At 29.6% G+C, this 288358-nt stretch overlaps 14 protein-coding genes and 1 pseudogene across 18 annotated transcripts; 7 read left to right on the top strand and 8 right to left on the bottom strand.

The window, feature by feature from the left end:
* Positions 1–58789: 58789 nt before the first annotated feature.
* On the top strand, positions 58790–60712 carry LOC135961814 (probable cytochrome P450 6a21). Its single transcript, XM_065513428.1, has 2 exons — positions 58790–59933; positions 59993–60712. Exons 1-2 carry the CDS (start codon positions 58853–58855, stop codon positions 60409–60411), a joined length of 1500 nt encoding a protein of 499 aa, XP_065369500.1. The 5' UTR covers positions 58790–58852; the 3' UTR covers positions 60412–60712.
* A 9680-nt stretch (positions 60713–70392) lies between these two features.
* On the top strand, positions 70393–78421 carry LOC135959840 (cytochrome P450 6A1-like). The gene is made up of 4 exons (XM_065510934.1): positions 70393–71508; positions 71572–71988; positions 76787–77887; positions 77956–78421. The coding sequence occupies exons 1-4, from the start codon at positions 70431–70433 to the stop codon at positions 78378–78380; spliced, it is 3021 nt and encodes a 1006-aa protein (XP_065367006.1). The 5' UTR covers positions 70393–70430; the 3' UTR covers positions 78381–78421.
* A 3347-nt stretch (positions 78422–81768) lies between these two features.
* Positions 81769–88940, bottom strand: LOC135959839 (uncharacterized). Its single transcript, XM_065510933.1, has 6 exons — positions 87799–88940; positions 87309–87734; positions 87163–87169; positions 84627–84858; positions 82368–83481; positions 81769–82301 (listed from the first exon to the last, which is right to left on the bottom strand). The coding sequence occupies exons 1-6, from the start codon at positions 88907–88909 to the stop codon at positions 81886–81888; spliced, it is 3306 nt and encodes a 1101-aa protein (XP_065367005.1). The 5' UTR covers positions 88910–88940; the 3' UTR covers positions 81769–81885.
* A 5105-nt stretch (positions 88941–94045) lies between these two features.
* Positions 94046–95799, top strand: LOC135959561 (cytochrome P450 6a9-like). The gene is made up of 2 exons (XM_065510500.1): positions 94046–95165; positions 95230–95799. The coding sequence occupies exons 1-2, from the start codon at positions 94067–94069 to the stop codon at positions 95646–95648; spliced, it is 1518 nt and encodes a 505-aa protein (XP_065366572.1). The 5' UTR covers positions 94046–94066; the 3' UTR covers positions 95649–95799.
* Positions 95800–100567: 4768 nt separating this feature from the next.
* On the top strand, positions 100568–102321 carry LOC135959560 (cytochrome P450 6a9-like). The gene is made up of 2 exons (XM_065510499.1): positions 100568–101733; positions 101842–102321. The coding sequence occupies exons 1-2, from the start codon at positions 100632–100634 to the stop codon at positions 102258–102260; spliced, it is 1521 nt and encodes a 506-aa protein (XP_065366571.1). The 5' UTR covers positions 100568–100631; the 3' UTR covers positions 102261–102321.
* A 3628-nt stretch (positions 102322–105949) lies between these two features.
* LOC135959558 (cytochrome P450 6a9-like) lies at positions 105950–107888 on the bottom strand. Its single transcript, XM_065510497.1, has 2 exons — positions 106618–107888; positions 105950–106553 (listed from the first exon to the last, which is right to left on the bottom strand). The coding sequence occupies exons 1-2, from the start codon at positions 107720–107722 to the stop codon at positions 106135–106137; spliced, it is 1524 nt and encodes a 507-aa protein (XP_065366569.1). The 5' UTR covers positions 107723–107888; the 3' UTR covers positions 105950–106134.
* A 3078-nt stretch (positions 107889–110966) lies between these two features.
* Positions 110967–113187, bottom strand: LOC135959559 (cytochrome P450 6a9-like). The gene is made up of 2 exons (XM_065510498.1): positions 111987–113187; positions 110967–111456 (listed from the first exon to the last, which is right to left on the bottom strand). Exons 1-2 carry the CDS (start codon positions 113086–113088, stop codon positions 111038–111040), a joined length of 1521 nt encoding a protein of 506 aa, XP_065366570.1. The 5' UTR covers positions 113089–113187; the 3' UTR covers positions 110967–111037.
* A 5151-nt stretch (positions 113188–118338) lies between these two features.
* Positions 118339–120066, bottom strand: LOC135959562 (probable cytochrome P450 6a21). The gene is made up of 2 exons (XM_065510501.1): positions 118947–120066; positions 118339–118874 (listed from the first exon to the last, which is right to left on the bottom strand). Exons 1-2 carry the CDS (start codon positions 120043–120045, stop codon positions 118456–118458), a joined length of 1518 nt encoding a protein of 505 aa, XP_065366573.1. The 5' UTR covers positions 120046–120066; the 3' UTR covers positions 118339–118455.
* A 4001-nt stretch (positions 120067–124067) lies between these two features.
* LOC135959837 (uncharacterized) lies at positions 124068–133882 on the bottom strand. Its single transcript, XM_065510932.1, has 4 exons — positions 132781–133882; positions 132311–132723; positions 124734–125829; positions 124068–124670 (listed from the first exon to the last, which is right to left on the bottom strand). Exons 1-4 carry the CDS (start codon positions 133880–133882, stop codon positions 124252–124254), a joined length of 3030 nt encoding a protein of 1009 aa, XP_065367004.1. The 3' UTR covers positions 124068–124251.
* A 3422-nt stretch (positions 133883–137304) lies between these two features.
* Positions 137305–138928, bottom strand: LOC135962223 (cytochrome P450 6a8-like). The gene is made up of 2 exons (XM_065514038.1): positions 137848–138928; positions 137305–137784 (listed from the first exon to the last, which is right to left on the bottom strand). The coding sequence occupies exons 1-2, from the start codon at positions 138890–138892 to the stop codon at positions 137363–137365; spliced, it is 1467 nt and encodes a 488-aa protein (XP_065370110.1). The 5' UTR covers positions 138893–138928; the 3' UTR covers positions 137305–137362.
* Positions 138929–144075: 5147 nt separating this feature from the next.
* On the top strand, positions 144076–146538 carry LOC135962221 (probable cytochrome P450 317a1). Its single transcript, XM_065514036.1, has 2 exons — positions 144076–145550; positions 146028–146538. Exons 1-2 carry the CDS (start codon positions 144389–144391, stop codon positions 146468–146470), a joined length of 1605 nt encoding a protein of 534 aa, XP_065370108.1. The 5' UTR covers positions 144076–144388; the 3' UTR covers positions 146471–146538.
* A 5734-nt stretch (positions 146539–152272) lies between these two features.
* Positions 152273–280181, bottom strand: Kank (kank). 5 transcript variants are annotated; one of them, XM_065514032.1, is made up of 12 exons: positions 279582–280181; positions 271357–272191; positions 204748–204791; positions 189378–189610; positions 187922–188450; positions 162251–162687; positions 159391–160853; positions 157809–158369; positions 157493–157739; positions 153820–154032; positions 153551–153751; positions 152273–153490 (listed from the first exon to the last, which is right to left on the bottom strand). In XM_065514032.1, coding segments are annotated over exons 2-12 (4113 nt in total). In that variant the 5' UTR covers positions 271359–272191; positions 279582–280181; the 3' UTR covers positions 152273–153307. The 5 variants fall into 5 exon arrangements, with proteins under 5 accessions (XP_065370104.1, XP_065370102.1, XP_065370103.1 ...); XM_065514030.1 differs by lacking the exons at positions 271357–272191; positions 279582–280181 and adding an exon at positions 225401–225550; XM_065514031.1 differs by lacking the exons at positions 204748–204791; positions 271357–272191; positions 279582–280181 and adding an exon at positions 193126–193282.
* LOC135962222 (cytochrome P450 6a9-like) lies at positions 181735–183450 on the bottom strand. The gene is made up of 2 exons (XM_065514037.1): positions 182329–183450; positions 181735–182271 (listed from the first exon to the last, which is right to left on the bottom strand). The coding sequence occupies exons 1-2, from the start codon at positions 183398–183400 to the stop codon at positions 181850–181852; spliced, it is 1494 nt and encodes a 497-aa protein (XP_065370109.1). The 5' UTR covers positions 183401–183450; the 3' UTR covers positions 181735–181849.
* Positions 184053–185895, top strand: LOC135962224 (probable cytochrome P450 6a21; annotated as a pseudogene).
* LOC135959687 (uncharacterized) lies at positions 243394–243975 on the top strand. The gene is made up of 2 exons (XM_065510695.1): positions 243394–243672; positions 243735–243975. The coding sequence occupies exons 1-2, from the start codon at positions 243394–243396 to the stop codon at positions 243912–243914; spliced, it is 459 nt and encodes a 152-aa protein (XP_065366767.1). The 3' UTR covers positions 243915–243975.
* Positions 280182–288358: the final 8177 nt, after the last annotated feature.

The raw sequence follows: 288358 nt of genomic DNA, 5'->3' as shown, positions 1-288358 counted from the left end.
CGAGTTTTACCCGGAATTTTTTAATTTTTTTTCTTTACAAACCATCTTCTGAAAATTTCGAATCGAATAAAAAAAAATCAGCCAAATCGCTCCAGCCGTTCTCACGTCATGACATTACATACATGGACCATTTAATTTTTATATATATAGATATGGCTATGCATGTTAAGATTCTTTCAATCTCAGTGTTTAGTTCAAATTTCACTTTAATCAAAGCTTTTAAATACTTCAATTTTAGTTTCAATTATAGGACTTTACCTAGTCAAATTTTAAACTAATCTTAGGTCACTATATAGACAAATTTTAGTTCGGTTTATATAGTTAAATTTTAGCTTCAATAATTGTGTTTTATATATTAAAATTTTACAGCTTCAATCATAGGTCTTTATGAAATTAAAATTTAACTTCAACCGTAGGTCTTTAAATAGTAAAATTTTAGGTTCAATCATAGATCTGTATATAGTTGAACTTTAGCTTCTTAGCAAATATGCTAATATGTATTTTACAATTCTTCAACTTTGTCATTTATATACAAATGTTTACATTACATACACTTTTGTTATTCACACTTCATCTCTGCAACTTCTATACTTTTTTGTGATCACAGAAACTGCCAATAATACGTGCACAAAAGGGCAATTTGCTCAGCATGACTGCACTTATTAGCAATGGCAAATAGTAGTGAATTGTTTTCAATTTTATGTGGTTTAATATATGAATGTTTACTTGGTGGTTAAAGTTTATCAAGGGCAAACGGATAATATTGTTATTCTTTATTGAAAACAGCGGAGGTATTCAAATGAAAGAAGCCAATAAACATTAATAAAATTACATATATAGGGTATTCACTAGGTAGTCATAAAGTCTTATGTCATAAAATAATAATATGACTGCTGTGAGCAGTCCTCATAATTTAGTATGCCACATCAAATTTGAGTTTTTTCATCAAAATTTTGTTTGAGTCCAGTCAACTGTAATACAAAAAAGCCCCCTAAAGTATGCAGTACAAATTAAGATATTTTATTTGCAAATAAATAAGAACAGGCAGGTGTATGTGGGTTGGAGAAACTTGAAGAACTAGCATTAGTAAATGCTACTGGGCGAAGCCGGGGCGGTCAACTAGTAATAATATAATGATAGCCACAAATAGCTAGTTTTTTTATCAGCTACTTGTTACATATATCAACAAAAAAGCCGGAATTGAAATTAAAATAAATTTATTTTATTTTGCAAGCAACCTCAAATATTTACAAAGTACATAATTTATGTTTTTGCAAATATCCGAAATTCCAAAACCCAAATTATTTAAGCCTCATTAAACATGAAAAAAAACTACCTTCATTAAAATGAAATCTATCTTCAACCGCTTTAATGTGATTGTGACATTGAACCTCATTAATGTTTGCCAGCCAGCTTTCGCTTTAACTTTCTTTTATTATTAATATTAAATATTGTAATTATCTGGCTTCCTTTGGTTAAACATTTTCCTTAATATTTCCTTTTTTTGTTGTCTGAATTTATGTGTTATAGAGAATTTCATCCAGAGAAAATTTATTTTTAATAGCCAAAGTTTTCATAAATAATGGGGCAAAAAAAAATTGAAAATGTTCATTTAATTTTAACTTTTTATTTTCCAATCGTCTTGTTATTGTTGCTTTTGTTGTTTATAATGTATATTTAATGCCTTCAAATCTCTTTATTTATTACTTTAAATCTGCTGGCATTTTTTGTTTGCGGGAGTCTTGTTATTAATTCGTTTTTATTTTCTGATGTTTGTAATTTTTGTTCTTTTTTACTATCTGTTTGTTTAAATTTCATAATAACAAATTGTAAATGTCTAAGGACTCATAAACTACCCTTGGTTTGTTAATAGTGTTTTGATATATTTTCCATTGATTGTAAAACCCTACGTCATGTAATCTATGACATGCAAACATCTAATTTTAGTGTTTTGCAATTTTCATAAAATTCATTTGAATCCAAACATGAGACTTGATATAGTTAAATTTTAGCTTCAACCATTAGTATTTACTATGTGATTTTTTGTAATTTAAATTCTAGCTCCAATTAGAGGTCATTATGTTGTTAAATTTTAGCTTCCAGCCAGCCAGCCGACCAGACGAACGGATGGACATCGTTTAGTCGACTCAGAAAGTGATTCTAAGTCGATCGGTATACTTTAAGGTGGGTGTTAGACTAATATTTTTGCAAACATCTGCACAAACGCATAATACCCTCCCCACTATGGTGGTGTAGGGTATAAAAACTGCCGCTGAAGCATACCGATTGCTCTTCAATGTTTATGGTGAGTGTGTTTTTTTTGACCAGGTTTAGTATCAACGAAAAAGTTCTCCCGATGCTGTTTAATAACATTAGGATCAGTTTGATGGCAGACCTTTCATTGTTTGCACAACTTTTTGTAGGACCAAGTTGGATTTTGTTGAACAGATTTCATAAATTTAGTACGCACTTTTTTCTTGGCACTAATTTTAATCAGATTGACAACAAATGATTGTCAAAGGCAACTTGAGAAAAAAATAAAATAATACTGGGGTTAAAAGTTTTAAGGAAAAACGTGTGTTAAGGTTTTTTCGATCTCACTCCTTAGTTCAATTTCAGTAGTAATTGTAAGACTTTAGGTAGCTAAATTTAATCTTCAATGCCAGTTTAATTTCAACACAAATCGTAGGTCTTCATATTGATCAATTTAAGTTGTCAACCTAGATCTTTGTATAGTTCAATTTTAGGTTTAATCGGAAATATTTTTATAGGTAAATTTTAGCATTCAATTTAGGTCTTCTTATAATTTAATTTTAGCTTCAAACCCAGGTCTTTATATGGTTTATTTTAAGTTTCAATATGGTTAAATTCTAGCTTCAAATTCCATACTTAAACTACAAAACACTTCAATTGTATTAAAATTTCATGAAATTCATTCTACTTGATAACTCTTTACTATTTCATAATCATTTAAAATTTATGTTTGGCCATCACTTTAATTTAGCAATCTGCTAAATTCTATAAATTGTTTTAAAAAACCAGCAACGTGACTTTTATTTTTAAACATTTACTATTTAATTGTTTTAGCCTCTTGAATTCTGAACGCTGTAGATAGTGTCAGCCATCACATTCATATTAATTTGCCATCAAAGCGTATGATTAAACTGGTGTGTTAAAAAAAATACTGTTTAAATATCAAACAATAAAAAAACTTACCACAAATTGCGTAATAAAAATATCCAGTTACTAGTTAAGCACTCTGTTAATCCTTTTTAAAGCGTTAATGGTTTATATATAATTTGATTATAATTCCGTTTAAAACAACTTTTTTACAATAACTAACCAAACTCCATGAACAATAATAAATTATGGTTTTACTTGTATTGCTTACTATTTCAATTAATAGCCATTTAAACTTAATACTTATTTTGTAATTAATTTATTGATTTTTATTTATTGTATTAATATAAATTTTACGAAATTTTCATGAGCATAAATTTAAGGTGTTAATAAGCGAATTAATATTTAAGTATTTATATGACTTTAACACACAAAGACACTTGATTATTTAAATACGCTATTACTATTAAAGAGATTTTAATAAAAGTTATGTAGTTGCTGATTTTGCTGTGGTTTTTTACACTTCACTTGTTAGAAATTTTATTTATTTGCCTTTATTTAAAGCATAGCTAACAATATTGTGACACTTATTTGTTATATTTTATTTATTTAATTGATTGTGATATTTATTTTGATTGTTTTTAATATTGACTTTGTAGTCAGATAATAATAATTATTTGGAAATATTTTTTCAAACTAAAGTTATTCAAAGAAATTATGAGTTAGAATTTGAAACTGAATTTTAAAAATTATCTTTTTTTAGAATTAAAATTAAAAAAAGTATTTCCAGCTAATATTCTAATTGATATTTATTGATTTAAATTTGTATTTGAACTAAATTTATATAAAGTTACTGAATTTTGAATGAAAAATTATTCAAAAAATTATACGTACAAATACTTACTGAGCTGAATTGTTTAAGAAAACAGTTTCCTAAATATACAAATTAGTTTGTCTTACATTTCATTCAATATAAAAGCACTATGAGTTAGTTTTTTGATTCCTAATATATACTGGTACTAAAAATTTTGTTATAGCTTCAAACCAAGCTAACTTTTTAACTGCTTTATTAATTTATATCAAATTTTTGCTTAGTTCCTTAGCTATATTCTTAATAATATAAAAACGATACCATAAATAATAAAGCAAAACGCTGCCCGTGAAGATTACAACTTTTTAAACTTTTAACTTATCTGTTTCTAATGGCTTTGTTTATTACATAAGGAAGCTTAATATACGTATGCTTAATATCATCATAAATTATAAATTTATTACTTATACGTTGTGTGTTATGTTTCTTTTATTACTTGTGAATCTTAAAAGTATTAATATTTACAATAAACAATGAATTATTATTAAATTTTTTAAAAAAGCGACATTAAAAAAAACTTAACAAATTTACTACGGAGTATAAAAGTGAACTAAGTCAAAAAGTAAACAAGAAAATAAGTGAAAAGAACAACAAGCCGATTCTTAAGCACTGTATACAAGAAATACACAAATTAAATTATACACATATATAATCAGATTATTTTAAATATCATAGGTCTTTATATAATTAAATTCTAACATCAGCCCTAGGTCTTGATATATGTAGTTTAATTTTAGCTTTATACAGTTCAATTGTATGTAGGTCTTTGTATAGTTCAAAAGAAGCTTCAATCGAAGGTCTTTTTCTTCACACAGTTTAAATTTCATTGTTGGTCTTTATATAGCTAAATTTTAACTAGGTCTTTCTATAGTTCTACTCTTGCTTCAATTGTGAGGCTTTATATAGCTAAAAGTTGGCTCCAATTGTGGGTCCTTATTATGGATAAATGTTTAATTGTAGATCTTTATTTAATTCAATTTTAGCTATAATTGTTATCTTTAAATGGAACAAATTTGTCTGCAATCGTTGTCCTCAATTTTTTTAATTCGTAGGTCTTTCTATGGATCAATTTTGTCCACAGTTGTAGGTCTTTATAAATATAAATTTTAGATTCAACTGTAGGTCTTAATGTAAATAATTTATAGCTTTACCCCCATATACATAAACAGTTTATAAATTTATCAAAGGTTTATCAAACAAAATTCCATACAAAATATGTTATATAAACCTTTGGTAAATTTATAAACTGTTTATGCATATGGGGGCTAATCTTTAGTCCTCATATAATTTAATTTTACCTTCAATCGAAGCTATTTATTTTGCTATTTATTATTTATTTTGAATCAATAATAGGTAGTTATACTGTTCAAGTTTAGATTCAATTTGAAGCTTTAATTAAAGACCTTTATATATAGTATAATTTAAGCTTTAATAATAAGCAGTATTATTGAATTCTAGCTTCAATTTAAGGTATGTATATAGCTCAATTTCAGCATCCATCGTAGGCCTTTATATGGTTCAATTTTAAATTGAATCGTAGGTATTTATATAGCCCAGTATTAGCCTCAGTCATAGGTCTTTATATAGGGTAAGCGTACTCCTTTATACAATTTAATTTTAACTTTAATCGTAGGTTTATATAGCTCAATCGTAGGTCTTTGCATGGTTCAGTTTTAACTCGAATCGTAGGTCTTTATATGGCTCAGACGTAGGCATTTATATGGTTCAGTTTTAGCCTGAATCGTAAGTCTTTATATAGCTCAGACGTAGGCCTTTATAAGGTTCAGTTTTAGCCTGAATCGTAAGTCTTTATATAGCTCAATTGTAAATTCATTCGTAGCTCTTTATATTGCTCAATCCTGGCTTCAATAGTAGGCCTTTATATGGTTTAATTTTGTAACTCAATCTAAGCTTCAAGTGTTCAGTGCTCATCGAAAGAGTTGTACGACTTCTTTTTCCTTACCAATATCTGTTAGACTTTTTTTTCCTTCTTTCAATGTTCAAGTCTTCCTTAAATGGCTTTTGAAGTAGTGTGACGATGCACCTTCAAATATTTTGGTTTTTTTAAATTATTTTTTCATGTACTTTTTTATCGGTGACCATTTTGATCAAAATAACAGTTGTAAATGAATGATTTAGAAAATAGAATATCTTACGTACTTTTAACCCTTTGACGACCACGGGGACACCGGTGTCCCAACACAAAAATATTGAATAACTAAATAACGAACAAAAGAATGGGTTCCATTTTAATTCTAATTAGTTCGTAAACGTGTCTTTTATTAATGTGTTTAGATTAAAATAAGTTCGGTTACAGCTTTTATTTTTTATAATCTTGGAAAATTAAGAGTTTTATTGGTACTGTGTTCAAGAATTGTTCAAAAATTAGTCTTATGGTCGTTAAAGGTTTAAAAGCTAACGTGTTTAAAAAAACAATAATTTTTTGGACCAAGGTTAAGTTTTGGCTGTCATAGTGTGTATAAGTTTTTTTTGACACACTCTTTATATAACAAACTAATTTTTCTAGAGTAGTCCTACCTTTATCTAACCATTTGCGTACCTTTTACTTGGCCTCACTACCCATGCGGCATTAAAGGGTTAAATTCAATATTAGTTTAAATTATAGGAAGTTTATACAATTCATTTTAGCTTCAATATATATATATATACAGTTCAATATCAAATCTAAGAATTATAGAACATTTGTATTGAATATTTCTATAATGACATTCCAACTATTCAATGTTTGTTGGTGAGTGTAATTTAATAATCAAATTTAAAAGCAAATACATAAACAAAATATTCCAATATATAAAAGAAACTTTACAAAATAAGGGCTTTTTGCGCAAAATTATAAGGCACTGTAATTATATATAATAAGAATACCAACCTATTTTTATTATATTTTTCTAAAAAAATTTAGTCTGTAATTTTTTTTTATTTTTTTATCTTAAATATTAATATGTTTAATATATTGAATTACTATCTATTTTTATTTCTTTACTATATTATTTTTCTTATCAATTATTTTTACACACAATATTACGCCAATCTAATTTTAAACGTTTCAAAATAACTTTCATTAAGCCAAGCCATCCATACGTATGCTTAATATTATTACACCATTATTTAAATATTTCTCATACGCAGTAAGTACATACGTACTTAATATATTAATTTTTGTATTCACGTAAATTGAATTTTATACACGTCAAGTTTTTCTATTAACGATTTAAATACATACAGGAGACTTAAAACCTGTACGGACGATTTAAACGCTTTAAAGTAACGCGAAACACTAAAGTTTCGCTATTATTAAAATTTCATGCTTAACAATGTTTTGGGATATTTTCAAATGTTTGGTATTTAGATAACAGCAGGCAACGGATGCTGTTTAATAATAAATATTAACAGAGTAATATACATTAACAGAGTAAGAGCTGTTGTTAAGATTAACATTATAAGAGTTATTTTAAATGGGAAATATGTAAGATTTGAAGTTTCATAAACTGTAACAACAGTTACTTTAAGAGTTATTTATTGGATTAAACATCAGCTATATAAAAATTGTAAGTCTATGTAGGCTAAAATATCAAGTTAATTCTTATAATATGTAGTTTTAATGTTAATAAATCTTTTGAACACTTTATAGTCTATTTTTTTATAAAATTTATTAAATTTCTAAAAGAACGACAACAGATGCATTTGTTCATATGTTTTTTATGTGAAAATTTAAAATATTCAAAGAAATTCGTTTGAATATTAATAACACGATGCTAGGATGGAAAAAAACTTGGAAAACAGCCTAGCGTGGGTTATAGGTCTTCTGAGTACACCACAAATTGTCTCTAAAAATTTCAGAAACATCCTCAAATTCAGAAGTTATTCTGAAAAAAGCATTTTCAGTGATGTTCGTCGACTTATCGACCTGTAGCTTAGTCAGTTTTTGTCCGACTTTAAATTTGTTAACGGGTTTGGAAAGAAAACTGATTACGCTTTAAAATGACGTGCATTTTTTGATACATTTTTAAGGTATAAGTATTGTTTTTGTTAAGAATATCTAAGAGAAAAACAAAATTTATCAACAAATTTAGTTCTTAACAAAACATGGTTTAAATTATTCAAATCGGATGAAAATTCTAAAAGTTATTCAACTTTTAATTAACACCATTTTTAGTATTTTCTCCCCCAGCGCATATAAATACATAAAAATAAACAAAAAACTGTAGAAAAAAAAATATTTGTAAAATTTTGAATTTACAAGGTAAATTTTTTCGAACTTTTTTCAAAAAAGTTTAATAACTTTTGCAAATATAAACCGATTTTAACAAGTAATATCTAAAATTAAATTAACTGTTGTTAAATATGAAAAATTCCGAAAAATATAAAAAATAAAGCGAAACTTTTTATAAAAACTTACGAAATTTTTTTTATATACATTTTGTGCATACATTTTATGAAAGCTTAATTCTTTGTCTGTGAATAATTGTTTAAAATTTTGAAATCGGTCTAAAAATGTGTGAGTTAGAGGTACTAAAGTACTACGACCTACCCTGAAACAGTTTTTTCAAAATATCTCAAAATTTTGAGGGTGTTTCAAAATCTTTAAAAACGGTTTTGTATGTCCTCACCTAGGCCTACAACCCCCATTAGCTCGCTTTTCAAGTTCTGACAAAAAGTGTCATTTTGTAGCAGAGTGTAATTATTTTACTGTGACGAATTAAAAAGTTTTATAAAACATGGAGTTAATTTTAAATATTTTAGGGAAAATTGTTGCTAATAAATAAATATTTTCTACTGTAATTGAATAATTTCAAAAATTGTTAATAAATTTTAAATATATCTTTACAGCTCTCATTTATATCCAAGATTGTGTAAATGTTATTTTCCTTATGTTCAGCCTTAAAGTATGCTTGCATTTAATTAATTATATTTCGAAAACAAAGCAAATCAAATAAATTAAATAACTGTTAACCAAATAAATGTTATTTTCAGCTTTGCTTTAAAATACACAATGTCTACCCACCAGTTGAAATATTTTCATTTACACACATTAGTTCTTATATATTCAGTTGTGTTGTTCTCTAACAAATTTCTAGGAATTGTTATTTTCCATTAATTGATTAATAATCGTACTGAGTATTTTACCAACATTAAACATAGATTGTTGTACCAAGATACATATATGTATATTTAGTTTTTGCATGTGGTTTACATTGTTATTCAGTTTTGTGTATTTCTATTTGTATTCTTGGATGTACTGAATTAATTTCGTAATAATTTTGTTGATTTTACATGCATCGTTTATGCAGACTAAATGGAAAAGTAGATTGCATGCAAAGATAAACCATAACATGAGTTTAAATTTGGAATTATTGGGTGTATGACTTATAAATGTAGGTCTTGCTAAAGATGACGTATCATTGGAATGAGATTTTTGTTTTTAATAACATATATGTCATTTAGAAGTATTCAGACCAAGAATTGGAGGCATTACTTGATGAAGATTGTTGTCAAACTCAGCAAGAGCCTTCAAAGTCATTCATATAAAAGCATGGAAATTGGGTATCATACGAATTGAAGCCGAGAGACCTTGACAAACGATTTTGCATGTCCGAAATAATGCTTGAAACTTTTGGCATTGAATCATTATTTGCGATGAAAAAGGGATCCATTACAACAATCCGAAGTGTAAAAGTTTTTATGTAAAGCCAGACTAACCAGCCGAATCAACACCAAAGCCAAATATCCATGGCGCTAAGGTAATTTCCTGTATTTGGTGGGAGCAAAAGGGTCCTAACTATTATGAGCTGCTTACATTTTACCACATCAACACAGGGGAACCTGTACCTAACGCAACTGATTCGTTTAAGGCGAGCATTGACCGAAAAATTACCAGAATACGAGACCAGACATGAAACAGTAATATTCCATTATAACAACGCTCGGCCAAATGTTGCAGTATCTATTAAAAAGTGTTTACAATGAAGTGCATGGAAAGATTTTCCTCGCCCGCTTTATAGTCGAGATCGTACCCCGACTACTATTTAACACGATCGATGCAGGATGCTCTCTTTGGGATACGCTTCACTTTGGAACAGACTATCCGATATTGTCTTGATTCGTTCTTAGCCTCAAAAGCTAAGCAGTTCTTATGGCTCGGAATCCGTGTGTTGCCCGTTCATAGCTAACAATGGCCAATACTTTGAATAAATTTATGTTGTACAAATACTTCAAAATAAAAGTTAAAAATTTCATTTTAAAAATCCCACATTTTTAAGTCATACACCCAATAGGTTAAGCAACGATGGAGTTGTTGTGCGTTGAGAAAATGTGTTCTATAGTTAGTTATATTTTAAAAATACACAACCACATTGTCTACTGGCAGCACACATTTTATTAGTTATAGAATTTTAGTTTATACTCAAACAACTTTAATTTTTCTTCGAAAATATGGCACAATATTAAAATACGTATTTCGTTTTTATTTCTAGAAATAAACCCTTCATTTTCTAGAAAATAATTTACTTATTAAAGGTTATTTATCCAATTGCATTTATAAAAACTTGTGTTATTTCTTATATACAGGGTGGCGCAGAAAGAGCTATATGGTTTCAGTTCTTTATAACTTTTTCAATTGATATTTTAGTGAAGAAGACTTGGCCAAAAGAGCTGCTCATCTTTTGTGGCCAAGAACGAATAAAGCGATACTCTGGTTAAAAGTGAAATGTATGCCAGGGAGAGCGTTCTGCATCAAACAAAATAAATAGTAGTGGGACGGTGCACGGTCTGGACTATAAAACGGGTGAGACAAAACTTCCCAACCACTTCTTTCTAAATAGTTTTTAACAGGTATTGCAACATGTAGAAGAGGGTTGTCATGATGGAATATTACAGTTTCATATATGGCCCCATATTCAGGAAAATTTTCGATCAGTGCTCGCCTCAAACGAAGTTGCATTTGATACAGGTTCCATGTGATGGTTTGTCCACCAAATACAGAGAATTATTTTAGTGCCATGGCTACTTGCTTTGATGTCGATTCAGCTGGCTGACTGGGCTTCACATACGATCTCTTACGCATCGGGTTATTGTAATGGATCCATCTTTCATTAAAAGTAATGATTTGGTGCAAAAATGTTCAGATTTCAACAGCTTATAATAGAATAGAACTCTCTTGTTCCCACCAAATCCAGAGAATTATTTTAGCGCCATGAATTATTTGGCTTTGGTGTCGATTTTCCGGGCTCTCACGTTTCGGTTTGTTGTAATGGATCCAATTTTCATCGCATGTAATGACTCGGAGCAAAATTGATTTTCTTTTTTAGTTCAAGCTCCATTTCCGACATGCAAAATCGTCTTTCAAGTTGTCTTAGATTCAGTTCGTATGTTGCCCAATTTCCCTGCATTTGGCTGAATCTAGCTTCTTTTAAACGTCTTTAAATTACTGCTTAATCAAAGATTTTGCAAGCTCTTGTTGTATTTTACAAAAATATTCATGCCTCCAATTATTGGTCTTCAATTTTTTGGGCTGGTCTTCCGTGTCAAAATCACTACTTCCGAACCATACGAGCCAACTCTTGCATGTTGAAACGAATGGAATACAATCACCATAAGCTATGGTGAGCAATCTGTGTTATGTTGGCTTTCATGGGCAGCAACTCCTCAAGCAGTTCACTGGGTCTATTTAAATCGGATCCCATTGTGATACCCACGCGCAGAGAAAAAATATAGTTGGGCATGGTTACTGTAACCACTTCAATATTGTTACAAGTTTTTTAACTATATTATAGTCACCGTAACCATTTACATGATTGTGGTAACCATAATATGGTTAACTTACGATTCACATATTATTATAACCATATTATGATTACCACAATCATGTAAATGGTTACTGTGACTATAATATAGTTAAAAATCGTGTAACACTATTTAAATGGTTACAGTAACCATGCCCAATTATATTTTTTCTCTGCGTGCAAGGGATAAACAGCAGGGTATTTATTATATGTCCATTTTCTCCGAGTTATACCAACCGGATTCTCTGATGAAAGAGTAGATTCGTTTAAGATTCATCTTTGATATCTCATCCAAACATAATAAGTGTGGGATTCTAAGGATGCGCTCCCTAAGGTTTGTCAGAGCCGGCCTTTGGATGATAGGTGAGACACAGTCTCATCCTCTTCTTCATTATGACAGCTCCTACAGTAGTCGTTGTACCGTAGGCCCAGTCTTCTAGCAAGTGTTCCAATTATACAGTGTCCTGTAATAAAGGAAACAATAAATATTTACAGCTGGCATCATCTAGAATGTCTCGCTATCTAATTTAGGGATACCCGGCATTCCTCGTTTAACATAGATGAAGCAGGTGGCAGTTTTTTTCATATTAAAGAAGTAAAGCAAAACTTCCCGCATATGACGCTTTGTTGGTACAAAATTCGAAATTTTTGAAGCAAAAAAAACTTTGCTATTTACACTATAATGTCTAATAACACGGTGCTACGATGGAAAAAAAAACTTGGAAAACGACCTAGCGTAGGTTATAGGGCTTGCTGAGTACACTACAAATTGCCTCTAAAAATTTCAGAAACACCCTCAAATTCAGAAGTTATTCTGAAAAAAAACAGTTTTCAGTGATGTTCGTCGACTTATCGACCTGTAGCTTAGTCAGTTTTTGTCCGACTTTAAATTTTTTAACGTGTTTGGAAAGAAAACTGATTACGCTTTAAAATGACGTGCATTTTTTGATATATTTTTATGTTATAAGTATTGTTTTTGTTAAGAATATATAAAAGAAAAACAAAATTTATCAACATTTTTGATTTCAGTCGTTTTTCATAGCTTATTTTGATTAGAAAGTTTATAAAAATTTATAAAAACATATTTAGAAAATTTAGTTCTTAACAAAACATGGTTTTAATTATTCAAATCGGATGAAAATTCTAAAAGTTATTCAACTTTTAATTAACACCATTTTTAGTATTTTCTCCACCAGCACATATAAATAAAAATAAACAAAAAACTGTAGAAAAAGAAAAATATTTGTAAAAATTTGAATTTACAAGGTAAATTTTTTCGAACTTTTTTCAAAAAAGTTTTATAACCTTTGCAAATATAAAACAATTTTAAGAAGTAATATCTCATTTTGTCTCATATAAAGTTGTCTTTAAAACACTGTGCAAAAAAGAATAGGTTTTCATAGAAAAAAATTAAATTAACTATTGTTGAATATGAAAAATTACGAAAAAAATAAAAAATAAAGCAAAACTTTTTACAAAAACTTACTCGATATACGTTTTGTACATACAGTTTGTGAAAGCTTAATTCTTTGTCTATTCATAATTGTTTAAAATTTTGAAATCGGTCTAAAAATGTGTGAGTTAGAGGTACTAAAGTACTACGACCTACCCTAAAACAGTTTTTTCAAAATATCTCAAAATTCTGAGGGTGTTCCAAAATCTTTGAAAACGGTTTTAGTATGTCCTCACCTAGTCCTACAACCCTTATTAGTTCGCTTTTCAAGTTCTGACAAAAAGTGTCATTTTGTAGCAGAGTGTAATTAAATGAGAATAAATGACAGATATATATCCTTCAAAATGACATAAAAAAAAACAAATTAAGAAAATTGTTCTATTTCAACATTTGACAACCCTATTCAGCATACATATATGTATTTATTTAGCAATATATTCACAAATATCTTAACTGATTCTGAAGTTACTAAATAGAAACAAGAGCAAATTTCAATGGCTGTTACATAAAAACTGAACAGGTTCTGCACTCCTGGAAAGTTTTTGGAAAACACAAAGGCCTTTTTGCAGATAATACAACATGGTTTAAGCAACATAAAAAGTCTTATTTGCTTCTCAATAAAATTATCTTCTTTTAAATCAAAAGCTTCCTTTAAAATACCACAGATGATGAAATGTTCATAATAAAATTCCTATGAAAAAAAGTACTACAATCTGCTTGATGCTTAAAAAATTCCAGCCTGTAATAATGCAAGAAAATTTCATAATAATTTTTTTAATCTGAAAATAAACTTAACAAGAAACCTAAAGGCAAACAATTTTTTCAAATAATGATTAACTGGAAATTCTTATATGAACTACAACTGCAACAGTCTTAAACAATTATTAAACATTATTAAGTATCACCTAAAATTTCATAAAAACTACTCCTTATCAACCAAACAGATTTCCTAAGTTTTATTTTACATAGAATGAATGTAAGTGTCAGTCTATATTTGGATTGACAAACACTTTGTCAATTTAATTACATATGGATTTCATTAAATTAACACATCATCAAAGCTGTAATCTGAATCTGTTGCCAAAACTACCAAAAATATACATCTACTAATTGTGATTTTTGTTTTATTTTTATGCCATTTCCTTTGAGTTTTTATCCTTTATCCTTTAGACAAATCTAATTAATTCTCCAACAACTACTAGCTGTTCGTTTGGCTCATATGGCCTGGCTGGGTTGCACAGTCAGCCGCACATTGTTGTGACGGTAGCATCATTATTGGCATTAAATGCTCAATGTCTAAATCAAACAATTCATTCATCAGGATTTTAGCAATTAGTTGATAAATAAAGATTATTATTACGCCAAATGATCACTTGGTGATTAAAAACAAACAACAAGAAAATTAGCAAAAATTTTAGTGCTTAAACGTTTAATATGCAAACAACAAGTGTTTGAAAATAAATAGAAAAACAGACGGTATAAATTAGGTAAATTAATTTTTAATAAATCTTCATTTTGGAGGCAGTGAAAATTAAGCAGATTAAAAATCAAATGGAAAATTTAGATAAAATTTACCCAAGTGTTTTAGATATTTGAAAAAAGAAATAAAATCCTCTTTCTATTTGCCATTTAACTTGCTATATTTAAAATTTTCCTTTACCTTTTATATTTGACCACTTCACCAAAGCTGCCAACCGCAACAGAAAATCATTTTGCTGACCACAAACGAACTTAAATAAAAACCGAGTTAAAAGAAAAACGCCAGTTAAATACACTTTAGATGTTCTTAAAGTGTTTTTTATTGCAAAATATACCTGAACTTTAAAAGCAAATAAATCGAAAAATTTTGTGAAAAGTTTTTGGCCACAAAGATGGAAAATATTTTCTTTTAGTTTTACAAATAAGATAACAAAAAATTTATAAACGAACAAAGTAGATATTTGTATTTTATTTGCCTTTAAGAAAGGGTAGGGGTTACAGTCAACTACCTACTGGTCCAATGCAATCAGACGCGACTGATTTTAAAGATATTTTCAATAGAATCTACTAGAGATCACCATAAAGAATGTAAAGGACGTGTATTGAGGACAAAGGTTGAATTTTAAAACACAAAGGCATCATTGGCTTCATTGGCATAACCAGTTCTTAAAAAATATCCTAATAAGTACTAATTAACATGAATTCTGTATGAAATTTACAAAGAATTGTATATGATGAGATAAAATGCTGTTCTCAGTGCAATATAAATATAAATTACATATGTGTGGAAAACCACACACACCAGGTTAAGCAAAGTAACTTTTTAAATTTTCAGCAAAATCGATGGGTCTTCAACGGACAATACTAAAAGCACGCGCATTAAGAAATCTGTGTGAAATTCACAAAGCATTAAATTTGATGACTGAAAATGCAGTTACCAGTGCAATATACATTTAAATTACATATGTGTGGAAAACCACACACACCAGAGTAAGCAATATAACCGGTTAAATACCTAGTTTACACAAATCAATTAATGCAGCAGAAATTTCATGAACATAAAAATATTAATATTTAAATATTAAAAAATTTATTTTAAATTTTTTAAATTTATTAGTGAACAAAAATTTTGGTTGAAAAAAAATTCGGGTTAAAAAATATTTTTACAGATTTTTTTACTTTTGCTTTAGATATTCATATTGACTATATTAATGACTTAGTAATTCAGATATAGATCAAAAATAGGTTGTCCTGGTTTTTTCTTTATATCTCAGCAATTTGTGATTTTAATAGAAGTGCATATATTGATGTATGGATCATGTAACTAAATTATTTGGGGGATATGGAAAGTTGATTTCAACATACAGACGGTCAGACGGACATGGCTAATTCGACTCCGCTATCTATAACGATCCAGAATATTATTACTTTGTGGGTTCGCAAATGAAAAATGTAGAAATTACAAACGGAATGATAAACTTATCTATATCCTTGCCAATCATGGTGAAGGGTATAAAATACTAAACAATTGGTCAATTCACAAGGTCTTTTATCATGTCATTTTGTCATAATGTCCTAATATTTCACAATGGTCAAATAAGAGTCAGTTAAGCCGAGCTGTCGAGTCGAGATATATTAGGACATTATGACAATATGACTGATAAGAGACCTTGTGAATTGAACAAATATTTTGTAAGTTCTTAACATATTGAGATGGAAACCAATTTTTTATGTAAAAAATCTATTTTCGAAACTAAGTTCGAATTTTCAACGTTCCTTAAAATAGTTCAAAATTGTTTCGCATTAAAACGTTTATATTTTTCTCATTTCATTGAGAAATTTTTTTTAAAAATCAGTGTTCACAAATTTTGGAAAAAAAAAATATTTCTTTATTAATTTAAAGATTTTTGGTATTTTATTATAAATTAAAAAAAATAATTTGAAATTTTCGAAATTTTTAAAAAACTAAGAAAATAAGTTAAACAAATTTTTTATTTTAAAATTATTTAAAAAATTAAGTTCGAATTTTCGAAATTTTGTTCACAAATTTTCGAAAAAAAAATATTTCTTTATTAATTTATTAAGTTAAGGAAACTAAGTTCGAATATTCGAAATTTGAATTTTATTGAAATCATGTTTGAATTTCATAAAAGATATTTTTATACCCTACACCACCATAGTGGAGAGGGTATTATGCGTTTGTGCGTTAAAGTATACCGATCGACTTAGAATCACTTTCTGAGTCGATTAAACGATGTCCGTCCGTCCGTCCGTTCTTCTGGTCGGCTAGCTGGCTGGCTGTCCATATAAACTTTGTGCGCAGAGTGCAGGTCACAATTTTGAAGATATTTCGATCAAATTTGGTACATATTATTTTTTCGGCCCAAGGACCAAGCCTATTGAAAGTGGCTGAAATCGGTCCATTATTTCACCTAGCCGCCATACAAATGTCCCTCGATATTGGACTTTATCGGTCATAAATCTTTAATTTATATATGTATCTACACAAGTTTCGCTCCAAATAAGTTTTATATATACAAAACTCATGTCACCTAATTTCATGATGATCGGTCCATAATTAGTCATAGCTCCCATATAGACCCGCTTCCGAAAATCACTCAAAAATATAAACTATTGAAATTTTAAAAGAAAAATGTTTTTGCTCTTTTACTTAGTGTAGGGTATTATATGGTCGGGCTTGACCGACCATACTTTCTTACTTGTTTATATTAAAATTGGGTTTTCAAAATTATTTTCGAAAATTCGAAAGTTTTTATAAAAAATAAATACACCTATACCTCGATTTACACGATACTTTTTTTATACGATTTCGGTTTATCACGATTTGTTTATTTGTCTTGTTATTCGAAGGATTTGAAAATTAACACAATTTACACGACTTTTTATTATTTGCAAAAAATGTCTTTTTGTACATATTAAAACATTTTTAGCTTGAATTATTTGTTTAGACCGAAAATTAGGAAATCACTGTAAAACACAGTGACTTTTTCAATGGAAACTTATTCCCATTTAAAAATATCGCGATTTTAAAATTGAAATTTTTTTTAAAATTGTCTAAAATTATATACACATAATTGCTCATAACTTTGAAACTACTCAAAGACCAGCATAATTTTGTGACTCCATTTTAAAGCCAAAGATATTGTCCTTAAAATTGTGTGATTAAAACAAGTAACTTAGAAATGGTTAAAGGTCAATTTTCTGTATATATATTTCAATGTAAAAAATATCAAAGATCGCGGTGTTAAAAAATAATAAAGAAAAACTTTATTAAAAGTACGTTTGGTTTGATATGAGGAACATATCTTATCTTCTATATATGTATATAAAAATGAAATGGTCCATGTATGTAATGTCATCACGTGAGAACGGCTGGAGCGATTTGGCTAATTTTTTTATTCGATTCGAAATTTTCAGGAGATTGTTTGTAAAGAAAAAAAATCAAAAATTCCGGGTAATACTAGAAACATTTTTTTGAGTTCAGTCAACAGACAGGTGTATGTGAGTTGGAGAAACTTGAAGAACTAACATTAGTAAATAGCTACCGGGCGAACGCCTGGGCGGTCAACTAGTTGGATATATTATGTATGTTGTAAATTTCATTAAAATCGGAGATGGTAAATGGATCCTCCCATTTTTCAAATTTCTGTTCACAAACATTCGAAAAAAATATATCTTTATATTAAAGATTTAATTCGGAATTTTCGAATTTTTTGAAATATTGCAAACTTGAGTTTAACTACTTTTGAAAATATATGAAACTAACTTTTTAAATAAAAAAATTAAAAATTAAGTTCGAATTTTCGAAACTTTTGTGTAAAAATCTTTGAAAATATATGAAACTAACATTTTATATAAAAATTATTTTAAAAATAAATATTCAAAAATTTTCGAAATTTTCTAAACTAGTTCCAGATACATTTTGTCCAATTTTATTATTATTTCCAATTTTAAAAAATTTTGTTTTTTATTTCATACGAATACCATACGAATTGTATTTTGTAATAAAGGAATATACATATTAGTAAAGGTATTTATAGACGGCAATACTGAGTATTAACACTTTTCGAATTTAAAATATTGAAATCTTTCGGTATGTCAAGAAATCGTTTCCAAAAATACATTTCTTGTTTACACGATAGTATTACAAATATTTTATTTCTTTGTTCATTGATATTTTTCTGCTACCTTTATTTTTATTTTATATTTTCTTTACATTTTTGTTTGCCGTATTTGTTTTTATAAATACATACCCGATACATATGAAAATAAAAAGTTTTTGAATTGTTTTAAACAAATTTTCAATACCGACCGTAAATCAAAAAAATCATTTGTATTTTTTGAAAATCTAATACAAATTTTGTTTAGGCGATGAAATTTTATTATGATACTTGAGTTTTTGACAAATATTAGTACTCAGTATTGCCGTCTATAAATACCTTAATTGAATGGGAGATTTACAAGGCTTTCAAATAGTTAAAAAAATGGAATATAAATGGATTGCATTTACTATCGAAAGTGAAAAAAATTATTTCTCAGTAGAAATTAATAAAAAAACAAAAATAATCTGATAATTGTAAATGGAAAAAATACTTGTTTCTTTTTTGTTTAAACTAATTACTTTCTTCAGTTTTTTTTTTAATTTCCATATTTTTAAATTTTTTTCCTTCAAACATGTTTCAGTAAATTTAATCTCTGGTTTTCTTGTATATATGTATATTATTTAGTTTATAGATTGCATTTACTTTTATTATTTGCTTTAATGGCCTTAAGCTGCAATTAACTAATTAGTTGAAAGCCACTGCCAGTTTAAAATAAACACAAAACCCCATAAAAGTTTTTTTTATAAAAGTTCTAAAGGCACTAGAGCAAATATTTTTAAAAACACGCAAAAAATTAACTAGCAAATTCAATTTCATAATTATATACCCTACTTTTAAATAGTTAAATGACGCCTAAAGGAATGACGCTAAAAGGATTTTTTTAAAAATAAAACAGAAAAAGTTATAATAAATTAAAGTCAACTACTTTAAGCTACTTATATTTAATTTAAAAGCTTTATTAAACAAAAACATTTTTTTAATGTTATTTAAAGTATACTAAGGTAAGGGTATAAAAGGTAAATATAATCATATTTAAAATAGTTTAAGATTTGTATTTATTTTGTTGAATTTGTAAAAACTCTCATTAGAAATCAATTTGCTACTAAATATTGTTTGGAAATTATATTTTATTTATGCCTAAATTTATGAGTGTGAGTATTTATTCATTTTAAATTTGCCAAACTATTGTTTGCTTAAATAAATCTGTACAAAATTCTCTCAATTTCATTTAAATATTTTATTTTTTTTAATAAATTCTTATTTTGTCATTTAAATTTGTCCAACAACAAACCATTTAGTCTAGAAATATTTTCTCATGTCCTTTCATTTTAAATATTTCAAAGTTTATTTTTTTAAATGCCATAAATAGTTTCTCTCATTTTCCTGTTCATAGTTATACTAAGTATTTGTGGCCAAATGCAACAAAGAATTAAAGTTAAAAACCAAAAAGTATTTTAATTAACATTCTTTAGAAACAAACTAACAATATACATCAAGTGTTTCATGTCTTCTTTAAATAGTAAATGTGCATTTCGTTTTTGGTTTCTAAATTTCCACAGAAATGTAATTTTGTAACATTTTCACTCTCAATTATATTTTAACGCACAACATTTAAGTATTTGCATTTTGTTGGCTAGTGAGGGAGTATGTGCAAAAAAAATTTATATGAAATTATCTTCTTTTTTTCCTCTGCACAAATGTTCCATTGTGGTTGGTTACTCAAACCCCACAAGAGCAGATGAACGCATCAACAGCAGTAATAAAGATATATTTTAAAGAGACCCTGGGGCTTGAAGTTGTCAGTTTTGTATGCCAGTGTTTACTTTTGATGGAACCCAGCAAACAAGGAAAAATAAAAATAATGCTTTAAATATGGAAAAAAAAAATTGAATATAAAATCAGGGTGGTTTTTAAGACCGATAGAACCATTTACTAATTACTTCCTGGGCTTTATCACTTTTTAATGTATTTCTTACGGACTTTTCTAAACTCATTCTTTACCAATGTTACTTCTAGATCTCTGTGGATGTTTTCATTTCTTATTGACCATGGTGCGCCCGTCATGACCCTAAGAACTTTTGATTATGAATTTTTGATATGTCCAAATTGTTTTTAAAATGGTTTTATACAGGATGAGCTTAGCTTTGATTGGTCACTCATTAAAGAAGTCTCTTGGTTTCTATATAACGATGCCAAGTAAGTTTTCTATCTAACTGAATACAAAGACTTATAACGTAATCGGACAGAGGAATATTAAAATTGTTGAGTGTGACCTATGGACAGCATCTACCTTAGTGTCACCTTGTAGCTATCATGTATAATAGGTGCTATATCATCAGGAAATGTAGAAATAGTAAATATATCGTTCGTAGGCAAGTCAGAGGGCTTTGTACTTAAAGAGGTCTACCAGTGGCATGATATTTTTCGTTGCTTTCCAAAGGAAAAAATGTGTGTATTTGGTATTTGTCAAACTTTGAATGTGATAGAACTTTAAATTGCACCATCCGACAAATAGAGAAAAAATTCGTTAGACACGAACCGGATGATATACCCCTGAAACTATAAATTTAATGGAGAAAAACTGTGTTTTCAGTTTTTCATTTCGTGATCCTGTGTCTTTTTTTAAGGACTTCAAAATTTCAAAGAAGTACATTTTTCAAAAAATATTTAAAAATAATCGTGCTATTCCAATAATGACAAATTGTATGACAAATGAACAAGAAGAGTTGTAGAATATTTTATATTATCTTTATTTTATCCTGTAAGGATCAAAGGATGTCAAAAATGTCCTTTAAAATGTTTATCCTTTAATATCCTTTAAGATTGCCAATAAATTCCTTTTAAAAAAATAGTGCGTTAAAGACCCAAATATTCTATACTAAATGTCAAAATTTCATTCAAATTAAAATATAAAAAAAAAGTTTTATTAAGAAAAGTGCATGTTTATAAACTACACCACCATACGGGGGGGTTTAATGGGTTAGGGCTTTTGTTTGCAACATACAAAAATATTGTCCCAACACCCACCTTAAAGTATACCAATCTGCTCAGGATCACTTTCTGAGTCGACTAAGCGATGTCCGTCCGTCTGTCCGTCCATCCATGTAAACCTTGTAATCAAATAACAGGTCGCAGCTTTAAAGATAATTCAACAAAATTTGTCGCAAACCTTTATATTGCCCCAAGGACAAAGGCTATTGAATTTGGTTAGAATCAGCCCATTATTTATCCTAGCCCCCATACAATTGGCCTATTTGAAAATAATTAAGCTCTCATAAATATCTTAATTATAAACATATTCAAACCAAATTCAACACAATTAAGTTTTATGTAACTCTCACGACAAAATTTCGTGACGATCGGTCAATAATATTCCATAGCTCCCATAAAGCAACATTCTCGAAAATATCATTAATATACATAAATCTCTGAAATATGTCAGTATCCAAACAAAATTCAACACAAATATGTTTTATATATTCGCAATTCATCCCACCAAATTTTGTTACGATTGGTCCATAATTATTCATAGCTGCCATATAAGACCCACTACCGAAAATGTGTATATTCAAATAAGATAAGAGAAACTCTTTATAATCATATACCCGGTGTAGGGTATCATAAGGTCGGGCTTGCCCGACTATACCATTTTACTTGTTTATTAAAATGTCTTCTTCGTTGCTTTTCACAGCGGATTTGTTATATTTTTTTCGAATGAAATAATCAATCAAATAATTCAAATTTAAAATATTTTTTAACACTTAAGTAGTTAAGATAGAAGGATAAAATTTTGACACGTGGTATTCAATATTTCGATCTTTAACTCACTATTTTTTTAAAAAAAATTATTGGAAATCTAAAAGGATATTCAAGGATAAAAATTTGAAAGGACATTTTTGACATATTTTAATCCTTACAGGATAAAATAAAAATAATACGAAATATTTTACAACTCTTCTTGATCATTTGACGCCAAATTTGACATGGTCGAATGATCAGAAGTATTTTAAAACATTTTTTTAAAAATGTACTCCTCTGAAAGGAAACAGGATCATGAAATGAAAAAACTGAAAACGCAGTTTTTCTCCATTTAATTGATTGTTTCAGACGTACATCATCCGGTTCGTGTATTGAGTGTCGTACGGTGTTATAAAAATTAACACAATGAAATTAACATTTGAAAATGATTTCGGGCATATGACTACAGCGGCTCTTCTTGACACTAACAATGTTTGCCTCCAAGGCTACAATTGTTGCTGGTTTCTCAGCATAAACCAGTGACTTCACACGGCCTTACGATATTGGAGACCAATTGACAGGTCAATTTCTCGAAACCAAGTTATCGTCAAATTTCGATTTCAATAAATCCATGCTTGTGGTCACCGTATGGCATGTAGCGCCATTTTGTTGAAACTACATATCGCCCGGATTGATGTCATTCATATTTTCCATCAAGCAATCATAGATCGTGGAGCGATCTCCAAGCTCAGGCTTTTTTATGAAATGTAGCCACCAGCGTGTAAACCTAAATGTTCATCTGTTGTGGATTGTAAAAAATAAAATTCGGTTTAGAAAATATTTTTTCCGATTTTATCCCATTGTAGGTCCAACTTACTATGGCCTTTTATACGTCGTTGCCAATGACTTTGAAATATCTATCATTAGATATCCATATTGTTTATATTAATGACTCATAGTGCAGATATAGATCAAAAATAGGCCAAAAATCGAGGATGTCCTGGATTTTCCTCCTGTATGTTTAATATCGAGGATGTCCTGGATTTTCCTCCTGTATGTGTAATTTTCATAGATGATTTGAAAATAATAGATTCTATGATTTCTCTAATACCTACCTAAGTAAACTTTTATCACATCGAATCTTTGTTATAATATTTTCTTACTTAGTAAAAATGTTTGCTGGGCCTTAAAATACAATTTTTTTTAATATGTACATAACAACTTTTTGCTGACAAACTTTCTGTGTCTGTGTTTGCATTCGCAATCAACCTGGTCCACTGACACTTCTACACCTCCCCTTAAGTATGTTTGTGTATTTTGATATGGGTGTAGGTGAGAATATAATGTGGCTGAAATAAGAACCATTTAAATAGCATTTCTCATAAATATTTTTTTATTTTTTTACGGTATATAATTTTCTCATATTTTTATAAAATATAGTTTGGAATGTTTACTTTTTTAAATAACTGAGCTTACTTTAAAAGTGCTATATATAAAAAAACTTTATGTTATATTAAATAAACTTAGCTAGAAAACAGAGAGACACTTTGCTATATAACTATTGAAACTGGGAAACCAGCCATAATCGGTTTTTAAATAGCTAAGATACATATAAGAAAAATCAAAAATTTTGGACAATTTGAGCAACATTTAAGTGATCATTACTTTAAGATGTAAAATATTAGTTTTTGGGTATGATCTACAGATATTTGTCACTGATTTTTTTTATTTCAAAATAATAGGAAATTACAGTTTCAACGATTCTTCAAAATTTTTAATTTTCCTCATATGTATATTCATTTTTTGAAATCACTTTTAATAAATTTAGATCTTAAACTATCAACAAAAATAATTCCTTTGTACATAAAGTAAGATATGTCATCTTAAATCTACATACATTTCTCACAAAAATTATAGCTAAACTTTTCAAATTTAAACTTTCAACAAAAAGTAAATTATATTTTCAACGTGTTTAAAATCTTGACATAAACCACCATACATTACCGCTGACACTTATAATAATAATTTTTTGGGTATATGCAATTCTTTTCAGTTCCTGTTGGTGCAAAAACTAACTTCTGGTAAGTGCAAAAGAGTTTCGCCTTAACGTATGCAACAATAATTTAAGAGAAGCCGGATTTTAAAGGTATCTTTTTAAGTTACAGGAAATAAACTGCAGTGAACTAAAACGTGAGGTGACAAAGTTTAAGCGGAATGAAATGTAATAACTGGAAAAAATGTGGCCTTAAAAAGAAAAGAATGAAAATTATATGAAATGAGGTAACAGTTCACATGTAGTATAACTAAATGGGAATAATTTTAAGTAATGACCTTTGAAATAAAGTAAAGTAAAATAAAGGAAACACAATCAAAAGTATGTGTTGAAATTAATAGTCAAAGTTAAATTATTGAAACTAAAATGGATTGAAAAAATCTCAAGAAAACACCTTAATTTCCAGCCATAAATATTTAGCTTTAGATTTTCTGCATTTTCTTTAGCTTGTAAATAAAATAGTCTATAAGAAAATTATTTAAAATTTAATTTACCAGATAAGCTATTACTAAGTACTTTTAAGCAAGAAACTTTAATTAAATTAAGTTCTTTTAAATTACCCTATTTAATACCATTCACTTCCTGTAATTTTCATTTATCTTTAATAACTTCTCACTTTTTTTCTCCTCAGTTTATTCTTCCAATTTATTTCATTTAATTTATTCAAATTTCTTTCTTATTTAAGTCACGTTTTTTTTGTACTTTTGACCGAATTATAATTGCTTTAGGAAACTTTCACACTCAATTTAATTTAAAAATAACTTGATATAGAGACATTTTTAGCAGCTTCTCCTGACATTTCTTTCATTTATCCAAAAATCGATTAATGAATGAAACTAGAATTTTAATTGGTTTTTAATCTCCAAAGACAGTAACAATAATCTGTTTTGTTTCCACACAATTTCAAAGTCAACTTCAAAGTCATCATTTCTAGAAATCCTTAAGAAAATTTATTACAATACCAGCCAGGGATTTATAGCTAGTAATTTAGCACAAGCCATAATAAAATAATTAAAATAACTTTTATAAGTTTCTCAGGATTGTGATTTTAACAAAAGTTGGTATAAATAATAGAAAATGCATAATTAATGAGTCTAAATGAGGCAAACTTGTGAAAACAGTTTGTGAAAATTGTTGAAAAATTAATTAAAAAAATAACAAATTAAAACAAGCAAAAAAAACAAGAACAAATTCACAAAAAACTTTAACATAAATCGATTTCTTTACTTTTTTCCCCCTGTTCAGGTCCATAGGTAGCAAACCATTCAAAATTCGAGGAAACAATCAACTACACAAATGTACCTAAGATCTCAGTAAACAACTTTCTGGAACACATGAACTTCCTAGCAATGATTCTTAACACCGTTTAGATAGGTCAATATAAGTTAGTAAGAGAAAAATAAAGGAATCAGGTGTTTAATTATTATAAACTAAAGCATACATTTAGGCAGCTGTAAAAAAATTTATTTCGATTTTTTAAAGTGTTTTGCGATGATTTTTATACCCCACACCACCATAGTGGGGAGGGTATAATGCGTTTGTGCAGATGTTTGTAACGCCTAAAAATAACACCCACCTTAAAGTATACCGATCGACTTAGAATCACTTTCTGAGTCGATTAAACGATGTCCGTCCATCCGTCTGGCTGTCAGTCCATGTAAACTTTGTGCGCAAAGTACAGGTCGCAATTTTGAAGTTATTTCGATCAAATTTGGTGCATGTAATTTTTTCAGGCCAAGGACGTAGCCTATTGAAACTGGATGAAATTGGTCCATTATTTCACCTAGCCCCCATACAAATGTCCTCCCGAAATTGGACTTTATCGGTCATAAATGTTTAATTTATATATGTATCTCCACAAATTTCGCTACAAATAAGTTTTATATATACGAAATTCATATCACCAAATTTTGTTAGGATCGGTCCATAATTAGTCATAGCTCCCATATAGACCCGCTTCCAAAAATCACTTTAACGTGCATAAATCTCTTAAAAATGTTGGCAAACACACAAAATTCCACATAAATAACTTACGTATAGACATAAATCACACGAAATATTTTCATGGTGATCGGTTCATAATTGGTCATAACTCCCATATAAGAAGACCCACTTCCGAAAATCACTCACGAATATAAATTATTGATATTTTAAAGGAAAAATAATTTTGCTCATTTAATCAGTGTAGGGTATTATATGGTCGGGCTTGAACGACCATACTTTCTTACTTTATGACAAGGGCTACAACTTTGCCTCAGACAGTAAATCAAAATTCCGAACTGTTTGCAAGATATTAGCCTGAGAAAATTATCACTTTTTTTTTGCAAAAATTACACCTAGGCCACAAATCTTTGGGGTCCCATAAAAAAAATGCATGACTTTGGGCAAAACTGGGAGTCATGGGTTTTTTTTCTTTTTGGTCTTTTATCACGTCGTGGTGTCCGTATATTGTTATATTTCCATGACTCATAAAATTACATACAGTGTTACTTAAGTTTTATTTTCTTCTACAAAAAACTTCACTCAAAAAAATTCATATAAAACATGTAAATATGCATATTTTCATAAAGTAATACCAACCAAGAAAAAACTGAAAAATATCCGTAATTAAGATTTCTTTGGGCATTTATTTGCTTGTTTTCTATTGCAATTTTGTTTATTTCTGACTTCAATTTACTTAGTTTTTTCATAATGAAAAAGATTTTTTTAGAAAGATCTAAGCCATTATTTCAAATTTTAATAGAAACTGAAAGTACATAGTTAATTAAAAACTGAATACAGGCGTATACTTTATATGAAATATTAATTTATATACATATTTATTAATCATACGCCCTGATATTTTATTGTTCAATTTCTACTAAACATAAAATTTATAAAACTAACCCCCGTTAACACGAAGTCTGGTTATGCCTTAACTAATAGTTATACTGTCGGTTAAAATTATTTTTGTATGAAAACTTTCAGTATAACTATTAGTTAAAACATAACCAGACTTCGTGTTACTGGGGGTAAAAAAAGAAATTATTACATATTAAAGCACTTAAACTAAAAAATAAAAAAATATATATATATATTTTCTATATTAAAATCTTTATCAGCGAAATAAAAATTGCAATTTTTGTTTCGCCACACAATTGCCATTAAGCTAAATTACAAAAACACAGAGTGCTGGTGACTGCAATTGTAACAATGGATGAATGCAGCAACAATCTCTTTCCTGTTGTCGTTGCTGATGCCGCTGTTGTTGCCCTTAACAATGACAACAATAACCCAAGTGAAAAAGGAAACCAAAAATGGAAACAAAAATATATATAAAATAATGATGTTGGCACTCGAGTGCTGCAGAGAAAGTAGACAAAATTGTAACAGGAATAAAAGTAAATTCCAGGGGATTTGTAGTTGACTTATATTTTCATATCGTAATGTTTTTTTGTTGCGTTCATTCTGGTTTGAATTATTAAATCAAGCGATTTTGTTGGTGCTTTGGGTAGCAGCAATCACTTAAACTATATTTTTGTTTGTTAAACAATTTTTTTTGGCATAAAACATTACAAATTTCTGTCCCCCCAGATAAACACAAGAAAGTGAACAGTAAGAACTTCCTGATGACAACAAAAAAAAGAACAATTTCCGGAAAATGCAAATAGTTTAATATTGAAATTAAACTAACTACAAAAAGTATATAACCAGCAGACACAGGGAAAAATGAAATTTAAGGAAATATTAACAGAAATGATTACAATTGACATTATAGGGTCAAAGAGTTTGTAATAAGAGATATTATTAAGTGCTTAACAAGGTATAATGAGAAATTAAACATTGAAAAAGGGAATAAAAATAATACAGCGATATTTATGCTTAGATTAGTCTCATTTAAAAGTAGTAAAATAACACAGTGCAACACGAAAAAATATAACCATATAGGGACACCAGTACGTGATAAAAGACCAAAAAAAAGACCTGTGTCTCCCGGTTTGGCCTTTTTTATGGGCCCCCAAAGATTTGGGGCCTCGGTGTAATTTGTGCGAACAAGTAATCATTTTCTCAGGCTCATATCTTGCAAACAGTTCGGAATTTTGGTTTTTTTCTCTGAGGCAATGTTGTAGTCCTTTTCATAAAGAACAAAAATTGCGAACATAAAAAATCAAAATTACTTCATCTTCAAGCTCAAAATCGCAGAAAAAAAACTTAAAAAAAATCGATTTTTTGTACATTTTTTTGTTCTGGTCCATAGGTAGCAAACCGTTCCAAATTCGAGTAAACAATCAACTACAAAAATGTACCCAAGATCTCAATAAACAACTTTCTAGAACATATGAACTTCCTAGGAATGATTTTTAACACCGTTTAGGTAGGTCAATATAAGTTAGTAAGAAAAATATAAAGGAATTAAGTGTTTTGTGCCATAAACTATTAAATTATTATAAACTAAAGCATACTTTTAGGCAGCTTAAAACAATTTATTTCTAAATTTATTTTTTTTCGAATTTTTTTGCGATTTTGATCATGAAAACTAAGTTTTTTTGATTTCACATATTCACAATTTTTGTTCTTTATGACGAGGGCTAAAACTTTGCCTCAGACAGTAAATCAAAATTCCGAACGGTTTGCAAGATATGAGCCTGGGAATATGATCACTTTTTTTCAAAAATTACACCGAGGCCCCTAAACTTTGGGAGACAATAAAAAAGTGCATGACTTTTGGAGGGTCTTTTTTTTTGGTCTTATATCACGTAGTGGTGTCCGTATATGGTTATATTTCCATGACTTAAACAATTACACACAGTGTAATTTGTCATTGTTTCTTACTGAAGAAAAAATTATCTTTCATTTTAGAGACCATTTCTAATAATTTTTATCTTTCTTTCTAAAAATTCCAAATTCCTTTTCTAAGGATTTTTTTCTCGATTCTTCACATATTTGTGCTAAAGGTGCCTAGAATATTTTGATATCTTATAAATGGTATTAGAAAAATTGGACTATGATTGCACTTCCTTTCATAGAATATCACACATCTTGCAAATTCCATTCATTTGATAACAAAATTTCATATGATTTCTTTGGTGTCAAGTATCAGAAACATAAAAAAAAACCTACAAAATATTTTGTAGGCAATTGTATAATTTTTATCATGAATTAAATTTTAAACACTTTTTTTTCATTTCTTATATAAATGCTTTAACGGCCTTGTAAATAAAAACAAAATCTTCTTATCAAAGCAGCCATTTTCCGTTCAAAAATTGTAGCTAAATTGTTTTTTTTTTATTTTCGTCCCACATTTAAATACAAAATCAGATTAAGTTGCTTTGAAATTGTTTCCCAGACACTTGATGTCTTTGTTAGTTACACTTCTTATTTAACATTAAACAAATAAAAATAAAACTTGAAATGTATGTATATCTTTTTTTGTCCTATAAAATAACCCTTTAAATTGTTCTTTTACTTACACAAGAAAAGGCTTAAGCCCTTAAGAGAAAAATAAATTGTATAAGAATTTTATAACGCAGAAAATGCTGGCTTAAAAAACTGACCCAAATCAAATATTTTAAATTTGTCAAAACAAAATGAACAAGGTTAATTATTTGAAATTATAAATATGACAAACTTAAATTACAAAATTTGATTTAAACAATCATGATTAATGTGTCTTTGCTGTTTTATCGCAATAAAATTGAACTGCAATATGAGGCGTATACTTGTTGAGTAACTTAAATAATTTAAAATCACTCATACCTTACATGGTTTTTGTACATCACGATTCATGATAGTAATTAAATATTTAACATACAGCCATTAATTTAGTTTATTGCATTGATAGTAGTTGCTATTTACATTATGCAAAACATGATTTTTGAATGTTACTCATAGTATTTGGAGTATTTAGATAAATGATCAGTAGGATGGCCCTTCTGTTGAACTTTTACGATTTTCGATTCTCTCTCGGTTCTGAGTCTTCTAAAAACCAAGAGCATTTAACAAAATCGGAAAACATTTAGAGGTTGTTCATCTTTGTTGAAATATAATGGACAATTTTAGTCTTTCAGAGCACCGAATGAAAAAAACAAAAGGACTACCATAATATGAATGATTTATTTACAGGCACAAACAGAGTAAATCCAGTATTAGAGTTATATTCGGTTGTGCCGAAAATTATATAAGCTTCACCAAAGTGCACTGTAAATAAAAAATATTTTTGATGAAAAAAAAATTGTCGAAAAGAAATTTTACAAAAAAACATTTTTTTTAAAAAAATTTATCAATATTTCTTTCCAAGATTGAAAGAAATTTTTCATAAATTTTTTTTTTGAAAAATATTTTTTCAAATTTTGTCCAAATTTTTTTAGCGTTATATACGTCGCACAGTGGCGCCCGTAGAACAAGTGAGGTTGCAAAAATCAAAATTTCATGTACCCTAAAAAATATTGAAACAGTAAATTGTCCACCGATTTCAAATATGCTACTCTTATTATAATCAGATTTTTGGTTCAGAAGATATAGCCCTTCAAAGTTGACTGATTTTCAGTTTTCAAAAAAACAGACAATTTCCGCTTTCAGATACAATATATCGAAAAGTATGTAACTGATCGTCCTTATTTTTGATTCCTTTGATAGATAGATATATTTATTAAGAAAGAATAAACAAAAATTATACCGTTTGCTTTGTATTTGTCCAGGTAAATCGATATTTATCAACTATCCATTTTTTCAATATTTCTCAACTTTGAAGGAAAATAAAAAAAAACTATCACTTTCTATATTTGCCATATTTTCAAAATAAGTTCTCTGATTACTCCTTTACCTAATGCAAACATTTTCAGCTGCCCGCAATTTTAAATCATAAAAGCCTTTAAAAAGATACATAAAAAATTTAAAAAATATTTTATTTTACTTCCCATAAAATTGAATTTTCCACAAATTTTAACTTTGCTAACCCATAAGTATGCACCTGAAAGGCGTAGAACCAAACATTCATTTCATAGGTTGATCAATTATCTATCATATGCCTTTTAAAATGTTTGATTATCTCATTTGGTTCAAAACTTATGATTTTTGCAACGAAAAACCTCAAATGGCGCCACTGTGCGTCATTGGAAATGTCATTTTGTGACTTAGTATGGTAAAAAATCGAGATAGTCGTTGGATCAAGGTAAATACATTTGTGGGCCGAATTTCCTGACTTTAAATAGCAACGTCAGCAGGATTATAGCGGTTATATTGATGTTTTAATCAAGATGGCTTCGCCCACAATAAACTATGCCTTCATATTGTTCGAGCAGAATGTCTAATGTCAACCTGTGTTGACTTAAAGCGCTCACCGTTGACGGTTGCCACCCCAAAATCCATGACAAACAATCACATTTTCGGAAAGCATTGAACGCTTTTGTATCTCATGTGGATTGGTAACGTCCCAAATTAGACAATTTTCTTTGCTTATATACATGGGCCTCATCTCTGAAGAAAAATTTTTCATGAAAATTTGGTTCAGAACAGAACATCCATCTTGCGGTAGTAGCTGTAAGGTTTTGGAAGTCCCTATTGGAAGACCCTTCATAAAAAATTTCCCAGTTATGTATATTTTACTTAACAGAAAATGACTAATTTCCTGCTTTTGGAAATCTGCTAAATTCGGACAGAATTCCTTTGTAGCCTAATTTTGAAAACTCAGTCAAAATTTCTTTCTTCAGATTTGGTAAAACTCTTGTCAAATTTTGTAGAAAATGTTTCCAATTCTGTCGGAAGACTAGCAAATTTATATCCAATCGTGCAAAATTTGTTTCTATAAAAAATCTGTCACCAAGAAAATATAATTAGTTATTGGATTTGGTGGTAAAAATAAGAGATTTTGAAACATTTGCATAATTCGTCCAAGAACGAATCAAGCCAATATCGGATACTCTGTTCCAAAGACCATTCTGCATCGATCAAAACAAATAGTGATCGGACGGGGCCAAAACTTCCAAATCACTTCATTATAAATAGTTTTTAACAGGTATTACAACATGTGGCCGAGCGTTGTTTTATTGAATTATTACGGTTTCATGTTTGGTCCTTTAAACAAATCAAATGCTTGCGGTACAGGTTCTATGAGATGATCTGGCCAGCTGCTCATAATAGATAGGACCTTTTTGCTTCCAACAAATACGGAGTATTACCTTAGTACCATGGATATTTGGCTTCAGTGTCGATACGGCCACTTGGCCGGGCTTCACATACGATATCTTACACTTCGAATTATTGTAAATAATAATTTTTCGTAGCAAGTAATGATTCGTTGCTAAACAATTTTCTTTTATAGCGTTCAAGCATCATGTAGGACATTCAAAATCGTCTTACAAGGTCTCACTGTCTATGGCCTCTAAATTTTTAGCAGAGTTCCTGTCAGGAACTTTTTGAGCATTGTATGTTTTTAAACCTGTGAAAAGTTTTAAGGAAAAACTTGTATTAAGGTGTAGAAAACAAATTTATATATTTTCAATTACCTGAAAAAAAATAAAAAATCATTAACTACTAACGCTACAATTGAGATAATCTGAAAATAAAAATCTATGTTAACATAAATTTTAAAGGGGAAGCAATTTTCACTTACCTTTATTGCTTACAAGCAGCCACTTTTATGGCAATTTTTCTCCCCTGGTGACAAATTAAGAGTTAAAATGAACATAAAACATGTTTAACAATGTCCAAGGAAACAATTAAAAGTCTGTAACCTTGTTTACACATGAACTACATATTCAAACATAGTGTGACATGCTGGAGAGTAGCCTTAAACTCAGAACAAATATATACAGGTGTTTAAAAGTAACCCAGTGAACACGAAGACAGTAACTTCAATTGGGCGCAGCTAAAATCTACAACTTTTGGTATAGAAATCTGCAAAAACTATAAGTTTTTTAGAAAAATCGTATCATTTCCAATTACTGAGTTGTAACCTGTTTGTTTGCTGGGCTTATGAGGACTTTAAGGTATGAAAGTAAACCTTGATACATTTGTACATTTTGTATTTGTTGTATGTAAAGTAGTAAAATAATAAATATAAAGGATGCGTATCAATTTACACATGTTTAACATCATGTCCTTTGCATCCAAATGAGTATCTCTGTATGTGAGAATACACAGAGAAATAATAAAAATAAATTGTGACAAATTTATGGGTCCTAAATAAACAAATATTGAACATTTATTCACCCATTCGCCTGGGTAACAACATGTCGAGAATAAAATTAACATTAAACATTATTTATGGTGTTTGATTTTATTTTTATTTTCACTCCTACTCTGAATTGTTATATTTCTTGCTCAAATACGCAAAAAGAACAAATGAAACTTATTGTTTAACGTTAACAAAACAATTCTTTAGAATAATTAATTGTGTTTTTTTATTATTAAAACTCCTTTGTTTGTTTTTAGTTTGAAATATAAATCAATCATGGTTTGCTTATAATCGGTTTTTGTTAGGCTTCAAATCAAGTTTATTTTTTGTGGAAATTTTTGGTAATTTTACATGATTTAGTAGAGTTTCCTGGATTTTGCAAATAAAAACTTTTAGCTACTAATTTTCCTGAATAAAGCAATTCAATTGAATTTATATATTTTTTGGGATTACGCTTAAATTTTGTTCAATTAATATGAGCAACAGTTTGTTTTTGCTTCGAAATTTCGATACAACGGAGGGACGGATGGATGGACATATTTAAATCGACCCAGAAAGTGATTCGGAGTAATGAAGATCCTTAAAGTTTAGAACTAGAACCAATATTTAATGACTATAATTTATGTAAATTTAGTTATAGTCAGATTTGTTTCAACTAATATGAACACCAATTTGTGTTTGCTTCAAAATTTCAATAAAACGGACGGATTTACGGACATCGTTAAAGCGATTTAGAAAGAGGTTCGCAGTAATTAAAATCCTAAGAGTACAAAATAAGAGATCTCCTACTTAATAACCCACATTCGACGACTATAGTTTATGTTAATTCAGTTAATATGAACAATTAGTGTTTGCTTCGAAATTTCGATAAAACGGACGGACGGATGGACGTCGTTAAATCGATGCAAAAAGTGATTCGGAGTAATACAAATGCTAATAATATAAAACTAGAGGCCTTTTATTTAACAACCAATATAATTTATGTAAATTTAGTTATAGTCGGATTTGTTTCAACTATTATGAGCAAAAATTTGTGTTTGCTTCGAAATTTCTATAAAACGGACGGACGGATGGACATGGTTAAATCGAATCAGAAAGAGATTCGGAGCACTGAAAATCCTAGGAGTACAAAATAAGAGATCTCCTACTTAATAACCAACATTAGACGACTGTAGTTTATATTAATTTAGTTATAGTCGGATTTCTTTCAATTAATATGAGCAATTAGTGTTTGCTTCGAAATTTCGATAAAACGGACGGACGAATGGACTTCGATAAATCGAATCAGAAAGTGCTTTGGAGTAAAAAAGATCCTAAGTGTATAAAACTAGGAGCCTTCTATTTAATAACCAACATCTGATGACTATAGTTTATGCAAATTTAGTTATAGTTGGATTTCTTTCAATTAATATGAGCAATTAGTGTTCGCTTCGAAATTTCGATAAAACGGACGGACGGATGGACATCGTCAAATCGATTCAGAAAGAGATTCGGTGTAATTAAAATCCCACAAGTGCAAAGTTAGAGTCCTACTATTTAATAACCAGATTGAAATGACTGTAATATGTGTAAATTTACTTATAAATGGAGGATATTTAAGATTCGATCCACACCGCCATCTTCAACATTCCAACTTGTTTTTCTTTTAATTTCTTATCCTTTCCTCACATCACTCTATTGTCAAATTCCTTGATGATTTGTTGATTTGTGTAACCAAAACAATATCCAAACTATTACTTACATGTAACATACTTTGCTCAGCAAAAAACAGATTATTGTACACTCGTTCACCTACCTTTTCCTTGTTTTGCTTTTGTTAGGGTTTTTCTTACAATTTATCGTATTTGTTTGAAAATTTTTCAACAATCAATCACAACTTCCAGTAAAAATCTTAAATGATTAATAAGATTAGGCTGAATTTTTTGTGAAAATAAAGCGAAGAGGAAATGAAATGAAATAAACAAAAAACAAAAAAGAATTGTTAACATGCCAAACAAAATCCTTTTTCAAATCGATGATAGCCCATCTAAAGGCTTTCTTTCACCTACAAGCCCCTGAAAATACATTCAGATTTATTTCCATTGCATTGTTGATGAGATTCCAATACGTCTAATGATTAAATTTATATTGGTTTACGCCAACACAGCAACAGGCACTTTCGACTAGTCGTCATCATCATCATCATGGTGTTTGTTACAAGTTGTTTTGATGTGTGGGGTTGGCAATCGGAAAAATAAACCAAAAAAACAAGTTAACAGAGAGTTAGAAATGTTTGCAAATTGGCTTAAAAGTTTATACTACACGACATAGACAAAAATAACAAATGACATAGGCATTTACATTAGACTGGCACCATGCTTATAGCCCCTTCGCAAGAAACTTGTTCCAGATACAGGTAGTGGTTTTTATATCACACGTTCTTCAGCAAAGGTTAATCCATTGGTTGTGGATTGGACAGTAGATCACAGAACACACTTCATGGTAAATTCGTTTTTAAGCATTCAATATAGGAAAATTCAAATCAAACATCCAAAAAACACTACCCCATATCCTGCCTCCCCACCAATACATAGTGACATCTTCTAGAAGTTTCATGAATTATCTAACGGACAAAACTAGAATGTTTCATTTCTAGAGCTTTCAGTTGCATTAGTGTTAGCACAGTTAATGTTGGCAGCATTGTGCTTCCAAGTATTGAAACAGTTAAATTCAAAGTGCAAATTCGTAACAATATTTTATATTCTTTACTTTGGATACCATCCTAATACACATTGTACATATCAATGTACTTTTCAACAACATTAGAATTCATCAAATATTAAGACGCATTTAATGGAAATTATTTACCAAAAATACAATATATAATAACAAAATTATAAGTAAAAGTTTTCCTTGCCAACAATCTGGCCAAGTTAGTCAAGCGAATGAAAAACAAATTAAAGGATTGTTAAAATCTGTAGGTTATAAATACAAATAATAGATTACTTTTCTTGTATTTACTTCTTAACAAAAATGCATTATTAGCAAATAGGAACTCTTCAGATTTCAAAAAGGCTATAGTGCCGTATCAAGACATAATTGAGCAGTGGTACAATTTAGACCAATTTAGCAGCAGTTTCAGCATTTCGTCCATTGCACTCGGAGCGACAATACTTTATATGAATTATGGGTTGCGAATACTAATCTAATCAATTGCACGAAAATTAGGCGAGCTGCAGATTGTCTGCGTTTAGAGCATTTACCCACCAAATGGGTGTCTGGATCGCCCTAACTATTTTATAATATATGAACGCCGAACATACATCTATTTGAAATGAATATCAATGGAAAGGAAAATATATTCTATATAAATTTAAGTCATATCGCAAAAACTGGAGTCTGATTAGCCTGATTAAATAACCTAAAAAATTCGAAATTCGAAAAATATGCCAGTTTAAGTTAAATAACACTGTACAACACCCAAAAAAATTACTTAACAAATGCGAAATTAACCCTAAGCTCTCTTTTGTTGTGTCTTATTTCTGACTTTCTGGTTGAATTTTCCGTTTTGATGTATTCAGGGACTTATAGTAAAATTTCACGGATAATATTTTTGCAGAACATTTTAACTCCTTAAATCCCTGTTTTAATTGTATTTTTTGCTCATTTTAAAAGAAGGACAAAAAAGACCCATTCCTTGAGGATTTAGAGGGTTAACATATCGTACAAAAATGTTCTCCATAATATTCTGCATAAATTTGCTGAATACATTTTATACCTAAAATGTTCTTTAAAATAAAATTCTTAATAAATGCGAAATTAACCCTAGGCTCTCTTTGGTTATGTCTTATTTCTGACTTTCTGGTTGAATTTTCCGTTTTGATGTATTCAGTGACTTATAGTAAAATTTCACGTATAATTTTTTTGCAGAACATTTTAACCCCTTAACTCCCTGTTTTAATGGAGTTTGTTGCTCTTTTTTAAAAGAAGGACAAAAAAGACCCATTCCTTGAGGATTTAGAGGGTTAACATATTCTACAAAAATGTTCTCCGTAACATTCTGCATAAAATTGCTGAATACATTTTATACCTAAAATGTAAGGATCAAATGGTTTCTTATGACGATCAACAATAAGAATATGCCAGAGTTGGGAAACTTCAACCCCCCCCCTCAAATAAAATTCAGATGTTAACTTTCAAAACGCGGATACACGTGTCTTTTTTTGTCTTCTCTAAAAATTTATTGGTCGGACCTTGTAATTTTGGAAAAAATTTGATTTTGTTGTATAGTGTAATTTTTGAAATTTAACAGGAAAGAGTATTATATTAGGTATACACATCATCAATATGTAATTTTGGCTTTCTATAGGGACTTGAATCAGTTATTGTCCGAACTGTAAAGAATTTGATGGAGTGATTAATGTTGTCCAATTTTCGTCATATTTTACAGTATAATTTCAGCGTACTTAGAACTAATTTGTGCAAAATTTTTATCAAATTTTAAATCAACATATTTATGACTGCGCAAACAGTATTCCGGGGGGACATTTTCAATGCTAAACAAACCTTATCCTTTTTATTTGAGAAAAATTTCAGCCAGCCATCTCCTTTCGTATGGGTTCTATCGTGTTTTTAACAGACAGACGGATGGATATAGCTAGATCATCTTAGAATCCTACGAGGACCCACAATATATATACTATTGTGTATTTTAACACAGATCCATATCAGTTGTCTTACAAACGGAATGACAATTGAGAAAGTTTAACAATTAAATGTCGCATCAATTATAATTTGTACTGAAATTTGGAAAACTTTGTATAAAACAAGTAAGAAAGTATGGTCGGTCAAGCCCTACCATATAATACTCTACACTAAGTAAAAGAGCAAAAAAACATTTTTCTTTTAAAATTTCTATTATTGAGTGATTTTCGGAAGTGGGCCTTATATAGGAGCTATGGCCAATTATGGACCAATCACCATGAAATTAGGTCGTGTGATTTATGTCTATATTAAAGTTAACTATGTTGAATTTTGTGTGTATACCAACATTTTTAAGCGATTTATGCACGTTAAAGTGGATATTGGAAGCGGGTCTGTATGGGAGCTATGACTAATTATGGACCGGTTGTAACAAAATTTGGTGACATGAATTTTGTATATATAGAACTTATTTAGAGTGGAATTTGTGGAGATACATGTACAAATTAAACATTTATGACCGATAAAATCCCATTTCAGAAGGACATTTGTATGGGGGGCTAGGTGAAATAATGGTCCCATTTAAGCCAGTTTCAACAGGCTTGGTCCTTGCACCAAATTTTATCGAAATATCTTCAAAATCGCGACCTGTACTCTGAGCACAAGGTTTACATGGACAGCCAGCCAGACGGACGGACATCGTTTAATCGACTCAGATAGTGATTCTAAGTTGTTTGGTATACTTTAAGGTATACGTTAGACTTATATTTTTGGGCGTTACAAACATCAGCACAAACGCATTATACCCTCCCTACTATTGCCTGAAGCAGAGTGCAAATATAAAAGTAAATTTTGTTTCGAATTAGCAAAGAAAATTAGTCCAGGAACCATTATATTGCAAAAAGCACCGCGCTATGCGTAATTGACCCGTGTTGGTACTTTTTTTTTTGCTTTGTAGAAAAAAAACATATTTCAAATATTTTTGTAAAGTACGAAAAAGAGGGCACAATTTGACCCGTTAATTTCAAAAAAGTACCAAAATCCATTTGAATTTTTTTCACAATTCCATTTAATTTCTATGATATGGGTTACATTCGCCCGTTTTATCCCCTTAAAGGTACAAAAATCAAAAGGTACCATACACTTGTTCACTTAGTTTTTTGCAGAAATCGAGATTAAGTTTTAGTGCTTTGTTAGTTCAGGAGATGTAGAGATACAGATTTTAACCATTTTTAACCATTAAAAAACGAATTTCCAAAAATCACTTCTTAGTGGATCTACACATCAGAGGTGTCTACACACAAAATTTCAAGACATACAAATTTTCAAAACTTCAAATGCACCGAATGCAGAGTTTTAGTCGTCTTAGGCCATCTTCACAAAATTGCCTTTCTAGTGAAACCGGTCGAGATAAAAAAGGAAAATTTCATAATTGAAACATGAAGTATAAAAAAGATGACGAAGAAAAAATAAACAGAATTTTCTATATTTTCACATTTCCATATAACAATGTAAAATATATTTAAAAAAATAATAACTATATTTTTACATGTTGCGAGCTCTACAAAGTTTTGCACACCAGATGTAATAACCTCGTCTACAATTTATTTGTACATTATTTTTTCGGATTAAAAGTTTTGAACAAACAACTGTACGACTTTGTATCCTTGTTGATGTTGAAATATCTTGACGAATTGGTTGTCGATAACATGACAAGAACCTGGTGGTGATTATACCTAACAATACGTATATAAAAACCTAATAAAGACTGAGAGAAAATCAATTCCTCTTTTCGTATTCTGCGAGTTCGCTTTGGTTTATTCATCAATTCACCATGCCACATATTAAATTAATACGTGTTACAACCGGTCCCAACCATAGAAGAACCTTGAATCTGGTGGAATTTTTTACCAAATCATTTAGTATTTCTGCAAAAAATATTACATATTCTAGCCTTCTATACTTTTAATCTAATTCAGTTTTTAATTTGTAAATTTTTACATATTTACAAACTACAATTTTATAAATTTTTAATGAAGATATTAAAATAAAATCCTTCTTAAATAGTTAGAAAATTGGAAAACCTGTATATTCTATTTTATATTCTTTCAAGAATTTCACTAAAACTAAACATTTTTTGTGTTATGAAAAACTATTATTCTATTTTCATTTCATTTCATTTTGGCCAACAATTCGTTCAATATATATTGCATCTCTCTAATTAAATTCTTAATAAAAGTTCATAAAAATACTTGCAGTTTTATATTGTAGTTATTTGTCCAATTTTTCTAAACAAGAAATTTAGTATATAACATTCTTCACGTTGCACTTGACTTGATGGTCATGCAACATTGTTATACCCTTCAACATGAGTGTTAAGTTTATCATTTTGTTTGAAATTTCTATAACAAAGTATATATATTATGGATCGTTATAGATAGCGTAATCAATATAGTCATGTCCGTCTGGCTGTCTGTCCGTTTGTATGTTGAAACCAGTTTTCCGAAGTTTCCAATCACCTTATAAACATGATTTTGACATCAATATATCAGCTATAGTCTAACTTAGGTTGGTTTTTTTAAGTCAAGAAAATCGATCCACAAATGGCTGAGATATATGCAAAAAACAACGACCACCTCGTTTTGTTAAAAAAACTTTTTTTTACCAAAATTTTTTCGTTTTTAGTAAAAAATATCTTAAAGTATAATTTGGTGAAGGGTCTATAAGATTCGGCACAGCTGAATATAGCATTTTTACTTGTTTTTTAGTAGTTTTAAGCTTGAAACAGATATACAGACTGCATATTTATTTCATTCATGTTGCAACCAGAACAGTTTCAAACAAAAAAAATCTGTTATTACAGTTCAAGTGTAAAAAAATATCATGTAGCAGTACGTGACAATGGCGTTGAACATGTCCTCGTTTTTCGTTTTTTTTTGTAATTTTGATTGTGCCACATAAACAAATAATATACATATGTATACTTTTTCTGTTATTAAGCATCTTCTATCTCCCTGACTCACTGTACCTTAAGGTCTTAGAAAAGTTATTATTATTATTATTGTTATAGCTTTGGTCGTGATTATTTCCTGGCAAAAATCCAAATATTTGTTTGCTTTCCATACCAAGCTGAAGCTATGAGTGCAATAAATTATAGTTTAAACAAAACTCTTTAGAATATGAAAGTAAAAGTTCTAGAAAAGATGTGAAATCTAAAAAAAATTACATAGATTTACATAGAGGAGGGCAATCAGTAAAGTAGTTTTAAGATATGTAAAAGAAATGAAGCTTGACTATCTTTAACAAGTATCATTTGTCAGTGGAGTGGTTAAAAAATGTTCATGCATTTATTTTAAAAGGGCTTTAGGTTATATGAAGCAAAGCGCTTTATTCATAAGAAAGAAAATTCTACATTGTTGAAGGATTTGTTAAAATCTAATTCATAAAACAATTTTTAGAGCTTACCCTCGTACTTGCTTTACTACAAATTTATTTTCCTAAAATACTTTTAAACTCAAAAGAATTTTAAAATCTATAAACCAGAAATGCACACACTTAATAGGGCATAAAAAATTGCAAATTATATTTTCTTAGTATGAAGGAATAAAGTAAAATGTCTAAAATTATGTGAAATTATTTAGAAAAATATTGAAATTACAAAAACCATAATTTAAATTATTATTTTCAAGAATTTTTTAGACACACATATTTCCTGAAATTTCAATAAACAGCTTAACAGAAATTTATTATAAAACTCTTTAGAAACTCTTCATTTCTACAGAATGTTTGCTCATTTATTTGTTTCATTATACTTTGCCCTCTCTCTTGAAACCTGTTTACACTACAATAACAACAGTAAGTTTGAGTGTTTATGAGTGCATGTAAGTATGTACGTGTTGTTTGCTACAAAATCATTCAGCTGAATATAATAAACACATGTTAAGTTTAAGTACGTGAGTGGGTAAAAGTACCATTTTCTCCCTTTCTATCACCCCTTCTCTCACTCTCTCTTGGTGTAAGTGGTGTTGTAAATATTGCGTCTTGCAAAGTCATACTTAGTGTCTGTTTGTTAACATCAACATAAACAGCTACACATACACACGTTTGTATACATTTAACAAATTACATAGTTATACAGACAGACAAATAAATAAATAAGAGGCCTTTAGTTAACATTATAAGAACACAAATATTAGGATGGATTCATTATTCAGTATAAAGGTATAAAATAATTGATATATTTGCCCATTCAAAACTAATATTTGATTTGGTTTTGTTGCATCCTTCGCAGTGTGGGTTCGAATACAAACGAATTATTTAGTTTCATTTATGTTGATCTAGGGTTAATGAATCAAAAAATTAGGGTCTTGTAAAATTCATTTAAGTTGAAAGTTTGATGTAAAATCTTTTTCGATAAAATTGATGGAAGAGAGGGTGAGATTTTTTCCGAAACTCATTCCCTATACGTTACTTTAACAGGTAATCATAGTCATTAGACATAATTCGACGATAGTTCAAATCTTTTTATTTGAGACCCATCTTTAAATCACTAAAACAGGACAGATGTGAGGACTAATAAGGTAAAATATACATTTAATCCGAAAGCGGATAGAAAACAGTACTTTTCGGATATTTCATCTCCGCTTTAAACGAAATTTACCACAGTTATGAACATATTTTGGTTCATAACTCCTAAATCAAAAGATGAAACAACTTAAAAATTTTAAAAAGTGGAAAGAAGGTGTGTTCCGATATGGAATAGGCGACATAAAATTGGCCATGGGATAAGCATGTACTTTCAAGGTTAATGCCGTAAATACGCAATGACTGGCCATGAGATTTAATAATTGTCATTGCGAATGCAAGCGTTGCGTGGTATCAAAATATTCAAAGGAGAATATTTTCTTTTAAGTATTGTTGCTTGGATAACGCTGTTCATTTGGTTTTTCACCACAATCCGAGTGCCATCACAAAGACGTGGTTGGTTTGTATTTCGCAACATTATATTACTCATCCGACTTTCAGTTGGAGATTCTGAGCGCGTAATCCGGGTAATTTCAGCAAGTTAGCTAGTTGACGACATCATCTTGGAAATTAACGACATACACCGATTTTTACGTCACCCAATTCGCGATCAATTTCACTTTGAATCTGAAAATTTAATTCGTCGACATCAATGTTTTTCGCAGCCTATATAGCACGATCACTCAACCAATCAAGATTTTTGTAATTATGTGTAATGTTTGGATGAGTTCGTCCCGCAGTAAGCGACGGGAAATTGAACACAGGCAGTGGAAGTGACAACGGCGATATTGTATCGTTTTGCCAAATGCCAAACGATCAGTTTCATTGTTCCGTGAAAAACTCTTAATGATTATTAAAAATATTTTTAAAGAAAATTAGCCAAATCGGTTCAGGCGTTCGTCGATTTTAGATATATCAAATAAGTGAGCAAAAATTAGGCGTAGTAAATTTTTCTTCCTTAAATTACTACAAACATTACAAAAAAACAAGTAAGAGAGCTATATTCGGCTGTGCCGAATCTTATATAACCTTCACCAAATTATACTTCAAAAAAAAAATTATAAATATTTTTAGGTAAACAAAATCTATTTTTTAATTTTAAAAAAAAAAATTTTCGAATTCTTTTTTTTTAAATATTTTTTTTTTTGATTTTTCTATTTTTTTTAAAAAAATTTAAGCGAAAAAAAATTTTGGTGAAAAAAAAATTCGGGTTAAAAAATATTTTTTTCCGATTTTGACCCATTGTAGGTCCAACTTACTATGGTCTTATATACGTCATTGCAAAGGTCTTTGAAATATTTATCATTAGATATCCATATTGTCTATTTTAATGACATAGTAATCCAGATATAGGTAAAAAAAAGGTCAAAAATCGAGGTTGTCCTGGTTTTTTCATATCTCAGCCATTTGTGGACCGATTTGCTCGATTTTAAATAGTAACTAGGGTATTCATTCGACTAATGATCGTTCGATTAATCGAATAATTTCTTACGAATAATTATTCGAACAATTTAAAAATGGCCATTTTCGAATAACGAATAATTCGAACAATTTTATGTAGAATATTCGAATAAAACGAATAAATGTTCATATATATTTAAATTTATTAAATTGCTTAAAATTTTTCATAATTCCAAATTTAAATAAGTAATAATGACTCACAAAAATTGTATTGTTTCTGAAATTCGACATATAACTAAAGACAAAAGGAATTTCGGTCACTTTAGATGAGTGTTCCGATAGCTCCTTCTATAAATATATAAATATTACTGCAAGAAGTTACAATTCTAAAAGAAAATCTTTCAAAATTTTTAACTTAGAACTTGAACCAATGAAAATAAAAGGTACGGAATAAAATATTTGTTATTTAGCTGGCGAAATATTAGAAGAATCGCAATTAATAATCAAAATATTAACTTAGATTAAAGTGGAGTTGAATGCGAATGTGGAGAATGTGATTTTGAAACGGTCGTCGAAAGTGATTTTAAGGATGACATTTATAATGATTACATTGAAATAGCTGAAGGACATGATCTTAAAATATGTATATGTAATTAAGTGATGTTATTAACCGCGTACGTAAGTGTTGCAAAATATTTAATAAATCGAATGATAAACACTAATATTGCAAACTAACTTTTTGTTGCAAGAAAAGCATTAAGTTCGTCTTATACATGATTTTGAACATCTTTGCTAAAATGGTAATAAAATTTTTGCGTATTTGTAAATGCGTCAATCATTAGCCACGTTCACTGATAATGATATCAAACTTTGCATAGGTTCCCTTTATTGTGTAATTCCCCAAGACCACTTTATTAAGCAAAGATTCGGCAACGTTGATAGAGCTTGATGTATAATACAATTTGTTATAAATAATTTAGAAATAGTGAATTAATTTACTAAAGAATTAGTTACTCAATTTAAAACCCGATTTAATGAACGACATAACAAAGTTCTTAATACGTTTATATTGTATTCGAATTCATGATCATATCCAACTAGCTCAAATATTTTAAAGCATAGCTCCAAAACGGAAACTCAAGGGTTTGCTAGTCAATTGTTTTGTAGATTGTTCGGGAGTTAATCTGATCAGTATATTTCTGATGAAAATTTAATGATGGACTTTATTTTCGAATGTTTTTTAACATTATCAATACTTGAATTGTTAACTTTAACTTTATTTTTTGTTTTTCTTTAACAATAAAATATTAAAAAACCTGTATCAAAACTTCATTCTTTACTTTTTTAAAAAAAATGTAATTATTCGAATAATTCGATTAATTTTAAACGTGTGATTGAATTATTCGAGTTAAAATCTCTTATTCGAATTATTCGTTTTATTCGAACAAGAGAAAAATCGAATAATTCGAATACCCTAATAGTAACCGAGTCGGAAGAATTCCGGAGATATTGATGTGTGAATCGTGTATGTAAGTTATTTGGGGGCTTCGGAAAGTTGATTTCAACAGACTGGCATGGCTTAGGTCGGAAATGAAAAATATAGAAATTACAAACGGAATGGCAAACTTATATATATCCTTCTCACGAAGGTGAAGGGTATAATTATGCAAATCAATTCTGCAAATTTATATAAATTAAATCAAAGTGGGAGTAAAAGTTTCATAAAATCCTAAGTTGGGTTATGAAGAAAATTTAAAAAAAAAATTAATTGGGTTTAGCCGTTCTCAAGTGATGTGATTACCAACAAACGACATTTAATTTTTAGATTACTTCTTTATTTGATCAAATCAAATCCTGTATAAAATCAGAAAAGTTGCTGCTATACAACAAATTAAACTTTTATAATGGTTCGATACAGTTTTTATGTTCTTTATAATTAGGAGCTAGCCTAATGTATACGACCACATTTTGCAAATATGAATTAGTGTATGCGTGATGCTTGCCGTACCATAATTGAATAGACTTATATAGTGGCAATGCATTTTATATTTGTATCTACACGATAGTAAACAGCAACCTTATTCACACATGGGGCCAATTTATAAAGTTTTAGTAACAATTTCTTATTACATTATAATTCTTCAATGCTTTTTGAATGTTTTCTAAAAAATTATCTGGAGAGAAAAAAAAACAATTTTTTAAGCTGGTACTTTCTTAAATTATGTCTGATTTCTTGCCGTATTCACCTTTTTTGTAATATTTCTAATAACTGTTGCTTGATACGACCTCCATATATTTCAACAACGAAAACTGTGTAAGTAATGCTTAAGTTTTTAGTTTCCAAAGTTTTTAAAACAGTTTTGTAAATTTTGACTCCTTGACGTATGATTGATATTAATTACATAATAACTTTAAATTTTTTTCAATAACTCGAACAATATTTAAGATATTTTAGAGTTTAATATAGACAATGAAAGCTACGAAAAGGAAACAAACTATTTACAATATTACACATCACTTCAAAATGGTTCGATAAACAATTTAAAAAATTCAAACTAGTTTTTTGGAAAAGTTAAGCGGTGTAATTATTTGTGTGTAAAATCAATTAAATTATCATCAATTTAAATTCAAATAAAGTACATGCTTTTCAAAAATTCATTGGTTTACTTACATGTGAGTTTATTACAATTTTTATACCCTTCACCTTCGTGAGAAGGGTATATATAAGTTTGTCATTCCGTTTGTAATTTCCACAATATAATTTTCCGACCGTATAAAGTGGATCCTTATAGATAGCGGAGTCGATTACATCATGTCCGTCTGTCTGTCTGTCTGTTGAAATCAATTTTCTGCAGACCTCATATATCTTCGGGATCCAAATCTTTAATAATTCTGTCAGACATGCTTTCGAGAAGTTTGCTGTTTAAAGTCAGCAAAATCGGTCCACAAATGGCTGAGATATAAGGAAAAAACCAGGACAACCTCGATTTTTTTACTTATTTTTGACCTATATCTGGATTACTAAGTCATTAATATAGACAATATGGATATCTAATGATAGATATTTCAAAGTCCTTTGCTACGACGTATATAAGCCCATAGTAAGTTGGACCTACAATGGGTCGAAATCGGAAAAAAATATTTTTTAACCCGAAATTTTTTTTTCACAAAAAAAAATTTAAAAACAAAAAATTTTTAAAATTTAAAAAAAAAATATTTAAATTTAAAAAATTAAAATAACACTTCGAAAAAAAAATTTTTCCAAAAAATTTAAAAAACAACTGGAAAAAAAATAAATTTTTTTAATCTAAAAATATTTAAAATTTGTATTTTGAAGTATAATTTGGTGAAGGGTATAAAGATAGATTCATCACAGCCGAAGATAGCTCTCTTATTTGTTTTTATATGCATTACTTTGCTGCTGTAGGAATTGCTCCACTTTCACTTAAACAATTATGCTTTGAAATCAGTCTGTAAATAGTTCAAGTATGTAGTTCGGATTTATAGGTTGTTATGTTAATAGTTATTGCAACTTTTTTTTTTGAAAAATGTTTAAATACATTTGAAACTTTAAACCTCATACTCAAAAACTGTTTTTATTTTTATCAACGATATATAAAACAAATTGAATGAAGTCTTTGTATAAGTACTTATTGTAAAATGTAATTAGTTAAATATTGCTCATACGCACAGTAGCGCCCGTAGAACAAGTGAGGTGACAAAAATCAATCAATTGCATGTGCCCCTAAAAATATTGAATAAACCTCTTTTACAGTAAATTGTCCAACGATTTCAAATATGCTACTTTTATTACAATCAGATTTTTGGTTCAGAAGATATAGCCCTTCAAAGTTGACTGATTTTCAGTTTTCAAAAAAACAGACAATTTCCGCTTTCAGATACAATATATCGAAAACTATGTAACTGATCGACATTACTTTTGATTCAATTGATAGCTATATTTATAAGGAATAGAATAAACAAAAATTGTACTGTTTGCTTTGTATTTGTCTTGGCAAATCGATATTTACCAACTATCCATTTTTTCAATATTTCTCAACTTTGAAGGAAAATAAAAAAAAACTATCAATTTCTATATTTGCCATATTTTCAAAATAAGTTCTTTGCCTATTCCTTTAACTAATGCAAAAATTTCCAGCCAGGTAAAATTTTCAAAAATGACCGTGAAAAAACCAACCAAAAAATTTTTTTCAAAAAAAAAAAAATTTATATTTTCTGGAATAATTTTAAATCATTAAAGCCTTTAAATAGAAACATAAAAAATTAAAAAAATTTAAAAAATATTTTATTTTACTTCCCATAAAAATGATTTTTCCACAAATTTCAAATTTGCTAACCCATAAGTAGGCACTTGAAAGATGTAGAACCACTTTCAAATACTCATTTCATTGGCTGATCAATTATCTATCAAATGCTTTTTATATCGAAAAAACTCAAGTTGCGCCACTGTGACACATTGCGGACTTTCAAATACTCATTTCATAGGCTGATCAATTATCTATCAAATGCTTTTTATATCTTTTAATTATCTCAATTGGTTCAAAAGTTATGATTTTTGCAACGAAAAAACTCAAATGACGCAACTGTGATACGTTGTGGATGAAAAATACAAAAACTATTTTTAATTGAATTTATTCGAGCATTGGAAATCCAAAAATTGCTAAATAAGGGCCTCCATACTAAACATAAATCTTGACATTATAAAGCCCATTGTCTAAAATTTTTTCTCTTTTCAAAATTAACTCAATACTCCAACAATTCCCCCTTAAACAAATAGCATATTCCGGGCCCCTAATTTATCTCCTGCCAGTTTCCATACTATTCCTGATCGCCTTCAAGCCAACAAACATGACATACGGAAATTATAACATGAATATTTTCTTTATATTTATTGCCAACGAAATTGCACGTATTATTGAAAATAATGAAAAGTCATTTTTATTTTCTTTTTTCCTCCTCGTTTTTATTTATGTATTTCCTCCCTACATTTTTTCATCTTAACTTTTAAATACGATTGAGTAATAACGACATCATCGCCATCACTCATCTACTGACAGTAATAAAAACTTAAGGTGCGCACGTGAGGCAGCTGGAACCAGAGGAGGTGGCAAGTGCTTCAGTTTGAACACGAAAAGAAAGTGATTTTTTCAAGTGTTTGTGCATGTGTGTGTTAATTGGCTCATATGTTGATGTGAATAATTGAGTAGATGTCAATCCATAAAGTCCAATTTGTTTAAATGCGAATATTCTACAGGTTGCTAAATTGTGAGTGATAGAGAAAATCTACAAAAGCTGTCAGCGAATGACAAAAGTTATTAGAAGCTAGAAAAACAAAAGAGCTGTTCTAAGATAAATGGAGAAATCATGAAAGGTTAAATTAATTAAGCAAAGAAAATTAGTTTAAAAACTAACGCTATATACAAATACGTTTATTAATTTCATAAAAGATTTCTTTTGTAAAACTTTAATAACTTTAATAATCGTTTTTGAATATAAGATTTAGTATAAGAGGAACATGTATGCCTAACTATAGTCTTAGTTTTATCTGTCTCAGCTCTTTTCCCTTTCCTTAGCTTTTTCAAACTTAACTTAATTTTCCACTTTCATAACCAACCATTTACCAACACGCTTTACAAATTCCTTTCCCCTTAACTATACAAAATTAAATCATTTCTAAACTTCAAAAACACCTATAGACAACTTTTCAGCAAAATTATTCTCAGAATGTTGATGAAGTTGAAAATGTTGTGTCTGTTAAATGTCTAAACAAGTTCATATTTCTATTTTTACTTTCTCATATTTTGCCGCCAAAACTTTTCAAAAAGTCTTTAGACAAGTGCCAAAGACACTGTTAACTAACTTAACGAGTAATTCATAGGAAAAGTTTAAAATAATACAAGACAACGCAAAACAAAACAGTAAACCATAAACCAAAAACTTTAAAGATAAATACAGGAATTTAAAAATTGCTGTTTGAGAAAATAGCAAATGATGAAAAGAAAATTTTACAGAAAATATAGTTTAGCTCATTTTCAAGCATTTTGCTAGAATGCATAATATTGAAATACAAGCAGAAATTTTGTTACAAAAAACCTAGGTATCAAAAAGAAAGGATATTTTATTATATTTTTCAAACTAACAGAAGTAGATAAATAAATTTTATATATAAAAAGCAATAAATATTGACAGTAAAGCCAATAAATCAGAAAATATTTATAGGTATATTAACATATTAAAATAAATAAGTGCAGATTAATAAATATAAAATTTATGCAGACACATAAATATAAATCCATTTATAAAAGTAAGTATATCAATGTTTTACACAGCCATGTTTTTCATATATAAAAAAAAACTGCAGTAAAAAAATTTACAAGAGTTGTGAAGTGTATAAAAGCACACAAAAGTGTAATTATGTTAATTAGTTACATTGAGTTCTACATTGAGAATTTTAAAATTTAATTAAACTTAAAAAATATTTAACTCACAACTTAATCTAACTTTACAGATTTTACAAAACAAGAAAGGTTTCTTTTTAACCAATATTTTATTGGCCACTTATCTTAGCTTTTATTTTCTATATTAAACATTTTAATCATTTAAATATTGGCCGAGTTATTAACAAATGTTTAAGGTTACTCATAAATTAATATTAATCATACGTACTGTTGTATACAATATACTAAAATTGACTTAAGTTTATCAAACTTTCTTTATTTTGGAATTTTCGTCCTAAAAATCAAGTTTTGGAGGGAAATAGGAGTGATCACAGATTTTCTTTATTTTCGCTCTAGGACCTTTAGTTTACGAATTATAAGCAATTTTAGATATTTTGGAATTTTCATCTTAAAAATCAAGTTTTGGTGGGAAATAAGAGTGATCACAGATTTTCTTTATTTTCGCTCTAGGACCTTTAGTTTACGAATTATAAGCAATTTTAAATATTTTGTAATTTTCGTTATAAAAATCAAGTTTTGGTGGGAAATAGGAGTGATCATAGATTTTCTTTATTTTCGCTCTAGGACCTTTAGTTTACGAATTATAAGCAATTTTAGATATTTTGGAAATTTCATCATAAAAATCAAGTTTTGGTGGGAAATAGGAGTGATCACAGATTTTCTTTATTTTCGCTCTAGGACTTTTAGTTCTAATAACTACAAATTTTAAGCAATTATTTTATAGAACAACACTAAACTAATACTAATCATACGTCAGTGTGTGTAAAAAACTCTAAAATGGTCAAATGTGTATCAAACTTGTATCAAAATTTTTAAAACTGAAAATTTTTTATAACAAAAATATTATCTACAGGAGAATATGGCCTCAATAAAATGTTTTAACACTTTTCCCCATCTCTTTCCACTGATATTTACATCGGCCTCATTCTGTTTTCTCCTTGTATGAGCTGGGCATCCCCTTCTTCTTTTTCCTTACAGGTTAGTCTGCCTTCTAAGGGTGTGGCCTATACAACGTCATTCTCGCCTCCTTATTTCAATCGATAGGATTTGTTGGTTTGTTCTTTCCCAAAGCATATGATTAAATATGGTTCTCGAACAGAATACACGTAGGTTTTTGCGAAGACAGCGGTTTACGAATATTTGCATTTTTTGTATATCACGAGTGGCAGAGTTCCAAGACTCGCAGCCGTATAAAAGAGTAGATTCTACATTGGCATTGAAGAATGCATTTTTCGTACAAAGAGGGTGATCTCCAAATGATTGACGTGCCTTTTGCAAGCGATCGATGCCCTCACCCGATCTTTCGTACATTGATATAATGTTCCAGAATCGTCTGAGAGCCTCTATTTCACTTTCACAAATTGCAAATAAATCTCGGGATGTTGCATAGGTAAAATTTTTGTCTTCATGACAGTTATTTTCTAACCTGATGATTCCGCTGCCAGAGTTACGGTTCAAATATCGTATGCATAACACAGTGTGAACATATATAATCAAAAAACTTCATCTTCAAGATAAAAATCGTGAAAATTCGATTTTTTACCTTTTGTCCCTGTTCAGGTCCATAGGTAGCAAACCGTTCAAAATTCAAGGAAACAATCAATTACAAAAATGTACCTAAGATCTCAGTAAACAACTTTCTGGAACAAATGAACTTTGTAGGAATGATTCTTAACACCGTTTAGGTAGGTCAATATAAGTTAGTCAGAAAAAACTAAGGAATTTAGTATTTTGGGCAATAAACTAGTAAATTATTATAAACTAAAGCATACTTTTAGGCACCTTAAAAACAATTATTTCGAATTTTTTAGTTTTTTGCGATTTTGATATTGAGATGAAGTATTTTTGTTTTATATAATAATTTTTGTTGTTATGACAGAGAGTAAATCAAAATTCCGAACTGTTTTCAAGATATGAGCCTAAGAAAATGATCACTTTTTTGCAAAAATGACAACGAGGCTCCAAATCTTTATGGGCCCATAAAAAAAATGTGCTTGACTTTGGGCAAAACTGGGAGAAACTGATCTTTTTGTTTGATCTTTTATCATGTAGTCGTGTGATATGGTTATTTTTCTTGCGTGTTGTACTGTGTAATTGGTTCAGTAGAAAAAAAGTTATGAACAAAATTGTAAGACAACCTCGAAACAAATTTTATATTTTTAAAATTTTACTACATTTTACATGCTTTTAGTTGTGATTGTTGTTGATTTTCTAACATTGTTGTTGTATTTCTAAACACTAGCTTAATATTGATAAGCTGTTGCATATATGTGAATTTTCAGCTATGTAGGAACAAGTGTAATTTCTGTAATTCTAGTCTTAAGTGGAGGGTAGTTTAGATTTGGTATATGCATTCAAATATGAAACATTAAAATTTCATAAAGAAGACTGGCATATAGAGAAATATAATATATAATACTCAAACAAAAAAATACTGAAATTAATCACACATACAAGTATTGTTATCACTCAGTTTTTAAAAAAAGTTAAAGTTTTTCATAAAAAAAATTGAAAATTGTTTTCTTTTCGTGTTTTTGAATCAGGCCATTTTTTTTTAATAATACATTCTCAACAGTTAGGTCTTTGACAAAAGAGTTTCCGATCTAAGTGTACATATTACATATCCATGACATGACCTGCCTTAGTCTCGCATTCTACTTTAATTTTCAATAAACAAAATAAATTTAAGCATTTTGTATACGTTTTTATTTTCTAATTAACCTATTTGTTGAAGCAAACTTTAAATATTAAACTTTAAATGTGAAACTTTAAATATTATATTATGCACTAAAATTTCTACATTTCTTAGCTTCACTTTGAGTCATAAAATAAAAAAATCGTTTAACGCTTTGTCAAGCTATTAACCAAAAACTAAACTAACTTCCAAATTAATATTAATCATACGTCTAGGTGTTAAAAAATAAAAGACTTGCTAAATACATATTAATGACCAAAATGTCCTCTAATTTTACACAAAAATATAATTCTGCATAATAATACACAAATTTTCCCCATAAAGAATCTATAATTCTGCATAATAATACACAAATTTTCCCCATAAAGAATCTATTATGTAAATATCTAGCCTCCAGGTTATTACACATAATATATTTTACAACTATTAAACATTAGTTTTTAGATTATGACATAGTTCTGTATTATCATTATGCAAATAAAGTAAACTTTTGTAATGTATCAAACAAAAGCCTTAAATGCTTGAGAAATATTCCAAAAAAAAAAATGTTTTTCCAAAAGTTCAGCAACAACTTGTGCCGCATAAGCCACAGCAGCAGCAATAAGAGACACAACATGGTGACCAGACACTTGTCAACCTAGAAATTTTCATAAACTTTTTCAAATGGTTTAGTTAACAAGCTCACACCTGCCAAGCTGAGGGTAATTTTGGGTAAACTATTATAGTTTTATGAAGTGCGAAAGGCAGGAGATAAAAACTGATCACAAAAAGATTGTTGCAACGGGATTAAATAGCAATATAGAAAGACAATAAGCTAGTTTTGAAGAAAGAATAAGCTCAATCTGTGACCACTAAGTTTTTATATCAAACAAGTAAGAGAGCTATATTCGGCTGTGCCGAATCTTATATACCCTTCACCAAATTATATTTCAAAATAAAAATTTTAAATATTTTTAGGTTAACAAAATTTTTTTTTACAAAGTTGTTTTTTAATTTTTTGGAAAATTGTTTTGAATTGAGTTTTAAATTTAAATTTTTTTTTTGTTTTTTAATATTTTTTTTAATATTTAGCGAAAAAAAATCGTGTTGTAGGTCCAACATACTACGTCATTATATACGTCATTGCAAAGGTCTTTGAAATATCTATCATGAGATATCCATATTGTCTATTTTAATGACTTAGTAATCCAGATATAGGTCAAAATATAGGTAAAAAATCGAGGTTGCCCTGGTATTTTTCTTATATCTCAGCCATCTGTGTATGTAAGTTATTTGGGGGCTTCGGGTATGTAAGTTATTTGGGGGATTCAACAGACAGACTGACAGACGGACGGACATGGCTTAATCGACTCCACTATCTCTAAGGATCCAGAATATATATCCCTTATAGGTTCGGAAATAAAAATTGTAGAAATTACAAACGGAATAACAAACTTATAGCCACTCATGGTGAAGGGTATAAAAATCGATTTTTAGTATAAAAAACTCAATCATGTTAAATTACACGGTGCTACGATGGAAAAAAACTTGGAAAACGGCCTAGTGTGGGTTATAGGTCTTGCTGAGTACACTACAAATAGTCTCTAAGAATTTCAGAAACACCCTCAAATTCAGAAGTTATTCTGAAAAAAACGTTTTCAGTGATGTTCGTCGACTTATCGACCTGTAGCTGAATCAGTTTTTATTCGACTTTAAATTTTTTAACGGGTTTGGAAAGAAAACTGATTACGCTTTAAAATGACGTGCATTGTTTGATACATTTTTAAATAATAAGTATTGTTTTTGCTAAGAATATCTAAAAGAAAAACAAAATTTATCAACTTTTTTGATTTTAGTCGCATTTCATTGCTTATTTTGATATGAAAGCTTATAAAAATTTATACCAACATATATAGAAAATTTAGTTCTTAACAAAACATGGTTTTAATTATTCAAATCGGATGAAAATTCTGAAAGTTATTCAACTTTTAATTAATACCATTTTTAGAATTTTCTCCCCCAACGCATATAAATAAAAATAAACAAAAAACTGTAGAAAAAAAAATATTTGTAAAATTTTGAATTTACAAGATAAATTTTTTCGAACTTTTTTCAAAAAAGTTTCATAACTTTTGCAAATATAAACCGATTTTAACAAGTAATATCTCATTTTTTTTTACATATAAAGTTGTCTTTAAAAGACTGTACAAAAAAGGATAGGTTTTCATAGAAAAAATTAAAAATAACTATTGTTGAATATGAAAAATTACGAAAAAAATAAAAAATAAAGCGAAACTTTTTATAAAAACTTACGCAATTTTTCTTTATATCCATTTTGTACCACTTTATGAAAGCTTAATTCTTTGTCTATCCATAATTGTTTTAAATTTTGAAATCGGTCTAAAAATGTGTGAGTACTAAAGTACTACGACCTACCCTAAAACAGTATTTTCAAACTATCTCAAAATTTTGAGGGTGTTTCAAAATCTTTGAAAACGGTTTTAGTATGTCCTCACTTAGGCCTACAGCCCCCATTAGGTCGCTTTTCAAGTTCTGACAAAAAGTGTCATTTTGTAGCAGAGTGTTATTAATAACTTTGTAAATACTGTGATTTTAAAGAAAATAAGCTCAATCTGTGATTACTTATATTTCAAACCAAAAATCGACTTTCAGTATAAAAAACTCAAATATCTTAAATTGTTAATAACTTGAAAAATACTGCGATTTAAAGGAAAATAAGCTCAATCTGTGATCACTCCAATTTTAAATCAAAATATCATAAAAACCTTAAATTTCTAAAAAAAAAATAAGATCAATCCGTGATTACGATTTTTAGTAGAAAAAATCTCAAAAACGTAAATAATGCGATTTGATTCAAATTAAGCTTAATGTGGGATCACTCAAATTTTATACCAAATATAGAAATATCTTCACACTAACTAAAATTGATTTTTCTCTTAAATCATACTAAATTTACGCATGATAATTATATCAATAATTATATTTAAAAGTTATTTATGTTTAATAAAATAAAAAATATTTTAGGTTTTATGTTATTAGACATATTTTACTTTATTAATTTTCAATATTTTTGCTATATTTTAGTTCACGATTTTGATTTTTTATTATTGTCTTATATATAAATAGGTCACACGGTTTTTTGTGGTACACTTTTAAGTATGTTATTGTCCACCAATATTGATGAAACATATCATAATACTAATAGGCAAGTCGATTTCTTTAGACCCCTTTTACGCTCACATTATACATTCAATTTGGACAAAAAATATACCATTTGAAAGGGATTTGTTCACAGATGTGCAGAATATTGAAATCGGTTCAGATTTTTAGGAGTTATAAGCGTTAAAAGATGTTACTAACACATATGCAAAAACGTGTACATGTGAACCTTAAGCTAAAATGTAAACAAAGCAATGCATGTTTGTCCAATTTGTTGTTGTAAATAAATAAGAGAAACAATTAAACAGTATGATTTCGCTCTGTTTTAAGTGAAAGTTGTGATAGAAAACAAAGAAGAAGACTTTAGTAATTCAAAGTCACTTAAAAAAATATATTTTGTAGGTGTTTTTTTATTTTCTAACTCCCATATGCATAAGCAATTTTTAAATTTATCAAAGGTTTATAAAACAAAATTTCCATTCAAAATTGTTCTTATAAACCTTTGACAAATTTAAAAACTGCATATGAGGGTAAATATGTAATTGTACATAAGCAAATAGTTATTTTATAATATTTGCAGAACTATTATTGTGACGGTTTTCAAACTTCATACGAATCAATTTCTTATCACTGCATGAAGTTTAATCAAAAATGGTACGGGTACAAATGGTGAGTCACCTCCCATACAAAGTAAATTGTTATTTCTAAATATTTTGTGAACTATAATTGCAAAATTTTTAAAATTTTTTCTAAATAGCTCTCTATCATTTTGCATAGTTTCACTGAAAATTTTCGGGATTGGAATAGTGGGCGTGGCACAACCAATATAAAATAAATATTTAATTTGGAATATCTGGAGAACTATAATTGTAAAAGTGTTTAAACTGTTTACGAATTAATTTCTTATTAATGTGCGGAGTTTAGCTAAATATGGACGGAATAAGATTAGAGGGCGTATCACCTCCTATACAGAGTAAATATTGATTTCGAATATCTGGGGAACCAAAATGGAAGGGGTCGGAAAAGGAGGAGTCAACTATCATACAAAGTAATAATTGCAAGGTTCTTCAAATTTTGTCTGCATATCTCTCTTACCATTTTACATAGATTGGCTGAAAATTGTCGGAATTGCATTAGTGGTCGTGGGGCAGAGTAAATAATTAATTTTGAATATCTGGAGAACTATAATTCTAAAAGTATTTAAACACTGTATCAATCAATTTATTACCATTCTACGGAGGTGAGCTAAAAATTAATGTTTAGCTAAGCATGATCGGCTTAGTAGGAATTACCCCTCCCTTATAAAGGAAAGTTAAAGAAAAGCTTCATATTTACATAAAAGGTTTAAAAATGGGTGGGATCAGAGCAGTGGAGGGGTATCTCCCATACCAAATTAGTTAGTTATTTTCGAATATCAAGTGAACTGTAACTGAGAGATTCACAATATTTTGTATATGTAGTTAGGTTTTATCAGAAATACATTCATATTTTTTTAATTTTACTAGGGTAGGGGTAGCGAAGTGCACCGGGTTATACTAGTATCGTTTTAAAGGTCTCTAGATTTGCTGAACATCATTTTTTTTTAAATTCTTTCCATAAAAGTGCTAAAAAGTTTTTAAAAGTGGTCGAATTTCGGCCACCGGGCGGTCCTAGTTATTATTATTATTTCAATTTTTGACTGCACACCACATTTTAATTTTTAATTAATTTTTTTATTTATTTTTCACTATTTGTTTTGAAATTTCATATAAAAAGTAAGTATTTTACATTCAAAACATAAGAAAACAATCATTGCTGACGTCTATCGACGGAATTGTCGATGTCGTATTCTTGTTTATTTCATTCATGAAATTTACGGTATTTGCGATTCGACCCAGCCAACTACAATACTCTAGCAAGTCTCTCCTAATACTGACTCATTGTTGTTCTCTTCTTAATGAGTGATTAAGCAACAAAGTTCTTATCTATCTCTCTTAATTCCTACGTACTACTTTCATTTGTATCTGTAATATAAAAATAACAAAAACTCTTAAAGTCCCTTAGTTTTGAAACAGCCTTTAAACAGAACACTACAGTGATAGATCGATAAACAAATAAATTATTAAAAATAAAACCTCAACATGGCTATAACTACAATCTTATTGTACATATTAATAGCTTTAGTCTCATTGACAGTGTATTTTATTAAAAAACGTTTAAATTACTGGCGAGAACAGGGTATTGCCCATAATAAACCCAGCTTAATTGCTGGAAATTTGAATGGCCTTCAAACCCAGCGCAGCATAGCCGATTGTATACGTCAGACATATGAACAGTTCAAGGGCACTGGGCCTTTCTGTGGTTTCTATTTCTTTCAAAGACCCGCCGTGGTAGTTCTGGATACGGCCTTAGTGAAAAATATATTGATTAAGGATTTTTCCAATTTTACCAATCGTGGTTTGTTTCACAATGAAAAAGATGATCCCCTAACAGGGCATTTATTTCTGTTGGATGGTGCAAAATGGAAAAATTTAAGACATAAATTATCGCCCACCTTTACCTCAGGTAAAATGAAATTTATGTATCCCACAGTTATACAAGTGGCCGAAAAGTTTGTTGAGGTTTTTAGCCATTTAAGCCAAGGCAATGCTGAGGTGGAGATTAAGGAATTGTTGGCGCGCTTTACTACAGATGTCATAGGCACCTGTGCCTTTGGCATTGACTGCAATAGTTTGCAGGATCCCAATGCTGAATTTCGTTTAATGGGCAAACGTTCTTTAAACAAACGTAGACATGGCAAACTGTTGATGGGTTTCATACAAGGTTTTCCGGAATTGGCCAAAAAATTGCACATGAAAATGATACCCGAAGATGTTACGCAATTCTTTATGCGCATTGTTAAGGAAACGGTGGCCTATCGTGAGGCTCATAATATAGAAAATCATGATTTTTTAAGTATTTTGATAGACTTGAAAAATGGCAAAGGGGGGGAAAAGGCGGTGAAATTGAGTATAGAAGAAATGGCAGCCCAGGCGTTTGTGTTCTTTTTGGGAGGCTTTGAAACCTCCTCTTCAACCATGGGCTTTGCTCTGTACGAACTGGCTCTAAATCAAGAGATGCAGCAAAAAATGCGCCAAGAAATAAATGAAGCCTTTGATGAAGAGGGTCAAATAAACTATGAGGCTTTACATAATTTACAGTATGTAGGCCAGGTGATATCAGGTAATTGAATATTATTTTTTATTATTGTAAATTAAAATTAACATTTTTTTGTTTTGTAGAAACCTTGCGCAAATACACCATTATACCCCATTTGAATCGCCAGGCTTTGGCCGATTATGTGGTACCTGGTCATCCCAAATATGTCATTAAAAAAGATATGCCAGTTATAATACCCGCCTATGGCATGCATCATGATCCCGACTTGTATCCCGATCCCGAAAAATTCGATCCAGAACGTTTTGATGCCTCACAAGTCAAACAACGTGATGCCATAGAATGGTTGGCTTTTGGCGATGGTCCCCGCAATTGTATTGGCATGCGTTTTGGTTTGATGCAGACTCGAGTTGGTCTGATTTATCTACTGCGTAATTTTAGGTTCTCTGTGTGTGATAAGACTGAAGTGCCGTTGGAGTGGAATAAGAAATCATTTATATTGTCTAGCAAAAATGGTATTATCCTCAAGGTGGAAAAGGTTTGAGGAGGAAATGTTTTAGATATAACCCCATATTTATAATCGGTTTTTAATTTGTTTTAATAAATTTAAAAAAATTGTTTATGAACAAGGCCTTTACTCTATAATTTAGATTTTGTTATTGTGTTATTTTAATTGTTAATATGAGGAAACTACTATTTAATTACATATTTGGTTAATTATTTATGTATAGAATACAAAATATTAATATTTCTTTCCATAAGATTTACAATAATTGTTATACGCTATTATACTCTTTTCAATAACTACCTTCTTATCTTAGTAAACAAATAAAATAATTGTTAAAACAATATAAACAATATAAAAAATAAATGTAAGCTTTTATTTCTCTTTAAAATAATTCCACATATTGCAATCAAACTAATTTATCAGAAAAAAACAACTCAGAAAAAAACTTCTTAATGACATTTATGACGGTCACTCCATCTGATATTATTACATGGATTTGGAAATACGTTTATCTAAATATTAAAAGTTTAACCCTCGAAGCATCGCATCACTTACAATAATGATTGGATATAGGCTTAAATCGCTTGTTATTGAAATCGATATAATAAGGCCACAAATTCCTGAGGTACGACTACCACGACATTTTAACCTATATCTCGATTATTAAGTCAATAACGTAGACAATGTGGATTTCAAATGAAAGGCATTTCAAAGCCCTGTCAAACGACGTATACAAAGATATAGAAGTTGAAAGCCACAATGGGCCAAACTCGGGGAAAATATTTTATCGGAATTTTTATACACTTCACCACGAGTTCGACATTTCGTTTGTAATTTCTACATCTTTCATTTGCGACCCCATAAAGTCCGTCTGCCTGTCTGTATGTTGAAATCAACTTTCTGTAGCCCCCAAATAACTTACAAACATGATTCATACATCAATATATCGCAAATTCTTCCGGCTCGGTTTCTATTTTAAATCGACAAAATCAGCCCACAAATGGCTGAGATAATAAGTTGAACAATGGGTCAAAATCGGAAAAAACAATATTAAATAAAAAATTTAAAAAACAAAACAAACATTTTTAAAATTTAAAAAAAAAAATTTGTTTACCTAAAAATATTTAAAATTTTTATTTTTAAGTATAATTTGGTGAAGGGTATATAAGATTCGGCACAGCAGAATATAGCTCTCTTAGGTACTTGTTTTTATTAATATTGTTACGAAATTGTACTTGAATTCAAACATAACGACTTTAACGGCTGATTTAATAGTAGCATAATGCTTTCAAAAATATTAACATTGAATAAAAGCTTTCAGTTGACCATTGTTCGTAAGTATGGCAACGCTGTTTTCTTCGACCGTATATTCGAATTTGAATATTCAGTTAAAGAACATTGTAGAAAGTACACCACAGATGGCGTATGTATTAGTAAGCTCTGGAATATACGAGCTTTGACAGTTAAAGAGCAATCTAGAGTGCAGATGGGAGTGTTATAAATAGTGGCAGAGGTTGCAGTCGTTAGTGAGTTTATCAGAGGCGCTTTTCGAATAAACATCAACTGAGTGCCTTAAAGTGTGCTGTGTTTTTCAAGTGAATTCGTGTACATTATAAAGTGTGTCTGTATTTCTGCGAATTTATAAACGTTTTTTATACACATTGAGTGACTATTTAATTCTGTTGTTGTACATTTTAAATAAATAAAGAGTTGTTTCAATTTTTAAACCACTAAACGGCTTTTATTTTGCAATCAAAAGTATCCGGTTTATTTAAAGGAAATAAACCAACGTTTTGAAAAGGTTAAAATGTAACAATATTTTGTATTTAGTTTGAAAAATATTTATGACAAACAACTTACAATGCTACAACTCCGATTGTGAATTTCTATAGAAAATCAAAAATATTCGTTAATTATTTCTATTTTTATAACAGCTCTTTTAAATTTCCATTATAAAATTTTTAAAAATTTTGTTCAATAAATTTAAAAACTGTAAGCTTATATCTTGCAGTTTTATTAAAAATATCTAAAGAAATAAAATTAAAAAAGAATTAGCTCAATCTCATCTATTATTTTGCCGTCTGAGGGGTTTAATATCAGCGAATTTGACAAAAAAATTAAGTTATTGATCATCATTTGTTTAATTGACCACTAATTGTTTATTTCAGTTAATTTTCCTAAAACAGTTACAGAATATTATAAACTGTAGTGAAGGAAATATATGCTAAGTATTTGAATATAAGCGAGCAAATTCTGCAGTTTTATGAAGCCAAATAAATATTATTGGTCAATTCACAAGGTCTCTTATCATGTCATATTGTCGTAATGTCCTAATATTTCACGACTCGGCCGCTCGGCTTAATCGACTCTTGGGTGTTCGGCGCAGGATACTACTGATTGGTTATGATAACAGAATAAACATAGCATATAGAGTACATTTTTTGCTTGAAATGCAATAATAACCTTTTTAAAACATTTTGAAATATTTGGGCATTATGACAATATGACATGATAGGAGAGAGACCTTGTGAATCTTGAAAAGTTTCAAAGAAACTTCTGGAAACTATTTGTTGAGATCTGTTAATTGAGATCACAAAACTGGGTCAAAATTAACCTAGTTTTGTTAAAACACTCTGTGAAAGGCAATTTTTTAAGTCATGGAAATATAACCATATAAGAACATCAGAACGTGAAAAAAAGACATGTGTCTCCCAGTTTTGCCCAAAGTCATGCAAAACTGCAAGATATGAGCCTGATCATTTTCTCAGGCTCATATCTTGCAAACAGTTTGGAATTTTGATTTACTCTCTGAGGCAAAGTTGTAGCCCTTTTCATAAAGAACAAAAATTATGAACATATAAAATCAAAAAAACTTGAAGATCAAAATCGAAAAAAAACTAATGGGTTAATTGCAATTAGTTCACTTCTAATAATAATTATATGACTACTTTATAAACTAAAGCTACTAAATAAAAAATATTTCGTTACTTTCGTAGGTAAAAAAGGTAAAAGGGAACTAGAAATTTTGAGTTGGGCTATCTGATAACAAATTAGAATTACACTTATTATAATAGTATTTTCTATATTGACACCCATTTACACACACAGGAAACAATACTATCACTTAGTGTAAATTAATAATGCAAAAAACTACAACAATATAAAAACTACAACAACATGTATATTTCTACATATTACACTGACTTACATTACAACAACATAATAAGTCCTAGTAACAAATTTGAAACTTATTTTCGTTTCGAGATAGTCTCATATTTAGCTTCATAACTTTTATTAAAATTAAACGATTTTGCTAATTTTTAATACCAAAATACCTAGGACAATAATAAAAATTTTAGCAGAATCTCATTAATTTTGCTGCTTTAGTTTAGATGATATAGAGTTTTACACACACAGTTAGAAGGACTTAACTAAATCGATTTAGAATTTCATTATATTCAAAATTATACAATACAACAACATGTATACTTCTACACATTAAACAACTGAACAAGTTAAGGTAAAGTAACAAAGTTGAAATTAATTTTCATGAAAAAAAAACTTAAACAATTTCAAAATTGTCTCATATTTAGCTTCATAACTTTTGTTAAAATTCAACAATATGGCTAATTTTTAATACCAAACTACCTAGGACAATAAAAAACATTTTAGCTGAATCTCATTAATTTTGCTATTTCAGTTTAGATGTTAAAGTGTTTTACACACACAGTCAGACGGACATATTTAATTAAATCGACTTAGAATTTCAGTTTGAAGGGGGGCAATTTATAAGAGAAATCAAAAATCTTTAATTTCGATATACTCTTATTTCAATATACATACATTAGGGAGACACTTTACAGTGGGGAAATTTTGGAAACAGAAAATATGGGGGAAAATTTTAATAGAAATGTTATTTCTAAATGGATTGTCTGATTTTAATAAAACTTTGCATGACCTCATGGCATATTTGGAATATTTTTTACCTAAAGTAAGGCACCTCGTGAATATGCAAAATTCATTGAATACATAACTGTTCTATATATCTGCGAAGTTTTATTAAAAACGGTCAATCCATTTAGAAATAACATTTCTATTAAAATTTTCCCCCAATTTTCTGTTTCCAAAATTTCCCCACTGTAAAGTGTCCCCCTAATGTATGTATATTGAAATAAGAGAAAAAAACTCTTGCTCTCTTTTGTAAACTATTTCAAGTCATTATAATTTGTAAATGCTGTCAATTAAAAATCATGTTTATAAACAAACTAAAGTAAACAAAATCCAACAAAGCTGCCTTTAAATGTGACGTCACTTTTCTTGATAATTAACACATTGATATGGCACGCGACTTAGTTGAAATATTAAAAAAAATGTAAAACAAAAGTCAGTACAACACAAATAAAAAATATCTTAATATGTTAACAATGATTTAGCAATAATGTTTTGTATAAACAAATTATTTTTAACAACAAAACAAATTAAACGCCAGCTGAATTTAAATGACTGTGCACAAAGGCAGTACAAAACAAGTAAGAAAGTATGGTCAAGCCCGACCATATAATACCCTACACTAAGTAAAAGAACAAAAACATTTTTCTTTTAAAATTTCAATAATTTATATTTTTGAGTGATTTTCGGAAGTGGGCCTTATATGGGGGCTATGACCAATTATGGACTGAACACAATGAAATTAGGTCGTGTGATTTATGTCTATATGAAAGTTTACTATGTTGCATTTTGTGAGTATACCAACATTTTTAAGCGATTTATGCACGTTAAAGTGATTTTCGGAAGCGGGTCTATATGGGAGCTATGACTAATTATGGACCGATTGTAACAAAATTTGGTGACATGAATTTTGTATATATAAAACTTATTTGGAGAGCAATTTGTGGAGATACCTTTATAAATCAAACATTTTTGACCCATAAAGTCCAATTTCGGAAGGACATTTGTATGGGAGCTAGGTGAAATAATAGACCGATTTCACCCAGTTTCAATATGCTTTGTCCTTGGGCCGAAAAAATAATACGTACCAAATTTGATTGGAATATCTTCAAAATTGCGACCTGTACTCTGCGCACAAGTTTTACATGGACAGCCAGCCAACCAGACGGACGGACGGACATCGTTTAATCGACTCAGAAAGTGATTCTAAGTCGATCGGTGTACTTTAAGGTACCCTACACCACTATGGTGGTGTAAGGTACATGTTAATAATGTGTTTCTTAAAAAGCTATATAAATTAGAATCCAATAGGTTTTTGAACATTTTGTCAGATTTTTTGATGTTAATTTTTGTAATGTGAAAAATATTTTAGGGGACTGTTGTTACAAACAGAATGTCAAAATCAAAGTGTAGGTTAAAAATTCAAAAAACATGTCTTCTGTGCATCTGTTACTTTCTTCAATTCATTTCGAAATATAAATATTCTTATCTGCCACAGACTAATAATAGAGTGCTGAAATTAATCCATTTAAAGATAATAATATAATGTTATAGACCTGCGTCAAGTATTTAAACAGTCTCCCCAGCGAACTTGCTTACTAGAACACAAACAATGATTTGACAGAAAATCGAATCAATTTAATGTTTAATATTGTATATAAACAAATGACTTGAACAAATTATGGTCAGCAAAAAATCAAGTATTTAATATTTAATAACTTATTAAAGAAAAAAACTGCACAATAATGTTGATAAATAAAACAAGGAACAAGTTACTAAGTAAAATTGAAAACAAAAAGCAAGAATATTTGAATAAGGAGAACTGAAAAAAATGACTTTTAAAATTTCATGACTGTGAAGTCTTTTAATTAATATTTTAAAGCACTTTAGAATTTGATTAAATTTTTCTAGGTTATCAGATAAGCGTTTTACTGCCACCACAAGTTCAAAACCCCTACAAAAGTTTAGATAAAAACACATGCAGATAACAGCAAAATTAGCTACTGTTCAAATTACTACAGTTATACAAGCTAATTTAACATGAAACTGCAAAAAAAAATAACAACAAATATTGGGTTAGGTTATTGACACGATCTTACTTATAACTGTATTAAAAAATTATCAACACACAAGTTGTTTGAAATGACAATCAACAATCCACATTTCTAGTTAAATACAATGAAGAAAATGTTTGATTAAAATTAATCTCTATTTTTATTGATAACTAAGAGAACAACTAAAAATAAATTTAAGCAAACAATATGGCAAGTAAACTAGATTTCATCAAGAAACCTAAAGCTGTTGACTGTTTTTGGCGTATATTGGTCAAATAAGAATTATTTCAATTAAACCAATTAGATTTTAAAGCAAAATATACTGCTTAAATTTGTCCCAATAAATACTTGTTATTGAAAGAGTCATAGTTGAGTTTAAGTGATCACTCATATTTCGACAAATACAGTTCCTAGAACTTATAAGGCGATCATCTGTGATCACCTTATACGAAAATCTATGCTCACTCATATTTTCCACCAAAAATCGACTTTTATATGAAAAATAGAGGTCCTTAATTTCCACAAAAAAATCGATTTGTAAAATCACTCATATTTCAATAAATAGAGGTCCTAGATCTTAACAGACGATAATCTGTGATTTCTCTTATTTTCCACCAAAAATCGCTCATATTTCGATTAATAGAGGTCCTAGAGCTTAAAAGGCGATTATCTGTGATCACTCTTATTTTCCACCAAAAAGCAACTTTTATATGAAAAACCTAAAATCACTCATATTTCAATAAATAAAGGTCCTAGAGCTTAACAGACGATCATCTGTGATCGCTCTTATTTTCCACCAAAAATCGCCTTTTATATTAAAAACCTAAAATCACTCATATTTCGTTAAATAGAGGTCCTAGAGCTTAAAAGACTGTGATCACTCTTATTTTCCACCAAAAATCGATTTTTATATGAAAAACCTAAAATCACTCATATTTCAATAAATAGAGGTCCTAGAGCTTAAAAGGCGATTATCTGTGATCACTCTTATTTTCCACCAAAAATCGACTTTTATATGAAAAACCTAAAATCACTCTTATTTCAATAAATAAAGGTCCTATAGCTTAACAGACGATCATCTGTGATCACTCTTATTTTCCACCAAATCGACTTTTAAAATCACTCATATTTCAATAAATAAAGGTTAACAGACGATCATCTGTAATCCCTCTTATTTTCCACAAAAATCGACTTTTATATGAAAAACCTAAAATCACTCATATTTCGTTAAATAGATGTCCTAGAGCTTAAAAGGCGATCACTGTGATCACTCTTATTTTCCACAAAAAATCGACTTTTATATGAAAAACCTAAAATCACTCATATTTCGATAAATAGAGGTCCTAGAGCTTAACAGACGATCATCTGTGATCATTCTTATTTTCCACCAAAAATCGACTTTTAAAATCACCCATATTTCAAAAAATAAAGGTCCTAGAGCTTAACAGACGATCATCTGTGATCATTCTTATTTTCCACAAAAAATCGACTTTTAAAATCACCCATATTTCAAAAAATAAAGGTCCTAGAGCTTAACAGACGATCATCTGTGATCATTCTTATTTTCCACAAAAAATCGACTTTTATATGAAAAACCTAAAATCACTCATATTTCAATAAATAGAGGTCCTAGAGCTTAACAGACGATAATCTGTGATCACTCTTATTTTCCACCAAAAATCGATTTTTATATGAAAAACCTAAAATCACTCATATTTCAATAAATAAAGGTCCTAGCGCTTAACAGACGATCATCTGTGATCATTCTTATTTTGCACCAAAAATCGACTTTTAAAATCACTCATATTTCAATAAATAAAGGTCCTAGAGCTTAACAGACGATCATCTGTGATCACTCTTATTTTCCACCAAAAATCGATTTTTATATGAAAAACTTAAAATCACTCATATTTCAATAAATAAAGGTCCTAGAGCTTAAAAGGCGATTATCTGTGATCACTCTTATTTTCCACCAAAACTCGATTTTTAAAATCACTCATATTTCAATAAATAAAGGTCCTAGCGCTTAACAGACGATCATCTGTGATCACTCTTATTTTCCACCAAAAATTTATTTTTATATGAAAAACCTAAAATCACTAATTTTTCGATAAATAGAGGTCTTAGAGTTTAAAAGGCGATAATCTGTGATCACTCTTATTTTCCACCAAAAATCGATTTTTATATGAAAAACCTAAAATCACTCATATTTCGATTAATAGAGGTCTTAGAGCTTATAAGACGATCATCTGGTATTATATGAAAAATCCAAAATCACTCAAATAAGAAAAATGTTTTATGGTCACATATTGATGGTGGATTCGGCACGAATATAACATTCTTACTTGTTATAAAAAAAGCGACTTTTATATGAAAAACCTAAAATCACTCATATTTCAATAAATAGAGGTCCTAGAGCTTAACAAACGATCATCTGTGATCACTCTTATTTTCCACCAAAAATCGATTTTTAAAATCACTCATATTTCAATAAATAAAGGTCCTAGAGCTTAACAGACGATAATCTGTGATCACTCTTATTTTCAAAAAAAAAAATCAATTTTTATATGAAAAACCTAAAATCACTCATATTTCAATAAATAAAGGTCCTAGAACTTAAAAGGCGATTATCTGTGATCACTCATATTTTCCACCAAAAATCGATTTTTATATGAAAAACCTAAAATCACTCATATTTCAATAAATAAAGGTCCTAGAGCTTAAAAGGCGACCATCTGTGATTATTCTTATTTTCCACCAAAAATTGAATTTTATATTAAAAACCTAAAATCACTCATATTTAGATTAATAGAGGTCCTAGAGCTTAAAAGGCGATTATCTGTGATCATTCTTATTTTCCACCAAAAATCGATTTTTATATGAAAAACCTAAAATCACTCATATTTCGATTAATAGAGGTCTTAGAGCTTATAAGACGATCATCTGGTATTATATGAAAAATCCAAAATCACTCAAATAAGAAAAATGTTTTATGGTCACATATTGATGGTGGGTACAAGAGATTCGGCACGAATATAACATTCTTACTTGTTATACCCTACACCACCATAGTGGGGAGGGTATTATGCGTTTGTGCAGATGTTTATAACGCCCAAAAATATTAGTCTAACACCCACCTTAAAGTATACCGATCGACTTAGAATCACTTTCTGAGTCGATTAAATGATGTCCGTCCGTCCGTCCGTCCGTCTGGCTGGCTGGCTGGCTGGCTGGCTGGCTGGCTGTCCATGTAAACCTTGATCCAATTTGGTACATTTTACTTTTTCGGCCCAAGGACCAAGCCTATTGAAACTGGCTGAAATCGGTCCATTATTTCACCTAGCCCCCATACAAATGTCCCCTCGAAATTGGACTTTATCGGTCATAAACGTTTAATTTATCTATCTATCTACACAAATTTCGCTCCAAATAAGTTTTATATATACAAAATTCATGTCACCAAATTTTGTTACGATCGGTCCATAATTAGTCATAGCTCCCATATAGACCCGCTTCCGAAAATCACTTTAACGTGCATAAATCGTTTAAAAATGTTGGTATACACACAAAATTCAACATAGTTAACTTTCATATAGACATAAATTACACGACGTAATTTCATGGTGATCGGTCCATAAATTGTCATAGCTCCCATATAAGGCCCTCTTCCGAAAATCACTCAAATATATAAATTATTGATATTTTAAAAGAAAATTTTGTTTACTCATTTACTTGGTGTAGGGTATTATATGGTCGGGCTTGACCGACCATACTTTCTTACTTGTTTTTGATTTTATTTGTGCATATTTAATTAATTTAAATTTTAAAAAATAATAATAAACATTTTTTTTGCTAATCATTTTGCTAATTGATTTTATCATTAAGTATACATATCAAGTATTTGTCTCACAGTTCTCTTAACTCTTCAAATATCATTATGATAACGTTTCTCTAGCCAGAACAAGCAACTATATAAGCAGTTGATTGAACAAAACACTGCTTATTTGTTTTTCAATCTTAGTTCAGTTAACAAGTTTTTTTTTTCCATTAAAAATGGCGGTGACTTCGGTGTTACTCTATGTGATTATAGCCATAGTATCGCTGGCATTGTATTTTATTAAACGCAATTTAAATTACTGGAAAGATCAGGGCATACCTCATGAAGAACCCCATTTGATAATGGGTAACTTTAGAGGTCTGCGCACCAAATATCAAGTGGGTGAAATTATTGCCAATTATTATAAAAAATTTAAAGGCACTGGCCCATTTGCTGGTATTCACATTGTGCAGCGACCTGGTGTGGTGCTGCTGGATAAGGAACTCATTAAAAATGTGTTGATAAAGGATTTCAATAATTTTGTTAATCGTGGCATGTACTACAATGAGAAAAATGATCCCTTAACGGGCAACTTGTTCTTTATGGATGGCCAGTTGTGGAGAATTTTGAGAAATAAATTATCACCCACCTTTACCTCGGGTAAAATGAAATACATGTACCCCACCATTCTGGCTGAGGCTGAGAAATTTATGCAAGTTTTAAAGGAGAAAGTAAATGAGGATCCTATTGTGGATGTGCGCGATATGTTGGGCCGTTTCACCACCGATGTCATAAGCAGTTGTGCTTTTGGCATTGAGGTCAATAGCTTGAGAAATCCACAGTCGGATTTTCCCAGATTGGGCAGAAAATTAACAGAGCAGCCGCGCCATAATGCCTTGATAATGGCCTTCATTGATGGTTTTCCCAATTTGTCGCGTAAGCTGGGCATGCGCATAGTACCCGAAGATGTGCATCAGTTTTTCATGAAAACCATAACGGAAACCATAGCCTATAGAGAGAAACATAAGATAGAAAGAAAAGATTTCCTAAATCTCTTACTTGATATTAAGAATAATGAAAATGAAAAATTATCCAGTCTAAGCATAGGGGAAATGTGTGCCCAGGTATTTGTGTTCTTTTTGGGAGGCTTTGAAACTTCCTCGTCCACCATGTCGTTTGCTTTATGCGAATTGGCTTTGAATACACATTTGCAAGAGCGTTTAAGGGAAGAGGTAAATGAGGCCTATGAAACTCATAAAGGATTTAACTATGAAAATCTTAAGAATATGACCTATTTGGATCAAGTGTTGTCAGGTAAGGTTTAACATTATTTCCCAAAGAAACTAATTTGCTGACCTTAAATTATTTGATTTACAGAAACCCTACGCAAATACCCCATAGTGGCTCAACTCAATCGCCAGGCTGCCGAGGACTATGTTGTACCCGGTCATCCTCAGTATGTGATTAAAAAGAACATGCCTGTGTTAATTCCCGTTTTGGGCATTCAACATGATCCCGAATTTTATCCCAATCCTCAAGAATTCGATCCTGAACGCTTCGCCCCCGAAGTAGCCAAACAACGTGATCCCATGGAGTATTTGCCTTTCGGTGATGGTCCTCGTAATTGTATCGGAGAACGCTTTGGCAAAATGCAATCTCGCTTAGGCTTGGCCAGCTTAATAAGAAATTTCCGCTTTTCAACCTGTTCTAAGACTGAAATACCAATTAAATTAGATCCTAAGGCGCCAACATATTCACCAAAAAATACCATTTATTTGAAAGTGGAGGCTATTTAAGTATATATTTAGTTAATAAAATAGTTGTATGTTGTGAGAAATTTACATAGATCTTTAAAGTTTAAAAATATAATTCGCGAATACTATTTGCATATCAATTATTCTTTATTCTTGAGAAAATCAACAAACCGTTTTATGAGAATTATATAATAACATGGAAAATTTTAAAATTTTTTTAATTAAAAATCACAATTTCGCAATTTCTATCAAGATGTCTGCAGACCCCACAAACTAACTAATTAACACTCTTATCAAATTTCCCACGTTTATTTCTAATCTCTAAGAACTGAAATGATAAAAAATTTGTTTAAAATAAAAAATATCAGAAAAAAAAACAATCTTATCAAATGTCTAGTTGACTACTTTAACAAATATTTTCTGAAACTAACTTATTTGTTTAACAAATGGGCAGGGATTTTTAATTAATGTATTTAATGTATATGTATGCCTTAATGTTTTTGCAAATTTGTATAAACAATTATTTGAAAAATAACACAGTGCAACAAAAAAAAATATATTGAAAACTTTTTGTATAAACAATTATTTGAAAAATAACACAGTGCAACAAAAAAAAATATATTGAAAACTTTTTAGTTTGGAATGAAAACTTATTCAATGGATAATTGTCGAATAATCGAGTACTTAAATAAATTTAGTTTCTAATATAAATAAAACAAGTAAGAAAGTATGGTCGGTCAAGCCCGACCATATAATACCTTACACTAAGTAAAAGAGCAAAAACATTTTTCTTTTAAAATTTCAATAATTTATATTTTTGAGTGATTTTTGGAAGTGGGCCTTATATGGGAGCTATGACCAATTATGGACCGATCACCATGAAATTAGGTCGTGTGATTTATGTCTATATGAAAGTTTACTATGTTGAATTTTGTGAGTATACCAACATTTTTAAGCGATTTATGCAAGTTAAAGTGATTTTCGGAAGCGGGTCTATATGGGAGCTATGCCTAGTTATGGACCGATCGTAACAAAATATGGTGACATGAATTTTGTATATATAAAACTTATTTGGAGCGAAATTTGTGTAGATACATATATAAATTAAACATTTATGACCGATAAAGTCCAATTTCGGAAGGACATTTGTATGGGGGCTAGGTGATATAATGCACCCATTTCAGCCAGTTTCAATAGGCTTGGTCCTTGGGCAGAAAAAATATATGTGCCAAATTTTATCGAAATATCTTCAAAATTGCGACCTGTACTCTGCGCACAAGGTTTACATGGACAGCCAGCCAACCAGCCAGACGGACGGACAGACGGACACCGTTTAATCGACTCAGAAAGTGATTCTAAGTCGATCGGTATACTTTAAGGTGGGTGTTAGACCAATATTTTTGGGCGTTACACACATCTGCACAATCGCATAATACCCTCCCCACTATCGTGGTTTCGATTAAAAAATTATTCGATTAATAATTGTCGAATAGTCGAATATGTATTTGCTTTAATGTAAAATTGTGAAAATAAAAATATTTAGAATTTGAACAGAATTTTTCTGTTTAGAATAACAAATTATTCGATAAATAATTTTGAAATAAACGAGTATTCGAATAAATTTATTTACAAGTCTATATGAATTCTTTTAATTACACAAGAATAATTAAAAAAAGTAAGTGCTTTTATTGGATCAAATTCATAAACCAATAATTGACAACCCTTATCACACAACATGTCACACATCATGTGAATCAATGAAACTACTGAAATATGAGTTCGATGAGCAAGTTATTCGAATAATCTATGGAATAAAAATTTCACAAAATAATTTATTTAATAACGAAAAAACTAATCAAAGAAACAATCACGTTATCGAATTGAAACGATCACTCGCATAATAAAAGAGTTAGGTACATCTATTCGATTAAACTCAAACTCGAATAATTCACAATCCAAACATAATTACAAATTAATCGAATTTGAATTTTGATAATATCGAGGGATTAAATATATTGTTACGAAATTGTACTTGAATTCAAATATAAATATAATAAAGTACCAAAATGCTTTCAAATAACAGTTCTGTAATAGCAAACTGTAACATATCTGTTGACATTATTAAATAAAAGCTTTCAGTTGATTTTATCGTAAGTTGGCAACGCTGTATTCGAATTCGAATATTCAGTTAAAGAACATTGTAGAAAGTACACCACAGATGGCGTATGTATTAGTAAGATCTAGAATATTCGAATTTTGACAGTTAAAGAACAATCTAGAGTGCAGATGGCAGTGTTATAAATAGTGGCAGAGGTTGCAGTCGTTAGTCAGTGTATCAGAGACGCTTTTCGAATAAACATCAAGTGCCTTAAAGTGTGTTGTGTTTTTCAAGTAAATTCGTGTACATTATAAATTGTGTCTGTATTTCTGCGAATTTACAAACGTGTATAAAAAACATTGAGTGACTATTTAATTCTGTTGTTGTACATTTTAAATAAATAAAGAGTTGTTACAATTTTTAAACCACTAAACGGCTTTTATTTATCCGGTTTATTTAAAGGAAATAAACCAACGTTTTGAAAAGGTTAAAACGTAACAATATTTTGTTTTTGTTTTGAAAAATTTTGTTTGAAAAATATTTATGACAAACAACTTACAATGCTACAACTCCGATTGTGAATTTCTATAGAAAAGCAAAAATATTCGTTAATTATTTCTATTTTTATAACAGCTCTTTTAAAATTCCGTTATACAATATTTAAAAATTTTTTTCAACAAATTTAAAAACTGTAAGCTTATATCTTGCAGTTTTATTAAAAATATCTAAAGAAATAAAATTAAAAAATAATTAGCTCAATCTCATCTATTATTTTGCCGTCTGAGGGGTTTAATATCAGCGAATTTGACAAAAAGCTTAAGTTATTGGTCATCATTTGTTCAATTGACCACTAATTGTTTACTTCAGTTAATTTTCCTAAAACAGTTACAGAATATTATAAACTGCAGTGAAAGAAATATATGCTGAGTACTTGAATATAAGCGAGCAAACGGTTAAAGCTCAAATTCTGCAGTTTTTATGAAGCCAAATAAATATTATTGGTCAATTCACAAGGTCTCTTATCATATCATATTGTCGTAATGACCTAATATTTCACGAATCGGCCGCTCGGCTTAATCGACTCTTAGGTGTTCGGCGCAGGTCTCTACTGATTGGTTATGATAACAGAATAAACATAGCATACAGAGTAGTACTATTTTAGGACATTTTTTTGCTTGAAATGCAATAATAACCTTTTTAAAACATTTTGAAATATTTGGGCATTATGACAATATGACATAGACCTTGTGATTCTTGAAAAGTTTCAAAGAATCTTCTGGAAACTATTTGTTGAGATCCGTTAATTGAGACCATTATGAACATATAAAAAAACTTGAAGATCAAAATTAACCCAGTTTTGTTAAGACACTCTGTGATTGAATGGTAATTTTTTAAGTCATGGAAATATAACCATATAAGATCATCAGAACGTGAAAAAAGACATGTGTCTCCCAGTTTTGCCCAAAGTCATGCTCATATCTTTAAACCCGTTTTTATGGTGAAATGTGAATCTCGATAAATTATGGACCGATTGGGTTGATTTAGTAACATATTCTACACAGTATTTCTGAAGATCAGTGTATTCATAATATAATATTTGTGTGATCAGAGTTCAGCCGTTTATTATCCGATTTTTCATAGCAATCTACCAAAGTTATTTAGGGACTTCGAAGAGATAATTTTTCTCAGGCAGATGCACAGACGAACCCAGAAGTTATATGAATAAACCCTCAGAGAAACAAAATCATATATAAGTTATTCATTGGTTAATATTTGTTTGCGGTAGCACAGTGTAATTAGATATGAACACGCGAGTAAAAAATTCACCAAAAACAAAGTGATAGGAATAATAATATAATTGTGAAATGCACTGTTTTTTTAGATGTAGATAAAATAAAACATTAATTAAATAAATAAATACTTATTTTATTATAATTAAAATTCTACACAGTAATAACACTTCTAAAGAGAATACTAATGCTATTGATCATTTCTATCTGAAAGTGGCCGATTTGGCGGACTTTTATTTATGATCAAATGGAATAGAGACAATCAATGTTTATTTTAAATTGAATAAAGCTCTCTTGCAAATCTAGTAGTTCTCACTTGCTGCGAAATTAGTTGATTACAAGTAATGATAAACAATAATTGCATCAACCAAAAAATTTAAATTCTATAATTTAAAATGACTCGACAAGTATAGCCAATAAAAGCTGCTTGTATTAAAAATAGCAACAAAATTTTGATATGTCACTAAACCTTAAAAATACTGATAAGAATAAAAAAAGCACCTTGCCGACTTTAAATTTCCTACAATATTGAGGAACATCAGCAGAAATTCATTTGATTCATCCAAATACATATGCAAAAATACAATTAAAACCAAATTTTAAGCAAAATAAATTGTTTAATTTCATAAGTCTAGTAATGAAAAAGCTTGACTTTCAAAGTTTTTAAAAAAAATTTTTGAACCTTTTTTAAGAAAATTATTTATAAAAATTTTTTAAATAAAAGTCAAACATTCATGACCAATTGTAGCGTAAAATTTGCTAAATCATTTAAGCTGTTTAAGACACACAAACAAATATTTTAGCTCTTACTCTTATCAAAGAGAAAAACACAACAATTTGCGATTGTTAGAACAACGTAAACAAACCCAGGCCACCAACCAAATACTATATAAACCCTGAACCTACTAGTTCCTCATTCATTAAATTAGCAAACTTTGATTTGAAATAAGCCACTTTCACGATGGAAATAACATCGTTATTACTTTATTTAATAATTGCCGTAGTTTCGGTGGCATTATATTTTATTAAACGTAACTTGAGTTATTGGAAAGATCAAGGAATACCTCATGAAGAACCCCACATTATAATGGGCAACTTTAAGGGGGTGCGCACCAAATATCATATTGGCCAAATAGCGGCGGATTATTACCATAAATTTAAAGGAACCGGACCCTTTGCAGGTCTTCATATAGTACAACGTCCGGCAGTGGTGTTGTTGGATAAAGCTCTTATCAAAAATGTTCTAATTAAGGATTTTAATAATTTCACCGATCGTGGCTTGTACTACAATGAGAAATCCGATCCTTTGACGGGTCATTTGTTTCTGTTAGATGGTCAGAAATGGAAAATTCTAAGAAATAAACTGTCACCCACTTTTACCTCGGGCAAAATGAAATACATGTATCCCACACTCTTAAAAGTAACAGATCAATTTATGCAGGTCTTAAGTGAAAAAATAAAACAAGATCCCATCGTGGATGTTCACTCCATGTTGGGACGCTTCACCACCGACATTATCAGCAGCTGTGCTTTTGGCATCGAATGCAATAGTTTGGGTAATCCCAATTCGGAGTTTCCTAGACTGGGTAAAAAGTCGATAATGGTACCCAGACACAATGCTTTCATCATGGCCTTAATAGACAGTTTTCCTAAATTATCCCGTAAGCTGGGCATGCGTATACTGCCGGAAGATGTTCATACATTCTTTATGAGAACTGTTACGGACACGATTGCTTACAGAGAGCAACATAAAATACAGAGAAATGATTTCCTAAATATTTTACTGGAATTGAAGAACAATGAAAACGATAAGTCTGGTCTGGGAGGTTTGACAATTGAAGAGATCTGTGCCCAAGTGTTTGTGTTCTTTTTGGGAGGCTTTGAAACTTCTTCGTCCACCGTGACTTATGCTTTGTATGAATTGGCCCAGCATCAGGATTTGCAGGAACGTTTGAGGCAAGAGGTTAATGAAGTATTTGAGAATAGCCAAGATGGTACTATAACCTATGATATGCTCAAGGATATGACATATTTAGTTCAAGTAATATCGGGTAAGTAATAAGTTTTTGGATTTTCTTATGCAAATTGTAAAATATTAATTAAATTTATTGCCTTTTAGAAACCCTGCGCAAGTATCCCGTTGTGGCCCAACTCAATCGCCAGGCTTTAAGTGATTACGTTGTTCCCGGTCATCCCAAATATGTGATTAAAAAAGGCATGCCGGTTTTAATACCCGTGCTGGGCCTACATCATGATCCCGAATTCTATGCCAATCCTCAAGAATTCGATCCGGAACGCTTTGCCCCCGAAGTGGCCAAACAACGTGACTCTGTGGAGTATCTGCCATTTGGTGATGGTCCCCGTAACTGCATTGGTGAACGTTTTGGCCAAATGCAATCACGCTTAGGTTTAGCTTATTTAATCAGACATTTCCGTTTCTCAACATGTTCCAAGACTGAAATACCCATAACCTATGATCCCAAATCCTTGGCATTTGTGCCAAAAAATATAATTTACTTAAAATTGGAGGAAATAAAGCTATAAAATAAAAATGAAATAAAAAAAAATTTATAATTAAAATTAAATCAAGTATTTTAATATAATTGTTTAAGTTCAGTGGTAGAATCTTATCTTATTTGTTAATAGTATTATTTGTAAATGATAACAATTGTCAGCTACATTAATTGGTTAGTTGCTAGTCCGTTTGTATATATAGGAAGCTCTGTTAGCTCTAATCTTGTTTATCTGTTAAGAATAATATTTAATTTATAATAAATACATGTAATTTGTTATCACTAATGAAATTTATATTGAAGGTTCTTCTAATCGTTCACTGCCAAACCAATGTTTGGTAAACCCTGATGAAACGATTTATGATAAACCCAATTTACTCTTGCCTCTATAATCACCTGCTTCAATATTCATGAGTTGCCTCGGTAAACGGTAATTACGGTATTGGTATTCCAAAATCTCTGCACTTCGTAGTAGTAAATGATAAGAAAATATTCATGTATTAATCTCAAAATTATGTTCAGAATGCCCAATACCGGTACTTCTAACAAATTTGACTAGAGCCATTAGCGACGCAACATTGACAGGGCCCAAATTATAAAAGTGGCCTGTACTAAGCCATTTTTTAAACAGAAATCTCATTATCATCATCCTCACAACTCCGAAAGTTTTTATACATAACCAGTTCCAGTGTTTCGGTATTACTTAATGTGATTTAATTGGGAATCCGGGAACGGAACGGTGGTAGCTTATAACTACCCGCAGACCCGCTTCCATGACTCCGTTTTGTTCTTCTGAAGTGCAAGTCCTAGTGCACACACGTCAAGTTTACTTGAGCTAGTCTTGAGTTTATAGAAGAGGGGGAAGAATGTGAGGAAAATCTTTCCAATCTAGTCTCCTCTCTCATCTAAAAACTCAAGACTTGAGAAAGTAAACTTGACATGTTTGAACCAGCACTAATAGCTGTGACGATAGTCGTCCCAGATTCACGAATTTTGGTCCTTTTTCGCTTTATGTTCCCTACATCATCATCAGACCATGATTCCACCATAATTATTTGAGATTCCCAGCTATTGCATACATGAAACATAATAAGCGTAACTGAATCATTCAGATTCCATCGTGTGCGCTTCCATGATTCCATTTTGTTCTTCTTAAGTGTTAGTTCTGGTTCACACACGTCAAGTTTACTTGAGCTAGACTTGAGTTTATAGAATAGAGGGAAGAAAGCGAGGATCTTTCCAATCTCGTCTCCTCGCTCATCTAAAAACTCAAGACTTGTGGAAGTAAACATGACGTATTTGAACCAGCACTAACAGCTTCGACGATACAGGTCTAAGAAGAACGAATTTTGGTCCTTTTCGCTTTATGTTCCCTAATATCAGTCCAGGATTCCCTCATTGTTATTAAAGTTTCCCTGCTATTCCATACATCACTGAATCGTCCAGTTACCATCGTGTGCTTAGTGTAAGCTTTATCGCAAAATTGTTGTACTATGATCAGAAAAATGGTATTCAAGGGATATTCTCCAATCAGGGATCATAGCTACATCAAAATTACCAACCAGTGTAATATCAATCAGCTGTTCCTGGAAGCTATTGTTAATAATGGTCTTTCCCGAATAACATAAACTAAGGTGTTAAAGGAAATACCCATCTCTGTCATTAATGTTGGACTCTCCGGCAGATTATGCTTAACATTCGCTTCACATTTTTCGATAAGAGCTAAGAGCTATTGTCCTCATAAAGACAGCCTTCGTGGGTTACAAAAAGGGGCGCATAGTGTCGTGACCGGGCGACTGGAAACCGGTTTTTTTACTTCAAGCCACATTTTGAGAGGGACGACTCTTTCCGTTCGTCTTGTCCAATGGACATCCTTGTATAGAGTTGTGGAGTTCAGGATTGTGTTCGTGATTTTCTGCATTCAACCTCCAGAAGACTACCATGAACTGGTCATCCTTACTGGTCTCAAAAATTTGTAAACCTTTAATACTGAAGATATTGTTGTCTAAGTCTAGTAGAAAGAAGGTGTTGTAGAAAATACTGATTCCTGTCATTAATGTTTGACTCTCCGACCGATTATGCTGAAGAGCTCTTGTCCTCATAAATACAGCTTTTTACGTTGCCTTCGTTGGTAAAGAAAGAGACATATAGTTTCGTAACAAGACGCCTGTAAATAATTTTTTTTTAATTAAAGCCCCATTCATAAGTTCATTATCCTGATAAAGCCCATATTTAATAACGTATTGAGAGGGACGAGTCTTTACGGTCGTCTTGTGCAATGATCTTCCTTCTACAGGATCATGGGCTTCCGGGCTCTGTCCGAGATTTTCTGTTAGGAGGCAACCACGAACAGGTCCTCCTTACTGGTCTTAAAAAGTGTTTACCCTTTTATACTAAAGAGGTTGTTGTCTGAGTTGGAGTCAGATTATGAGTTTTTTCTAACCTGTCTAGTCACAAATCTGTCCAATCGTTAACTGTGGTGTCGTCTGATCCGTCGAGTTCACTAAAGATACTCAGACCTGTGCCTCTGCCTGAATACTCACATTATCCATGGATATTTAAGCTCATGGACCAAGGTCAGATGGCCTCTAACATAGGTAGTTAGATGCAGATCAGGATGAGACTCAATATGAGACAGATCCTGGATTTGGAAAAGCAGAACAATAATTCAAAATTACTTAACCAGATTACACCAAACGGCCTCAAACCCTAAAACAGGGAACTCCCACTAGAAGTGCAGTCAGTGGTAGACACAAAGGTGCAGATGGAGTCTCAGTAACCGCCCTTAATCCAGGGAGCAGACGCTACTACATTGAGTTCGTGGATGCAACAAGGAAACCGAAGGGGTCATGTTCCTGCACAAAGGTGCAGACAGAGACTAAGTAACCGTCATTAATCTAGGGAGCATACGATATTGAGTTGAGGTTGTGGACGCAACAATGAATCCTATGAAGTGGACATGTTCCTAACAGGAACATTAAAGGGCGTGGAGAAGCCTCTACCCCATCTCTGTAGTTAAACACAGATCAAGATGAGAATCAGTATTAGTCAGACAGATCCTGGATTTGGAAAACCACAACAATAATTCGAAATTACAGATCAAGATTTCACCATCTAGCTGCAAAGCCTAACAGTCCCAGGTAGACACAAAGCTGCTAACAAAGATTCAGTAGCCACCCCTAATCTAGGAAACAGACACTTAAGATGATCCCCAAGTTCCGTTGACTCAACGCTGCATTTGATATCTTTTGCTATTATTTAAGAACCCAGAAGAGCATTCTATAGCTCTAAATTTCAATCATGTACTAGGACTCAATGTGACCACCAATCATCGATAATTTTCACAATGATATCATTTGGAAGCATTTCAAATTGTTTCACAACTTGGAAGAGCATTATCAAATAAAACTCAAAAACAATTTGCTTAAAATAAAAATGTATTTGATTAATAAAATATTCTTTATTAAAAAATAACACTGCAATTTATTCACATATAGTATATTTTATAGAAAATTTTATAAATTTATAATTTTAAATCACAATGGCACCACTCTCAAATAAATACCATTTTTCGAAGACACCAAAATATTCGTCTTATCAAATTCAATGGGAATTTCGGTCTGCGAACAACACTCCACCCGATATTGACTGAGAATTGAAATTAATCCCAATTTAGTTTGCATTTTACCGAAACGAGAACCAATACAACTGCGGGGACCATCTCCAAATGGTAGATAGGCAGAACTATGACGTTTTTCAATTTCGGAAGCTAAAAAACGATCAGGATCAAATTTCGTGGGCTCCTCATAGTACTGGACATCATAGTGTATGGCTGATACGGGTATAACAACGTCAATGCCTTTTTCAATTATATGCTCAGTATTAGGTACTTGGTAGTCATTTTTAGTTCTGCGCACCAAATTGGGAAGAACAGGATACATACGTAAAGTTTCTAAGAAAATACAAAAGAAATGTTTAGTATTTTTATATTAATGAAAAATAATTTTATAAATTTTACCCGCTATAACTTGCTTCAAATACACCATGTTATTGACCACTTCATAAGTGATTTCATTGTTACACTCTTTTATTTCTGCTAAGATTTCATGTCTTAATTTTTCTTGTATTTTCATATGTTTAGCCAACTCATAGAGACAAAACGATATGGTAATCGATGAAGTCTCAAAACCACCCAAGAAAAACACAAATGTTTGGGCAGCCATTTGTTCTATGGTTAAACCTTGCGAGAGATCAATGCCACTTGAGTTGTGTTCCGTGTCATCATTTTTATTTTTTAATTCTATTAACAAATCCATAAAATCATTACGTTTGATGTTATTAGCCAAACGATAGTCCACAGTTTGTTTGACAATATTTATAAAGAAATCACTAACACTATCGGTAAACAATTTCATATGTAACTTGCGGGCCAGATCCGGGAATATCATCATAAACATTTGCACTAAAATACCATGGCGTGTATCAGTGAATATGGCACGTCCTTTAACTCTAAATTCTGCATTGGGATCTTGGAGGCTATTGCACTCTATGCCAAAAGCACATGAACCTATGACATCGGTGGTAAAGCGAGCACAAAGATCTTTGATTTCCAATACATTATTAGGCGTTTTACTAAGCTCTTGTTTGAGAGTCTGAGAAAAATTCTTTCCCACTGCCACCATCGTGGGAAACATATACTTCATTTTGGCTGAAGTAAACACAGGTGTTAATTTTGTTCTCATAGCACGCCATTCTTCTCCCTCCAATAATACCAAATGGCCAGTTAAGGGATCATCTTCCACATTATGATAAGCATTACGATCGTGAAAGTTTGAAAAGTCCTTTATTAAAATATTCTTAATCAAATCCAGGTCAAATATTACAGCTACTTTGGATACAAACAAATAGGCACCACAAAAAGGAGCCTTGCCATTGAATTTTCTGTACAAGTGACCAATTACATTAATCATGTGTTTGGTTTTTCCTACACCCAGGAAATTTCCAAAGATAGGTAGGGGTGTCTCATATAAAACTCCCCGTCTCTTCCAGTAGCTGTAACAGTTGTACAGGTAGAATGCCAAAATATTTAGTAGACAAAATATTAAAGTACCGAATACTAAAAACATTTTGCGTTACTTTTTATTTAATTGAAGTGTTGTTTACTATGTAATCGATACTAATGAGATAAGTACTAAAAATCTCTTGAATTTATAGCAGAGACCGGCAAACACATACATGTAAAGTTGATTTTGTTTGTTGTTTACAAAGAGTGAGTGAATGTTATTGTGAGAAAAAAAGCACGAAACAATTTTGCAGGTCTCTGATTTATAGAGATCAACCAGTAAAAAGCTTTTGAGATAATAAATGAACTTTGTTTGATTAGTGAAATTTTAGGAGAAATTATGAAATAAATAAGTAGTACTCATTTCAAAACAAAGTGGAGATCATTCTCTCTCTCTCTTTCTAAACAATTGGAAAATGTAAACAATTTAATTTTTTATCAAGTTTTTTTACTTTATTGTATTTTGATCTATATTATATATTTAATGGAATTTTATATAAATTTAGTTTATTTTAACCGGAGTTAAACTTTATACTCTAGTCAAAAATCAGTGTTACTGAGGAAACAATGATAGTGAATTATATACTGACATGGACCCCCTCTAAATAAAGTGATAAAAGACATCAAAAGCTAATTGTCCGCTATAAATATTTATATTTTATTTTAAAACATTTGTACAATATAAATTTAATAATTTTTTTCCCATCTTTCTGGCAACATATGAGTTCAGAGCGAATCAAACTGTCCATCTTTTGAGACCAAGAATGAATCATGCCAATATCGGATACTCTGTTCCAAATTGAACCGTATCACAGAGAGAGCACTCTGCATTGATCGAAACACATCGTAGTCGGATAGGACACGGTCTGGACCATAAAGCGGGTGAGGCAAAACTTCACAACCACTTCATTCTACATACTTTTAAACAGGTATTGAAACAAGATTTAAGCAGCTCATAATAGATAGGACCCATTTGCTCCCACCAAATACATAGAATTTCCTTAGAGCCACGTATGTTTGGCTTTGTTGTCGATTCGGCTGGTTGGTCGGGCTTCAAATATGATCTCTTACGCTTCGGGTTATCGTAAAGGATCCATTTTTCATCGCAAGTAATGATTCGGTGCAAAATTTATTTTTTTTTATAGCGTTCAAGCATCATTTCCGACATGCAAACTTTCGTATTTCAAGGTCTCTCGGCTTCAATTCGTATCGTACCCAATTTCGCAGCTTTTGGATGAAACCTGCTGCTCGCAAACGTCTTGAAACTACTGCAAGATCTTGTTGAGTTTGATAACAATCATCAAGTAGTGATGCCTCCAATTCTTGGTCTTCAAGCTTTTTTGGCTGTCCTGGGCGATCTTTGTCTTCCATGTCAAAATTACCACAGCACAAAACATCTATCATTGAAACCAATGGAACACATTCACGATAAGCTTTGGTGAGCAATCTGTGTATTAAAGAAGTGTAAATTGAAGTGTAAATTAAAGATGTGAAATTGCTGCTCGAGTAGCTCTCAATGATTTTGCAAAGCTCTTGTTAAGTTTGTCAACAATTTTCATAAAGTAGTGCCTCCAATTCTTGAGGAGTAATTCTTGGTCTTCAAACTTTTTTGTTTTGGCTGGCCTGGGTGATCTTTGTCTTCCATGACAAAATTACACATCTGAACAGCACAAAACATCACGATAAGATTTGGAATAATCAGTGTGCTTCAGCGGCAATTTTTTTCAAATTAAAGAAGTGAAATTGCTGCTCCCAATAATTTGGCAAGCTCCTGTTGAATTTGTCAACAATTTTCATAAAGTAATGCCTCCAATTCTTGGTCTTCAAACTTTATTGGCTGGCCTGGGTGATATTTGTCTTCCGTGTCAAAATTACCACTTCTGAACAGCACAAAATATTTCTCACACATTGAAACCGATGGAACACATTCGCGATAAGCTTTGGTGAGTAATCATCGGTGTGCATCAGTTGTAGTTTGTTTTCAAATTAAAGAAGTAAAGCAAAACTTCCCGCATATGACACTTTGTTGGCACAAAATTCGACATTTTTGAATAGATAAATGAGATATGTACCCTTCAAAATAGTATTTATTAGAATAAAGAAGATATTTTTATACCCTGCACCACCATAGAGGCGAGGGTATTATGCGTTTGTGCAGATGTTTGTAACGCCCAAAAATATTAGTCTAACACCCACCTTAAAGTATACCGATCGACTTAGAATCACTTTCTGAGTCGATTAAACGATGTCCGTCCGTCCGTCTGGTCGGCTGGCTGGCTGTCCATGTAAACCTTGTGCGCAGAGTACAGGTCGCAATTTTGAAGATATTTCGATCAAATTTGGTACATATTATTTTTTCGGCCCAAGAACCAAGCCTATTGAAACTGGCTGAAATCGGTCCATTATTTCACCTAGCCCCCATACAAATGTCCTTCCGAAATTGGACTTTATCGGTCATAAATGTTTAATTTATAAATATATCTCCACAAATTAAGCTCCAAATAAGTTTTATACACACAGAAAACAGATTCGTAATAGCAACCGAATTTGTTGCCAATCGAATGATTCGGTTGTACACATAGAATTTTTCGGTTTTAGTAACAGAAAATCAGTGGACAGAGAAGAATTTCGATTGAAGCAACCAAACTTTTGTTGCCACTTCTAAAATTTTGTAGCCACAACTGTAAAATTCGGTCACTAAGGCAGAATCATTCGATTGGCACCAAATTCGGTTGTGAACACGAATCTGTTTTCTCTGTGTATATACAAAGTTCATGTCACCAAATTTTGTTACAATCGGTCCATAATTAGTCATAGCTCCCATATAGACCCGCTTCCGAAAATCACTTTAACGAACACTCAATTTCAAAAATCGAATTTGTAGAGAAATGTTTAAAGATGAAATCCACACTTATAGTTTTAAGAAAAATTATTATTTTTTTTTTAAAAAAATTGAAAAATTTACTTATATTTTCACGCAATTCAGTGGTTTATATATGTATAATTTTCCTAATAATACCATTTACCTTTAATATATTTGAAAAATATAACACTTCTCCATAAATAAAAAAAAAAATTGTGGGAATATCATAAACCGTTAAGAAGATATGCCCAAATCTATAAGTCTCTAAAAATTATTTTTGATTTTCCATGGAAAAAAAATGTAACGGTTTTTTTAATAAAATGAAAGTTGGGAGTGTCTTGTTTCGATTAAAAAAATTTTTTTTTGTCGAATAATAAACGAAATATCAAAAAAATCTTACCTATATATGGGTTTCATGGGCGGTGGGCGTGACCGATTTTATTGAAACTCGGCATACGTTCTTCTTTTGTTTAAAAAAATATATGTACCAAATTTCTAGACTTTTATTGGGATAGAAAAATTTTTTGCGAAAAAAATCTTTTTGGATTCTTAGTTTGGTCCATATAATTCTCGGTGCCAAATTTCAGCGCTCTACGATCACTCCTTATAATTTTTGGCAAAAAATGTATGAAGCCTCCCTCTGTGCACCGTGTAGAAAATATCTAATGATGAAGTTATATAGAGAAAAATGCTAACTGTCCGATGATATCATTAGTTTTAGTATTATAATAAAAAAAAATAATGTTTTAAATTAGAATAAATTTTTAATGTGAGAAACACTTGAAAACTTTTAAATTAATTAAGAATAACAAATAAAAAGCTGTGCAGATAACAAGAGAACAACATGAAAAGATCTCTCTTTCACTGCTCCCTCTCTCTCACACCCACATTAAAGCTTTTGCAAAACAATACAAAAAAAATGTAAACAAAATAATTATCAAAACAAACAATATCTTTATGCAAATTAATTTCTATAAGTATTAATATTAACCAGTCATTATATACCTGATAAATTCACAATTTAATTAGTATCTACTCATTACGTTCAAGCATTATAACTTTTAGATTAATGCCATTTTTGGGACTTATCAAAAAATTCTTCTTATCAATTTCCAATGGTATCTCCGTTTGGGAGCTACACTCAAAGCGATAACGTTGCAACAAAGAGATTAAACCAATTTTCGTTTGCATTTTACCAAAACGAGAGCCAATACAATTGCGGGGACCATCTCCAAATGGCAAATAACAGCAAGTATGACGTTTTTCTATTTGCTGAGGCTCAAAACGTGAAGGATCGAATTTGCAGGGATTTGGATAATAGTCGGCATCATAATGGATAGCTGCTACGGGTATAATAATGGTAGTGCCTTTTTCAATGACATGTGTAGAGCTGGGTACCTGGTAGTCAGTCATGGCCTTGCGTATCAGATTTGATATAATAGGATACAAACGCAGAGTTTCTAAGAAAGGAAATCAAATAAAATTTATAGCATTTTTTTCCATAATAATATAAGTATTACCCACCTGCTATTACTTGTTCCAAATATTTCATGGCATTCATGTTTTCATATGTTAACTCTCCTCCATTTTCTTTAATCGTTTGCAAAATTTCTTTTCTCAATTTTTCTTGTACATCTGGATTTCTGGCCAATTCATATAGACAAAACGACATGGTTGTAGATGAAGTTTCAAATCCCGCCAAAAAGAATACAAATGTTTGGGCAGCCATTTGTTCCACCATCAAACCCTGTGACAGATCAATGCCTTGGGATTCTCTCACCATATCTTCATTTTTGGCTTTTAGCTCAATTATCAAATCCATAAAATCATTACGTTTAATATTATTCTCCAAGCGGTAATTCACCGTTTGACGCACTATATTCAAAAAGAAATCCGTTATATTATCTTTAAAAAGTTTCATGTTAAATTTTCTGGCCAATTTAGGATTTGTTATCATAAATGTTTGCACTAGAGGACCATGTCGAGGGTCGCCGAATATTGATCTGCCTTTTTTTCTAAATTCTGCATTGGGATCTTGCAGACTGTTACAATCTATGCCAAAAGCACTAGTGCCTATAACATCGGTGGTGAAACGAGCACACAAATCTTTTATCTCCACTACATGATCCGCAGCTCCGTCCTCCGCTTCTTTTCTCATTGCTGCGGCAAAACTTTCTCCCACTTTCACCACCGTGGGAAACATATACTTCATTCTGGCCGATGTAAACACCGGCGTCAATTTCGTTCTCATAGCCCGCCACTGTTCTCCCTCCAAAGCCACTAAATGTCCGGTCAAAGGATCATCTTTGACATTATTAAATATGCCACGATCATGAAAACTCGAAAAATCTTTTATCAATATATGTTTTATTAAATCCAAGTCTAAAGTCAACACTGCTTTATTTAAAAACAAATAAAAACCGCAAAATGGTGCCTGGCCTTTAAATCTATTGTACAGACGCTGATTAATGTCCTTGAAGTGATGGGTTCTACCAATTCCCTTAAAATTGCCAATAAACGGTAGAGGTGTCTCATAGCAAACACCACGCCTCTTCCAGTAAGTGTAATTGTTGTACAAATACACAGCCAGCAATGTGATGACGCTGAGCAGTAATGTGCTCACCAGCGTTAACATTTTTGTTTACTTCATGTGAGTTGTATTAAATTCAAAGTTATACTGATCAAGAGCTCAATTCACAGAGACTTTTATTTGCGACAATAAAGCTTTTTGCGATCATTTAGAGCAGAGACCGGCACACAACTTTGTTTTGTGTATTTTTGGTTGTTTGTTAATGTGAGATAAAAAGCATGGTTTAGTAGTATAGGGTTGATAATAACTTTGTTTATTTGTAGTACACATATTATTTTGAAATGTTCCAAAATATAGAATACAAGCATTTAACCCGCTACTTTGATTGTGGTATTCTTTAACCCTTAAATGCATATTGTTGCAAATTGTCTACATTCCAGTTCCACTTAATTTTAGACGAATATAAGCTTGATACTAATTCAGATTCTCCTTCAGCAAAATCAAATGGATAAGTCTCAGCTAATGAAATTATAAATCAAATTGAAACTATAGAAAATATACTAAATATAAATCAAATATATATTTGAAAATTTATAGAAAAATAAAAGTAAAAATCATGCATTTATGGGTTAAATAAAAAATATATTGTTTTCTTAATTTGACCCATTGTCGGTTAGAATTTCTATGACGTTTATATGTTGTTAGAAAGGTCTTTGAAATTTCTACCATTATATATCCCTACCCTATCCCTATCATTCTAGAATCTAGAATCTAGATGAATGATATATAGATGAACAAGTAAGAGAGCTATATTCGGCTTTGCCAAATCTTATATTTTTTAAATATTTAGCTAAAAAAAATTTTGGTGAAAAAAAAATTCGCGTTAAAAAATATTTTTTCGATTTTTACCCATTGTAGGTCCAACTTACTATGGTCTTATATATGTCATTGCAAAGGTCTTTGATATATCTATCATTAGATATCCATATTGTCTATATTAATGACTTAGTAATCCAGATGTAGGTCAAAAATCGTGGTTGTCCTGGTTTTTCCTTATATCTCAGCGATTTGCGAACCGATATTCTCGATTTTAAATAGCAACCGAGCCGAAAGAATTCTGGAGATATTGATGTATGAATCTTGTATGTAAGTTATTTGGGGGCTTCGGAAAGTTGATTTCAACAGACAGACAGACGGACGGACGGACAGACATACGGACATGGCTTAATCGACTCTGCTATCTATAAGGATCCAGAATATATATCCTTTGTAGAGTCGGAAAATTATATTGTGGAAATTATAAACGGAATGGCAAACTTATTTATACTCTTCTCACGAATACAAATATACAAATATGGGCAAGTCCCAGAAACAGTCTACCAACAAAAATATGTATATTATATATATACATAATGTATTTCGATGGTCATTGATACAAAAATGATTACCAAATCCAACAGATATCTTAAAAAAAAAATTGTAATTTTTTAATGTGTTTTTATCATTACTTAAATGTTAACAAGATGGTTCGATTGGCAGCTATATTTTTGACCATTCAATTTAAATACAAATGAATTTTGAGTAATTTCACTTTGAATGGAATTTTTCGCAACTTCTCACGGAAAAGGCGATAATTTTCTAGCATCTTGATAATTTGTAACGAGCGTCACGTAACGTGCGTCACAAAATGTTCTCGGCTTTTTATGAAAACGGCAAGTGATTGTTCATGCAAATAAGTTATATTAGAATTCTCTTTCATTCCTCTTTATTTTAGGAATAAGATTTTGTGTGCTTTATTATGCCAAATTCGCTAAAATTACGAATAAAAACTTCAACTTTTAATGTTACTTCCACTTTAGTTCTTAACAAAACATGGTTTTAATTATTCAAATCGGATGAAAATTGTAAAAGTTATTCAACTTTTTATTAACACCTTTTTAGTATTTTCTCTCCCAGCGCATATATTTGGATATGCCGAATCTTAAATACCCTCCACTTAAATATGATTAAAATTATAGAAATTACATTGGTATAAACACTCTAATATCCCTATTCAGTGTTTGTTATTGGGACTTAGCTCCGATTATGAGGATTGGAAAAACTACTTTAAGCAGAAGATATTTCAGTAAAATAAAAAGTACATCAAACATATTTATTTGTTCTGACTGAATTTTGCATATGGAAACGAGATATATGACAAATATGTGATACATATTCGCGTTTAATTAATTTTCCGGATGTGAGCCTTATATGGGCCTATTATCATTAAATATTTTAACGCGATATCTATGTATTTGTGGCCTATTTTACTTGAATTTTATCTAAATAACATTATTTACAAGACATGGGTGCTATAGTCAAATATGGACCGATATTCACAAAACCCAGTATTATGATTTTTGGATACAATATATTGATCTATATACAATTTAAGTTCGATATCAGTATATTTAAAATATTTATAGATGTTAATGTGTTTTTCGGAAATGGTCCTTATATGGGAGCTATGAACAGTTATGGGCCGATCTTCATAAAATTCAACACAACGATTTTCGTATATATGGGAAATATTTATTTAAAATTTTTACCAGATAGAAACTTTTATTAGAGATTTATGAGTATATTATTGATTTTCGGCAATGGACCTTATATGGGAGCAAATGGACCTTATATGGAGTCAAATATGGACCGATCTACTAGTATTATTTGTGAATAAATACTACCGATATTTGTAAAATTTTAATTCGATAACGACATTTTTCAGTTATTTATGAAAATTAATGTGTTTTTTGGAGATGGGCCTTATATGGGAGCTATAACGTCATAAAATTCACTGCAGAGATTTTTATGTATATGGGGATTATGCATGTAGAATTTCAATCTGATAGCGATATATATAAGATATTTATGTGTATTAAAGTGATTTTCGGAAGTGATCTTTTTATGGGACTATATAGTGCCCGATCCAAAAAAATAATTTGTGTCGCGTTTTTCTTTGGCCGAAAGTTAGTTTTGATACATTTTGTATGAATACTGCAATTCTATGGGCATTTATATGCCACAGCACATATTTCGGGAAGAAATTTGTATGGGGGCTAGAAGAAATAATGGACCGATTCTTATCATATTCCTCAGAATTTGTCTTGTTATCATATCAATAGTGAGTGAAAAATTTCATGGTATTCTCTGCAATGAATTTACCCAAAGTCACAAAAAACAAGTAAGAGAGCTATATTCGGCTGTGCCGAATCTTATATATCCTTCACTAAATTATACTATAAAATAAAAATTTTAAATATTTTTTGATAAACAAAATTTTTTTTTTTTTCCAAAGTTTGGAAAAAAATTTTTCGAATTGTTCTTTTTAAATTTTTTTTTTTAAATTTAAAAAAAAAATTTTTTTTTTTATAAATTTTTTTTTAATATTTAACAAAAAAAAACTTTTGTTGAAAAAAAATTCGGGTTAAAAACTATTTTTCCGATTTTGACCCATTGTAGGTCCATTGTATGGTCATATATACGTCGTTGCAATGCTTTGAAATATCTATCTTTAGATATCCAGATATAGGTCAAAAATCGAGGTTGTCCTGGTTTTTTACTTATATCTCAGCCATTTGTGTACCGATTTTCTCGATTTTAAATAGCAACCGAGCCGGAAGAATTCCGGAGATATTGATGTATGAATCGTGTATATAAGTTATTTAGGGGCTTCGGAAAGTGTATTTCAAAAGGCGGACAGACAGATGGACATGGCTTCAAGATCCAGAATAGATATACTTTATAGGGTCGGAAAATTATATTGTGGAAATTACAAATGGAATGACAAATTTATATATACCCTTCTCACGAAGGTTAAGGTATAAAAATATCTGAAAATTATCAAAATTTTTGGAGGTTGTCTTACATTTTGATCCGTAACCCTGGATCTACCAATTCGATTTTGCTGATATTTAATACCAAACTGCCTAGAATTATAAATATTTTGGTATACATTTCATTAATTTCGCTTAAGTATTTTGGACGTGAGAGTGTTTTACACAGACAGATAGACGGACATAGCACAATCGATTTAGAATTTCATAAGGATCAATAACACTGTGCAACAAGAAAGTCTTTCCCGAATGAGACCAACCGGAAATGAAAGTAGATAATTAGTATACCAAAACCCCCAAAGGGTTTTTAAAAGTTAGCTCGTGTTTTAAAGTTATTGTCCTTTAAAGTTCAGCTTTTTTGAGCAAAAATTTTTCATATATATTTTATGAGGGTATAAAAAAAACCAAAAAACTATACAAAAAAAATATTTGTAAAATTTTTAATTTTTTCGAAAAATTTAATAACTTTTGCAACTATAAACCGATTTAAACAAGTAATATCTCAATTTTGTCTACATAAAATTATCTTTAAAAGGCTGTGCAAAAAAATAAAATAACTATTGTTGATTTTGAAAAATTACGAAAAAAATAAATAGAAACCTTTTGTAAAAACTTTACCAATCCTATGGAATATATATATTCTATGCAAACATTTTATGAAAGCTTAATTCATTGCCTATCCATAATTATTTACAATTTTGAAATCGGTCTAAAAATGTGTGAGTTAGAGGTACTAAAGTACTAAGCCTTAGGGTAGGGTGTTTTTTAAAAATAACTCAAAATTTTGAGGGTGTTTCAAAATCTTTGTCCTCATCTAGGCTGCAACTCCCTTTAGGTTATTTTATAGCAGAGTGTTATCGATGATGAATCAGTCACTTACGCTTTTATATATCAAGCACTTATATTCAATAACAGCTAACTGCACTATAGATATTTATTTGAAGTACAAACAAGTAAGGCTGTTCCGAATCTTAAATACCCTTCATCAAAAAATACTTAAACAAAAATTGGGTTACAAAATATTATAAACCGAACGACAATCTTATACATTAATAACTCATTATGAAGGGTTCTTAAATTCTTACATGTTTTTATTCTACATTATCATACCAATTTCAATTGCATTTGTCATATGAACTGGCAAGAAATGCATACAATTGTATAAAAAGCTAATTGCATTTAAACTTTCAAAAGCTTTTGCAAAAAAATAGTTAGACTAGCGTGTTATCACTACATTTCACTGATAACATAACATTTTATTCCCAACTTTTGTTAAAAGAGACTACCACGATGAGTTAACAAAAATAAATGTTTTATAAAAACTTTACTACTTTTAGAAATTACTTTAGTATAAACAAATTCGCGGGCGGATAAATAACAACGTTTCACAATGTCAGTTTTTACGGTTCTAGTAGGTTTAGTAGTAAGCCTAGTGCTCTATGTGGTGTACTCCTTTCGCAAACGTTTAAATTATTGGAAATCCCAGGGTATCATTAGTGAAGAACCCCATCCCTTGATGGGCAATATGGTGGGCTTGCAGAAGGAGAAAAGTTTTGGCGATATATGGCTGGATTATTACAAAAGATTTAAGGGCTCGGGACCATTTTTGGGTTTCTATTTCTTTAATAGACCCGCTGCCTTTTTACTGGATCCAGCATTAATAAAAAATATATTGATTAAGGATTTCAATAAATTCACAGATCGTGGTTTCTATCATAATGAAAAGGATGACCCTTTGTCGGGTCAATTGTTTTTGATTGATGGCCAAAAGTGGCGTAGAATGCGCAATAAATTATCACCCACCTTTACTTCGGGTAAAATGAAGCATATGTTTCCTATTGTCCGGGAAATTGGTGAACAGTTTGTAAAAGTTTTAGAGCAAATGGCAAAACATCAGCCAGACATTGAAATGAGAGAAATGTTGGCACGCTTTACCACCGATGTTATAGGCAGCTGTGCCTTTGGCATTGAGTGTGGCAGTTTAAAGAATCCTTATGCAGAATTTCGTGTTATGGGTAAACGTTCGGTGGAAGATCACAGACATGGACGTTTAGTTATGGCTTTTATTAGCAGTTTCCCGAAATTAGCAGCCAAATTACATTTTAAGTTATTTCCCGAGGATATAATCAATTTCTTTTTGCGCATTGTTAGAGAAAGTGTGGAGTACAGAGAGAAGAATAATGTGAGGCGTAATGATTTCATGGACATGTTGATTGATTTGAAAAATAAGAAATTAGTTAAAGCGGAACATGGTGAGGACTTGACCAATCTAACAATGGAGGAGATAACGGCTCAGGCCCATGTTTTCTTTAATGCGGGTTTTGAGACCTCATCCACCACCATGGGTTTTGCTTTGTATGAATTAGCTCAACATGAGGATATACAAGAAAGGGCCCGAACAGAAGTTTTAGAGGTGTTGAAGAGACATAATAATGAATTCACTTATGAGTCAATGAAGGAAATGTTATATTTAGAACAAATTATAGCGGGTAAGTTTCAATTGTAATCATTATTATGAAATGAAAATTAATTATCTGTTTTTTTTATTAATAGAAACTCTGCGTTTATATACCGTGGTGCCTGTCTTAAATCGCCAATGTTTGGAGGACTATGTAGTGCCGGGCCATCCTAAATATATCATCAAAAAGGGTATGCCTGTATTAATTCCAGCCATTGCTTTGCATCACGATGAACAGTATTATCCCAATCCTACCGAATTCAATCCGGAGCATTTCTCAGCTGATAAAGTGGCCTCCAGAGATTCTATACTTTACATACCTTTTGGTGATGGTCCACGCAACTGTATTGGCATGCGTTTTGGTAAAATGCAAACATGTGTGGGACTGGCTTTGTTGTTGCAAAATTTCAAATTCTCTGTGTGTTCAGAAACTCAAATACCCATGAGATATGATAAAAAGAGTTTTCTGATTAGTTCGGAAAAGGGAATTACGCTGAAAGTAACTAAAATTTAAGAGCATCTGCACTTAAAAGTAACTGACAATGTTTTTAATATTTAATGAATAGTGTTAAGATAAGGATTGTAAACGTCATTTTAAGAGAAGGTGTTAGTATGAAGTTTTCTATTGTTATCGATATTTAGACAGCGGTAATCAATTGTTATATGATTAATCACTAAACTATTATTCTTTTCGAAAAAATAAAATTGTTAACAGAATACTAAGAGAGACAAGATATGTATTTTATTTAATACAGAATGTGTGAAAACTAATATGGAATTTATTGCAATTTGCCAATATGTTGCCATAAAATATTTGACAATGACGGATCATAAACACTCTCCATATACAAATTCATATTAATAGACCAAAGTGTACTCTATATTGGTGGGAGCACATTTACGCACACTACGACTTACTCATTTATAGCAGAGCCGATTGTCCGTTTGTTGGTTCAAATGGGGTTTCCTAAGTCCTCAAAAAAACTTAAGGACCCTCATAAGGTATCAGTATATAGGTTATAGTCATGATAATGTTGTTATTGAAGTCGATATAGCCATGTCCGTCTATACGCATGTATGTTGCAATCAACTTTCCGCAGCCCCCAAATAACTTACAAACATGATTGATACATCAATATATCGGAAAATCGGCCCACAAATGGTTGAGATATAAGGAAAAAAACCTCGATTTTTGCTGATATACTGATTTTTGATATACAGTGACGGACATTACAATAGAATCACTACCAATATTTCATTTAAAACCAGGAGCAATCATAAGGATTGGTGTGGGCCAGAAAATATAAAAAAGTGGCAAAATGTGTAGTGGACGGACGAAACGACCATTAATTTAATTGATAGTGATGATAAGACATGGGTTAGACGTCCAAAAAATGGCAAAAACCAAAAACGTTTAAACATGGTTGGGGAAATATTATTATATGGAGATGCTTTTCTTGGTATTGCGTTGGTCCAATTTATTGGATTAAAGAAAATATGGATAAGCACTTGTATGTAAATATTTTGGAGAATGTTATAAAGCCACATGCAGAATGGAATATGCCCTTAAAATGGCTCTTCCAGCAAGATAATGACCCAAAGCACACGTCAGGTCTTGCCAAAAAATGGTTTTTATATAACAAAATTCATGTTATGGAATGGCCGTCTCAATAACCAGAATTAAATCCTATGGAAAATAGTAAAAGACAAACTCGGACCTGAAAAATAGAAAAACAAGGAAGAACTTTGGCAGAAAATTCAGGAAATATGGTATGCTATTTCCCGATCTACATGCGAAAGTTTGTTAAATTCAATCCCCAAAAGATTTGATGCTGTTATTAGAAATAATTGATATGCAACAAAATATTAAGAAAACAACGAATTCTTATGATGATTTATTATTTTTAATCATTTTAAGACTGATTGATTCTATTTGAATGTCGCATATTTTATTTAGTCTTTTAGATTTGACATCGTTTTAACATAAGAATGTGTTATTTTTTTCTATTTATTGTTTACGTTATGAGCATCTATATATATAAAAATGGATGTTTGTATGTGTGTATGTATGTATGTTCCGAATGAACTCAAAAACGGCTGGACCGATTTTGATGAAATTTTCAGGGAATCTTCAGAATAGTCTAGCGGGTAACACTGTAAGGTCAGATTTTTGATTTTCGGTCTGTGGGCGGAGGGGCGTGGCATTATCAAATTTTTACATTATACCGCTAATGCCAGCTATATATATAAAAAACGACTCCACCGATTTTGATGAAATTTTCAGGGAATCTTCAGAATATCCCAGCGGGTAACACTGTATAGTCAGATTTTTGATATTCGGTCTGTGGGCGGAGGGGTGTGTAAAAATCTAATTTTTACATTATACCGCTAATGCCCTATATTTCATAAAAATGGATGTGTGTATATATGTTCCGTATGGACTCAAAAATGGCTGGACCTATTTTGATGATATTTTCACGGTGTCTTCAGAAAAGCCTATTAGGTAACAGTGTAAAGTCAGATTTTAATTTTCTGTCTGTAATAAACAATTTGGTTTGCTTATAGGGTCATGAATAAGATATTTCCATACTGAATTTTTGAATTCATTAGAACCAGCCGAAATGCGACTACATGTATTAACATTGAAGGTTGATTCACCGACACTGTATATTAAAATCGAGATCGATATGCAATATAAAACAGATGTTTTCTAAAGGCCAGCAACGCGGACCGGGTTCAGCTAGTTAATATATAATGAACAAATTTTAAATTTTGAAATCAAATTTTGTAGTTTTACCGCTTTAATCGAATTCATATGTAGTGATTCTATTGTATTGTCCGTCACTGTATAAGACACACAAATTTAGTAAAAAACAAGAGAGCTATATTCGACTGTGCCGAATCTTATATACCCTTCAACAAATTATACTTCAAAATAAAAATTTTTAGGTAAAAATTTTTTTTTTTTCAGTTTTTTTTTCATTTTTTGGAAAATTTTTTTTCCAATTATTTAAATTTTTTTTAAATATTAAAAAAAATATTTTGTTTTTTAAATTTATTTTTTGAGTGAAAAATAAAATCGGTTTAAAAAATATTTTTTCCGATTTTGACCCATTACTATGGTCTTATATACGTCGTTGCAAAGGTCTTTGAAATATCTATCATTAGATATCCATATTGTCTATATTAATGACTTAGTAATCCTGATATAGGTCAAAAATCGAGGTTGTCCTGGTTTTTTCCTCATATCTCAGCCATTTGTGGAACGATTTTGCTGATTTTAAATAGGAAACTTCTTGAAAGCATGTCTGACATAATTATTGAAGATTTGGATACCAAAGATATCTGGGGTCTTTAGAAAATTGATTTCAACAGACAGACGGGCATATCTTAATTGACTCCGCTATCTATAAGGATCCAGAATATATATTCTTTATAGTGTCGGGAAATTATATTGTGGAAATTACAAACGGAATGACAAACATTCTCACGAAGGTGAAGGGTATAATAACCAAGTTAGAATTTTCCCAGTTCATATACGAATTTCTCATCTAAGAGAACAGAGTCATAAAACTGGTATTATTTAAAATATTTTTTGTTTGATTTGTATAATAAATTTAAAAAACGCAAACCACCAATTATAAAAAAACATAATTTTTTAATTGGCTGCATATGTTATTTAAACATACTGAAAGTTCATAAGATATCACTGTGTTAATAACCACAGAGTAGCCAATTTAAAAAAAACAAGTAAGAGTGCTATATTCGGCTGTGCCGAATCTTATATACCCTTCACCAAATTATACTTCAAAATTTTAAATATTTTTAGGTAAACAAAATTTAATTTTTTTTTCCGGTTGTTTTTTGAATTATTTGAAAAAAAAAATTTTTCGATTGTTATTTTAAATTTAATTATTTTTTTTTTTTTAAATTTAAAATTTTTTTTTTTTTAAATTTAAAAATTTTTTTTTTTTTAAATTTTAAAAATTTTTTTTTTGTTTTTTAATTTTTTTTTTTAAAAAAAAAAAAATTCGGGTTCAAAATTTTTTTTCCCGATTTTGACCCATTGTAGGTCCAACTTACTATATTCTTATATACGTCGTTGCAAATGTCTTTGAAATATCTATCATTAGATATCCATATTGTCTATATTAATGTCTTAGTAATCCAGATATAGGTAAAAAATAGGTCAAAAATAGAGGTTGTCTTGGTTTTTTCCTCATATCTCAGCCATTTGTGGACCGATTTTGCTGATTTTAAATAGCAAAATTCTCGAAAGCATGTCTGACCGAATTATTGAAGATTTGGATCCCGAAGATATCTGGGGTCTTCAGAAAACTGATTTCAACAGACAGACAGACAGACAGACAGACAGACAGACGGACAGACAGACAGACAGACAGACAGACAGACAGACAGACAGACAGACAGACAGACAGACAGACAGACAGACAGACAGACAGACAGACAGACAGACAGACAGACAGACAGACAGACAGACAGACAGACAGACAGACAGACAGACAGACAGACAGACAGACAGACAGACAGACAGACAGACAGACAGACAGACAGACAGACAGACAGACAGACAGACAGACAGACAGACAGACAGACAGACAGACAGACAGACAGACAGACAGACGGACATGGCTTAATCGACTCCGCTATCTATAAGGATCCAGAATATATATACTTTATAGGGTCGGAAATGAAAAATGTAGAAATTACAAACGGAATGACAAACTTATATATACCCTTCTCACGAAGCTGAAGGGTATAAAAATAACTAAATTCTTGGAACATATTTTCCCCGTTTCCATATTTAAATAAGGAAAATGGCAAAAGCTATCCAGGCCATAGATAAACACACATAGATCAGAAAACTCTACTGTAATAGACCTAACTCAGTTGTCAAAAACCTATGTGATGAGAATGTATTAGTAAAACAAAAAATATGTGAAAATAAAAACAACACTAGTATATGAGATCATTTTGAGTTACCTAGAGCGGAAAGCTCTATGTGTTTTTCTCTATGATCTATTAATTTAAAAAGCTTTGTATCCATATAAGCTTCAAATTGTATTCGTATTGCAATATCTGGAGCCGTTAAAAGTATAGTTTAATTTAATTTTTAAATTTTTCGTCTAAACAGACGATCTGATACATCTGTTCTCCTAAAATATTAATCGTTTAATTCTAAAGTTTACACTTATACCAAATACTTGTGCTTGACTCAGAAACACTTATAATATTTAGCAAACAAACATTTCATTATAATGAATTTGTTTTGTGGAGATGGGATAGATACTTGTTGTATTTTTATTATACTTAATATACATCAACTCTGGACAGAAAAGCTTTTTTATTAATGATATGCAGATTTATATCACACCCCAAAAGCCACAAACACATTTAGTAGATTCTTGACCACCGAATAGAGTAAATCAAATAACTATTAAAATACTCATAAATAATAGAAATTAATAAAACGAAAATGTTCGTATTCTTAGTGTTACTAACAGTAATTGTTGGACTTTTATCATACATTATATGGTGGTATAATAAACGTTTAAATTATTGGTTGGAACAAGGTATAACCTTTGAGAAACCCCATTGGCTGTGGGGTAACTTTAAAGGTCTAATGAGCGAGTACAACTTTCATGATATGTGTCATAAATACTATCGAAAATTTAAGGGTACGGGACCATTTGCTGGTTTCTATTTTGCCTCCAAACCCACTGTATTCGTTTTGGATCCAAAATTAATACAACATATTTTAATAAAAGACTTTTCCAATTTCACCGATCATGGTTTCTATTATAACGAAGAAGATGATCCTTTAACGGGTCAACTGTTTCTATTGGATGGTCTTAAATGGAAAAATATGAGAAATAAATTATCGCCTACATTTACCTCGGGTAAAATGAAACATATGTTTCCTATTATCCTGGATATAGGAGAGGAGTTTATAGAGGTCATGGCCCAGGAAATAAAGGAACACAAAAACATCATAGAAATCAAGGATTTAATGGGTCGCTTTACCACCGATGTCATAGGCACCTGTGCTTTTGGCATTGACTGCAATAGTCTCAAAGAACCCAATACCGAGTTTCGTGTAATGGGCAAACGGGCCATTAAAGAACAAAGGCATGGCTTGCTGGTAAATGGTTTGATGCAAAACTTTCCCGATTTGGCGCGTCGTCTACATGTCAAACAAATACCCGATGATATTGAAAAGTTTTACATCAATTTGGTTAAGCAGACAGTGGAGTATCGGGAGCAGAATAATGTGCGGCGCAATGATTTAATGGACACCTTAATTGATTTGAAAAATAAGAAACTCATACAATCCGAGCATGGTGAGGAGTTGACAAATTTAACCTTAAATCAAATAGCTGCCCAGGCATTTGTATTCTTTAATGCGGGTTTTGAAACCTCTTCCACTACCATGTCGTTTGCCCTGTACGAATTGGCTAGAAATCCAGATGTACAGGAGAAGGCACGTCTTGAAATCGATGAGGTATTGGAAAACTATCAGCAGAAATTTACGTATGAGAGTATGAAGGAAATGAAGTATTTGAATCAAATTATATCAGGTAAGAAAGAGGGAAATAAAAAATGAAATAAAAAGTCCCCATCGTTTGACTCTAATCTATAAAAGTGATGAATAATTTTTAAAATTTTGTTTATTTTTTCTTTAATAGAAACCTTAAGATTATACACCGTTCTACCCATGATTAGCCGCACAGCCTTAAGTGACTATGTGGTGCCAGGTCATAAAGATTACATTATTAAAAAGGGCATGAATATTTCAATACCCGCCTGCTCTATACACCGAGATCCTGACTATTATGCTAAACCGGATGACTTCAATCCCGATCACTTTGCTGACGATGTAGTAGCACAGCGCGAGTCTTGTGTTTATCTGCCATTTGGGGAAGGACCTCGCAACTGTATTGGCATGCGTTTTGGTAAAATGCAAACTGTTATTGGTCTAGTGATGCTATTGAGGAATTTCAAATTTTCGGTTTGCGATCAGACCCAAATACCATTAAGTTATGATAATAAAAGTTTTATGCTGACCACGGAGAAGGGTATTTATTTGAAGGTTGAATCAATCTAAATAAAAGTATGATATATCATTTACGATAGCAAGTCTGTGGTTTAGCAAAAGAGGAAATTTTATTTAAAAACGCTGACATAGACATATTTTTATTCGATTTATTAATAAAAAACTTCTCTACTAGATTATTTATAACTCCTGTGTTTATATAAAAAATTATTAAAATTTAATAAATAAAAATTAATGTTTTTATTTAAATCTATTAAATCTTTTAATACTTATTTATTGGAAAACATTATGAGTGATGGAGGGAATGAAAAGAGCTTTTGTCGATGAGTAACAGATGTCATCGGTAAGGGGAACGACATGTTGTATATTGCGTATTTAAAAATGTTTGTGTATATAAAATAAATTGTTTAAAAATAAATACATGTAAACACAGAATACTTAGATTAGAAAATGTTTGAATTGTAATTCAAAAAGTTCTAAACACAATTAATGAGCAATGAACCTTAATTTGTCACTAATAAATTAAATGTTATATACGTTATTATGAATGCTTTGGCATAAGCAAAATAGGCGGCAATTTTTAATTGAAGGGCTTAATCAAAATTGAAATAAAGAAAGACCTTCAATAGAAGTTAAAACTAAGCTACAGAAAGAATAACAATTGAAGCTAAACTTGTACTCTACAAAGACCTGTAATCGAAGCCAAAATTTAACTCTATAAAGATCTAGAATTGAAGCTCTATAAACACCATGAACTGTATTAATACCATAAATTAAGGCTAAACCTCAAGAATATGAAGACCTTCATTAAAGCTAAAACTGAACTATATTAAGACCTATTTATATAAAAATAAAAGCTAAACTTAAACTATACAAAAACCTACAATAAAAGCCAACATTGAAATCTATAATCCACAATTGAATCTAAAATTTAACCATAAAATACATACAATTCAAGCTAAAACTGAACTACAGAAATACCTACGATAAAGATAAATTTACGATTAAAGATAAGACCTACAATAGAAGCTAAATCAAAACCATATAAGGTCCAACAACTGAAGCTAAAATTGAACTCCATAAAGACTTTCAATAGAAACTAAAACTTAACTTTAACAAGAAAGAGAGCTGTATTCGGCTGTGCCGAATCTTATATACCCTTCAACAAATTATACTTTAAAATACAAATTTTAAATATTATTTTTTCAAAATTGTTTTTGAAAATTTAAAAAAAAAAAATTTTTTCGAAATTATTTTTTAAAAAAAAAATTTAAATTTATTAGTGAAAAAATTTATGACAAAAAATTTTTTTGGTAAAAAAAAAATTCGGGTAAAAAAATATTTTTCCCGATTTTGACCAATTGTAGGTCCAACTATAACCTTATATACATCGTTGCAATGGTGTTTGAAATATCTATCATTAGATATCCATATTGTCTATATTCATGACTTAGTAATCCAGATATAGATCAAAAATAGGCCAAAAATCGTGGTTGTCCCAGGTTTTTCCTTATATCTCAGACATTTGGAGGCCGATTTTCTCGATTTTAAATAGCAACCGAGCCGGATGAATTTCCTATATATTGATGTATCAATCATGTTTGTAAGTTATTTGGGGGCTACGGAAAGTTTATTTCAACATACAGACGGACAGACCGACATGGTTATATCGACTTCGCTATATATAACGATCCAGAATATATATATTTTGTGGGGTAGGTAGTAAATGAAAAATGTAGAAATTACAAACCGAATGACAAACTAGTTGTATATGTCCTTGCCCCTCATGTTGAAGGGTATAAAAAGACTGAAGCTAAAACTGAACCAAATAATGACCTACAATTTATGCTAAAATTTTACTATTTTAAAGTCCTTAAATTGAAGTTAAAACTTAATGATATAAATACCTAAGATTAGAGCTAAAATTTGACTATATAAAGACCTACTATTCAAGATAAAACTAATTCATTTAACTTGAACTCTATAAAGACCTTAAACTGTAACGTATAAGCTTAAATTTAGCTATATAATCCCCTTCAATTAAAGCTAAAATTTAAACATATTAAGACCTACTATTGAATCTTTAATTGACCTCTACATACCCCTTCAATTGAAGTTAAAAGTGAACTATACAAAAACCTACGATTCAAGCTAAAATTTGACTCTACAAAGACCTCCAATAAACTCTAATACTGAAGACTTACGATTGAAGGAAAAATTTAACTCTATGAAGACCTATTGTTGATGCTATAATTGAACACACGATCAAAAAGCAAAAACTTAACTATATAAATTTCTTGAACCTAAACCTACTACTGAACCGAAAATTTAACTATATAAACATCTACAGCAAAAATGTATCAATTTAAAGATCTATGATTGAAGTCAAAATTTTAACCATTCCCTTTTCCTATAATTTATGACAAAATTGAACTATATAAAGATCGTGGTTTCTTTAAAGATAGTCCTTTAAAAGGACAATTATTTATATCAGATGGTGCCAGTTTGAAAACTTTGAGTCAAAATCAAATTTCCGCTTATCGTTGTAATGAAATATAAATGACAAAAATCTGGTTCAAACATTTTAAAGTTATTAAAAATTCGTCTTAGGCCACTCGAACAAGAAATTTAGGAAAAAATTAACATATTTCGAGATAATAATCCGTAAAAATATATCCGTATTTACTTGTGTATGAGTTTTTGTCTTCGTAGGATACCGTTAACCTATTCAAAAAAATGGCCAAATGAAAATATTTTTTAACGGCTATTTCGAATCTCAATTTTCAAATTTTTAAAAATTTTGTTAAACATATTTCAGAATTTTTTAATCATCATATTGGGATTTATTGAGATCATAATAGGGAATAAAAATATGAAAAAATTATGTCAATGCCTTTTACATTTTTTCCGTACCTGCGATTTAAATTTTATTTTGACGAATGAGCCCAATTTCCTTACTGTTATCAATTTTAAGTAAAACCTGTTCCGAATATTATAGCCCGTGTAATTTTAAATATAGTCTGATACTTTTACTAAAATCGGAAGACGTTAACTCTTAAAATGTGAAGGTCAAATGTCAAATTTTTCAATATTTGGAATTTCTAATGAAAAGATAGCGAAATGTTATATATTTTGGGAAAATTAACAGCACTTTTAGGCCACCCGGCACTCTTCAAAATTTTAACAAAAAATTTTTTTCCATACAACTGATTGTCACTCTAATGTATATATTCTGAGTCGATGTCTATTTGTCCGCCTGTATGTTGAAATCGTCTTTCCGTAGCCCCCAAATAACTTTCATACATGATTCATACATCAATATATCCGCATAGACCTGGTCCGGTTGCTATTTAAAATCGAGAAAATCATCCCACAATTGACTGAACTATAAGGAAAAAACCAGAACCACCTCGATTTTTGACCTATATTTGATCTATATCTGGATTACTAAGTCATTAATTAGACAATATGGATATCTTATGACAGATATTTCACCTAAAATGGGTTAAAATCGGAAAAACTTATTATTTAACCCGAATATTTTGTTTACCAAAAACAATTTTTTCACTTATAAATTTAAAAAAAAACTTTAAATCAAAAAAATTTTAAATAAATTTAAGAAAAAAAATTAATATAGAATTTTCACTAATAAATAAAAAATATTTTTTTAAATTTTGTTTAAATTTTTATTTGAAAGTATAATTTGATACATTTTTTAGCAAACATCTTTTATTTTCTCAATAAAATACTTTACAATACAGCCAATACATTAAAAATGATCTCATGAATGAGCTCACAATAAAAAAAAATATATTTAGATTTATTGAATACACAATATAGTCAAACAATTATGCACACCATTTCATGATGCTGAACATATGTTTAAATAGCACTTGAAATAATTAAAAACACAAAAAAAACACCATTAAATTTTCTCAACTTTCAAATAAACACCCTTCTCGGCACCCAGAAAATAAGAATTTTTATCGAAAACTGGCGGTATTTGAGTCTGAGCACAAACCGAAAATTTAAAATTTTGCACCAAAAAAGCCAATGCCAAACGGGTTTGCATTTGGCCAAAACGCAAACCAATACAATTACGGGGTCCCTCTCCAAAGGGTAAATGCAAAATTGAATCACGTTCCAAAACCTTAGAGGGCAGAAAATTGTCTGGATTAAATTCGTTGGCTAAAGGATAAAACTCTTCATCTCTGTGGACAGCTATGGCAGGTATAAGTACATTCATGCCTTTTTTGATGATATATTTAGGATGACCGGGTACAGGAAAATCCTCCAAACAGCAGCGGTTTAAAACGGGCAACACGGTATACAAACGTAGAGTTTCTAGTAATTATTAAAATTAATGTTAAAATTTATTAGATTTCCATAAATATTTTTATTTAATTACCTTGTATAACTTGATTTAAATAGATCATTTCCTTTAAGCTGTCATAGTTAAAATTTTTCTCATATTTTAACCAGACTTCATTTATTTCCTGCCTTAATTGCTGCTGCATGTTTTCATGCCTGGCTAACTCATATAAGCTAAAGCCTAGAGTTGTTGAAGAGGTCTCAAAGCCGGCTGTAAAAAATAAAACCATTTGGGCTGCCATTTCCCCCAAAGTTAGTTTGGTGGATTCCTCTCCATTTTCAGTTTTTATAACTTGATTATCTTTTAGTTCCATTAACATGTCTAAGAAATCATTGCGCTTGACTTGATTTTCTTCTCTATATTGGATGGTATCCCTTACCAAGCCCATAAAGAACTCACTAATATCATCAGGTATCATTTTCCAATGTAATTTTTTTACAAATTTGGGAAAATTAAAGATCAAAGCATTGCCCAGCTGACCGTGACGTTGTTCGGTCATCAAACGTCTACCCATTATATGGAATTTTGCCTCGGGATTAGTTAAACTATTACACTCTATGCCAAAGGCACAAGAGCCTATAACATCAGTGCCAAATCTAGCTAAAATATCTCTTAGCTCAACTATATTATCAGCCTCTTCCTTGGACTTTTTCTCCAAAGCCATTACCAATTCCTCAGCCACTCTCTTGACTGTGGCAAACATCAGCTTTATTTTACCCGATGAAAATGTGGGTGTTAGCTTTTGCCTCAAATTCTTCCATCTGGCACCATCCAACATAAACAATTGCCCGGTTAAGGGGTCATCTTCGGGATTATGAAAGAAACCACGATCTGCAAACTTATGAAACTCTTTTATCAATATAGTTTTCATTAGTTCTGTATCCAGAATGAATACAGCCGGATGGCTAAACCAATAGAAACCCGAAAACGGCCCAGTGCCTTTAAATTTTTTGTAATGCGCCAACCATATTTCGGTAAAAGATCTTTCTGATCTTAAACCAGTAAAATTTCCCAACAAAAAATTTGGTTTCTCACTGGCTATGCCCAAAGACTGCCAGTAATTTAAACGTTTGTTCATGAAAACTATGAAATACGAAAGTAGGGTGACTAAACACCCCAATAAAATTGACGATATCAACATTGCGGTCTAGGTTTGATAATTAACTAAACATATTCAAATTAACAAAACCGAAAAATGTATTTAAACAAAATTATTTATTTTAAGCAGAGAGCTGATATTGTTTAAAGAAGTATAACAGGAATGGATAAGTAAATGGTTGATCTTCAACTAGGTATTTTATAGATTAGATTTTCAAAATATATAATTGAGAAACACTATTTAATATGTCGTATTGGAAAAAGTTTAATTGTATTCAATTTTCCATTCCTACGTTCTAGACAACAACTAGATAAGAAACTGAGAGCCAAAAAGCTAAGTCTCTTGTCAAAAACCTAAGTCATGAGAACCATATATTTTGTTATTTTATCACCCATATGTGTGAAAAGAAAGTAATTTTGTTTAATTTTTATACTCTACACCACCATAGCCGGGAGGTTCCCTTCGACCGTCTGAATGACTTGTCATGTAAACCTCCAATATTTCACCTAGCCCCCATAAAAATTTCCTCCCGAAATAGTACTTTATAATCTCATGGTGATCAATGCATAATAGAATCGATTATTTCAAAAACCAGTCAAGCAACAAACCCTTGTGCGCAAAGTACAGGTCGCCATTTTGAAGATATTTCGATAAAATTTGGCACATAACATTTCTTCTGCCCAGAGACGAAGCCTATTGAAAATGGCTGAAATCGATCCATTATTTCACCTATCCCCCATACAAATGTCCTACCGAAATAGGACTTTATCGGTCATAAATGATTAATTAATTTAGGTATCTACACAAATTTCGCTCGAAATATGTTTTATACACACGGAAGTCATGTCACCTAATTTTATGATGATTGGTCCATATTTAGTCATAGCTCCCATATGAGGCCTACTTCCCAAAAACACTTTAATGAGCACAAAATCTCTAAAAAAAATGTTGGAATCTAAATATAATTTAACAAAAATAAGTTTTATATCGAAATAAATCACACGTCCGAATCTCATAGCGATCGAATGATAATTTAATCGTTTATTTCAAAAACCAGTCAAGCAACAAAACTTTGTGCGCAAAGTACACGTCGCCATTTTGAAGATATTTCGATAAAATTTGGCACATACAATTTATTCTGACCAAGGAAAAAGCCTATTGAAACTGACTGGAATCGGTGCATTATTTCACCTATCCCCCATACAAATGTCCTACCGAAATAGGACTTAATCGGTCATAAATGATTAATTAATTTAGGTATCTACACAAATTTCACTCGAAATATGTTTTATACATACAGATGTCCTGTCACCTAATTTTATGATGATCGGTCCATATTTAGTCATAGCTCCCATATAAGGTCCGTTTCCTAAAATCACTTTATCGAGCATAAAACTTATCAAATTGTCGGTATCCACATAGAATACAATTGAAATAAGTTTCGTAGAATCATAAATAACACGACATAAAATCATGGCGATCGGTCCATAATTAGTCATAGCTCCCATATAAGTTCCGTTTCCTAAACTCACTTTACCAAGCATAAATCTCATAAAAATGTCGGTATCCACATAGAAAACAATTGAAATAAGTTTCGTAGAGTTATAAATAACACGACTTAATTTCATGGCGATCGATCCACAATTGGTCATAGCTCCCATATAAAGCAAACTTCCGAAATTCACTTTAACGAGCATAAATCTCATAAAGATGTCGGTATTCACTTATTATTTAATAAAATTAAGTTTCATATAGAAATAAATGACACGGCCGAATCTCATAGCGATCGGTGCATAATTGAATCGTTTATTTCAAAAACCTGTCAAGTAACAACAAGCCCAAAATTGAGTTATTGGGCGATTACTGTCTTTTAAAGGTAAAAATATCATTTAATGCAAACAAAATTAAATACTGCCCCCTGTTATGCTGAAAAAAAGGAGATAAATCTGTGTTTAGTGCAGAAAGAAGTCAAGTAACAGCGGCCCTAATCTATTTTTTTTGTTTCAAAAATGTTGTAGGTGAATAAAATAAAATGTGAATAAAATAAAATATTTATAAGCTCTAATTTTAAGCTCTAAATCTAACTTCCAAAAATCACTTTAACGAGTATAAAATCTCATAAAAATGTCGGTATCCACTTATTATTTAATAAAATTAAGTTTCATTTAGAAATAAATCACACGGCCGAATCTCATAGCAATCGGTGCATAATTGAATCATTTATTTAAAAAACCTGTCAAGCAACAAAAAGTCCAAAATTGAGTTATTGAGCGATTACTGTCTTTTAAAGGTAAAAGTATCATTTAATGCAAACAAAATTAAATACTGCACCCTGTAATGCAGAAAAAATGAGATAAATCTGTGTTTAGTGCAGAAAGAAGTCAAGTAACAGCGCTTGAAAGGCCCTAATCTATTTTTTTTTTGTTTCAAAAATGTTGCAGGTGAATAAAATAAAATGTGAATAAAATAAAATATTTCGAAGCTCTAAATCTCAATTTGGTTGGATATGAAGAGTTTTATGGAAATATTTTTCAATGGCCTACAACGAAAGCAGAATGCACTGTAAAACGAATAAATATGATGTTAATGTCTTTAATAAGTTCATTTCTTATTTTACTTTGGAAGTTTCTTGTATAAAATTTAGATTAGTGATGGTTGTTTGTTTCTGAAACCAGTCAAATGAAAACTTTATATTATTTTTTCAAATATATGTTAATACAGATAAAAAAAAGTTTCATGTTTAGATAGATACACAAATGGATAACTATCATAGAAACAAATTTCAATTTTGTATAAGGAATTTTTAGGTTGTTTTACTCCAAATCAATAAATTGTTGCTTGACTGGTTTTTGCCATAAACGATTCCAAAAATCAATCACGAAAATAAATTATTTAAATTTTAAAAGAAAAATAATTTTGCTTATTAACTCAGTGTAGGATATTATATGATCGGGCTTGACCGGCAATACTTTCTTGCTTCTTTTCGTTTACATTTCTCTCTCCTTCACTTCTTTGTTTTTATTCTTCTCTTTAACATTTGTTTGTATTTCTCAAACAGCTTTTTGTTACTCTCTCTCTAAAAGCTTTAATATAACAAATTGTTTACAAAGATAATACAGCCACAATTATAGATATTAATGTTCTAACAAACGAATGCAATCAGATACATTTATGAACTTGAATTCCGATCAATTTTGCCAGTCATGTATAACAAACAAAATATCTATGAAAAGCTTAATAATTGAAGAAAATATAAACAAACTATAATTAAAATACACTGCATGAATACATAATACATTCAAACATGAGTATGACAACATTTTATTTTTTTATTCTAAATACGCAATTTATAACTTATTACACTTTAGTAACCTTCAGATATATACCCTTTTCGGTGCTCAAAAGAAAACTTTTTTTACTAAGAGTTAAGGGAATTTCAGTTTCAGAGCACACGGAAAATTTGAAATTCTTTAAGAGCATAGCCAAACCAATAATTGTTTGCATTTTACCAAAACGCAAACCAATGCAATTGCGTGGTCCTTCGCCAAAGGGCAGCCACAATATCGAATCTCTTTGGGCCACCTTGTCTGCAGAGAAGTTATCGGGATTGAATTTAAGGGGCTCGGGATAATATTTCTCATCACGATGTATGGCACCAATGGGTATTATAATGGGCATGCCTTTCTTAATCACAAAATCGGGATGACCGGGTACTGCATAGTCTTCCAAGCACGAGCGATTGAGTACGGGTAGAACCGTGTAGAGGCGAAGGGTTTCTGGAAGAAATCAAAGTATACAAAATTAAATTTGTTGGACATGCTTTGTTTCTAATATTTTCACAATGAGTTGAATGAAATCTGAATCGTTATAAATAAGAAAGTTGCAAAAGCGATTTCAGTATGTTAGTTTAAATCAACATTCAGAAGGCCGTATACACCATAAGGACTCAAGTCCTATAGTAGTGTATCAAATAGACTTCTAGAAATTTTGGTATTAAAAATCATAAAAATCCGTGCATAAATGGCTGTAATATAAGCAAAAACCCACAACTACCTCGATTTTTGAAAATATATACATATTTCGCATAATAAGTTGAGTACATAAACAAACTGTATATCAAATGAAAGGTATTTTAAAGACCTATCCAACGCCATTGCTATATATATTTTATTTATTTAAAAACAACTTAAAATTTCACCAAAAAAAATTCGATTTTTTTATTAATTTTAAATTTTTTCTTTTGTAATCCTAAAGTGATGTATATACATTATTCTCATTTGTTTCATTATTTTAATATTTCTCTCACCTGCCATTATTTGCTCCACATAGGTCATATCCTTCATGCACTCATAGGTAAACTGCTGATTATGCTTTTCCAAATTCCTCAATACCTCCTGGCGAGCTTTTTCCTGCACCTCCTCATTTTGAGCCAATTCATACAGAGCAAAACCCATGGTCGTTGACGAAGTCTCAAAGCCCGCATTAAAGAACACAAAAGCTTGAGCGGCAATTTCCTCTATAGTCAAATTGGTCAGCTCATCACCATGTTCCGTTTTAACCAATTTCTTATTTTTCAAATCAATCAACATATCCATGAAATCATTACGCCGTATATTATTCTGTTCTCTATACTCCACTGTTTCTCTAACAATGCGCATGAAAAACTGTTCTATTTCATCTGGCGTTTGTTTGAGATGCAACTTGCGAGCCAAATCTATAAAACTGGCCATAAAGGCAATAACCAAACGATTGTGGCGCTGCTCCACCAAAGCCTTACGGCCCATCACTCTAAACTCAGCATTTGGATCTTTCAAACTGCTGCATTCAATGCCAAAAGCACAAGTGCCTATAACATCTGTGGTAAATCTGGCCAGTAATTCCTTAACCTCCACAATATTTTGCTGTTCCTTCATCATTTTATCGAAAACCTCTATGAACTCCTCACCCACCCTAATGACCGTGGGAAACATAAACTTCATTTTACCCGAGGTAAAGGTGGGCGATAATTTATTTCTCATATTCTTCCACTTCAAGCCATCCAACAGGAACAGTTGCCCCGATAAGGGATCATCTTTTTCATTGTGATAGAAACCTCGATCGGTGAAATGTTGAAAGTCTTTTATTAAAATATTTTTTATTAACTGCGGCTCCAATGCAAATACGGCTGGTTTGTAAAACCAATAAAATCCCGCAAATGGTCCGCTACCCCGGAATTTATCATAATAATCTTGCCAGATTTCATGGAAACCCCTGCTGGTTTGCAAACCTCTTAAATTGCCCAGTATAAAGTGAGGCTCCTCACACTTCACCCCCAACATTTGCCAGTAGGTCAGCTTTCTGCGTAAGTGTAGAAATAGAGCGATTAGCAGACCGCTGACAGTTGTTAAAAGAAAAGATAACAGCGACATGTTGTTGTGCGACAACGACCGTTCTCCGCAGTTGTTAGAAATAAACTAATTTCAAATTCATTTTTTTGGAGAATATGAGTGAATATTATCAAACTTATCGAATTACTTGTTTGCTAATAACTATACTATCATTAAGATAGAAATATTTATATGTTTTACTGTAAATTGATTAGACAATTAAATGTTTTTTTTTACTACTGAGATAAACAAATATTAGGGTGATGCAAGAGATAATATATTTGCACGTAGGGAACGTTGCACAAAAGCAAACACTTTTCTAAAATTGAGATTTTGCCAAAAATAATTTTGAAATTTTTTCACCCGAATTTTTATTTTACAATTTTGTATACCCTTCACCAAATATTTATTTATGACTTCAGATCTTTATAGATAGTAAGACGGTTTAGCGATATCCGTCTATCTGTTGACATAAAATTTCCGAAACCTCCAAATAACGAACAAGATCGATTCGAGTGTGCTCCTGAGAATGTTAGTATTTAAAATAGTTCCATAAAGGGCTGAGTTAGACCACATATAGTTGTATATTTCTAGAAACACAGATCTAGAGCTAATAGCAAAAACAGAGATAAAAGCGAAAACCCACCAAATTTTTTTTTGTCCAAAAATTTTCTTTTTTTCCTAGTTAGGGTTTTTAAGATTCGGCTCAGCAGTTTAATTTATTTTTAACCAAAAAGTTTATATTAACTTTAAAATATTGTTACGTTTTAACCTTTTCAAAACGTTTGGTTTATTCCTTTAAATAAACCGGATACTTTTGATTGCAAATAAAAGCCGTTTAGTAGTTTGAAAATTGTAACAACTCTTTATTTATTTAAAATGTACAACAACAGAATTAAATAGTCACTCAGTGTTTTTTAATACACGATTATAAATTCGCAGAAATAAAGACACACTTTATAATGTACACGAATTCAATTTAATAACACAGCACACTTTAAGGCACTCAGTTGATGTTTATTTGAATAGCGTCTCTGATAAACTCACTCACGACTGCAACCTCTAACACTGCCATCTGCACTCTAGATTGTTCTTTAACTGTCAAAATTCGAATATTCTAGATCTTACTAATACATACGCCATCTGTGGTGTTCTTTCTACAATGTTCTTTAACTGAATATTCGATTACGATCAAATCAACTGAAAGCTTTTATTTAACAATGCCCACAGATATGTTACAGTTTGCTATTACAGCACTGTCATTTGAAAGCATTATGCTACTTTTAAATCAGCCCTTAAAATCGTTATATTTGAATTCAAGTACAATTTCGTAATAATATGTTTCGCCAAACATCATATCCTCAATCCACCTACTAAATATTTTAAATCTTTTTTATTAATCTCAAACCAAATTCAATTCCACTTCATTAATTTACTACTTTTTACTTGTTACTTTTTTTCTTTCTACATCATTGTGCTGTAGTTAGCTCAATGATACCAAATATATAAGTGAACCCAAGAGAGCTTTATATTTGGTATCTTTTTACAATATTCCATCTCATAGTTAGAAATTATTTAGTTATCAAGTGTAAATGCTTTCATTTTACACTGAGTAAGCGTTGATCAACTGTGACCCCATCCGATACACTGATCCATCAACTGATTCACAAAAGCTTTTCATATGCAAAGGGAGAGTGAATTGGATATTTTGAATGGTTTTTGGTTACAAATATGACTTTAAACTTTTAATTGAATTTTTAATATTTGACTTAAATGAGAACACAGATAGAGTTCAAGTATCTTTGACCATACAATTGAGAAGAATGGAAGCATTAAATTGTCAAACTGTGACTTAAAATTGGAATTGTATTGAATTGGATACATTTAGTGAATATTTAGTGAAGTCCTCAACAGTTGATGAGAGACAGAAAACATTAAACGAAACCATTTGGGTCTCTCCAAGACATTTCGCATGGCTGAACACAGCTTTCATCCGATCCTACACACTGATCATCAGCTAATTCACAAAAACTTTTCGTATGAAGAGCGAGGGAAAATTCGATATTTTAAGTGGTTTTTGGAAATTCATTTACCCGGAACTTTAAAATGTATGTTTAATTTTTAACATTCATCTTGAATGAGAACTCAGGTAGCATAAAAATTAAAAAATTTATATTCCAAGACACTTCTTAATACCAAACTCTAAAGCTGGGCAATGAAAAAATATATGAGCTATAGGTTTTTCAGGACTTATTTTGAATTATGTCATGTTTTGTCATAATACCTTAAATATATATTTGATATCTATTTAACGAAAGAAAAACTACCTTTTTTATATTTGCATCGGCAACAATTTTGTCAATTTGGATTTCTTTTTTTGGAATTTTTGATTTTCTTTTCAATATAAATTCTAGCTAATATATTAGGAAATGTATAGACAAAGGCAGTAATTTTTCATGAAAAGAAATATCAAAGATTATTTTTCTAAAGAAATAAAATTATTTTTAAAGTGAAAAAAAAAATGATCCCTATTTTTTTAAGTTAAATTGAATTTAGGGGTTTTAGACTTTTATAAATAGAAGAGAGTTTGTAGATTATTTCAAATCAAAAACCAATAAAAATAAGACCATAGAATTCAAATAGCTGTTCAAAAAAGTGCGAACATCAATATTTGGAACGCCTTTAGATAATATTCTATAAAACTGCCACAAAACTGCAACTTTGCAAAGTCATCTAATAACTTTCCTACACCACAAAGTGGTTTAGAAACTTTTTTTGTGGAAATAATTCGGCATCTTGGGAATTATTGGATATATTGCTACGAAATTTCACATGCTTTGAGCTGAGGTGTTTTCGAGTTGACGTTTGCTCAGCTTCCTGGTATGTTAATAACATTTTGTATGCATTATATGAAAAAAACGTACAAATTTGTCAAAGCGGGCAAGGTTTGTGGAACTTCTGAGGAGTAAATAAAGGCTTTTTATATAAGTATTTGATATTTTTGAAAATCTTAGTACTTGGGAATTGACATTTTAATAAAATTGAATAATTTTGTAAAATTTTGGGAAGTCATTTACCTTAAAAACTAAAAAAATTACAATATGGTGATTTTCCATGAATAAAAATACAAAATTTGAATTAATGTAAAATTTTAACAGTTAAAGATATCATAACAAAATTTGGAACCAATATAGACTCGAATGTCCTTAAATCAATGGCATTAGACTTTTTGCCATTTTTTATTTTCAAATACCGTAATTCCTAAAACGGGGAATATGTGTTCCAAAAACTGTGTTTTTTCAGAAAAGTGCATATTGTAATGTTATTTACCATGTGATAGTAAAAACACTTAGCAGGTATTTAAGGAACATATGGGGTTATACAAATATGGAGCTAAAATTTTTTTCTACAAAAGCAAAAATATATGGGCGTTTTTGGGAAAAAACGTAAAAAATACGGCCCTTTTTACAAGTTCCAATTTTGGATGCGTATAACTTTTTATAGGGAAAAGATAACTGTTAGCAAGTTGTTTTTATTTCATTTAGAATGTTATCGCCAATATAGCTGATATTTCAAAAATTAATTTCGACCCTCCGTAGTCCCGCCATATCTAAAAAACTATAAAAAGATCGAGCAAAATTAAAAAACATAAATCAATAAACCTGAATATCTCTTCAACTAATAGAGATAACCTACACTTGTACGCGTATTTTTTGTAGACCATTCGGATCATAAATGGATTTTTGGCGATTTTTTTAAAAAATTTGAGACCCGAGGTGACCAACTTTGGGGGGTTATGCACTAGCCCCCATTATCGCTAGGAAGCCTGAACAAGCGTAAATCGACTCAAAAGCCCCTCAGCTCCAAACATGTGAAATGTTCGCGAGATACCGAATTATTTCCCAAAAAAAAAGTTTCTAAACCACTGTACATCATTATATCCGCTATAGTTCAACTTAGGTTGCTATTGGCCCCCTAATAGGCTGATTTATAGGTAAACAACGGCGTATCTGGTGAAATACTAATGTTCACTGATAACAACATAATTTTACTGTTCGGCAATTCTGTACTATTCGGTCCACAACAGATTCAAGTCCCCATAGAAGGCCAAATCAACTTATTGATGGAGGGTATACAAGATTCGGCACAAACGAATACATTATTCTTACTTTTCATTGAAAATTTGGTGAAAAATTTTGATGAAATTGATTTTTTCACAAACAAAATTTTTTAACCAAAATTCGTTTCCTCCAATTTATTTTTTTCATTGAAAATTTTTTTTCGCCATTGTTTTATAAGCAATTATAAAACCATGATTGGCATTTCTGCATTTTTGATTTGCGACCCCACAAAGTATATATATTCTAGATCGTTATAGATAGCTGAGTCGATATAGCCATGTCCTTCTATCCGTCTGTGTGTTGAAATCAACTTTCCGTAGCCTCCAAATAACTTACAAACATGATTGATACATAAATATATCGGGAATTCTCCCGGCTCGAGAAAATCGGGCCACAAATGACTCAGATAAACCGGGACAACCTCGATTTTTGGCCTATTTTTTATCTATATCTGGATTACTACGTCATTAATATAGACAATAAGGATATCTGGTGATAGATATTTCAATGACCTTTGTAACGATGTTACATATAAGGCTATAGTAAGTTGGACCTACAATGGGTCAAAATCGGGAAAAATATATTTTAACCCGAATTTTTTTTCATAAAAATTTTTTTTTTTTGTCATAAATTCTTTTTCCAAAAAAATTGTATTTAAAATTAAAAAATAATTTACAAAAAAAAATTTTTTTAAAAAAATGTTTAAAAACAAATTAAAAAAAATTAATTTTGTTTAAATAAAAATATTTAAAAACAAAAGTAATATTTTTAAGTATGCATGTATAATTTGGTGAAGGGTATATAAGATTCGGCACAGCCGAATATAACTCTCTTACTTGTTTTATTTAAAGATTATTTGCACAAAAATATTTTTAGTTTTAGTTTTCTAATATAGCACTCTTACTAGATTTTTCATAAAACCATTTTGAGAATTCTGCTTTTATTCAAAATATTTTCTTCGAAATTACACCACTTTTTAGTTTTTAAATCAGAAGCACTCTTTTTAATCTGGCAAATTACATTTTATAATTTAGTTATCAATACAATTACTACAAAAAAAACACTGATATGATTTATTTTTACTTATCTCTAATATTTCGAAAACAATTTCATAATAATATTAAATATTTAATAACAAATGTTTAAAACAATAGATAAAAACTAAGACAATGGGTTATAAAAATAACTTAAATTAAATTTACAATAAATACTTAATATAAATTTTAGCAAAAACTTAAACATACTTTAACAATTTTTTCTTAAAATTATTTTATTAATTTTAACTTCTTTACACTTTAGTGGCCTTCAAATATAAATTACCATCGGGTGTAACCATGAAATTTTCCTTGTCATATTTCATAGGTATCAGAGTCTCCTGGCAGGCACAGAATTTGAAATTTTTCAATAGCAAAGCCAAGCCAATTATTATTTGCATTTTGCCAAAACGACTGCCAATGCAGTTGCGGGGACCTTCTCCAAACGGTAAATACAACACAGAATCTCTAAGAGCCACCTGATCGGCAGAAAAGTTCTCGGGATTAAATTTATCAGGATTGGGGAAGTATTGTTCATCGCGATGTATTGAAATGGCGGGTATAACAACAGGCATGTCTTTTTTAATTACAAAATTGGGATGGCCAGGCACCACATAGTCTTCCAAAGCTACACGATTTAAGGCGGGTAAAGGACAATAAAGTCTAAGGGTTTCTAAAAAAAGAATAAACAATTAATTAAGTTATTTTTTTATTTATTACATTATTAATTTATTATTTAACTTACCTTGTATAATTTGTTCCAAATATTTCAATTCGCTCATGCACTCATAGCTAAACTCCTGATTGTGTAACTCTAGAACACGATTAACTTCCTGTCTAGCTTTCTCTTGAATATCTTGATTCAAGGCCAATTCATACAAAGCAAAAGACATGGTGGTGGATGAAGTATCTGAGCCAGCTACCAAAAAGATAAAAGCCTGGGCAGCTACTTCTTTTAACGACAAATTGGTAAAATCTTCGCCACCTTCAGTCTTCATAACTTTATTATTTTTCAGTTCCAGCAATAAATTCATAAAATCATTACGTTTCACTTGATTATCCTCGCGATATTTTACAGTGTCCTTAACTATGCCCATAAAGAAGTCTTCTATCTCATGCACAGTATCACGCATGCGCAAGCGCTTAGCCAATTTTGGAAAGCTAAATCTAAAGGCCACACCAAAGTTACCCAAATGATTTTCCAGCAAAGCTCGTTTACTCATAACATGAAACTTGGCCTGGGGATCAGTTAAGCTATTGCACTCCAAACCAAAGGCGCAAGTACCTATAACATCGGTAGTATAACGCGACACTATATCCCGTATTTCTACTTTGCTATCCTTTTCCACAATTTTGGCAAAAGCCAGCTCCAGCTGCTGAGCCACCTTAACCACAGTGGGAAACATAAATTTCATTTTGCCCGAGGTAAAAGTGGGCGACAGTTTACTTCTCATTATACGCCATTTGTGACCCTCCAAATTGAACAGATGCCCAGACAAAGGATCATCTTCTTCATTCACAAACAAACCACGATCCGAAAATTTATTGAAATCCTTTATCAATATCTGTTTTATCAAAGCCATATCCGTTACAAACACCGCCGGTCTATAGAACCAATAGAAACCCGCAAATGGTCCCTTATTTTTGTATTTGTAATAATGATCCTGTATGATATCAAGGAAAGTGCGCTCTGTTACAGCTCCCTTGAAGCTGCCAAATATCCAGCTGGGCTCATCACAGTCTATGCCCAAATTTTGCCAATATTTGTAATGTTTTCGCAAAGCGTTTACAAGATACAAAACTAATGACAGCAAAATAATTAATAATATTAATAAAATGGACATTTTTTTTAATATAAAAGAATATTTTTCTAGTTGCAAAGCTTTTAATAGAAGAAATTAAACTGAACTAAATTCTCATATTTCGTGGCTAATTTAAATGTTTTTGGTTTGTTTGAAATCTTATCTTTCGAATACTTATCTGTTTGTGTGACGGTTGAGCAAGAGTTGAGTTGCCATAATGTTCGGCTATCTTTTAATGGGATTAATGATACAGGTTTAGGAATTATAATTACTTAAAATGTTTCACATCTACTTAAAATTTTATTAATAAACATGGTTCATTTAAGATTTTAAATTCAAGTTAGCAAAAAACTATTGGGTGGATGACTTAAAAATGCGCTAACTATACGAGATATTATAGACCTAATAGAGGGCATTAATAATATATTATAGCATTAATCGATATATCATATACGAATTATTCGAATAATATTAATTTATTTTTTATGTATTAAAAATCTAAAAATATAATATTCGAATTAACAAGCTTAAAAACAATTTAAAAAGATTTAATTATCGGAATAATCTATTATATATTAGACGAATAACCGGTTATTCGAAAATTTTTTTCCAAAAATATTGTTAAATATAAATTCACAAGAAATAAAGTTAAAAATAGTTTAAAAATATTTAATTATCCGAATAATCGATTATTTTTCAGGCGAATAATTGGTTATTCGAATATTTTGTTTATAAATTTCGTATTCATAATCTTCAAATTATTATTCGAATAATATTGCCTAAATTTCATTTAAAACGATTTAATTATCCGAATGATCGATTATTTTTTAGGCGAATAATCGTTATTCGAATAATTTTTTTTTTCAAAGTTATTCTTAAATTGAAATTTACAAGAAATTAAATTAATTGCAACGAATAAACGATTATTTTATTAAACAAATAACAAATTATTCGATTAAAATATCATAATTCAACAAGGACATGTTTTGGTTAAACAATTCTATAAAATTTTAATTTAATTAATGCAATATTCTATTATATCTGTATTCGAAAAGATTATTCGAATAATATTAATTTATTTTTTATGTATTACAAATCTAAATAAAACATTCAAATAAGCAAGCATAAAATCCATTTAAAAAGATTTAATTATCGGAATAATCGAATAGTTTTTTAGACGAATAATCGGTTATTCGAATATTTTTTTTTTCAAAAATATTCTTAACTTTAAATTGACAAGAAATCAAATAATAACTAGTTTAAGTAATTACAACGAATAATCGCTTATTTTATTAAACGAATAAAAAATTATTCGAGTAAATTTTTTTTTTATTAAAATTCACTTAGCAGCGGTTTTCGATTAATAAATCTGTAATGTTTGGATTTATTTAAAGCAATATTCGAATAATATTATTTTTTTTGTATTCAAAATCTAGAAATATATTCGAATTAAAATGATTTAATTATCCGATTAATCGGTTATTCGAATATTTGTTTTTTTCAAAATAATTCTTAAATTTAAATCCACAAATAATCAAATATTAGATAGTAATTACAGCGAATGATCGCTTATTTATGTAAAACGAATAATAAATTATTCCAATAAAATGTTTTTTTTTATCAAAATTCACTCAGTAGCTGTTTTCATTTAATTATAGCAATATTTTTTCTTAAATAATATTATTTTTTTTATCCTCAAAATCTTAAAATGTATCATTCGAATAAAAAAGTCTAAATTCAATTTAAAAATATTTAATTATCCGAATAATCGATTATTTTTTAAGCGAATAATCGGTTATTCGAATATTTTTATTTCAAAAATATTCTTTAATTTAAATTCACAGGAAATCAAATATTAAATAGCTTAAGTAATTACAACGAATAATCGCTTAGTTTATTAAACGAATAATAAATTATTCGAGTAAAATAATTTTTTTTTCAAAATTCAGTTAGTAGCTGTTTTCGATAAACAAATCTAAAAAGTTACGATTTCATTAAAACAACATACGGTTATATCTGTATCCGAATAAAAAATGATTCGAATAAAATTAAGTATTTTTTTATGTATTAAAAATCTAAAAATATAATATTCGAATTAACAAGCCTAAAATCCATTAAAAATATTTAATTATCCGAATAGTCGATTAATTCGGTTATTCGAATATTTTTTATTAATTTATATTTGTATTAAAAGTCTAAAAATATAATATTCGAACTAACCAGCATTAAATCAATTTAAAAAAAATAATTAACCGAATAATCGATTATTTTTTAGGCGAATAATCGGTTATTTGAATATATTTTTTTTTCAAAAATATTTTAAATATAAATTCACAAGAAAGCCACGCTATTTTTATTAAACGAATAATAAATTATTCGAGTAAAATGTTTTTTTTATCAAAAATTCACTCAGTAGCTGTTTTCATTTAATTATAGCAATATTCTCTTAAATAATATTTTTTTTTATCCTCAGAATCTTAAAAGGTATTATTCGAATAAACAAGTCTAAATTAAATTTAAAAATATTTAATTATCCGAATAATCGATTATTTTTTTAAGCGAATAATCGGTTATTCGAATATTTTTATTAATTTATATTTGTATTAAAAGTCTAAAAATATAATATTCGAATTAACCAGCATTAAATCAATTTAAAAAAAATAATTAACCGAATAATCGATAATTTTTTAGGCCAATAATCGGTTATTTAAATATATTTTTTTTTTCAAAAATATTTTAAATTTAAATTCACAAGAAAGCCACGCTTATTTTATTAAACGAATAATAAATTATTCGAGTAAAATGGTTTTTATATCAAAATTCACGTAGTAGCTATTTGCGATAAACAAATCTATAAAGTTTGGATTTAATAAAAGTAATATTTTTTTTTTGTATTAGAAATCTGAAAATATAATATGTATTCGAATTAAAAAGATTTAAATATCCGAATAATCGATTATGTTTTAGGCGAATAATCGGTTATTCGAATATTTTTTTTTCAAAAACATTCATAGATTTAAATTCATAAGAAATCAAATAGTTTATTAAACGAATAATAAATTATTCCACTAAAATGTTTTTTATTATTAAAATTCACTTAATAGCGATAAACAAATCTAAAAAGTTTCGATTTATTTAAAGCACTATTCGATTATATCTGTATCTGAATAAAAGATTATTCAAATAATATAAATTTTTTTTTATTCAAAATAATTTAAAAAGATTTATTTATCCGAATAATCGATTATTTTTTAGGCGAATAATCGGTTGTTCGAATATTTCTTTTCAAAAACATTCACAAATTCACAAGAAATCAAATAACCGTTTAAATAATTACATAGAATAGCTTATTTTATTAAACAAATAATAATTTATTCGAGTAAAATTTTGTTTTCCAAATTTTTTGACTTTTGACAAAAATTCGCATGCGTTACATAATGAGGTACCCTACTTTGAAACCCCACAGCGCCTCTCCTAATGGACATGTAGGGTCTTTCGTCATAACTAAAGCTAAAAAACTCTTCTGCTGTCATGTCAATCGGATCAGCCAATTAGAAATGTCAGATTTATTTCAAAAATATTTTGATTGTACCAAACTGTGCAGTACTTTATGATTCAGTTAATTAATGACAAACAAAATAAGAGTCCTGTTTTCAATTTAATTTAAATTTTAAGTAAATTTTGGATCACTTATATTATATTGCCATTTAAACATAATTTCTAGCTTCACAAGCCACCTCATTTTTCTTTGTTTTTCATAATAAGAATTTCTTCATTTGTTTTCAAATTAATACTTCAATATTGAGTCAGCCAATACTTTTAATTGTTTATTATCAAATGTTTCTAATCGATAAGGGAGTTAGCAGCAATGATCAATTATTTTTTTAGACATTTGTTGCTAACTTACTATCAATGAGATCAAGTGAGATTATAAATTATAGTTTTACCACTTAAATAGATTTTAAAGAAACATATTTTCAAAACAGATTTTCAGATTTGGTTTAACAAGATTGTGCCAAGATCGCCAAGTTCTGTAATTCCTAAATTCATTAAAATTCAATATATCGCTTTATAAAAAATATGTATTTATTTTTAAATTTTCTATAAAAAAAATTCAAATTATTGTTTAATTACTTTAACACACTTTTGCAATGATAAGATAAATACACATAATTATTCAGTTTAATAACAAAGTATTGCGAGGCATTCAAAAATGCTTGTCATTATTTATTATTATTGTTATTATTTCTACAGCTTAGTGACTTTTAAATGCAATCCCCGCTCCGAACTGCATAAAAAGTTATTTTTATCGTATGTCAGGGGAATTTGAGTCTTCTCACACACCGTAAATTTGAAATGCTTCAAGAGAACCGCCAAACCCACTAATGCCTGCATTTTGCCAAATCTCATGCCAATGCAATTGCGTGGGCCATCTCCGAAAGGCAAGTATAGCACGGAATCACGTTGGGCCACCTTTTCGGCGGAGAAATTGTCGGGATTGAAAACATTTGGATTGGGATAGTAACGCTCATCACGGTGAATGGCACCAGATGGTATTAAAACTAACATGTCTTTTTTAATCACAAACTTGGGTTGACCAGGCACTGGGTAATCCTCCAAGGCTTGGCGCGATATTAAGGGTAAAACGGTATATAAACGTAGAGTTTCTAAAATGAAATTAATATAAGAAATTATAACGAAATTTAAACAAAATAAACTAAATTACAAACCTGCTATAATTTGATCCAAATACACCATTTCCTTCATGGCTTCATACGAAAATTCCTGATTGTGTTGCTCTAAAACTTGTATAACTTGCTCTCTGGCTTTCTGCTGGATATCCTCATGCTGAGCCAGTTCATAGAGAGCAAAACCCATGGTGGTCGAAGAAGTTTCAAAGCCTGCCACCAAAAACACAAAAGCCTGGGCAGCAATTTCCTCCAGCGTTAGATTAGTCATCTCCTCACCCGTTTCCGATTTCATTAGCTTGTTATTTTTCAAATCGATTAACATGTCCATGAAATCATTGCGTCTAATATTATTTTCTTCCCTATAGCGCACCGTTTCCTTAACAATACCCATGAAAAAGTCCTCCACCTCTTGCAATGTATCCTTCATATGTAAACGCTTGGCCAATTTAGGAAAACTGTTGCGGAAGGCAATACCCAAACGGCCATAGCGTTGCTCCACTATGGATTTGCGGCCCATCATGCGAAACTTATTATTGGGATCCCTTAAACTGCTCATTTCCAAGCCAAAGGCACAGCTGCCTATGACATCTGTGGTAAAACGGGCCATCAAATCACTCACCTCGATTATTTCACTGTCATCCACGGCCTTGTCAAACACCTTCACAAATTCTTCACTAATATTGATAATAATGGGAAACATGGTCTTCATTTTACCCGAAGTGAAGGTAGGCGATAACTTATTGCGCATATGACGCCACTTGTTGCCCTCCAAATTGAACAGCATACCGGACAAAGGATCATCTTCCTCATTCACATACAAACCACGATCCACAAAGTTGGAAAAATCCTTGATCAAAATCAATTTCAAAAGAGCAGGATCGTACACAAACGCCGCCGGTTTGAAAAACCAATAAAATCCCGCAAAAGGTCCCGTATTCTTAAATTTATCATAAAATTGTTGCCACACCTCGACGAACGCACGTCGGGAGCCTATGCCCGTTACATTGCCCAGTAAAAATGTAGGCTCTTCATAGGCTATCTCCAGTTTTTGCCAATAATTATAACGTTGACGTAATACATTATACAAATAAGCCACTATGGCCAACAAACATATAATTAGAAATTCAAAAATCATTTTTTGATTTCAAACAAAATCTATCTAATTGTTTTGTTTTTAATTGTTAATGAAAATATTTTAGATTTTGTTGATTAAACACTTTTCTGGAGAAGCTTCACGGTTGCGGTATGATTAAAAACTAAACTTTTAATGTGTGTTTGAGTTGTTTTTAAGTAAAAAATTCTAAACTATTTAAAAAGCTTTTTTTTAGTTAATCAACAAAAATTGCTCTATCGTTCTTATATCTACAGTTTATGATCTCTGTTATAAGTAGAGTTGTCGAAGCAGAAAAACGAATTTACCCTTGAAACTCGGTTTTAATCAATTATTCTTTTGTTATTTATTATTTAGAACCAATGTAATTTATTAAAAATCTAAAAACATATTATAATCGAATTAACTAGCCTAAAATGCATTTAAAAATATTTAATTAACCGAATAATCAATTATTTTTTAGCCGAATAATCGGTTATTCGAATATTTTTTTTTCAAAAATATTCTTAAATTTAAATTCGGAAATTAAATAATAAATATTTTATTGAACGAATAAAATATTTTTATTGAACGAATAATAAATTATTCGAATAAAATGTTTTTTGATTGAAAATCACTTAAAAAACTATTTTCGACAAACAAATCTATCAAGTTTGGATTTAATTAAAGCAATATGCGAATAAAAGTTTATTCGAATAATATTAATATTTTTTGTATTCAAAATCTTAAAATAATCAAGCCTAAATTTAATTTAAAAAGATTTAATTAATCGAATAATCGATTATTGTTTAAACGAATAATCGGTTATTCGAATATTTTTTTTTCAAATATGTATTCTTAAATTCAAATTCGCAAGAAATCAAATATAAATAGTTTAAGTAATTACAACGAATAATCGCTTATTTTTATTAAAAAAATAAAAAATTATTCGAATAAAATGTTTCTTTATCAATATTGACTTAACAGCTGTTTTCGATAAACAAGTGTATCAAGTTTGGATTTAAAGCAATATCCGTATTAAAGATTATTCGAATAATATTAATTTTTTTTCAAAATTTAAATTATCATAAATTATCCGAATAATCGATTATTTTTTAAACGAATAATCGGTTATTCGAATATTTTTTTAAATATGTATTCTTAAATTTAAATTCAGAAGAAATCAAATAATGAATAGTTTAAGTAATTACAACGAATAATCGCTTATTTTTATTAAACGAATAATAAATTATTCGAATATAATATTTTTTTATCAAAATTCATTTAATAGCTGTTTTCGATAAACAAATCTATTAATTTTGGATTTAATTAAAGCAATATCCGAATAAAAGATTATTCGAATAATATTAATATTTTTTGTACTGAAAATCTTAAAATAATCAAACCTAAATTTTATTTAAAGATATTTAATTAACCGAATAATCGATTATTTTTTAGTTATTCGAATATTTGTTTTCATAAATATTCTTCAATTTAAATTTATATGAAATCAAATAATAAATAGTTTAAGTAATTGCAACGAATAATTAATTTAAAATTAATTTATTAAACGAATAATAAATTATTCGAATAAAATGTTTTTTTGTCAAAATTCACTTAATAGCTGTTTTCGATAAACAAATCTATCATGTTTGAATTTAATTAAAGCAATATCCAAATAAAAGATTATTCGAATAATATTAATTTTTTTTGTATTCAAAATCTTAAAATAATCAATCCTAAATTTTATTTAAAAATATTTAATTATCCGAATAATCGATTATTTTTAAAAATATTCTTAAATTTAAATTCACAAGAAAGCAAATAATAAATAGTGATTGCAACGAAAAATCGCTTATTTTTATTAAACGAAATTCACTTAGTAGCTGTTTTCTATAAACAAATCTATAATGTTTGGATTTAATTAATGCGAATAATCGGTTATTCGAATATTTTTTTTCAAAAATATTCTTAAATTTAAATTCTCAAGAAATAAAATAATAAATAGTTTAAGTGATCACAACGAATAATCGCTTATTTTTATTGAACGAATAATAAATTATTCGAATAAAATATTTTTTTTTTATCAAAATTCACTTAATAGCTGTTTTCAATAAACAAATCTATTCAAGTTTGAATTTAGTTAACCTTCGCTTTACCAAAGGTTTTTTATGTTCATGGTTTACCAATACCCACCCGGGTGACACTACACTTCTATAAATATATGCGACGAACGAAATTTTAAAAACTTGAAAAAACCTTATAAAAAGTTTAAAATGTTTCTATAAATTCTATAGAACTCTAAAATTTGTTCAGTGAGTACAAATTTAATTTAAACCGAAACAAAATTAAAAAAAATATTAATCCAATAAAAACGATGTGGTCACCCGGGTGGGTATTGGTAAAGCGAAGGTTAAAGCAATATCCGAAATTATTATGTATTCGAATGAAAGATTATCTTAAAATAATCAAGCTTAAATTATAAAAAAGATTTATTTAACCAAATAATCTATTATTTTTTAGATGAAAAATCGTTTATTCGAATATTTTTTTCAAAAATATTCTTAAATTTAAATTCACAAGAAATCAAATAATAAATAGTTTAAGTAATTACAACGAATAATCGCTAATTTTTATTGAACGAATAATAAATTATTCGAATAAAATACTTCTTTTTATCAAAATTCACTTAATAGCTGTTTTCGATAAACAAATCTATCAAGTTTGGATTTAATTAAAGCAATATCCGAATAAAAGATTATTCGAATAATATTAATTTTAAAATAATTAAAAATCTTAAAATAATGAAACCTAAATTTAATTTAAAAAGATTTAATTAACCAAATAATCGATTATTTTTTAAACGAATAATCGGATATTCGAATATTTTTTTTGAAATATTCTTAAATTTAAATTCAGAAGAAATCAAATAATAAATAGTTTAAGTAATTGCAACGACTAATCGCTTATTTTATTAAACGAATAATAAATTATTCGAATAAAATGTTTTTTTTGTCAAAATTCACTTAATAGCTGTTTTCAATAAACAAATCTATTCAAGTTTGAATTTAATTAAAGCAATATCTGTATAAAAGATTATTCGAATATTATTAATTTTATTTGTATTCAAAATCTTAAAATAATCAAGCCTAAATTTCATTTGAAAAGATTTAATTATCCGAATAATCTATTATTTTGTAGACGAATAATTGGTTATTCGAATATTTTTTTTTTCAAAAATAGTTTTTTGAGGGTTATAGATTATACCAGACATCGGCAAAGAGCCACCTTAAGAGCTCTCTGGTTTTATTTTCTTTCACACGTACGTAATTGGCAAAAAAAATTAAACGAAATCATTCTTACAAACCTTTGTATCAGTGCACTGAAGTCTAGAGAGCGCTACTCAAAAAACGCAAAGTGGTGTTAGTGTGCAAAGGCAATTTTACTCTCTGCCGATGTCTGGTGTAGACAGCGTTACCATATGTCAAGTTTTCCCTTTTTTTGCAAGGTTTTTGAGATGCAAAAAGTTTTATTTTTTTAAAAAAAAGTTTTTTGGAAAATTGTAAATTTATGATATCAATAAGTTGAACCGTTTATTTCAAAATGATGTTCCCAAATTCATTTACTAAATATGGTAATTGATTTATTTAGGAGCTGAAGTGTCTCCACCACTAAATTCACATAAATTATCTCAGTCTAATTATATGTACGAATTGGGTTTTGAAATTTTAGTATGTATGTAGTTAAAAAAAGTTTTTTTGTTGAAAAAAAAGTTTTTTTTTTAGAAATAAAAAGTTTTCTTCAAAAAATTTATGGCAACACTGGGTGTAGAAGAATATTTGTTCTCAATCAACAAATGAGAAGAGTGTAAAACGTATGCTTACTAAATGAGAGTTAATGAGAATAGCTGTTTAGTAAAAAGCTGTTTTTGTTTATGTGTTCTCTTATTTGTGCTTGTTTATTAATTTGTTTTGTTTTGATTATTCGCTTTGCCTTTTAGCGGATCTTTCTATTAAATTTGTTAAGCACAGTGTGTTTACTAAAGACAGATAACAGATAAACTGATAAATAATTATGTTTAAATTACATTAGGGAGGATCCATATCAAAACGGACAGAAAACTGCTATTTTCGGATTTGACATCTTCGATTTTAATGAAATTTACCACACATATTACAGTTCCAAAGAGTTCCTCAAATCAATGACTTTTTCATCGCAAGCCCTTTCCATTTAAAAAAATATTGCGATTTGTAAATTGAAAATTTTTTTAAAATTGTCGAAAATTGTATACACATAATTGCCCATAACATTGAAACTACTACAAAGTCCAACATAATTTTTGATTCCATTTTAAAGGCAAAGATATTGTCCTTAAAATAGTGTGAATAAAATTGTTTACTTCCAAAAGGTTAAAAGTCAATTTTCGGAGTGTAAAAAATATCAGAGATCGCGGTGTTAAAAATTAAAAAAGAACATGGCTTGAAGACACCTAAACTCTCTATTTATATATGAAAAAACGTACTTTTAATAGCGTTTTTCTTTATAACTCCTGAACTAATCGAGTCCCCATCGAAATTATTTTGCACGAATATAGTAGAGAGTTTAGGTGTCCTCATACCGCACAGTGTGGTAGATCGCAAATCTAACTGGACAAAATTAATAAATCACGTTGGGTTCACTTCTCACTTATGAATCATATAAAAAATGAGTTCAAATATATAAACGATTATAAAAAACCAACTTTTTTTTCGCAATGTATTTTGGGAATTTTTACCCATTCTTTAAAAATTTACTTTCGTGAAAAAGTAGAAGTCATACTGGAAAAGTGAAAAAATTTATGGCGGTCGCAAGAATGCGCAAGATGTTTTTGATTTACCTTGAAGTGGACACTTGAAAGATTAACTCAAATATAGTTTTACATCGGAACTATCCGGAATAAACAGCTTTAACTCTACTTGAAAAAAGGAAATATTTTATTTTTCCCAATTTCTGATCTTCTCACAAAAAATATTTTTTTTTAATAGTTACAATAGAAATAATTAAATGAAAATTGTTGCATATTTCCTTGAAATATAGCTTAATAATAATATAAAAAAATTATTACAATAAAATCACCGTAGCCTTTTTAATCATAAACCAAAGTCATAAAAAAAATACATTTCTCTTTGAAATCTTAATATACCTATTGACAACAACTGACTTTAAAGCTTAGTTTTTCCTAATCGGAGCTAAAAACTAAAAAAAACAAAACATGAATTACAGTTCCCTATTGTATTGAGAAGCTCATTAAATGATCAGAAGGAATGTTGACAGACATTTATTTTTTAATTTTGTCCAGCTAGATTTGAGATTTACCACAGTGTGTACCGCTTTCTTTATTAATTTTTAACACCGCGATCTTTGATATTTTTTACATTGACCTTTAACCTTTTGTAAGTACAGAATTTTATTCACACAATTTTAAAGACAATATCATTGGCTTTAAAATGAATTCAAAAATTATGCTGGCCTTTGAGTAGTTTCAAAGTTATGGCCAATTATGTGCATATAATTTTAGACAATTTTAACAAATTTTTGAATTTTCAAGTCGCCATATTTTTACATCGGAATGAGTTTCTATTGAAAAAGTCACTGTTATGTGAAACATATTGGATATATTATGTATGTGGTAAATTTCATTAAAATCGGAGATGGTAAATCCGACTGCTGTCCGCTTTCACATGGATCCTTCCAGAACAAGTAAGAGTGTTATACCCACCATCAATATAAGACAATAAAATATTTGTGTGATATAGGCGTTATATGGGGGGTAGAATCAATTATGGACCGATCCTCACAAAAGTTGATAGAAAGATTTAAGTTCATTGTATTTGAGCAAGGTATTAGCTAAGAATATATTTCGGTTCATTTGAAAGACATACATTTTTATATTTTTTCCAGCTTTAGGATTGGAACAACAGTGTCATGGTGATCAGTACAAACCTCTTGTGAATAATACAATATAAAGTATATTTAAAAGCTTTTTTGTTGCGAATAATTGTTCCAAAAAAACTACTAGAAAACTTAATGTAGTTTTTTCCATTTTTGTATTTTATTCAAAAAATGACATTGCGTTTAAACTTTTAAATGATCACACATATTTACAACATATAGAAACAATTGGGGGATTCAAACAGTCTCCTATTAGGTTGTATTGTCATAATGTCATACAATATTTTTTTAGTTTAAATAAATTTTTGTTGGGTTTCAAACAAAAAAGTTATAAACTAATAAGACTTTTAGAACTATGTTTATTGGTTTGTCATAAAATAACACTTTTTTTGTTTGCAGCACCACAAGAATTTGTTTAAACTAAAAAAATATTTTACGACATTATGACAATACGACCTAATAGCAGACCGTTTGAATCCCCCAAATGTTTTAAACGATCATGCATAATTACAACATTAACATACATAAAATTATATAATTACATTTCGATTACGATAATGGCTATTTTATGGCTGGGGTCTTAAAAACCCATTTACAATTTTTCCACTTTCAAGTGTATGCCACTCTCAGTGCCCACCAGAAAATTTAACTTTGAAATACGTAATGGTATTTGAGTCGTAGCACAGCGATCAAAACGAAATTTACTCAAGAGAGAAATTAAACCAATTTGGGCCTGCATTTTACCAAAACGCATGCCTATGCAATTGCGGGGACCATCACCGAAAGGCATATAGGCACAAGGATGCCTCTTTTGCACCTGCTCGGGTAGAAAACGTTCGGGCTGGAAGTTATCTGGCTCGGGATAATAGTCGGGATCATTGTGTATGCTGTCTAAGGGTATAATAATGCGTAGACCCTTCTCCAGCACTATATTGGTATTGGGTATTTGGAAATCTTTAACACATTTGCGCACCAAATGAGGGGTAACAGAGTATTTGCGCAGGGTTTCTGTTAAGATATTATGGTTAAAACATGTTTTAAAATATTAGTTTTCATGAAATTTACCTGATATTACCATATCCAAATATTTCATTTCCTTGATACTCTCATAGGTTATTTGATTATCATGTTGAGCCAACACATCTAAAATTTCTTGCCTTAATTGATCTTGAACTTTCTGATTAAGAGCCAATTCGTATAGACAAAATGACATGGTGGTGGAGGAGGTATCAAAACCAGCCAAAAAGAACACCATAACCTGGGCGGCCAATTGTTCTATATTCAAACCACTGGTTAAATCATTTTCATCCACTTTTTGGCCAGATTTTATTAATTCATCACGTTGTTCTTTCATTTCTATTAGCATGTCCAAGAAATCATTACGTTTGATGTGATTCTTTTGCCTAAACTCCACTGTTTCTCTAACGGCTTGCATAAAGAACGCACTTACATCATCACGGAAAGTTTTCATTCGCAGCTTTCTGGCCAGTGAGGGATTGGTAAACATAAATGCCTGTATGAAACCCTTATGTCGTGGCTTCTCAAATATCGTTCTACCCATTTGTCTAAATTCAGCCTGAGGATCTATCAAACTGTTGCATTCCAGACCAAAGGCACAAGTGCCTATAACATCGGTGGTATAACGGGCACACAGATCTTTCGCCTCCAGTATGCCTCCACAATCCTCTATAAATTTCTCACAGGCGGCCGGCAGTTTCTCTCCCACTTGCACCACTGTGGGAAACATATATCTCATTTTACCCGTAGTAAATACTGGTGAAACTTTGTGCCTCAACACCCGCCATTTTTCACCATCCAAAAACAATAGATTGCCCGTCAGCGGATCATCACGTTCATTGTGAAACAAGTTTCTCTCACTAAAACTTTGAAAATCTTTGATCATTATCTGTTTAATCAAATCTAAATCCAAAATAAATGCTGCTCTGGTAAGAAATGTATAAAATCCAGCTACAGGTGTAGTGTTTTTAAATGTTCTATAAATACGTTGATTTATATCTTTCCAATGATACTGACGACCTATGCCCCGCATATTGCCCACAAAATATGTGGGCTTTTCAAATGGCACATTACGTTTCTCCCAATATGAATAGTGTTCTTTTAGCCAAACAATAAATACAAGGATTATTAAAACTATCAGATAGAACATATTGAGGAAATTTGTTAAATTTAACTAAAATGTTTAAAAACTGTTTTTGAAGAGACTTCCTTTGTTAACTTGTGAAATGCAACTGATCATTTGGAATTGTTTTGAAGCAATTCAATTCAGTTTTTAAATATTGCTATCTTTACTCTCAGTACTTTTGTTTATTTTCTCTCTCTAATGTTCTCAGAAAAAGCTATCAGATATTTTAGAGCAGGGTAAAGTTGCTGAATTATAATGGTACTTTTTTTGAGTATTTACCGTTTTAGAAATAAATAAGTAGCTATTGGGTATTTTGGGTTCTATAGATTAAAATAAATCAATGAAATAGAAAAATTAATAGTACAATTCTTTTAATCCTATTCAAATTATGTTCCAATGTGAATATAATAAGTTGACATCAGGAATAAAGCTGCTTGTTGAATTTGCATGGTGAAATGTCAAACTCCAAATTTAGAAAATATTCGCCCTAACTCTGGTACGTCAACCTCCACAAATAACAAACAAATAATTCGCCTATTTGTGCTTGAATTTGCCAGTGCCCTCAACTTATTAAGTTCGAATTGTTCAAGGCGAATTAATAAGGTGACCGCATAAAATAAGTTGATTCTCAATTCGCCTTCGTTTAATGTAGGTCTGCTATCAAACTTTGCTTATGTTTACATCTGTTATTAAAAATAACAATATTTTAATTCGCCTTGATTTTGACATTTCTTTTACATTTGAACAAAAATAAAGTGTTTTTAAATTGTTGCATTGTTGCCGCTACGAACTCATCTTGTTAATTCGGCTTGGCGTTGTCATTAACTCTTCTACGGCGAATTAATCAATTTGATAGCTCTTGTGAGTTCACATTGTATAAATTCACTTTGTACTCTTCAAATTCATTACTCCTTTGCATACATTTTGAAAATAGTACCTAAATAAATTCCATTCCTCCAATTAACCAAACCTGTTGCAAACCTACATCGCAAAATATAGAATTTTTTCTGCTAACAAATACCTTCTAAGTAGAGTTATCAATTTGAACACTTAATGATGGGTAAACAAAAAAAAACTGAGAATGAATCATGTTGGAGAGGAATGCCTCAATATGATAAATAAACCCATTATTTATAAAAAGATAAATCAAAGCAGATAGTAAATGTTGTGGAAAATCAGTAAATTTAACAAATAATTTGCATTAGACGCGTGCCATTAACTATTTTATCAAATTAATTGAAATAATGTTTGATAGAAGTAGTATGACATGAAATTATTGGACATTTTAGAAAAACTCCGGTCTTTACAAGCATACACTTTTGTCATTTCGTTTGTAATTTTCACATTTTTATTAGCGACCCCATAAATTATTCCGTTCGTCTGTTGAAATCTATTTTTCGAAGTCACCAAATAACTTACAAACATGATTGTTACATTAATATATCGACTTTGGTCCTGTTTCGGTTGCTATTTAGAATCGAGAGAATCGGTTTATAAATGACTGAGTTGTAAGCAAAAACTATGAGTACCAAGAATTTGTTATCTATATCTCGATTACTAAAATATATACATAGACAATATGGATCTCAAATTAAAGGTTTTTTTAGAGACCTTTCCAACGACGTATATAACGTTCACAATGGGTCACTTTGAGGACAAATATTTGTAACACGATTTTTGTATGCTAAATTTAATTTTCACAAAATTTCTTTTTATTGTATTTAATCTTTATCTTAAAGTATAACTTGGTGAAGGGTATATAAGATTCGTCACAGCCGAATATAGAACTCTTACTTGTTGAGATTAATTTATTGAACAAATTTGCAAAGTTTAAAAAAAAGCTTTTAATGAAAACTTTAGAAGTGTTACCATTTATTTGGATTTTCAACATACAATGTATTTCAGAAAAATCTCCATGGATGATTAATGTTATTGCATTTCAATCTAGATTTCTTTCTTTATGGTTTTTTTAAATACTTGGAAATATGTGAACAAACCAGAGACTTTGGAAGTTCTCAGAAAAAAAATCGGCTGAAAGATCGAGTAAATTGAAATCAACTTTTCGTAGCCCCCAAATAGCTTACATACATGATTCATATATCAATATACCGGAAATTCTTCCTGCTCGGTTTCTTTTTAAAACCAAGACAATCGGCCCACATTATGAGATATAAGGAAACAAATAAGAGAGCCATATTCGACTGTGCCTCTATCTTATATACCCTTCACCAAATTATACTTAATAAGTTTTAAATATTTTTAGGTAAACAAAATTTTTTTTTATTTTTTGGAAAAAAAATGTTTCGCACTGTTATTTAAATTTTTTTTTTTTTAAATTTTAAAAAAAAAATTTTGTTTTTTAAATTTTAAAAAAAAAATTTTTTGTTTTTTAAATTTTTTTTGGTGGAAAAAAATTCGGGTTAAAAATTTTTTAATGACTTAGTCATCCAGATATAGGTCAAAAATGTGGTCCGATTTTGCTGATTTTAAATAGAAAACTTCTCGAAAGCATGTCTGACAGAATTGTTAAAGATTTGGATCCCGAAGATATTTAAGATCTTCAGAAAATTGATTTCAACAGACAGACAGAGGGACATGCCTTAATCGACTCTGCTATCTATAAGGATCCAGAATATATATACTTTATAGGGTCGGAAAATTATATTGTGGAAATTTTATTACCCTTCTCACAAAGGTGAAGGGTATAAAAACCAGGACAATTACGATTTTTTACCTATTTTTTATCTATATCTGGATTAGTAGTTAAGTCATTAATATAGACAATATGGATATCTAATGATAGATATTTCAAAGACCTTTCTAAGGGAGTATATAACCAAAGTAAGTCGGACCTGCAATGGGTCAAAATCGGGAAAATTATTTTTTAAACCGATTTTTTTTTCCACCAAAAAAATGTTTTGCCAATAAATTTTTTCACTAATAAATTTAAAAAAATAAATTAAAAAAAAATTAAAAAAAAAAAAATTTATCTAATAATATTTCTAATTTTTATTTTAAAACTAGTTGACCGCCCCGGCTTCGCCCGGTGGCATTTACTAATGTTAGTTCTGCAAGTTTCTCCAACCCACATAAACCTGCCTGTTCTTATTTATTTGCAAATAAAATATCTAAATTTGTACTCCATTACTATAGGGAGCTTTTTTATTACAGTTGAATGGACCCGGAATTTTTGAATTTTTTTTTTCTCTGCGAACCATCTCCTGAAATTTCGAATCGAATAAATCAGCCAAATCGCTCCAGCTATTCTCACGTGATGACATTACATACATGGACCATTTCATTTTTATATATATAGATATTAGAACTCTGATTTTTCTTTACAAAAGCTTAATTTTTTCTCAAAATAAAACATGTATTTTTCAGAAATCCAGTATTTCCAGAAAATGCCATGTTTGTTCCAAATAAATTTTGAAAACATTTTCAAATATTTCAGAATGGTATTTATTATAATACAAAATAATAGAATAAATCCATATGTACGCATTAAACATTATCCACTTGCAAATAAATGCCGCCCTTTAAACTAAATACTCTTACATTAAAAGGATCAAAGTCCAATTTCTTGGGAGTCCTTTCGCAAATAGAGAACTTAAAATTCCTTAAAAGCAAGGCCACACCCATCGTTGCTTGCATGAAAGCAAAACGTTCAGCAATACAAGTACGAGGTCCGGCACCAAACGGTAAATATGACATGGCATGACGATCGTGCTTAAATTCGGCAGAAAATCTTTCCGGTTGGAATTTTTCGGGTTCCGGATAATAATCTGGATCATGATGTATGGCGTAAACGGGTATAATAATTTGTACGCCCGGCTGAATATTCAAAGGTTCAGGGCCATCTAAGGTGTATGATGAGCGACATACTCTTCGGCCAGTGGGGGCTACGGGATGTTTACGTAGGGTTTCTAAAAATATTTAGAAAGGCCCCAATCAGTAAAAGATTTTGATATTTTTTTACTAAAACTTACCTTGCACAACCTGTTTAACATATAGCATTTCATTTAAGCTTTCATAGCTTAATTCACCCTCATATTTCTCCAATATCTCCCTTACATTCTCTCTTGCCTTGTGCTGAACTTCCGGATTCAAAGCCAGTTCATAAAGAGCAAATGACATGGTACTGGAGCTGGTCTCAAAGCCTCCTATGAAAAATACATAAGCCTGAGCTACCACATCCTCCATTTGTAAATAGAAATCTTCTGAACCCTCCTTATTATTCTTCAAATCAATTAATATGTCCAGAAAATCATTACGTTTTATATTGTTTCTCTCACGCATTTCCACATTTTGATGCACAATTTGAGTATAAAACTCAATTAGTTCTTTTGTAAAAACTTTATAGCCCATTTTGTGGAAAAACTTGGGATATGCAGAGGCCAAAGCTTCCATGAGCGGATGTATGGTATAGAAAGCTTTATCGCCCTTAACACGAAACTCTGCCTGGGGATCTTTTAAGCTATTGCAGTCTAAACCAAAGGCATCGGTGGTAAAGCGGGCACACAGATCTCTTACTTCTACTATCGAGTTTTGAAACTCTATTTCATCTCTCATAACTTCTATAAAACGTTCTCCAATGGCGGCCACTGTGGGAAACATGATTTTCATTTTGCCCGAACTGAAAGTGGGTGTTAATTTTTGCCGCATTTTCCTCCACAAATCTCCCTGTAAACGTACTAAATTTGTGGATAGCGGATCATGGTGAGGATTAGAATATAAACCTCTATCGGGAAATGCTTCAAAATCAGTAATGAATATAGTTTTAATTAAATCAAGATCTTTGATTATTAAAGCTGGTGTAACAAGGTTATAAACTCCTATATATGATTTGTCTTTCACTTTCATTTTATTATAGATATCTTGTATGATAAAGGCGATATGTCTTCTCTTTGTGCTATAAAACTCCTTTAAACTTATCGTTTCCACTTGTTGTCTTTTCCAGTAGCTGTGTTTGTTTTTAAACCATATATAGATTATTGAGATTAAAAAGAATAAAATTCCAAAAAATATTTCCATTATAACGAATTTGGTTATCAACTGAAACTTGTTGTGTGTTGTCTGAAGAAGTTTATAATACTAATTTGCAAAAGTATTGTTTAAAATGATTTAAAAATTTAACAACAGAAAAATACTGCGTATGCATTAAATGGGTGGGAAGGGGAATTTGGATCAGAATTACTCTTATGTTTGCAAATTGCACTGGATGAATAAATAATGTATTTAATTGAGTTCATTTTTTAAGTATAAAATACAAAGAAGCCTCATTATTCTCTCCTTTATTGTTAGACAACGTTATTGTGGCACTCTTTCGTTTGCTCTTTCTAAATTTAGCTCTTTATTTATTTTGGAATTATTAGATTTTGGTAAAATTGATTCCCAAACCAATGAATTGTTCCGATTACTTCCAAATTATTTGTGCATTATGTTCGTTACAAATTGGTATGACCTTATAATTTAAAAAATATGCACTTATATTTTTATGCAGAAACTTGAAATAATAAACTATGGATCGATTAATGTCCAAAAATTACACAATAAGCTTCAGATTTAGACCAGCAGATAATAATCTTTAAATTATACTAACATTTAAATAGTTAAAGTTTTAAAATTATCTTCTGAGAAATAGAGATTATATTGAGATTATACCCTTCACCTTCGTGAGAAGGGTATATATAAGTTTGTCATTCCGTTTGTAATTTCCACAATATAATTTTCCGATCCTATAAATTATATACTATTTTCTGGATCCTTATAGATAGCGGAGTCGATAAAGCCATGTCCTTCTGTCTGTTGAAATCAACATTCCGAAGCCCCGAAATAACTTTCATACACGATTCATTCATCAAAAATCGAGAAAATCGATCCACAAATGACTAAGCCATAAGGAAAAAAACAGGACAACCTCGATTTTTTACTTATTTTTGATCTACATATATCTGGATTACTAAGTCATTAATATAAACATTATGGATATCTAATGATAGATATTTCAAAGACCTATGCAACGACTTATATATGACCTTAGTAAGTTGGACCTACAATGGGTGAAAATCGGAAAAATTATTTTTTAACCCAAATATTTTTTTCACCCAAAGTTTTTTTTTTGCTAAATATTAAAAAATTTTAAAATTAAAAAAAAAATTCCAAAAAATTAAAAAAAAATTGTTTACATAAAAATATTTAACATTTTTATATTGAAGTATAATTTGGTGAAGGGTATATAAGATTCGGCACAGCCGAATATAGCTCTATCACTTATTTTTTTTTCGATTTTTCATATGAAAACACAAAACACAAAAAATATAAAATCCTTAATTTCTTTGTAAACAAGCGGTTAATCGAGAATAAGCTCGATCTGTGATCACATTTCGGATACAAAATAAATTTTTCATATGAAAAAAAAATCTAAAATCCTTAATTACTTTGTAAACATTGAGAAAATGAGATCGATCTGTGATCACTAATATTTCGTACCGAAAATAGATTTTTATGAAAAAACTCAAAAATCTAAAATACTTAATAAATTTGTTTATAAGCGAGAAAATGAGATCTGTGATTACTCATATATCTGACCAAAAATCGACTTCAAAAATCTAAAATCCTTAATAACATTGCATATAAGCGTTTAATCGAGAAAAGGAGATCGATCTGTGATCACTCATATTTCGTACCGAAAATCGATTTTTCATAAAAAAAATATCAAAAATCTAAAATCCTAAATAACTTTGTAATTAAGCCTTTAATCGATAAAAGGATCTTTGATCAGTCATATTGTAAACATGCTTTTAATCGAGAAAAGACGATCGATCTGTGATCACTCATATCTTTGACCAAAAATCGATTTTACATATGAAAAACTTCAAAAATCTAAAATTCTTAATAACTTTGTAAATAAGCGTTTAATCGAGAAAAGGAGATCGATCTGTGATCACTCATATTTCTGGCCAAAAACTGATTTTTCATAGAAAAAAACTAAAAAATCTAAAATCCTTATTAACTTTGTAAATAAACGTTTAATCGAAAGAAGTATATATCCCGATCTGTGATCACTCATATTTCGGATAAAAAATCGATTTCTCTTTTTTCAATTTTAGTAACTGTGGAGCCAATTAAAGACGATCTAGCCGATCTATTCCCACCATCAAAAAAATAGGAGAAATATTCATTGAAGACCCACAAAATTACATATACTCCGGGTCCTTATGAAATGCTGAATGTCTGTCTGTTGAAAACGGATAGGGCCCAAACGAGCTAACTGGCTGAAATGTTCTACGGCTACTCTCTGTTGGTATGGTTTGTTTGGCAATATCGGTTCATGATTTCACCTAGCCCACATACAAATGTCCCCCCGGAATACTGTTTGAGCAGACATAATTGTCTTGATTGTTCGGCAATCCCGATAAAATTTAGCACAAATTAATTATAAGTTCTCTGAAATTATAATTAATATGGCGAAAATTGGGCAACATTTGTCCTTGTCCTCACACAAGGTCCACCTCAGAAAATGACTTGAACATTATTAAACTTACATGTATAAGGGAGATTTCGTGTTAAGTGAACCAACTTTTGAAATTGATGTCTTGCGATCGGAATGAAATTTGCACCAAGGTTATTATTGGATGGTAATGCAGACACAGCTCTCTGATTTAGAGGGGTCAAATTTGATATTTTGGCCAAGTAGGTGTTTTTCTCATCCATGTAACCTATTACCATTTCTTAGCTAAATGTGTCCCAAATAGTTCAGATACCTATTTCTTCAATCTTTCGGGAAAACATTTTTTTAAAAAAATAAATACTTTTTGACATTTTTTTTCCGAAATCAAAAACTTTTTGGAGTTTTTTTTTCAAAATGTGACCCTTTTTTCTCATTTTCTTTTTGATCGCTAGTAGGATGCGAGTTGGATATCTTTCAAAATAAATGTTTTGTAACTCAAAAGATACAAAATTTGTTTACTGCTTTTTTTCTTGCTCAAAAGAAAACTTAGATATTGTCCTTGCAGACCTTTTTGGTCGCTTAGTGGGATGTCTATTCATCCAGATCGGAAGACATCGATTTCAAAAGTTGGTTAACTTGATATGAAATGGTCCATGTATCTAATCGCATTACGTGAGAACTACTGAAGCGATTTGGCTGATTTTTGTAAAGAAAAAAAATCAAAAATTCGAAAATTTTAAGTTTTTAATATATTGCCTCCTTTTCACTCCTCACAGACTAATATAACAATCTTACTTGTATTCTGTAGGGTTTGTTGTTGATTAGTCCCATAAAACATCGGAGCAGTTTCCAATTGCTCTTGGAAGAACGACGCATATAATGGTTTCATGGCTTTAATTTCTGCTGGATATTATAAGGGTGTAAGACAAGATATTTGCTCCAAATTGTCCATGCACTGGCCAGACAGAGCCCCAATTCCTACGACCATTGACTAATCGATAATTTGGATACTCTTGCTCACTTTCGTTTACAGCGGCGATATTTTTTGCACACTTCTTCGACGTGTTTGTGTTTTTGCATTATTTAGAGAAGAACGCTACCAAATTATACTTTGAAAATCAGTTATCGATTCGCGAAACATAATCGTCCATTCGAGCAAGCCATCGGTCGAACTGTGGGTAGATGTGGTATGAAATCTACACACAGTTCGACATATGGTTTGGGACAATTTGGTAGAATTGTTCAAGTGTCAATCTACTCATGACACTAAGCAAAAACATTTTCTTTTAAAATTTCAATAATTTATATTTTTGAGTGATTTTCGGAAGTGGGCCATATATGGGAGCTATGACCAATTATGGACCGATCACCATGAAATTAGGTCGTGTGATTTGTGTCTATATGAAAGTTATTTATGTTGAATTTTGTGTGTATACCAACATTTTTAAGAGATTTATGCACATTAAAGTGATTTTCGGAAGCGGGTCTATATGGGAGCTATGACTAATTATGGACCGATTTTGTGACATGAATTTTGTATATATAAAACTTATTTGGAGCGAAATTTGTGTAGATACATAAGTAAAGTAAACATTTATGACTGACAAAGTACAATTCCGAGATTACATTTGTATGGGGGTTAGGTGAAATAATGAACCGATTTCAGCTAGTTTCAACAGGCTTGGCCCTTGGGCCAAATTTGATCAAAATATCTTCAAAATTGCGACCTGTGCACAAGGTTTACATGGACAGCCAACCAGCCAGACGGACGTTTAATCGACTCAGAAAGTGATTCTAAGTCGATCGTTATACTTTAAGGTGGGTGTTAGATATTTTTGGGCGTTACAAACATCTGCACAAACGCATTATACCCTCCCCACTATGGTGGTGTAGGGTATAAAAACAAGATTTGATTAAACAAAACACCATCAACAAACAGTGATTTTATCTTCTCTTATATACCCTACTACAATTGATTGGTTTTGTGCCGACTCCAACTGTAGTTTGTAAGTGGGAAAAGAAAAAACAAAAATGAAACAACTTGCTTTATAGTAAATTTGATAAACATTTTATCAAAACGAAATAACAAAATTTTCAAAATTCTGAAGCAAACCTTTTTTGAAATTCAAAAAATATATAATATAATTTGAGTTTCCAAAATTATAGTTTGAGTTTCCAAAATTACGGAAAATTTTTATGCTCAAATTATTGCCATTGTTTTAAAATAATAAAAAAAAAGTGAAATTTTTAGGGCAAATTTCTTTATGTTCCTAATTAAGTCTCTAACATTTATTAATCTACAACTACTGTAGAGTGTAAACTACTTGTGATCTTAATAAGAACTTTACACTTTATTCCCTGCTAACAAGATTAATCATACAACCATTGTTAATATTAAACAACAAAAAAAGAGTAAATATTTAAACTGATCTTCTCATTTACTACTCTAAATTAACATATAATTATTTCGCAAGCAATTAATTTCTCTCAGTGTTTATATACTCCCAGTTTAACAAACAGTTATACATTTTACATATAAGTAGTATCTAAGTATCTGAGAGATGACGAAGTCAATATTTATTTTTTTCTTCGTTTGTTTATTTACCCAAATACTCGAACTATATTCAAACTACCCCCTTTCCACACACATTGGAATTGTCCAAAAAAAAATAAAAAAAATTTGAAAAGAGTTAATGAAACGCTTTTTATGGATTGATAACGACAACAGCAATAAAACAAACAAAAAAAAACTCTCAAATATCGCTGCAAAAGCAATTGATAACCAAAAAAGACAAAATTCTATGAAAAGTTTATTTTTTTTTAAAACGTACCTACGACCGCGATGAGTTCACTATGCTCAGAGTTTATAGAGCAGTTAAGTAAATAGTACGTACAGACATAAAAATTGAAATTTAAACAAACGAACGAACATATAATTTAAACAAAATGTTTATTTTTTCCTAACTAAATAACAATTAAAATACATAAATAATTAAATAAATACAATGAAAAATTAAGTGAAAAATAAAGAGAATTAATTTTAATTTAAAACAAATGAATGAAAAACAAAGTTCAAAATGTGGGTAATTTTTTTAATATTGGGTTTAATCATCTTTCTATTGATTACCCTGTGCGCCATTGGCTTAAAATACATACGTGACTATTGGCATTTCCTGGGAGTGCCTCATGATCATCCCAAACCTTTGTTGGATATTGTAAAGACCTTGAGCAAGTATGGCACCTGTAAACAGCTGATGGAACAGCATGAATATTTTCAAAAACTCTACAAAAGATTCAAGGGAACAGGCCCTTATTGTGGTTTCTATCATTTGCTGGAACCTCGTGTTTTGGTATTGGATCAAGAGCTAATGCAGCAGATATTGGTAAAGAACTTTTCCAATTTTAATGATCGTGGCTGTTATCATAATATGAAAAAAGATCCCCTATCGGCGGATTTGTATAGTTTGAGTGGTGAGCAGTGGAAAGAGATGCGTTTAAAATTGGAGCCAGTTTTTCAAAAAGCTTATATGAAAGCTTTTCAAGAGAGCATACGCGAAGAGTGTGAAAAAACACTCTTATTGTTTGAGCTAAAAATGCAAGAAGAGAGCCAGCGTTGTGGCCACCGAGAAGTGGTCTTGGATGTGCAACCTTTAATGCATCGTTTTATTTTGGGCAACATAGCCAAAATGGTATTTGGTTTGACACATTCCCTGCAACAGAAATATCCTTTAGATGAATTTGATGCCATGACCCAGTTTGCCTTGCACACCCACAAACATGGCACTTTCCTAACCACCATCATGCAACGTTATCCCAATTTGTTTCGTTCTTTTAACTACTCCACCACCAAGAAAAAGGTGCAAACCTATTTTCTAGCCTTACTCAATGATGTCATTAATCATCGCGATAAATGTGGTGACTACAAAGATGACTATCTACAATTACTCATCAATATCATGACCCAAGAAATGAGCACCCATGAAACGGAGGTTCATGCAGATCCCAAAGAATTGAAAGAGCATTTGGTGGGGGAATTGGCTGCCCATGCTTTTACATTTCTAAGGGCTGGCCTAGATCCCACAACGAAAACTTTAACTTATGCCTTGTATGAATTGGCCAGAGATCCGGTTTTACAGCAAAGGGTCAGAGAAGAGGTGGTGAATGCCTATGAAGAGAATGACGAGAGATTTAGTTATGAGTGCATAAATTCGTTGAAATTTGTGGGACAAATTATTTCAGGTAAAGTTATTAAGGTTCAAAATAATTTAACATATTTTTAGAGGCGTTTAATAAAATGTTTGAAATTTCAATATAACACACATTAAAGCAAAATGTTAGTAGGATCTTATGATGATCAAGGGAGTAAAAATATTAAACGAACAAATTTCAATAATCAACTTTGTAATCCAAGTTGAAAGCAAGTGTAATTCCAGCCTTGAGTCCAGTGTCAAGCAACAGGAAGTCAGTTGATAAAGAACAATTTCGATTGAAGCAACGAAACTTTTGTTACCACTTCTAAAATATTGTAGCCACAACAATATTAGATTGGCAACAAATTCAGTTGCTACTATGAATCTGTTTTCACTGTGTATGAATAGCAGTCTCCAATAAAAATTAAATATAAATTCAAACCAAATGTTTTTTGTTGGAATAATTTTATAATACAATTTTGCATCCATATTATAAATCAAAATTAACTCTATTTTCTCCTTCCAGAAACCCTACGCCTACATCCCGTCACACCCTACATCATGCGTCGCGCTCTCAACAACTACCAGTGCACCGATCATCCTCAATATCTGATACGCAAAGACATGTACGTCATCATACCCACCCATGCCATACACAATGATCCAGCTCTCTACACCCAACCGCACAGCTTCAATCCCGATCGTTTTTCCACTCTAGACAATAAACGACGACAATCTTGCCTGTGGCTGGGTTTCGGTGAAGGTCCACGCAATTGCTTGGGTCTACACTTTGCCCAACTGCAAATGCGATCGATGTTGGCGCATCTATTGCAAAAATATGAATTTACCTTGGACACTCAACACTTGGTGGTGTGCTGTCAGGAGGGCGTGGCATTGAGAGTAAAACCTCTCCATGAGAGATTTGAATATGTGGAATATGAGGGTAGAGAATCGGCTGTGGTAATCTAGAAATATTATTTTTTTAGATCTTCTAGTTATTTTAGAACTTGCTTTAAACCAGTATTTATTTTTAAAGATGTTTTTTTTTTGCTTTTTGTTATTTATTGTTAATGTATTTATGAATATGATTATTTTTTTGTTGAGTGTAAATAAATAATTTTTGTTGCTTAGTGAAAAGAAACGAAAAGAGAATTTAAATTTTCTAGAGAATCCATCAGAAAGCACAACTTATATTCAATAAGGGTTATCTTCAGTATAGTCATCTTGCAGAAAGACCATTTTGCAATAAAGCCCTCGTTATACTTTATTAATATTTTGGGGCCTGACCGGACAATTTTTGTATAAAAATCTGGCAGTTTTCAAATAATTTTGAGTGTTTTTCACAAAATAATTTTAAAATTGTTTCCGGTCGTGTTCCAGAATCAGGTCCTAAATTATTTATAAATTATAACTAGAATTTATATCATAGAGAAAAATGTGTATGAGCTGAAATCAGAAAAAAAAACTCAAGCTAAAATAATGAAGCAATTTTAAAGATAAGACTTTATTTCACATATCTAGGGTTTTTATCCCGGAAATTCCCGGAACAAATTTCCCTGAAATTTTGAAAATTTTTCACTACCCGATTCCCAGGAATTAAAAACTGACGAAACTACAAAGAAAATAAGTTCGAACTCTATTTCTTTTTAAAAAAAATTTAAGAGTTTTTTTATAGTTTTTCGTTTATATCTCGGCAATAATAGACCGCTTATTATTATTATTTATTTGGAGTTTTTCGAATGAAAAAAGCATATGGAATAATCTTCAATGCCAAGATTGACCGGTGCGAATTATTCCAGAAAACACTTGCAGAACAAAGGCCCCACCATTTGGTATTTTCAAGTATAGAATTGATTTTGACAATTTTGGTAACCATGACAGCTTTATAATGAGTGTGTTTTGCAGATGTTGTATTATAAAAATTCACCTAGGAGTTCAATAATTTCGAGATCAACATACATTTTATCTCTAACTATTCAGTTAAATGTATTGAATTCATTCCTTTTACTAAAAGGCTTAAGAATTTTTTTTTTCAATTCATTTTGAAAATGTTTAAAAGCTACATAAAACTGAATGAAGAAAAAAAATTCAACTCAATTTGCAGTAGATTTGAATCAACAAAAATTTAATCATTCAAAGTTTGAATAAATTCTGTTATTAATTAACTTCAAAATTTATTCAATTTAAATTAAGCTTTTGAAGGAAGCTAAAGCATTAGATATTGGGAATGGATTTATGACATGAAAGGCTGATATTTTTAATTACGGATTAAGATTTTTGTGAATTAAGCTCAAATTGAATTAATTAATACGAAGCTCTATATATAATGATTAGAACACTAAGTTTTTATATAAAATTTTGCTATAATATTCATAGTTTACAGTATTATTATATATTTCGGGAATTGCCGGGTACCCGGGAATGTAGAGAAACATTTTTCCGATTCCCGGGAATTAAAAAAGGTCGGGATATTGAAAACCCTACACCTATCCCCCATACAAATGTCCTCCAGAAAAAAACTTGTTTGACCTAATAATGTATCCACACAATGTATCCCTTATAGACAGTAATTGTCTGTAATGTCTGATCACTTGGCTGCAGAAATATGTCAATTGGTTACTTTATACATTCCAGGTAATCGAGCGTGAAGTCAATCGACCCTTAAGTGTTTCTAAATAATCTAAAGTGTGGTGACTTTATACGTTTTGTGAGTAATTACTATGCTATTGTCAGATTATTGTCAGCCACTTTTTAATGTCAGATGTGCGAAGTTTATGCATCTGACAAAGGCATCTTTGTCAGACCATTTAAAAACAAACACAAGTTCGTATTAATAAGATTAAACCAGACGGACGGACGGACGGACGGACGGACGGACATCGTTTAATCGACTCAGAAAGAGATTCTAAGTCGATCGGTATACTTTAAGGTGGGTGTTAGACTAATATTTTTGGGCGTTACAAACATCTGCACAAACGCATAATACCCTCCCCACTATGGTGGTGTAGGGTATAAAAACAAAATTGGAAAACAAGTTAAATAAAAAAACAAATAAGAGAGCTATATTCGGCTGTGCCGAATCTTATATACCCTTCACCAAATTATATTCCAAAATAAAAAATATTTTTAGGTAAACCAAAATTTTTTTCCCATAGTTGTTTTTTTAATTTTTTGTTAAATTTTTTTTTTTAAAGTTTAAAATTTTTTTTTTCTTTTTAAAAAAAATGAAAAAAAAATTCGGGTTAAAAAAAATCCGATTTTGACCCATTTTAGGCCCAACTCACTATGGTCTTATATACGTCGTTGCAAAGGTCTTTGAAATATCTATCATTGGATATCCATATTGTCTTTATTAATGACTAATAATTTAGATATAGGTCAAAATCGAGGTTGTCCTGGTTTTTTCTTTATATCTCAGCCATTTGTGGACCGATTTTGCTGATTTTAAATTGCAAACTTCTCGAAAGCATGTCAGACAGAATTATTGAAGATTTGGCTCCCTAAGATATCTGGGATCTTCAGAAAATTGATTTCAACAGCCAGACGGACATAGCTTAATCGACTCCGCTATCTATAAGGATCCAGATTATATATAGGGTCGGAAATGAAAAATGTACAAATTACAAACGGAATGACAAACTTATATATACCCTTCTCACGAAGGTGAAGGGTATAACAAGTAAGAGAGCTATATTCGGATCTTATATACCCTTCACCAAATTATACTTCAAAATAAAAATTTTAAATATGTTTAGGTAAACAAAATTTAATTTTTTTTCGAAGTAGTTTTTTTTTCATTTCTTTTGAAAAAAAAATTTAGATTTTATTTTTAAATTATAATTTTTTTTTTGGTTTTTTTTTAATTTTTTTAATATTTAGCGAAAAAAAAAACTTTTGGTGAAAAAAATTCGGGTTAAAAAATATTTTCCGATTTTGACCCATTGTAGGACCAACTTACTATGGTATTATATACGTTGTTGCAAAGGTCTTTGAAATATCCATCATTAGATATCCATATTGTCTATATGAATGACTTGGTAATCCAGTTATATGTATATCAAAAATAGGTCAAAAATCGAGGTTGTCTTGGTTTTTTCTTATATCACAGGCATTTTTGGGCGGATTGTCTCGATTTTAAATAAAACCGAGTCGTAAGAGTTCCATATATATTGATGAATCATGTATGTAAGTTATTTGGGGGCTACGGAAAGTTGATTTCAACATACAGGCTATACAGGCTATAACGGTCCAGAAATTACAAACGGAATGACAAACTTATATATCGTTACCTTAATATAGATAGGACCTAACTCGTGTTTTTCTTTTGTAAGCCCCGATTTCACTAATTTCAATAAATGGTCCGCTCATAAAAAAACACGAGTTAGGGCCTTTATATGTTAAGGTAATGATATTCCCTAGCCACTCATGGTGAAGGGTATAAAAAAAGTCTATCTTATTGATAGACTTTCAAGTAAATTTTAATCTCCTGATTCTATTGAGTGATAAATTGACAACTAAGTGTTTTTTAATCCAAAAAATTTTAAAAATTTTTGTCTGGTTCTTTCCAAATCAGGCCCTTATACAGGGAGTTTTTTCAAGCACGATAAACTTAAAATTGTAAAAAATAACACAAACAATTTAATTTCTATCCAAATTTTTTTTTTATTCGAAAAATCAATACATCAACATTTGAAAATGATTTCGGGCATATGACCACCCCGTCCGCTCTTGATGAAGCTCATTCTGGACGTCCAATTTTGGGACACTTTACGAGCATTGCTGACCGTATGTCACAAATGACACGAACAATGTTGCTATATTCGGTTGTGCCGAATCTTATATACCCTTCACTAAATTATACTTCAAAATTTTAAATATTTTTAGGTAAACAAAATTTAATTTTTTTTCCAGTTGCTTTTTTCATTTTTTGGAAAAAGAAATTTTTCGATTGTTATTTTAAATTTTTTAATTTTTAAAATTTTTTTTTTTAAATTTTAAAATTTTTGGTTGTTTTTTCAATTTTTTGTGAAAAAAAAAATTCAGGTTAAAATGTTTTTTTCCGATTTTGACACATTGTAGGTCCATCTTACTATGTTCTTATATACGTCGTTGCAAATGTCTTTGAAATCGACTCCGCTATCTATAAGGATCCAGAATATATATACTTTATAGGGTCGGAAATGAAAAATGTAGAAATTACAAACGGAATGACAAACTTATGAAGGGTATAAAAATCATTTAGCTGAATACAATTTTGCGATAAAACCGTTGTCTATAAAATGACTGATTTTCAAAGTAAATTTGATCATAAATGTCAAAAAGTGAACGCAGTATGACAGTTCGTATGAAGTTAACCCTTTCGTAAGTTCTATAGGGCTTTAAAAACATCCTTTATAAACAAATTATAATAAAAAATCGAACACAGTTTTATTTTTGAAAATTTGTTTGGTTTATATTAAAACTCCTATTGGGATATGCACACGGTGTGCTATCAAGTCATATTGTCATAACTAAGCAGTGTAAATCTAAGACGAAAGGGAAACCCTCTTCATCGAGCCCTTGCAACGCCATAGTAAGTCGGACCTATATTGGGTTAAAATCGGGAAAATTATTTTTTAACCCGAATTTTTTTCAACAAAAAAAAAATTTAAAAACTAGGCATAACATTTGTTTCACTAAAAAATTAAAAAAAAAAATAAATGAAAATTAAAAAAAAAAATTTTTTACCTAAAAATTTTATTTTTTAGTATAATTTGGAGAAGGGTATATAAGTAAGATTTTTCACAGACGAATATTTGTAGCTCCCTCGTTTGTTTCACTTGTTTTTGACATTTTTATTAAAAATATTTATACAGTGAGGCCTCGATTATCCGGCAACATCAACTATCCGTGAAAGAAAAAGAAACAAATTTTGGATCGATTTCAACCTTTTTACATCGATTAACCGTAATTAGCTCAATTATCCGGTATTATAAGAAACATTCTTTTCGATTATTTTTGAACAACAAACACAATGTGAATAAAATGAAAAAGAGGACTTCCCCATTCGAAACTGAAAATATTTAAAGACTGCTGAAGAACCAAAAGTTCTGGATTAATAGTGAATGAAAATGCTAAAATATTCCACTCAAAATTAAACAAAACAGCGACATGGAATTCACAAACTTAGGACAAAAATCTTCAGCTGATTATATAGCTGTCACAATTCATATCAATAGAATAGAAAAACTCAGCAAATGAACGATTTATACAATTTTCCACCAAATGTGACGTCTTTGATCCAACCGATGGATCAGGGTGCAATATGGAGCTTTAAATGTCATTATCGAAAAACTTTAGTGCAAAAACTTTTCACGTCAATCAATAGATAAGAATTTCAGAAAGCGTTTAACATTAACTAAGCACTGTTGTCAATTATTAATGCTTGGAACGCGTGGAATAACTTACTCTGCCCAGAAAATTAAATGCTGTGGGCATATGTCCGAAATTTAATAAAATCCTTATATTATTTAAACATGTACATAAAATCCTTTAAAAAACTACTCAAAATTGGTACTCAATTAACCGGGAAAATTGGTTATTCAGAATGCTTCCGGTCCCGACCAATACGGATAATCAAGGTCCCACCGTAATTGTGTTATCTTTTATCAGCTGACTCAAATTTGATATAGCACACCAACTTATGAGGGTTGCTCACAGCAGTCATATTTTTGCGTGTTATTATTTTATGACTTACAACTTACAACACCATGTGAATAAAATACTAAAACCTTTTTTTATAGTAAAATTTTTATTTTTGTAACAATTGTTTTTTAAAAACTACAGAATATATTTGTAATTTGTTTTTATAATGTATATAAAGAGAAAATGTGTTGCATCCACAACTACTTAAGTAAAATTTTGAACAATAATAAACTACAGGATGAACACTTTTTCTGAATAAATTGATTTCATTTTTGTAATAGATTTGTCATTGTTTTGATATGATTTTGTTGGGTTTTATTTATTTGTAAAGATTATATTAAAACTTAGAAACTGAATTAATTAAATTAAACTAATTACTTTTAATTAAAAGAAACTAACTAAATTAAATTAAAATTTTAAGGGTTTTAAATTTAAAGATGTTTTAAAATAAATTTTAAAGCAAAATATATTACAAATGCCTGGTTAAAACTAAATGTTGTTAAATTTTTTTTTTTTTTTTAATTTTATTTTAATTTTGTGCTTTTAATTTTGAGGTTAGTAAATATTAATAATTTATTTAAGAACCCGATTTTTATTTAATGTTTTTAAAAACATTTTATGGAGGGATTTGTGTTGTATTTGAAATATTTATCAAATTTGTAGTTAAAAATTGTGCTTTTATTTCAAAAAATTTGCTTTAAAGTTATGTTTAAATTGTGCTTCTTTTTTTTGAAAAAACAAATTTAGTTTTGTAAAGTTTTTTAAAAAAACACCTTTTTTCGTTTTATTTTTACTGATTATCGCTTGATTCGTTGTCCATAGTCCTTAAAGCTTTAGAACTAGTTGTTGAGTTTTTTCTTTTTAATGGATTGGAATGTAAATTCTTTATTAAATTAAAGGTGTTTCTGTGATTTTGTTTTAATATTCGTTTAAGTTAGATATTGTGGCTTTATTTAAAAAAAAAAAACTTAAAAATTTTAATAAATGTGGCATTTTAAATGCTTAAATTTGATTTAAATAAATTAAAAACTAAAAACTTTGTTCGTTTGTTTAACTAACTTAAAACTGGCTTTTAAATAAATGTGTAATTCTTTCTGTGTTGTGTGTTTGAATTAAAATAATCTATTTAGAGGGCTTCCTTTTGTGGGTATAACGGGGCGAGGTGGCGGGTGGACTGCGTTTTGTGGTTAGGTTTTCTCCCCTATTAGGCATTTTGCTGCGCAGCATTTGCTCATGGACATACAAAAATATGCCAATATCACGGTGGCCCGCTTGCCAGGCGATTTTAAAAGCGGTACTGCCATCCTAAAAGCAAAAAAATTAATATTTAAAATTTCAAATTAATTCAAACAAACATTAACTTACCACATCTTGTATTAATGAATCACAATCGGTATGAGTTAGTAAATGTTTCACAATATCACTGCGACCATGTTCGGCGGCACACATCAGTGCCGTGCTGCCATCTTCATCTTGTATATTTATATCAGCTCCAGCGGCCAACAATAATTGAACCATTTCCAGGTTACCATGCGACACAGCCAACATTAATGCTGTTTGGCAATGCTGTTGAAAATATTTCGATATTTTTAATTAGTTGTGGTTTTGTATATGATTTGAGTGGGATTTCCTACCTTTTTAGCTCGTATATTGACATCAGCCATCTGAAACAGTCGTTCGACGACTGTACGATGTTCTGGATTTTTCAATTTTGCCAATGAAACGAGCATGACGCATGTGTATCCTGCATTATTCATTTGGTTTACATTGCAAACCTTTGAATCCAACAATATGGATACGACGTCAAAATTACCATGGGATACAGCATAATGCATAGCGGTGTTGCCCTAAATAAAAGGAGAATGAACAAATTAATAACAAATTATCTTAATTAAAACGTTAGTTTCTCCAAATTAGACAAATTTTGAAGAAATTTCTCAGATTTACATAAAAATTAAAAAAAAAAAATTTTTTGGAAACTTTCCTGTCAAAGACCTAACTCAGTTTTCAGAAACCTAAGTGGTGTATTAGTAAAAAAAAATCTATGTGAAAACAAAAACAAGTAATTTTTTGGATTGAGCTTTTATCTAGTTTCTAGTTTCTATGCAGCCTCAAAAGTGAGTAAACACCTGTGAGTTATTTGAAATTAATCTTTTTCCAGAAACGTAGTAGAAACCGAATTTGTTGCCAATCGAATGATTCAATTTCACACATAGAGATTTTCGGTTCTGTCAACAGAAAGTCAGTTAGTTGATAATGAAGAATTTCGGTTAAAGCAGCCAAATATTTGATACCATTTATAAAATTTCGTAGCCACAACCATAAAATTCGATCACAAAGGCAGAATCATTCGATTGGCAACAAATTCGTTTGCTACTACGAATCTGTTTTCTCTGTGTGGTAAATAACATGGTAAAAAGTGCACCATTTTTTATGAAACAAGTAAGAGAGCTATTTTAATTTAACAAACATTTTTTGCAAAATAGTTTTTCAATATTTTTTTTCCAAATTTTTTTTCTTAATTTTTTCAATATATTTTTAATTTTTTTTTGGAATTTTTCCAAAATTTTTTTTTTTTTTAATTTATTAGTGAAAAAATGGATTTTAAAATATTTTTCCCATATTGTCTATATTAATGATTTAATAATCCAGATATAGATCAAAAATAGGCCAAAAATCGAGGCTGTCCTTTATATCTCAGTCATTTGTGGGCCGATTTCCTCGATTTGAAATAGCAACCATACAACAGAGGAGAATTCCAGAAAATTGATGTACCAATCATGTTTGTAAGTTATTTTGGGGCTACGGAAAGTTGATTTCAACATACATACGGACATGGCTATATAAACTCCGCTTTCTATAGCGATCCAGAATATAAATACTTTGTGGGGTGGCAAATGAAAAATGTAGAAATTACAAACGGAAGAATATTTGCATTATTAGCTATGACTTTTTCCCATCTTTCTGGCAACATATGTTGCCATTATGTTGCTGTAAACATGTTTCTAGAAAATATGATGCTGTAAACAAGTATATAGAATATATGTTGCTTAGACAGGATTATAGAAAATATGTTGCTGTAAACAGAATTATAGAAAAGATGTTGCTGTAAACATTTTTATAGCCAATATGTTGCTGTAAATATGTTGGATGAAAATATGTTGCCGGAAACATGTTTATAGAAAATATGTTGTAAACAGAATTATAGAAAAGATGTAGCTATAAACATAGTCGATATGATGCTGTAAACATGTTTATAGAAAATATGTTGCTTTAGACAGGATTATAAAAAATATTGTTACGAAATTGTACTTGAATTCAAATATAACGATTTTAAAGGCTGATTTAAAAGAAGCATAATGCTTTCAAATAACAGTGCTGTAATAGCAAACTGTAACATATTTGTGGGCATTATTAAATAAAAGCTTTCAGTTGACCATTGATCGTAAGTTGGCAACGCTGTTTGTAGAAAGTAAACTACAGATGGCGTATGTATTAGTAAGATGTAGAATATTCGAACTTTGACAGTTAAAGAGCAATCTAGAGTGCAGATGGCAGTGTTATAAATAGTGGCATAGGTTGCAGTCGTGAGTGAGTATATCAGAGACGCTTTTCGAATAAACATCAACTGAGTGCCTTAAAATGTGTTGTGTTTTTCAAATAAATTCGTGTGCATTATAAATTGTGTCCGTATTTCTGAGAATTTATAAACGTGTATAAAAAACATTGAGTGGCTATTTAATTCTGTGGTTGTTGTACATTTTGAATAAATAAAGAGTTGTTACAATTCTTGAACTACAAACGGTATTTATTTGCAATCAAAGGTATCCGGTTTATTTAAAGGAAATAAACCAACGTTTTGAAAAGGTTAAAACGTAACAATATGTTGCTGTAAACAGAATTATAGAAAAGATGTAGCTGTATACGTATTATTATAGCAAATATGTTGCACTAAGTATGTTTAGATAAAATATTTTTTAATAAATTTAGAAAAATTTTCTGTAAAAATATTGTGTAGAAAAATTTTTTCAAAAATTGTCTTTAAGGCATTTTAAAAAGTTTTCCTCAAAAAAATTAAGAAAATTTTCTGAAAAAAAAAAAATTTAAAAAAAAATCTTAAATAAAAAAGTGAAAAATTTTCTTCAAAAAGTTTTCTTAAAAAATTTAAAAAAAGTTAACAAATTTTTCTATAAAAAAATATAACAAAATTTTCATTAAGAAAAAAAAATTTAACAAAAATTTCCATTAAAAAAATTGTCCAAAATTGCCCAGCAATAAATGCATTTACTAAACAACTTACTGTTCAATATCTACTCCATACCGTCTGATTTATTATTTAGAAGTAGTTCGGTAATGTTATATACCAAATTCATCATAAATTCATTCATCCTTTGAATGATTACATTTTCGATAATTCAAATTGATTTATTGGGTGTATGACTTAAGAATGAGGGATTTTATAAAATGTTTAGCTTTTATTTTGAAACATTTGTAAAATATAAATTTATTCAAAGTACATATTGGCCATTATTAGCTATGACTTTTTCCCATCTTTCTGGCAATATATGGATTCGAGAGCCAATGATTTTCTTTTTTAGCATTCAAGCAGAATTTCAGACATGCAAATGTAATGCATTTTATTTCGAAATCACAAACTAACTTTTTAGTTTTAAAAAATCCCTGGAAATTTCGGCAATTTGTTCTATACATATAAAATATTTTCGTTGTGATTTATGGCAATAGATTATTCGATTCATAGATTTTTTTGATAGTAGAAACAGAAAATCAGTTGACTTAATAGATTTTTTGTCACCCCAACTAAAATTTTCCAGTTACAAGAGAAAACTTCGGTTATTTAAAGTGAATCATTTGATGATTAATAAATTCGGTTACCACAACCAAAACTATTTTCTCTGTGTGACAAAATCAGCAAAATGTTTATTTAAAATTGGAAAATTAAGATTTCTATTGGGTCAGCTTAATACAAATTGAAATATTAAGTTTTGAAAGGAATTATTGAGATGCTTAACATTAAAACTTGCAAGGATATTCATATTTAAAGAAATTCTCTTCGAAAGAAATTATTTATTTGTTTTCAGATTTTATTTAGTCGGAGTTCCCGGGAATGAACATATTTTCTAAAAAAAAGTTCGGGAAATTTGGAACCCTTCCAGACATAGACCAAATGTAGTCCAATGGTAATTTTTAGGTCTCTTTTAATACTTTTTTGGAATTATAGGGGGGATTCTTTTTCAACAAAAGTTTCTAAAATTCTTTCCCTCTTTCCCTTATCCAAAATCTACTTACATTGGCATCCACCATATTAACACAGTATTCTAATAATGGCACCGATAGTTCTTCAAAACAATCCAAATAATCTTCGACTTCATGGGGATCGGCATTCTCGGAGCTGGATAAGCGGAACCATTCTTGTTGTATGGTTTGCTTGGAGCTTTTCAAACTCAAAGATGTCATAGGCTTGGAGCCCAATTTTTTCAACAACGAACTGTTGATGGTTTTCAAAGCGGCCAACATGTCTTTAGGGGGAGAGATTCTGTAATAAAAATTTAAATATTAAATAGGAATTTCATTTAATTTCATTATCTGAAAAAAAAATACTTACTTTTTCCTGGGCTCTGTTTCTTTCATGGCGATTTTTTGTAACAAAGCTTTGGAAGGTAAAGGTTTCTGGGGTAGGTCCTCTTCTTGTGGGGTTTCTGGCTTTGATTTACCTTCATGACTAGATTTCAAGGGTGAGGGCAATGTCTTCTTGCGTGCTCCTTGTGATATTTCTTTGGCACAAGCTGTTGCGACTTCTGCTTGTGCCTTTAGCTTATCCTCCTCGGTGGAGGGTTCAATGCAGCTATTGCTAGCTGTAGCTGGTGTGGGTGTAGGTGCTGGTGAGTTGTCTCTAGACCAGCTAATGCTTACGCGTGTTTCTTCTCTAACAATGAGCTCATTATCACCCAATTGGCTGAGGTCATACAGGGATTTGCGTTGTGGTGTACCCTCTGGGGAGGTATTTGATGAGGGCAATTTTTCCTCTATTGTGGTTGTGGCTGTTGTTGATTTTGGATTTTGTGTGGTTATAGCACTTAAAGTCACTGGCTCGTTTATAAAACTTTGAGATTCACCAGAAGATTCCAATTGATGAAATGTGGAGGAGGATTTTTCTTGCAAGGAACTGTAAGAAAGCAAAACAAAATTTAATGAAAATAAAGTCAAACTATTTAATTGTTTTATTTACGTGAACACCAAGGCCGAGCAGCCACTTACTATCAATGGATAGCAAGTAAAACTGCTGAGACTCCAAAACATTAGAGCTCCTTTCAAAAATTATTTTAGGGAATGTTTTTGTTTGTTTAAAATCTAGAACTTATTGTTGCAAAAATGATATGAAAATATTATGATTTTGAGGCAAAATATTCGCATCAAACTGCCAAAGCTTTTTCGAATGCCAACAAAAACTTTACTGCGAAGGTCATTGCTGTTGTTTTGCTTTTGGTGGGATACATGCTGTTTACGGGAACGCAGCTTTGTACTGCTGCTGCGCAGTGCAAATTGTTGCCAGGGATTTGGGTTTTCTTTTGTAAAGAAGGGATGTTGCTACAAACCTTCTAAATCTTAGGCTAATTGTGTTTTTAGTTTGAACAAAAACTAAAAAATTTAAATAAAATTGTATCCGATTTTTTCTCAAATTTTCAGTGTTTGGTCTTTAGATGTGGAAGAACAATTAAAGATCTTGGAATCACCGAAAGCCTAAATAGTGTAATATAAGCACCACCTTAATAGTCATGTAAAGTTTTATTAAACTCGGACTATATAGTTCGAAATCTCAGATTTATTTCCAATTTTTTTAAATTCCCCTACTAAGCAACGTTTGATTATCCTATTCCAAACCTATAGGTATTTGAAATGGCCTCAATAAATATTTATTTAATACTTCCTTCCTTAGATTCCTAGATATTTTGGCCAATTCCTAAATCCCCTAAAAAATTCAAAAAACCCACAACTTGCTTACTCTCTCCATATATCCAACCAACCGCAAATAATTACCTACACATTTGTTTATTTATTTAGTGTAGACTAGGTCAGTGAGTAAATGTAAAACTCACCACCACAATTCACCATTCTCATTCACACACCAAATTCAACACGGTTTATGTCTATACTAAACACTACTACTTTAAAGTGTCTGCACTTACCTTGCCATATTTTTCTTTTCCGTCACGGGACTAGGTGTTGGTGACGGCGTTACCGTATAGGTATTTTGTCGTGAGAATTGTCTTCTCACCGGACTAGGACTGGGTAGATTTTTGGGTCTGGGTATTTTAGATTCGGCAGCTCTTGTTGGCAACGGACTGGCCAATACTTTCGAGAAGTCTTTGGCTAAATTTTTAATGGCATCTTTGCAAGAATCACAGTAATTGTCGGCACAGGCAATGGAGATATGGGGCTTAACAATATCACCACAGGCTATATCACGTTTGTGTATCTCCTCCGTATTGCAGGAGGTAGAACTGGTTGTGACCGGTGGCAAAGTATTAACGCCATGATCTGTATAATTCTTCAACTCAGTATTACAGCCTTTTGTATGTAAAATAGGTTTAATAGGTTCTGGTTTCTTTTCTTTCACCGGTGTGGGAGCAGAAATTTCCTCTGTATTGGTTTGTGAAGTGCATAGTCTAATCAAATCCTTAGTATCTGTTTGGCGGGCCATGGTATACAGCTCAAATTGTGTGCTGTTATTTTGCTGTTGCGGCTTAAACTGCACTCCCACGGTGTGTTGTACAACAGCTGATGTCTGTGATCCTGCCGAGTGCTGTACGATAGGTGTGTATTGGGTTCCTGTAGACTTTTTGCTAATATTCAATTTCTCATTATCGCCCAAACTGAAAGTATTGCTACGAGCCGGCATGTCTAACAACTTGAGAGATACTGTTTTTGCTAACTCCCCTTTAGCATCATCTTCGGTAGCACATGCTATGGAACGTTTCGTGACTAAACATTTCTCACACAGCACATCTGACACGCAATCATTTGAGCTGCCCACCGATCGTACGTCTGGCCGGCAGTTGGTGTAACTTTCACGTGTTGTTGGCTGTGCCATAACGCTGACATTGTGTTTTTGCACCTTCGGCTCGGGTTTAGTTTGCGCCATGCTATCTTTAGTGTCTTTCTTGGCCACATACATTTGGGTGCCCACCGATATTAGATCTTTTAAACGTTCCAACTTCTTTTGCTCTTCATGCTGCCTTATGGATAATTTGATGCGTTCCTCTACATCGGTTTTGGTGTACAAATTTTCGGTGATATTTTTCGTTAGCCCAGCATTACAGCCAACATCTCTCTGGGTTTTGTGGGCCGGTATGGGACTGCCTACAGCTATGTCTCGGGTAGTCTGTTTGCTGCACATGGTGGCCACATCTCGTTTGAGTATGGGCGATTTGTTGTTTGAGCTTTGCATTCGGGCACCCATGCTTTCCAATGAAATGGGACTTACTCGTTGTGGCTGAAATTGTACGGGTGAGGTTAGTTTGGGTGTAAGTACTGGACTAGGTGAGGAAGAGAAACGTGTGGCTTCTTTAGCTTTTAGCAGTTCTTCCTCTTTGTTTTTGACAGTCTGTTGTAGGCGTTGTTTCTCTTCACGCAGCTGGGAAAGCTCGCTCTATAAAAAAGGGAGGAGGCAGAATTAGTAATTTTGAAAAGTAGGAATAATTTTGTATAAAGCATTTTAAAGTTTTAGCAGAGAAAGCTTTCAATTTTAATGCATACTTTGGTGAAGGGTATACAGCCGAGTATAGCTCTCTTAATTGTTTTCAATATCATTTTATTAGAACGAAAATCTTAATTTTTTATAAAAAATCATTGAAACGAAAAACAAATTAAACAAAATTTGATAATAAACTTTTATAAATTAAAAAAAGCTTTTATTTAATATCAATCGTTCAAAAAATTTTGAAAGCTTTAGGTTTTTTTAGCTTTTCAATTACTGATAATTCGCTAAGAACTTATGCTTCAAAGTTTCACTTCAATAACTCTAAAAGCTTTACAGTAGAATAGTTAGCTTTAAGCTATTACAATAATTACAAAATTCAAAAGCTGTAATGATTTCTATTATTAGCTTTTAGATTTTACAAATTAAAAAGCTAATATTAATTATATTGGATTTTAAGCTTTCTTAATGCTTGTTTACAGCAATTCAACAACAATTAAGTTTTGAAAATTATAAAAAAAATAATAAAATATTACAGAGCTTTTAGCTTTTTTCCAGCTTTTCAATTACTAATAACTCACTAAGTGTTTTATTAAACTTATAAACTAAAGATTCAGTTCAATAACTCTAAAAGCTTTACAAAATTAGCTTTAAGCTGTTGAAATAATTACAAAATTCAATACCTGTAATGATTTCAATAATTAGCTTTTAAATTTTACAAACAGCTGTTATTGGATTTTAAGCTTTCATTACAAAATTAAAGAGCTTTAAATTGTACAAGTTAAAAAGCTGTTATTGATGTTATTGAAGCTTTCATTACATAATTAAAAAGCTTTCATCCTTGTTTATAGCAATTCAATAAAATTGTACAAATTATACAGTTGTTATTGTTATTATTGGATTTGAAGCTTTCATTACATAATTAAAGAGCTTTCATTCTTGTTTATAGCTTTTCAATAACTAACTTTTAAATTTGGCAAATTATACTAGTAAAATCATTAAAAAATTACAGAGCTTTTAGGTTTTTTGACAGCTTTTTTGTATTATTAATATTTCAAAGAGCTTTAAGCAATACAGTGTTTATATTTTACATTTTTTACTAAAGTTTTATTTACTTTACTTTATAATACAAAATAATTAGCCTTTCAATTTTTCAAACTAAAAAGCTTTTACTGATTTTATGGTATTTCAAGCTAGTAAAATCATTACTAAATGAAAGAGCTTTTAGCTTTTTTTAAAGCTTTTCAATAATTAATAGTTCACTAAGAGCTTTTAGCTAAACTAGGTTTATATTTGACATTTCCTGACTTTCAGTTTCTGTTCAATAACTTTTAAAGCTTTAAGCTTACCTGCAAATTCGGTATGGCCTTAACTTGCTCCTCTAAATCTTTCATGCGCTTCAAACTCAAGGCCATTTGCTGGCGTATATTGAACAAAGTTTGAGCATCTGCCGCAGTAGCAGCAGCAGCTGCTGCTGACTCTTTACTGGGCGAAACTAAGCAACTGGTTAAAACCTGCTCCAAACTTGGAGATTGAGCGCTATCTGTGGTGGTAAAGGCAGTGGGTGGACTAGTCAAAGACAACTTGGCCGTTAAGGTATGACGTCGAGGTGGTGGTGTGGGTGGCGATAATAATTCCTCCACCGGTGATTTAGCATTGGCCGCCACAGTGGCCTTAACATAAGATTCATATTGCTGTTCGGCCGGTGATAATTTCTGTTGAAATGGCAATGTTTTCGAGTAAATGCTGGAAGCTCGTGGAGATTTATTGCCCGTTACACAGGAATCTAAAGGGGAAAAGAAATTATAAAAATTTCATTAATTTTTTTGCCAAATTCTTTTAGCTAAATCAACCTGGTTTTTTTATAAAACTTTACAATTTTCTTCAACATTATTTAAACAGTGTTTAACTAAAACAATTTTGATATTTAGTCTTTCCATTAACGCGGTTGGAACAAAACTATTATGGTCGTAAATGCATTTTTAATTTTAGTTTTAGTTAAAATTTAGCAGGGTTTTTTCTTAGTTTTTGCATTTTTATTTCTTAATTTGTATCTGTATCTAAGCTATTGTTGTTTCTTTGCAGTTTAGATTTAAATATTTCAATTTTATGAGTTTCTTGTGTTAAAGCTGCTTGACTTGACTGGGGTGTAGACTGGTATTGAGACTTTTGTTGATTCAATAAATAAATGAATGTGTGTCAGTTTTTTCTTATTATTATTTCTTTCTTTTTTTGGGCAAAACACAAACTAATTTGTTATTTTATCTAACTTTAAAAAAAAAATTGTCAAAAAAGGCTTTTATTTGTTTATTATTTTTGCGCGTTTCTATGTTATTGTTATGCTAAGCTTTTGCAAAACTGATAAGCTTCTAAATGGAACTGACATTAGAGATTTACGTTTGGCAAAAGCTCTCAGTCAATAGATATCAGTACTTGTTCTTTAATCTTATTTAATATAATCAATTGTTTTGTTACAATAACTTCTGGTTTGTTTTTCTTTATTACTGAATTATATTTATGTGAATTTAAATGTTTTATTATCAATTCAAGAGGAATTTTACAGCAACAAAGATTAAAAAGTAGCGAGTTCATTGAAGTGGTAATTAATTTGAATCAAAGTGCCAATAATGTTAAAGCAAATCTCTAGAGAGATAAAGTTTAATATTCATTTATTTATATTAATGCGAACTTTGTATAGTATATGACTCAAAATAATTTAATTAAATTATTAACAATGTGCTAAGTTAATCACATTAATTTGCTAAAGCTTTTAAGTACCTACTGCATGGAAAAGAAAAATCTAGAGCTTTTTAAACATACACTGAGAAAACTGGTTTATTTATTAAAAGAGGGGTTAAGCTTTCATTGCTATTAGTTGCTGTTACAAAGGTTGTGTTAAGGCAATAGAAAATAAACAGTTTTAGTTATTTATTTAGGCTTGTTTTGTACTTTTGAATTATATATTGTCCATAATTTTTGCTATAATGATGTTATATAGATAATAATAGATTCAAACTGGAAAAGAAGACATTTAATGTTATATTGATGACATAATGTCGAAAATAATCAGTTAAGAGATGTCCACTGGTGATAGTTGATATAATGATGGTCTTAAATGGGTCGTCTAATACTTCCTCTATCATTCATTATCTCATTTTAAGAAAAATATCATATCCGAGGCATTAACAAATGACCATTTACTCTATTTTAAATCAATTTCTTTCAATATTCCTTTTTATTTTCCTTTAAACATCAAAGATTTCAAAACTATGTATCATAAATTATCTTAAGCTACCTAATTGTCTTGATTTTTATTTAAATAACGAAACATTAAATAAGTTATTTTTTTTTGCTAATAACTGACAACTAAAAAAAAAGATAAATATTCAGAATTAACCTTCGCTTTACCAAAGGTTTTTTATGTACATGGTTTACCAATACCCACCCGGGTGACACTACACTTCTATAAATATATGCGACGAACGAAATTTTAAAAAATTGAAAAAACCTTATAAAAAGTTTAAAATGGTTCTATTAAATTCTATAGAACTCTAGAATTTGTTCAGTGAGTACAAATTTCATTTAAATCGAAACAAAATTAAAAAAAATATTAAACCAATAAAATCGATGTGGTCACCCGGGTGGGTATTGGTAAAGCGAAGGTTAAACAAAAATATTAATCATTTTACTAAACGTCTGTTGCTACCAACAAAAAAACAAAACATTGACTTTTTTTAAACAAAACGCAAAAAACAAAAACTATTAAATGTTTAAAAATTATTTTTATGACTTGACAGAACAACAACAAACATTTAACATACAGTGTCTAGGTTGACAGTGTTGATGAAAATGAATAAATAAAAAAAACTAAGATTTAAAAATAACCTCAACATAAAATAGCACAAAAAACTAAATCGTCAAGTTATGAGAAAAAGACCCAGGAGGAAATTCCAAAATTTTTTTGTAAAAAAAAAAAATTTTATTCCAAAATTCATTTTTTTAAATTTTTTTTTTCATTTTTATTAGTGAAAAAATTTTATAAAAAAAAATTGTTTGATGAAAAAAAAAGTTTGTTGGGTTAAAAAAATATTTTTTCCGATTTTGATAAAAAATTTCCAATTTTTTTTTTTCAAATTTATTAGTGAAAAAAATTTTATTAAAAAAAATTTGTTTGATGAAAAAAAATTCGGGTTCAAAAATATTTTCCACAATTTTGACCCATTGCAGGTCCGATCTACTATGGCGTTATATACGTCGTTTCAAAGGTACATATTGTCTATATTAATGACTTAGTAATCCAGATATAGATAAAAAAATAGGTCAAAAATCGAGATTCTCTTGATTTTGTTCTTATATCTCAGCCATTTCTGCTACAATTCGATTTTAAATAGCAACCGAACCGGGTCTATAGGGGATATATTGATGTATGAGTCATGTATGTAAGTTATTTGGGGGCTACAAAAAGTTGATTTCAACATACAGACGGACATCGCTATATCGACTTGGCTATCTATAACGATCAGTAATATATATACTTTATGGGATAACAAATGATAATGATTTTTATTTGAACGTAGAGACAATAACATAAATTTCCTACAGGGTGTTTTAGTCATATTTTACCGGGTCAATAAACATAAGAATAATGTGAACATTGGAACTTTTAATAATAAATATTTAACAAAATAAGAAAATAATATAAAAACTACGGGGAGAGAGGGAGAGGAACATAATAGAAACTGTTTAAAACTAAAGAGACTATGTGTGGTCCAAGATTTATCCCTCCACAATAACTATAAATTTTGAGCAAAAGAAAAAAATAGTTTAAAAAACATATAACAAAATATTATTCAAGGATTTATTCTAAATCAATTTTTATTCATTCCCTTTGTAATTTCTACATTTTTCATTTGCGACCCCACAAAGTATATATATACTGGATCGTTATAGATAGCGAAGTCGAAGTCTATCCGCCTGTATATTGAAATCAACTTTCCGTAGCCCCCAAATAACTTACATACATGATTCATACATCAATATATCGGGAATTCTTCCAGCTCGGTTGCTATTTAAAATCGACAAAATCGGCCACAAATGGCTGAGATATAAAGAAAAAACCGGGACAACCTCGATTTTTGGCCTATTTTTTATCTATATCTGGATTAATAAGTCATTAATATAAACAATATGGATATCTAATGATAGATATTTCAAAGTCCATTGCAACGATGTATATAAGACTATAATAAGTTGGACCTACAATGGGTCAAAATCTGGAAAAATATTTTTTAACCCGATTTTTTTTTTTCATCAAAAAATTTTTTTATCTGAAAATCTTTTTCCAAAATAAAAAAAAATAGGAAAACATTTTCGAAAAAAAAAAATTTGAAAATTCATTTTTGAAAAAAAAAATTAAATGTTGCAACGATGTATATAAGAACATAATAAGTTGAACCTACAATGGGTCAAAATCTGGAAAAATATTTTTTAACCTGAATTTTTTTTTATCTAAAAATATTTTTCCAAAAATTAAAAAAATATTTTCGAAAAATAAAAAAATTTTAAAAAAAATTTTAAAATTTAGTTTACCTAGAACTATTTAAAAAATGTATTTTAAAGTATAATTTGATGAATGGTATATAAGATTTGGCACAACTGAATATAGCTCTCTTACTTGTTATACCCTTCACCTTCGTGAGAAGGGTATAATATATAAGTTTGTCATTCCGTTTGTAATTTCTACATTTTTCATTTTCGACCCTATAAAGTATATATATTCTGGATCCTTATAGATAGTGGAGTCGATTAAGCCATGTCCGTCTGTCTGTCTGTCTGTCCGTCTATTTAAAATCAGCAAAATCGGTCCATAAATAACGAAGATATGGGCCAAAAAACCGGGACAACCTCGATTTTTAACCTATTTTTGATCTATATCTGGATTACTAAGTCATCAATATAGACAATATGGATATCTAATGATAGATATTTCAAAGTCCATTGCAACGATGTAGATAAGGCTATAGTAAGTTGGACCTACAATGGGTCAAAATCGGGAAAAATATTTTTTAACCCGATTTTTTTTTCCATAAAAAATTTTTTTTGTCGTAAATTGTTTTTCCAAAAAATTAAAAACTAAAAAAAAAAAATTTGAAAAAAAACTTTTTTTAAAAAATTTGAAAAAAATTAAAAACAATTTCGAAAAAAAAAATTTAAAAACAATTAAAAAAAATTAAATTTTGTTTACCTAAAAATATTTAAAAATTATTTTAAAGTATAATTTGGTGAAGGGTATATAAGATTCGGCACAGACGAATATACAGTGGTGGCCACCAATTTAAGACAAATACTTGAATTTTTTCCATCAACTGAATTTTAAGTGCGATAGATCCAAAATAAAAGGACCTTTAAGGGTATGAAATTTATTATTAACGTTTCTAGTTTCTGAAAAATGTTTGGAAAAATCGGTAAAACATATATGGACAAAGATATGTGGAAATACGTTGACCCACCTCAGCGAACATCCGCTGTTAATAACATGATATAACCGAAACTAATGGAACTAAAAATACGAAATTTGGTCCCAATATTTTATAATAATAAAAATATAATGATATAAATGTGAGAAAATATGTTTTTTTAAAAAAAAATTTTTTTGGTCAAGTTGTAAGAAAATTTTATGTGTTCGTGGTGAATATGTATGAATTGACACAGTCGAATAAAATACACTTGTGTGTTAAAACAGTCCTCATGCATACATATTTGTGGAAATATTTGAAAAAATAATTGACAATCACGTGGAATTTAGCAAACAATTTTTGTCTTAAATTCCTGGCCACCACTGTAGCTGTCTTACTTGTTAAATTTAAAAACGTTTTAAAATCAAATTTTGTATTGAAATTTTACTTTAAAACTCTGTTTAAATTTAAGATTTGTTTAAAAGAAATGAAAATAGAGTAAAATTTTAGGGGGAGATTAAAAATGTTAATTTTTGTGTTATTTTTTACAATTTCAAGTTCTATCGGGCTTAAAAAATACCCTTTATTTAGGAAATTATGAAAGCTTTTTTAGTAATAAGCTACCGCATAAACTTTTAGATATGAAACGCCTCTCAAACCTAGAAATTTCACAGTTATTGGAAAAGAGCAGAAGTGTTTTTAAAATATCTTTTTATCGTTGACCTTTGACCCTTTTTACAATAAAACTATTCCCTTACTAATGTTTATAACTTATTTATCTTTGAATAAATATAAAACCATATCAAGAACCTACACTCCTTCCACCAATTCCGGTGTAGCAAAGCCCGTGCCTTTCTGGCCGTACTAGAGCCGGAGGTTTCCTCTTTAGCTGCTCGTGTTGGAGAAGTTTTCTTGTGACGTCTTTTTACAGAATTTGTAGAAGCGAACATAGTTTTTTTTTGTTTTTTTTAGTTGCGCGTGAAATTTATTTAAATTTCTTTAGTTGTATTAATAGACAAGCAAAATAACAACAAATTAGTAAAGTGCAAAAAACATATAGAAATTTTGAAAGCTTTAAGCATTTTAGTATTGTTGTTGAGCACTATTATTATTATTATTTCTATTATTTATATAAATATTTTTGTCAATTTTGTTTTTTTTTTTTTGTTATTTATTTAGCTGATAAAAACCTTGCGAAAAAGTTATCTATTGTTATCATTTATTTCTATATTATTTATTTGTTTAAGAGTCATTATTATTATTATTATTTATTTCATATACATTTTTTTCTAAATTAATTAATTTCAATTTCAAAGCGAACACGTAAGAATACAAACTTTAAAAGAAATATCAAGAAAAAAAATACAATCAAACACACAAATATTAAATAATATTTATATTAAAAGAGATTTGCAATTTGTATTTTTATTTATTTTTAATTTTAATAAAGGTCATTTTAGTTTTTGTTAATGATTAGATTCTAAGCAGCAGCTGCAGTTTTGTAATGCCTTAAAATTTATTAAGCAAATTATTATTTGTAATGTTAAGAAAACTCACTATAAATCAATTCGTTTTTAATTTTTTTCAATATTGATAATAACATTTTGTGTTTCTTTTTATTAATTATAATTTAAATAAATTCGTTTTTAATTTTATTATAAATAATATGAGTATTATAAGTTTCTTTGGTTTTTTAAGTCGTTTTGGATGGTTTATTTTAAATATTCGTTATTATATTTCTTCTTTATTATTTTATCATTTCATATTGATTTAATTATTCGTTTTGATTTCTAAAAATTAATCACAATTTTAAGATTTATTTCAAATTTAAATAATACACAAATATTTCCTATACCCTCCACCAGACTTTTTCCTCCATTCGCCATAAATAAATCACCAAATCGTAACTCCCGAATTTTTCAAACATTTTCAAATCTTCACATTTCAGCACTTCTAAGAACATACTGATTACACTGTGTGTAATTGTTTGTCATGGAAATATAACCATATACGAACACCACTACGTGATAAAAGACCAAAAAAAGATGAAGTTTTTTGATTTTATGTGTTCACAATTTTTGTTCTTTATGACAAGGGCTACAACTTTGGCCTCAGAGAGTAAATCAAAATTCTGAACTGTTTGCAAGATATGAGCCTGAGAAAATGATAATTTTTGTTGCATAAATTACACTGAGGCCACAAATCTTTGGGTCCCATAAAAAATGTGCATGACTTTTGGCAAAACTGGGAGACACGCGTCTTTTTTGGTCTTTTATCATGTAATGGTGTTCGTATATGGTTATTTTTCTTGTGTTGCACTGTTTTGATACAAGTTTGTCTAACCGACTAGCATAAGTACATCTAAATATAGCCAACTATTTCCTGGTGATGAGCAACATTTATTTTCTGTTTGACAACCATTGATAGCAGACTACATGTGATTTAAGGAGAAATTGGAAAAAAATTAATTTCGTCTGCTCATTAAGCATTATTTTTTGCAGAAAAAAATACTATGCGAACTCTGCACCATCAATTTCAATGGTAAAAAAGTGGTTTACTGAATTTCTACACCCCAAAAAATTGCAAAAAAATCACGATATGTTGTTGGCCGATCGGAGATTGAAAGTGCGAGAGATTGTAGAAGTCATAGGCATCTCGCATGGCTCGGTGGTTTATATTTTCAATGATCAATTGGGTATGATAAAGCTTTCCGCAAGATGGTTGCAGCGTTTGCTAATAATCGATCACAAGCGCAATCGTGTTACAACATCGTAGGAGTGTTTTGCGTATTTCAACCGCAGTATGGACGAGTTTTGCACCGTTTCCTATCCATGTGCGAAACGTGGATCGACCACAATACACCGGAGACCAAACAGCAGTAAAAACAGTGGGTTTCTGGGGTTGAATTGGCGCCAAAGAAGGCGAAGGTGTGTTTGTCACGCGGTATAATCCACATTGACTACGCTAAAAATGGTAAAAATCAATATTATGCTAAATTTCGCCTGGCATTTCGGCATTTCACCAAGAAAAAAGTTATTTTTAACCAGAACAATATAAGGGTGGAGACATAAGCAATTTCCGTGGCAAAAATCCATGAATTTGTTTCCTCATCCACCCTATTCGCCGCATTTAGCCCCAAGTGACTATTTATTGTTTCCAAACCAAAAGAAAAGGCTCGGCGGAAAAAGATTTGATGCCTCGACAAATCTTATTCTGTTTTTAACAGGAATTGCAACATGTGGCCGAGTCTTGTCATGATGGAATATTACGGTTTCACTTCTGGCCTCATATTCTGAGAGTGGTCGCTTCAAACGAATGAGTTGCGTTTTGGTCTAGCCAGATTTCAGAAGCTCATAATAGATAGGACCGTCTTGGTCGCACTAAATACAGATAATTACCTTTGAATCATGGATATTTGACTTTGGTGTCAATTCGGCTGGTTGGCCGGGCTTCACATACGATCTCTTACGCTTCGGGTTATTGTAATGAATCCATCACAAGTAATGATTCGGTGCAAAACTGATTTTCTTTTATAGCGTTCAAGCAGCATTTCGGAAATGCAAAATTATCTTTCAAGGTCTTTCGGCTTCAATTTGTATGGTACCCAATTTCCCTGCTTTGGGATGAATCCTAATACTTGATAGTAGCTCCCAATGATTTTGCAAGCTCTTGTTGAGTTTTACAACAATCTTCATGTAGTGATGCCTCCAATTCTTGATCTTCAAACTTTTTTAGCTGTCGTGCGCGATCTTTATCTTCCGTATCAAAATCACCACTTCTGAATCTCACAAAATATCTCACGCACGTTGAAACCGATGAGACACATTCACCATAAGCTTTGGTGAGCAATCGGTGTGCTTCAGCGCCACTTTTTTTCTAATTAAAGAAGTAAAGCAAAACTTCCCGCATATGACGCTTTGTTGGCACATAAAAGATACACCATCTATTGTAAATCCCGAATGTTTAAGTCATACACCCAATAGAAGAACTCATACCAATATTTATGCTTTCTAGAACTTGTTGTGGAACTAGTATATATTTTCCTAAGAACGAACTTTAATTTTTCTGTTTTCTTTTTCCTAATTTTTAATAAAGAAGAATTGATATATTTCAATTTGCTGAAATCAGATTTTCCTATTGATCATAAACATATTCCTGACATATTTTATGGTGGAGGGTTTAGAAAATTCGGTATAATTTAAGTCAGCAGTTAATCTTACTTGTTCTTTTTTTTATTATTTTTAAAATTGTTTTCAAATTCTTTTATTTTATTTCAATTATTTTTATAATAATTGTTGAAATTTAAAATTTTTTTAAACTTTTCAACTTATTGTTTTGTTCAATTAAAAATATTGAGATTCTTTTAATTTTCCGTTTTATGTTTTTTAATCGATTTCGTATAATTCAATTTTTTGTTTTATATTCAAGAGGAAACTTTGTATTTCCCTGAATTTCACAATTTATCAGTTTAATTTAACGATTTTTCAATTTAATTTCTTTCGATTTCAGATAATTTGTGGTTTTTTGAAAATTTTGATTTAGAATATTTTGAATTTTCATTAATTGTTGAGTATTCATATTTTGTTTTTGTATTTTTATGGTAATTAAATTTGTATTTTCAGATCGAAAATTATTGTGGTTTCAAAATTTTTTTATATTAAAATTTTTATTATTTCTGATTTTCGATAGATTTTGAGTAATTTTAATCAGAATTCTTAAACAATTTAGCAGTTAATTTAGTTATTTTTATAACCTTATTAAATTTCCTTTTAATATTTTTACCAGATTTTGAGTAATTTCAATCAGTTTTATAATGAATTTTGTAATTTTTACACTTTCAATTATTTGTATTACTTTTAAATATTATCGATCGATTTTGTTTTTCCTACTCGCTTATATTTTAGAATTTCAAATTTTCAAAAATTCAGTTATTTTCGACCGATTTTGATTAATTTTAATAATTTTTCATATAAAGTTATTTTTATTAGTAAAATTCAGATAGATTTTTTTTAAATTTTTAAAAATTAAAATTTTTCTATTATAATTTTTTTTTGTTTTCTATCGATTTTGATTAATTTTAATAATTTTTCATGTAAAGTTATTTTTATTATTGTCTGTATTTTCAGATTTATATATTCGCTGGTTTTTAAAAATTATGTTTGTTTAAGTAAACTTCAAAATATTTTTATTACTATGTGATTTATTTTCCGTTTAATAATTTCAAACGATTTTGAGTAACTTTTTTTGTTTCGGTTTCCATTAAAATTTGTAATTTTGCTATTTACAGTTTTTAATAATTTCGATCGATTTAAAATAATTTGAATTAGATTTTCAGTAATTTCTTATGATATTTTCCATAATATTAATTTATTTGTATGAATTATATTTCTTTATTATTTTCGATAGATTCTGAATAATTTTAATGGCTTTTTCAGTAACTTTTTGTGATATTTTTTCTTCAAAATTTTGTTTGATTTTTATTGATTTATTTTGCTAAACATTTAATTATAGCCCTTTGTTATATATTTTTAATATTTTAATAATTTTTATTGAATCGAAATTATTTGCTTTACTTTTTTATTATTATTTTTGTATTTCGAAATTTTCTTTTTATAATTTGCACTTAAACTAATTAATTTCAAAAAAACAACACCAATTATTATAAATATTTCGTTTAAATTAATTTTATTTATTTTAGCACAAAAAAATATATAAATTTTCTTGTTATTTTGCCATAATTTTAACGTGTTCGTTTCGAAAGTTTTCTACAAACTAAATTATCTCTAGCGCAAAAAAATCTGCTGAAGAGTCTAACAAACCAAAAAAAAAATAAAAAAATACAGCAACAACATATAGAAGACTCACAAAATATTGATGAGAAGAAAATCATAAAAAAATTAACAAATATATTTAAATTTATTTTAGGCAGTCTTCTTTTTCCTTTAATCTATATTTTTGTTCATAAAAAAAACCGAAAATTATAAAAACAAACAAAAACTCAAATAAGAAAAATTAAACAGCTCTCCATGAGATTTTACTCTTTTTTTCAGAAAATCAAAGTAAAAATGTATAATATTATTAACAATTCATGATAAAGTTATGACCATTATGTTTTTCTCTTTAGAAAAAAAAACTAGAGCTTTACTAAACAAATAAAACAATTAAATATTCCTATTTCTTGCTGTATAATATTTTCAAGATAAGAAATATATATATAAAATTCATAAAAATCTCAGTATTCTCTATGTTTTTTTGCTCAATTCTTTTTCCAACAATTTTGTTATTATTTTTTTGCTTTTGTTATTAACTATCTGGTTTAGTTTTATTTTTTATTTTTTTAATTACAGTCTTAATGGTGTGATTAAGTTTTTGTTGTATTGTCTTAACTAGTTTTTCTATCTGTTTTCTTTTACAACAATTTTAATTTTCCCTTTCAACTGTAACGAAATTTATTCAGTAAAAACACAGCAAAGAGTATTTTTCTTTTTTGTACTCTTTGATAACAATTAAATTGTTTCTCTTTATTACAAAAAATAGAAAAGAAAACAAAATAATAATAATTACCCTAAGTTGTTGTTAAGGTTGTTTAACCCTTTAAGCTCTACTATATGTTTGTTAATAGGAAAATATACTTATTTATTTTTTAGAGCATGCTTTTAGGGGCATATTACAAGTGGTGTATTTTCAGCCTACTTTTAGGAGTTCGCCAACAAACATGATATCAATACTAACTAGACATATTGCAAGCAATTCTAAACCTATTTCTGTGAAATAATATTGCGATTCTTCAGTTTTTCCAATGCGGATAACGTTGTGATACTGGTTAAAAAGAAATTTATCTACTACCACTTAATAGTAAATTATCTTGGATGATGAGCACCCAGGAACGACTCAAAGCTTACAAAGCCAGCAGGAATCGGTTGTCAGAACTGTACTTTCGTATGAAGACTATGAGTTTAACCATTGTATGAGGTCTCAATGGTGTCCACAATTCAGGCAACTTTGAATATCTCCAATATATGCAGCATGGAAATTTCTATATCTCTCCTGATCTGTAAACCGATTTCTAGTAACGTTTTCTTTTTAACACGAATTCACACATCTCGCAGTTCTGTAAATAGAATCACAACTCAGGCCGCTTTGAATATCTCTAGTATAAGCAGCAAGGAGATTTCTCTATCTCTTCTGTAAATCGATTTCGAGTAAAATGTCCGTTTTAAAATGAGTTCGCAAATCTTGGAGTTCTGTAAATCCAATTCACATAAGTTATTTGTTTTAATAACGAGGAAACCAACCTGGGGGCAAATCACGACAATAGATATTGATGGAGAATTCCATTTAAATTCTATAGCAATTTTCATCAATAGCAAATGCCATGATTTGGACAATTTGTCCACCACTCAGTTTTCACTTGTTTTTTAAATCACTTGACTTATAGAACAGGGGGTATGGGAGTTAGGTTTAGTGAATCCAATAGCCATCCATACTAGGCACGATACTGTGTGCCTTCCCTGGGGGAAATTTGTGTCAATTGTTTTAAACAAAAACATTATATGGTCGGTCAAGCCCGACCATATAATACCCTACACTAAGTAAAAGAGCAAAAACATTTTTCATTTAAAATTTCAATAATTTATATTTTTGAGTGATTTTCGGAAGTGGGCCTTATATGGGGGCCATGACCAATTATGGACCGATCACCATGAAATTAGATAGTGTGATTTATGTCTATATGAAAGTTTACTATGTTGAATTTTGTGAGAATACCAACATTTTTAAGCGATTTATGTACGTTAAAGTGATTTTCGGAAGCGGGTCTATATGGGAGCTATGACTAATTGTGGACCGATCGTAACAAAATTTGGTGTCATGAATTTTGTATATATAAAACTTATTTGGAGCGCAATTTGTGGAGATACATTTATAAATTAAATATTTATGACCGATAAAGTCCAATTTCGGAAGAACATTTGTATGGGGGCTAGGTGAAATAATGGACCGATTTCAGCCAGTTTCAATAGGCTTGGTCCCTGGGCCGAAAAAATAATATGTGCTAAATTTGATCGAAATATCTTCAAACTTGCGACCTGTACTCTGCGCAGAAGGTATACATGGACAGCCAGCCAGCCAACCAGACGGACAGAAGGACTCAGAAAGTTATTCTAAGTCGATCGGTATACTTTAAGGTGGGTGTTAGACTAATATTTTTGGGCGTCGCAAACATCTGCACAAACGCATTATACCCTCCCCACTATGGTGGTGTAGGGTATAAATAGAGCTTTGGTTAGTTCCGGAGACCTAACAAAGAGTATCTTAAAGGTGTCAATTTCCTCCCTCCTAGGATATCACCATTTTAAAGTCCAGCTCCTCTTCATATAAAGCGTTTGAAGTACAACCGGTCCCTATAACGTTGGAACTAATTGTTGTTAAGGTTGGACAGATGTAGTTTGAGGACGAGCATCGGAAATATACCGGTTGGATCCAAATCTTTACCGACGTCTTTATTTCATAAAGTAGAGTTGGATTTGAAATTGGTTTGCTCTAATTGAATTTAAGATTGATCCTTTAACTAAACGACTACATGAGTGTCAATAGATATGAGTATGATTTTACTGACATTGAACCCGGAATATCAGGGTTTCTTTCACTCCAAATTCCAAGTGACATTTGGACGAAGCTGGATATGGCAGTATCTAGATTGTTGTTAAGGTTGGACAGGCGTAGTTTGAGGACGAGCATCTGAAATATACCGGTTAGTTCGAAAAGGGACGAAGACATCGAAAATACGAAGAATACTATATAAATCTTTACAGATGCCTCTATTTCATAAGCTAGAGTTGGATTTGGAATTTGCTTGCCCTATTTGAATTTGAGATTGGCCCTTTAACTACCCGACTACTGGAGTATCAATAAATATGAATATGATTTTACTAGCATTTAGCCTCTTATTCCGGGTGTCTCTGGAGGAGTTACCAAGACATTCATCTGTCATCATCATTTGCATAGTCGAAATCACAGGATGGAGAAATGGATGAATTTGAGCCCATTATTATTGTAGTATAATTCTGACCAAAGTAATGGCTTTAAGGACAGTCGCGCAATAAGTTCAAGGGATATCAGGTAGCAGAGCTGTAAATTAATCATTCTTTTTTTATTTTAATTCCTTATGAATTAGCTACATTTTGAATTAATTCATTGAATTGAATGAAATTTTAATCAATTCAAACGAATTAGGCAGAAATGATTTGGAATTCATTTCCAATTCATTTGAATTAATTCAATTCAAATGAATTAGAAAAAAGAATTAGCAATTCAAATGAATGAATCAAAAATTAGTTACAATCAATCAAATTCAAGAGCAAATCTCTAGGAAGAATGAAAAATTTCTCCTACCAAAATGAAAATATCCAGTACAAAAATTGAAAAGCCTTGTCCTGTATCCGAGCCTGATCAATGAAAACATGGTGTTTCTTCAAGAAGAACTGATTTTCAAATGTGTTGGAAATGAATTTAATTCAAATGAATTGCTAATTCTTTTTTCTAAATCAATTCAATTCAAATGAATTAGAAACGAATTGTAATTAATTTTTACCAAATTCATTTGAATTGATTCAAATTTCATTCAATTAATTTTTTTGTGTGAATAATTCGCGAATTAATTCAAAAATTAATAATTCATTTACAGCTCTGTCAGGTAGGCATGGCATATATTATGATATAAAGAAGGCCTTTAGATCCCCAGAAAAAGTTAATATCACATAGAATTCCGGATGTCTTTGGAGGAGTTGCCGATATATTCATCGGACATCCTCATTTGGATAGCCGGACATGGGGGTATTGATGATAATTGGCTGGCTACACATTACGGAGAACGTCAGCCAAATTGTTAACTAGTTTGAGATACTTTCTTTGAATTTCTTATCACATCGAATTCTAGGTTTCTCTAGGGGAGTTACGAGACATTAATCGGTCATACTCATATGGATATAAAAGATAATTCTGATCTAGTTCACTCTTCAGAGTTAAATGTGTCATTTACTCATCCCAAATATCACATCAAATACTGGGAGACCCTCGAGGAGTTATCGAGGCATTCATCGGTCACGTATATTGGTCATGTATTGATTTATCTTCCCATGATGGCATGATGGTGTAAGAACCTACTTTTATTCAAACCATATAAAATATGCTGTTAATCTTTTGTTAGTTTATTTTCGGAACATTACAGGTCTTCGTCTTCAGGATGTACAACAACGAAGGACTAAGGAGGAGGCAACGAAATATTATCTTTGCCACTGCATGGCCTTTAGCGACTTTAGATTGAAACTCTTCGGTAGTGGAACACTGACTGATAAGAATCTCCACTAGAGATTTGGAAAATGATCTACACACTTAAACAAGATAGATGGATGGCAACATTTGAATTTGCAGTTGTGGTGTAGTTTTAGCTTAAGGTATTACAATGGGTCCTGATGTTGGACAGAAGTGAGCAGAATTATAGGTTATAGAATTATTTCACAGTAAGTATTCTTAAATATCCAGTGAAAAACAACTTCCAAGGAAGTGAAAAAGAAATAGAATTTATACATTTAACACATAATGGCAAAAGTCCCTCAACTTTCACTGATTTGAACGAAAATGCTGTCAATAAAACTATTCTCTAAACAAATTCAACATATCTAGACAAGATGTATAGACAAAATATTACAGAAAACTATAATTTATGTTTTTTTATTTGCAAAATCTTCACATTAAACACAGAAAATCTGTAACATGTGACGCATTAATATATTTTTTTATATAGTTAATACTCGTCTACAATATATTTTGTTTTTGTCTGTATGACGTGGGAAAATGATCTAAAATAGAAAAAAAAAATAAACCATTAGATGAAATAATGGGTGTTTGAGTATTTGCTATAGAAACAAAGTTTTTCTAAATTTTGCACGAGTTGTGTGTGAAGTGATTCATAGACTCACGCAACTGTTTTATATGATTAAAAGAAACAGCATCAAATGCTCTCAAAACAAACAAAAAAAAACTATAAATATCTAAAATAATTGAACAAACCAATAAGAACCAAACAAAAAAATCAGGCAATTAATGTTTATTTAATATTTACAAGTATTTTGTCAATTGTTAAATTAACAAAAAAAACAAACACAAGGCAGCTGTTAACGTTTTATTTTTTATTTATTTATTTGTATGAAAAAATTATGACCCACCATATTTGTCAATTTGGAAAATTTGTTTGTTCAATTGAATTTTATTTTATTTTTTAACCAACCACCATAATTTATGCAACCCACTATTTTTGCAATATGTTGTAAGTTTCAAAATGTTATTTTGATGTGTTTTTTTTTCAATCAACAAAATATGCATTTAAAATAAATGTTTATATGCTGCATGCAGTTGCTTTTAAAATTCCTCACTTACCAAAATCAGAAAATTCAATTGAAAAATTTAAATTTTCAAACAAAAAACAAAATACCCGTAATATTAATAAAAATAAATATAAAAAACAAACACATTTGTTACTTACAATGTGGTTTATTTTACGGTTTAATGTTTTTCTGTCTGCATTTTAATTTATTTTGTTAGAGTTTTAGTTTTTGCAAATTCAGTTTTGTTTTTTGCATAATATTTTGGTAAAGATTTAATGTCGGTTTTAAAATGCAAATTTTGTTTTAGATTTGTCAATGCAGTAAAATACTGAATTATTTATTTTTATTTTCAAAGCAGTATTGGGCAATTGCTGTTGTTTTGTTATGTTAATTTCATTAATAGTGGCGGTTACATTTTAAAATGTTAAAAAAAATATTCTAAATGCTTTTTTTAGAAATAAAAAAAACAGTAAAATCTTAAAAGCTAGACAAATTATTGAAACTTATTGAAAACACTGGGGCAGCTTTACAGCGATAGTGTCTTTGTACTAAAGTCCAGTGTCTTTATACTAAAGACAGAGTCTTTATACTAAAGACAGAGTCTTTATACTAAAGACAGAGTCTTTATACTAAAGACAGTGTCTTTATACTAAAGACAGAGTCTTTATACTAAAGACAGAGTCTTTATACTAAAGACAGAGTCTTTATACTAAAGACAGAGTCTTTATACTAAAGACAGAGTCTTTATACTAAAGACAGAGTCTTTATACTAAAGACAGAGTCTTTATACTAAAGACAGAGTCTTTATACTAAAGACAGAGTCTTTATACTAAAGACAGAGTCTTTATACTAAAGACAGAGTCTTTATACTAAAGACAGAGTCTTTATACTAAAGACAGAGTCTTTATACTAAAGACAGAGTCTTTATACTAAAGACAGAGTCTTTATACTAAAGACAGAGTCTTTATACTAAAGACAGAGTCTTTATACTAAAGACAGAGTCTTTATACTAAAGACAGAGTCTTTATACTAAAGACAGAGTCTTTATACTAAAGACAGAGTCTTTATACTAAAGACAGAGTCTTTATACTAAAGACAGAGTCTTTATACTAAAGACAGAGTCTTTATACTAAAGACAGAGTCTTTATACTAAAGACAGAGTCTTTATACTAAAGACAGAGTCTTTATACTAAAGACAGAGTCTTTATACTAAAGACAGAGTCTTTATACTAAAGACAGAGTCTTTATACTAAAGACAGAGTCTTTATACTAAAGACAGAGTCTTTATACTAAAGACAGAGTCTTTATACTAAAGACAGAGTCTTTATACTAAAGACAGAGTCTTTATACTAAAGACAGAGTCTTTATACTAAAGACAGAGTCTTTATACTAAAGACAGAGTCTTTATACTAAAGACAGAGTCTTTATACTAAAGACAGAGTCTTTATACTAAAGACAGAGTCTTTATACTAAAGACAGAGTCTTTATACTAAAGACAGAGTCTTTATACTAAAGACAGAGTCTTTATACTAAAGACAGAGTCTTTATACTAAATACAGTGTTTTTATACTAAAAACGGAGTCTCTATACTAAAGACCAGTGTCTTTATACTAAAGACCAGTGTCTTTATACTAAAGACCAGTGTTTTAGTATAAAGACAACAAACAAAAAAAAGACTTAAATGATGATAAAATCGGATAGATCTCTTTTGGTGTGTAAAAATGTTTAAATTTTGAAGTGGAATATCAAAAAAGTTTAAACAGGTTACGGTATAGATTACTTAGGGACACTAAAGTGACAATTGTATCTACGCTTTAATGTCTGAACTCTAATTTTTATATTATGGTATTATTTGACTCGAATTGTAATGCAAAATGAAGTCAATTAGTTACATTACCAAGTAATCTAGAGTAAATTCAATTGTCACTATATTGTCCCTAGGTAATGTACACAGTAGCCAGTTTCAAATTATGTATAGTTCACTTTAGACGGTATTTGCTTTTCTCTGGCTAGTAACTAAGTCTGCTTTTGGTGAAAAAACTAAATATTTCCTAGACTTACTATGAAATATTTTAAACTAACTACACTGTAGATTACTTAGGGACACTAAAGCGGCAGCTGTTTCTACGCTTGCTTGCTTGAACTTGAATTTACATATTTTTGTGTTATTTGGCTCATCTGTGTCTTTTGTAATGCAAAGTAAAGTCGGTTGGTTATTTTACGCAACCCACGTAATGTAGCTAAAAGTCTATTGTGACTTTAGTCTCCCTAAGTAATCAAGAGTGTAGTCAGTTTAAGGTTTTTTGATATTTCAATTTAGCTTCTTGACTTTTTCTTAAACAATAGTTAAACAGTCTAAACTGCAGATTTCTGAAGTATTAAACTGCTTACATTCAAGATTACTTAGACATGGAAGTGTAACAATTGACTATGCGTCCTTTGTAATGCAAGGTAAAGCCACATACCAGGTAAAGCAGAGTAATGTCGACTGTCACTTTAGTGTAGCACCTAACCTGGTTCTATAGTCATTTGACTGTCCCTTAGTATACCAGGATGTAGTTAGTACAAAAGTTTAAATCTATTTCTTTTTAAGAACTAGCTAACAGAATATACTCAGGATTGTATCGTTTGAAATACACAGATAAGTTTGCTTTACATATCCCAGGTAATCTAGTGTAGAGTAATATGTCACTTTAGTGTCCCTAAGTAATGTGGAATGTAGTCAGTTTACACTGTATATACCCTACACCACCATAGTGGGCAGAATATGTTGAGTTTATACGGATGTTTGTAACTCCCAAGAACATTTGTCTAACACCCACCTTAAAGTAAGCCGATCGATTCAGAATCACTTTCTTTCATATTAATATTTCTTACTGAATATTGAATATGATTTGTAAATAGTTTCAAAGAATCGAATTTTACCCATTCTTGTAAATAAATTTTATTTACCAAAATTCCAAGAAATTAAAAAAAACATTTGGAAAAACCGTATTGTGTTATATTCTTAAATTTATTTTTAATTTTTATTAATTTTCTTTTTCACACTTTTTAAAACAAATTAATTTTTCTTCCTTCTTATTCTAAAATAACAAATTTACGCCATAATTTATATAATTTTCTCCACTTTCAAATAAATACCATTCTTGGCTGACAAAAGCACCGAGGCCTTATCGAAAACTAAAGGAATTTCGGTTTTCTCACAAATCGTAAACTTAAAATGAAGCAAAAGATATGCTAAGGCCACTCTAGTTTGCATGAGACCAAAACGTAATCCAATGCAATTACGAGGACCCTCACCAAATGGCAGCCAGGGCTGACTACCTTTAGAGTCTTCTAACTTTGATGCAAATCTTTCGGGTTTAAATTTTTGTGGTTCGGGATAGAAAGCTGAATCATGATGTACTGCATAAATGGGTATAAAAACAGGCATGCCCTTTTTAATCACATATTTGGAAGAGCCCGGAAGCAAATAGTCATTTAAAGCCACACGGGTTATAAATGGAACAATAGGGTATTTGCGTAGAGTTTCTAAAACAAAATAACTCATTTAATAATAAAGTAAGAGGGCTGTGCTGAAAAACTTACCTGATATAACTTGACCCATATATTTCAATTGATGTAGTGTTTCATATTCAATATTATTGTTATCTTTACAAAAAGCCTCTTTGATTTCCTGCCTTAATTGCTCTTGAATTTCCTGCTCTAAAGCCAATTCGTATAAAGCAAAACCCAATGTAGATGAAGAGGTTTCAAAACCTCCCAAAAAGAATACAAAAGCCTGAGCCGCCATTTGTTCTATGCTCAATTTAACTTCTGATTCCTTCTTTATACTTGTTAGTATAGCCAGAAAATCATGAGCAGTAATATTATTTTGCTCACGATATTCAATTACTTCTTTAACAATCTTTATAAAGAAATTTGTTATATCATCTGGAACAATACGCATGTGAAGTTTTCGCGCCAAATCGGGATAACTTTGCATGAAACCCGTTATAATAGGTCCATGTCTACGTTCGTTTAGGGATCGCAAACCCATTACTCGAAATTCTGCCTGAGGATGTCTTAAGCTGTTACAGTTGATGCCAAAGGCACATGAGCCAATAACATCGGTGGTAAAACGGGCCATTATATCTTTTATTTCCAGGTTGGGGTCTTGTCTTGTTAAATCATTTAATACTTTTACCAACTCCTCTGCATGTTTTACCACCAAGCTGTACATGTTTTTCATTTTGCCCGAACTAAAAGTGGGCGATAATTTATTTCTCATATTTTTCCATGCTGCACCATCCAATAGAAATAAGCGTCCAGTTAGGGGATCATCTTTCTCATTGCTAAACAAACCACGATCGGTAAAATTGTTGAAATCCGTTATCAAAACTTTTTTCATTAGCTTGATATCCAAAACTACCACAGCAGCTCGATGTATAAAATAAAAGCCACTAAATGGTCCTGAGCCTTTAAATTTCTCATAATGTTGTGTTAGTATCTCAGCCATACTGCGCGTCTTCCGTACGCCCTGGAAATTACCTAACACTAGGCTGGGCTTTAGGTGGGGTATTTCTTGATCCTGCCAGTAATTGAGTTTACGTTTTATATGATAAAATACAAAACTTATAAGAATTGTTATAATGGTTAGTAGAATAAGTGTCATGGACATTTTGTTTAATTTCTTTTTTACTATTAAAAATCTTGAATATTTATTATTGTTTGTCCAGTGTATGTTTAAAACTGAAGGTGTTTTTCTATAAATTCATTATTATATTGTCTTAAATGGTGAAATTGTTTCATTTCTTAGAAAATTTACACAAATCTTATACTTCTCTCTCTCTCTCTGAGAGAGAGAAAGATAAGATTTCATAAGTCAGTTATTTTTTCACAGATTAAGTTTTTAAATGACTTGATGTATTGAGAGGCTTCAGGGAATGAATTGCAGAAGGAACTTCTGAATAAAAAACTATGTTAAGCATAGTTGGAAGATTTATAAGATGAAGGCCTCCAACTAATATAGAGACACTATTAATCGACTTCCACAAATTTAAGGCTCCTCTCCAACCTTATACCAGAGTGTATAATAACATGAACCTTTTAAAATTTTCTTTATGAACATTTTTGCTCTTAAATTGTGAAATTTATAAAAATCTTATCAATTTCGAAAACAGACTATTTGGCTCTCTCTTTCCCTGTTACTGATTTTCTTATCACAACAATATAATAATCAATTTATAGACAAATACCTACAGTGTAAAACATACATTGGACAAACAATAATCTATAATTAAATAAATTTAATAAAAAAGAAATAAAATAAAATGTTTATAACACTTATTTTACTAACCATTTTATACATTTGTTATAACTTTTGTATTTTACGATGTAAAACGTAAACTCAATTACAGGCAAGATCAAGAAATACCCCACCAAAAACCCAGCCTAGTGGTGGGTAATTTTCAGGGTTTACGGAAGACTTACAGTATGGCTGAGATACTAACACAACATTATGAGAAATTCAGAGGTTCAGGACCATTTAGTGGCTTTTATTTTATACATCCAGCTGCTGTGGTAGTTTTGGATATCAAGCTAATGAAAAAAGTTTTGATAACGGATTTCAACAATTTTACCGATCGTGGTTTGTTTAGCAATGAGAAAGATGATCCCCTAACTGGGCGCTTATTTCTATTGGATGGTGCAGAATGGAAAAATATGAGAAGTAAATTATCGGACACTTTTTGTTCGGGCAAAATGAAAAACATGTATAGCTTGATAATAAAACAAGCTGAGGAATTGGTAAAACGAATTAATGATTTAATAAGTCAAGACTACGAACTGGATATAAAAGATATAATGGCCCGTTTTACCACCGATGTTATTGGCTCATGTGCCTTTGGCATCAACTGTAACAGCTTAAGACTAAACGAACGTAGACATGGTCCTATTATAACGGGTTTCATGCAAGGTTTTCCCGATTTGGACCGAAAACTGCGCATGCGTTCTATGCCAGATGATATAACGAATTTCTTTTCGAAAACTGCTAAATAAGTGATCGAATATCGTGAGCAAAATAATATTACTGCCCATGATTTTTTGGGTATTCTTACAAGTATAAAGCAGGAATCTGGAGTTAAATTGAGCATAGAGCAAATAGCAGCCCAGGCTTTTGTATTCTTTTTAGGAGGTTTTGAAAGCTCTTTATCTACATTGGGTTTTGCTTTATACACAGAGAAAACAGTTTCGTGATAGCAACCGAATTTGTTTCCAATCTAATGATTCGGTTGCACACATCGAATTTTTTTCTTCCATCAACAGAAAGTCAGTTGATAAAGATGAATTTCGGTTGAAGCAATCAAACCTTTGTTACCCCTTCCAAAATTTTGTAGCCACAACTGTAAAATTCGGTCACTAAGGTAGAATCATTCGATTGGCAACGAATTCGGTTGCTATCACGAATCTGTTTTCTCTGTGTATGATTTGGATTTAGAGCAGGAAATTCAGGAGTAATTAAGGCAGGAAATCAAAGAGGCTTTTTGTAAAGATAACAATAATATTGAATATGAAACACTACATCAATTGAAATATATGCGTCAAGTTATAACAGGTAAAGTTTTTCAGCACAGCCCTCTTACTTCATTATTTAATGATTTATTTTTTTTAGAAACTGTACGCAAATACTCCATTATACCACTTATAACCCATGCAGCTTTAAATGACTATTTGTTTCCGGGCTCTTCCAAATATGTGATTAAATAGGATATGCCTGTTTTTATACCCATTTATGCAGTACATCATGATTCTACTTTCTACCCCGAACCACAAAAATGTAAACCCGAAAGATTTGCATCAAATAGAAGGCTCTAAAGATAGTCAGCCCTGGCTGCCATTTGGTGAGGGTCCCCGTAACTGTATTGGTTTACGTTTTGGTCTCCTGCAAACCAGAGTGGCCTTAGCATATCTTTTGCTTCATTTTAAGTTTACGATTTGTGAGAAAACCGAAATTCCTTTAGTTTTGGATAATTTGAAAGTTGAGAAAATTATATAAATTATGGCGTAAATTTGTTAATTTAGAATAAGAAGGAAGAAAATTTTATTTGTTTCAAAAAGTGTTAAAAAGAAAATTGATAAAAGTGAAAAATAAATTTCAGATATAATTATTCCATATGTTTTTTTTGGAATTTTTTGGAATTTTGATGAAAAAAAAATCCTTTTAAAAATAGGTAAAATTCGATTCTTTGAAATTAACTATTTCAAAATCTTATTCAATATTCAGTAAGAAACATTAATATGAAATAAAGTGATTCTGAATCGATCGGTTTACTTTAAGGTGGGTGTTAGACAAATGTGCTTGGGCGTTACAAACATCAGTATAAACTCAACATATTCTCCCCACTATGGTGGTATAGGGTATATAAAGTGTAAACTGACTACATTCCATATTACTTAGGAACACTAAAGAGACACATTATTCTACACTAGATTGCCTGGGATATGTAAAGTAAACAATTAACTTATCTTTGTACTCCAAACGACATTTAGATAGTTCTTAAAAAGAAATACAGTCAAACTTTTCCACTAACTACATGTTGGTATACTAAGGGACAGTCAAATGACTATATCCAGGTTAGTAAATAACTCTGATGGTGCAGAGCCAATCGTGTCTCTAAGTACTCTTGAAGGTAATCAGTTTAATACTTCAGAAATCTGCAGTTCAGTCGGTTTAACTAGTGTTTAAATAGAAGTCAAAAAGCTAAATTTAAATATCAAAAACTTTACATTGACTACACTCTTGATTACTTTGGGATATTAAAGTTACTACTGACTTTAAGCTAGATTACCTGTGATGTATAAACGTAAAAGAAACATAATGTGTAAATTGAAGTCCAAGCAAGCGTAAAAACAATTGTCACTTTAGTGTCCCTAAGTAATCTAGAGTGTAGTCTATTTAATAAATCACTTTAGCATGTAATAATTTTGATTAGAAGAAGAAATCCACTGTGAAGTTTGTTTAGTTAGTTCTTAAGAAGAAGTCAATAAACTAAATTGAAATATCAAAAAATCTTAAACTGACTACACTCTTGGTTACTTAGGGAGACTAAAGTGTCAATAGACTATAAGCTAGACTACGTGGAATGTGTAAAACAATCAATTGATTGCACTTTGCATTACAAAAAACACAGTCAAATGACACAAAAATATGTAAATTGAAGTCCAAGCAAGCATAATAACAATTGTCACTTTAGTGTCCCTAAGTAATCTAGAGTGTAGTCAGTTTAAAATATTTCATAGTAACTTTAGGAAGTATTTAGTTTTCTCACCAAAAGCAGAGTTCATTACTAACCTTACAATTGGTGAGAAAAAGAAATACATACTTTCTAAAGTGAACTTAACACAATTTTAAACTGGCTACTGTGCAGATTACTTAGGGACACTATAGTGACAATTGACTTTACGTTAGATTACTTGGTAATGTAACAAATTGACTTCATTTTGCATTCGAGTTAAATGATACAAAAGTATAGAAATTGGGGTCCAGCCATTCAAGAGTAGAGACAATTGTCTCTTGAGTGTCCCTAAGTAATCTACACAGTAGTTAGTTACAACTTGTTTGATATTCCACTTTAAAAATGAACCATTTTGTACACCAAACAAATCCAGAATAAAGCATTATAAACGATTTTATCATTATTTAACTCTCTTTTTCAAAACCCTAACTCCATAGTCTTAATTTTGTAAAATTTTTCAAAATTTTTTCACTTTTAGTTTCAGTATTTTTTTTTTGGTTTAAATTTAAAGTTACTTAAAATTCTATTAAATCTAAAATTAGCTTGCTAAAGTTTTCAAAACACAAAACAACACAAAAGCGTATAAAATTTTAGCATAAAAAGATTTTGCAACGACACATTTGATGTGAAATGAACGTGATCTTCACAATGTTTTTATACAGTTTAAAAAATAAAACATATAGAAAAAATAGCATACAAAATGCTAAATTTGCATAAACTGCAAACAAACAAAAAACAAACTATAGAAAATCCGATTTGATATAAAGTAATCAAAGAGTTAGTTTTTTTTGTTGTTATATTTTGTGCAAGGTTTCAAAATAAAATACAACACACAGCAAATGACTAAGAAAATTGAGGAAGTATTGAAGTAAAAATACAATTAAAGCGACTAGCGAGAAACTTACCTCTGGTATTAGTATATGTAGCTGAATCCCAGTTCCAACCACCATTACGAGGCCTCTCCTGATAACTATAACTCATGGCCTTGGGATAATTATTGTTGCGATCCATACTGTAGTAGTTGTTAAGACCCGGCTTTATTATTCTACCACCCATGTCACCACCCCCCGCATCTTCTCTTTGACCTGCCTTTTTACGCTTCATAGAAGCTCTCTCCAGGGTTCTCTCAAAATCACTGCACACTTCATCTAAAGCATCGTGTAGAAAAGCTTTAGTTTCGGGAGGACTTACAGCTGGCTTACGCATGGGATAGGGCACATCACTTTCGGCTCCACGATAAGAGGAGCAGGTGGATGAGGCCGTGCCAAAAGGTGACTCTGAACGAGGATAATTTGAGTTTTGTGAGCCATAGTTAAATCGGGGCACCGAGGAAGATCTGTGGCGTAAAGGCTGATACTGATAGGGGGTAGAGGTGAAGGATGGTGTACGCTGCAGACTGTGATAGGGGGAGTCCAGTTCATTTTCCTGAGGCAACTAGGAAGCACAAAAAGAAGAAAACAATTTAATTAATACGTTTTGCCATATTTTCAATTACATTTGATTACAGTGATGAGTGAAAGCTGTTCATAATTTTGATATTTAATGTTTTGTTTGGTTGTTTGTTTTTTTATGGGCTGCTTTGATGTTGCCAACACGTGTTGAAATTTGCTACAGTTTACTGTGTAGTTAATACATTTTGTCACACTTTTCAAATTGCCAACCAAACTGCCAGTCTGGCGCTGTTGACTTTATCGCCTGTGTGGCTGTTAGACTGAGTGGTTTATTTTGCTGGCAGATCAAAGTCTTTTTATGGCCTCAAAACTCCTGCCTCTGAAGTTGGCAGCCAGCGAATTTGTTTTTTTTTTTAGTTTGCTTTAATCACAATATTTCTTGTGGGTTTTTTTGCTTAACTCAAAGTGTTGAAAATTTTTATGAACTAATGAAAATTTTATGATTTTTTTTCAATGTATTGCCAATTTAGCTAATCAAGTGAGGGTAATTGAAAACTTGATGGCCACTTAACAGAAAATAAAAATTTTTAATTAAAAAAAAAGTGATAATAATAAAGCTGGTATCTTAGTTGCTTTCAGACAAATCTAAAATCAAAATATATATTTCATTTTATAACGCCCGCTTATAATAGTCTCCAAATTAAGAAAAATAATAAAATTTTGCAAATAATACCTTCATAATTCAACTTCAATCCTACAAGACAAATTTTAATGTATGATTTTTCTTTTTTTTTGCAATAGGCGGCATAAATTATTTGATTTTGTATATTTCAACCTACACTTGAGTGCACATTTTAAGATTCAACCGAAAAAAAACTAAACCTCAATCCATACAATATAATAATATTAAACAGCCAGCCTCATTGTGGAAACCAACCAACCAACCATCCAAACAATCTCACTCTCTTACCTCTGTTAAAGTTTGCTGTCTATCGCTGCTATCCCATTGATCGAATATTGAATCCAAGCCCAACATAAATTCCATTGATTTTCGTGATCGTCGTCTGCAGCGCCGCTGTAATTCTTCTTCGGATGGCTTGGCATTGGCCAGCGATTCACAATAGCGTACAAAATCCAAATCGATGTGATAGCCATAAGGACAACAATTACAGCTGCGTACATTAGCATATTGTGGTAAATTACCTACAGCAGAGTTGAGAGAAAAAATAAAAATAAATAACGAAACATAAATAAGAATAATTTTTTTAAGTTTTGTACATAAATAAGCAAGAGTTTTTTTTGGTTCGTTAAAAAATTTATTGTGGTATTTATGCCACATTGTTAAGTAGTAAATTTACAATATTATAAGTTTTGAAAGAGGTTTGCAATACTTGATATTTATTGCATGGTTGTTAGACAAATTATGACAAGGAAATAGTTTTCGAAGACCCCCAAATATCGAGTCTAGATAGAAATAATAGAATTTGTTTACAATCGAATTCTTGACTCTTTATGACCGAAATTTCTTTTCAAATACCACAAATATCTTAAGGATCTATACAAATAAAACACACGAATCAAATGGGGTTGCAGAATTTTTGATTGTTACAATCGTAAAATCTACTTCCATAAATAAGAAAAAGTCGTTGTGTCGACTTTTCAATAATTGAAAAACGTCGATGGTTGAAAAAGTCGTCCTTAACACCAAGAAGTTGTATAGATTTACTTATTTTAAGAGTAAAATTTTATTCACATGAAAAAAGTAGATTTTAAAAAAATTTTCTAAAAAATATCGTCCAAAAGTTCTCTATAGAAAATAAGGTTTTATCAAACTCAAGAGCAAAATTTAACACCAAAGAATTAAATTATAAATATGTAGTCAAAATTTCTGATGTATTTACATTTTAAAAATAGAATTTTCAAAAATTAACTTTTCATAAAATGATCGAAATGTCGACTTTTAATAATGTCAAAAAGATAAAGAATAGTTAAAAATTACAATTTATTTAGATTTTAAAATTTTTCAAAAAATATCGAAAATTTCACTTTTTATAAAAAGAAAAAAGTCGAAAGGTCGACTTTAAAAAAATCAAAAATACAATTTTAACATCGAAGAGTTAAAATTACCCATTAATTTAGATTGTAAAACTTTTCCAATTTAATTTTCCTAAAATTATAAAAGTCGAACGGTCTACTTATAAAAAACTTAAAAAGATAATTTTAACATTGAAGAGTTATAGTTCTAATTCTTAAGATTTTTAAACGATTCAAAGAATAATTTACTTTTAATAAAATGAAAAAAGTCGTAAGGTTGTCTTTCAAAAAAGTCAAATAGATAATTTTAACACCGAAGTGTAAAAATTTGAAATTTATTTAGATTTTAAAATTAAAAAAAATCGAAAAACTTACTTTTCATAAAATGAAAAAGTCAAAAGGTCGACTTTTAAAAAATTAAAAAATATAACTTTAGTAACGAATTTATTTCGATTTTAAAACTTAAAAAAAAACTAAAATCAAAAAAAATCGGATTGTGGACTTTTAATAAAGTCACAAGATAACATTAACAAAGAAGAGTTAAAAATACCAATTTATTTCGATTTTAAAACTTAAAAAAATCGTAAAACTTATTTTTCATAAAATGAAAAAAGTCAAAATAAATAATAAAATAAAAAAGTTAAATAAATTAAAAAAGATAACTTTAGCAACGTATTTATTTGGATTTTAAAACTTAAAAAAAAGAAAATATTTCCTTTTCCTAAAATCAAAAAAAATCGGATTGTGGACTTTTAATAAAGTCACAAAGATAACATTAACACCGAAGAGGTAAAAGTATCAATTTATTTACATTTTAAAACTTTAAAAAAAAATCTAAAAATTTCCTTTTCTTATAATCAAAAAAACAGAAAGTCGAAAGATCAGCTTTTAAAAAAGTCAAAAATATAATTTTAACATCGAAGAGTTAAAAGTACAAATTTATTTAGATTTTAAAACTTTTCCAAAAAATTTCCTTTACCTAAAATGAAAAAAGTCGAAAGGTTGACTTTCTAAAAAAAAGACAAAAAGATAATTTTAACACCAAAGAGTTAAACTTAAAAGTACCCATTTAATCAGATTTGATTCTTGTCAAAACTTCTAATTAAATTACATTTTAAAAATAGAGTTTTCAAAAACATATCGAAAAATTTACATTCATAAAATGAAAAAAGTCGTCGACTTTTAACCAAGTTAAAAAAAAAAACTTCAAGACGGAACAGTTAATAATTCCAATTTATTTATTTATTGTACCGAAAAATTTATTTTTCATAAAATGAAAAAAGTCAAAAGGTCGACTTTTAAAAAAGTCAAAAAGATAAATTTAACAATGAAGAGTTAAAAGTTCCAACTTATTTAGATTTTAAAACTTTTGAAAAAAATCGAATAATCAACTTTTCATAAAATTAAAAAGTCGAAAGGTCGACTTTTAAAAAAGTCAAAATGATAACTTTTATACAAAAGTTGTAATTTATTTGTATTTTAAAACTTCTCAAAATATATCAAAAAATTTAGTATTCATAAAATGAAAAGGTCGTAATGTCGACTTTTAGAAAAGTCAAAAATTTAATTAACAATGAATAAGTTTCAACTAATTTCGATTTTAAAACTTTCGAAAAAAATCGGATGATAAAGTTTTCATAAAATAAAAAAAAGTCAAAATGATAACTTTTACACAAAAGTTGTAATTTATTTGTATTTTAAAACTTTTCAAAAAATATCAAAAAATTTACTATTCATAAAATGAAAAGGTCGTAAGGTCGACTTTTAAAAAAATCAAAAAGTTAATTAACAATGAATAAGCTTCAACTAATTTCGATTTTAAAACTTTCGAAAAAATCGAATAATAAAATAAAATAAAAAAAGTCGAAAGGACGACTTTTAAAAAATGAAAAAATATAACTTTAGCACTGAAGAGTTAAAAAATCCAATTTATTTAGATTTTCAGACTTTTCCAAAAAATATAGGAAACTTATTTTTCATAAAAATAAAAAAAAACGCGATAGATCGACTTTTAAAAATGTCAATAAGATAACTTTTACACCGAAGAGCTAAAAGTACCCATTTAAACAGATTTGATTCTTGTCGGATTATAGTGGTCCTATACTTTGTTTTTCCATGTAGTTTTTTACTCTAATTTATTGTTTTTCAAAATCTCGTTTTTTGAAACATTCCACCATTCAAGGTCAATCAAAGTTTATTTAATCTTACATTTAAGTTCAATTTCTTTTGTTTTTAACATGATTCTTTAAGATAAAATTAATATTTAAATCGTTTCACAATATTTTCATTCAATTCACTTTTAGCCTTTGGCTAGAACATGACTTAAGTATGTTAAGACAGAAAACAAAATGTATAAAAACTGGACGAGTACTTATGGCCACACCTGTGTTTAAAGTGCGATATATAAATGCTAAATACATAATTTTGGCAAAAATACAAAGAATCTTGTTAACATGTTCACAAGTTTTAATAAAAATATGAATACAAATAAAATATTAATATAAAAATTAGGGCAAATCACAGACTGTCTTAATGATGTCATTTTGCACTCTTCTAGTTCAACGGCATGTAAAGAAGTCCCTTTCATTTAAAGTGCTAGAACTTCAGCCGGCCAAAGAAACTAGTCACGTAACTAGTTCTGCTTTAGTTTTCTTTGTTAACATATTTTTAAGAAAAAAACTTACAACATATTTCCGGTATTTCTCTCAACTCCAATAATTTTAGGACCACAGGCTTTTTGTTAGCTTTTTCCTCTTGAGGTTTCCTTTTAAATTTGTTTAAATACCACAAAAATATTATAAGGAACAGCAAAAAGTTCAAAACCATGCTGTTAATTGTTTATAAATGAAATTATTTTCCAAATTATGATTTAATAGTTCTTCAATTAAATTTTAAACAATTTCTGATTCATTATTCTTTTGTTATTATTATACACTTTTACTTTTTCCCCATTTCGTATACATTTTGAGACTAAATTTAAATTTTGTCTTTATTATATTTTTTTGTTGTTAATAATTTTATTTATTTAAATTCTCTTATCTCAGTTTTGTCTCATTTAAATTGCTTGATATTTGTGGATTGAGTAATGTTTGAAAAATTCTTGTGTCTCTAATCTAAGTGTTTATACTTGTAGAGGTATGAAAATTAAATGGTAACTGAATTAGAGACAATTAAAATAACTCGGTATTTCGTAAAAAAAAATGGTTTTGATAAGGTGTTACTGTTTTTATCTTAATGAGGAGGTTTACAAATGGTATTAATGCCGGTGGAAGTAAACAAAAATAAAAAAACAAATGACAGAGAAAGCTTTTGCCTTGGAAAAGCTGCAAGAAGCTTTAAGCTTTGTAATTTGAATTTTAAAGGTAAATGAAGGTAGTTTTACGGTATAATTAAAATGTGGAACAAAAAAAAGTACCTAAAAGGAAGATTAAGTTAATTTTGTGGACTTTTTTAAAGTTCCCTGTTGGGAAATATATCTCTGTTTTAAATGATCTAGTACTCAACATGTCCACTTGTGCCAAAAAGTATACAATTTATAAATGAATTTGAAACAAATTTGGTAAAAATTAAATTGTGATAAACATAATTTTAAACCAATTTTGTGACTAGTATTTTAAAGTACCCAAAACACAACAAGTTCGTTTGGGTTAATTTTGCGGCTGATCACAGAGTGTCTAAAAAGAGCCAACACAATGATAAAATTAGAGCTCATTTTCATACAAAGTGTTACAACTAGGATATACACAAGATACTAGTTCTGTCTTGATCATTATCCCTGTAGAACAGGGAAAGGCAAAACATGGGCGCCGCGTTTTTCATTTACTCTTCTCTTACGTACTTGTGCACACGCATAGTAGAGAAATAAACAACTTTTAATCAGTCTAGCTTGAGAACTCAAACAAGCAGGTTGTGTATCGTTTTTTTATCGCACAATTTAAGAATCAGCGTTGCCAGTGAAAAAAAAATGTCCCAACTTTTGAAGATGTATGATGAACAATATGAGATTTTACATTTTTAATTGGGGAAAAGAGACAAAAGTTTACTGGCAACACCGATTCGTGGTGAGAGCGGAGAGAGTGTATAACTAATACAATCGTAAAATGCAATAGTATAGGTTGCCTTTCCCTGCTGTAGAACAGTGGTAGGCATAAAGAGATCATAAAAACATTGAAACTAATCTAAGATTCAAAGAAGACTTATCATGGAGACTGAACTATGAATCTAAGAAGACCTTGGAGTGAGGCTAAACAATGAATTTAAAAAGGCATTTGGTTAAAGCTTAGCTAAGACTCTAAACAAACCTAAGATTAAAGCTTATGTAAGAACATAAAAGATCTATGATTGAAGCCAATCTAAAACTCTGAGAAGATCTACGATTGAAGTTAATAAGATGATGTACGATAGAAACTAATCTGAGACTATAAGAAGACTTGCTATTGAAACTAATCTAAGACTATAAGTAGACCTACGATCGAAGCTAATATAAGACTCTAAAAACACCTCCTATTCGAACTTATCTAGGTCTGTAAAAAGACCTACGATTGAAGCTAATCTAAGGCTCTAAGAAGACTGATGATTGAACAAATCTTAGACTCTAAGAAGACCTTCAATTGAAGATAACCTAAGAATCTAAGAAGACTGACGATTGAAACAAATCGTGGACTCTAAGAAGACCTCCAATTGAAGGTAACCTAGGACTATAAGAAGACCTACTATTGAAGCTAATTTAAGACTCTAAGAAGACCTCCAATTGAAACTATACTAAGACTCTAAGAATACCTCTAATTGAAGCTACGCTTAGACTCTAAGAAGACCTCCAACTGAAGCTATTCTAGGACTATAAGAAGACCTCCAATTGAAGGTAACCCAGGACTATAAGAAGACCTACTATTGAAGCTAATTTAAGACTCTAAGAAGACCTACTACTGAAGCTAATCTAAGACTCTAAGAAGACCTCCAATTGAAACTATACTAAGACTCTAAGAAGACCTCTAATTGAAGCTACTCATAGACTCTAAGAAGACCTCCAACTGAAGCTATTCTAGGACTATAAGAAGACCTCCAATTGAAGGTAACCTAGGACTATAAGAAGACCTACTATTGAAGCTAATTTAAGACTCTAAGAAGACCTACTACTGAAGCTAATCTAAGACTCTAAGAAGACCTCCAATTGAAGCTAATCTAAGACCTCTAATTGAAGCTACTCTTACTCTCTAACTGAAGCTATTCTAGGACTATAAGAAGACCTCCAATTTAAGGTAACCTAGGACTATAAGAAGACGTACTATTGAAGCTAATCTAAGACTCTAAGAAGACCTCCAATTGAAGTTACTCTTATACTATAAGAAGACCTCCAACTGAAGCTAACCTAGAACTCTAAGAAGACCTTCTATTGAAGCTATTCTAAGTCTCCAAGAAGACCTCCAATTGAAGCTAATCTTAGGCTCTAAGAAGACCTCCAACTGAAGCTAACCTAGGACTACAAAAGGACTTACTATTGAAGCTAATCTAAGACTCCAAGAAGACATACGATTGAAGCTAATCTAAGACACTAAGATGACCTACAATTGAAGCTAATCTAAGACTCTAAGAAGACCTCCAATTGAAGCTGATCTAGGACTATAGGAAGACCTTCAATTGAATCTAATCTAAGACTCTAAGGAGCTAAGATAAGACTCTACTACCGATGATAATCTAAGACCTACGATTCAAGCTAATATAAGAATCTAAGAAGACATGCGATTGAAGCTAATCAAAGACACTAAGATGACCTACGATTGAAGCTAATCTAAGACTATAAGAAGACCTCCAATTAAAGCTAATCTTAGACTCTAAGAAGACCTCCAACTGAAGCTAATCTTAGACTCTAAGAAGACCTCCAATTGAAGCTAACGTAGGACTATAAAAGGACCTACTATTGAAGCTAATCTAAGACTCCAAGAAGACATACGATTGAAACTAATCTAAGACACTAAGATGACCTACGATTGAAGCTAATCTAAGACTCTAAGAAGACCTCCAATTGAAGCTGATCTAGGACTATAGGAAGACCTTCAATTGAAGCTAATCTAAGACTCTAAGAAGCTAACCTAAGACTCTACTACTGATGATTATCTAAGACTTACGATTCTATTGAAGCTATTCTAAGACTCTAAGAAGACCTCCAATTGAAGCTAATCTTAGACTCTAAGAACACCTCCATTTGAAGCTAATCTTAGACTCTAAGAAGACCTCCAATAGAAGCTAACGTAGGACTCTAAGAAGACATACGATTGAAGCTAATCTAAGACTCTAAGAAGACCTCCAATTGATGCTAATCTAAGACTCTAAGAAGACCTTCAATTGAAGCTGATCTAGGACTATAGGAAGACCTTCAATTGAAGCTAATATAAGACTCTAAGAAGACCTCCATTGAAGCTAAAATAGGACTCTAAACGCAGACTCTAAGCAGACTTACGATTGAAACTAATCTGAGACTCGAAGAAGACCTATTATTGAATATATTCTAAGACTCCAAGATTGAAGTTGAACTAAGATTCCCTTTCTGTTTTAATCTAATCTAATGAAGCTGTACTAGAACTCCTAGAAAACATATGATTAAAGCCAAATCATGATTAAAAAAAACCTACTCTAATAACTTTCCACTTTCACTTCCTTTTTATATTGTAATTTGAGCAGTTGTCTATAGTGATTTGTATATCCTATTTCATAATTCTTATGAACTTCTTTGTTTACAGGCAAATAACCGATCATTCAGCGCATTTTGGCTATGAATGCCGACCACAGCTTTAGGTTAAGCATGTTTCTTTGTATATATTGCACATTTTAACCTCACACCCAAATAAAGTTATGTTTCACACCCTGGAAACATAACTTTTTGAACTCAATACATTTTCAACATTTCTCAAAACCCACAAAACTACGCTCGATTAAGAAATCAACACACAATTGATTGATTGTCTGTAGTTTTAGAAAAATGCAATACATTGAATAAACAAACAAATACTGTTTTTAGATCCTGCATTTAAAACTTAATTAACCCGATATGAGCACTCACTCTCAGCTCCCTTTATGGCACATTATCAAACATTTACTGTTTGCTGTTTGCCAAAAAGCCTCAAACAACAGCAGCAAATTAATAAATTAATTTCATTTTCGTATTTTTCATGTTGTTACATGTCACGCAAACAATTTTGTCATATAAAACACTTTTTTTGTCTGCCATCCTATCGCCCCAAGCAAATTGCAACATTAAATAATGTTCACAATCAAAAAAACCAAAAAAAAAACATAAACCTCCCTCTACAACGCACCTCTTGTGGGCTTTGAAAGCTGATCACATGTCTCAAGAAAACATAAAATTAAAAAATTAAAAAAAAAAAAAACTTCAGATATCGCTGCAAAAATTTAAAAACTCAAACAAACGTTCTGTGTAAAAACTGAAGTCGTGTTATGAATTTTAATGATCATACAAAACGACTTAATGCAATCATCAGACAAACAGTCGGAGTGCTTTTTTCGCTGCACAGCAGTCAGTCAGTACTTTTATGCATTTTAGTACTTTTTTTTTGTTGGTTTTTCTTTGCAGGGGTACTAATGTTTGTGTATGAGTTTGATTTAAGTTACAATTTTAGACAAAATTTTTAGCTTCATTAGTGACGTTTATTAAATAAACTGCCAATAAATGTGAATATAATTTAGTGGCCGTTTACATGTGTTTTAATGCATTTTGCTGTGTGCGTGTTTTGGTTCATTGGTAAAAAAACGAAAAAGTTTTCGAATGAAAAAATACATTAAATATATGTATTTATGATTGACATTATGGCTTTTTGAAAACAGTTAACAAAAAAAAAACTGAATTCCAGCTGCTTTTACAGTAGAGAATACATTAAATGTGTTAATTTTTATTTTATTTTCGGTCGTTTTTTTTTACTTGATTCATTCCATAACGCCAGACACGCATGCGCCCACTACTTCAGAGATGTTGTTTGTTGTGTTTTTTTTTTTCAAAATGTTGTAATGCATTCGATGACGCCTACACAATCATAATTTAACGAGAACGAAACGTTTAATGGAGATTCCTGTCTAAAGCTAAAAGAGAAGTATGTTGAATGTGGTAGAGGATTTGTAACAAGTTTCAGTTTTAGGAAATTGGGAATTTTTGGCCCAAAAAACCTGTAAATGTTGACTTTAAAATGCCGACTATGTCAAACCAAACATTGTCGTGTCATGCTGTCATGCTCGACATGACATTTCTGGATACAACTCAAGATACTGTAGCATCTTTTTCATATCATTCTATTAAGTTTTTTTTAACAATATTCTAAAATTACATCTTCGTAAAAAGTTTTTATCAAAGTCAGAAAGGTAACGAACTGTAAAGGGTATATTTTAATACCGATAGAACTTACGAAAGGGTTAACTGTCAAATTAACTGTCACTTTATGACGTTTATGATTAGTATACTCCGGAAAATCTTCATGAATATTTTGAAGAACGCTACCAAACTATCCAAATTTATTTTGAAAATCAGTCATGGAATCGCGCAACTTATAGCCGACTGTTTTATCGCGAAATTGTCTTCAGCTGTCTTTAGTATAAAGCCACTGTATTTAGTATAAAGCTACTGCCTTTAGTATAAAGAGACTTGTCTTTAGTATAAAGTTACAGCCTTTAGTATAAAGATACTGTCTTTAGTATAAAGACACTGCCTTTTAGTATAAAACCACTATATTAAGTATAAAGCTATTGTCTTTAGTATAAAGAGACTTGTCTTTAGTATAAAGTTACTGTCTTTAGTATAAAGATACTGTCTTTAGTATAAAGCTACTGTCTTTAGTATAAAGACACTGCCTTTTAGTATAAAACCACTATATTAAGTATAAAGCTATTGTCTTTAGTATAAAGATACTGTCTTTAGTATAAAGCTACTGTCCTTAGTATAAAGAAACTTCCTTTAGTATAAAGCTACTGTCTTTAGCATAAAAAGACTGTCTTTAGTATAAAGCAACTGTCTTTAGTATAAAGCTGCTGTCTTTAGTATAAATCTACTGTATTTAGTATAAAGCTACTGTCTTTGGCATAGAGCTGAAGCATAAAGACACTGGCCTTAGTATAAAGCTACTTTCTTTAATATAAAGCTACTGTCATTAGTATAAAGCTACTGTCTTTAGTATAAAGCTACTGTCTTTAGTATAAAGCTACTGTCTTTAGTATAAAGCTACAGTCTTTAGCATAAAAACACTGTCTTTAGTATAAAGCAACTGTCTTCAGTATAAAGCTACTGTCTTTAGTATAAAGCTACTGTCTTTAGTACAAAGCTACAGTCTTTAGCATAAAAACACTGTCTTTAGTATAAAGCAACTGTCTTCAGTATAAAGCTACTGTCTTTAGTATAAAGCTACTGTCTTTACCATAAAAACACTGTCTTTAGTATAAAGCAACTGTCTTAGTATAAAGCTACTGTCTTTAGCATAAAAACACTGCCTTTATTATAAAGCTACTGTTAATGTCCTTAAGTTTGTCTTACAATAGGGACACTTACAGTTCGTTTCAAACCCTCATTTATAATAATACCCATAACTACTGTTTGTTTTTATTTAGTAGTCAGTTGTCGTCTCAATTTGGTACATGTTTTACATTGCAGTCAAAGTGATTAAATTATGATGGACATAAATGAATTAATAATTACAAATTTGTTTTAAACATTTAAGCAAAAGAGGAAATTTCAGGTTTTTTTTTTTGCCCCTACTAACTTACATGTTCCAAAATAATAAATTAAATTTTTAAACGTTTTTTTAAAAAAAAGAACACAAGTTAGCTGGTATTATTATGTGTAATGTTACACTTAAATGCTAAAAAAGAAAAATCCTACATTTTATTTAATTTATGATTTCTGATCTAAAAGTAGTAAGTGATATTGCTTTGGAGTAAAGTTTAAGTAAGAAAAATGAACACAAAAAGTAGGTCAAATGTAACACGTTGTTATTTTCAACACTCCCACATTATTGCCAAGACAGACAGACAGATAGACAGCGGCAGCCTATAAGACAGCTACTGACAGTTAGTTGTTGAGTCTTAGAATAACCAGAAATATATAGTTTTTTTGCAAGACATGTAACTTTTGAATTGAATGGAAACGAGTTTAGTTGACACCCACATTGCAACAGTCAATTATTTATGTCAATATTTTATTTTTTTGCTCTTTTTATAGGGAAAATAAGAAAAATGAAGCCAATTGTGACAATTAAACATTGGTATGTGCAAATATTCTTAGGAACAAGATTAATATTAGGGAATTTTAGGAAATTAATTAAATTAAGGAAAATGTTGTAATGATTACAACTGTCTTTATACTAAAAGACATTATAACTTAGTATAAAGCTACTGAATTTAGTACTGTCTTTAGTATAAAGACACTGGTCTTTAGTATAAAGACACTGGTCTTTAGTATAAAGACACTGGTCTTTAGTATAAAGACACTGGTCTTTAGTATAAAGACACTGGTCTTTAGTATAAAGACACTGGTCTTTAGTATAAAGCTACTGTCTATAGTATAAAGCTACTGTCTTTAGTATAAAGCAACTGTCTTTAGTATAAAGCTACTGTCTTTAGTATAAAGCTATTGTCTTTAGTATAAAGCTACTGTCTTTAGAATAAATTTACTGTATTTAGTATAAAGTTACGGTCTTTAGTATAAATATACTGTCTTTAGAATAAAGCTACTGTCTTTAGTATAAGCTACGGTCTTTAGTATAAATTTACTGTATTTAGTATAAAGTTACGGTCTTTAGTATAAATATTCTGTCTTTAGAATAAATCTACTGTCTTTAGTATAAGGCTACTTACTGTCTTTAGAATAAATTTACTGTCTTTAGTATAAAGCTACGGTCTTTAGTATAAATTTACTGTCTTTAGTATAAAGCTGCGGTCTGAAGTATAAATATACTGTTTTTAATATAAAGCTAGTGTCTTTAGTATAAGGCTAATGTCTTTATAATAAATTTACTGTCTTTAGTATAAAGCTACGTTCTTTAGTATAAATATACTGTCTTTAGTATAAATATACTGTCTTTAGTATAAAGACACTGGTCTTTAGTATAAAGGCACTGGTCTTTAGTATAAAGACACTGTTCTTTAGTATAAAGACACTGTTCTTTAGTATAAAGACACTGTTCTTTAGTATAAAGACACTGTTCTATAGTATAAAGACACTGTCTTTAGTATAAAGACACTGTCTTTAGTATAAAGACACTGTCTTTAGTATAAAGACACTGTCTTTAGTATAAAGACACTGTCTTTAGTATAAAGACACTGTCTTTAGTATAAAGACACTGTCTTTAGTATAAAAACACTGTCTTTAGTATAAAGACACTGTCTTTAGTATAAAGACACTGTCTTTAGTATAAAGACACTGTCTTTAGTATAAAGACACTGTCTTTAGTATAAAGACACTGTCTTTAGTAAAAAGACACTGTCTTTAGTATAAAGACACTGTCTTTAGTATAAAGACACTGTCTTTAGTATAAAGACACTGTCTTTAGTATAAAGACACTGTCTTTAGTATAAAGACACTGTCTTTAGTATAAAGACACTGTCTTTAGTATAAAGACACTGTCTTTAGTATAAAGACACTGTCTTTAGTATAAAGACACTGTCTTTAGTATAAAGACACTGTCTTTAGTATAAAGACACTGTCTTTAGTATAAAGACACTGTCTTTAGTATAAAGACACTGTCTTTAGTATAAAGACACTGTCTTTAGTATAAAGTTACTCTCTTTAGTATAATGCTACTCTCTTTAGTATAAAGCTACTGTATTTAGTATAAAGTTATTGTTTTTAGTATAAAGCTACTGTCTTCTTTAGTATAAATCTACTGCCTTTAATATAAAGCTACTGTCTTTAGTATAAAGCTACTGTCTTTAGTATAAAGCTACTGTCTTCTTTAGTATAAAGCTACTGTCTTCTTTAGTATAAATCTACTGTCTTTAGTATAAATCTACTGTCTTTAGTATAAAGTTACTGTCTTTAGTATAAAGTTACTGTCTTTAGTATAAAGCTACTGTCATTAGTATAAAGCTACTGTCTTTAGTATAAAAGTACAAAAATTCCAATGGTTGCATCAATTTATTCTAACAAATTATCTTAAGTTTACCTCTTAAGTTTTTCTTTTTTAACAATTTCATAATTTTTCATCTACATTTTCATAGAGTTTTAAAAGCTGTAAACTTAGTTTTAGTTCGTTCAATCAACTTTTGTTAAATAAATTATTTCATTCATATATATTTTGTTTAATTAACTGTAATTTTAGCTTGATAAATTTAACTAACTTTTGGCCAACACAACTTGTCTTAGTTGGAAAGAAAAAAAGCGAGTCAATTTAAACAACAAAATACAGCTTATTTTGCTGATAATTGAACGGATATGGGTGTTGTCTTGTGGGCGGTTTTAATAAACGCTTAAATCTGGTATTTAATATTGAATCGAATTATTTATAAACAATTTTTATTTTATTTTAATTTTCGCTTGAACACTTAAGTTGACAGTTTTGTGTTTGAAATTTATGTTAAAAGACCGGAATTTGCTGTTATTTATTTTTCCTATTTTTGGCAAGCAGCAGTTAGAGATTAAAACATTTTATTACATGATTTTTTAAAGATTTGAACGGGTTTTAATATGATTTATGGCTTGTGTATCAAAGTTTTTATAAGAAATGATTTATGGGTGTAAGCATTTCTTAAAGTTAATTGTCAATTGATTTGAGATGAAATTATTTGGGCACCAAATTTGATTTTTAAAATTATCAGGAATTAGTTTGTAAGAAAGTTTTTCTCTTCTGTGAAGTCTTTAATATAATTTTCCATTTCATTTAAAAAGATTACATGATTTCATTTGTATATTTTCTCTATTGCCATGTAACCTTGATATTACCATTTTCATAATAAAGTTTCATTTTCTGATTTTCTCATACAATTAATAAATAAATACATATTTTCTTTCACTTTTCATTTCATTAATGAACCAAACTGCATTTATTTTTGCAATAAAAACTATTACGAATTTCTCTTGTTTTTAAATACCCAAAGACCATATAAATAACATCAACTAAAAATGTTTGTTTTTCTGTAAAAAAAAAACATTTTTTTTTTACATTTTTAAACAAATAAGTCCAAGAAAAAGTTGTTGGCCAACTGACGGTTTGTTGTCCAGCAAAATCGATGAATGAATGAAGTCTGAATGCGAATGGATGTCTAAGCAGGCAATAAACCTGTCCAAACAGACAGTAACACAACTAAACAAGAAAAATATTGTTCATTTAAAAAAAATACCACAACTACTTTTTAATGAACACCCACGTACATAATTACAAATAACATTATGATGATGAACATTCAAATACTTAAGTATTTCAAATCTATTTAGTTAAACGCTTAATTTTCTTTTTTATTTCTTTAACGATACCTTCTTAAAAAACCCAATACTATAAAAAAACAGTTTAAATTAATTACATTATTGTATGTGTTATGATTTATTAACGTTTAAATTGTATGAATTTAAAATAAATATTAATAAAATCTCAGGGCCAGGGTCATTTTAAAGGTAAGAAAACAAACGAAAAATATAAATACAAGAAAACAACTACCCACTTTGCCAAACGATATGGTTAATTATTTATTTAATTTATTATATCACATTTAATAAATAAATATGTATATTTGTTAATAAATTGTTAATATTTGAACGGACTTAACAAACATATGGGCAATTACATGTCATAGTACGTGACATTTGTACGTCTATAGAGTGGAATATTTTTTGCAAATATAAGAATATAGGAAAAATAATTTGGTCTTTATGTTCCATTTAGAGAGTAGTTTATTTAAAAAAACTAATACGAACTTACGAAACATTGTTGTCTAAAATATCGAGCGAAATAAGGGTATACGTACGTGACATAAAATGGAAAATTTCCGAATAATGAAAGGTGTTATGTTTTCTTTTAATTTCTTAAAAGAAAACAAAATATTTTTCCTTTACAATCCCTTATATTTAAATAAAAATAATCTTTGGATGATTTTATAATAAATAATATTTAATATCGTACGTGACAGATTTTTCTTTTATAGTAAAACCATATAAAAAAACTGAAAAAAATAAATAGCAAATATATATTCGGTTTCAATAAACAATTTGATAATAGCAAAAAACCAATCAGAGTCAAATTCATTTCATACTACATGCTATGGGGAGCTTAGTTTTCACGTGAAATTGCCCATATGGCTATTTAGAAATATTAGTAACTTACCATTGCTTTCAGAAAAGGCTCTTTGTGAGCGTAATACTAAAGACCTGCAAAGAGAAAACAAAGAAATTTATTAATAAAAATATTCAATTTATATATTAAACTAAATTTATAAATAAATGAATGTTCAAATACTTTTTTCAAATAAGTTTTTTAGGACATGACTATACAGATTAACATTATTGTTGAGACTACTACATACCGTTTGCATTACTTGGAAATAGTTTAGTAATGGGTGGCTTCATGTACATATATTAAACACTTGACATTCTATTTATGGATTATGAGTGAATGAGAATATATTCAAGGTGGTAATCATGGAGAAAATATACATAGAGCGGGAACTCTCCTGTCAAAGACCTAACTCAGTTATCAAAAACCTAAGTGATGGGAATGTATTAGTAAAAAAAGCAAAAAATTTAATAATAAAGTAAAAATTTTTTTGAAGCCCCTTATAAAAAAGTTCTCGAATCCGTCACGAATCTAAAAATTAAGCTTTTCTTCGAAGCTTTTAAGAAAAAACGAGTAAGAGAGCTATATTCGGCTGTGCCGAATCTTATATACCCTTCACCAAATTATACTTTAAAATACAAATTTTAAATACTTTTAAGTAAACAAAATATACATTTTTTTTAAAAACTTTTTTTTCAATTTTTTTTTTTTAATTTTTTTAAAAAAATAGTTTTAAAATTTATTAGTAAAAAAATTTATGACAAAAAAATTTTTGTGATAAAAAAAAATTCGGGTTAAAAAAAATATTTTTCCCGAATTTGACCCATTGTAGGTCCAAAGTATTGTAGGTCTATATTACTTTGAAATATCTGTCATTAGATATCCATATTGTCTATATTAATGTCTTAGTAATCAAAAATAGGCCAAAAATCGAGGTTATCCCTTATATATCAGCCGTTAGTTGGATTTTCTCGATTTTAAACAGCAACCGAGGCGGGAGAATTCCCAATATATTGATGTATGAATCATCTATGTAAGTTAAGTTATAAATTTCAACATACATACGGACATGGCTACTTCGCTATCTATAACGATCCAGAATATATATACTTTGTAGGGTCGCAAATGAAAAATGTAGAAATTACAAACGGATTGATACCCTTGCCCAGGCGTGGATCCAGGTCAACATTTGGGGAGGGGAAATTAAAATTTGTTCTACATTTTTATTTTTATTCCTTTTTTATATGAAAACTTTTCGGTTTTGGTGGGGGAATTTTCTATTTCACCCCCTTTGGATCCGCGCCTGCCCATGCATATCATGATGAAGGGTAAAAAATGTTTGCCATAAAATGTTTGGTGAATGTGTTTTATTGGTTTCAACGTGCGAGGGATGGTTTGTGCGGTTCAGAAATGGTGATTATGACACGGCCAGCCAAAAAAGTTAGAAGACCAAGAATTGAAAGCATTACTCCATGAGCTTGATCTCAAAAGCAAATAAATTGGATATCATACGAATAGAAGCCGGGATACCTTGAAATACGATTTTGCATGGCCGAAAGGATGTTTGAACACTATAATAGAAAATCATTTTTGTACCCAATCCTTATTTGCGATCAATATCGTACTTGAAGACCGACCAACCAGCCGAACCGACACCAAAGTCAAATATCCATGGCACTAAAGTAATTTCCTGTAATTCGTGGAAGTAAAAGGGTCCTATATATTATGAGCTAATGATTCGTTTAAAGTGAGCGTAGGCCAAAAACGCCCAGAATATGCGACCAGACATGAAACCATAATATTCCATCATGACAATGCTAGGCTACCTGTTGAAACTATTTAGAATGAAGTGATTGGGAAGTTTTGCCTCATCAGCTTCATAGTCCATAGCATGACCCATCCGACTACTATTTGTTTCGATCGATGCAGAACGCTCTCTCTGGGATACGCTTCACTTTGGAACAGAGTATCCTTTATAGGCTTGATTCATTCTAGGCTTCAAAAGATGAGTAGTTATTTTGGCTCGGAATTCATATGTGGCCAGAGAGATGGGAAAAGGTCATAGCTAACAATGGCTAATACTTTGAATAAATTTATAGTGTACAAATGTTTTAAAATAAAAGCTAAATTTTAAGTCGCACACCCAATAAAACCAATTAAAATTTAGTTTTGTATTTCTTTATATTCATTGAATCATAATAATATTATGATTTCATGGGGTCATAATATGATAACTTTGGATCATAGTACAATGACTTCAGAACATATTCACCCTTATCGTGGTTGGCGTAAACGTCTTACGCCTACGACTGTTTCGTACTAGATTAAATATAAAATGCAAACTGTTTCTTTAATTTAGTACGGAACTGTCGCAGGCGTATGAAGTTTACGCCAACCACGATAAGGGGGATTATGATTATATACACATAATAAAGATATTACCACAATATTTGTTCATAATAAGATATTTTATCATATTTATAATTATCATAATATGTTTGGACTACAATCATAAAACTTATGTGTTTTTCATGATTTTAAAAGATCAGGGTTATTTGGACCCCAAGTGCTTTTAAGGGTTAATTTCCATATTTGTGCTATTATTGTAAATACTAGACTTCATTTTATATTTTTCTTAAGTTTCATCAAAATCGACCCAAAAATATATAATACTAGCATGCAACCCGCTACTTCGTTAGCGAAAAAATGTGGAAATAACAAAACAACTACGTAAATTATTTTAAAATGTTTATTATAGAAATTTTAATTATTGCGTAAAGTAAATACACCTTACAATTGTTTGTAGTCCATGATATTTTGAAGTATTAAAGCATCTCAAAACTGCTTGCGTAATTGAAAATTCATAATAATAATTGCAAATATTAATAGTAGATAGATAAAGATATACTAATTTAATAATGTGTGTGAAGTTAAATTTCGAAATTTATAACCCTAGACACAAACCAGTTGAGTTAACAGAGTTATGTTTAAAAGTTTACATGACACCGTTAAACATTGTAAATCAAGGAAAGTGTATTCAAAATGGAATAATAACCACACGGTTGAACCTAATGTACCACTAATGATTGAAACGGGAACTAATCTCCCGTTTTTTCCAAAAACTAAGTCAAATCATAAATGTCAAACATAGTTTTATACTTTTGCGGAATTTTTAAAATTTAATTATTATGGATGGACGAATCTAAATTCATGGAAAACGGGAGAAGATGGGCAGATGGAACTTGCTGGAAGGTGTTTTTCTATCATAACCCATGGTCATAACCCTTAACAGTGCGAGTTTTGATAGAGAAATTAAAATTTTTCGGAAATTTAAATTTCTTGGGAGGATGATCTAAATTTCTTGGAAATGGGAGAAGATGGGCGGAGGAATCTTGCTGGAATATTTAGGTAGGGTGTTGGTCTATCATGGTCCGTGGTCATAACCTTTAACAGTGCGAGTTCTGCTAGAGAAATTTAAATTTTTCGAAAATTTAATTTTTTTTGAGGATGATTCTAAATTCTTTTATAACGGGAGAAGATGGGCAGAAGGAACTTGCTTGAATTTATAGCCAAGGTGTCTTTCTATCATAACCCATGGTCATAACCCTTAACAGTGCAAGTTTTGGGAGGAAGAATTTAAATTTTTTGGAAATGGTAGAAGATGGGCGGATGAATCTTGCTGGAATATTTAGGTAGGGTGTTGGTTTATCATGGTCCGTGGCATAACCGTTAACAGTGCGAGTTCTGATAAAGAAATTTAAATGTTTCGAAAATTTAAATTTTTTGGAGGATGAATCTAAAATCCTGTATAACGGGAGAAGATGGGAAAATTAAATTTTTCGAGAATTAAAATGTTTTTGGAGGATGAATCTAAATTTGTTGGAAATGGGAGAAGATAGGTGGAATGAACTTGCTGGTATTTATAGATAAACTGTCCCACTATGATAATCTGTGGTCATAATATTTAACAGAGCGAGTTTTGATAATAATTTTTTAATTTTGACCAAAATCAAAATTTAATATACTTGGGAGGCTGAATCCGAATTCTAGGAAAACGGGAAAAGATGGGCGGATGGAACATGATGGAATTTATAGATAGGCTGTTAGTCTACCATCGTCCATGGTCATAACCTTTAACAGTGCGAGTTCAGAGAAATTAAATTTTTACGAAAATTTAATTTGGAGAATGAATCTAAATTTCTTGGAAATGGGAGAAGATTGGCAGATGAATCTTGTGGGATTCTGCATTTATTCTATAATTCAAAAATATATTTGAAAAAGCACAAAATATTTTTCTGATCTTCTTAGGAAAATTAATTTCAACTAACAGTCGTACATACACTCAGATGGACAAATAAGTGTTCACCAATTACCAATAAATATTCTTACTTTAATCATATATGTATATTTACAACTGTCTCAATTTACATCCATTGTTTAAGCCAAAATAAAAATTACAGCCAGAAGATAGATAATAAATAGTAGTAGTAATTGGTTTTTAAGTCTCATAGAAACTCACATTCTAACTTTTAGAATTTTCTATGTTTATGAAAATCAAAAATACTATTAAATAACTGTTAGTTCAAACGTCATTTCGGAAATGCTAAATCGCTTTTCAAGGTATCTCGTCTTCGATTCGTATGGTACCCAATTTGCCTTTTTTTTTGACAAATCCTGCTGCTTGCAAACGTTTTGCTTCTTGAGTATCTCCCTATGATATTGCAAGCTCATGTTGAGTTTGACAACAACATTCACGGATTAATGCCTCCAAATCTTGGTCTTCAAATTGTTTGGTTGTCCTGGGCCTTCCGTTTCAAAATCATCACTTCTGAACATGCACCATCTCTTGCACGTTGAAACCGATGGAACACGTTCACCATAAGCTTTGGTGATCTATGTGTACTTCTGCGGCACGTTTTTCAAATGAAAGAAGTAAAGCAAAACTTTCCACATATGACGCTTTGTTGGCACAAAATTCGACAAAAAAAACTTTGTTGTTTACACATAATGTTCAATAACTAAGCGAGGATGAATGACAGATATATACCCTTTAGAGTGATATAAAAGTTATTAAAAATTAAAAAAGGGGTTCAAAAGATACGCCACCTATAGCAAATCCCACATTTTTGAGTCATATACCCAATAGTTGAAATCAAATTTCAGTAAAAATATTTTTTTAAACACACTTTCAACATATTTGGGGTATTCAAACGGTCTGATTGTCCTAATATATTATGATAGTTTAAACAAATTGTTGTTGTGCTTCAAAAAAAGTGTTATTTTATGACAAAACAATGAACATAGTTCAAAAAGTCTTATTAGTTTAGAACATTATTGTTTGAAACACAACAAAAATTGTTTAAACTATCATAATATATTAGGACATTATGACAATAAGGACATTATGACAATATGACCTAATAGCATATCATTTTTTAAAATTTTAAAAATTGTGGTGTGAATGTATGTACATATACATTTTATTTACACGATAAAAACGTAATAAAACTTAATGAAGATTAATATATATATATGGAATATGAAATTAAAAAACTTACATTTCTAAGTAACGTAGAATTTTTTCTTTTAATTGAATTTATAAAATTTGAGCACTTATTATTACACAACTATTTTTTTTCAAATGAGTTGACGGTTATATGTAAATAGTGTTGTCTATTCATCGAAATAAAAATATTTAAATAAATGTTTGTGTAAACGATTTTATTTAAGCGAAAATTTATTTGTTATTATCTAAAAAAATGTTTTTTTTTATAAAGCGTGCAATTTGTATGAAGAATACTGGTAATAAGGTTTTAAACTTGAATTTTTTTCATACAAAATTTGTTCAACGTTTGGAAGCGTAAGCAATTTGTATGAAGAATACTGGGAAAAAAGTTTAAAACTTATTTCCATAGAATTTTATTTTAACGTTTGTCGTTGCGTTTTATAAAATGAGGCCCTAAATTTGTTTTATAATCTTTTGATAAATTGAATATGAATAAGGTTTTAATCATAGAGACACATATTGCGTAAATTCTGTTTTTTAAATTTATAAAAAGTTTCTAATACTACATTTGAGTGAGATATAAGTTGATTTTATAAACTTGATAAATAGAGTATAAATAATGATTTACTCATAGATACACAAAGTGCTTTACATTTTAATTTTTTTAGGGTCTAATTTTATAAAACGAAACGACAAACGTTAAAATAAAATTCTATGGAAATAAGTTTTAAACTTTTTTCCCAGTATTCTTCATACAAATTGCTTACGCTTCCAAACGTTTTGTTTTATAAAATGAGGACCTTAATTTACTGAAATTGTTATTAAATTTTGCGAGAACAAAATTCTTATTTTAGCGAATAGGAATAAACACGTGATTTTTTTTTGAGAAATGCTTTAATGAATATATTTTTATGAATATTTTTTGTTTTGTTTCACATTTCAACAAAATAATTTGTTTTGTAGTTTTTTATCAAATAAAACTATAACATTTCAAATAGCATTAAACCAACTATATTTACAACACTGTTATTAATATTTTCCCTCATAAATTCCCATATACATTTCATATAACTGTATGTTGAATAAATTTTAAATTTATTGAATAAGGTGAAAATAATAATTTTTACAAAAAAGGTTAAGGTTTGTGTCTGTACTATTGGAATTTTCAACACCATTAGAATTCAACTAATGGTGAATAGGGTGAAAAACTATATATTTTAAAATAAAATTAGTATTCTAAACATGAAAATAAACATTCTGGTGTAGGCTAAGGGTTTAGACTACTGAACTGTAGCCGAACTACATCGGTTCGAATCTCAGTGGTGGCAAAACAATTTTATTTAAAAAAAAAATAAAACTACTTGAATAGAATAGTAGAAATGAATTTCAAAAAAGTACCAATATAAGTGTACTGAAATTTGGCCCTTTTTACCCATTTGTATTTGACTTCCGAATAGCATGTTGTGGATTCTTTTTTGTGTGGTTGGAAGAATATTTTATCTTTTTTTATTTTTAAATTGAATAAATAATATCAAATCTCCGTTTTTATCCCGTTTTTTGTCCCCCGTGAAGAAATAATTTTCAAAAAAGTACCTAGTAATACGTAATATTTGAAAATAATAGTTCATGGAATTGTTAGTGAGAAAATACATTTTGATAAAAAAGTACCAAAAAAGAAAACAATTTTGAGGCCTTAGGAATTCGAATTTCAAAAAAGTACCAAAAAGATTTCTAGTTTTTATTGATCTGAGCCAGATACATTCAATATAATATTTCTATGTTTATTTATGTAGGAGATATACATGTTAACAGAGGGTTCTACGGGGACTATTTTTACCCCATATGGCCACTTGAATTTTGAATTTCAAAAAAGTACCAAACACCTGTCGGCTCTTTTTTTGATTACAGGCGGACGCATTTAAAATATTATTTCTAAGTTTATTTGTTTTGGAGATATAGAGGTACAGGTTTTACCCGTTTTTGCCCCATTTGTCCCCCTTAACGACCGAATTTCCAAAAATCCCTTCTTAGTGGATCTACATATTGTAAAAGGAACCCATTACCCGAATTTCAAGTTTCTAGCTTTAGCGGTTTGGGCTGTGCGATGATGAATGAATCAGTCAGTCAGTCAGTCAGTCACGTTACTCTTTTATATATATAGATTTGGCCAAAAAATTAGTTTTTCTCGAAAATCGCAAAATTTATATCGCTGGTACGGAAAAACTATAGGAGCTATTGACATATTTTTTTCACATTTTTATTGCCTATTATGTTGTAAATAAATCCCCATGGGATAATCAAAAAATTCTGAAATTTGTTTAACAAAATTTTTGAAAATTTTAAATTGGAGTTTTTGAAAAATATTTTTTTGGGTATACCTGCGAATAGGTTAACTTGTATCCTATGAAGATAAAAACTCATATAAAAGTAAATATGGATATATTTTAAGTAAGAATAAACTTTCGTTTTAATATTTCTCAAAATATGTTAATTTTGTTCCTACATTTCTTGTTCTAGTGGCCTGAGACACGTTAATGGCCTGGCGATTTTTTAATAACTTTAAAATTTTTTAACCAATTTTTGTCTTTTATATCTCATTAGAACGACAATTACGTATACATTTCGATTATTTTAAATTAAATTGTAAAAGTAATTATTTAATAGCTAAATTTAAAAAAAAAATGCCTTTTCCCTTTGTAAATGCACCTCAAAACTAAATCGAAAGTCGGCACGGGTTGCCCTTCTTATAACAAGCTAAAAAAGTTTTTGGTGGTATTTTAGCGGGTACCGTTTCAAAATTTCCAAAAATTTTATTCTAAGGGACACTCTAATGTTCCTATTATATTATGTTTGCCACAACCATAGAATAAATATTATATAGAACGGAAAGAAAGAGAAATGCCAATGAAAAAAATCAAACAAAATTGCTCTCTTTTCACACATACGTCTGCTACAATAACAAATACGGTCGGGTTATTGTACAAGGTGGCGCAAAAGTAAACTTCCGATGTTTTTTGGCTGTAATTAAAAAAAAAATTAAAAACTTTGATTCTTCTTGTGGATTATTTTTATTTGGTCTTTTAATTTTTTTTACATCAAGTCGAGAATATGATGTCATGTAAATGACCGCCGCCACAGTTGATTGTCATTTGAGCCCTTTTTATGGCATTTTTCATCACTTTGGCCAAAACTTCCGGCGATAGGTCCTCACATTCTTGACGGATATTGTCTTTAAGAGCTGCAAGAGTCTGAGGCTTGTTGACATAAACCCGCGACTTCAAGCCCCACAAAAAGAAGTCTGGAGCGGTCAAATCAGGCTATCTTGCTGGCAAGTGCAAATCGCCAAAAACGGGAGATTAGGCGCCCGGGAAATGCATCCTTCAGCATATTGGTTGTGGCACGTGCAGTGTGTGCCGTTGCACCGTCCTGTTGGAACCACATGCTTTCCAATCCCAATTCATCAAGTTGCGGCAAAAAGAACTCTTTGATCATTGCTCTGTAGCGCTCACCATTCACAGTAACCGTTTGGCCCGCGACGTCTTCGAAGAAAAAAGGTCCGAGGACTCCTCCAGCGAAAACAGCACACCATACAGTGACTTTGAGCGGATGTAATGGCTCTTCGTGGGTTACATGCGGATTTTCAGTGCCCCAGAAGCGTAAATTTTGCTTATTTACGTACCCGCTAAGATGGAAATGGGCCTCATCACTCATGATTATTTTTGATGAAAAAACCGACCGATTATTTATGACATTAGGGGCCAATCGCAAAATTTATAGCATTTTCTGATAGTAGGATATCTTTTGCGCCACCTTGTATTTAATATATTGTATAATGAACCTAGTGTCGTCTATTTCTTTCTCGTGTAGTGTTGTGGTATTGTATTTTTGTTTTCACGATATTGTAGTGGTACATAATTTTGGGAACAGTTCTTATTACATCGTTTCAGTACTATAAAGAGAATATTTCCAGCTGGTTTTCAATAAATTGTATTATCGATTACACTGTGCGACAGATGGCTAAATTTAAACATTCTGATATTAAACTCGAATAAATATTAACACTCAGAAAGTTATTTTGCTGTAGTGTCATTTTTTGAAACTATTCACCATGATCCATTAAAACCAAAGTGAATAATTTAAAAATATCTTTCAAAAAACACTTGTGCGATTGTGTTAAAAATCGAATTAAAATAATAATCATCATGACAAAATAAAATCCATAAATTTTTCTACCAAAAAAGAACGTCCCATTAACTTAAAAATAAATTCCATTTTCCCCCAAACCCTTCAATAACGAAAAGAACAAACAAAATAAAATGCTTAAATCTGTCAAATCTGTACATGGATATTAAATAAATGCAACAGGCAGACAGACAGACACAAACACATCAAAGCAAAATGTTGCAACATAAATTAACAACTTTATGACACACATTTAAAAGATACTTTTCCCCCAACCAAAAATAAAAAAATCAAACATTTGGTGGCTTTTAGCACGAGTTGCTCGTTTTTCATTTCAAATCAAGCAAAACAAAACAAACCTTTAAGGAAACATTCTAATGAATATTTACAAGTTTTTTTTCTTTACATGTGGCTCTTATCGTTAGGAAATGTTTATTTTACAAAATTCCCCCTTCTCTTTTTTACACAATTCAGATTAAGTGGGCGCCACTGAGTTGTTTAGGTGATAAATGTGTGAAGTGCAAACTGATCGATCGAAGTGTTTACACACAAGAGAGTGAATGAGTGAGTGAGTGTACGAGTAAAAAAGCCCCCGGTAAATTATTGATGTGATGTATTCTAGTCGACAAAATCTCAACAGGAAAAGAATGTAAAATGTTAATTTGAGCAGGAAATAAATAAACAATAATTTTGGTTTTTGCTAGAGTTTGGGAGTTTCTTTTTTTATCTTATTCTTATAAAGTAGATATGCCTGCGTGTTTGTTAATTATGTAATTATTTAATTTGTTTTAGAAATACTTTGATTTCTCGGAGTGTGTGTTGTGAAAGCAGACAATGTGTTGAGTTTTAAAAGGGTTTCAATGTTGTCATGTTTGTTCAATGTTGTCTTTAGCAGTCATTATGATTAATTATAATTTAAATATTTCTTTAAATTTTATCTTATTTTGTATTCCTTTTGAAAATTATATCCAAATTGATAAATGGCGTGTAATTTATTTTAGAATTGGTTACATGTTGATGTAGCGTGTGTATAATGGAATATATATTTGTTACACGATACATAATCAAACTAATCATCAACCACTTAAGTCCATTTCAATATGAGAGAGGTAAATTGATCTTCGAAGTATGCTGCAGCTACCAATAAGATTTAATATTTCCTTTCTCTCTCTCAACTATGTTTCGTTTGCTTGGAGTTCGGTAAATATTAATTGTATTTCCCAGAATGATAAAAAAACAAGTAAGAAAGTATGGTCGGTCAAGCCCGACCATATAATACCCTACACTGAGTAAAAGAGCAAAAACATTTTTCTTTTAAAATTTCAATAATTTATATTTTTGAGTGATTTTCGGAAGTGGGTCTTATATGGGGGCTATGACCAATTATGGACCGATCACCATGAAATTAGGTCGTGTGATTTATGTCTATATGAAAGTTTACTATGTTGAATTTTGTGAGTATACCAACATTTTTAAGCGATTTATGCACGTTAAAGTGATTTTCGGAAGCGGGTCTATATGGGAGCTATGACTAATTATGGACCGCTCGTAACAAAATTTGGTGACATGAATTTTGTATATATAAAACTTATATGGAGCGCAATTTGTGGAGATACATTTATAAATTAAACATTTATGACCGATAAAGTCCAATTTCGGAAGGACATTTGTATGGGGACTAGGTGAAATAATGGACCGATTTCAGCCAGTTTCAATAGGCTTAATCCTTGGGTGGAAAAAATAATATGTACCAAATTTGATCGAAATATCTTCAAAATTGCGACCTGTTCTCTGCGCACAAGGTTTATATGGACAGACAGCCAACCAGACGGACGGACGGGCATCGTTTAATCGACTCAGAAAGTGATTCTAAGTCGATCGGCATACTTTCAGGTGGGTGTTAGACTAGTATTTTTGGGCGTTACAAACATCTGCACAAACGCATAATACCCTCCTCACTATGGTGGAGTAGGGTATAAATAGTTACGAGAAAGCGAAATGTTAATAACCTTGGAAAGATTCATCGACACGTAAAGACAAAAGCTGGCGAGCAAAGGAGATTGCTCTGCATTGTAAGTAACATTGAGAGATCACTTGAATTTAAGCGATAGGAGGGACCTTCAACAACGTAAAAATTATCGCAAATCAAGCACTATAAATGATTTAGATGTTTAGATATAGTACATCAGCAGCTGTATAGTGGGGAAATCATATTGAAAACAACAATTATCATTGCGAGTTTTGACATAGAACACCCAAAGGTTGAAAGATCTCTCCACTATTATACCGATGCATTTTGAATATGACAAAAAGGGAATTAGATATATTCCTTATGCAAAAGTTGTGGCATTGATGGTTCCTGGAAATGGAATGCTCAGCAATAGAAGTTGCCTTCAGCAGCATTAAAACTATCGCAGTTCAGGGTCGCTAGAGGATGTTGAGATATACTACAGCAGCTGGTTAATGATCATGCTATGTTATCTAACATTTCCAAAATTTTAAAATTCATACTACACCATTTTTCATTGAAATTGAGAAAATTCCAAATGAAATTGAGAATTTCAAATTGAAATTGAGAAAATTCCAAATGAAATTGAGAATGAAATTGAGAATTTCCATTTTAAATTGAGAAAATTCCAAATTAAATTGAAAATTTCCAATTGAAATTAAGAAATTCAATTTAAAATGGAAATTCTCAATTTCATTTGGAATTTTCTCAATATCATGTATAATGCTCTCAATTTCAATGAAAAATAGTGTAGATCTTATGATAGTCGGACTTAGTGATTTCGTTCAACAAACGTTAGTACATTTTCATCTTGATGGCTTTGTTAATTGTCAGTATTGCCGCATTTGACAGGATCTTTACAACGTACACAGAACATAAATTGTATCTTTAGGAGATTATCGACAAGGGAATAGACCGACAACTCAGTCCTCTAGATCGTTGCGATCTTAGTCTACACTATCGGTCCAAAGACGAAACCAACACAGTATCAGGAAGTTTATTTGATAAACTTGTCTTCTTAAGTTTAAGATAAGTTTCTCTGAGATTGCCAGATACTTTCACTGCAGGTCTTAGGAAATCAAAACAAGTTAAACATGAAACATGTAAAGGTTGAAAGATATCTGCACTACTATGGCTGATTGTTGTAAATTTGATTCATTCATGACCAAAGCTTGAAAGATATCTCCACTACAATGCCTGAGAGTTAAAAACTCGAGCCATTTCGAATCGAGTTCTGTTCCTTATGATGATTCCTGCAATGTTTCTGGTTAGGATTAGCAATATCATGCCCAACCTCCAGGCCACAAAAAGTAAGCTAGGAGATAGCCCAAGTCAAACGGAACTTTGTTAACCACAAACTTCAAAATGAGATGATACAGACAGACGATCACGTAAACCAGATAAAGCATAGCAAAAACAAATATGGTGTTTCCTCATCTTCATCATAACAACTTCTACAGAAGTCGTTGTAAGGAATGTTTAATCTCCTTCCGTCAAAGACATTAGACCTTTGATGGTCTTAGATGGTCCAAGCTTCGATACGATCAATTAGTCAAATTAGACCATCATAGCTGAGCAGAATCAAAGAGTTCACGCTGTATAAAAGATTTACAGCATGAAAGTGAAACACCAACCAAATGATCCATCTCGTCGTCTTGCAGGTGTGAAACTGATTTGGCCAGTTCATCCGCGTTAATGTTACCAGGTACAGCAGAGTGATCCGGCACCCAGGATAGCTCCAGAGTAGAATGTCTCGCCATTTCGTTAAGAGACACCCGGCAATCCAATCCCACCAATCCAATGTTGCCAGGTACAGCAGAGTGATCCGGCACCCAGGATAGCTCCAGAGTAGAATGTCTCGCCATTTCATTAAGAAACACCCGACAATCCAATCCCACCAATCTGGTTGTCGAGTAGGCACCAGAGAGAGATTTAATTGCAAGTTTGCTGTTAGTACAAATTTCGATATTCACACCGAATAACCTATAGTACATCATCCAGTGTATCGCCCTTTTTATGGCCGAAATCTTAGCCTGGATTATACTACATTGATCATATATAATCCTCCACACATCCAGTTTCAAACTTGGAGCCATCTGTATATGTAACAAACGTGTCCCATAATGAAGAAAATCCGATATAGAAAAGCGGCTTTCAAGGAAAGCTATGGGAGGAAACAATCAATGTTTTCCGGCTTGGTTTTCGAGAAAATCGACGACCTCGATTATTGGCATACTTCTGATCCACATATATTTGGATTACGAAGTCATTAACATAGACAGTATGGATATCTAATGATGATTCGGCATAGCCGAATATAGCTCTCTCTTTCTTGTTTAAGATCAAGTGTTTCCTGCAGAAAAGGGATCATCATATGATCATCTCTTCTATGATGATGAAAATTCTGTTATGGCAGAAAAAGTCTTTAACTACAACGTCACAATATTGTTACAAAACTTGTCTAAGGAAAATTCCACTAAAAATTTTTGTCTTATTCCAACTTTCAAATGTTTTCGACATTTTCAAAAACCTTATACAACTTTCTTTCTGAAAACAATTTAAAACTACAAAACAAAATTTAAAAATTTGTATTTCTTTACACTTGACTGATTTGCTTGGGCCCGGAAAATTTCGTTGTTTTTCATTTTTTTTTTTTTGCTACATAAAACTTTATTATTATTTATTTATTTAGTTAGTTGTTGTGGTTGATGACTACAAAAACAAAAGATGCTGAAAATGTGGTCTATAATTCTTCTACAATGTTTTTTTTTGTTTTGTTTTTAGACATGTCAGTTTATACAATCGTAAATCACTCATCAAGAGTTTGCTTTGCATATGGACAAAATGAAAATCTGAAGAAACAAAATATTAGAAAAATCTCTTGAAGTAAAAATAAAAAAAAAGATAAAAAAAATTGGTACAAATTTATAGAACTGCTGCTGGTTTTAAGCAGAAACATAAGGGAAGGTAAGCCAAAATAAAGATGTTAATTTAAAAATTCCAAGTATTCTTAAAATTTAATAAGTTATATGAGATGATCAATTGTATCAATTAAATTCTATAGATTTTATCAAAACAATCCAACATATGACAACATTTTTGTTGCCTTTACCTAAATGTTGTAATCACAACTAATTAAAGCAATTCTTGGTCACAATAAAAAGAATTTATTTGTACGGAGAAAACAGCCACCTTTTGATTAATTCCTCGTAGCCGACAATTGTTTCATTGATGAAATAATTTCAATTATGAGGAGTCTTCTTTCGACTCACGAATGGCTGCAATTTTAATAACAACCTTCAAATATTGATTGCCCTAACACATATTTAATAAACCCAACTGAACTATAGCACTACAATAACCAATCTGTTGTCTCTGTTTAAAAAATTATTACAAATAATTTCTCATTTAATTTCCAAATCAAGTGTAACAAATTGCTGCAGTTCCCTGAAAATCTGTAATATTTTCATAATATTAATTTATGTTTTGCCCATTTTTATTGTAAACTCATAAATTATGATTTGGCTGTAACCATTTGCCCACCATGTCATTTATTATGTTTATTTGCCCAAGTAAATTTAGATAAAATAAAACTTTATTTTTTCATATTTGTGGATTTTAAGTGAATGATGAATGTTTTTTATTTCTTCAGTTTCTATCATTAAACCATGAAACATTAACCAGCAGTTCTGGGTGACAGGAAACTGTATTGGACAGATAATTCTAGTGGCGGATAAAAGAGCTAGTTCCAGCAATATAAATGTTATTTTAAGTTAAGAAGAAAATTGAAATATTTTAAATTTTTTTTATTTTTTTGGATTTTATTGAAAATTTTATGAAATCGTGTTTATATATAATAAACAAACCTAATGATGATTTTTCTCAATTTGTTTTTAATATATATGTAAAATATTTCATTGTTCTATATTAATTGGTTCGCAGTGAAAATTGGGTTTATATAAAATTAGTCCAAATTAATATCAATCATACGCACCCAGTAACATTTTTACAAATTTCGAATTTCTTTTTAAACTGTTAAAGATTCTAAACTTTTTAATACAGTTCTAGAATAACTAATAGCGATTTAAAAATAGGAATTAACTACTAACAGATTACCAAGGAATATTGAGTGATAATTGACTCTCCAGTAGACTCAATATAAAAATAAAATAACTAGTTTCTAAACCACTAAAATTACTCCACTCCAGATTACTTAGAGGAACTAAAGTGACAATTGATTTAAGGCTAGATTATCTGTGATGACTCAAAAATATATAAACATTAAAACAAATGACATTGTCTACTATTAAAACTGCTGGGTATATACAGAAATTATACACAACTAAGGATAACTAGAAGAAAATACAAAAATATGCCACCTACAAACATACAAGTGATGAAACATTTTTGTTTACTAATTAATATGGGATTGAGATTTTAATTAATAAAGAAATAAATAAACTTGAAAGATAAGAAGATTACTTAAACCAGATACTTTTATGCCCACCATCAAAAAATATGGAGGGTATATAGAATTTGTCATTCCGTTTGCAACATGTCAAAATATTTGCCGTAGATCCTCAAAATCATATACATTTTGGGTCCTCATAATATTGTTACGTTTTAACCTTTTCAAAACGTTTGTTTATTTCCTTTAAATAAACCGTATACTTTTGATTGCAAATAAATGCCGTTTAGTAGTTTTAAAATTGTAACAACTCTTTATTTATTCAAAATGTACAACAACCACAGAATTAAATAGTCACTCAATGTTTTTTTATACACGTTTATAAATTCGCAGAAATACGGACACACACTTTATAATGTACACGAATTCACTTGAAAAACACAGCACTCAGTTGATGTTTGTTCGAAAAGCGTTTCTGATAAACTCTTTAACGACTGCAACCTCTGCCACTATTTATGACACTGCCATTTGCATTCTAGATTGCTCTTTAACTGTCTAGAGCTTTCTAATACATACGCCATCTGTGGTGTACTTTCTACAATGTTCTTTAACTGAATATTCGAATTCGAATATACGGTCGCAGCAAACAGCGTTGCCAACTTACGATCAATGGTAAACTGAAAGCTTTTATTCAATGTCAATAATGCCCACAGATATGTTACAGTTTGCTATTACAGCACAGCTATTTGAAAGCATTAGGCTACTTTTAAATCAGCCGTTGAAATCGTTAAATCGTAACAATATTCTAAGACGATCTAGCTATGTCCGTCCGTCTGTCTGTCGAAAACACAATACGGCCCAAACGAAAGGATTTTTCAAAAACGAAATTGCATCATCAAATTTAATTTAACAGTCTGTAACGACTGCTTACAACATTTCCAATGCTCTAAACTTCGACTTATCAACAATGTTTATAACACACTGTATTAACATTGTTTATAGGTATAACAACATTAACTGTTAGAAGTAGAACATTCTAGTTTTTTCCGTTAGATAATTCATGAAACTACTGAAGATCCTACTGTGTGTATAAATAGTAACAGTGAGTTGCAGAGTTAGGCTCTGTTAGACTTAATATCAACTGAATTACCAGAGTATTCTTGTAAATTATAAACTGTGTGTATTTCAAGAGAGTGACTCTTGGAAATAAACCACCGTTTTTAAAAGGTAATATTTTTATACCCTACACCACCATAGTGGGGAGGGTATAATGCGTTTGTGCAGATGTTTGTAACGTCCAAAAATATTAGTCTAACACCCACCTTAAAGTATACCGATCGACTTAGAATCACTTTCTGAGTCGATTAAACGATGTCCGTCCGTCCGTCTGGCTGGTCGGCTGTCCATGTACAACTTGTGCGCAGAGTACAGGTCGCAATTTTGAAGATATTTCGATCAAATTTGGTACATATTATTTTCGGCCTACTGAAACTGGCTGAAATCGGTCCATTATTTCACCTAGCCCCCATACAAATGTCCTTCCAGAAATCAACTTTATCGGTCATAAATGTTTAATTTATATATGTATCTCCACAAATTCCGCTCCAAATAAGTTTTATATGTACAAAATTCATGTCACCAAATTTTGTTACGATCGGTCCATAATTAGTCATAGCTCCCATATAGACCCGCTTCCGAAAATCACTTTAACGTGCATAAATCGCTTAAAAATGTTGGTATACTCACAAAATTCAACATAGTAAAATTTCATATAGACATAAATCACACGACCTAATTTCATGGTGATAGGTCCATAATTGGTCATAGCCCCCATATAAGGCCCACTTCCAAAAATCACTCAAAAATATAAATTATTGAAATTTTAAAAGAAAAATGCTTTTGCTCTTTTACTTAGTGTAGGGTATTATATGGTCGGGCTTGACCGACCATACTTTCTTGTTAACATTGTTTATAGGTATAACAACATTAACTGAACATTCTATTTTTTTCCGTTAGATAATTCATGAAACTACTAGAAGATGTTGCTAAGTATATGAATAGTAACAGTGAGTTACATAGTTAGTGTATCTTAGGCTCTGTTAGACTTAATATCAACTGAATTACCAGTGTATTCTTGTAAATTATAAACTGTGTGAATTCCAAGAGAGTGACTATTTAAATGTTTGTTGTTACAAATTTTAAACCACTGAATCCGTTTTATTTAAAGGAAATAAACCACCGTTTATAAAAGGTATAAAAGTAACAATAAAAAAGAACGACATACAGTGGTATGAGAATAAAAAAAGAGGGAAATAAATTTGTAACTTCTTAACCCTTACTCCGATTTGAATGAAATTTCACATGCGCAAAAAGGAAGTGTAGTCGAGTTTAAATTTTGACCTCATGAGCCAACCAGGAGCGGGACCAGGGGTTCCCAAAGTAGGACACCTCGGGTATGTTCAATTTTTAAAATGATCCTATTTCTTCGTCTGTGTTCCGATTTTAAAGAAATTACACAAATAGAATCTCCTCGTCGAGCTCTACATAAAACCTCGTCGTAGCTATCAATTATCTCTTATAGCTTAGGAGATATTCGCATTTGAAAATTAAATTTTCAACATTTTTACCCACCCTACTCCAGTTTTTTGGTGACCGCGGTTCCAAATATTCCCCGATTTTATCTTTTATAGGATTAACAATAGATGTATATATCAAATAAAGAAAGAAGTGTTTAAAAATCATGACTGAGTCCAAAGGTACATGCATTTGAATTTAAAAAATTAAAAAAGCGATTTTTCGCAATTTTTTGGGGAAAAAAGTACTTTTATTATTTTTAAGTTATCTAAAAAATTTCTAAGAGGATGTATAATGAATTTGTACTTTTTGAAAAGCTAACTTTACGTCAAATATTTTAAATGAAAAAAAAATGTATACTTTTTGATACCTAGGGGAACAGGTCCATTCAAAAAATGGCTATTTTTTTATGTAAAATTCAACTTTAGAGCAAAAATTCTCAAATCGCATACTCGATATCAAAATATAGTAACCTATTTTAGATGGCCCAATATGTTCTTAATCATTTTGTGAAGGGCTTCGATAACCCCGCCCGTGGTATGGATATTATAGCCAAAAACCGAAAAAATAACATTTTTGGAAATTTTCAATACTTTTTTGGGAATTGCGGGATTCCTGATTATAAATTTCAAAATTTGTTTTTATTTTTCAATTTTCAATAAAAAAATCTATATAAGTGTAAAATTTCATTAAAAAATATTCATAAATCAACATTTTATTTCAATTTGAAAAATTTGTATCTATGCAAAAACTCAATAAAAAGCATTTTTTGTCATATTTTTCAAAAAAGTATTCCATGAATTTTTTAATTGTCAAAAGTTATATACATTTTTGAAAATTAGACAAAATCCTCTATCCATTGATATATAACATGTCTACCTTGTGTTTTTACGTGTCAAATAAATTAGGGAAAACTTAACAACTCGCAGATAATTTAAAAGGACCATGATCTGTGATCACTCATATTTCTGACCAAAAATAAATTTTTTATATAAAAACTCAAAATATGTAAATTCGCTAATAACTTGGCCAATAAGCGTTTAATCAAGAATAGCAGCTCGATCTGTGATCACTCATATTTTTGACCAAAAATCGATTACTTATATAAAAACTCAAAATATGTACATTGATTTACATATATTCTGTTGTTGCAAGGTTTTTGACAACAAACTTAGGTTCTTTGTCTCTCAGTAGCTTTCTATGTATATTCTATTCTATGTCCTATATGAATAAAAATTATCATTCAATAATACGTTTTTTTTTTCTTTTTAACTATTTACCCTTTGCAAACCGCTGCTCACAAATTCACAAATCGAACACAAGCATTTTTATAACTTGGACAGGACAACGTCGGTCGGGTCAGCTAGTTGTTTTATAATAATTAAAATATTGTAATGGAATTGGACACAAACTAGTTTTATATGAACCTAAATATTTCTACCAACATTTGTGAGGATCGGACCATAATTAACCTAACCCGCCTTTAACCCCTATATCAATTAAATATTTTATTGTCACACAAGATTCGACCATCTATATTTCAATATTTATTTTACAGAATTACAATTAGTATTTCACACATCTTTGTAAATATAACAGTTTTTGCTACAATTTTTATTTATTATTCAAATTTAATTGTTTGTTTCAAATATCATGTAAATTCTTTTAACATCTCGGTCACATCTGTTTTCGTTTTATTTAACTCTTTAATAATTTTTAGAACACATTTGTTTTTATTTAAACAAAAACAAGAATAAGTAAACCCAACATATTTCTAAGCATATTTACATAAAAGTATCAAACGAAATTTAGCCGACAACTTGTTAAAAAAAATTTTATTTGTCGCAAAATTAACAAAAGAGGAATTTCAAAAAAAAAAAACAAGACAGAGAAAAAAAATCTGGTTTCCAACAGGTATAAACAAATCTTATTTATACTGAAATACTTAAAAATAACCAACATTTTTATGTTGACTTTTTATAAAAATAGATATTCATAATTGTGTTTCTAATCTCTAGTTATTTACCTCCAAAACTTTTTAACCGCTTCCTGTTCTTGGGGCTGTAGATCTTTAATTTTATCATCGAAATTTTGCCAAGTTTCAGTTTCATTTTCATACACTGTGACACTCATTTTTGTATTTTAACTTTATTTAAATCTAATTAATTTAATTGATTATTTTCTTTCTTATTTAATTAATTATTTTGTGGTATTTCTTTGAATTGCTTTAAAACACCTTTAAAAGACTTGATGATATTGGCTTTTGAAACCTTATGGTGGCGATAACAATTTGTTGTTTGTCATAATGGAATTGTTTTTGTTTTTAATATTTTTTAAACACTTTCATAGAATTTATTTATTAATCATTTGTATTTGAAAATTTCCTGTAATATATTTTAACAAATAACTTAATTAATATTAAAAAAAATGAGATAAAATTTGTCTTTAGAAAAAACCCTAAAAAATAATGTCAAAAACAATTTAATAACAAATCTGAAAACCCGATTTCATATTTTAATTAAATTTATTATTCTTTCTCTAAAGACTAGGAACTAGTTACGTGATTGATTCCTCGGGTATAGCTACCGGCTCTAGTTCTAAAACTTTTTATGAAAATGATATAACTAACTTAAGTAAACTTGTTCCATTTAGGTTATAATAATCCCAGTAATTTTTTTTAATTTTAGAAGCCTATCATTTGGATTTTTTCGTGCACTTAGAAAATTGCACTTCTCAGATGTGGTTGTGTAAGGGAATAATTAATCTACTGATTATAATAGATTAAAATAAAATCAATTCATATTTATTAAATGAAAATGTTTGTCTATCTGCCAGATATCTACCCAATTATGTTAGATATTCCTGAAGAAAATCTTTAGAATTTCATTTTTATGAATAGATTTTTTTGTTTTGGAAAATTTTAAAATAATTTTTGCAGTTAAGAACAAAAATCTACCAGATTTTATATAGAAAATCTGCCCAATTCTGGCTAATTTTTATTCTATATAAAATTTTATAATTCAAATATTATAACAGATTTTCATTCATTAAATCTGCCCAATTCTGGAAGAATTTTATTTTATACAAAATTTCACAATTCTATTGGAATTTTGGCCAATCTGCCCAATTCTGCAAAAGTCTTATTTTATAGAAATAACACAATTCTAGAAGAATTTCTTTCTATTAGAATTTTGCCCAATCAACTGTTGGAAATTTCATTTTATAGAAAATTGCTTCTAACAGATTTTTTTTATAGAAAATCTGCCCAACTCGAAAAGATTTTCATTCATCAAATCTTTATTGATTTAAGAAACAACATATGTCAATTTCCGGCAGGTAAAAAAATCAATAGAAAATCTACAAAATTTCTCTCAATATCTCTCAAATTGCAAAAAAAAATTGTAAATTTCATTAAGATTCTTGTCCAATTCCATCAAAATGTATTTCTTTAGACAAATCTGAACAATCCGATAAATTTATTTTCTATTAAAATCAGCTGAATTTTGAAAAACATTCTTACTATAGAAGATTTAATTTCTTGCCTTATAAAATCGGCTCAATTCTGCTAAAATTAAGTTTTCTTTAGAAAAACTAGCCACTTCTCACAGGATTTCTCGTTTTAGAAAATATTCTTTCAAAAATCTTTATAATTTTGGCAGAATTTCTTTTTTTTTAGAAAATCTAAATAATTTTTTTCTAAAAAAAAATCTGCTCAATTCTGGCAAAATTTTCTTTTCAAGAAAATCAGAAAATAAATTTGATTTTGCAAGAATTTCTGTTATTAGAAAAAATTCCCAATTCAGGCAAAATTTATTTCTTTTAAAAACTGGCCAATTTTAGTAGAATTCCTTTTTAAAAAAATCTGCTCAATTCTGGCATAATTTTTTTTTAAAAGAAAATGTATTCTTTTCTGGCAGAATTATTTTCTAAAGAAAGTTTTCTCAATTCTTATCCTTCTAAAAAATTTATGGAATCTGCTCAATTCTGCCATAATTTTCTTTTAAAGAAAATCAGCTCTATTCTGGCAAGATATATTTTTAAAGAAAATGTATGTAATTCTAGCAGAATTTTTCTATAAAAACAATTTGCTAATTAATTTTCATTCTAAAGACAATCTGTCCAATTCTCACAAATTTTATTTCAAAAGAAATTCTGAATGAAAATCTGTCTGGTTTCTAAAGAAAATCTTCACAATTCTGACAATGCCTCATCCGCCTTATGGTACAGACCTTGCCCCATTCAACTACTAAGAATGCTCTCTCTGGGATATGCTTCACTTTGGATCAGAGTATCCAATATTGGCTTGATTCGTTCATGGCCTCAAAAGAACTTAAAAGTAGTTCTCTTGGCTCCGAATCCATATGTTGCCAGAAAGATGGGAAAAGGTCACAACAATGACCAATATTTTGAATAAATAGTATTGTACCTATCATAGGTACAAATGTTTCAAAATAAAAGCTAAAAATTTGAAAAAAGTACCGCATTTTTAAGTCAATAATAATATTGTAAGAATTGGCCAGATTTTCTTTAGAAAAAAAATTAACTAGAATTGTTCAGATTTTCCAAATAAATAAATTTGGACAGAATTGAGCAGATTTTCTTAACATTTTTTTTTACAGAATTGAGCAGATTTCTAGAAAATCTGCAAAATTGAGCGATTTTCTTAAAAAAAAATTTGACAGAATTGATCAGATTTTCTGAAAATTATTTTTCAAGAATTGGGCAGATTTTCTTCAGAAAAAAATTAACCAGAATTGTTCAGATTTTCCAAATAAATAAATTTTGACAGAATTGAGCAGATTTTCTTAAATTTTTTTTTTTTACAGAATTGAGCAGATTTTTAGAAAATCTGCAAAATTGAGCGATTTTCTTAAAAATATTTTGACAGAATTGAGCAGATTTTCTTAAAAATATTCTTCAAGAATTGGGCAGATTTTCTTCAGAAAAAATATTAATTTTTGTTTACAGAATTGAGCAGATTTCTAGAAAATCTGCAAAATTGAGCGATTTTCTTAAAAAATCGAAGAAAATCTGCTCAATTCTGTCCAAATTTATTTATTTGGAAAATCTGAACAATTCTGGTTAATTTTTTTTCTGAAGAAAATCTGCCCAATTCTGTAAAAAAAAGTTTTAAGAAAATCTGCTCAATTCTGTCCAATTTTATTTCTTTAGAAAATCTGCTAAATTCTGGTATTTTTTTTTTTCTAAAGAATATCAGCCCAGTTCTGCCAATATTATTTCTACAGAAATTGTTAAATTTTTTTCAATAAAATCTGCTTATTTGTAGAAAATTTCCATAGGATATCTGCCCAATTTTGTCAATATTGTTTCAATAGAAAGTGTCCTCTCTCAAAAATACAAATAGAAAGATTCGAGATTAGTATTATTTCCAGAATTTCATGTTTTAATTTTCTGCTCAATTCTGTCAACATTTAGAAAATCTGCCCAATTCTGGTAAATTTTTATTCCAAAGAAAATTTTCCTAATTCTTTCCCAAACAATTTCTATAGAAAATTTAAATTTTTTTTAAAGAAAATCTGCTTATTTGTAGTAAATTTCCGTAGGATATCTTCCCAATAATGTCTCTACAGAAAAACTTGGAAACAGAACTTTTGAATTACGAAAATCATGGAATATTACCTAAGAATTTGTGAAATATCTGGAAGAGTTCTGGAATAGTTTTTACACTAAGAGATCGATACTACCGAATTTCGGTTCATTTACTTCACCTACAACACAATAAATTTATGCTTGACAGATAGAGTGAGATACATTATCAGCAGAGTTTATGTCATGCCTTCAAATAGTCACTTAAAGTGTCTGTAGTTATTTAAACTGAGTTTCAAACTGATTGTTTTCAATAATTTCTTTAGGTTTTTAAATATTTTTTTTAAGAAAATCACATAAAACTGATATATTGTCCCTCATGAGCTACTAGAAACCGATCGCTTAACAAATGTCAATAAATATCTGCTTTTTAAAATAGTCTGGTCCCATTGACACAGCCATTTATGGCGAGTGACAAGTTTTCTTACAATAATTTCCTATTTAGGAAAGAAAAGATAGAGGATGTTCCCATAGACTAGACGATAGTGCGCTGGGCTATAAATCTGAGGTTTGCGGGTTCAATTCCCGCTAAATTCTCTGGGTGTATCTGGCAATAAGCCAAAAGCTTCTATGTCTTGTAGTAACGCCTTTATATAGGTTTAGTTAAAAAACCTGAACTTTTCTTTGAACAATTTAATCTATTCACTGGAAATATATCTTCTAATTTATTATTTTTGTTATTTTATTAATTTAACCACTAAAAATATTTCACTTTTTTATAGATTTCCAATTAATTCTTTAGTTTTTTATCTTGAACACTTCACAACTGACCATTTGTTTTAATTTTACAATTTTTTGTAATTAATTAAACTCTTTTATTTTTTATTTTTTTAAACAAAAACTTTTTTATATCATTATTTCATTTCTTTATTGTTTAGCTTATTTTTCCATTAAAATCTTTATTTATTTTTCTTTTTTTTCTGTTTTGTTATAGGTTCTTATTTTAGCGCTCTTTTTTCTTAGGTTTTCGTCATTTATTTTTGTGTATAAAATTGTGCCTGACTACCGCAACCGTCTACCAAATACGTTGAAATCTAACTAAACTTGGCAAAGCAATGGCCACTTGAAAAAACTTCAACTTCTGGTTGAACTTTATGTTTTTTTATAGATTTTTGTTTTTGTTTGTTGTATTTTCTGGTTGTGTGTATTTTGTCGTTACACTTCTCACTCAATAACAAGAAACTAAAAACAAAACTAACAAAAATAAAATAAAATCTTTTTTTTTTTTTTTTTTGGTTTTGATTAACAAGTATCTGTTGGTTTAAGGCTGTTGTAACCAATACACTAATAATAATTTTTTGTAAAAATAAATTATTTTTTGAAATCAAACTTTAATAAACTTTTATGTTTAACGTTTCAGCGTTAATTTAACCAAATACAAATTATGATTTTAAAAATCTTTATAAGAAATTAAGTACTCGTAGTTATTAAACACCAAACAAACTGAAATGAAATGAATTCAAATATCAATATGACAGCCTGCCATTTATAATGAAGTGAAGAGAACTTTTATTATACACTACACTACTCCACTCATGCCAACATCAGGCTACAGTGTATAATAGCCTACAGATAGTGTAAGGTAGTGTGTGTTTTCTGTAGTATTTTTCATAATGTTTTTGTTGTACATATTTATTATATGCAATCGACAACAAAAACTAGTTGTTTATTTTCTCAACTCCCAAACACTTTTTTTGTAAATATTCCTCCAAAGTAAAATAATAAAACAAATAAAACATAAATATGTATTAAACTGTTAGTGTTAAACGAATGCAAAGTACTCTATAATAAAATAAAAATAATAAAAAAAAATTGTGTAAAATATTTTTTTTAGAAAATTTAAGTATAAGAAATTTTTGGTGTAAAAATACAGCTGAAAAAATTTTTGTGTAAAATTTTTCAGATTGAAAATTTTTGTGTAAAATTTGGTATAACAAAAGTTTGTGTCAAATTGTCTACTGTAAACTTTTTTTTGTAAAAATATATTTTAAAAAAAATTTGTCTGTAATATTTTTTGTGTAAAAATTGTTGGTGTTAAATTTTTGTGTAAACAATTTTTACAATTTTTTTTTTTAAATATATTTTTACAAAAAAAAGTTTACAGTAGACAATTTGACACAAAAATTTTTTACACCAAATTTTACACAAACATTTTTAAATCTAAAAATTTTACACAAACATTTTTTCAGCTGTATTTTTACACCAAAAATTTCTTACACTTAAATTTACTAAGAAAATGTTTTACACACATTTTTTTATTTGTGTAAAAATTTTTGGTGTGAAATTTTTGTGTAAACAATTTTTAGCACAAACATTTTTTTTGAGAAAATTTGTATGTAAAATTTATTTGTTTCAAAATTTTTAGTGTAAAAGTTTTTTGTGTAAAAGTTTTTGTGTAAAAATTCTTAGTGTAACAAATTATTTTATAAACAAACAGTAAGAAAGTATGGTCGGTCAAGCCCGACCATATAATACCCTACACCAAGTAAATGAGTAAAAATATTTTTCTTTTAAAATATCAATAATTTATATTCGTGAGTGATTTTCGGAAGTGGCCCTTATATGGGAGCTATGACCAATTATGGACCGATCACCATAAAATTAGGTCGTGTGATTTATGTCTATATTAAAGTTAACTATGTTGAATTGTGTGTGTATACCAACATTTTTAAGCGATTTATGCACGTTAAAGTGATTTTCGGAAGCGGGTCTATATGGGAGATATGACTAATTATGGACCGATCGTAACAAAATTTGGTGACATGAATTTTGTATATATAAAACTTATTTGGACCGAAATTTGTGTAGATACATAGATAAATTAAACATTTATGACCGATAAAGTCCAATTTCGAGGGGACATTTGTATGGGGGCTAGGTGAAATAATGGACCGATTTCAGCCAGTTTCAATAGGCTTGGTCCTTGGGCGGAAAAAGTAATATGTACCAAATTTTATCGAAATATCTTCAAAATTGCGACCTGTACTCTGCGCACAAGATTTACATGGACAGCCAGCCAGCCAGCCAACCAGACGGACAGACGGACTGAGTCTTTATACTAAAGACTGAGAGTCTTTATACTAAAGACTGAGAGTCTTTATACTAAAGACTGAGAGTCTTTATACTAAAGACTGAGAGTCTTTATACTAAAGACTGAGAGTCTTTATACTAAAGACTGAAAGTCTTTATACTAAAGACTGAAAGTCTTTATACTAAAGACAGAGAGTCTTTATACTAAAGACAGAGAGTCTTTATACTAAAGACAGAGAGTCTTTATACTAAAGACAGAGAGTCTTTATACTAAAGACAGAGAGTCTTTATACTAAAGACAGAGAGTCTTTATACTAAAGACAGAGAGTCTTTATACTAAAGACAGAGAGTCTTTATACTAAAGACAGAGAGTCTTTATACTAAAGACTGAGAGTCTTTATACTAAAGACTGAGAGTCTTTATACTAAAGACTGAGAGTCTTTATACTAAAAACTGAGAGTCTTTATACTAAAGACTGAGAGTCTTTATACTAAAGACTGAGAGTCTTTATACTAAAGACTGAGAGTCTTTATACTAAAGACTGAGAGTCTTTATACTAAAGACTGAGAGTCTTTATACTAAAGACTGAGAGTCTTTATACTAAAGACTGAGAGTCTTTATACTAAAGACTGAGAGTCTTTATACTAAAGACTGAGAGTCTTTATACTAAAGACTGAGAGTCTTTATACTAAAGACTGAGAGTCTTTATACTAAAGACTGAGAGTCTTTATACTAAAGACTGAGAGTCTTTATACTAAAGACTGAGAGTCTTTATACTAAAGACTGAGAGTCTTTATACTAAAGACTGAGAGTCTTTATACTAAAGACTGAGAGTCTTTATACTAAAGACTGAGAGTCTTTATACTAAAGACTGAGAGTCTTTATACTAAAGACTGAGAGTCTTTATACTAAAGACTGAGAGTCTTTATACTAAAGACTGAGAGTCTTTATACTAAAGACTGAGAGTCTTTATACTAAAGACTGAGAGTCTTTATACTAAAGACTGAGAGTCTTTATACTAAAGACTGAGAGTCTTTATACTAAAGACTGAGAGTCTTTATACTAAAGACTGAGAGTCTTTATACTAAAGACTGAGAGTCTTTATACTAAAGACTGAGAGTCTTTATACTAAAGACTGAGAGTCTTTATACTAAAGACTGAGAGTCTTTATACTAAAGACTGAGAGTCTTTATACTAAAGACTGAGAGTCTTTATACTAAAGACTGAGAGTCTTTATACTAAAGACTGAGAGTCTTTATACTAAAGACTGAGAGTCTTTATACTAAAGACTGAGAGTCTTTATACTAAAGACTGAGTCTTTATACTAAAGTCTGAGTCTTTATACTAAAGATCAGTGTCTTTATACTAAAGATCAGTGTCTTTATACTAAAGATCAATGTCTTTATACTAAAGATCAGTGTCTTTATACTAAAGATCAGTGTCTTTATACTAAAGATCAGTGTCTTTATACTAAAGATCAGTGTCTTTATACTAAAGATCAGTGTCTTTATACTAAAGATCAGTGTCTTTATACTAAAGATCAGTGTCTTTATACTAAAGATCAGTGTCTTTATAATAAAGATCAGTGTCTTTATAATAAAGATCAGTGTGTTTATACTAAAGATCAGTGTCTTTATACTAAAGATCAGTGTCTTTATACTAAAGACCAGTGTCTTTATACTAAAGACCAGTGTCTTTATACTAAAGACCAGTGTCTTTATACTAAAGACCAGTGTCTTTATACTAAAGATCAGTGTCTTTATACTAAATTTCGTTTGTGTATTCAAATAGGCTCATCCCCTTAATTGTGGCCCGTAGCGTGCAAATAGTTATTGTTTATTGAAGAGAGTAACTAAATACGTAAACGTGTGTTAGCTTGATCTCTACTATTTCTGTGCGTCGATCGCACAATTGAGAGTATCTGTGTTTGAACGTTTGTTGGTATTAACAACCGATAAGAAAATGCGTTATTTTTATAAAATTTTTTTTATTACACCCTTTGAGATTGTAGTTTACTGCCTACATGTATTTATTTAATACTTTTTTTGTACATAGAGAAACATGTTTATTTTGTTGTTTTCCTACCTATTTGTTATTAATGAATGCAGTTTTTTTTTTGTCATTCTTCTCATTTTAGTTTATAGCGGAAGAGATAAGTTGGTTGGTTGGTATTTGTATGTAAGTTGAACTGAATATAGCTACAGCTACTATTTGATTAGAAGATGATGATTAGGTGTGAATTGTGGTAATTAAAGGCCATTGAAATAAGTACATATATCGTCCGCTCACTAAAACAAAAGTATATAAGCAAATACACCATTATTTTTTGATCACATTCTATATGTTGTCAAAATTTGGTGAAATTCTACTTCCACAAAGTGGGTAAAAATATCAATTTAAATGTTACTTTTGTTCTAGATGTCTACTAAAACAACAATTTTAAACTCAATTATATTTCGAAATGGCACAAAAATTATACACTATTGTTTTATTAAGGGGACGATATGTACTCTCATTTAACAGTGGGTTAGAGTTTTTATAGGGGAAGTGGTTAATGGAAATATGAGTTGAAGTATGGAGATAAATGTAAAATGTGTTAAGTGCAAATAGTTTAATTTTCAAAATTAAAAAATAAAATAAAAAAATGCTTTATTAATCAAAATATATAAACAAATTATTTCTTTACCAATTAAATAATTAAAATTTAATTTCTTTATTGTGTAAATCTTCAAATTTAATTGCTGAAAAAAAATAATAAAAAAACGACTTAACTTCATTGGCCTTTTGAACCTCGTTTTAAACACTCGTTTACAAATCTTCGTATCTCTCTTGAAAACCATTAAGTGCTTTATGCAACATATTTATTTAAAAGTTTAACAAATTGTTTATTATTTAGCCATACATGTGATACTCTTTTAACCCAAATTTTGCAAATCATAATAAAAAATAGTACTTTTTTGTTTACAAAACAAAAACCAATTTGTTTTTGTTGTTAATACTTATGACAATGACGATAATAATGATGATGATGTTTATGATGACAATGCTTTAATCATAACAATAATATTCTACATTCTTTTTTGGATTTATTTTACTGAATTACTTTTTTTCATACAAATGTTTTTCACAAAAAAAGTGGAAAAAAATTATAAATTTTTGTATGTTAAATGCGTTTATGCCCCAAGTCGGAGTGTGTAAACAAAAAATCATGAAGTGGCGAAGAGATAAGATAATGATCAGGCAGTTAAATGTAAAATAAGCGCAGCACAATGAAGGCAGAAAACCACAAGCGATTTTCTTATTGTGTAAAAATATGAATTTTTTAACAAAAAATTCATATTAAAAGAAAAAGTACCTTTTTGATAAAATAGTACTATTTTAATATTATGTATTTATTTTGTATTTATTATCTGTTTTTATTGTTTGAGACTTCTTTCTGTATAATGAAAAAAATTAAAAGTTCGAAATAATTACTAAATTAAAAAAAATCCGAAAAAGTACTTTTTAGAAAATAAGTACTTTTTTATTTTTTATTAAAAACGGATTTTTGTACAACTTAAAATAAAAGAAATAAAATTTGTTTCAACTTTCAGAGAAAAAATACTATTTAGCATAAAGTACTTTATTGCAAATTGGTACTATTTGCTAAATTTTACTTTTTTTGAAAAGCTGGAAATTATTTTTTTTTTCTTTTTTAAAATAATCTACAATTTAAAAAAAAAATCAAAAAAGTACTTTTTTATATTTTGCTAAAATATGATTTTTGTATAACTTAAATTAAAAGAAATAAATATAGATTCAACAATCAGAGAAAAAATACAATTTTTTAAAAATATTTTAAATTTTAATAAAAATTTTACCAAAAAGTACTTTTTTGGAAATTAGTACTTTATTATATTTTGGAATGGAATTTTATAGAATTTAAAAAATTCTATTTTTCAAAAAGTACATTATTGAAAATTGGTACTATTTAAAAAAATTTCACTTTTTATTTGTTTGAAAAGTTCGATTAAATGTTTTAAATTTTTAAAAATATTGTTAAATTTTAATAAAAATTTAACAAAACGTACTTTTTGAAAATTAGTACTTTTTTATATTTTGTTAAAATTGGATTTTTGTAGAACTTAAATGCAAAAAAATCAGATTTGGTTCAACTTTTAGGAAAAAGTACTATTTTGCTAAAAGTACTTTATTGAAAATTGGTACTATTCGCAAAATTTTACGATTTTTTTCCATTTGGTTAAAAATGGATTTTTGTAGAACTTAAATTAAGAAATAAAATTTCATTGACTACTTTTAGGAAAAAAATATTCTAGTTTGCATAAAGTACTTTATTGAAAATTGGTACTATTTGCAAAAATGTTACTTTATTATTTGTTTTAAAAGTTTGATAAATGTTTTTTTTTTTAATTTTTTAAAAATATTGTAAAATTTTAATAAAAATTTTGCGAAAAAGTACTTTTTTATATTTTGTTAAAAATTGATTTTTATAGAACTTTAGATTAATAGAAATTTCAACATTCATGAAAAAATACTATTTTGCATAAAGTACTTTATATTTGCAAAATTTACTTTTACAATGAGTACTTTTTTATATTTGTTTAAAAAAATAGTTTTTTAGAACTTTAATTCAATTATATAGTTTTGGAAATGCTATTTTGCACAAATCCTTAATTAAAAATTAGTATTTTTTGCTATTTTTGATACTTTATTGATAATTGGTACTATTTGCAAAATTTTATTTTTTATCTGTTTGAAAAATATTACTAAATTTTAATAAACATTTTGCAAAAAAAAAATACTTTTTTGGAAAATTAGTAGTATTTTATATTTGTTTAAAAAAGTAACTTTTGAGAAATAAAAGAAACATCTATTGTAGAATTTAAATTTAAAAAAAAACTGTATAAGTATAAGTGCCATTGAAAGAATTTTGTTCCACTATTAACCGCCAGTCGCCTTAATTGTGGTTTTAATTGTTGCATCATTTGATTTTTGTCACTGATTTTTGTTTTGTGCATTTTTGTTTTGTCAGCTACGAAACAGCAGGCCCATTAAAAAGTGAAACAAGTGTCAAAAATAAAAACAGCAGCACGACAAAAACTGACATTTAATGAAATCAAAAAAACAAAACAAATGATGATGACATGATGAGAAACAATTTTAAAGATTAAGTTTAACAACATACGTTTTCAGTTGAAAGTGAAGTGCAATTTTGTAATTTAAAACAAAATGAGTAAAGACGTAGTACAGAGCAGAAGTTGTTGACTGTGCTAAGCTTCAAAATAAAATATTAAAAATTTAAAAAAAAAACAACTACAAAATCATATTAATAATAATAATGGGAACAAACAAATTCGTGTTATTTTTAAAATTTGTATTTTCTTGTTTTGTTAGAATTCGTATTAAATTCTTGAGAATTATTTCTCATAACAAATATTTTCATGCTTAATTTTTTTTACAAATATGTAAAATTATGCAAATTTTGGGACAACAAGAAAACTATAAATTTTAACAAATACTAAAACAAAAATATTTTAAAATTTATGCAAAGAAATTTTAACAAAAATTATAATTTCGAATAAATTTTAAATTAATGTTGAAAACAATAAATAAATCATTTTTATTTATTGGTTAAGCCTCTCTATTAAACACGCTTCTCTGAATTTATAGAAATATTTATAAAACCATAAAATCTTCATTGTTTTCTTTTTAAAGTAGTAGATTTTTTGTTATTGAAATTCAATATAGTTGGGTTTTGGAAATCGAATACAATAACTGAGAGACAAATAGTTGAAATGTAAAGAAACGCTTAATTAACCCATTAGTAATTTGTTAAATTGATTTAAATATTAGCAGTGTTTTTATTGTAATAATTTTCGTTTATAAAAAATGTAGTAGACTTAACCACAGAAAAGTTTTGTTTATAATATTTTATGGTTTTTATATTTTTAATAATAAATTTTTTAGACATACCCTCCCCTTATTTACACCCTGTCAATTTTGATTAATTACAAATTATTATATTTATTAGATAAAAAATAATTCAAAACAGAATTGCCAAGTATTAAGCTATAAATAAAATTGTACTCTTTACAATTTTAGTACCTTTTTCAGACTTTATACTAAAGACTTTCAGGCTTTATACTAAAGACTTTCAGTCTTTATACTAAAGACTTTCAGTCTTTATACTAAAGACTTTCTGTCTTTATACTAAACACTTTCAGTCTTTATACTAAAGACATTCAGTCTTTATACTAAAGACTTTCAGTCTTTATACTAAAGACTTTCAGTCTTTATGCTAAAGACTTTCAGTCTTTATACTATAGACTTTCTGTCTTTATACTAAGGACTTTCTGTCTTTATACTAAACACTTTCAGTCTTTATACTAAAGACTTTCAGTCTTTATACTAAAGACTTTCCGTCTTTATACTAAACACTTTCAGTCTTTATACTAAAGACTTTCAGTCTTTATACTAAAGACTTTCAGTCTTTATACTAAAGACTTTCAGTCTTTATACTAAAGACTTTCAGTCTTTATACTAAAGACTTTCAGTCTTTATACTAAAGACTTTCAGTCTTTATACTAAAGACTTTCAGTCTTTAAACTAAAGACTTTCAGTCTTAATACTAAAGACTTTCAGTCTTTATACTAAAGACTTTCGGTCTTTATACTAAAGACTTTCGGTCTTTATACTAAAGACTTTCAGTCTTTATACTAAAGACTTTCTGTCTTTATACTAAAGAATTTCAGTCTTTGTAGTAAAGACTTTTAGTCTTTATACTAAAGACTTTCAGTCTTTATACTAAAGACTTTCAGTCTTTATACTAAAGACTTTTAGTCTTTATACTAAAGACTTTCAGTCTTTATACTAAAGACTTTCAGTCTTTATACTAAAGACTTTCAGTCTTTATACTAAAGACTTTCAGTCTTTAAACTAAAGACTTTCAGTCTTAATACTAAAGACTTTCAGTCTTTATACTAAAGACTTTCAGTCTTTATACTAAAGACTTTCAGTCTTTAAACTAAAGACTTTCAGTCTTAATACTAAAGACTTTCAGTCTTTATACTAAAGACTTTCGGTCTTTATACTAAAGACTTTCGGTCTTTATACTAAAGACTTTCAGTCTTTATACTAAAGACTTTCTGTCTTTATACTAAAGAATTTCAGTCTTTGTAGTAAAGACTTTTAGTCTTTATACTAAAGACTTTCAGTCTTTATACTAAAGACTTTCAGTCTTTATACTAAAGACTTTTAGTCTTTATACTAAAGACTTTCAGTGTTTATACTAAAGACTTTCTGTCTTTATACTAAAGACTTTCAGTCTTTATACTAAAGACTTTCAGTCTTTATACTAAAGACTTTCAGTCTTTATACTAAAGACTTTCAGTCTTTATACTAAAGACTTTCAGTCTTTATACTAAAGACTTTCAGTCTTTATACTATAGACTTTCAGTCTTTATACTAAAGACCTTCAATCTTTATACTAAGGACCTTCAATCTTTATACTAAAGTCCTTTAATCTTTGTACTAAAGACTTTCAGTTTTTATACTAAAGACTTTCAGTTTTTATACTAAAGACTTTCAGTCTTTATACTAAAGACTTTCAGTCTTTATACTAAAGACTTTCAGTCTTTATACTAAAGACTTTCAGTCTTTATACTAAAGACTTTCAGTCTTTATACTAACGACTTTCAGTCTTTATACTAACGACTTTCAGTCTTTATACTAACGACTTTCAGTCTTTATACTAAAGACTTTCAGTCTTTATACTAAAGACTTTCAGTCTTTATATTAAAGGCTTTCAGTCTTTATACTAAAGACTTTCAGTCTTATACTAAAGACTTTCAGTCTTATACTAATTTCAAGTCTCTTTTAGCTACCTTCTTTTTGCCCTTTGACTTTCAAGGAAATCATGATGAATTTGCAAAATCTTTGTTTTTTATAATTATAATTACAAATGTATGTTTAGTTAATGTTTCAAAGACAACAAACAAAAAAATTAATTACGCAAAAGCATTAAATAAACCCATGATCATATGAATATTTACAAAGTCAGCAAAACTTTTAAAACCAATATGAAATGAAGCTCTCATGTGTGTGGTAAGAAATTGAAACGCAAAGAAAGATACAAAGAAAAAAACTTATAGATACATTAAATTAATACTTTACCAGGCCATTAACAACGACAAAAACAAAAGAAAAAACAAAATTACAATTTGCATGAGAAGTTAAAAATCAACATTTTGTAAACTCAAATAATTATCATGAGATTATAATATGAAAATCTTTGTTAGTGTGAATGCATTATTAATATTCTATCTTGAATGCAGTCAGACTGATTGCATATTATTACAACTTTAGATTTCACAGATGATGCTATTTTTTTATTATTTCATTAGTAAATATTGTTTTTGTCATAATTTCGAAATCAGCGACTTTTCATTAACATTTAGCAAGGCTTCTGTTATTTATTTTCAATACAAACAAATACACTCAGAAAAATATAGATGATAACAGCAGCTGACAGCTTCTACTATTGTTTCTTTAAAATGTTATGACATCAACAAAACTCAAGACCACATTATCAAATTATTTAAAAGATTAATTGCGTTTGTTTTCCAACAAAATTATGTTTTGTTCACCTTTAATGTTTGATTTTAAATTACTAATAATTAATCCTCTTATATTTAAAGAAGATTCACAAAAATACATTTATAATTTTAGATAAATATTTTATTGTTAAATTTATTTATTCTCTCTTTTATATTTTTTGTTTAGCTTTTGTAAATTTTTTTTCGTGTTCTTACTTTCAAAGTTTACTGTATGTGAATTAAACTAAATGCAAATTCATTTTTTTTTATTAATTTAAAAAATAATCATGACATCAACACTGCTCACACAAATTTAAATATGAAATAGCTACAGAATATAAACAAAAAGAAAAACATTTAAAAATCTAACAGCTATCGACAGCTAATGTTAATGCTATTTATTATTAAACAATTATAAAAGATTAATTGACATTTGTTATAAAAACATTATTTAAACTAGAAAAAAATACTTTATTGAAATCATTTCAAATTATAAAATTAATAATATAAACATTGAGGTAGAACTATAGCAATCAAATGAAAACTAATAAAAACTCACAAAGTTTTTAGCGTAACCCCAAAGTCTTTAGTATAAAATCAAAATTTTTAGTATAAAAATAAAGTTTTTAGTCTAAAAACACAGATTTTTTAAATAAAAGCAAAGTTTTTATAATAAAAACTAAGTTTTGAATAAAACTTAAGGTTTTAAAAACAAAGTTTTTAGTATAAAAAAAAAAATTTTAGTATAAAAAAAGTTTTTAGTATAAAAGCAAAGTTTTTAATATAAAAACACAGTTCTTTTTAAATAAAAGCAAAGTTTTTATAATAAAAACTAAGGTTTTAGTATAAAAACAAAGTTTTTAGTATAAAAACAAAGTTTTTAGTAAAAAAACAAAGTTTTTAGTATAAAAACAAAGTTTTTAGTACAAAAACAAAGTTTTTAGCATAAAAACAAAGTTTTTAGTATAAAATCAATGTTTTTAGTATAAAAACAAAGTATTCAGTGTAAAAACAAAGTATTTAGTATAAAAAACAATGTTTTTAGTATAAAAACAAAGTTTTTAGTATAAAAACAACGTTTTTAGTATAAAAACAACGTTTTTAGTATAAAAACAACGTTTTTAGTATAAAAACAAAGTTTTTAGTATAAAAACAAAGTTTTTAGTATAAAAACAAAGTTTTTAGTATAAAAACAAAGTTTTTAGTACTAAAACACAGAGTTTAGTATAAGAACAAAGTTTTTAGTATAAAAACAATGTCTTTAGTATAAAAACAAAGTCTTTAATACAAACACAAAGTTTTTGGTATAAAAACAAAGTTTTTAGTATAAAAAAAAGTTTTTAGTATAAAAAAAGTTTTTAGTATAAAAGCGAAGTTTTTAGTATAAAAGCGAAGTTTTTGAAATAAAATTCTTAAAAAACTGTTGGTACAAAGGCGAAGGTTTTTGGATAAAAGTGATATGTTTAGTATAAAAGGTAAATTTTTAGTATAAGCACAAACTTTTTTTTATAAAAATAATGCCACAGTCTTTAGTATAAAGCCTCTGTCTTTAGTATAAAGCCTCTGTCTTTAGTATAAAGCCTCTGTCTTTAGTATAAAGCCTCAGTCTTTAGTATAAAGCCTCTGTCTTTAGTATAAAGCCTCTGTCTTTAGTATAAAGCCTCTGTCCTTAGTATAAAGTCGTTCTCTTTAGTATAAAGCCACTGTAGTTACTTTCAAGCCACTTTAAAAAGTCGCTGTCTTTAGTATAAAGCTACAGCATTAAGTCTAAAAAGCCTTTTTACAGTCTAGTCATTTCAATTTGTTTACACTCATTTCCATAACTAGTAATTATTTGTGCATTTAAAAACAATTATTTAAAACTATTACATAGTTTTTGCGCTCATATCTTCTCTTGATGATCTTGTAATTCCTACAACTTGCCGCAGGCACTACAATTAGATTTCGCCATCTTATTCAAATCAAATCTCTCACAACACATCTCTCTACCTTCAATATCTAGACATGTAATCTTGCCATTTATTATGTCTTGCCATTAGAACAAGCAAATATTGATTATACGCTCATAAAAATAATGTTTATTATTATGATATAAAATGTGAGAAAAAAAAATACAACAAATTGCTAAATCTGTTTTTTTTTATTTAAAAAAAAATAACCATTAAATTTAATAGTTTGTATATGACTTAAAGCGAAATTTATTACACATTTGTGCTCGTAGTAGTCTACAGATTTGTGTTAAGAAGTCTTAGTTTTTCAGATTATGAATTGCGTTTTTGTGTGTAAAGTATTTTTTATTATTTTTTGAAATATTAATTTAAGTGTTTATTTCTTTAGGTGGCCTTGGGTAAAAAACAACAGTTAAAGTTAACAAAATAGTTATTTAGATGGTAAGAAGTCTAGTCGAAATAAAAGTTTACTAGTCATAACACTCAATTTAGGATTGATAAAGACATGTTCAATCATGTTTTAGTTGTAGAAAATGACACTATAGTGAATAAAATTTACTTTTTACCCCAACCAATATTTTACTTTACTCTACTCTAAACCTTTAATGTTCCCATTATTTTAAATTATGGAAATTATAAAAGTTTTTAAAATGTTCTACTTAATTTTGCATTAAATTTAAATGTATTTAATTTAAAGCATTTTTTTAGCTACTAACTACTGACTTTAATACCTAAAAATGCTGGCTAAATATTGTTTATTTTTACTCAACTTGTTCCAGCTACTGCGAGGGTTAAATTTACAAAGCGGCATAATACTAAAAGACATCAGGTGCCAATTGATGGATAAAGAATTATTTTATTTAGATGACTGCGGCTATAAGACTAATGAAAACGATATTGAGGAGTTCCATTTGACGGTGCGACTTTTGAAACAACCCATAACCAATTGCAAATTGCAGTTACAATTTGAGGTGAAAACATTTACGGTGCCTTTAAAATTTAATGCCACCTATGATGTATGCAAATTTCTGAGAGATCGCAAAAAGAACCGAGTTTTAAAACGTTTCTATGACATTTACAGCCGCTATATGAATGCCAATCATTCGTGTCCCTATGATGTGAGTTTCAGTTATTTTAATAAATGTTATTTTATTTTATTGCTTCTTTGTATTTCCTGTAGCATGATGTTTTCTTTAGGAGTCTTAAACAAATCCCCATTTCTGTGGCTATACCTTGGCCAAATGGCGAGTATAGATTTCTGTCATCCTGGATTATAGATAAAAAGCTGCGCTTGAATTTGGGTGGCATTTTAGAGTTTTACAATAATTCCACTAAAAAGGGATATTTTACGAAGAACTAAAAAGAAAATTTAAAATTGTGATAAAAAATTTCTCCAATAAATAAATAATTTTAGTAAAAAATGCAGTAATTCGAATAAAGAAGATGTATAAAGACGATGTCTTTAGTATAAAGACGATGTTTTTAGTATAAAAACGATATTTTTAGTAAAAAGCCGAGAAAGTCTTTAGTATAAAGACCAAGTCTTTAGTATAAAGAAACAGTCTGTAGCATAAAACCGCAGTTTTTAGCATAAAACCGCAGTTATTAGTATAAAACCGCAGTTTTTAGTATAAAACCGCAGTTTTTAGTATAAAACCGCAGTTTTTAGTATAAAACCGCAGTTTTTAGTATAAAACCGCAGTTTTTAGTATAAAACCGCAGTTTTTAGTATAAAACCGCAGTTTTTAGTATAAAACCGCAGTTTTTAGTATAAAACCGCAGTTTTTAGTATAAAACCGCAGTTTTTAGTATAAAACCGCAGTTTTTAGTATAAAACCGCAGTTTTTAGTATAAAACCGCAGTTTTTAGTATAAAACCGCAGTTTTTAGTATAAAACCGCAGTTTTTAGTATAAAACCGCAGTTTTTAGTATAAAACCGCAGTTTTTAGTATAAAACCGCAGTTTTTAGTATAAAACCGCAGTTTTTAGTATAAAACCGCAGTTTTTAGTATAAAACCGCAGTTTTTAGTATAAAACCGCAGTTTTTAGTATAAAACCGCAGTTTTTAGTATAAAACCGCAGTTTTTAGTATAAAACCGCAGTTTTTAGTATAAAACCGCAGTTTTTAGTATAAAACCGCAGTTTTTAGTATAAAACCGCAGTTTTTAGTATAAAACCGCAGTTTTTAGTATAAAACCGCAGTTTTTAGTATAAAACCGCAGTTTTTAGTATAAAACCGCAGTTTTTAGTATAAAACCGCAGTTTTTAGTATAAAAACATAGTTTTTAGTATAAAAACACAGTTTTTAGTATAAAAACACAGTTTTTAGTATAAAAACACAGTTTTTAGTATAAAAACACAGTTTTTAGTACAAAAACACAGTTTTTAGTACAAAAACACAGTTTTTAGTATAAAAACACAGTTTTTAGTATAAAAACACAGTTTTTAGTATAAAAACACAGTTTTTAGTATAAAAACACAGTTTTTAGTATAAAAACACAGGTTTTAGTATAAAAACACAGGTTTTAGTATAAAAACACAGGTTTTAGTATAAAAACACAGGTTTTAGTATAAAAACACAGGTTTTAGTATAAAAACACAGGTTTTAGTATAAAAATACAGTTTTTAGTATAAAAACAACAGTTTTTAGTATAAAAACAAAAGTTTTTAGTATAAAAACACAGTTATTATTATAAAACCACAGTTTTTAGTATAAAAACTCAGTTTTTAGTATAAAAACACAGTTTTTAGTATAAAAACTCAGTTTTTAGTATAAAAACTCAGTTTTTAGTATAAAAACAAAGTTTTTAGTATAAAAACACAGTTTTTAGTATAAAAACAAAGTTTTTAGTATAAAAACACAGTTTTTAGTATAAAAACAAATATGCATCAGCATTTCAATCTATTACTTGGTTAGGAATGATTATTTGTTGTCAAGGAAAGTAACAGAATTTACTTTTTTCCCCTATTCTATATCAATATGCTTTCAATCTCTAATTTCACATATTGTTAAATAACTAAAATTAGAAACGTTTTAATTTTAATTACTATAATTGATAACTAAAAGCAACTTTTAACTAAAACGTTCTATTTAAAAATACTATTTCAACAAAAACATTGGAAATAACATACAAATCAATTTATAACTGCGGAATCAATGCTGCCGAAATTACTATTATTTCTCCTTAAATTTCTCTATTTACTAAAATTTGTAAATTTGCAGAATGGCTTCATGCTGCAGGATATCAAGTGCCTGGTAATTGATAAAGAATCTTATCATTTAAATATGTGTGACTATAGGACAAATGAACAAAATATAGAGGAGTTTCATTTTAAGCTAAAACTCTTAAATGGACCTGTTACTAATTGCCTATTGCAAATACAATTCAGTGTGGACGTTGTAAAAGTTCCCATGAAATTTAATGCCACCTACGATGCTTGCAAATTTATGGCGAATCGTTTGAAGAATCGAATTTTGAGACGCCTCTATGATACATTTGGCCATTATACAAATATAAATCATACGTGTCCTTATAATGTAAGCTGAATTAATTTAATTTGAAACTATTTTTTTTAATATTTCCATATTTGTTTAGCATGATATATATTTCAAAGCACCTAAACACATTATCAACAATGTTAAGATGCCCTGGCCAAGTGGTCGTTATAAATTTTTAACCTCATGGATTGTGAATGGAAAAAATCGTTTCAATTTGGGTGGTATTATAGAGTTTTATAATAATTCCACTAAAAGGACATTTTTAACGAAAAGTTAAAGGGATTTATTTAAAGAAAACTGTTTAACATTTGTTGCTTTGACTTTATTAAAAAGTAATAAACAAACTTTTTGTTTTAGAATGCAGTAGATCATGAGGTTTTGGAAACAAGTTATAAATTTTCTTAATATAAGATGTAGTTCCAAGACGTTAAAAGACGTAGTCTCTTTAGTTCCAAGATGTAGTCTTTAGTTCCAAGACGTAGTCTTTAGTTCCAAGACGTAGTCTTTAGATAAAAGACGTAGTCTTTAGTTAAAAGACGTAGTCTCTTTAGTTCCAAGATCCAAGACGTATTCTTTAGTTCCAAGACGTAGTCTTGAATTCTAAGACGTAGTCTTTAGTTCAAAGACGTAGTCTTTAGTTCAAAGACGTAGTCTTTAGTTCAAAGACGTAGTCTTTAGTTCAAAGACATAGTCTTTAGTTCAAAGACGTATTCTTTAGTTCCAAGACGTAGTCTTGAATTCTAAGACGTAGTCTTTAGTTCAAAGACGTAGTCTTTAGTTCAAAGACGTAGTCTTTAGTTCAAAGACGTAGTCTTTAGTTCAAAGACGTAGTCTTTAGTTCAAAGACGTAGTCTTTAGTTCAAAGACGTAGTCTTTAGTTCAAAGACGTATGCGCTGTTAGAGTTAACATCAACTGTATTACCATTGTATTCTTGTAAATTATGAAATGTATATTAAAAGAGAGTGATTCTTTAAATTTTTGATTAAATTTAAATAAAGAAAAAGTTGTTGCAAATTTTAAACAACTGATCGTTTTTATTTTCAATTAAAAGACTGTTTAAAATAAATAAACCACCGTTTTTAAAAGGTAAAAACGTAACAAAATTGTATTGAAACTTTTCAGGTTTCCAAATATTAATTTGGTTGAGATTTTTCCGATAAACATTTAAATATTTTAATTATTTTAAATAGCAGTAGTTAAGTACTTAAATACAAACGTTATTATACCATCAATAAAACATAAATTAATCGTTTCATAACAATATAGTTGTAGTTAGTTAATTTCCATTCACATTTAAAAATGTTTCAATTGAACAATACAATTATATTTCTAATAATTTTTATATTATTATTTAAAATGGTAAATAAATACATTATTTTCCAAATCAATAATATTTATATTTTTCTATGGCCTTTTTGTTTTTTACAGCACTTGTGTGTCCTTCACGTTAATTGGGTAAATTGTTCGGTAGACAATGCGGATTATGCCCGCATCGATTTGTGCCAGGTGACAAGCATTAAAAAAACTGTAGATCTTTTTAATATCGAAGTACGTCTTCTAAAGATACCCATCACCCATTGTGAACTACAATTTGAACTTTATCTGCGTTCTAAGAAACATCTATTCAATGCCACATGGGATTTTTGCAAGTTCCAGGAGAATCGTAAACAAATGCGGACTTTACAATCTTTTTATATGGCCATTTTCAAACATACGAATTTGAATCACACCTGCCCATATAGTGTAGGTATTTTATTCTATTAGCTTTATATTGTAGCCTGATTTTTATATAAATTTTTCTTTGTATTTTTTTCAGCATGACATTTTCCTAAAAAACTTAAATATTTATAATGTTGATAAGAACTTTTTTGGGTTTCCATTGGGTGATTATCGCCTGAAAACCATGTTTATTTTGAATAAAAAAGCTCGAGTAACTATATTGGTTTCAGCTAGGAGAGTTTAATATATCCAGCTTAAAAATAGCAAGGAGTAAAGGAAAGATAATAAGAAAATTTAATTATTTTTTTGTTATAAAAATTACTCTTCTGTTATTATTATGTTAATCATTATATATATTGACAATAAAATATTTGTCTGACTTATGTGGACCCAGAACATATATACTTTTTGGTTCTACGACCATTATTTCGTATTTTTTTAAGTTCCAAATTGTTTAAAGAAATATTGGAATGTTTTATACAAATTTTAAGACTTTGTAAACATTTTAATTGTTTCTAATAAATTTAGATTTTTACTGAAAAAGGGAAAAGTTTAAATTTTGAAAAATTTTAATTTTTAATGAAACATTTTAATTTTGAAAAATTTCCAATTTTTTTTAATTATGGAAAATTTTCTTTGAATTTTTTATACAAATTTTAAGATTCCGTAAAAATTTTAATTTTTTCTAGTTCTAAGATTCTTACTGAAAAATTCGAATTTTTTGGAAAATTTTAAATTTTGAAAAATTTGAATTTTTTGAGAAATTTTCGATTTGATTTTTTTTTGGAAAATTTTTAATTTTAATAAATTTTTATGAAAATTTTCTCTGTATTTTTTATACAAATTTTAAGATTTCGTAAAAATTTAAATTTCTTCTAATTCTAAGATTCTTACTGAAAAATTCAAATTTTTTGGTAAAGTTTGAAAAATTTTACTTTTTTGAGAAATTTTCGATTTGATATTTTTTTGGAAAATTTTTAATTTTAATAAAGAACTTGGCATTTTTATGTAAAGTTGTAGGAAAAATTCGAATTTGTTGTAAATAGTTTTTGAATTTTATTAATTTTTTCTAATAAATTCTGATTCTTAATGAAAAGTTAAAATTTTTGGAGAAAAATCTTAATTTTGAAAAAGTTGATTTTTTTTTAAGAATTCGGATTTGTTGTAAAAAGTTTTTGATTTTCAATTTTGAAAAATTCGCATTTTTATGTAACAAATTGGATTTTTTATAAAAAGTTTTGATTTTTTGAAAAAATTGTAAACTTGTAGTGAATAATTCGGATTTTTTGTAAAATTTTTTTGATTTTTTTTTAATAAATTCAGATTCTTTGTGAAAAATTAAAATTTTTTGTAAAAAGTTTTTGATTATTTTTAATTTTTTCTAATAAATTCAGATTCTTTGTGAAAAGTTAAAATTTTTTGTAAAAAGTTTCAGTTTTGATAAATTTGAATTTTTTGAGAAATTTTCGATTCTTTTTTTTTGGTAATTTTTAATTTTTTTTAGAAAAAAATTAATTTTTCTAGTAATAAATCGATTAATTAGTGTTTCGAGAAAAAAATTGTTTTTTAGTGGAAAAATGTTATTGATAGAAAACGGATTTCTTAGTGAAAAAACGGTTTCCCTATGAATAATGATTTTCAGTTGGAACTACGTTTCTTTTTTCATAGTAAAAAAACGGCTTAGTAGTAAAAAGGGTTCCTAGGCAAAAAAAAAAAAAACGGTTTCTTAAAAAAAGGCTTCTTAGTTTTCAATGGATTCTGAGTGGAAAAAGGTTTGAAAAATCGATATTAAAACAACAGTTTAGTAATATAAAAAGGGTTTGTTATGGAAAAAACGGCTTCTAGTTAAAAACGTATTCTGAGTAAAAACGGTTTGTTAGTGAAAAAAGGGGTTCTTAGTTAAAATCAGGTGAAATGAGAATTTTTTTTTTTTTTTGACCAACACTCAGGGGATGATCCCTACTTATGCAAATGCGATGTAGACATGCTTAAATATTCACTTACAACCATGAGTCATTACTAAAACGCGCATTAAATTTGATAGTAAATCTAATTTGACCAAAAACTCTATTTTAAGTCAAGCTCTCATTGTTATTTAAATAAAATAGTTAATTACAACTACAATTTAGCAATTTATTAAAAATAAAAAAAATTAAATACTTTTTTAAAGTTTATCAATAACTAAATATCAGAAGAGGAAAAATTATACATTTCAATAAATGATTAGATGAAAAATAGTTTTTGGTAACAAAACAATGATGCAGCTGAGAAATTTAAAATTTCTATTAATATTAATAAGCGGCATTAAATGGGTAAGAATCTATTTTTTATTTAAAAAAAAAGAAAAACATATTTATTGTACTGATATCTTTTATTGTACTTAGTTTCAGTGTACAATTATTATGAAAAACGCCAAGTGTATCAATGACGCTTCCTCATATTTTCACGTCAATACCTGCGAATTAAGCAATAATTCGGAAAATTTATCCACTTTAACGGTACATTTGGGTTATAAAAATAAGCCCGTTAAGAATTGTAACATACAATTGGCTTTGAGAAGGAAATTGAGAAAGAACTCGAGATTTATTTTCAATAATATGTTTGATGTCTGCAAATTTTTAAAATATCGCAATTCAAATCGAGTATTTGCGATATTTTACGAACTTATTTCGCCGTTTATGAATATAAATCACCCCTGTCCCTATGAGGTATGTAGAAAGGAAAATTTGTTTGTATCGTTATATACATATATAAGTTAATTTTTTTCTATATTTTAGCATGATATTTTGTTTGAACGTTTTGATCTCAACAAAATCAAGAATAATATTAATAAATTGTTTCCCTTTCCCGTGGGTGTGTATATTTTCCAGTCCACCTGGATGTTTGATATCAATTCCAGTATAAAAGTGAATGTTGATTTTGAAAAATTAAAATAAATTCGAACATAATTTTAACAAGTAAGAGAGCTATATTCGAATCGTATATACCCTTGCTACAAATTATACTTCAAAATACAAATTTTAAATATTTTTAGATAAACAAAATTTATTTTTTTCCAAAGTTGTTTTTTTTAATTTTTTTTAAAAAAAAATGTTCAAATTTTATTTAATATTGTTTTTTTAAATAATATTTTTAGGTAAACAAAATTAAATTTTTTTCCAAAATTGTTTTTTAATTTTCTTTTTTTTTTGATGAAAAAAAATTCCGGTTAAAAAATATTTTTTCCGATTTTGACCCATTATAGGTCCAACTTACTATGGTTTTATATACGTCGTTGCAAAGGTGTTTGAAATATCTATCATTAGATATCCATACTATCTATATTAATGACTTAGTAATCCAGATATAGGTCAAAAATAAGTAAATAATCGAGGTTGTCCTGGTTTTTTCCTCATATCTCAGCCATTTTTGGACCGATTTTGCTGATTTTAATTAGGAAACTTCTCGAAAGCATGTCTGACAGAATTATTGAAGATGTGGATCCCGAACATATATGGGGTCTTCAGAAAATTGATTTCAACAGACAGACAGACAGACAGACAGACAGACAGACAGACAGACAGACAGACAGACAGACAGACAGACAGACAGACAGACAGACAGACAGACAGACAGACAGACAGACAGACAGACAGACAGACAGACAGACAGACAGACAGACAGACAGACAGACAGACAGACAGACAGACAGACAGACAGACAGACAGACAGACAGACAGACAGACAGACAGACAGACAGACATGGCTTAATCGACTCCGCTATCTATTAGGATCCAGAATATATATACTTTATAGGCTCGGAAAATGATATTGTGGAAATTACAAACAGAATGACAAACTTATTTGTACCCTTCTCACAAGCATGTGTCTGTAAATAAAGTGACTTGTCAGAATATATTTCAAATTCTGTCTTTCCACCAGTGTTTCTCTGTAGCACAACTCAGTTTCTTAAAAATTCGAGTTGCTGCTAAAACTCGGTTGCTTAGTAAAAATGGTTACAGCGTCCCTTAGTAAGTCTTCTCAACTTAGAAAATGAAAAACGTTAGGTAAAGTGTTCCCACTATACTTATTAAGTCACTCCAAGTTGACTCGTAGGCCACTGCTTCTGCAGTGGCCTCCTTATGGTGCTCCACCTCTATTGAGGTATGTTGAATTCAACTTTCCGAATCGGTAAAAAAAGCTATTTTTACTATTTATATCCTACACCACCATAATGGGGAGGGTATTTTGCGTTTGTGCAGATGTTTGTAACGCCCAAAAATATTAGTGTAACACCCACCTTAAAGTATACCGATCGACTTAGAATCACTTTCTGAGTCGATTAAACGATGTCCGTCCGTCCATCTGGTTGGCTGGCTGTCCATGTAAACCTTGTGCGCAGACTACAGGTCGCAATTTTAAAGATAATTCGATCAAATTTCGTACATATTATTTTTTCAGCCCAAGGACCAAGCCTATTGAAACTGGCTGAAATCGGTCCTTTATTTCACCTAGCCCCCATACAAATGTCCTTCCGAAATTGGACTTTATCGGTCATAAATGTTTAATTTATAAATGTATCTCCACAAATTGCGCTCCAAATAAGTTTTATATATACAGAATTCATGTCACCAAATTTTGTTACGATTAGTCATAGCTCCCATATAGACCCGCTTCCGAAAATCACTTTAACGTGCATAAATCGCTTAAAAATGTTGGCATACACACAAAATTCAACATAGCAAACTTTCATAGAGACATAAATCACACAACCTAATTTCATGGTGATCGGTCCATAATTGGCGATAGCTCCCATATAAGGCCAACTTCCGAAAATCACTCAAAAATATAAATTATTGAAATTTTAAAAGAAAAATGTTTTTGCTCTTTTACTTAGTGTAGGGTATTTATGGTCGGGCTTGACCGACCATACTTTCTTACTTGTTTTGATTTAAATCTGGATTGACAATTTTTTTAACCAAATTTTTGATATTTATACTTAATATAGACATGTATAGACATGCTTCAATATTTGCTTACAACCATGAGACATTACTAAAACGCGCATTAAATTTGATAGTAAATCTGATATAAAAATATTTATTTTCAATAAAGCTCTCATTGTTATTTAAATAAAGTGGTTAATTACCACTACAATTTAGCAATTTATTTAAAAATTTTATTTTATCAATAAGTAAATATAAAAAGAGGAAAAATTATACATTTCAATAAATGATTAAATGAAAACTAGCTTTTGGTAACAAACAACACAATCATGCAGCTGAGAAATTTAAAATTTCTATTAATATTCTTAAGCTGCATAAAATTGGTAAGAATATAATTTTTTAATTTTCAAAACTAAATAATACAAATTAAATGTTATTGTTCTTAGTTTCACTGTACAATTATTATGAAAAGCTTCAAGTGTATCAATGAAGCTTCGTCGTATTTTAGCATCGATACTTGCAAAATAACCAATAATTCGCAACATTTACCCATTTTATCAATGTATATGCGTTATGCCAATAAGCCCGTTAAGAATTGTAAATTACAAATAGCTTTGAAAAGGAAATTGAGAAAGAACTCGCGTTTTATTTTCAATAATACGTTTGATGTGTGCAAATTTTTAAAATATCACAATTCAAATCCAGCATTTATGGTATTTTTCGAACTTATTTCGCCGTTTATGAATTTAGATCACCCCTGTCCCTATGAGGTATGTACAAAGTGGAATTGTTTTGTATAGTTAGGTGCATATTAAAGTTATTTTTTTTTATATATATTTTAGCATGATGTGTTTTTCGAACGTTTTGATCCCAACAAAATCGAAAATAATTTTAATAAATTATTTCCCTTTCCCAGGGGTTTATATATTTTCCAGTGCAACTGGATGTTTGATGCCAATTCCAGTATAAAAGCGATTGTTGATTTTGAAAAATTAAAATAAATTGTATTTATGAAAATGTAAGAGGTATATGTTAAATAAAGGATAATTCCACAATCATATCGGGCACAAAGAACGCACATTTAACAAGTAAGAGAACTAGAATATTCGGCTGTGCCGAATCTTATATACCCTTCACCAAATTATATTTTAAATATTTTAGTTTTTTTATTTTATTACACTGTGTGTAATGTTTTGAGTCATGGAAATATAACCATATACGGACACCACTACGTTACAAAATACAAAAAAAGACCAGTGTCCCCAGTTTTGCCCATAGCCATGCCCAAATTTAAAAAATAAATTTTTAATTTTTTTTTTTTTGTCAATAACTGTTTTTTTAGTTTTTGTGATTTTGATTTCGAAGATGAAGTTTTTTTGATTTTATATGTTCACAATGTTTGTTCTTTATGACAAGGGCTACAACTTTGCCTCAGAGAATAAATCAAAATTACGAACTGTTTGCAAGATATGAGCCTGAGAAAATGAACACTTTTTTGCAAAAATGACAACGAGGGCCAAAATCTTGGAGGGCCCATAAAAATAAGTGCATGACTTTGGGCAAAACTGGGAGACACGGTTTTTTTGTGACAATTTTTATCACTTATCACGTATATTGTTAATTTTTTTTTAAATTTTTTTTTTCAAAATTTTTTTTTTAATTTTTATATTTTTTAAATTTGGGCTAAAAAATTTTTTTTTTCGATTTTGACCCATTGTAGGTCCGACTTACTATGGCCTTAAATGCGTCGTTGAAAAGGGCTTTTGAAATATCTATCATTAGATATCCATATTGTCCATATTAATAACTTAGTAATGCAGGTTTAGACAAAAATAGGCCAAAAATCGAGGTTGTCCTGTTTTTTCCTTATATTTCAGCCATTTGTGGTCCAATTTTCTCCATTTTATATAGCAACCTAACCGGGTCTATAGCAGATATATTGATGTATGAATCATGTATGAAAGTTATTTATTTAGGGGCTACGGAAAGTTGATTTCAACATACAGAATATTGTATATATTCTGGATTGCTATAGATAGCGGAGTCGATATAGCCATGTCCGTCTGTATGTTGAAATCAACTTTCCATAGCCTTGAAATAAGTTACATACATGACGCATACATCTACATATCCGCTATAGACCCGGTTCGGTTACTATTTCAAATCGATAAAATCGGCCCACAAATGGCTGAGATATCAGGACAAAACCAGGACAACCTCGATTTTTGACCTATATCTGGATTACTAAGTCATTAATATAGACACTATGGATATATATTGATATATATTTCAAAGACCTTTGCAACGGCGAAAATAAGGCCAAAGTAAGTCGGACCTGCAATGGGTCAAAATCGGGAAAAATATTTTTTAACCAAAAAATTTTTTTTTCAAATATTTTTTATTCAATAATAAATTTAAAAAAAAATAAAATACCAAAATGGGTTTTTTTAATTTTGTTTATTTTTAAAAAATTTATAATATAATTTTTATTTTAAAGTACATATAATTTGATGAAGGCTATACAATACCTTTTGTATCAAAGACACATTTAGTATTTTTATTTATCATAGACATGTCTAGACATGTTTAAATATTTACTACTAACCATGATTTACTTAAATGTCATTACTAAAACGTGCATTAAATTTTATAATAAATCTGATACAAAAATATCCACTTAAATTTATTTAAATAAAGTAGTTAATAATAACTAAAATTTTGCAATTAATTAAAAAAAAAATTAATTGTTTTTTGGTGTTTATCAACAATTGGAACAGTTATCCAATTCAATTCATGATTAAATGAAAAATAGCTTTTGGTATTAAAACAATCATGCAGCTGAGAAATTTTAAATTTCTATTAATATTAATAAGCGGCATAAAATTGGTAAGAATCTTTATTTATTTTTAAAACATATTTACAAATACATTTTATTCTTTTTAGTTTCACTGTATAGTTATTATGAAAAAAGTCAAGTGTATCAATGATGCTACCTCGTATTTTCACGTTAATACTTGCGAATTACACAATAATTCGGAAAATTTACCCATTTTAACAATACATCTGGGTTACGCCAATAAGCCGGTTAAGAATTGTAACATACAATTAGCTTTGAGAAGGAAATTAAGGAATAACATGGCATTTATTTTCAATAATACGTTTGATGGCTGCAAATTTTTTAAATATCGCAATTCAAATCGAGCATTTACGGTATTTTTCGGACTTATTTCGCCTTTTTTGAATTTAAATCACACCTGTCCCTATGAGGTACATATGTAGAAAGTGGTTTTGTAAAATTGCTTATTAACATTATTTTTTTTCTATATTTTAGCATGATATTATTTTTGAACGTTTTGATCCCAACAAAATCAAAAATAATTTTAATAAATTGTTTCCCCTTCCCCTGGGTATGTATATTTTCCAGTCCAGCTGGATATTTGATGCCAATGCCAGTATAAAAGTGAATGTTGATTTTGAAAATTTAAAATAAATTGTATTTATGAAAATGTAAGCATTAGGTTAAATAAAGGTTAATTCCATTATCATATCGGGCATAAAGGACACATATAAGTATGTGTCTGAAAAAGGTGACTTGTCAGAATTTATTTCCAATTTCACTGTTAATGATTCCAACACCACTGCTGGTGAATAGTTTTCATCTAAGAACCCACCAAGTATAAATATTATTAATCTTTATCTATGATGACTTATCTCTGTCCGTCTGTCTGTGTAAATCAAGGTCATGTCTAAAATACAAAGCCGAAATTAATTAAATTCAAGGCGAATCTTTGTCATGGTTCTAGGCAGTTTGGTATTGGAAATCAACAAAATCGTTTGAGTAGAACAAAAGTTATGACCCCAAATGTAAGACAACTTCGAAATAAAATAATTTAAAACCTGGTTACGTTTGTTTTTAAATGCGTATAAATAGAAAGTTTGTTGAATTTACACTGTCCAGCAGTTTTGGGGACCAACTAACTCCATCGGATATTAGCTACAAAGAGACAGTTCAATAACTGGTTTCTTGTAAACATTATTTGTCTAAGTCTACATTAATTATCTCTACTGCAAAAAAATAATAGAATTCTTCAGAGAGAAATTCAACTTAATTCTCACACTAACTACACCGTTGTCTACTAAGGTACAGTAAAATTATCATTTGTCCAGCGTTAGTTGAATTGTAGTGACAAAAACTTCACCACGAGTGATGGTGGATGCTAAAGGACTAAGTCCCCAATGAACAAAGTCCCCAAACCGCAAATGAATTAAGGACCCAAAATGTTATATAGAAAAAACCAACAACGAAATTTAGAAACTTATTTCATTTTTTGGGGATTTATTTCATTTCTAAAATTGGGGATTTAATTCATAATGAAGTTACTCTGGGGTGTATCAAAAATTGGCTTCGCTCAGAAAAGTTGTTTTGCATGCAAAGACGGTTTCTTTTTCATTTTGGTTGGGGGTTTAGTTCCTTTGGTTTGGGATTTATTTCATTAAGAACTTTCGAGTTTTAATTCATAATGAATTAAGTCCCCAATTTTGGGGTTTTAATTCATTCAATTCAATTTGGGGATTTTGATCATTGGGAACTTTGTTCTTATCACCCTAAAGGCTGTCATAAATACAATTTATTTTATTTTTTTTCAAAATCAACAATCACATTTAAACTGGAACTGGCATCAAACATCCAGTTGCTTTGGAAAATATATAAACCCCTGGGAAAGGGAAACAATTTATTAAAATTATTTTTAATTTTGTTGGGATCAAAACGTTCAAACAAAATATCATGCTAAAATATATATAAAAAATATAACTGTAATATGTCACTAAACAAACAAATTCTAATATCTACATACCTCATAGGGACAGGTGTGATTTAAATTTATAAACGGCGAAATAAGTTCAAAAAATACCGTAAATGCTCGATTTGAATTGCGATTTTTAAAAAATTTACAGAGATCAAATGTGTTATTGAAAATAAATTGAGTCTTCTTTCTCAATTTAATTTTCAAAGCTATTTGTAGGTTACAATTCTTAACGGGCTTATTGGCATAACCCAGATGCATTGTAAAAATGGGTAAATTATCCGAATTATTGTGTAATTCGCAAGTATCGACGTGAAAGTACGAGGTAGCGTCATTGATACACTTGACTTTTTTCATAATAACTGTGCAGTGAAACTGAGAACAATAAAATGTATTAGTAAATATATTTTCAAAATAAAAAAATAAGATTCTTACCAATTTTATGCCGCTTATTAATATTAATAGAAATTTTAAATTTCTCAGCCGCATGTTTGTTTTAATACCAAAAACTATTTTTCATCTAATTATTTATTGAAATGTATAATTTTTGCTCTTTTTATATTTATTTATTGATAAACTCTAAAAATCCAATTTAAATTTTTTTAAAAAAAATTGTGAAATTGTAGTAATTAACTACTTTATTTAAATAACAATGAGAGCTTGTCATAAACTAAATATTTTTATTATCAGATTTACTATCAAATTTAATGCTAGTTTTAGTAATGACTAGGGGTCCTAACTAATATCCCGCACATTTTGCCTTCCTGGAAGGTAATTAAAAAATCTTTTCATTCCCGGGAATTTCAGGGAATAATTTAATGCTAAATTAACTCAAAAACCAATAAAGATTTTTAGAATAAGTAGTCTTCATAGACTTTTACCAGCGTTTTAATAGAATGTTTTTAAGTGTTTATAATAAGTCAATTAACCATCTTGTCACACTCGTAGTTTTGATCGGTATAAAATCAATAAATTCTTTCGTTTTATTAAAAAAAACTGAACCAATCTCCGCAATTTTTTCAATTGCAATTTGAAAAAATTCAGAAGAAAGAAGTAAGAGAGCTATATTTAAAATTTTTTTTTTTTCAATTTCAAAATTTTTAAAAAAATTTTTTTTTCCATTTCCAATTTTTTTTAATTTTTGAATAAAAAATTTTTGGAAAAAAATTTGTTTTATGAAAAAAAAATCGGGTTAAAAAATATATTTACATCGTTGCAATGGTCTTTGAAACATCTATCATTAGCTATCAATATTGTCTATATTAATGACTTAGAAATCCAGATATAGATCAAAAATAGGTAAAAAAAATCGAGGTTGTCCCGTTTTTATACCCTTCACCTTTGTGAGAAGGGTATATATAAGTTTGTCATTCTGTTTGTAATTTCTACATTTTTCATTTCGGACCCTTATGGATACTTATAGATAGCGGAGTCGATTAAGCCATGCCCGTCTGCCTGTCTATTGAAATCAACCCCAGATATCTTCGGGATCCAAATCTTCAATAATTCTGTCAGACATGCTTTCGAGAAGTTTGCTGTTTAAAGTCAGCAAAATCGGTCTATAAATGGCTGAGATATGAGGAAAAAACCAGGACAACCTCGATTTTTTACCTATATCTGGATTACTAAGTCATTAACATAGACAATATGGATATCTAATGATAGATATTTCAAAGACCTTTGCAATGACGTATATAAAACGATAGTAAGTTGGACCTACAATGAGTCAAAATCGGAAAGAATATTTTTTAATCTGATTTTTTTTCACCAAAACTTTTTTTCGTTAAATATTAAAAAAAAATTGAAAAATCAATTTAAAAAAAAAAAATTTTAAAACAATTCGAAATTTTTTTTTTCCAAAAAATGAAAAAACTGCAAAAAAATATTAATTTTGTTTAACAAAAAATATTTAAAACTTTTATTTTGAAGTATAATTTGGTGAAGGGTATATAAGATTCGGCACAGCCGAATATAGCTCTCTTACTTGTTTTCCTTATATCTCAGCCATTTGTGGGCCGATTTTGTCGATTTTAAATAGCAAACGAGCCGGAAGAATTCCAGATATAGGGGTCTATGAATCATGTATGTACAGATGGACATGGCTATATCGACTTCGCTATCTATAACGATCCAGAATATACTATATACTATGTGGGGTCGCAAATGAAAAATTGTAGAAATTACAAACGGAAGGTAACAAAGTATTTGAGTTTGAAAAATTAATTCTGAACAGACAATTTTTTGCCTGACAACGTTGTCGGTTAGAGTTATTGCCAGATAATTGTCTTACAATGGATTAAGACAAATTGTGATCGGACAATCTACATTGTGGTGGCAATTTTTAACAATAGCTGGTCATTGTCTGAACATTGCGAGGTCTGACAATATTGTTAGATCTGACAACCGTCTGAACAAAGCTTAATACCATTCTTATTAGTTTCTTATTAGGATAACCAATAAAATTTAATGATTTATTTAACAATATTGAAACGAATTAAAGTCAAGGTCAGGCTGAATTCTACAATAGGGTGAGAAGTGGGAAGATTTTACAGCGTTACAGTTAACTCTTTCAGACACAGTTTCATGCGTATAAGTTTAAAATCAAAAATTGCATTTTTACATTAATCAAGGTTATTTTATCATAAAAAAATAAGACAAAATAAATCAAAACATACAAAACCTTCCCATTCTAAGGGTTCTTGTTTGAGGTGGTTAGTTTATTAACCACCGTGGTGGTGGTTAAATTTTTTTGGTAAATCTAATAATTTTGACAAAATTGTCTGACCAAACAAAACAATAAAAACAATAAAAACTCTTTGCATTTTTTATTGAATGCTTGAAAGTTTCTTAGAAAAACTGAGGTTTACAATATTTTCAAATTAATATATTAATCTAAGCAGAGCACCCTGTTGGCAAAGTTTAGCTAAAAACATAAGCGATGTCTTCAACAAATTTAAATGTTTAGCAAAATGACAATAGATCCCCATAAAAACTATGTTTTAAAGACTATAGAAAAGGTGGTTAGTAAAGTGACCACCAAACCGCAAAGAGTTAAAATATACAACTAAATAACCTCAGAGACTCAGCTTAAAACAATTTAGTTCAGTTAGAATACAATTACTTTTTTTAATTTAAACAAAACCAGCCAACCTTTTAATAATAACAAATAGTGTTATTAAATGTTTTTGTTAAGTGAAAACCATTAGGGCAATTATATTTAAAAGGCTATCGAAATAATGAGTCTATTTAAATGTTAATGAGGGCGTAATAAATCTAGAAAAGCTGGACTTTCAATGGAAATTGTTAACGAATTAAAAATAAGTTTAAAAGACTTTCAATAGTTTATGTTTCAGAATCATTCAAAATTGTGCAAAAAACTATTCATACTAATTGAAATATAGAAAATTAGTTTAAAAATTTGCACTAGTCCCGTGACATGTGAAAAGGGATCATTGGATGTCAGAGAGAGCGTAATAGTGTCAATTGTTGGAACTACAACAGTTCCCTACCCTCAAGGAACACATCACTGGACCAGTCGTTTTCCTTCCCTCCAGGGTAATAAAATTAAATTCTATAATTATAAATGTTTAAGGCAACAATAACTCAATTTTAATTCACTTAATGTTCTCATACTTTATTTATTACACAACTTTTCCCATAGCACCCGAGTGGCGCTACAATTTCATAAACATATAAACTATTTACCCACTATTTATTTACTAACCCATGACTTAATTTCACTTAAACATTTTACAAAAGCCTGATTTCATTATTCAATTATTTCAGTTTATTTTTCGTTTATTTTTATTTCTATACATTATTTCTCTCCTATCAAATGTTAAATTGTGCTAATTTTATGCTAAATAGCAAACAAACAAAACTAAGATATCACATAAAATTAAATTAAAAAAAAAGTAAAAAGTAAAAAAAAAAAATGTTTGCAAAATTATAAAATTGTATACGATTTAAAAATAAAACGTGTTTAGAATATTTAAATAATTGAAATTAAATCTCTTTATAAAATAAAAATAAAACGGAAGAAACAATGAATAATTTCATAAAGAACTACATGCGAGTACAAATACTTTTAGTCATAAACCAATTTAACAAAAAATGACACACATTTTGTTGACTTTAAAAGTAAGAATGGGAATTTTTAATTAATGATATTTGCAGGGGTCATAAATCAGGGCTTAGAAAGTGAGTAATATACATATTTTTAGCACAGATATGTGTGTAATAAAGACTTTATTTAAATTTCAAGGAACGTGGTAAGGAATAAAATGAGGTTAAGGTTTAGATTAAAGAAAATATCGAGAACGTTAAATGTATTGTCATGGCTTGTCATTCCGTTTGTAATTTCTACATTTTTCATTTGCGACCCCATAAAGTATATATATTCTGGATCGTTATAGATAGCGGAGTCGATATAGCCATGTCCGTCTCTCCGCCTGTATGTTGAAATCAACTTTTCGTAGACCCCAAATAACTTATATACAAGATTCATTCATCAATATATCCGCTACAGATGCGGTTCGGCTGCCATTTAAAATCGAGAAAATCGGCCCATTAACGGCTGAGATATAAGGACAGCATCGATTTTCGACCTATTTTTATTACTTTTAAAAATAGTTTCATAAAAAACCTCCAAAATATTAAAAAATTTTATATTTGACCTTTGACCTTGAGGATTAAAAAATAACGAAATCATTTATTTTAACTTTTACAAATTATTTAATGTAAAACCGCTCCGAAAATCATACTTCTAAATATTCAAAAAGTTGACCTTTTACCTTTACGAAATAAGTCATTTATTTTTTTAAAAAAATCTTTCATTAACAGATGATTACAAACCAATATTATTTGTTTATATTTCAAAGTATTCAAAAACTTGACCCTTGACGTTATAATAAAAATTTTAAAAAGTTGACCTTTGACCTCAAGGACTACAAAAAATAACACTAAAACGCCACCGAAGTAAAATAATTAAATAAAGGTTGTTGGCTTGACTAAGGCGCCATCTCACAACCAGAGGCGCTGCAACCTGCAATCATAACAAACATAACGCGCAATTGCAGAGTTGTAAATTAAAAGCTTTTCTCCTCCTTTCACCACCTTTTCCTCTACACTCTATCCCCTTTCCAAAGAAAGTAACACATTTATATATAGGCATATTAATTGCCTTCTCTTTTTTAAAAAAAAATTACGAAATCAATCATTTATTTTTAAAAATTGTTTCATTGAAACCTGGTTATGTTTATATTCCAAAGTATTCAAAAGCCCTTCACCCTTGACCTCTATAATTAATAAATTGCCAAATTCGATAATTTTGACATTAATTTTAGAAATTTTCATCAGTATAGGTCCATAAAATAATATTTTCACTAATAACTGCCCACAAAATAATATTATTTGTTTATAATTAAAAATATAAAACAAACGACCTTTGACCTCTTGATGAAAATTTCCTAATTTAAGCAAATTTAATATAAGATAGTGTCATGCCAAAAACCGCCCACAAAATCATATTACATACATAAATATTTGTTTATATATCAAAATATTTAGAAAAATTTTATGTTTGACCCCAAAAATAAAAAAAGGAGACATAAAAATTAAAAAAAAAATGGCCTCATTGTTGAAAGTTGGTCGAATTAGTCAACTTTGACTAAAAATTTCTTTTAACAAAAATCATCATTTCATTATAATGAAAATTTTGAAATAGTAATCAAATTATATTTACTTTCCACATTTGACCTTAAATGTAAAAACCCAGCAAAAACATGGTAATAATTTGCAATCACTCAATTACTAATTTGTCAATGACTACTACATACCGTTTGCATTACATAGAAGTTGTCGTGTAATGACTTATTTATTATCTGTTTTATAACTGCTTACTCATTACTTGGCAATGAAAGTTTTTGCTGAGAACTTTAGTCATTTAAAACACTAACCCCCATTTTCTCAATCTCTGGTTATTTTTTATCGTGACGATAAACTGACAGTTCTCATACAAAAAAATGTAAATTGGAGGTTTATCGTTACGAAAAACGATAACCAGATATTGAGAAAATTGGGGTAATTGTAAGATATTTAATTCAAGACAGTTTCAATTGACAAGAGCTTAAATTTGTATTCCTTCTTTTACATTTTGCATCAGTCTAATAAAAATTGATTTAAACCTAAAAGTACAATATCTAATAACTTTTGTTTTAATTATTTAATACAAAACGTCACTGCAGTTAAGACCTTGCACTTTGTTATAAAACCTTTTCTGTCTCGTCTTATTATTTGTAATAAATACAATTGGGGTATTCACATGGTCTGCTATTAGTCATATTGTCATAATGTCCTAATATATTATAATAGTTGTTGGTGTGTTTTAAACAAAAAAATATTATTTTATGACAAAACAATAAACATATGGTCAATTCACAAAGTCTCTTATCAGTCATAATGTCCTAATATATCACGACTCGGCGGCTCAGCTTAACCGACTCTTAGTCATTTGGCGCAGGTCTCTGCTGGTTGGTTACGATAACACAATAAACATAGCATACAAAGTAGTATTATATTAGGACATTTTTTGCATAAAAAGCAATTAAAACCGTTGTGAAATATTAGGACATTATGACAATATGACATGATAAGAGACCTTGTGAATTGACCAATAGTTCAAATAGTGTTATTAGTTTACAACTTTTTTGTTTGAAACACTACAAAAATTTGTTTAAACTATCATAATATATTAGGACAATATGACCAAATAGTAGACCGTGTGAATACCCCAAATCATTTGTTTATAACGTCATTCAATCATTTTAGTTTTAGGTAAAAAATCTTACTAAGAAATGTTATTATAATAATCAAGCTGTGCGCAATTATTGCTGCTAAAAACGGAAATTGCTTGAAAACTTTATTAGAATTTTTTATTATATATTTTTTGTGCAAAACCCCTAATTAAATTATAATCATTTTAATCACAATTTCTAAACAGAATATTGAACATTAATAAGCAAATGTTGAGGTTCTAAAAGGCATAATAAAACTAAACAAAATAAAAAGTTTCAGGAAATTATGATTATTAAATAATTATGTGTACATAAATTAAGTTATAAAACTAGAATAAATTAAATTGATAAAAAAAATTTTAGCTGAAGCAAAATTATAAAATTTACCATTCAACCTATATGAGGACTCAGGACATAGGTGTCATCAAGACATAGGTTTCTCTCTTAAATTCGATTCTAGTCCTCATTACTTTCATTTATCTTAACCTTAAAACTTCAGCATTTCATGGGTTAACGAAAAATGTTTATTTAATTAAATACATTTAAATCTTTACGCCATAAATTATTTTTACATATTCATAAATTATCCATTACTTGTCTAATAATCTTGGGTCAATGATATCATTTTACTTATTTTGTTTTGCTTTTTTATCTCAACTCAATCTTTACACTCGTCGTCTATACTAAGTGCATGTGGATACGTAATACTTAAAGTATTTAAATAGTTTTCAATGTTATTGAATACATATTTTTAATATTTGTATAAATATTTTAATACACTAACAGCTTCGGGAATTATATTAATTTTATTAAGACGTTTGTAGCTTTGTTTCTATTTATCAACAAAGTTGATAACCACGCTGTTATTAATATTGTTTTTAACTGTTAAAGCTACTAAAAGCTCTAGAACATTCTAGTTTTGTCCGTTAATTCATGAAACTTCTGAAAGATGGCTCGTGTAAAGAAAAATAATAACAGAAAACTCTTAGAATTAACATCAACTGCATTGCCAGTGCATTATAATGTATTAATATTATGTGGCTATTTAAATTGTTGTGTAAATTTAAATAAATAAAGAGTTGTTACAATTTTAAACTACTAAACGGTTTTTATTTGCAATTAAAAGAATATGATTTATTTAAAGGAAAGGAAACCACCGTTTTTAAAAGGTAAAAACATAACAATATTTTCAGTATATTAGCAAATGGTCAAGAGAACCCTAAGGGGGTTTATTAAGAAAATAGGATTCCCTATCAAATTCACAGCAATTAAAGAACAATATTAAACAATAGAAACTGAGATTTTAATTCCTAAACAAAAATATCAAGTTACGGTTTAGAACCCCCTCAGGGGTTTTAATAAGAAGAAAAAATGGTAACTTCGATTCGCTATTAACTTCGACTTCGCTATTATAAAAACACTGTCCTTTACTTTGTTTACACTTTTATTAATAATTTAATTTAATTTTCAATCTTAAAATTATCTTACATCTAGAGCCCCAGCTGATACTTGCTCATACAAATATGTGGTAAATTAAAACGTAATCAGCAACATTTTTTTTTTCTTGAAAAAGAAACAAAAAAAATCTAAAAACAACTAACGATTTTATTATGATGTAAAAAATGTATGTTTGCAGCATTAGAGCTGCAAAACCAAAATAAATAAATAAATCTAACAATTTAAAGTCATTAGTCAAGTGTAACCAATGTACATTTTTGTTGTTTTAAATGAAATATTTTGGTTTAACTTTTTTTTTGTACTTTTTTTAAATATTCATTCAGAAAAAAAACACACTAAAAGTTACTTTAATGTATGTTCAAAACTATTCAAGTCTCTAGAGTATTTTAATGTAAACTTTTTTGTAGTTTTTTTTTCATTCTTGGTTTTTCGTAGTGAAAGAGTTTAAAAAGGTGTCTTGATGGGGTTTTAACGCAAAATGTGCGTTTTCTAAACTCATTAAATTTGCCAAACACGTTTTGGTAATCAATTTCGATATTGGTCTTAAGAAGTTGTATTTTTTTTTGTTGTTGTTGTTTTTGGTGTTGGCATGTAGCATTAGCAGCTAATGTTTTTGTTGTGTACCAAATATTTATTGTTTGTGTAATATTTTGCAGCCACACAAATATTTGTGTTGTATTTAAAACCGTTCTTTTTAAACGCTTTAGGTTTTGATCTAAGCCGCCCAACATATATAAACAAGTTCTTAAAGAAGATTTAACACTTGGTCTTGATGTATTGGTTACATGAAAATGTAAATAAAACTCCCACCATTTAAGTGGAGATTGTAAAAGAACACAAAAGGCCATCATTCATTGTTTATCATAATAATGTAAAAATAATGTACATTATTTGGAAATAATTGCAAGTAAAATGTAATTCTGTTAATAACAAGAAAGAGCTATATTCACAAATTATACTTTAAAATTTTAAATATTTTTAGGTAAACAGAATTTAATAAATTTTTCTTTTTTTCAAAATTGTTTTTTTAATTTTTTAAAATTTTTTTTTTCAAAATAGTTTTTAAATTCTTTTTCAACATTTGTAAAATTTTTTTTTCAATTTATTAGAGAAAAAAAATTTATGATAAATTTTTTTTTTTTTAAAAAAAATTCAGATTTTCCCGATTTTGATTCATTGTAGGTCCAACTTACTATGGCCTTATATACGTCGTAGCAAAGGACTTTGAAATATCTATAATTAGATATCTATATTGTCTATATTATTGACTTTTTAAAAAATTCAGATTAAAAAATATTTTTCCCGATTTTGACCAATTGTAGATCCAACATACTATGGCCTTATATACGTCGTTGCAAATGACTTTGGAATATCTATCATTAGATATCCATATTGTCTATATTAAATACTTGGTAATCCAGATATAGAAAATAGACCAAAAATCGAGGTTGTCCTGGATTTTTCCTTATATCTCATCCAGTTATGGGCCGATTTTCTCGATTTTAAATAGCAACCGAACCGTGACTATAGCGGATATATTGATGTATGAATCATGTATATAAGTTATTTTGGGGATACGGAAAGTTGATTTCAACATACAGACGGTCAGACGGACATGGCTATATCGACTCCGATATCTATAACGATCCAGAATATATACACATCGTAGAGTCGCAAATGAAAAATTTAGACATTACAAACGGAATGGCAAACTCATGGTGAAGGGTATAAAAACGGATATTAAACAATTTTATAGAATGCTAAAGGCTTTCAATGTTAAATTTCGTAAGAAATAATATTGAGTGTAAGACTTAAAAGTGCGTATTTTTATACCCTTCACCTTCGTGAGAAGGGTATATATAAGTTTGTCATTCCGTTTGTAATTTCTACATTTTTCATTTCCGACCCTATAAAGTATATATATTCTGGATCCTTATAGATAGCGGAGTCGATTAAGCCATGTCCGTCTGTCTGTTGAAATCAATTTTCTGAAGACCCCTGATATCTACGGAATCCAAATCTTCAATAATTTTGTCAGACATGCTTTCGAGAAGTTTGCTATTTAAAATCAGCAAAATCGGTCTACAAATGGCTGAGATATGAGGAAAAAACCAGGACAACCTCGATTTTTTACATATTTTTGACCTATGTATATCTGGATACTAAGTCATTAATATAGACAATATGGATATCTAATAGATATTTCAAAGACTTTTGCAGCGACGTATATAAGACCATAGTAAGTTAGACGTACAATGGGTCAAAATCGGAAACAAATATTTTTTAACCCGAATTTTTTTTTTTACCAAAAAAAATTTTTTAAAATTTAAAAAAAAACAATTTTAAAATTTAAAAAAAAAAATTTTAAATTAAAAAAAAATGTTAGAAAATTTTTGTTTTCCAAAAAAAAAATGTTCACCTAAAAATATTTAAATTTTTTATTTTGAAGTATAATTTGGTGAAGGGTATATAAGATTCGGCACAGCCGAATATAGCTCTCTTACTTGTTTTTTTTTTCAAATTTTTAGCTTTTATGTTGCTCACCAAAGTTTATGTTGAATGTGTTCCTTTGGTTTCAACATGCGTGAGGTGGTTTGTAAGGTTCAGAAGTGGTGATATTGACACGGAAGATCGCCCAGGCCAGCCAAAAAAAACTTTGAAGACCAAGAATTGGAGGCATTACTCCATGAAGATTGCTGTAAAACAATGATGTTCATTTCATTGTGCTTTCGCGCTGAGTAACAACACACATATTATTATTCTCCTTAAAAGAGCATAACAAATGTCTCATTTTTTTATGAAATTCATTAAACATTGTTGTTGGTTGGTTTTTGGACGAAGCATAGCAAACACACGCGTTTCAATTACAATTGAACACAACACAACAAAGTCAGAAATAAATAAAAAATTTGAGAGAATTTCGGCCGTATAATGTATATTCTTTTATATCCTTAAAACTTAAATTACATTCATTTAATCTGGCAAAAATTCTAAATCTAAACATTCATTATTTTGTTCTTATTTTAAGTGTTTGACATTATGTTTGCTGGGTAGCTCTCTCACCAATACATCTTCATTTTTATTTTTGAACATCACTGCTGTAAAACTCAACAAGAGCTTGCAAAATCATTGGGAGCTACTCAAGCAGCAATTTTAAAACGTTTGTGAGCAGCAGAATTCATCCAAAACCAGGGAAATTGGGTACCATACGAATTGAAGACGATTTTGTATGTCTGGAATGCTGCTTGAATTCTATAAAAGAAAATCATTTTTGCACCGAATCATTACTTATGATGAGAAATGGATCCATTATGAAGATGTGCCTAACGCAACTGATTCGTTTGAAGCGATCATAGGCCGATAAACGAAGAGACAATGATAGGCCACATGAATTGGAGACATTACATTATTTGCAAAATCATTGGGATCTACTGAAGCAGCAATTTCAAAATGCCTGAGAGCGGCAGAATTCATCCAATAGTAGAGCAATAGGGTAGCATAGAAATTGAAGCCGAGATACCATGAAAGACAATTTTGCATGTTCGAAATGATGCTTGAAATCTATAAAAGAAAATCATTTTTGCACCGAATCGTTATTTGCGATGAAAAATAACCCGAAGCGTAAGAGATTGTTTGTGAAACCCGGCCAACCAACCGAATCGACGCCAAAAGCAAATCTACTTAACTCTAAGGTAATTCCCTGTATTTGGTGGGAGCATAAGGTTCCTATCTACTGAACGCAACTGATTCGTTAGAAGCGAGTAATGGCCGAAAAACGCCCAGAATATGCGGTCAGATATGAAACTGTAATATTCTATTATGACATTCGGTCACATGTTGCAATACCTGTAAAAACTATTTAGAATGAAGTGGTTGGGAAGTTTTACCTCACCCCCCTTATAGTGCAGATCTTGCCCCGTCTGGCTACTATTTGTTTCGATCGATGCAGAACGCACCCTCGGAGCTACGCTTAACTTCAAAACAGAGTATCCGAAATTGGCTTGATTCGTTCTTGGCCTCAAAATACGAGCAGTTCTTTTGGCGCGAATCCAATCATATTTTGTGTATTAGCAAGGAGAAGATTTTCACTCCCTAAACTTTTTCAGTTTCCTTCATGTAACATTTGATTGCATATATTTTCTTCCTCTTAGATATCAAAATTGAACAATGACATCCATTCAGATGTTCTTTCTCTTCAAATAAAGAGTGAAGTCTAACCAGATAAATAAAATAACTTGAATTCAATTCTGTTGAATGAAGCTACTAGCTTCAATTAACAATTTCTAGTTCCAAAGAATAATCAATTTAATAGAACAACATAATGTTAACATGCTGCAGTACTCCATCATTAAATAATTTCAACAAAAAAATATATTGAGGTTTGTATACAAAACCTTGCAACTGTCTGCTTTTTAATGGATTTGTTGTTTTAAAACAAAAGATAAGTTTTATTTTAGGATAAACAAGCAATAAAAGGAAACCTCAATAAAAGGTTTCAGTTTTTTCGTTCCTACCTTAAGTTTACTCTAAAAGTTTTAAAACCTCATTTTTTTAGTTTTTTTTTGCTTCAAATACTTGTAGCTTGTGGTCAAGCTACGAGTATGTTTGTAGAACTTTCGTTATGATTGGGAATTCTTTAAGTGTCCTTGAGTCTTATAATAAAACCCATAATTCTTTAAAAAAAAAAAATCATTCATTTCATTTGATGTTCTTTTGTATAACAAAACAAAAATATTGTGTAGAGTTTTTTATTTATTATGGTTTAAAGGTTTACAGCATGCTGCAGCAGTGGTTGGCATAAAGAGTTTAACAAATATGGATGATAATAACATAATTGGTCGATTCACAAGGTATCCTATCATGTCATAATCTTCTAATATTTGACGACTCGGTGGCTTAACCGACTCTTAGGTGTTCGGCGCAGATCTCTTCTAATTGTGAAATTTTATAACATTATGACATGATAGGATACCCTGCGAATCGACCAAATATAAACTTGATTCGCTGTTGTAAAGTCTTAAGCTGTTATGAACTTCGTTGACACAAGTTGATCATGTTCGTACCCTGCTGTTTAAGAGTGCCTACCACTGGTTTACCTGCTGTTAAGCAGAGTTTGACAAACAATTTTTGATTGGAATTTGTTCAATCGTGTTTACTTCTATTTTGTTTAGCCATAAATTTGTCTAAATTTTGTGTTAGGAGTCCAACGAATTTTAATGTCCAAGAAATTTAATGTTTAGAGACAAAAGTTAGAAATTTTTATGGAAAATTCCAATCTTGCCTGGATTATTCTTAAAAAAATTAATGTTTGCCTTTAAATGACCCACATTTTTTCAAATCAAATCATAAATTCCAACATGTTTTGTCTTTAAACTCTAGAGCCAAAGAAAAACAATAGGAAAGGACAACATCTTTCATAGAATATCACCATATAAGAGTTATAAGGCATGAGGCAGCAAAAAGCAGAAAGAAACATTATTGAGATTTTTTCTATCAAAAAGTAACCATTACATTGCAATGCTCAAGATCAGCAAAGAGCAACAATTGAAAGAAAGAAAATAAAAAATCTACAAAATGAAATAAAGAAAAAGCTGTACTTACATTTTTGGTTTCGTTTTGTGGTGCAAGTTTAAAAGAACAGCGGTAAAATTGTGGTATCACGACCAAATACTGATGATGATCACGATGATGATGATGATGTAGAGGCGTAGAATGATGTTGCAAGCAGCAAAGTAAAGGTTTAACAGCAATACAAAACCGGGTTGCTTCGTTTAATTTGGTTGTTTTTTTTATATTATTTTATATCACTTTTGAAAAAACCAAACTCTAGACCAGAATAATTTTCTTAAACTGGTTTAAGAGATGTTGCTAAAACAAAAAGCAAAACAAAACAGTTTGTTTTGAATGAATGAATGTTTGCCAGTTGCAACAGGAGGAGACCCAATAAAAATCTCTAAACAACGATCGTGAAAACGTTAAAAACTTATTAACATTTTTATTTAGTTTAGTGGTTTAATTTACACCTCAATTCCAATACACATTTCAATTAATAAATACTCGTTTTTAAAAGTCTCCCTCTTTTTTTTAAACATTGACTTGCCAATGTCTTTTAATCATGTAACTGCCAATAATATGTTGGAGATTTTCAACTTAAAACCTTTTACTTTGCCACTGCCAGCCAACCTAACCAGCCGCTTTAGTTAAATACTCATTTATGTTTTCTTATTTTAAGAGGATTTTGTGGTAATTACAATATAAATTTCTTTATTAATCCATTTAGTCGTTGAGTTAATGCAATGTATGACAGGTAGAGGACGTTGTTGTATTAAAAATACTTAATGCTTAATCAAATATTCCATTATTTGCCAAACATCCATTCAATGCAATTGGCATATTAATTTACAATACTTTTTTTTTGTTATTCCATATTCAAAGCCTGTAAATAAATAGAAGAAAATAAAATTGTATGTTAGAGTAGAGAGAAAAAAAAACAAAAAGCCATTAAAAATATTTTAATATTCACAATTCATTCATATAATTTCACTATTACGATTGTACCCTCCCTTTAACGAAATGTAGTTAGTTGCGTTACATGTTTTTCATTGATGACACGTTTTGCAAAATCACACAATGTTTAATGATTTTTAGACACTTTTTGAAGTGCTGAAACATTCAATAAATTATAATAAACTATAATAATAGAATAAAGCTTTTTAAGCTTTCACATGATTTAAAAAAAGCTTCTCAGGTGAGCAATGAAGTTAAATCTCCAAAAATAGCAATTATCCTGAAAATTGTATTCGGAAGTTTAAAAACAAAGTTTAGGAAATGACTCTTAGTCTTTCAGATGGATGTAATCATTATTAAACTATTATACAGCCTTTTTTTCATTAAAGAAACTGTTATACAGACAATTTTCTATAGAACCGATATACAGTAAATGTTCAATAGAATATAACTTTAAGCTCAATATTTTTTATTGAAAAAAGGTTATACAAACAATTTTGTATAGAAATAACTAGTATAAAGACAATTTTACACAACAGAAACTGTTATACAGACAAAATTCTATAGAAAATACTGATACACGAACAATTTTGTACAGAGAAGAAACTGGTATACAAACAATTTTCTGTTGAAAAAAAGTTTGTTAGAAAAAACTGTTATACACAAATTGATCGATAGAAAAAACTGCTATAGCCACAGCAGAAACTGAAGAAACTGTCATACAAACAATTTTACATAGAATATGCCAGTAGTTTTCCACTTATAAAACTGTTATACAGCAAATTTTCTATAAAAAAAAACTGTTATACAAAACAAAATTTATAGAAAAAACTGTTATACAAACAATTTTCTGTAGAAAAACAGTTTGTTAGAAAAAATATCTTTAGGAAAAACTGTTATGCAAAAATTGTTTGATAGAAAAAACTGTTATACACAAGATTTTCGATAGAAAAGAACTATTAAACAAAAAATGTTCTATAGAAATAACTGTATTTCCCAGGCAATTTTCCACATTATTAACTGTTATAAAGAATAACTGTTCATACAAGTAGCTGATGAAACTGTTATACATTAAATTATCCAAAGAATAAACTGTTATACAAACAATTTTTTGGAGAAAAAAGTGTATACACAAATTGTTCGATAGAAAAAATTGTTAAACAAATATCTATTATATAACAAGTAAGAGAGCTATATTCGGCTGTGTCGAATCTTATATACCCTTCACCAAATTATACTTTAAAATTAATTTTTTAAATATTTTTTGGTAAACAAAATTTAATTTTTTTAATTGTTTTTCAAATTTTTTTTTCCAAATTGTTTTTAAAAAAAGTTTTTTTAAAATTTTCTTTTTTTGGGAAAAAAATTTATGACAAAAAACATTTGTTGATGAAAAAAAAATTCGGGTCAAAAGATATTTTTCCCGATTTTGACCCATTGTAGGTCCAACTTACTATAGCCTTATCTACATCGTTGCAATGGACTTTGAAATATCTATCATTAGATATCCATATTGTCTATATTAATGACTTAGTAATCCATATATAGATCAAAAATAGGTCAAAAATCGAGGTTGTCCCGGTTTTTTGCCCGGACGGATTTTGCTGATTTTAAATAGCAAACTTCTCGAAAGCATGTCTGACAGAATTATTGAAGATTTGGATCCCGAAGATATCTGGGATCTTCAGAAAATTGATTTCAACTAACAGACGGACAGACAGATGTAGAAATTACAAACGGAATGACAAACTTATATATACCCTTCTCACGAAGGTGAAGGGTATAAAAATTAAATGGTCCATGTATGTAATGTCATCACGTGAGAACGGCTGGAGCGATTTGGCTAATTTTTTTTATTCGATTCGAAATTTTCAGGAGATGGTTTGTAAAGAAAAAAAATTAAAAAATTCCGGGTAAAACTCGGAAATTATTTTTTTTGTGAGTCCAGTCAACTGTAATAAAAAAGCTCCCTAAAGTATGCAGTACAAATTTAGATATTTTATTAGCAAATAAATAAAACAGGCTGGTGTGCGTGGGTTGGAGAAACTTGAAGAACTAACATTAGTAAATGCTACCGGGCGAAGCAGGGGCGATCAACTAGTTTTAAATAAAATACTGAACATTTTATGAAATTTTCAAATGAGTCGCGGAACTATAATGAAAAGTATGACTGATATATAGCCATAACTTTACTCTCGCCAAAAGACTGAATGTAATGATAAGTTGTTGTTGTTGCTGGGTTGACAGCCCTTGGCCGAAAATTTTCGGGTCATTGTGGTATGTCGTGGAAAATTCCAAAATCTAATTATTCATATTTATTTTCCAAAACAATTTTTTCATTTAAAACCGAACACGAAACTCGAATTACAAATAATTCGACTTTTTAATTTCAGAAACAAATGAAGCTGACTAATGTACTCCAGGGGTAAATGAACTCCATGATAAGCTTTATAAATATGTTCTTAATGAGAATAGGAATTGTAATATTCGATTTCAAGATTCGAAATGCATTTAATACAATATTGTATAGTGAGATCTTTTTTTTAACTATTAACCATTTTAGAGTCTATCGATCATTAGCTTAATCTTGCCAAATCAGAGATTCTTAAAGCCACATTTACACTACGTAAGTTGAACAACAGAGGCGCGTTAAGGTATTTTATGGTATTCAATTGTACAACTTTCAATTGGATTGTAAAATACAACAACTAAACCAATAGTCACCACAAAGAGAACTTGGAACATGGATTATATTCCTCTCTTTGATCATTTTAATGAACTTCCTTAACATTCGCTATGGTTTTCTGGGAAATAAACGATCATGTACGGCCCTGATGATTATGACTACCAACCACTGATCTAAATAAAAACAAGATTCTTTTTAAAAAAAAACTCTTTTATGATTCACATCTTACAAAATCAACTTTTTCAAACAAATTCTATTACTAAACCCATAAACAATTTATTTAATATTGATAATTCTTATTTTGCCAATAAAAATATTAACAAAATTATAGATTTTTCTACAAAAACCACCCCCACACACCAAATGATTTCATACAGTAAATTTCAACATTTAGTTAGCTTGTGTTCATAATTTTGGCTAAAACAAATTCTAAACTTCAATACAGAAACTGAAAACATAATTCTTGAAGATCATCTTGACTTGGCTTGACTTTTAAAGGCATGATTTAATAGCAAAAAAACAATATGTATGTGAATTTGTTGCGGCTGATTTCATTTATACAAGGTTATTTAATGCAATACAACTTTTAAACTACATACAAACGTTATGACTGACACCCACATGTGATCAGATAAATATCTTTATTGTAGTTTTTTTAAAAACATAAAATTTGTTTTTGTTTTGCCATTTATCTAATTACAAAAATTAGCATTTTAGAAATTCTTGAAAGAATTCAATTCTACTGTATTTTGTTTACTTATTGCTATTTACTTTAAATATTTATTATTTAAGAAATAACCGGAAGATATACAATACAATATTTGTGTACTAGAGAAAATAAATAATATTTTACTGCAGTTCATAAAATGGCAAATGTTTTGAATTATTGCCAATTGTGGAGATAAAATGATTATGCTAACAAGTAGAAGTGTTACAATGGAGGCGACAGGCAACGAAGTCATTACCAAGACTTTCAATTACTGAATAACATACTTGTCAATGACTATGCATTACTTGGAAGTAGTCTAATAATAATTTTTCATGGAATTTATAGAAAAGTAGCTCATGATCCCCCTTCAATAATAATTCACTGTGGATGTTGTTTTGGAGTCTCTGTTGAGGTTTTCTAGCTCCTGGTACTTATCTATTCTATGAATAAATTAATAAATAAATATTTTTTATGCCCCTCACCATGAGTGGCAAGGGTATATTTAAGTTTGTCATTCCGTTTGTAATTTCTACATTTTTCATTTGCGACCTCACAGAGTATATATATTCTGGATCGTTATAGATAGCGAAGTCGATATATCCATGGCCGTCTGTCCGTTTGTATGTTGAAATAAACTTTCCGTAGCCCCCAAACAACTTAAATACATGATTCATACATCAATATATCGTGAATTCTTTCGGCTCGGTTGCTATTTAAAATCGACAAAATCTGCCCTTAAATGGCTGAGATATAAGAAAAAAAACCGGGACAACCTCGATTTTTGCCCTATTTTTGATCTATATCTGGATTACTAAGTCATTAATATAGACAATATGGATATCTAATGATAGATATTTCAAAGTCCATTGCAACGATGTATATAAGGCTATAGTAAGTTGGACCTACAATGGGTCAAAATCGGTAAAAATATTTTTAACCCGAATTTTTTTTCCTCAAAAAATTTTCTTTTTCAGAAAAAATTTGTTTTAAAAATTAAAAAAAAAAAAATTGGAAAAACTTTTTTAAAAAAAATAAATTTTTTTGGAATATTTTTAAAAAAAAAATTAATTTTGTTTAAATAATAATATTAAAAAAAATATATATTTTTAAGTATAATTAGGTGAAGGGTATATACGATTCGGCACAGCCGAATATGGATATCCAATAATAGATATTTCAAAAACCTTTGTAACGGCGTATATAAGGCCAAAGTAAGTCGGACCTACAATGAGTCAAAATCGGGAAGATATTTTACACCGAATTTTTTTTTCACCAAAAAAATTTTTTCACTAAAAATTAAAATTTTTTTTTTTAATTAAAAACTAATATTTTTGCTCTAAATTTTTTTTCGGTATTAAATTTAAAATTAAAAAAAATTTAAATATTAAACGATTAAAGAGTTTCGACTAAGTTAAATCTGAAGAAATGAGTAATTCATTTCGAAAGAGAACTTTTTCAAATTATAATCTAACTATTGGGTGTATGACTTAAAATTGCGAGATTTTTTTAAAATTTTTTAGCTTTTATTTTGCACAATACAATATAAATTTATGCAAAGTATTGGCCATTGTTAGCTATGACATTTTGCAATCTTTCTGGCAACATAAGGATTCCAAGCTAAAAGAACTGCTCATCTTTTGAGACCAAGAACGAAACAAGCCAATATCGGTTACTCTGTTCTGAAGTGAACCGTATCCCAGATATAGGGGCAAGGTCTGGACTGAGGCAAAACTTGCCAACCACTTCGTTCTAAATAGTTTTTAACAGGTATTACATAACATTACATTACTGGCCGCATATTCTGGGAGTTTTTCGGTCAATGCTCGCTTCAAACGAAACAGTTGCGTTAGGTAGAGGTTCCCTGGACTAGTCAGATATCAGCAGCTCATAATAAATATTTAGGACCCTTTTGCTCCCACCAAATACAAAGCATTAGCGCCATGGATATTTGGCTTTGTTGTCGATTCGGCTGGTTGGCCGGGCTTCACATACGATCTCTTACACTTCAGGTTATCATAATGGTTCCATTTTTCATCACAAGTGTTCAAACATCATTTCGGACATTCAAAATAGTCTTTCAAGGTCTCTCGGCTTCAATTCAATTTCCCTGCTTTTGGATTAATGCTGCTGGTCGCTTGAGTATTTTGACAATATGATTTTACAAGCTCTTTTTGAGTTCGACATCAATCTTCAATAGTAATGACTCCAATTCTTGATGTGTCAAACTTTTTGGGCTGGCCTAGGCAATATTTATTATCTTCCGTGTCAAAATCACCACTTCTGAACCGCACAAACCATCTCTCGTACACTGAAACCGATAACACACATTCACCATAAGCTTCGGCGAACAACCGGTGGGCTTCAGAAGTAAAGTAAAACTTCCCGCATATGACGCTTTGTTGGTACAAAATTCGACATTTTCGAAGCAAAAAACTTTTTTGTTTACGCTATAGTGTTCTATAACAAAATGTGTATAAATAACAGATATGTAGCCTTCAAAATGACATATAAGTTATTAAAAACAAAAACTGAGTTCAAAAGATACGCATTATTATCATTTGTGAATAAATATGAAAAGTTCTGAATCAGTGATCGGCACTCAAAGTCACCAGCAGTCGAATGCGATTGAGTATTTAGATGTACACAATACGAACATGAGCGTATTGGATACAGAGATCTACTTTGTTATCCACTAGTCCTCCTTCTGAAGCCCCATTTAGCGAATGTTGCCTGTAGCTTATTTTAAATCATCACAATCATCCTGTTCTTAAAATCATGTTAAAATATAATTGCGTTATCTCTATCAAAGAAAAGAGCCAAAAAATCAGACTACATATCTGTCTTAACTTAAGACAGATATTTAGTCTGATTTTAACTGATTAAGACTCTTAAGACTTCAAAGGTTTAAAGCAGTGGTCGGCAAGCCGCAACACAAATGTGAGCAAAACTCTTTAAAATTCTTAAAATTATTTAAAGCGAAATTGAGGGAGATTGTGCATCAAAAATACAATCAGAAAATTTGTTTTATGCAAGATTATCATACATTTACTAATGTGAGCTGTTGTCTTTTGAGCCGACCACTGGTTTAAAGAAACTAAATTATTTGCTGGGTCACAAATCTGTATTCTTTGGCCATAAATCTTTGCTTTTGTTTAAACATCAATTAAGGAAACTGGTAATAAAAAGAAACCAGCTGAAACACATTGCAATAAGGACTTTAATTTTTTTCTAGAGCCAGCTGCTGTATTTAAACAGCACCTGTTGCCAAAACCAAAAAAAAACGAAAATTATTTAAGACTTTTGAAATATAAAGGTTGGCAATTGAAGAGTTTAAAACACAGTTTATTCATAAAACATTTTACATAATTAAATTAAATAATAAAGGTAATAAAAATCCTACTACAAAGAACCAAAAAAAACTATTTTGTTTGAGATCATTCAAATGTGGGTTGGTTTCGAATCTATTAAATAAATTTTCAAAAACAAGCTACAAAAAAAGTGGTGGATTTTTTTGTTTGTTTTGTAGATCACTCAACGCAACTCATTCTGTCATATTCTGTTGTATGTAGAGTAGAGTATAGTTACTTAGATGAATGATTTAAACACCTGTAACAAACTAAATATTTCTATAGAATTTTTTGTGTAACAAAAACCTAAAACAACAAAAAATGCAATTAACGTTTTAGAGGAAAAATAAAATAAAAAATATCTACTTTTAAACGTACAAAAAAGCGAGCTAGAAAAACGCTAACATTTATTTAATACTACAAACAAAATTATATATATTTCTGTTAATATTGTATAGACTTTAGCCGGACTATACGGTAATTAATAGTAAATTAAACATTGTGTAAAAAAATACTAGTAATTAAATGTGGAAAATAAACACAGAAATTGCAAAAAATTAAATAAAACGTAACGCACCTGTTTAAAGAATTTTGACTTTAACTTAGACAGCCACTCGTAGATTTAATTTTCAATTAATTTGTTTCACTCTAATTTTTATTATTTATTTAAACCAATTTTTTTCTTATTAATTTTCCAATTTGTCGTTAGAATTTCTTTTAATTTAAAATTTATGACGAATTTTCATATTTTTTATTTTTAAAAATTCTGAATTTTTTTTTTTCTATTTCAATTTTATGATATTTTGCTTATTTTTTTCCGAAAAAAAAACAAGTTGCACTACTAACTTATCCATTAAACAAAACAAAAAAAGTTTGCGTGTATGTTAACGAGATGTTGCAAGCACGACGTTTTATTTAAAACTAAACAGTTTAATGCACATTTTGTAGCTGAAAAAAACCGGCAGATACAAACAAAAACAAGCTGCACACTCACTCACACGCAACCAAAACGAACTAAATTGTTGTTGGATTTGAGTAAAACGGAGCAGAAATATTTTACGCCACAGAGACAAGTTCAAGATACAACATACATTTCCATTTGTTTTATAAATAGTAACACACGCCTTGCAACTTCCATGCAGCAACATTTGAAAATCAAATTTTCAATTCTTTTTTTTTTTTGTCGTAAATTCTTTAAATAAATGTGTTTGCAAATCTTTGAAATTGTAATGATTTTAATCGTTACAAACTAAATGGAAATAAAACAATTTGCTAAAAATTCAGTTTAAACTCGGCAAATGTTTACACAAGACTGTTTGACAGCAAGTAATCGTAAAGCTTAGTTAGGTTGTCAAAGCATGGCTCATCCATCTATTACTTGTATTTGTGTTTTGTTAGATTACAATTAAGGTATATTTATTAAACCTTTAAGAGGCGTAGTGTTTAGTGTTGATCTGCAAACAGATATTAGCAAATTTTATATCGAAATAACCGCGCCTGTCTACATAAGTATTTATATTCTAGACCGTTATAAATAGCGGAGTCGATATAGCCATGTCCCTCTGTCCGATGTCCCTCTGTCCGATTACTATTTAAAATAGAGAAAATCGACCCACAAGATACAAGCAAAACATTTTGGTTAAACCGGAAACCGGTTTTTTAAATTTGCCGGTTTTTTGGACACTCTACTTGTAATCCAGATATAGATAAAAAACAAGTAAGAGTGCTATATTCGTCTGTGCCGAATCTTATATACCCTTCACCAAATTATACTTAAAAATTTTAAATATTTTTAGGTAAACAAAATTTAATTTTTTTTTCCAGTTGTTTTTTCAATTTTTTGGAAAAAAATTTTTTCGATTGTTTTTTTAAATTTTTTAATTTTTTTTTTTAAATTTAAATAAAAAATAAAAAAATCGGGTTAAAATTTTTTTTCCGATTTTGACCCATTGTAGGTCCATGTTACTATGGTCTTATATACGTTGTTGCAAATGTCTTTGAAATATCTATCATTAGATATCCATATTGTCTATAATAATGATTTAGTAATCCAGATGTTGGTCAAAAATAAGTCAAAAATCGAGGTTGTCCTGGTTTTTTCTTTATATCTCAGCCATTTGTGGACCGATTTTCTCGATTTTAAAAGAAAGTTGATTTCAACACACAGACGGACATGGCTATATCGACTCCGCTATCTATAACGATTCAGAATATATATACTTTGTGGGGTCGCAAATGAAAAATGTAGAAATTACAAACGGAATGACAAACTTATATATACCCTTGCCACTCATGGTGAAGGGTATAATAAGCCAAAAATCGAGGTTGTCCCGGTTTTTCCTTATATCTCAGCCATTTGTGGGCCGATTTTTAGCCATATATGACCTCTTATTAACCATATATGAGTGATTTTAGATTTTTCATCAAAAATCGATTTTTGATGGGAAATATGAGTGATCACAGATTATTGCCCTTTTTCCTCTAGGATCTCTTATTAACCATATATGAGTGATTTTAGATTTTTCATATAGAAATCGATTTTTGGTGGGAAATATGAGTGATCACAGATTTTTGCTCTTTTTCCTCTAGGACCTCTTATTAACAATCTATGAGTGATTTTAGATTTTTCATATAAAAATCGATTTTTGGTAGGAAATATGACTGATCACAGATTCTCGTTTTTCGTAACGATATACTTCCAATTAAGATAATTATTGTATGAGTATATTGTCACGATACAAAATAACCAGAGATTGAGAAAATGTGGGTTATTGTTTTAAAATTCAATAAGTTTTACTACTTTGGTTGAAAAAAATTATGGTGAAAATTTCGATAATGTTAATCAGTGACCTATTACAGAGCGTCTATAAGGTTATGTCATGTTAAAGTGACAGCTCGTCTTCATACAAAATAATAAAACTACAAATAATCCTTATTCCTGAGAAAACAATATAGGGCTAGTTTCAAATATATTTCCTCTACACGCAGAGAAAAAATATAATTGTGCATGGTTACTGTAACCATTTAAATAGTGTTACAAGATTTTTTATAATATTATAGTCACAGTAACTATTTACATGATTGTGGTAACCATAATATGGTTAATTTATGATTCACATGACTGTATCAACCATATATATGGATACAGTAAACAAATATATGTTTGTGGCAACCATATTTATGATGAATAATTTTATCATAACATGTTGTTCTCAGATTATGATAAGCCTTAAGCCGAGAGCAACATAATATGATAAGTCCTTCATCATATGAATGGTTGTCACAAACATATATTTGTTTACTGTAACCATATATATGGATGCTACAATCATGTGAATCATAAATTAACCATATTATTGTTACCACAATCATGTAAATAGTTACTGTGACTATAATATAGTTAAAAAACTTGTAATATATTGAAATGGTTACAGTAACCATGCCCAACTATATTTTTTCTCTGCGTGTAGGTTAATATGAAAGCATAAATTTCAATTTTGTTACGTAGTTGCATTAACGATTTGAATTTAACGGTCTGTAACGACTGCTTGCAACATTCAGCTTGTTTATAAACATTTCAATAATGTTGATAACACGATGTTATTAACATTGTTTATAAGTATGGCAAGAAAGCTGCTAACATTAAAGCTTTAAAACTAGAATATTCTAGTTTTGTCCGTTAAGATAATTCATGTAACTACTAGATGTAGGCACTGTGTATATAAATAGTAGCAGTGGGTTGCTAGACTTAACATCAACTGTATTACCAGTGTGTTTTTAAAGTGTGTGTAAGTGTGCAATCAAAAGAATTAGGTTTATTTAAAAACGTAAAAATATTTATGATCTTACCACCCTCGGTGAAAGCTACAAAAACAAGCAATCTTAGTATATCTCAGTTATTATTATAAATAAACATTTTAATCATAAATCACATGAACTAGATAGCCCGCACCTTTTCTCTATGTTAAACGATTTCCAAATATACCCTTCAATAGATCAACGGTCACTTTTAGCGGGTGCAGTGAAAAAATACATTTCAGAACAAAATGTCCGTCCTCGAAAATTGACAGATATAGTTATTGTTAATAGCTAAATGTGCCCAAAAATTAACAAAACAAATTAAACCAGTAAAATATATGAAAAACTTTGTTTGAATTTACCACTATACAAATTTTTTTCCCGATAGCAAGGTGAAATTTACCACTGATATTTTCTATTGTAAAAAAATAAGATATAAAATAAACCAAATCGTGTAACCAGCTTTCTTTTATACAAAATGCATAAAAATCCGTATTATATAAGATTCGGTTACTTTTTTCCTTAAAATTTATTTTCATATTTAATTTGTTCTTAATCTATTTACAAAAATAAATGGCCAAATATTTGATAAATTATCAAAAAAACTAAGAGAGAAAAAAATATAATTAACATTTACCCTATTAATAAATTTACCCTATTAAACGATATAAATTTAAAAAAAAAACTCATCATAAATCATTTACTAACACACACACCCTCAATGGGTTAATTGTCATATAGTTTAGTAGCTACAGTAACAAAAATAAACACATATACTTTGTAAATTATTCAACAAAAAAACCTATGCAACATTATTATTGTGCAAAAAGAGTAGCTAATCACAGCTCTCTATTAAAAATGAGAGAAAGAGTTGTATAAACAAAAAGGAAAAACTAACGTCATTTTAAACATGTTGCTAGCTAGAGTTCGTTAGCAACAACATGTTGCTAGAAAACATAAACACAACCAAACTGTGGGTAGAAATGTTGTTAAGAAAATTATGTTGATTTATTATTAAATATTTAAACGATTATTAATTTTATATGTCAAAATCATTGTATTTGATTGATTATTAACTTGGTTTTGGATTGTTATTGTTATTATTATGAATATTATTATTATTTAGTAGAGATTAATGTTTTTATTAAATATTTGAAGGGTATTTTGTTTAACGGCTATATGAAAGGAATGTTTAAATTAGAATTTTTAACAGAAAACTTTTGAAAAATAAATGGGAATTGCTGAAAATCAATTGAGAATTTCTGAAATAAAACTGGAAATGATGCAGTAATGAGAAAATTTTTAATAGGAATGCAAAATTGTTTGTAAGAAGTTTGAAGGTTTTAAAAAAGCTATTTTTTGCCAGAATTTATATGTAGAAATTGGGTAGATTTTTAATCCGTATTTATAGGAAAATTTTGAACAAAATCATTTTGTAATTCTCTTGATATTTCAAATAAAAATTATATAAAAACTTAAATAGCCTACAACTTTGTAATTACAGCATTTTTTTTAAGAAATTAAGCTTAACCTGTGATCAGTTATAGATCTTTAAAAAAATCCTATTTTTTAGAAACAATTTTTGCCATTTTATCTCACATTTTGATTGCCTATCTGTCTAAAATACTTTCATTTCTGTTTCAATCGCTCTGCTTCATTTTGTCTTAAGATTCTCTATTCAATTGTTCTGTTTCCTTACTTTTCTAATAACGATTTGAAGGTATTTTTTACATTTTAACACGTTTTTATCAGCATGACGTATCAAAATCTAAAACCATATCATACAAAACCATCTTCAAACAATACAAGATAAACGAAATGCGTACATTTCCATATCTATAAAGTAATCGGGGAAAAAAATAAACAAGAAAAACATCGAGATACATTAAGATACATAAAGATACATTCAAAGAAAAAGAAAATCTAACCAAAAGATCGCATTTATTCGAACATATACAAAACATTCATTCATAGCCAGCAGCATTCAAACTAAAACTTAGCAACCGCAACAACGTCATCAGGCTGATAGGCAAAAGAGGTGAGAGGAAAGACTTTGACACTGTGAAGTTGTGATTCAGAGGTGTGTTAAAACTAAAGTAAAACGTAAAACGCATTAATGAACATTTAAACTATCAGATTACATTTACTGGAAGTGAACAGCAGCTCACAAAACAATATTCGACAGATGGATTACCAGAGTAGTTTGTTTTAAATTTAATCATTATTGTTGTTTTTATGCGGAAAAAACGTTTGAGACAAAGAAGAAAATACTACAATTTCAAATACTAAAACGACCTTCTAAATTATATTAACAAAACCAGCAACAACAACAACCTGCCACAAACAACAACTATTTGTTAATTTTTAGTTACTAAACCGATCGCTTACTAACAACAACAGTTGATAATTAAGAAAAACTACTTACTACCTAAGTAAAGAGGAGTGACAGCACTTTCATTCTTTTTTTTAGGTTTCCTCTTTGTATTTGTTTTTCTTTTCTTTAGCTGTGAGGCGTAAAATGTTTATAAATGAAAATGCATCCAACTCAAACATCTGATCCCATCCATCCATCCATCTGTTTTGTTTGTTTTAGGGGAATTTGATAAATACAATACCTAAAAATTTGAATAATCACACACAAGTGTTAGCAAATAATCCATGAAATTTTAAATAAAAACGAATATCAAACAAAAAAGGTGTTTGTTTGTTGTTTAGGGCAGCAGAATATATTTTTAGTATTCTAATGAGTATTTAGACAGTTTAGATGTTTTCTTTAGTATTGTTTACAAAATGTTTAGATAAAGTAAAGGGTTTTTTAGGGGTTCACAGAAATTATTAATCAACTTCTAATTAAGAACAGCCGCAGTTTTGTTATCAACAGACAAACATCTTTTAAAGGGTTATTATTCGAACAAAAATTTAAATTAAAGATGTTTACATGATGTTAACACTAGAAATCATAAAAAAAATTAAATGAAGAAAATCCTAAAATTTATATAAGGTTAAATGGAAATAAAAGAGATCACGAGATCACCGCCACTTCTACTCATAAATCTATATTTTATATTAAAACAATTTAGTAAGCTGGGAATTTCAAAATCAATTTTTTGTTGATAAATTCGAAAAAAGCTTAATATCTCTGAAAATACCGTAAGATCAATCAGTAGTGATCACTTCTACTTTTTCACAAAAATTAATTTTTTTTTTTTTTGAAAAGTCGATAAAATGAATAACCACTTTATCTCTGTTATTAATGTGTTTTTTTGAAAAATAAGCTAAATCTATGATCATTTCTATATTTTACCAAAAACCGATCTTTTCCAAAAAATCGAAGATGAAAATTTCGATAAAATCCAAAATCTGTTTTTCTGCGTTTTTTTTCAGGAAAATAAACTAAATCATCAGTATCATATCTCTGTAAATACTGCGTTATTTGGGAAAATAAGCATAATCTGTGATCACTTTTAATTTTAACCAAAAACTCTGATCATTTGTTTGGAAAAGTAAAAAAAAAAGTTAGAGACATTAACGTTATTGTTAATACTGCATTTTTCGGCAAAAAAAAAAGCTTAATCTGTAATAATTTCTACTTTTTATCAAATTCTACTTTTTCACAATTGTCTATTTTTTATTTTTGGGATGAGAATCAGATAAAATTAAAAACCTCTTCATCGCTGATATTACTGCGTTTTTTGTTGGAAAATAAGGTAAATCTGTGATCATTCCTACTTTTTACCAAAAACCGATCTTTTTCAAAAAATCAAAAATTTTAATTTTTCTAAATTTTTTTAAATCTGCGATCACTTTTACATTTTATCAAAAACCTATCTGTGAATTTTTTCAAAAGTCAATATTTTGTATGGAAAAGTCGAAAAAAGTTAAAAACATCAGTATTTCTGTAAATATGTAGTTCGTTTTTCGTGAAAATTAGCTTAATCTTTGAGTTTTAGTAAATTTATTAAATAATATTAAAATCTCGATAAAAACTGAAATCACACAAAAAAAAAGTCGACCATTTGTATATTGAAAAGTCAAAAAAGTTAAAACCATGTAAATTTCTGTAGATACTGAGTTTTTCGTGCTTAGTCTTTGATCACATCTGTTTTTTACCAAAAATAGATTTTTAAAAAATCTGTGATCACTTTCACTTTTTCTCAAAAATAAATTAGTTTGTATTGAAATGTTGATAGAAACTGAAATCGTGTATATCTCTATAAATACTGCGTTGTTTGGGAAAATAATCTTAATCTGTGATCACTTCTACGTATAACCAAAAACCGATCTTTCACTTAAAAAAAAGTCGATAATTTGTATGAAAAAATAAAAGAAAAAAGTTAGAAACTTATAAATTTCTGTAAATATTGCGTTGTTTGGCAAAATAAGCTTAATTGATCACATCAGCTTTTTACCGAAAGCCAATTTTTAGAAAATTTGCGATCACTTTCACTTTTTCTCCAAAAATAAATTTCTTTGTATTAAAATGTCGATTAAAAATGAAATCGACTATATTTCTTCAAATACTGCGTTGTTTGTGAAATAATCATAATCTGTGATCACTTGTACTTTTAACCAAAAACCGATCTTTCGCATGAAAAAAGTCTATCATTTGTATGAAAAGTCAAAAAAGTTATAGTAAAAACGTCTAAATTTCTGTAAATGCTGTGTTTTTGGCCAAAATAAGCTTAATCTGTAATCATTTCAACTTTTTATCAAAATCAGATCTGTGATCACTTTTACTTTTTACCAAAAATCGATCATTAGTATGGAAAAGTCGACCAAAACTAAAAACGTATATTTTTTCTATCCATATTAGGTTTTTCGGGAAAATAAGCTTAATATGTGATCATTTCTACTTTTTTAACAAAATCCGATCTGTGATCACTTCTACTTATTACCAAAAAAACGACAAATTGTATGAAAAAGTAAAAACAAAAGTTAGAAACATGTAAATTTCTGTAAATACTGCGTTTTACGGCAAAACTAAGCTTAATCTGCAATAATTTCTACTTTGCAAAATTCCAAAATTCGTCACTTCTCACTTTTTTGCTTCGAAAATGTCGAATTTTGTGCCAACAAAGCGTCATATGCTGGAAGTTTTGCTTTGAAAAGTGGCACTGAAGAACACCGATTGCTTACCTAAGCTTATGATGAATGTGTTCCATCGGTTTCAACGTGCGAAAAATGGTTTGTGCGGTTCTGAAGTGGTGATTTTCTCACGGACGACCAATATCGCCCAGGCCAGCCAAAAAAGTTTGAAGACCAAGTATTTGAGGCATTACACCACGAAGATTGTTATAAAACTCAACAAGAGCTTGCAAACTCATCAGCAAAAGCAGACAAATTGGATACCATACGAATTGAAGCTGAGAGACCTTGAAAGCCGTTTTGTATGTCTGAAATGCTGCCTGAACACTATAAAAGAAAATAATTTTTGCACCGAATCATTACTTGCTATGAAAAATGGATCCATTACAATAATCCGAAGCGTAAGAGTTCGTATGTGAAGCCCGGCCAACAAGCCGAATCGAAACCAAAGCCAAATCTACATTGCCCTAA

This window comes from Calliphora vicina, chromosome 5, assembly GCF_958450345.1.
Source record: "Calliphora vicina chromosome 5, idCalVici1.1, whole genome shotgun sequence".
Classification (NCBI taxonomy): Eukaryota; Metazoa; Arthropoda; class Insecta; order Diptera; family Calliphoridae; genus Calliphora; species Calliphora vicina.
Note: the sequence above shows the minus strand (reverse complement) of the source record. Positions and strands in the feature narration are given on the sequence as shown.

Coding starts and splice junctions, on each gene's coding strand:
- LOC135959840 (XM_065510934.1), top strand. CDS start 70,431: ATGGCGGTGACTTCGGTGTTACTCTATGTGATTATAGCCATAGTATCG. Junction 71,509..71,571: donor TTTGGATCAAGTGTTGTCAG/GTAAGGTTTAAC, acceptor TTTGATTTACAG/AAACCCTACGCAAATACCCC. Junction 77,888..77,955: donor TTTAGTTCAAGTAATATCGG/GTAAGTAATAAG, acceptor ATTGCCTTTTAG/AAACCCTGCGCAAGTATCCC.
- LOC135959687 (XM_065510695.1), top strand. CDS start 243,394: ATGGATAAAGAATTATTTTATTTAGATGACTGCGGCTATAAGACTAAT. Junction 243,673..243,734: donor ATCATTCGTGTCCCTATGAT/GTGAGTTTCAGT, acceptor TATTTCCTGTAG/CATGATGTTTTCTTTAGGAG.
- LOC135961814 (XM_065513428.1), top strand. CDS start 58,853: ATGGCTATAACTACAATCTTATTGTACATATTAATAGCTTTAGTCTCA. Junction 59,934..59,992: donor TGTAGGCCAGGTGATATCAG/GTAATTGAATAT, acceptor TTTGTTTTGTAG/AAACCTTGCGCAAATACACC.
- LOC135959559 (XM_065510498.1), bottom strand. CDS start 113,088: ATGTCGCTGTTATCTTTTCTTTTAACAACTGTCAGCGGTCTGCTAATC. Junction 111,457..111,986: donor TGTGGAGCAAATAATGGCAG/GTGAGAGAAATA, acceptor GATTTCTTCCAG/AAACCCTTCGCCTCTACACG.
- LOC135959839 (XM_065510933.1), bottom strand. CDS start 88,909: ATGTTAACGCTGGTGAGCACATTACTGCTCAGCGTCATCACATTGCTG. Junction 83,482..84,626: donor TCCAAAAGCTGCGAAATTGG/GTACGATACGAA, acceptor AATAAAAAGTAA/CGCAAAATGTTTTTAGTATT. Junction 82,302..82,367: donor TTTGAAGCAAGTTATAGCGG/GTAAAATTTATA, acceptor GTATTTTCTTAG/AAACTTTACGTATGTATCCT.
- LOC135962223 (XM_065514038.1), bottom strand. CDS start 138,892: ATGGAAATATTTTTTGGAATTTTATTCTTTTTAATCTCAATAATCTAT. Junction 137,785..137,847: donor TGTTAAACAGGTTGTGCAAG/GTAAGTTTTAGT, acceptor AAATATTTTTAG/AAACCCTACGTAAACATCCC.
- LOC135959561 (XM_065510500.1), top strand. CDS start 94,067: ATGTCAGTTTTTACGGTTCTAGTAGGTTTAGTAGTAAGCCTAGTGCTC. Junction 95,166..95,229: donor TTTAGAACAAATTATAGCGG/GTAAGTTTCAAT, acceptor TTTTATTAATAG/AAACTCTGCGTTTATATACC.
- LOC135962222 (XM_065514037.1), bottom strand. CDS start 183,400: ATGTCCATGACACTTATTCTACTAACCATTATAACAATTCTTATAAGT. Junction 182,272..182,328: donor TATGGGTCAAGTTATATCAG/GTAAGTTTTTCA, acceptor ATTTTGTTTTAG/AAACTCTACGCAAATACCCT.
- Kank (XM_065514030.1), bottom strand. CDS start 225,507: ATGAGTGTCACAGTGTATGAAAATGAAACTGAAACTTGGCAAAATTTC. Junction 204,792..225,400: donor GCGGTTAAAAAGTTTTGGAG/GTAAATAACTAG, acceptor TTCTCTTTGCAG/GTCTTTAGTATTACGCTCAC. Junction 160,854..162,250: donor AGGCCATACCGAATTTGCAG/GTAAGCTTAAAG, acceptor CCTTTTTTATAG/AGCGAGCTTTCCCAGCTGCG.
- LOC135962221 (XM_065514036.1), top strand. CDS start 144,389: ATGTGGGTAATTTTTTTAATATTGGGTTTAATCATCTTTCTATTGATT. Junction 145,551..146,027: donor TGTGGGACAAATTATTTCAG/GTAAAGTTATTA, acceptor TTCTCCTTCCAG/AAACCCTACGCCTACATCCC.
- LOC135959558 (XM_065510497.1), bottom strand. CDS start 107,722: ATGTTGATATCGTCAATTTTATTGGGGTGTTTAGTCACCCTACTTTCG. Junction 106,554..106,617: donor TTTAAATCAAGTTATACAAG/GTAATTAAATAA, acceptor AATAATTACTAG/AAACTCTACGTTTGTATACC.
- LOC135959837 (XM_065510932.1), bottom strand. CDS start 133,882: ATGTTCTATCTGATAGTTTTAATAATCCTTGTATTTATTGTTTGGCTA. Junction 125,830..132,310: donor ACTTGAAAGTGGAAAAATTG/TAAATGGGTTTT, acceptor TGAAATCAAAAA/ATGATTTTTGAATTTCTAAT. Junction 124,671..124,733: donor TTTGGATCAAATTATAGCAG/GTTTGTAATTTA, acceptor ATTTCATTTTAG/AAACTCTACGTTTATATACC.
- LOC135959560 (XM_065510499.1), top strand. CDS start 100,632: ATGTTCGTATTCTTAGTGTTACTAACAGTAATTGTTGGACTTTTATCA. Junction 101,734..101,841: donor TTTGAATCAAATTATATCAG/GTAAGAAAGAGG, acceptor TTTCTTTAATAG/AAACCTTAAGATTATACACC.
- LOC135959562 (XM_065510501.1), bottom strand. CDS start 120,045: ATGTCCATTTTATTAATATTATTAATTATTTTGCTGTCATTAGTTTTG. Junction 118,875..118,946: donor TTTGGAACAAATTATACAAG/GTAAGTTAAATA, acceptor TTCTTTTTTTAG/AAACCCTTAGACTTTATTGT.